This window comes from Equus asinus, chromosome 7 (assembly GCF_041296235.1).
Source record: "Equus asinus isolate D_3611 breed Donkey chromosome 7, EquAss-T2T_v2, whole genome shotgun sequence".
Classification (NCBI taxonomy): Eukaryota; Metazoa; Chordata; class Mammalia; order Perissodactyla; family Equidae; genus Equus; species Equus asinus.
This window is the reverse complement of record NC_091796.1, coordinates 40,851,530-41,139,887: the sequence shown is the minus strand read 5'-3', so window position 1 is coordinate 41,139,887 and position 288,358 is coordinate 40,851,530. Positions and strand designations below refer to the sequence as shown.

Here is a 288,358-nt window from a genome sequence, read left to right as displayed (position 1 = left end):
AACCAGATCTGAAGAAGTAGGCATTAACTAGACAAAGACAGGGATAAAGAGCTAAACCAGATCCAGCATTGCAAACTCCCTTTGAATTCCAAAAAGTTTCTCAGACCTCCCCACATGAGGAGCAGCTGACTTTTATGATTGAGGAAATATACAGTGCTATTAATCCAGTAACAACTCCAGGTGGATTTATAAGTTATTACTTGTTCAACATTTATATATGTTTGAACCGTGTTTTTTCTTTTTGTGAGGAAGATTTGCCCTGAGCTAACATCCGTTGCCAATCCTCCTTGTTTTTTGTTTTTTTTTACTTGAGGAAGATCAGCCCCAAGCTAACATCTGCACCAATCCCCCTCTACTTTGCATGTAGGATGCCTCCACAGCATGGCTGACAGCAGAGTACGTCCGCACCCAGGATCAGAACCTGTGAACTTGGGGCTGCCAAAGCAGAGCAGACAAACCTTAAATACTCGGCTACTAGGCAGGTCTCTGATCAAATATTTCTTATTTTTGTGTGATATTATTTATTGACTATACAGATAGCACTTGCCTTCATGTGTGGCCTCCTTAGACTCTCTATGGCTCCTAAGCGTTGGGTGCCATGGGTTGTCCATCTCTGAGCTAATTTGTGGGCATCTACTTTAGGGAGAAAAGAAAACAGGACCTTGCTTCTCCTCTCTTTGTCCCTCCCCTAGCAGGTACCAAAAGTGTAGTTTTCTGTGACTTCTTGGAGCATCAGTCTCAGCCAGTTTCCAAACCACTCGGAAGGGATGGATGGACTGTGGAAAGATCTTGCGTTGCGTTAGAATAAGTAATTTTGAAAAGGGAAAATTACATGAAGGAGAAAACAAACATCTGGTAACGCAGTGGTTGGTCAAACTATATGTCAGGAATAGCCTATGGTTCAGTGTAAGATTTTGTTTTAAAAAAAAGAAAGAAGTTTCTCCTAAGAATATTTAAACAAGCCTGTTAAAAGCAAGATCCTCGAGTGCCTCTTGGGCTGGTGAAACTCCAGGAATGAAGTCCCAGAATGGTGGTGTGTGAGCTTCCTCACCAAAACGGTGCTGCTCTTCCCTCTGCCTGGAGTGTCTAACCTCCCCTCAGCCGTGGCCCCTTGACCTTCTGGCTGAAGCCTCAGCCTAGACTCTTCTGTGAAGCCATCACCGACCCCTTCAGAGAGACTCGAGTGCTCTCTCCCAGGCTCCCAATGAACAAAGAGCCCCACTGTAAGCAGGTTGCACTACAGCAGTTGTCCTGTGGTCTTGCATGGCTCCCCACAAGGCTGGGGGCTCCTCAAGGCGATGGCTAACAGGTGTTCAATAAATGCTGGCGAAAGAAACTCATTATTGCTTGCTGGATACTGGGGTTTTAAAGTAAAGATTACACAGCAATTTGGGAGAACACTATCATTGTGTCTAGACTCCAAAGCAACGTGTGACCCTGCCGTGATTTTAAACTCTTGGGACACTTATTATCCTGAAGTATGTAAAGAATTGCAATCCACTTTCATGAGCCTATGACGGGAAAACTGGCATCTCTGGAGGAAGGAAGCACATATTTCTGCTCTGTAGCTGTCACATAAGTAACATGTTCCCACATGCCGAGTGGAGTTAGTGGTCGTGATGAAAATGCAGAAAGTATTAGGAACGGCTTCAAATTACAAGAGTAGCTGGACAAGCGGCACATTGAAAAGGTGGGTTAAAACACATTCACTTAACAGCCACAAGGTGGCAGCTTCGAACTATGACATTACGGATAGAACATTCAAAGACCGCGCTGCTTGGAACGTGGTCAGAGTGGAGAAGAGAGTGCAGGCATATTGGGGTGATTCGAATGCGGAAGGGAGAAAGAGACCAGGATTTGCTGCTGCACACAGCTTTGTAATTTTGTTTCCCCTACAAAAAAGGACAGGCACACACACGTACATGCTCACACACAGCAAAGTCCCATCAAATGCACACTTCACTTGGGTCCCTCTCAAGAAGCCCCACAGTGAGTCCGAGGTGTTTCAAGTGTGAGCTGGCTGTTTCCTCAGGTGGACCTCACTTCTTTTGTACCTCTTATAGTATGCTTTTATAGAATATTCAAGTACTTCTTGAGGGTAATTTTCCCTTATTTGGTTTTCACCTGACGTGTTTGCTTTCGCATCTAACCCTCTTATTAAATGCTACTATACCCTGCTAATAAAAATATACGTATATAAATTTATACATGTTATATATGACACCTATTTTATATGTTATAAAAACATATAACATATACTAATAAATCGGGCAACTAGTGCTTTCCATCATGCCTCTAATACAGTGGGTGCTCAATATGTTTGCTGAACTGACCTGAAGGGAAACAGAGATGAAGCGTCCAGGAAAAGGAAGGGGCAGCCGCAGCAACAGAGCAAACATTCAACATGGTGTGGACCGCCGTAGAGGGTCACACACTGTTCAACATAGTGTAGAAAGACAATGCCCACTTCCCTTCCTCTTCTCAGGGCAAACCTGCTACGTCCAGGGGTCCACTAAACTCAGCGTCCCCTCCCCAGTTTTGATCCAAACTGTCAACACGTCCACATGTCCTTCTAGTGATGTGAACACCAGTTCTTCTAACATGGTTGTGAAACTTTAGGAAAAATAAGAGTATCATGAAGGGGATTGCTGGAAGGCACAGTTTATGAGACAGACTTGCTGTTTGAACTCTCATATTTCCAGTACCTTGCCCAGAGCAGGCACTTAATCAAGCTTGATTAAAAATCCAACACGCCCAAAAAGAAGGCCAAAAGCTAGTCACTGAACCACACGAATGCAGGGAATTACTGAAGTAAATAAAAGGAAATGTTATTCATAGTAAACCATTGATAGACTACTTGAAACACAGCTTTTGTTAAGTATTTAGCAAATCAAAGTCACATTTCAGTGAAATCAGCTTTCCTCAGACCCACACTACATGAAAAATTCTGGATACAGGGCAAAGGGTACTGTATCATCCTGCCTTCAAGGAACCGTGGGAAAATACAACACGTCCATAAAAACATGTTCAATGCTGTATGGCAAAAATAAATACTGTAGGACCTCAGAGGAGGGAGAGAGCACTTTGTTGATGTCAAGGAAGCTTTCACAGAGGAGACCAACATCGACCTGGACTTTGAGTCATACCTAGATAATAAGAGGAGGGGGAAGCAGTCTCAGAGCGGAGGGCCAGGAAACAGACTCAGGAAGGTGTGTCCAGGAGACTGTGCGGAGAACACAGCAGACAGAGCAGAAAGTCATGGAGGGTGTGGCGGGAGATAAGACTGAGACACACATGGGGCAGAGTGTGAGCCAAGCTCAAAGCGTTTCTTCTTTACCCTAGAAACACTGAAGTTCTTTCAAGAGGGTAATGACCTGGCAGAAGCTAACTTTCGAAAGATTATGCAGTGTATATTGGTTTGGGTGTGATGAGAGATTTAGATGGTATTTTATTCTGCTTTTAAAAAATCATCCAAACACCATAAAATACAATCTGCAACTACCATGCATACATAAATGTTCAAACATATTGCAGCCAATAGATTATCACACAATTATAACTGGATGACAAAGGAAATTTGAGAATCACACGCTATTTTAAATACACCATTTTTAAATTAAGGTGTTACTGAAGAGTGTGGAGGATGAGTGAAGAGGAAAAAATGACCATGACTTTATTTGGAAGGCACATTCCAAACTCCAGCTAGAGTGCTAAGAGCAGAGCCTTGGTTTTGAGAGGGGCTCTTTGTGACCAGCAGGGCAGTGGTTTGCTATGCACAGCGGGGCATCAAAGGGCCAGCTAACCGGAATCAAAAGTTCTCTCATTCGAGATCTTCAGCTAGTGTAGCGCAAACCTTTTATAAAAAGAAGAATGGTATCCATGGTTTCACTTTTGTCATGAAAAAATATACCTGCTATAATCTAGTAGTTCATCAAAAACTTAAACATAGAGTTACTATCTGACCCAGCCATGCTACTCCTGGGTGTATTTGCAAGAGAAATAAAAAATACATCCACATAAAAACTTGTACAAGAATGTTCAGAGCAGCATTATTCATAACAGCCAAAGATTGGAAACAACCCAAATGTCCATTAACTGATGAATGGATAAATAAAATATGGCATATTCCTACAAAGAAATATTACTTGGCAATAAAAAGAAGTAAAGTGCTGATCCATGCTACAACATGGATGGACTTTGAAAATATTATGCTAATTGAAAGAGGCCAGACACAAAAGACCACATATTGTGTGATTCCATTTATATGCAAAGTCCACAATAAGCAAATACATTGAGGCAGAAAGGAGATTAGCGTTGCCAAGGGTTGGCAAGATTGTGCAGAAATGGAGAGTGACAACTAAAAGGTACAGGGTTTCTTTTTGGGTTCTAGACCTGTTGATTTTGAGAGGTGTCCAGCAGGAGTTGATTTTGAATCTGAAGCTTAAGTAAAGGCGGTCATTAAAAGCATGAGAACTTTTAAAGACCCAGACTAACATGTAATGATATTTAATAGTTGTTAACATTTATTACATACCTCCTATGTGTTTATATATATTAACTTATTTAATTCTCCCAAAAAATCTGTTCAGCTGATGCTTTTACCCCATTTAGGTATAAATGAGAGATTAGAGACAATAATATGAGACTTCCGCAGCTTCCTCACCCCCATCTACCTACCTGCCTCATGCACTCGCTCTACTCACCTCCGGGACTTGATCTACGAAGGATGAAAGCCGTTTTCCTCAGCCTGCAGTCTCACCACTTGTGTACTAGATGTCCTCCTCGCTCTCCTACTAAAGGACCCTGTTTCAGCAGCTGTCCCCTCTCTCTGTCCATGATAAAATTTTACCTCTCTACTGGATTATTCTTGTCAGTCTACAAACATACTATGATTTCTCCTAATTCAAACAAAACCAAACCCTCTCTTGACCACATTCTGCCTTCTAGCTTCTGTCCCATTTTTGTTCTTTCTTTTACATTGGAAGGCAGAAGTGAAGGGACAGCCATATTAGGCTTAGAGGACTGGTACAGTGTGCGAAGTGCTGCTGGTGCAGTCAACTACAGTGTCACTTACCTGCTGGCTCACCTGGTTGGCACGGGGCAGTGGCTGACCCACAACTCTTCTGGCTCTAGCTGGATCCTCCTTTAGTTTCTGAGACTTCTGGGTCTGGGATGTGTTTAGCTCCATGATGAAGGGCACCAGCTTCTCCCATAGGATGTCCCCACCCCACCCTGCACATCCCTGAAGTCGGAAGCTTAGAGATGATGAGAGAGCAACGAGAGTTTCAATCCACCCTCTTGGTTTCTAGTTCAGCTGTGTAGGTTCCATCTTGCTTCCCTTACTTCACATCTGTCTTCCCTTCTGGCTACCTGCCCTGCTGACTTCAGGCACCAGCACCAGACGCGGAAGCAACAGCCCCCTACAGACTGTTTAACCAGCTCCCCCAATTGCGTAAAGTCGAATCCCTATAGTAAATCCCTGTGTGTGTGTGTGTGTGTGTGTGTTATATTGTGAAAAGTTGAACAACTAGCTTCCTAGAAAAAAAAAAAAAAAGCCCTGATTTGTAGCATTTGCCAATTTCCCTTGTATAAATATTCCCACCATGGGTATTTTAAACTACCGATGTGACATCACTAAATGGGGAGTGGGGCAGAGATGCTAACAATTAGATCTCTCAGGCCACTACTAACCAGCTCCTACACACCACTGGGAGTATCTCCTAGTGGTCTTGCTTCTCTGACTGCACCCTAATAGATCTATTTAATTTTTTCCATAGCTCTCAGCACCTTCACCATGCTACATATTTTAGTTATCTGTCTCCTATCTTGGAATGAAAACCCTATCAAGGCAGGGATTTTTACTTGTTTTGTTCACTGCTATATCCCTGGCTCTCAGAACAGGTCCTGGCACTTGATAGCTCTTCCATACATAATTTTGAATGGATGAATGAACAAAGGAAGGAATGTGGTGTGGGAGGAGGAATGGGGCAAGAATAGAACCCTGGGTGTGGCAGAGGAAGAACTTTGTTGAGGTGACATCTAGTGTGGTTCAACCCAACAAATATTTGTTGAGTATCTGTCATCTGCCAGATATTTTTCTAGCTGCTGGGGCACATAAAAAGAATAACGCATAGTTACTAATGTGCTGGAATTCAGAGAGGTGGGAAAAGAAATGAGTAGCCAGGTAACCAGGGACAGAGAAAGTTTAGAAAATGAGGAAATATTCAAAAGTGCCAAAGGCAGCATAATGGACTAGTAAGAAAGTGATTGCGAAGTGTCATCTGAATAGGGCAATTAGGAAAGTTATAGGGGGTTTTCTCTGAGAAGCGCCCTGGTATCTCCTTTCTTTGGCTGTTATAGTCCCAAAGCACGTTGGCCACGTTCTGTTGCAGCCTTGCCACGTAATTAATTTGTTTCCAGTCACCCATTCCTTTTGGCAGTGGAATCTTAGAAGACAGGGCTGTTGTTCAAAATCTGGACCCTTGGTTCCCAGGCCAGTGCTTAGCATTTGTAGGTGCACAGCAGGTTTGATGAATAACCAAAGTACAGGAAGATTTTAAAAATTATAGACATCCCGGCTATTCGTCTCAGGCTTTTCTTAGAGTCATTTTCTCTTAGCATTTTTCATGGACACTTAACAGAAATTGGATTATTACTCTAATAATTTTAATTCTTCAGTTCTCCAAAATTTAGGCCTGCTTTTGGGATCAGAAATAAATATTAAGTGGTAATTTATAATGAGACAAGTCACATTTGGAAGTAATAGAAAATTAATTTGCAGCCCAAACTATTAGTTGGGAAACACACTGTCTGGATAACTGATAACTAGACCAGGCTAATTTGTTTATTCCTTTTCCTAAAAGGTATTGTTTTCAGGATCTCTAATCCTGAAACTTTGCCTTCGTATCCACCGTTCAGTAAATTCCACCCGTCTGGAATTCGTCCCTCTGGTCTCAGAAAATCGTCGTCTGACCACAGATTCCTCCCCTGACACCTCAGGTAAGTAGCGCCCCTCCCTCACTCTCGACCTCCTCGCCTTGAGGAGGGACACGTCACTTCCTCACATGGTGTTCTGTGGTGACATATCTGACGACTCTCTCCTCTCCCATGAGAATGTAAGCTTGAAGAGGGCAGGACTTCATCTGCTTAGCTCACTGCTTTATCCCCAGCACTGAGAATAACACCAGCATAAAATGGGGACAGGAAATCTGTACACTGGATGGTTCTGAGCCTTTTAGAGCAGTAAGTGGATTTGTCCTTTTTTTTGAGGAAGATTAGCCCTGAGCGAACTGCTGCCAATCCTCCTCTTTTCGCTGAGGAAGACTGGCCCTGAGCTAACATCCATGCTCATCTTCCTCTACTTTACATGTGGGATGCCTACCACAGCATGGCGTGCCAAGCGGTGCCATGTCCGCACCCGGGATCCCAACCGGCGAACCTGGGGCTGCCAAAGCGGAACTTGTGCACTTAACTGCTGCGCCACCGGGCTGGCCCCTGGATTTATCCTTTTTACTAGGCGTATTTTCTTTTTAGAAAGAGTTTCCAGAAAGTGATAAAGATGAGAACATGAGAGCTAATACCAGGACTGCATGGTACAAGTCACCCACCTGTTCTGTGAGTTAGTGGCCTCCTCCTTTTCTATACAGATGGATAGATGGGTCTTTCATGGCTCCTCTGACCCTTCCCTTCCCACTCTTCCCAGGCCTTTCCCAGTCACTGTCCTCTCCCCCATCCCCCCTGGCTCCAGCTTTGCTGCCAACATGCCCGAGTCTTTGACATTCCCTATAATCTTTGTTAGAACCTCCTGCTCCCTGAAGTTACCATCCTACCGTTCTTCTTTCTCTCAGGGCCCAAATTCTCAAACGTGAGGATTGTGCTGACAACTTTCATCTCTTTTCCATCTATTCCTCCTTTAAACATTTATAATCTGGCTCCCATTCCTAAATACTTCTGGAAACTTCTCCTTATGCAACTATATCCAAAATGGTCTCTCTTAACCTTCTCGAATCTATCCTCTACACAGACAGCAGAGTAATCTATCTAGAATAAAAACCTGATTATGACAATTTCCTGCTTAAAAACTTTCGAGGCTTCCCATCTGCTTTAGGATCAACTTCAAGCCTGTTTACGAGACAGCCCAGACCTGACACGCTGCTTCCTGACCACTCTTCTCTGCTCAGCTCACCATTCTCTGTTGGGCACTAGGCTTTCCATCTGCACCCACTGTTTTATCCTTGCTTGCACCATGTTCTTTACTATAATTCCTGTGTTCTGGCTGCCTTTTGTCTAAAATATCTGAAGTCCTTTTATGACTCCCATCCGGCTAATTCCAGCTGATGCTTTAATAGCCATTTAAAAACATTTTAAACAACTAACTGTATATCTATTTGTATCAATATCATCTATTGATGACCCATCATTTGTCCACTAGTTTTAAATGCCACCTCTAGCATATAGTAGATTCTTATGTTTGGGTCTTTATATTGTTTTATTAATCTATTTTCTGTTGTTATTATTATAAATTTCAAATGACTTTTTTTTTTTTTTTTTTTTTGGTGAGGAAGATTGGCCCTGAATTAACATCTGTACCAATCTTCCTCTATTTTGTATGTAGGGTGCCTCCAAAGCATGGCTTGACAAGTGGTGCATAGATCCACACTCAGGATCCGAACCTGTGAACCTCGGGCTGCTGAAGCAGAGCATACAAACCTAACCGCTACGCCACAGGGCTGCCCCTCAAATGACTTTTAATATCTAATATCAGGGAAGGCAACTCTCTCCACTTTTTTTCTACATAGCTACTGACGGCTATCCCCTTCTCCCAATTCTTTTCAAAATTTTCTTGACTATTTTCAGATGTTTATTTTTCCAGGTGAGCTCTAGAGTCATTTTTCGAAGTTTTCTCCCTTTCCAAAAAAAGGGGATTTAGATTGAAATTATACTATAATTATTAACAATTTAAGAAAGTATTATTAAGTCAGAAAGAAGAAAGCAGAGAGCCAGCAATTGTTCAGCTATAATTTTCATAGTCCCCACTCACCATTAATTCATTCTATACTTTGGTTTTTGATATGGTACAATTGTTGATAAAATGGTTTGTTAGGAAAAATTGTCCAAGACTTGGAAATTGGCTAAAGAGATTATTGGGCTGTCTTTCCATGGAATGCTGGGCACTGTCAAGAGAACACGGTCTCACTATATAGGGGTGTATATCTTTGACTGTCTTCTGTTGACTGGGGTGAAACTGAAGTTGCAGAAACCTGGTAGTGGTGCAAATGACTTCTGTAAATAGAGAGGCAACTGCTACTGTCCAGTACAGATACAATTGACTTCTGCCCTCTAGAAAGATAACCTCAATATTACGTTGCATTTTTCTATATAATATTAATCAGTTTTGCAACTATTAGCACATGTATTTTGGCATTCCTGATTGCCTATATATATGACTATTCATCAGATTCTTCTTGGAACTGGTTCTGGCATCGTACTGCGTCTTTATTAATTAATTGAATAAAACCTTTGACATGTATCTATTTATATTTGGATGAGAGTCATAATTTTATTTCTTTGAAAACTATATATTAGCAGTACTGTGCCTTAACAGACTATGTGGGAAATGTAATTAAAGCAGAGTGCCTTTGCCTACAATCCTTCAAGGAATTAATCTATGTAAGTAATATATGCTTATGAAGTAATTCAATGGTACAGAAGCCAGCAGGCCTAGAGACCTTAAACCCTGGAAAAATCAGAATGCCCAGCCCCTTCCCTTCAAATAAAAACAGTAGTAGTAATGTTAAAGAAAACTTTTCCGATATTTAGTTATTAGCAGATATCAAAGTTGTCTGACACCCTTGCACACAAGGGAAAAGCCCTTACAGAGGCTAGTTTAAAGATTTTTTTTCTCAGTGGGAGTATTTTATAGAAAAAGAGAACATTTTTGTAATCATTGTAAGATCAAATACATTAAAAAAGCTTTGGTAAACAGCCAGCTGATATTGAAATGGGTGGTTGGAGAACCAGATTCTCTGAAAATCTTAGTTCCATTAAACTTCATCAGAAAATGACTCCTGTGGGGCCGGTCCGGCGGCACAGTGGGTACGTTTTCACGTTCCGCTTGGGTGGCCCAGGGTTCCCCGGTTTGGATCCCTGGTGCAGACATGGCACCGCTCATCAAGCCATGCTGTGGCAGGTGTCCCACATATAAAGTAGAGGAAGATGGGCATGGATGTTAGCTCAGGACCAGTCTTCCTCAGAAAAAAGAGGAGGATTGGCAGCAGATGTTAGCTCAGGGCTAATCTTCCAAAAACACACACACACACACACAAAGAAAATGGCTTATGCGTTTTATCAGGAATGCTCATAGCTTCGCAGGAGGAGGTTCTTTCCAGGTTCAGGACAATTTTTTGTTTACACTAATCTTACAGTTTAGTGTAAGTATAAGAAGGAACACTAAAGTTCTGAATTTTACTTTGGCGCTTTCAAATAAATATATCAAATTTCAATACTTTTCAATTTTTTTTTTTTTCTCTTTTAGGTCTCCAAGCAAATATTTAGTCCAACCAACTAAGGTCCACAATTAAGCAAAAAAGTCCTTTTCTTGCTCCTGTGCGTCGGTTGCTTTCTTCAGAATTGACTCTTATTGGCAATTTCTTATGTATTTCTTACATATGTGCTGGAGACAGACAAGCAGATCTGTCCGAAACATTTATTCTTCTCCTTTTCAGCTCTGGAGATCACCCCCTCCCACCCGGCACAGGCGAATGCTCAGTGAGATCCAGATGAAGGAAGAACCGCTAGGACAGTTTCTCCCCACGTGTGACTTGTCTCTACTCAAAGTGACAAAGGTGGGCTTGTCCAGAGGTATTTCGGGAAACCAGACACACAGCATTTCTGGTGGAGAGAGGACAAGCCAAGAGACAGGGCATGGGAGAATCCTGACTCGCGGAGGATCAGACGCCCTCCATTCGAGGTTCAGAGGTCTGGAACAGAGGGAAGCCCAGGGAACATCCCAGGAAGCCTGAAACGGCTGAGTTTGCAAGACCCTGAAGAAACGTGGACACTGGGACTCCTTTACCTTTCTCGGAAGGCGACGTCACCGGAGCAGGGGGGTGAGAGCTGAGGCGGAATGGAGAAGCCCGTAAGAGGGAGGGGCAAGGAACGCCAAGGCTGGGAGTCTTCCCAGGGCTTAAACTCTGAGGCTGTGCTCCTGATGGGAGCCAAGAGGACAAGTTACAGCTTCGGGCCAGCCAGGTTTTGAGACCTTTGAAGGCCTGGGTCCGCCCTCTTATTTGGAGCCCCATCCCACATCCTTTCAAGCATACTCAAATGTGCTGACCTCCCACATTACATAAATATAGTTTTCTTCCCCCATAAAATATTGGGTGTATTTTTAGGATTCTGCTTTTGAAAATATTTGCCTGTGAGTAACTTTTAATTTTTTTATTGCCTTTCTTCATAATCATGTTTACTTGAGATTTCTGGCAAAGTGAGAAAATCTGATGTGTTTTTAAGTTTTTTTCAAATGCAAAAATATTTACGAATATTAAATGTAATGACAGATGAGTTTGACACATGAGATTAGGTGCAATATTTAATTAGACATTTATTCATTTCACATCTGTAGCTCTATTTTTAGTTCAGAGCAAATTTTTTCCCCCTAGGTCTGTCTCAAGCATTTTCGTAGACAGCATCATTCAAGCTCATTGGCCCTAGGCCCTGTTTCTATGGTGCCTAATGGAAAAAACAGCTTCCTACGGTCCTTACAGGCTATTAAAACACTCCTCCTTTTTTCAACTACATTTCTGTTTGAGGCCTAATTTTCTTTGTGTGCTTTCATCATGACAACATATTGCAAAGGATTGAATGCAGAAACAGATCTGAGAATCCCACTGTCCTCTATTAAGCCAGATGAGATTTGTCAAAATGTAAAATGCCACTTTCTCACTAATTTATTTTTGTTTTTGAATATGTACTTAGTTTTCTTTAAAATATATTATTCATGTTAACAAATAATAGGTTTAAAATTATTTTCTTAATAAATAGTTTAAATTTTTCTCAGTTTTTAATTTCTAAAAAGGTCAATATTGAGAGATAACTCAAAATAATAAAATTTCTTTGGGGGTCCTCAATCATTTTTCAGAATGAAAAGGGGTCTCAAGATAAAAATGTCTGGGGACTGCTGTGGAGGAATGTGCATGTGACAGGAAGGACCAGGAGCCAAACACCTACAGCAGAATGCTCAGGAAAGCTTTTCTATTCACAGTAGACTACAGTGGAATGAATTGTGCATTCGATCTTTTCTTCCTCAGTAACATTTGTGGTTAAAGTGGCCCAGGCGGAACGTTACTGTGAGCTGGAAGCTGGAGCGCAGGAAACAGAAGGAGGAAAGAAGACTATCTTTCCCTCAAATTTTCTGTCCAGGAAATTTTCTCCTGCTTAGATACAGTGAATGCTTAAGCACTGCCATTGGCGGTCGCACACTTTAGTAACACGAGGTAACAGAGTCAAGCTCATTCCCCGAGGCACCCGTCTAGTCTTGCACTATGTGTGTGACCCTGGTTACCTTTTGCTCTGTCTGTTGTTACACTGCAGATAGAGTCATGTGCACATTCTTTGGAAAGTATCTGTCATTCTAGTACATGTCTGGGTGGCTTTTCTCAGCTGGCACACACTGCAAAACAAACTGAACAAAACAAAAAGCCAATGCAGTGAAAGACAGGCTGGATGGTGCTTGGTACCGGGCACAGAGAAGGTACCACCTGCAAGTTGTTAACAGATAATTGAACTTTGGTGATTGCAAATAAGAGGACGATAACAGTGTCATCTTAGCTGACCCAAATTTCCACTGATACTCTCAACTTACCTGTTTTTGAGGAAAAGCACTTGTATGATTGTTTGAGATGTGAGCTGAACTGGCTGCTTTTTTCATGAACACCATATTTACTTAAAGAACGACGGACAGACGAAACCGTGGTTATTAGGTAATTGGCAGAAATTTTCTCAAAAATGAATGGAGTGAGCCTGCAGTGAATGCATTTATATGGATGAGTAGCTTTTAAAACCATGTTAGTGCTGGGCACACGTAATCCCACCCTCTGCAAGGCCTTTTGTCACTTTGTACTAAGTCTAATTGACCCAACCAAATCACAAAGCAGTGATGTGTACACAGGAAACCCTTAAAAATATATCACAATGAAGACTTCCATTACTTCCAGGGGAAAATATTAGTTCTTGCTGAGCAAAAATATGCAGGATTTTGATTTTAAATATCACACATAAAATATGTGATTTTATTGGCTTTTTGACCTATGTGCCTAGTGGAGATAAGATAGGCTTTAAAAGCAATTCGCACATAGACACTGATTTTTCTTTTTTTTGCTGAGGAAGTTTCGCCCTGAGCTAACATCTGTGCCAATCTTCCTCTATTTTGTATGTGGGTCACCACCACAACATGGCTGATGAGTGGCGTAGGTCCGCGCCTGGGATCTGAACCCACGAACCCAGGCTGCTGAAGCAGAGCAAGCCAAACTTAACTGCTATGCCACGGGGCTAGCCCCTAGACACAGATTTTTCAATAGCTCATTCCCATTTCTTTCAACAAACGTTTACCAAACTCCTATCAAAGGCCAAGTACTGGGGCTGTACATTCCAAAGAGACTAGTTTCTAATTAGTTACTTGGGAGAGGCAAATTTACAAATAAGTAACTATAATCCTGGGCCATGAGTGTTGTACATAAGTGCAACCAAAGCAGAGAAGGAGTGATTAATCCCTTCTTCCAGGTGTTTGCAGGCCTGAGGCACAGGGGCAGGAAACTGGACTTGAGTTTGAGGGAGTTATCACTCTTGAACAGTGCCAAGAGATAGATGTATAGGTATCAATTTAGGAGCAGGTGTCATTATTTCCATCACAGAGTCACTGGCTGCTCACTCTAGACCTCTTCCAGCTTGGAGTAAATTCTTTTTTTCTTTCCCCCAAGATTTATTGAGATACAGTTGACACCAAACGTTGTATATATTTAAGATGTACAACCTGATGACCTGATATACATGTACCTTGTGAAATATTCACCTCAACCAAGCCAATCAACATATCCATCACCTCACACGGTTACCATTTTCCTATTTATTTATCTTTGTGTATATGGTGAGAACACTCCAAATCTACTCCTGTAGCAAATTTCAAGTACACAGTACAATCTTGCTGAGTCAAGTCACATCGCTGTATAATTGGAACTTTGTACCCCTTGACCAACATCTCCCCATTTACAACAAATACCATATGGAATAAATTCTTAGTGGCACCAAGCCAGCTGAGCTAGATTAGGGTTGTGAAACTTTACGAGCCACCTGGTGATCCTTTCATAGTGGTGGGAGGCAGCTGTTTATCTCTTCCTGCTGCAGCAGTTTTTTCCCACAGTTCCTTTGCGGGCTGGCTCCCTGCATAAAAGCTCCCTGTAGGAAATCAGCCCAGGGATTTGAAGTAGGATTATCCTGTGTAGTAATAGACTTTTTCCTCACTGCCTCAGCCAATTGGCTTCTTAAAATCTCAAGGGTTACTCCTGGTCCTTTGATAATTTCCTAGTATCAAAGATGTGACTGTATTGTCATTCATGCTCATCACAAACTACGATAGATAGCATCTTCACCTTCTATTCGCCAGGGGTGTGGCTGACAGTCAAGGCAATTGTATGAGGTGACCACAATAGTCACCTTAGTGTGACCAGTAGCTATCCTGTAAACAGGTGAGCATGAAGAGTCTGGCAAATAAAACAAGAGAAACAAAAAGGTAACTATGATGGTTCATTTTATGTGTCGACTTTGTTAGGCCACGGTATCCAGATATTTGGTCAAACACAAGTCGAAATGTCACTGTGAAGGTATTTTTTAGATGAGATTAATATTTAAATCCGTAGACTTTGAGTACAACAGATTACCCTCCCTAATGTGGGTGGGCTTCATCTAATCAGTTGAAGGCCTTAAGAGAAAAGTAGACAGAGATCCTCAGAAGAAGATGGAATTCTGCCAGCAGACAGCCTTTGGATTGGAGCTGCAACCTCACTTTTTGTCTGGGTCTTCAGCCTGTTGGCCTCCCTTACAGATTTTGGACTTGCCAGCCTCCACAATTGCGTAAGCCAATTCCTTAAAATAAATTTCTCTCTCTATCTATTACACATCCTATTGGTTCTGTTTCTCTGGAGAACTCTGACTAATATGGTAATATACTACAATTTTGAAAAATGGACTAGGAGATGGCAAATCAGGGGAAGGATTTAGAAGATATGTGTGAAGAACGTAATTTAGTGTGCTCAATCCCAGGGCACACGGATGACTTGTGAGCTTGCCTGCCCTCTCATTGCCTGGGCCCCTATTGAATTCATGTTCTCATAGCTGCTCAGGGACTTCTTTAGTCACTCCACCTCCATTTTTTTCCTTTTTCCTAGATCCATTTAATTTAATTCATATTCAAATATATGTACCTTCCTATTATGTTATAGAAGTGTTTATAAAATATCACAAAGAGCGAGTATTGGGAAACTCATGAAATAACTTACACAAACATTTTTTTCTTTTTGGAGGGAGAATAAGTAAAGAAAATGGGCATTACAAGAGGAAAGATATAAAGTTTCTTGGATCTTTTGTTGCAATATCTGTACTATTTACTGTTAGAAAGCTTTTTACACTCACAATCTGCTACCCTCAGGTCTAGAATGTACTCATGTTCCATGGGGATTTTGAGAACCATATTCCTAAGAGAAATTTGCTTTCCTGATGGTTCCAGGGGCTCTCAGAGCAATCCATAAGTCCTAAAATCTCAAGCTCTGGGTTTCTTGTTCATGACATTAGCTGGGAGAAATGAAGAGCAGCAGAGGATCAGCAGGCAGAGGCAGAGACAGCTCCCTGGGATCAGACTCCAGACGCCATGATGAGGCTTCCTAGGGACAGCATCAAGTGATGGGAGCTGGAGGGATGTTAGACCAGCCAAGTGTAGCTTCTGCATTACAGAGCTTCATTGACAACCCCAGAAAGAACGAGATATAAAGGATATCCATTAGTTGTAGTCAAAACACATTTTTGGAGTTGAATTTCAGCCACGCCTCAATGATTGTCCATGAGATCCCTAGTAAGGCTCTGTCCATATGCTGTCATTACCGTTCAAAACAGACTCCAACAGTCCTAGGAACTGTCACTTCCTACCCTGCCTTCTTCCAGTTTCCTAACTTCTAATGTGAGCTGCCCATCCCAACACACAGAATGCAGTCAGGTGTCTGATGTCTCAGCTCACATCACATCTGGTCTCATGGGAATTATTCTCCTCCTCCTCAGACATGCTTTCTTCTGTAGAGTATTGTTTCCTTGTAGCTCCAGCCGGGAAATGGGCCCATTTGGTTTTGGGTCCCACAAAGCATCTGGAGGATCCCAGGGAGCAAGTGAGGAACTGATGATCATACTTACCGTTTTTAACTTTCCCCTTTAACTCATCCTCTCCTCAGAGGGTGGGAATGACTAGCTTGTATTCACGAAGCATCCTCCCAAGTTTTTGTCTGTGCTACGTGTCTTTTTATATCCTTTCTATTTGCATGGGATGGTGCAAAGACCAATCTTGAGTGGGGAAGGAAATACTGTGGAAAAAACCACGTATTTCTGAAATATCCTGCATCACACTTAAGCTGGGAGTGAAACTGTGGGAACTGACTTAGAGAGTAGGCTGTCTCTAAAGAGAAGTCATCCCAAGAAAAGGAGGAAAAAGTGAGACAGAATTGAGAGATGGATTGGGAATATTAGTTTATTAGAAAACTGGTGATCATTCCTTGCCTTTTTATCCTAATTCCCACTTGAGTTTGCTTGATGGGAATTTTCAGGAGTGAGATATGTTGCTATTTTGTTACTTTGTATCTGAATATCAAATATGCCAGATTTCTAACACCTTAATGGAGTTTGTAACTCAATAAATTTTTATTAAATAAATGAAAGATAAAAAGCTATGGACACAACTGGATATACTAAAGCATCAGAGGACTACATGAGTAGGAGGAGCTTAATAAATGTTTACTATTTGAAAGATTAGGATTAAAAATTAATTTGATGTTTTCTTTTGCTCAAGTGGCACTTAATAATCTTAGGGACCAGTACATGTACATTAGAGAACTTATTTTATTACCAGGCTCAGCAAGGATTTGGCTATTGAATGTTGATACAGGAAAAAAAAAAAAAACCAACAACCAACCAACAACTCTGCAGAGTTGTGTTAAGGATACTGGACTTTAACTCTTTGATTGGAGGTATTGCTACCACAGCGAGCTGACTTGCAAGATGGATCATTGAGATCAAAGGTTATAAGTTATGATGTTTGCCTTTTAAAGGGTAAACACTACTCTGAATTTCGTTTGCGACTTTCCTCTGGAAGTGACAGCATGGATTCATGGTATCTTCCTTGGTTTCTCTTTGCTGCTCTCCTTGTGGTTTCTGGCCTGGTAAGGAAACAACGTATGGAAAACACTTAGAAAAATTGGGGGCAATTGATACCGATTGTTAAAAAACAACCTGTTTGTTTTTTGTTTCTTAGGAATTTCAAAGTGTTAAGGAAATGGTTGTTTCTTTTTGGTGAGCAGGGCCAGGCAGGGTATAGAGAGTGAGAAGAAGCCCCCTGCCAGAGAAAGAGTCAGGGACATTGACATAAATTTATGTTTTTCTTTTAGTTTTGTTGTTGTGTAATGTTTTCTTTTGAATAGATGGAAAACGTGAAATTTGAAAATCATTCCACTTTTACTGCTGAATGAAATGCATGTTGCTGTTATAGTAATGTGAGACATGAATGGAGTGAGTGACAAATGGCACAGGCACAGCAAATACTTACAAAATTTTGTAGCCTGAGATTTCTCTTCTGCTTCTTCATCAGTTTAGACCAATCTTCCTACAGTGACAGATAGTCTGTACCATAAACCAACCCAAGGTTTTAAATAATGTTTCAAATGCCTGGGGGAAAACCTTTAATTGTGATTTGAAAATAACAGTTATTATATTGAGCTGATAGTCTCTGAACAAGAACTACAGTACTAACAACAAGAGATATCATTTAAGCTACATTCAACTTGTAATTTTGAACAAATACTTCATAACTTTTTCCAGTAGGTGCATTGGCATTCCTCTGTGAGTATGTGCCTATGTGTGTATAAAGTGTGAGACAACCAGGGCATTTATTAATATCAAAAAGGATGGTAACCATCCAACCAGTTCATCCTCACTGCTTGCCAAACACTCCAAATGACTCGAGTAGTTAGATATGTAAGCCACATCTAAATAACATTGCATCTTACATTTGTGTGACATTTTTATTATAGTTTACAAAGTGCTTTCACATTATATCATATAACCCTCACAATACCCATGCAAAGCAGGCATTGATCATATTTTATAGATCGTCTGAGTATCGGGAAGGTGAACTAACTTCCTATTAGTTGGTGGAACCAGGAATATAACCCAGACCTACTGTCTACCAGTCCTGTGAGCTTTTTTACTAGACTTCAGTAAGAAATTTCTCAAATTGACTTAATTTCTTCCATTGGGCATGTAGTCTGGGTTTCATTTGGTCACTTGTACAGAATTTATTTTTAGACTTTTTTAAAGATTTTTTATTTTTTTAAAAGATTTTTTTTATTTTTTTCCTTTTTCTCCCCAAAGCCCCCCAGTACATAGTTGTATATTCTTCGTTGTGGGTCCTTCTAGTTGTGGCATGTGGGACGCTGCCTCAGCTGGTTTGATGAGCAGTGCCATGTCCATGGCCAGGATTCGAACCAACGAAACACTGGGTCGCCTGCAGGGGAGCGCGCGAACTTAACCACTCGGCCACGGGGCCAGCCCCTAGGCTTTTTTAAAAGTTTTTTTTTTTTAATTGCAAAGTATACCCATTGATTTTTTCCTTAAATATTTGGTATTGTCTTTGAAGGCAGAGTCTTGAGAGAAATATGAAAGTAAAACATATTAATGAGGTCTTCAATAAAATTTCTTTTTAAAGGATGATTATAAATTGCAATAGTATCTCATCATTGGGAGTAAATTATTAGATTTTTCAAAAATGGCTCCATGCTTATATGGTGACGGACAAGAAATAACGTACAACTGAAATTTCACAATGATGTAAACTATTATGAATTCAATAAAAAAAAATTGCTCCATGAATCCTTTAGAAAATCATGTTTAGGGGCTGGCCCGGTGGCGCAGTGGTTAACTTCGCACGTTCTGCTTCAGCGGCCCAGGGTTCACCGGCCGGGATCCTGGATGTGGACATGGCACTGCTGGGCACGCCATGCTGTGGTAGGCATCCCACATATAAAGTAGAGGAAGATGGGCACGGATGTTAGCTCAGCCTTAGTCTTCCTCAGCAAAAAGAGGAGGATTGGCGGCAGATGTTAGCTCAGGGCTAATCTTTCTGGAAAAAAAAATCATATTTAAAGTAAACACTTATTTGAGAACTGAAGTCTTATGTTCCGCCTTCTTTTCAATCTGTGAAGTTGATTTCTTGTTTCTTTCACCTTCAAATTCATGTAACAGGCAGTTTCATTTTTTTATATGAAATGAGAAGATCCTTTGATCAAAAAGTTATCTTAAATTACAATTTAGCTGTCTTGGATATATGTCAGAAAGTAATCCATCATATTAATAATAATAAAAAAAAACCCAAATGGCTAGATATAAATTGGAACCAGGAAGACCACTTATGTCATGGGCATGGTAATAATATCTTTTTTATGTGTTTGTTTCCCAGCCAACTCCGGAAAACTTTGGTGAGTCTATTTTGAGTTTTGCTCTAAGTTATAGTAAAAGAAAGTTATGTGGATACTAGAACAGAGAACAGAAGAACTTAGGACGCATTTGATGATAAGTACAATACATAATTGCATTTGCGTAATTGCATTGAACTTTGATCAAACACTTGCTTCTTTTGATATATTAAGGAACATTTTATTGTTCCTGTTTCAGGATTCCACATACTCAGCAGAAAAACAGATGATGATATAGGAAAGTCCAAACACAGTCACATAAATGCTTGCTATTATTATTTTTGCTATTTTGTGTCAAGTCATCTGGACCTGATGACTTGTATACTTCTATTCTATTGTATTCAGTTGTACACTTAGAGATTAGGCCATAGTATCCACCCCTTTGCAACTTGAAGGAGTAATTCACGTTTAAATTAGGAATTTTGCTTGAGAGCTCCAAGGTATGCTACAAGCAAGGGGTGTTCGTGTATGGGGAGATTGGCCTGCTTTGACCACATTTAAACATTTGCTTCCTATTTAATCTAGTCATCTACTCTAGTCTTCCAAATTAAGCTTAATATTGTGTGGAGTAACCAATTTCTTGTCCCTGAAGTCATTTGGCATTCAAGGGACATGGGTAAGACAAGAGTATATATGCAAAAGCCCCAGATCCCCAAGCCTGGCTCATGAGATGTTCTCAATCAATCAATCAACCAACCAACCAATCAGTGTATATTGAATCAGAACCTAGTAGCCACTTATCTGAGGCAAAAGAACCTTGTTTACTTTTAATTTGATCATTGATAGAGATTTTCTTCTTTCATAAACATAATGTTCAATATGTTTTTCTTTGTTGTTTTAAAGATGTAGATGGTGGAATTGACCCGGATATATTTGATATCAATGAAGGTTTGTGGATATATATATTTTTTTCATTCTTTATGTAAGTTGGAATTCAATTGTTAACGTGAATTTTTGTTTTCCTTCTCAGGTTTGGGACTGGATCTTTTTGAGGGAGACGTCAGACTTGCTGGGGTGAGTTGAAACAATGCAAGGAAGAATCGTCTATTAATCACTGCAAGCTAAAATACAGAGTATTTGTTAAGCCCAACTAGCCCTAAGGGCACAGAATCATGGTGACACATTTATTCAATGAGTACATTATACTCTAAGGACTCATATAATAGTGTCTTCATATTCCATTACTCAGATTTCAGTGTGGTTGAAGCCACCATCAATCACCATGTATGCCTTAGTCTTATTGATCTGATTGATTTTCATTATTGGAAAAACATGACATTTTTATTTTTAGATAGAACCTCACTGATTCAATCTAGTTGAAGCAGAATTAAACTGAATTTGTAAATGTCTTCAATGAATCAGGCTTTTTACCATAAGAGAGATTTTGTGACTTCTACCCTGACAGCTGAAAATAGTTTTGCCAAGTTGAGATCCTCCCAAACCTATTCATAAAGAGCACGGATTCTTATCTAGCCATCATGGCACGCAGATGAACACAGGTACCTTACATGTAGTTTAAGGGAGCTTAAATGTTCTCTATCATAAGCACTGTAGACACCCCTCAAACCCCCATGGTGAACTTGAACTCAAGAAACAGAGCTGTGGTGTCCGAGGCTTAGTCCTGGGCCTGCTCTTCTGTGTTCTCTCCTTCTTGATCTCACCTGTGTCAGGGCTTTAACTGTCATCTTTATGCTCATGACTCCAAATGTGTAACTCTAGTCCATTCCTTCCCCTGAGCTCCAGACTGGTCTATCCAGGTGCCAATTTGTCAGTTCCATTTGAATGTCTGTGAAATACCGCGAACGTCAGCTGTCCTAAGCTGAGCTTTGATTTTCTATACAAACCGTTCCTCCTCAGTCTTCCCTCTTAGTAAAATCATCAGCACCCTCTCCCCACACTCCACTGACTAAGTCAAAAATTCGGAAGTCACCTTTGCTTCTTCCCTTTTTCTCGCCTCGCTATCCAATCCATCAGCAAGTTCTGTGATTTCTGTGTCAAACATATTCCTCAAATAATCTACTTTTCTCCTAATTTGTCTATTTCAAATATTGCTGTCCTATAATCTTTTCTATCTGTCCCTGTCTCCATCCCTCACAGCAAAGTGGTCTTTTAAGTAGCCAATGACACCATTTCACTTCCTGGCTTAAAACTCTTCAACACCTCCCTACTGCATTTAGAATAATACCAAAATTCACCCACAGCCTTCAAGACCTTGCATAGTTTAACTCCTGCCTATCTGTCCTGCCATCTCCTCTTCTCGCCTCTCTTCTTCTCTTATCTCATCTCCTTCTCTCCTAACTCATTAGGCTACTGGCCTCAAAACATACCAAGACTCAGAACATACCAAGCATATTCCCACCTCAGAACCAGGGTAACTAGTACTGTTTCCTCTCTCTCGAATATCTTCCTAAGGTCACTTTGAATCCCAGTTCTTTCTTAACATTTCCATTTCACCTTAAATGTCACCCTTTCAAAGAGTCCTGTCCTGACCACTTCATCTAATGTACTCCCCCATCCCTTCACTCTTGTCCACATCTCCCTTTTTTATTTCCTGCACTATTAAATTGATCCTGTTTAAACTTCTTTCCTTTCTTACACCTTGTTTGTCTCCTCCACTAGGTGTTAGCTCCATGAAGGTAGAGACCTTTGCAGTTTTGTTGCTGATGGATCTCTGTTCTCTTGAGCATGTTCATCTTGTTGACTAGATGAATACATTAACGAAATATTAGTTTTCTGTTATAAAAATTTCAAATCCTTTAAAAACTTTTGAAAACTTTGGCCTAGCTCATGTGTGACTTTTTCTGATATTGTGAGATCAAGATTATTGAGGTTTTGCTATCATTTCCTTCTTGTATATTTTTTATCTCTAGTATAGGAAACTAGTCTATAAATCCACCAATATTTATAGCTCAGTTTTCCAACAGTCATTCTTTACATGATTTTGCATGATTCCTTTTTCAACTCCATCAACAAAATTAATGATAGAAATTAGTAGTTTCCACCTGGAAAATCTGATAGGATACGATAAAAGTAGGGGTAGGCACACACACATGCACACACACCTGCAATTTGTTTAGGCTGGCTGGGAAAGCTTTAAACTTGATTTATTTCTAGATTAACTTTTGATTGTTTCATAAGTTTTTGCCTGATTTATTTAGTTAACTCTTTCACATTTATTTTCTATAGACACAAGATAGAAATTCCATCATTGGAGAAACATACAGATGGCCTCATACCATTCCATATGTTCTAGAAGATAGCTTGGGTTAGTATACACCTTGGAGTGTCCATAACTAATGTATGTCCCTGACAGAATTTGATCACAATATTTCCAAGTGTAGGATCGCATGGTCTTTAAGGGTTTGTTTATTCGTTTGTTGCTTTGTGTGGCTATGTACATTTACTTAAAGAAGTATGAAAAATGAACAATGAAAAGAACCTAAATGATGTCTGAAATATTTGCTGAGTTTGAACCAATAAAGAGATTAATTCAACCAACATTCATGGACAGCCTACTCTGTATTGGATGCTTGGGACATAAAGATTAGGGAGTGAGTCTTTATTCTAAAGCTGTGGTTTCCCACATGTTCAGATTTTACACGTGAGTAAAAAATATTAAACAACCAACCAAAGGAAACTTTAGAGAGCAGCATTGTTTTACCGATGTTTTATTTTGCCAAGTCAGGAACTTAAATAAGAGCAAGAACCCACTATCTTTTACCATCATCTTTTCATAAAATAAATATTTTAATACTAGAAAGTCAGAAAAAGTGAATCCATAACTAAGGACAATTTGTCTAAAGAAGAAATTTAATTGTAATGGAAAACTCTAACCATGGATCTCATTTTATTTACGGACTAGCAAAAATGATGTCAGTTACCAGCACCAGTTTAGGAACTGCTGCTTGGTAAACTTCTCCTTAAAGATCACACATTTCAGTAGAGATTCAGATAAATCAAAAGCTAATTATAATAGAATGGAATAAACAGCATGATTAGTAACATGTTCAAAGAGTTATGGAAGCGTGTTGGAGGGGCATTTAACTCAATCTAGATATAAAGGCATATGTATTGGGGAGCAGGTGACACTCTGCAACAGGCCTGTCAAGAAAGTCATCAAGTTGGACACCACATGTAGGCGCCTGGGAGAGGGAACAAATGGGACTGAAATCAAGTTTGCATTCTGTTCATCAGAAGGCATTCGTTTCTTTGCGTGAAGTGCTATTCATTCACTGGCCAAGCCAACACATGCAGCATCTGCCCAAATGAGATGCTTCTTTCTAAGTCCCAGAAAGGCAGCAGGTGGGCTAGTGCAGCCTCTGATAGCAAGGGAAAGGTGGTCTAGGCAGATGGATCACTATGTGCGAAGGCATGCGGAAGGGAGAAAACCCGTAGCTGGAATTTCAGTTGGAAGTGGGGAGATAATGAGATTGAACATGTAGGCAGGACCCAGACTGGGAAGGAGTCTTTCCCGTGTTAAAGAACTTGGTGTGTATACTGATGATAACGTGGAGCCTCCAAAAGCTTTAATGTGGAAGTGAGACTGTTATCGTGCTGGTTGCAGTATAGAAGATGTATTATTAGAGGGGCAGAAAGCAATAAGGAGGTCAATTAGGAGACTACTGAAGAAATTCAGGGAAGAACTGAAGAGTTTCTAAACCAAGACTCTCTCGGTGAGGATAGACATAAACGGATAACTCCGAGAGGCTTAGGAGGCAGTTGTTTGATTTGGTGATTGACTGCAAGAGGTCAAGAACTAGATGGGTCTAGGGGCCAGCCCGGTGGCACAGTGGTTAAATGTGCACATTCTGCTTCAGTGGCCTGGGGTTTGCTGGTTCAGATCCCAGCTGCAGAACTACACACTGCTTGTCAAGCCATGCTGTGGCAGACATCCCACATATAAAGTAGAGGAAGATGGGCACAGATGTTAGCTCAGGGCCAGTCTTCTTCAGCAAAAAGAGGAGGGCTGGCAGCAGAAGTTAGCTCAGGGCTAATCTTCCAAAAAAAAAAAAAAAAAAGAATAAGATCAGTCTAGGTAACGAAATGCCAGTGCTCAGGATTCAGTCTTTATGTACCTGTTTTTAAACAAAGGCAACTGGGTGGATGGTAGTGCCTTTAACAAGAATAGGGAATATAGCTCAAAGAGGGTGAGATAGAGAAGTGTGGTGGAAATTAGTTTTTGGCATGCAGAATTTGAAATGCATCAGGCTCACTGAGGCGGAGGTATCATATAAAGTGTTGATGTATGGCCTTGTTGTTCAAGATAGAGAAATATTTGGGAGTTATTAGGATGTAGGAGAAGATTGAAGCCATGGGTATGAATGAGCTTCTCTCACAAGTACTCTTTAGATAATTGGATCTCATTGAATGACCCAAGAAGATTGTATTGAGTAAGAAGATGACTGAGAATGGAATTCAGCCTGGGCAACAACTTTTTGGAATTGGAATAGATGGAGGATCTTATAGAAGTTATTGAGAAGAGAGGATCTGATAGAAGTTATTGAGAGGGGAGGACTGGCCAGAAACATGGATGAAAAACCAAGAGTAGGGAGAAAATGCCACAGCAACAGTTTGGAAGGGTTGGAAGCTGTAACATGAAAGGAGAAAGATGTTCACTGACTTTCGGAATCAGGGGGAATCTGAAAGATTTTAAATATTTTTTTGTTTTAATCTTTGATTAAAAAATTTTAAAAATACTTGTGTTTTTAAATTATATATATATAAAATTTAAAAAAAAATTATTCTCTTGTGTTCCATGAAAGATCAGTGAGCTTTAATATGACTGTATCTCTTAGTCTATTTTTGCCATGTATTGTAACCAAAGCTATTGTAACTTTATGAACTTTATATACTTGTTTTTAAATAACCTTATAAAACAACATAGTGAATGCCCTGAGGACAGGAGCCATTTTTCATCTTGCAAATCTGAGGCTTGGCATAGTCTCTGGCATATTATAAGCAGTTAATATTTTTAAAAATAAATTGATAAACATATATGTATGAAGTAAACAGTTCAGCTCAGATCCTACCATCCAAACTGTGAACATTTTTACATAGTTATAACTGTAGTGTTTTAAATTTTTTGTTCCGCTTTCTTTCACTTAATATTATTGCATTGTTTCATGTTATATAGTTTTTATAATACAATTAAACTTCAAATTTTTATAGGCCATTTTTTCAGTTCTATGATTTTGATTCTTTCTTATTTAGAAAATACTTTACCTATGTTTAATATCGTAGCAGTGAACTTATTCTCTATGTTTAAAATGAGACGAGTATTTCCTCACATTTCAGAAATTTATACCATCTTCAAATGACTCCGACTAAGAAAATCACTAAGCAAGGCCACTCTTACACGTAGCAAAAGTAAATACCTATGAAGGGTTTTCCAGAGGTATTCCAGAAATCACTATTACTCAAATTCTGGTGGACCGACATGAAATTCTGCCAGTAGGGCTTTAGTCTTTTAGCTGAAACTTCAGGTGTTGTCTGGCTGATCGATGCAACTCCCCTGAAAGGCGTAATGCTTGAAGCAGCCATGTGTAGCTTCCACTGAATAAGTTAAAATTCCTCGCCTGAGTGCCAGATCTGAGGTGGGGGATGGGGCGGTGGGGGGGTTGGAGGATGGCAGTAAAAGAGGTGGAGATGGAAATGAAGGTCAAGGTGCTAGGAACTGAAGAGGCTAAGGAGGGGAAAATAATCCTGAACAGCTGCTTGCTTAACTCCTAAGCTTGTCCAGGACCTGCCTTATCCTTTGGAGCCTTGGGATTGAAATAACATGATCCCAGGTGGAGCTCATCCACGTCTAGGATGCAAAGTGAATTAAAAGGCCCTCAGTAAATAAAGGCACATGGGAAATGAAAATCTTATCTTGGGAGAGGGCTATGCTTTTGACAGAACTTTCACATTTGTTCCCTTATTTGATTCTCAAAACAATTCAGTGCGGGGTAGAAACTATCTCCATTAAGTTTGATAAAAGCCAGCATGCTGCTTTCACATTCACTACGAAAATAGTCACATAGCGGTCGGTATTATCACGCCTTATTTTAAGGAAGTGTTAGATTTGAAATAGTGATCCAAACGTGATATTTATAGTACAGAAAATTTGGAAATAATTTAAATATTTGACAACAGGAAGTTACTTCCATATGTTACAACTGTATAATGTAGCCGTTAAGATAATAAAAACAACATTGATGAAGATTTTAATGACGTGTTATTTAGTGAAAAAGAAGTTTACAGACTGTTACGAAGCCTGTGATTTTATTTTTAATAAAAATATATGTGTATTATGTATGTATGTATTCATAAGCAAAAAACATGATAAGGGTGGTTGATTATTCCTGGGGGGTAGGATTTTAAATTTCCTTTTTGTTCATATGCATTTTCTAACTTGTTTATAACCAAATGTGTTATTTGTGTGGTATTGTAAAAGGCTGAATTCTGAGTGCCTCTCATCGATGCGTGGATTTTAGGGCCTTACTTGTGTGAATGCTGTTCTTGACCTTCTCCTGCCTGGACAGAGGAGTTCCGAGTAATTCTTTAAATGCCTGTGCAATGGTCAAGTAAGAGGGGAGGAAGGAAATGAATATTTGATAAATGCTCCTTTTACTTAGAACTTCACCTCTACTTTCTCCCCATCCTCACAATATTCCTGTAAAGTTGACTTCATCATGATTAAATGACGATACCAAGGCTCCAAAAGTGAATCCAATTAACCAAGGTAACATGTCAAAAGTAAGCGGTGAGGACTTAGGCGTGTCTGGTTCCAGAGTCCAAGTACTTTCCACTCTGCCATACTGCCTCCCGCCTCCCTGAGGCCAGCACCCTTCACTTCCCGGTATGCCACCCCATTTGTGATGATCTCTCCACGTACATCTTATACAGCCCCTCCCTCCAGGTTGCCAGTTTCTTTTCCTGCATGTCTTTGTTGCTTTCATGCCTCTGCTTTTTTGAGCTCCATGTCTGTCCGACCTGTTAGCATCACTCAGCTTCAAAGCAATGATCCTTAACCCTATTTTGGGCCCTGAATTCACTTGTGAATCTTATGAACGCTCTCCCCAGAGAATGCAATTTGAAGATGTAGATAGACATAGATATAGATAGAGATACAGATATAGACATAGATACTTTGCATATTATTTCAGAATATTCAGGGACCCTCCCATCTCAAGGTCCTCAGATTAAAAGCTCCACTTTGAGGCCATAAATACACAGTTCAGCTTCACAGATGAAGCACATGACAGTGCTTGTTCATTTTGGTTGCCTGTGATCCAATGCATATATTCTCTGAGGTAAGGAGATGCCTTTGCTTACTGTTCAGTAATGCACCTCTAATGGCTCCAGAAGATAAACACAGGGTGAAATAAGGGATCTGAAGAACAATCAAATACTTGTGTATGATACTTAATTGGCACCGAATACCAAGCTTTGTAAAAATAAAACGCCAAACATTCATGTTAGAACTAACTCACAATAAGCAATATGTTGTGTGGCCAATTTCCAGGGTGAATTGTTCAATGGCGATAATTTGAGTAAGTGTACTTTTGTTTGTTTTCCTCCTTCAGACATGAATGCTAAGGGAGTTATCCTCAATGCATTTGAACGTTATCGCCTGAAAACATGCATTGACTTCAAGCCTTGGGCTGGAGAAGCTAACTATATAGCAGTGATCAAGGACAGCGGGTGAGCTGAAGAGTTTGTCTTCTAAGGCCTGGAACGAGAACTGTGCAGCTGTGGCATATCACGGCAATTGCCATAGGCCCTGACCTTGAGGGTGGGCTGGGGGCTTCCTTTGCTATTTACTGGACAGTACAAGACAATTTGTATCTGGGTTCTCTAGCCATAAAAATGATATTTTCATACATGCAACCAGACTACCAATGCTAAGAAAAGGAGGATGGGATTGCATGCATCCAACCCACAACTTTGGGAACTTTGGCTGCTTATGGTTAACATACTCCTTATTTCCCCCTTTAAGTAAAACATGTGTGTGTGTGTGTGCATGCACAGTGTATTTAAATTTATTTTAAGTACACTTTATTGCTTGAGTTAAGAAGGTGACAGTATTATTTGCCTGGAGCTCAGCAATTCCCAGTGGTTGCTGTCTCTATAAAACCCTTATTAGTGGTTATCATCATACCGAGGACGATCTGAAAAGACTGAACTTTCCGGGAAAAATCAGGACTAGGCTGTAATATTTGGTGCCAGGGCAAGTTCTCCTGGGACCATCTGGTCTGCAAGGTTTTTCATACCTCACCAGGGTTACAAGAGAAGCATACAGTGTACAGACGTAAGAGTGAAGGATCTGGGAGGGTAACTAAGGAGACTAGGCACTGGAGATTCTGCCCGGAGACCTCAACCTCCATCATTATAACACCCTCACCCCTTTCTCCTGTGACTCTCCTGTTAGCTGCTGGTCTTACGTGGGAAATAGGCGTGTTGGGAGGCAAGAGCTCTCCATTGGGGAAAACTGTGACAGAATAGCAACGGTTCAACACGAGTTCCTCCACGCACTGGGGTTCTGGCATGAGCAGTCACGTTCTGATCGGGATGACTATGTCAGCATAATTTGGGACAGAATTCTGTCAGGTACATTTCTCTTGCTTTCTTATATTTTTTACTTAAAGACTGAATTTCTAAGCATGTGCCCTCTCCTACCATCTGTGCCGACTGTTAATAATGGGAAAACTCTATGTTGTGATATCTTACTTCATTTAGCTCTGACGCAACATGAGTTGAAGTGCCTGAAGTTTGTTGGGGCACAGTGTCCCTGAAACCTAGTTTGAGCTGGATGTGATCTTAGAAACTAGTGTTTCCCAAAGCAGGTGTTATGGAGCTCTGTTCCACAATGTGTTCACCAGTGTATGGAAAGAGATCTGTGGTCAAATTAGTTTGGGAAACGCTAGGTTAAAAGAAATTAAACTTACAGTTATTTATACTGCTTCCTGTTCAGAGTCTTTGTTAGACTGACACGAATTGTAAATCTCCAAGTAGAGAAGCATTTCCCGAAGTGACTTGATCATGGTCTTTTTTTTCTTTTTGTGGAGTATTCAGGTTTATTGTTCCATGGAGGCCATATGGAGAAACACTGCAGTAGTTGAACAGCTCAAACTTTTTGTGACTTTGTACTCAAAGTCAGAAGGGTTTTAATAACCATGTCTGACTAGAACTCATGTTTTCCACAGTGACACTTCGTTTCCCCGTCTGTCCTGCCTCTGTAGGGTATGGCTGATGGAATGGCGTTGCTATCATGTGAGGTTCTGTGAGGAGTGCCCTGTGCTGAGGCCCCTGACATCACAGTCTTAACATCACGGCTCTTGCACCTTACCATCCGCCCTAGTGTCTGGTGATCTCAACTGGCGTATGGCATAGCAGCAGACTGAAAGAGCAAGAGAAGTGTTTAGTTTTAATCCATGGCCACACACTTTAGGTTGCCCAAAGTCTTATTTTAGGTAGAAATTTCCACCTACATTCGATAACACATCTGTATGCTCTGAAGATCAGATCCACCTCACTGTGACCACAAAATCAACCAATTTCAAGTCACAATCAGTTGTCCATTAGTATGATGCTAAGCAGCCAGGCATCTTCTCTAAATGTATTCATTTTAAATACATCTACACATATTTCACTAACCATGAAATCTTTGACTATGTCACTCCTTTCTAATGACTCTATGCTATCATTCTCCAGTCCTTTCCCATCACACCTCCCCAAGTCCTCTTACTTTCATCTCCATCTGCTATGGATGCCCTCCCATCATCGCCTACCGATGACTCTTACTGTTTCAGCGACATCTTTTAGAATCCTCCTTTCCATTAGCAGCTCTTAGAACCTTAGGTCAAATGCTAATGCCCAATTGGGGGCTGTAATGAAACCTTAGATACGTTCGGCATGACCGCTGGTATCACAGTTCTAAGCTTGAATATTATATTCTAGAATAGGACTATATGGAACACTCTTGAAATACCATAGAGCAGTTGTAGCAAAGGTTGCACTGTGTTTGTTACAGTCTCCGTTTCAAAGGTAACAGTATTTGGACTAAGATGACCTGAATTTTGTGAACATCAAGTAATTAAAGATTTCTCACTTATTGTTTAGGTAGAGAGCACAATTTTAACACCTATGATGACCAAGTATCTGACTCTCTGAATGTTCCCTATGACTACACTTCAGTAATGCACTACAGTAAAACAGCATTCCAAAATGGGACAGAACCAACAATCGTAACAAAAATCTCAGACTTCGCGGATGTGATCGGCCAACGCATGGATTTCAGTGACTATGATCTCCTAAAGTTGAACCGGCTGTATAACTGTTGTATGTGACAGGTTCTTTGAAATGACTTCTGTTTCTCTCTGCTATGTGGGAAAAATTATGCTTTGTGCCATTTTGCTGAATATTTCTGGGTTTTCTGGAATTATAGTTTGACAATTATTATTTGATAGTTGAAGTTTGATATTCAGAAAAAAATAGCAGAATGGCACCCAGATCCCAATCTACAACTCGGAAGCAGCATTTTTCTTCTCAAAAGATCAGGCTTTCAGATATAAAAACAAATTGGCTCCTGTAGGAACATGCCCCACGCAGGTTTTTGAAGCCAATTCTAATTCAAATGTGGGCCAACTTGATAATCAAACTCTTTTCACCCAAAATAGGGTGTACAGCCATAACATAAATGGGATCAAATAATCTGGGTTGTGGCTTAATAATCTGAATAGCTAGAGGAGGTTAGACTCAGATTTCTATAATTTGATAATTTAATAAAAAGACTTAGATCAGGCAGCTTATTCAGATGTCTGGAATTGATTGATGTCTTGGTTCTGCAGACATCAAGAGGCCTCCAAGATACCATCACCAGAATCAGCAAGCTGTCCCCTTTCACAGCATCCTGGCATTCCTAGTACTTCTGTGATAAGCTCAGTTTTTATTACTTAGATGATCACGTAGTATGAGTGTCAATAATTGTTCTTTTGCTTTTGTAGCCTCTTCCTTGAGCTTTATGGACTCATGCGATTTTGAACTGGAAAACGTGTGTGGTATGATTCAAAGTTCAGGTGATAATGCTGACTGGCAGCGGGTTTCACAAGTTCCCAGGGGACCAGACAGCGACCACTCTAACATGGGCCAGTGCAAAGGTAACAGGAGGGAGATATTTCTAGATTTTACTCTCAGTGCTTCCAGCCTTTCCCTTTGCTATGAAAGACTGAGAATTTATTTCTAATTTCCATAAGAATTACTGGCGATAACCCATGAGGTTGCTACTAAGGACTCGGTTCTGTGCCTTATCAGGGTGTGGTTAATTTCTTCGCTTTTACTATCTGTATTTGCTTTTCTTCCTATGAGTCAGAGCTGGGCTCCGTGAAGCCTTCACCCATAGTATGTGCCCACAGCAGAAGGGACTGTCCCTCCTGAAGGACTCTTATGTTGGGGGTAAAGGATTTTTTTCTAGAAGCTTGCAGAATACAAGAGAATTTCCAGTGAAAGGCAATAGGCTGTGCATTAATCAATTTCAGAATTTCAGCTGGTTGTGATTACATCCTCCTGTTAAAAAAATACTTAAAGTGAAGGTACAAAGTACAATTATTTAATTTTATTCAGATGAGTATTCTCTGCCATTGTAGTTTTGTTTTGAACTAGATAGTCCTTTATTTGGCTACAAGTACCAAATTTTTATTTATTTGCTCATTTTTGGCAGCAAATGTGTAAAACTAGACTTCAGGGGGCTGGCCCCGTTGCCTAGTGGTTAAGTTCGCGCGCTCCGCGGCAGACGGCCCAGTGTTTCGTTGGTTCGAATCCTGGGCGCGGACATGGCACTGCTCATCAAACCACGCTGAGGCAGTGTCCCACCTGCCACAACTAGAAGGACCCACAACGAAGATTATATAACTATGTACCGGGGGGCTTTGGGGAGAAAAAGGAAAAAATAAAATCTTAAAAAAAACCAAAAAACAAAAAACGAAAACTAGACTTCAGCACTCAGGGCCATTGCTTATGGAGGGGAGCAGGTTTTGCCACCCTAAAAGATTTCTCTTTGGCATAAGGATTATTTTGAGCTAAAGGCAATCAAAATCCAGCAGATTCAGGAAAGCTCTTTACCTCTCCCATACGTGCCGAAATTTACATCGGAAAGGGGGCCTGTACCAGGAAGAAAGCTGTTACCAGAGATACCTTTTTATCTAAGAAATGTATCTGCCCAACAGGACAATCTTTGTTTCCCAAACACCTCTGCCTTTGCTCCCCTTTGTGCCTCCAGACCCCTAGCCCCTTTCTCACCTCAGGATGTTATATAAGCCTCGATTACCTGGCTGCCCTTTGAGTCTTCATATCTTTAGTGTCCCCTGTGTGTACATAATTAAATTTGTTTTTCTCTTTTTAATCTGTGTTATATCCATTTAAATATTAGACCAGGTAAAGAACCTGGAAGAGAAGAAGGGGAAATTTTTCCACCCCTGCACGTGACAGCTCAGGTGGTCTAGGCAGGAGTTACTCTCTAATAATGAAGTGCCTTTCCTTTTCTTTTTCTTGTTCTTTTTTTGGGGGGGAGGAGTATGGAACAAATGTTGTTTAAGAATACAAACTTGCAATGAGTAGTAAATAAGCCCTAGAGATCTATTGCACAGCATAGTGAATGTAGATAACAATGTTGTATCATAATCACCAAACTTGCTAAGAGACTAGAACTTAATTATTCCAACCACTAAAAAGAAATGACTATTATGTTACATGATAGAGGTGCTAATTATCACTATAATGGCAATCATATTACAATATAAGTGTATTAAATTAACATGTTGCACACCTTAAATTTACACAGGATATATGTCAAATATATTTCAATAAAAAATATTTTTCTTTTTAAATGCAGATTTGGGTAGTGGATAGTGGTCATACGCAGGCCAGAAGGAAGGAGAGAGGAAAGGAGGGAGGGAATGTGGGAGGGAGGCAGGGAAGGAGGGAGAGAGAGAGAGAGAGACGCTAAACCAGATAGGTGATACTTTTTTCTGTTTTTGAAAACTAACATCTGTGGTAAGAAAAAGGTAGCCTCGTGTTGTCTCTTTCATAAAATGCTTGTTCCTAGACCCATATTTAAATGCCCAATACAGTGGGAACTAAGTGGACCTATAGTGCCCACAGAATATGCAATCCTATATCCAATATCTGTTTTCTCTCAATTCTGCTTTTGTCCTCTTAACAGGTTCTGGTTTCTTCATGCATTTCGACAGTAGCTCTGTAAATGTGGGGGCCATGGCAGTGCTGGAAAGTAGAACACTGTACCCTAAAAGAGGATTTCAGTGCTTGCAATTTTTTTTATATAGCAGCGGAAGTGAAAATGACCAACTGAACATCTATATCAGGGAGTATTCTGCAGATGATGTCAATGGTAGTTTAACCCTTGTGGAAGAAATAAAAGGTACAATATCAGCAGTCTCATTGTTTGGGTTCACAGTGAGGCAGTCTTAACTCTTTTTTTACTAAATTATTTTATTGAAGTCATATTGGTTGATAACATTGTATAATTTCAGGTGTACATTATTATATATCAGTTTCTGTATAAACTGCACTGTGCTCGCCACCAATAGTCTAGTTTTTATCCATCATCACACATAAGTACCTCCTTACCCCTTTCTCCCACGCCTCTACCCCCTTCCCCTCTGGTAACCACTAATCTGTTCTCATATCCATGTGTTTGTTTATCTTGTACATATGAGTGGAATCATACAGCGTTTGTCTTTCTCTGTCTAGCTTATTTTGCCTAGCATAATAACCTCAAGGTCCATCCACGTTTTTGCAAATGGGATGATTTTGTCTTTTTTCTACGGCTGAGTAGTATTGCATTGTTTTTATATACCACATCTTCTTTATCCATTCATCAGTCGATGGCACTTGAGTTGCTTCCACATCTTGGGTACTGTGAATAACGCTGCAATGAACATAGGGGTGCATAAATCTCTTTGTATTGTTGATTTCACATTCTTTGCCCAGTAGTGGGATAGCTGGATCATATGGTATTTCTATTTTTAGTTTTTTGAGGAATCTCCATACTGTTTTCCATAGTGGCTGCACCAGTTTGCATTTCCACCAGCAGTGTGTGAGGGTCCCTTTTTTCCACACCCTCTCCAACATTTGTTATTTTTTGTCTCGGTAGTTATAGCCATTCTGACAGGTGTAAGGTGGTATCTCATTGTAGTTTTGATTTGCATTTCTCTAACAATTAGTGATGTTGAACCTCTTTTCATGTGCCTGTTGGCCATCTGTATATCTTCTTTGGGAAAATGTCTGTTCATAACCTCTGCCCGTTTTTTGATCAGGTTGTTTGGTTTTTTTGTTGTTGAGCTGTATGAGATCTTTATATATTTTGGAAATTAACCCCTTGTCAGATATATGATTTGCAAATATTTTCTCCCACTTGGTAGGTTGTCTTTTCATTTCGTCATGGTTTCCTTTGGCTTGCAGAAACTTTTTAATCTGATGTAGTCCCATTTGTTTATTTTTTTCTTTTATTTCCCACGCCCGAATAGACATGGTGTTAGAAAAGATGCTGCTAAGACCAATGGCAAAGAGTGTAAGAGGCAGTCTTAACTCTTAATGCAATAACTTACAACAGGGCAGGGGCTATGGACTCATTGCTTTTCAACTTAGAACTTGATCCTCCCTGTTTTATGCTGTGATCAGGAAGCAAAAATGAGGCCCCTTTGTGTACTCTAATATGTGACACTCACTTAAGAAACAGTATATAAGTCTCTGGCACAGTAGAGGTCAGTTTTTGGCAAGTCATAAAAATACAACGGATACCAGCTTAGGCAAAATGGGAAGAGTTACTGGCTCAATATAACTAAATTATGGAATGGACGAGGGAGGAACGGTTTCAGGCAGGACTGCACCTGTCTCTGAACATGGCTGGAGACATCTCATGTTATCTGAGCTGGGCTTTGTCTATAAACTTGTACCTTGGCGCTTCCCAGCTTACGTCTTGCCAAACGTGCCTTTAGACTGTAAAAGGGACTCTTCTTCTAATTTCCAGCTTAGAAAATAAATCCCAGTGAAGGACTCTGATTGTTATGACTTGAATTAAATGCAACGTCTGGAGCAATTCCTGAGAGGAGGAAGGGTATCTCTAGGATTGGGTGCCCATGCTTCATTCCAATCACGTGTCAGAGAGGTGGGTCATGTTAACCACGTATTAAAGCAGATGGTTAAGAGGGTCCTTGAGGCAGGGAGGGGCTGAGGGCTGGCAGATATAGTACTGTCTGCTCCACACATTGACCTCTTGGTTTGAATGAATTAAGTAAAACCTATTATAAAATTGATCAACATTATGCTATATGTCATGCCATTCCCCCCCCGTTTAACAAGGAGAAACAATCTGAAACACAGATGATATTTTTCTTCATGAATACGTACAGTGAAATTCTCAATCTCTTTATGTCTATATCTATATACACACACTCACACCCACCCACATACTATATATGTACCTTATATATGTAATCATGTATAATATATAAAATTACATATATAATATACATCTTATGTGTGTGCATGTATGTGTGTATATATTCCTTTCCATTTAGTAATCTGTGAGTATTATCATTGATAGACAATAGCACAAAAGCACTTAAGAAACTTGCTTAGGAGTCCAGCATTTAAACTGATAGCACTGATAATAACGAAGCAAAGCTCTCAGGAAAGGTTTTTGTTCAATCTAGAGTCTATTCATAAACACAGCATTTTCTGTAATTTGGATATTTCTAACTTATTTTCAAGCAATTGTGTTTCATATTCAGTGCCAACATATTTAAGTTTTAAGTCATTGTGTTAACTACGAGTTTGACATGAATTCCTCAGCTATTCTCTGTCTGGGGGCTTCTGACATTTTTTTAATGTACTGCTTCTTATCTGGGTATGTGATATAAGAAAGTAAGACAAGGTGGCACCCCGTGTGCCATATAGTGGAGGAAGAAGTGCAGGTTGGGGAGAAAGGAGATGGTACTAAATACCAGATAACACTTACAATGTCGAGTCACTTGTAAGTGACCCAAGGAGTGAATCATAGGATGTTGCCTTTCTAGGGTTTGGTAGATTCTTGTTTAATATTGCCAAAAAGTTGATTGAAAATTTTGCATGTGCAGGAAGTATTCCAAACTATAAATATATTGAAGGAGACTTTGGCTGAGTATCACAGGAATCTTGGGAACAAGAGTAAGAATATTGGGCTTGCTTGACCATTTAACTAACATAGAGCAGGGAGTAACCCATGAATAGGGCATGGAGTACTCACAAGTTAGATGCTGTTGTTTACTCACCCATCTCTAGGAAAGGGTGACTTATCCGAGAAACAACTAGATAAACATCCAAATATTCCAGAGAGCAGCTCGACCCCACAGAAACACCTTGAAGTAAATGAGTCTGGGCTGGAGGAGTAAGAAAGCCATAAACCTCAAACCTGTAGACATCAGGAGCTCTAGGATGATCATTTGTCCATGAAGGTTAGAACTTTAATGTTGATTTGCACATGATTCATAGTCTTTGCATTCTTTGAAATAATAATATCTCTTTTGCAGATATACCCATTGGGAGCTGGCAACTTTATCATGTAACATTGAAAGTGACCAACAAATTTAGAGTGGCGTTTGGAGGGGTCAGAGGCACTGGTGCATCACTGGGTGGCCTGTCTATTGATGACATCAATCTTTCAGAAACACAGTGCCCTCATCATATCTGGCATATAACAAATTTCACACAGTTCATTGGCAACCCAAGTGGAACTCTATATAGCCCTCCATTTTATTCTTCCAAAGGTTATGCCTTTCAGATTTTCTTGAATCTAAACCATTTGACTAATGCAGGAATATATTTCCACTTGATCTCTGGAGCCAATGATGATCAATTACAGTGGCCGTGTCCTTGGCAACAAGCCACGATGACACTCTTGGATCAAAATCCTGACATTCGACAGCGTATGTCCAACCAGCGGAGTATAACTACAGACCCATTTATGACCACCGGTTCGTGACTCATTTTCTTTATTGCTAATTCATGATCATTGCTGTAGGAGAGATGGATGGTTTGGGAATGAGAGACTGCACAGTCGTGTACCCAGGGAATTTGGGGCTCCAAATTTTAGGAACAAAAGATATTTAGGGGGAAGGGCTTCAGCGGTTGTGGAAGTCTCTCAGGCAAGAGATTGCCAGGGATGTCAGCAGCAATGCCAACAAATGGAGAAAATACTGACTATATTCCTAGGAATTGATGTCCATACCTGAATTCCCAGTGTTGTGCAAGGAGTGTTGGTTTTAGAGTCTGGCATGCATGGGTTCAAATCCAAGGTTTGCTTCTCATTAGCTCTGTGGCCTTAAGCAAATAATTTCTTGGAGCCCCAATGTCCTCAGCAGTAAAACTGGAGCAGTAATAAAACCCCCTAGATGTGTTATGAGAATCACTATAGATCAAGTATGGAAGCCTGTGGAAGGGCCTGGGGTGGTGAGGCCCTCAGGTGCTGAGTGCAACAACCTGTGCAGCCTTGGTCTTGCCATTGGGACTGTCAAAAACAATTCAGCTGTTTTAATGGGGGATGGTTTTTGACGAGAAGGAAGACATTGAGCAGGTACTCTGGAGTGTTGGGAAGAGCGTGAGAATGGATTATGACTTCTTATTAAAGAGTCCTGGAAGACTTGCCAGTGATGACGTCATTCCCCATCTTTCCAGTCTCCAAAAGGAGCAGCACCCAGAAAGCAATGATCACATTTCCAATTTCAATAATCCTTTGCCCTCTTGGAATCCAATAAAGGGAAAATGGAATTATGGCAAGGTGATTATTACCACCAAATCTGAATTCTATATACAAAAAGAATGGACCTGAGCGACAGAGGAAAAAAAAACCTAATTTGATAGGGAAAAAAATAATATTCAGAAAGAGAAGTCTAAGGACTTGATGTTCAGCATTTCTTCCCTTTCTTTTCAAAACATTTCTCCCTGACTGATGTTGCAGATGGCTCAGGGGTGGGCAGGTCATCACCTTTCCCAGAAGCAGTGCTTCTCACTGTCTTCTACTCCTGAAGGACAGTTAATGAAATAAACTGTCCTTGGCTAATATTAAAATCTCTCTCAGCAACATATTGATTTAACTCAGTTAAAAGGACTTTCTGTAACTCAGAAGGGCACTAAGGAATGACTCCAATGCGTAGGGGATTTTCTATACTGGTCAGTCAGTATAGGCATGGTACCCGACCTAGGAAACTTTTGGAACCTCTCCACTCATGTTCCAGAATGTGGTCCTCTCTGCCAGGCATCTCATTTCTTTTAGGACAGTATAAAATGAACAAGCTCCCGTGACTTGCCAGCGAATACATCACAGGTCAATACCATCATTTAATTATTCTGAGCTCCATCCTAATTGTGTTTCACGTTGCCTGTGCTTTCCTACCACCAAAAGCTATGATGATGCTAAACACAATCCATTAATATAAATTGCTTTTTCAGATAATGGAAACTATTTTTGGGACAGGCCTTCCAATGTGGGAGAAGTGGCTTTTTTCCCTAATGGAACTCAATTTAGAAGAGGTCGGGGCTATGGAACCAGTGCCTTTATAACCCATGAGAGGCTGAAAAGCAGAGATTTTATAAAAGGAGATGACGTTTATATCCTACTGACAGTGGAAGGTATGTTGATAAAAATAGTTTTATATAAGCTATTTGTTTTGTTGTTATGGCCAGTGATTATTTATTGTGCTCTTCTGGGTTCCATTTTTAGGTATATTAAATAGAGATGTGGGAGGAAATAGGCATGACTAGGATTTTTTTTTTGGTATGAATCATTAGCAATAAGAAAATAATTTAAATAGAAACAGTGATGATTCCTGGATAAAGAATTTAATTACCACTACATGGAGCGATAGTGGAAAACTTTAGGCCAGAAAACATCTTTAGAAATAAGTTGAAGTATAGCTATTATATCCTAGGATTATACTCAAGGATTCCAGAAATAAAAATATCACACAAGCACGTGAAATTAAACTGGAAATGGACTATCTTTGTTGTCTCATTTAAATATATATACATACATATGCACACACACATGTATACCTTGGCAGTGAGAATAATCTACTGTCTTCCTAAAATTTCTTAGCCATGGAAGCCAATAAATACATTTTCCAGGAATCCTGGTAGTTTCCATGTTTTGTATGGTAGGATTTTAACTCATTTACTATTAAAGACCCACTTATGTCTCAGTAAATCAGAATCTTGTTTGTGATGAAAGGTGGTACAAGTAAAACCCATGAAATTTTTACATTATTGTCTATTAGAGTAAATCTAGATGATATTTCTCAGAAAAACTTATTGAGGAGTAACTTTTCCCAAGGGAGAAAAACATTTTATGTAGCAGAGAAAAAGTCACATATTCATCAATTCTGTTTGACACTCTTTGTACCAGAAGTAACGGAAAACACTGCAAAGAACAGAACCCTGGTTGTCAGGGGACCTGGTGTCTTGCGCCATATATCCGCTAACTTGCTCCACCAAGTAGGAGACCTGTGACCTGGGGCATAGCCCATCAGTGGTCTTGCATTTCTGTGCTTTGGTCTCTTTGGCTGTCCCTCGAGGGTCAGTAACAAGGGCTTGGGCCCCTTCAAGCTCAGGCAAGCCTAGGCCCAGGCAAGCATGTGGTTCTGTAGTAGCCCCACAGGCCAGCGAGATTTCACCTGCCTATTTATTATTTTCATGCCTGTGAATGTTACTGGACTACGCCTCAAGATTACCTGAACTTCTCACAAATCTGAAACCTGGGCATCTATTTTAAACTTAAAGAGCAAATGATTGTTAAAGCAAAGCTCATTTCCATCCGTGCTCTCCCCCTGCCTTCCTTAGACATATCCCACCTTAATTCTACACAAACTGAGCCAAACCCAACCCCTGGCATCAGTGAACTTTGCACAGACTTCCAATGTGAGAATGATGGCCTCTGCACTGTCCGAGAAGGCAAAGCCGAGTGCAGGTAAGGGGGTCACTCAGACGAGATCTCCCCACTCTTTTGTTAGAAATTTTATCATTCCCTTGATGTAGGATTAAATACTGATATTTCATGTGAGTGAAATCAGTTGATTCCCATAACCATTCATAGGATATTTACTTTTTTCTCTCCATTTGGGACTTTGGATAGCCACAAGAACAATGAAATTGCCTATGAAAAAATAGCACATTATATTCTAACTGCCTGAAAAAGTCCTTATGAGTTACATGTCTTAGTAAGTCCTGACAACAGTCTGATGTGGTTAAGTGTGACTCTCTCCATTTTCCAGATGGAGATACCTAAGTTCTGAGACGAGCTTGACCAAGGTGTCTAGCTGGGAGGTGGAGGGGACACTGAGAACTAAATTTTCTCCTTTACCCACACTCACCTCCTTTCCCACCTTGGAGCTGCTATTTGAAGTACGAGAGTAGAAGTCATTCCATTGCTCCTATCCACTGGCCCTGCCTGGCCTCTGGTGCCAGTCTAACCATCCCCCTCTGGACTAGAGTGGGCAAAATCATTCCATCATCCATGTCAATGACCTGAATGTTGACCTATATCTTTAATGGTGAAGATTTTCAGATTTAAAATATCAGCTGAGAACTCTGAGTCATGCTCTGAATGTGTAGGTGTCCGTCAGGGGAAGACTGGTGGTACATGGGAGAAAGGTGTGAGAAGAGAGGCTCCCATCGTGACACCGTTATCATTGCTGCTTCTTCCACTGCCGGTGTGTTTGCCCTGATGCTCATAGTCACCCTCGTCAGTGTCTATTGTACCAGAAAGAGATACCGTCAAAACGCAAGTTCAAAAACAGCAGATATGACTGTGAGAAATGTAAGTGGAGTCTGATATTTGGCTATTCAAAACCTATCGATGAATCATATGAAGAAGAATTAGGATTTTTTTTAATATACACTTTTCTTTCTTTCTTTCTTTTTGTTTAACCTTCTCTTCATTCTCTATACTGGGGACAACTGCTCTGAGACTATAGTTCCTGTTCCCTTCACTACAAATGAATGGTTCTTAAACTGGAGTCCATGGAGACTTTTGGGGAGGGAGTTTAATATCCTCCTATAATTGTGTCTGAAATTGTGTATGGTTGTGCGTTTTTTCCTGGAGTGAGGGTCTGTGGTGCTCCTAAAAGGCACAACTAATTTTGCCTACAAATGCCAGTCTTCCTGATCAAGGGGACAGATGATCTGTCAGTGTTGGGTCCAAAGGTGTCTTGGTGGTGGTTGAGCTCAGGCTTGTAGCAAAGGGTACTGGCATAGTTATGGCTTTTCCATTAAAGAAGATAACTAATTCTGGCTCCATGAGCAGTAAATAACTCTAAGGCAAGGTTTTCAAGTAGAGGGTTTAAAGTCTTGCTTCAGAGAATCTCTAAGTGGCAATAGACTTTGAGACTATCCTGTCCCAGATGGGTCTCAGGAAGCAGACTCTGAGATGGATATTTGCATACAGGATGTTTATTGGGGAGTGCACTTGGGAACTCCTGTAGTGGAGTGAGGGATTCGGGACTGAGCGGGGGGGGGGGGGGGGGGGGGGGGGGGGGGGGGGGGGGGGCGTTGGACTGTGAGGCGATTGCAGTTAAGGCCTCAGGGCCTGCCACACCCCCGCCCTCCACTGCCCTACAGGGAGCTCTGGAGCTGGGATGGCCCCTTAGACTTATCCTGAACTGAAGCAACGAGGCCAGGCCATTGTACTCCCCACATCAACAGCCATTGAATTGGGGCTCCCCCCTCCACCCAGAGGGAATGGATAATTGGGCAAGGCAGCACCCTTCAGGGGAAGGGCATGTCCTGCAGGAAAGCCTCCATTTTGAAGGGCAGAACTCACCTGGGCCCCAGCAGCCACTATGTACCTCACCAGTAGACAGCACAGAGGTTCATATGCAGATTTGTATTCTCACTCACAAAAGAGCACAGAGAAAATGGCATATGATCTGAACATCAATTAAAAGTAAATCTTTAAATTTCCTCCAGGTGTATTTCATTCAAAATAGAGTCTGAAAATTACTAGTGAAACTAAAGGAAAAACACGCTCAATTAAAGTATCTCTGAAACTAAAAACACTGCAGTTAGTTAAAGCAAGAGTATATTTTCTTAAGAAAAATGATTATTCAAGACATACTATATTTTAAGGCTATGATTTTTTTTTAAGTGGACAAACAGATCAAGACACTAAATTTGCTTGCAAAGTTAGTCAAAAGATGGAGAATGACAATGGACAGAAAGCAAATAGTTTTATTCCCATATTTCCTCAACAAGAAGATATTTAAAGCTAATCATAAGGCAATGGATCAATTACTTCGAGAGGCTTATTAGAAAAGTACTTAAAATATATGCAAGTTGTTTTTTAAAAAACGTATTTCCAGCTTATTTTGTGTCTCAAAATAAAAGGAACAGATCAGCCAATGACCCAGTAGGCTAATTTGACGGAAGCTGTGCCTGAAGCTGTGCCTGCAGGCGTGGTCCCCTGTGCCAGTAGGGATGCAATTAGGGGTGGGAGTAGGGAAGGTGGAGGAGTGGTTAGGGAGGAGAGGACCCATTAGCTGGTGGATGGGACTGCTGGAATATTCCTCTGGAAACTGGAAAATGTAAGCACTATTATAAGGGCCGGATTATGAAGCAAAAATTGGAAGGAATTAAAGAAAATTATAAAACACAGAGAAGAGAAAGAAAGAAGGAAGTCAATAAAGTGGAGAACTATCAGAGTATCAGGGACATGGTGGGGCCATTAAGTGGACACACACACACACACACAACCACAACCATCACAATATTACAACAGAACCGTTTTGCCTCTGGGTCATTTAAACACATTTCGAAGAGTAGGCAATCAGCTTACATTTTCCTTCATTGGGGCATTTCTATAGTTAATTCACTGATAACAGAGCCTTCAGATCTAGTATAGATTTTATTTTTTATTTTTATTTTTATTTCTTTAAAGATTTTATTTTTCCTTTTTCTCCCAAAGTCCCCCAGTACATAGTGTGTATTTTTTTTTTTCACTTGTGGGTCCTTCTAGTTGTGGCATGTGGGACACCGCCTCAGCATAGCTTGATGAGCGGTGCCATGTTCATGCCCAGGATTCGAACTGGCGAAACCCTGGGCCGCCGAAGCAGAGCGTGCGAACTTAACCACTTGGCCACAAGGCCAGCCCCCAAGATCTAGTATAGATTTTAAATCAGAATGACCCTCTTTCTGAGGCTGCAGTGCGTGCTCACCCTAATGTTTTAGCATCTGAATAACGCAGGCCAGTGCATCTTCCTGGAGCCAGGGCCGGGGCTGCCTGCCAGCTGGGAGGGATGCCAGGGGACTGCTGATGGCACTTCATTTAAAAATTAGACTCTTTCATTGTGATTCATTTAAATGACAGTTTTTAAATTTAGAAATTAAGTCATCAATTGTTCTTTCCCCTTTTAGCAACATGCATTTTGAAGATTAACTCGACGATATGGCCAGCAAATGAAATTAAAAAGGATTCTTTGTCATGGATTTCACCTAAAATATATTACAACCGCTTCATTCTTCTATAAATGGATCTTCTCTGTAAATAGCTGGATATACTATAAATCATTATTTTGGTAAAAGTCTAATTAGTGAAATGTTGTTTGTGTTTTTGTTTTTAAAGGAGGAGAAGTAAAAAAATAAAAATAAAGGAGGGGAAGCAATTTGGGCTCCTCTGGAAGTATAATATTGTCTATAAAAAGGAAAGCAGCAACTGGAGACAGCTTTCCAAATTACTGATCCTTTATTTGGGGGCAAGTGTGTGGCCTCTCCAGTGATTCCCTAGAAACCTACTGGAAACACCCAATGGCAATGGGCATCGAGACATGCCGCCCTGTCTCAATGTAGGGAGGGGCAGTAGGACAGCTCTCTTTCTCTCCTTGGACGCCTCCCTCCCAAATTGGCCGCCCTCTTGTTTTCTTTCATAAGCCCTTTGGTACATGAGCTTGGTTTAGAGTTAGTTTGAATCTCCAGCTATGATTAACATGAAAACTTAAAACTCTTAGAACAGTGGTTTTCAAAGTTTTGGGTCTCAAGACCCAAATTTTTACTCTTAAAAATTATCAATGGCCCCAAAGAGCTTTCGCTTATGAGTATTACATTTGTCACATCTTACCTTATTAGAAATTCAAGATAGGAAGATTTAAAAGTATGTCTTTAATAATTATTAAAAAATAATAAGCCCATTCATGTTAACATAAATAATATTTTTATGAAAAATAACTATATTTTCCAAAATAAAAGAAAATTAAGCAAAAAGAGGGATGTTGTTTTACACTTTTTTTGCAAATCTTTACTGTCTGGCTTAATAGGAAACAACCAAATTCTCATATATGTGTCCCCATTCAGTCTATTGTGATATATTATTTTAGATGAAGGATAAGAAGAAAATCTAACCTCACACAGATTCATAGTTGGAAAAGGTAATTGTGGATATTCTTTTTGAATACTATATTAAAAGTTGACAAATGGTAATTTCTTAAACGCTGGTTGTGATTGGAATCTGAAGTCATATCAATGACCTTTTGTACTCTGTCCAGTACATCTATCATTCATCTGTCTTATATTTTGAATGGCTCTTTCAGCTATGCGTGATTTTGCAATATTGTAGATTGATCATTTACAAAATATTGGTTCACTGAGTTTTGCAGCTCTTATAACTTTTGGCACATTTCGTTACACAGTAACAAAGCATAACATTAGTCAATATCACTACTGATCTCATAAAAAAGTCTTCAAGTCCTGAGAAGTTGACGTTCACAGTGGTGGAAACACATTTTCCAAAATTCTAATCTTTGCTCAAAAGCTTAAATCTTATCTTTGGCAACAAGTACCGTCTTCCTTGTAGTGACAGGCTCACTTCACTCAATTTTTTTAATTCACATTTTATTTGAGATGAGTGTACATTCACATGCAGTTGTAAGAAATATTACACAGAGATCTTGTGTACCCTTTACTTTAGTTTCCCTCAACAGTAACATCTTGCAAAACTATAGTACAATGTCACAATCAAGATATTGACATTATACAGTCAAAATACAGAGCATTTTCATTACCACAAAAACCCATCAAGTTGCCTTCATATAGCTTTGTCCATTTCCCTCTTGTCCCCACCTCCTGTTTAACCCCTGGCAACCATTAATCTATCTCTTTCTATAATGTTATCATTTAAAAAATGTCATATTAATGGAACCATACAGTGTAGAACCTTTGGGGATTGCTTTCTTAAAATTGTTCTAGCTCAGCATAATTCTCTGTAGATTCATCCAGGTTCTTGTGTGTACAACAGTTTGCTCCTTTTGATTGCTGCATAGTATTCCACAGTATGAATGCACCACAGCTTGTTTAATCATTCACTTGTGGCTGGACATTTAGGTTGTCTCCAGTTTGGGACTATTGCAAATAAAGATGCTATAAACACTCACGTACAGGTTTTTGTACAGACATAAATCTTCATTTCTCTGGGATACACGCCCAGGTCAGCATTGCTGGGTCATATGGCAGTTGCATGTTTAGTTTTTTTGAGAAATTGCCATTTTACATTTCTACCAGCAGTGGTGATCCAGTTTCTCTGCATCCTTGCCAGCTTTTGATGTTGTCATTATTTTTTTCTTAATAGACTATTTTTTAGAGTAGTTTTTGAGTCCCGGGAAAATTGAGCAGAATGTATAGAGATTTCACATAAACCCCCTGCCCCCATGTACTCACATCCTCTCCCACTATCAACATCCCCACCAGAGTGGTAAATTTGTTACGATCTGTGAACCTTCATTGACACGTTATGATCACTTAAAGTCCATAGTTTACATTGGGATTCACTCTTAGCGTTGCACATTCTATGCGTTTTGACAAATGTATAATGACCTGTATCCACCATAATAGTGTCCTAGAGAGTAGTTTCACTGCCCTGAAAATCTTCTGTGCTCCACGTGTTCATCCCTCCCTCCCCCGTAACCCCTGGCAACTACTAATGTGTTTACTGTCTCCATGGTTTTGCCTTTTCCAGAATGTTATTTAGTTGGACTAATATGGCATGCCGCCTTTTCAGATTGGCTTCTATTCACTTGTCACTATTTTTTATTTTAACCACTCCAATAAGTGTGTAGCCATCTCTCATTGTGGTTTTCATTGGTAGTTCCCTAATGACTAATGATATTGAACATCTTTTCGCTTGCTTATTTGCCATCTGTGTATCCTCTTCCGTGGACGACTTCTTTACGTCTTCTGCTCACGCCCTGTGGAGTTTTTGCTCTTATACCACTGTGTTTTGAGAGTTCCTTATGTATTCCAAATCTATCCTTTTGTCAAATGTGTGGTTTGAAAACGTATTTTCCCACTCTGTAGCTTGTCTTTTCATTCTCTTAAAACAGTATTTTGCAGAGCAAAAGTTTTTAATTTTGATAAAGTCCAATTTATCATCTTTTCTTTTTAATGGATTGTGCTCCTGGTGTCAAGTCTAAGAACTCTTTGGCTAGCCCTAGATCCTGAAGATTTGCTCCTATTTTAAAAAATGCTTTATAATTTTTTGTTTTGTATTGAAGTCAGTGATACATTTTGAGTTAATTTTTGTTGTTGTTGTTGTTGTTGTTTAAGGATTGGCATCTGGGCTAACAACTGTTGCCAACTTTTTTTTTTTTTTCTGCTTTATCTCTCCAAACTCCCCCTGTACACAGTTGTATATCTTAGTTGCAGGTCCTTCTAGTTGTGGGATGTGGGACGCCGCCTCAACGTGGCCTGACAAGCGGTGCCATGTCCGTGCCCAGGATCCAAACCCTGGGCCGGTGCAGCAGAGCGTGCGAACTCATCCACTCGGCCACGGAGCCAGCCCCTTGAGTTAATTTTTGAAAAAAGTGTGAGGTTTAGGTTGAAGTTCATTTTTTGACTTACAGATGTCCAACTGCTCCAGCTCTATTTGTTGAAAAGGCTGTCTTTCCTCCAGTGAATTTTATTACATTTTAAATAAATATATATATACACACACACACTCAAAGAAGTGTATACATAGTATATTTAAAAGTTATATGTAATTATATATAAAATTATAAATTATATATAATGTAACAATTTATAAATTTATAATTATATATCTAATGTAATACCTAGAGCAACCACTATAAAAGCCATACCAAAGACACTAGAAAACACATATATAATAAGTTAAACTTTAGATATAATATATATTACATTATGTACGTATAGAAAATTATAGTCTTCATTCGATTTTGAAAAAATATCCGCCAAATAAATAAGTCTGAATAACTATAATTTATCCTTCAATTGTTCTTTAAAGTGAAAATGGTCTTCCATGCAAAAAGCAGCCAATTCATCTCACCACTCAAAAATCGTACAGGTGCTTTTCCTTGAGAACCCATTGTACTTCACCAGGCAGCAGAAGTGCTTTTTCGGTACTTTCTGCTCTACCACACAGAATATAAAAAATATGTATACACAAGAATTGAGATTTCATGAAGTTAATAATATTTACTGCTTCTTTAAGGACATTTTTAAGTAAAGCTTGCTTTAAAATTATTTATTCATTGGTTCATTTATTTACTGCAAGTGTGTAACAATGAAGGTTACAATGCCTTTAGTACAGTTTGGTTCCACTGCCTTCATTTGTGCTAAGACACCAATAGTTTTACCCATCATTACTTTTTTTTTCAATTTTTTTACTGTAAAAATTTTAAAACCATAAAATTCACCATTTTAACCATTTTAAAGTACCATTTGGTACATTCACAATGTTATACAATCACCACTACTATCTAGTTCCAGAACATTTTTCATCCTGTAGGGATGACACCCCTGTAGCGGATGATGACAATTCCTCTACCCTCTAGGTCTTTCTGGCTGGTCTAAGAATTAAATTGACATGAGACAGAATAATAAGAGAAAATCAAACAAAACTTTATAACATGAATACATGGGAGAAATCCAGGAAAACTGAGTAACTAGCCAAAATGGCCAAAACAACCACCTTAAATACCATATTTCGCTAAAAACAAAGGAGGACTTGGGCGTAGTGGTTTGGGACGTCAAAGGGGAGGAAGACAATTCACATGGAAATGGAAAAGCAAATGTCTGGTAGACAGAACTTTGATAAGAAGGATAATGTTAGCAAGGACCCTCACAGTCTACAGATACCCGGAGTTATCTATGGTGTCCCCAGGACAGGCCTTCTGTCTTAAATTCTTTTAGGCAGTTAGGGGGAAGGTCAACGTCTCCTTCAGAGTCTTTTGTCTTTAACCAAAGAGACACATTTTGAGGTGGCCAATTCCAATCCCCCATACCCCAAAAGAAAATTCTGTACCATTAAAAAATTAGTCCCCTTCCTCCTTCCCCCAGCCCCTGACAACCACTAATCTGCTTTCTGTCTTTACAGATTTGCCTAGTCTGGACATTTTGTATAAATGGACTCATACAATATGTCACCTTTTGTGTCTAGGTCTTTCACCTGGCATAAGATTTTCAAGTTTCATCCACACTGTAGCATATATCAGTACATCATTCCTTTTGACAGCTGAATAATATTCTATTGTGTGAATATAACACACTTCGTTTATTCTTTCAAAAGTTGGTGGACATTTTGGTTGTTTTCACCTTTTGGCTGTTGTGAACAGTGTTCCTGTGAACATGAGTGTACAAGTTTTTGTTTGAACACCTATTTTCAACTCTTTTGGGACTAGATCTAGTAGTTGAGCTGTTGGGTCATATGGCAAGTCTATGTTTAACTTTTTGAGGAACTGTCAAACTGCTTTCCACGGCAGCTGCACTGCTGTACATTCCCATCAGCAGTGCCCGAGGGCTCCAATTTCTCCACATCCTCAGCAATACTTGTTATTTTCAATTTAAAAAAATTATAACCATCCTACTGGGTGTGAAGTCATATCTCATCATAGGCTCACCAATACTTTTGCATCATAAGTTCAAATGTCAACATAGAAAGAGGCAAATAATATCCAAGTATTAATATAAAAATATTTTTATCTCAATAACCCCCATGAAAAGATCTTGGGGGTTGCTGGAGTCTGTGGACCGCCCTTTGAGAACAGCTGTCCTAGTTGAACTCTATGCAGCCAGTAATAGTGGACTTTTCTTTACCCAGTGTCGATGCAAATAGTCCATAACCAATCTATAAATCAAAATTGGGGTGAGTGTATGATGAGCCAGATCTGAGGACTAGTCCAGGGCCTTCCTTCTCCAAGGATGAAAAGGCACTAAAGAAGTGGGGTGGACAGAGTGGTTATATACCGTCAAAGAGCATGTATCACATATGATTGGAATGTCCCTTTTCAACAGTCACAAGACTGCCTACCCAGCACAGGGATTCACACAGCATGTAGCAGGTCTGCTGTCTTGAGCTGAGTGGTCACAGGGTGGGCTCAGCAATCAATTCCTCGCCTGGGGAGAGATGCTTATCCTTAAGGAAATGCCAATGTGGGGCAAGTTGCATCTCTATCCTAACGCCATTTGTTCTTGTCTTTGGGACATAGCAAATGCTTAAAGCAGATATAAAGTGCATGCTCAATGGCCGCATCAGCTCCTTTTGGAAAAACAAGGTCAGGTTGAGTTAGTTTTACACCAAATGGCTTCCTCACACACTCCAATATATCCTATTGCTTGCCATTTATGTATCACCAGTTAGTGACTGTTGAGGTGATTTTTCTTGGCTGCTTGCCTTTCATAAGGAGCAAAAGTGGAGTAGTGATTAAGGCCATGAGCTTTTGCACCAGATAGACCTGAGTTTGAATCTTGGCTCAGTAAACACGAGTTATGTAATTTGGGGGAAATTTCCTAATATCTCTGAGACACAATTTCCTCAGCTATAAAATGAGACAATCACTGTTGCTACATCATGGAATTCTTATGTGGTTTAATGAGATAATAAGTGTAAATTTTTTGGTGCATAGTGGGCACTCAACAAACGGAAGCTGTGGAAAGTAGGTAGTATTAAAAGTGTGATATATTTTATTATCTAGACAGGGACAATTTTCAAAAATGATTACGGACACCAGGCTTTACCGGTCCCAGTCAAACCTGGAAGCATGGTAACCCTAATGAAAGGAAGTTCTAGAAAGTACACTTGAGCAACAGAAGAGAAATTGTTGCCTACACACTCATGGCTAAGAGTGGACTCTGGAGCCAGACTGCCTAGCCTCAAATCCCACCACACACTAGTTGTGTGACCTTGGACAAGTTTCTTAATCTCTCTATGCCTTAATTTTCTCATCTCTACACTGAATAATAATAATACTTATCTCAAATGTTGTTGCAAGAATTAAACTACATAATATTGTAAAGTGCTTCGAACACTGCCTGGCACGTCACAAGCACTGTGTAAGTGCTGCTGGAACCGGGTACCTGAGGGTTACTATAGGTATTCAATAGGAATATGGTTGCCTTTTGACCTTGTTACCAACACAGACATGGATGATGAATCTTGTCGATTTGCCCTTTTCTTGTTTAACTTGAGGGTGACTCAGGTCTTAAGATTTATGAGTGTTTTGCAGAAGAAAGAGAATGCCTTCGGGGAGGTTGCGGTCACTGGATGGCTGGCCCCCAGCAGCCCGTGGCAAACTGCTCAGGGGCTTATTGAGAGTGGCCCCTTTGTTTCACCGAAGCTCTTCCTGCCAAACCCCTTAGCTCTATAAATGCCCCCTGCTTTTTGCTCTGGTTAAGGCAGATTTGAGTGAACCCATGTTCCCTCCTTCTCATCTTGGCCAGCTGGAGTAGAGCCTTTCTCCATCTCCAAGCACCAGTGTCTCAGTGATTGGCTTGCTACGCCTTGGGCACACGAATTTGAGATGAAGAGGTTCTGTATCACTGCTATTGTTAGAAGGGGAAATACAACAAGAGGCTAGAAAAGGAGGGAGAAAGCAGGAGGAAGAATCCTGCATGACCATGGACTGTTCTCAGTGAACAGGTAGGGGCAGAGTGGGGGGATCAGTTAAAAGATTTTTATAATCATCTAATTAGCAAAAACAATTGCACATGTGCCTTTTCTCACAACACATGCCCACGGTAGTTTACAGTAAAAATCCTGGTTAAAATTCAGCCCTTTAACAAAATTGGCCCATTCACAGCAACGTGGATGGACCTCGAGGGTATTATGTTAAGCGAAATAAGCCAGTCAGAGAAAGACGAACTCTATATGACTCCACTCATAGGTGGAAGTTAGTATATTGATAAGGAGATCTGATCGGTGGTTACCAGGGAAAAGGGGGGGTGGGGGGAGGGCACAAAGTGGGAAGTGGTGTACCCACAACATGACTAACAAAAATCTACAACTGAAATCTCACAAGGTTGTAATCTATCATAACATTAATAATAAAAAAAAAAAATTCAGCCCTTTAAAGGTTGATCTCATTGTTGTTGTTTTCTGTGCAGGATCATGACCATTTGTGTTGCAAGCATTATTGGTCTCCCATAGTGTGGTTCTTGGATGGTTAACACTACTGAATTACAGGCAAGCTGTTATACTCCATCATCAGGCATTCCCAAATTGAGATTGAGATACATTTTTGAGAATTTTATTGAATTCTAGGACCAATGGAGGAAAATCTCTCCAATTTCTTATTTGTGATTATAATCATATTACTCATGATGAATATATACTAAGGACAAGGGAATGGCAGGTATGTATATACTTTAGTAAAATGCCATTCATTGATATTGTGTAGCCATATTGGGTCCAAATTTTCATTACCTGTTAGTTCCAGACTTTAAGCTTTTTAATAGTGTATAGATTTTCATTTTATAGTTGTTTCCAAAGGTTAAAACTGGAGCATATAATAGTTTACATAAATGTTTCCTCTTTTTCAATTATATATGAAGCCCCATCCCACACCCAGTTATCTTTAAAGTAAGAGGGGAAATGGAACCATCTCAGTCTGTCATGATCCAGTATCTGCCATGATTCTCACCCCAGGATACTTTCCTTTGATTACTTTTTCCTTGGTCTCTATTCCCTGTGATAATTTAAGATAAGTGTCCAGAGCTAATTATTAACTAACAGTTCACTAGTGGAGTTCGAGAATTTTCAGCATTGTTTCAAGGCAGAGAAGAGTTCCCTTCAATGGAATATTTCAGCCCTGTAAAATGAGGGGATTGGACTTGATCTAAAGACCTTTTCCCATGCAACCAGCATCCAATGGTTCCATGCCTGCCATGGCAGCAAGGTTGTCAAGTTATACTTGTGAGGCCTATGACTGTAAGTTTGTGATGCCATTTGTTTCTACCACTTTTGAGTGACAAGGGACAATGGGTATATGTGGAAACCAGCTAAAGTGGCACTGCCCTGTGGTTATAGAATAATCACAACTTGCAATTCATGTGGGTCACTAGCTTTAAAATTATGAGAGTCTTGAAGAATTTTAAATTGAGATGTTTCACATTATTTTAAATTTTGTACATAGAGAGACTTTATTAAGACATTTAATATTGTGCTATTTCAAACTTCAAATTTTACATTTTGGATAGAATTTAATGACACCTTATTTCATGGGCAAAAATCACTCCCTAGTGTTACCAAACCAGATTTGCCTTGCTCACTGCACGATTATGCCAATCACCGAGATGCTGAGTTTGCAAAGAAAAAGGATTTAATCACAAGGCAGCCAAGCGAGAAAGCAGGAGAATCAATCTCAGATCTGCCTCCCCAAAAATGGGACTCAGGGATATTTATGGGGTTGGGGGCAAGGTGGGCTGAAGTGTAGGAATAGATGATCGGAGGTAAGGGAGAAGTGAGGTAATTGATGATCTGCGCGAGTGTAGTCAAGCTTCATGCCTCATCACAGGATTCATGTTCACAAAATTATGGTGTTACCATGATCTGAGGGTGGAGTTTTTAGCTCCAAGACATCAAAAAGGTCACTTGTCAGAGCATTTGTGCAGGCCCAGTTGATGGGTTGGTGGTCTCAACCAGCCTGAACTGGACAAGGGGTCTCAGCTCCTGAAAAACCACTCTTAATTACTCTTTTGATAAGATGGGGTCAGTTGAACTGGTCCTGGAGGGCCCGCAGTTATGCTAGTAGTGAAGTACTCATGGAAGCGCATACACTCTTTCGGGCCTATTGGTACCTGGTGATATTGATGAGTTAATCTGCTTCTTTAAATACCGGGGAGAGATTGAACATTATTTAATCCCAGGGCTCAAAATGACCTTAAAATTCCTGTGTGTCTGTGGACACCATTGCCTAGGGCCTGGAAAGAATAGAGTCCTATTCACATTATCTTCAATATCTCTAGTCACATTTATATAAGAACAGGGACTACAGGAAGGACAAACAGCTATCCTTTGACATCTAGAATTTTAACATAAAACCGAATTTCACCACTGAAGTCAAGTCTGACCGCTAAGGCCATTGGACTGGAATCCATCTATAACATTAATCTTAGTGCTCAATGTATTTTACACTCGGAACAAAGTGCTTGCTGTCCTTAGAGTTACTGATTACAGGATATTTTCTTCAGAGCTCTCAGATGACTGGGAAGAGCTGTCATGGAAACATGTAATTGATCATTGGCCACTTAAACACCCATTTCAAACCAACCCAGGAGGTGGAAACAGGCCACTGGAGGTGGATAGCGCATAGACTTTTGGGACCTTGGAGAAGAGCAAGATTAGAAGAAGGGAACTAACCTTCTTCTTGGTCAGAAGAAGGGAACTGACAATTTTGTGGGGACTGCACTCAATTCTAGACTCTATGTGAGGTGTTTTATGTATTTAATTCTCAAAACAGTCCTTTGTGATAGGCGACATTATCCTCATTTGGCAGAGGAGAGATATGTTTGGAACTAGGTCAATCTGTCCTTCAACTTGTGCTTATTCCACTCTGCTATGTACGTGTGGTGCTTCAGGCAGCACGTGCCACCCCAGTGAGGGCTGGCCGTACCTCAGGTACATCTGATCTGCCCTCAAGTTCAACCTTACAGACGGGACCTACATTCAATCTTTAAGGGGGTCAATTATCAAGCAGGGCCAAACCAAATCAAACTTCTACCCTCAGAACAAACAAAAAAGAAATTATACTCGTAAGTATGTGTGATATTGTGATTCATAATAAGAAACATATATTTGGTCTTCCCATTCCTGCGACGGAGCTCCTAGAACGCTGGAAATTGGTTTTTTTTGCTAAAGATTGGCACCTGAGCTAACAACTGTTACCAATCTTTTTTTCTTCTTCTCCCGGAAGCCCCCCAGTACACAGTTGTATATCCTAGTTGTGAATGCCTCTGGTTGCGCTATGGGGGACGCCGCCTCAGCGTGGCCTGAAGAGCGGTGCCATGTCGGCGCCCAGGATCCGAACTGGTGAAACCCCAGGACACTGCAGTGGAGCGCGTGAACTTAACCTCTAGGCCATGGGGCAACCCCCACCCTGGGAATTTTTTAAGTGACCAGAGCAGTCAAACTGTCTTTTGTTATGTTAATGAGGTTACTTTTGGAAAGAATTTAAGGATTGGGGCTGATTGCCAGGGCAACAAACCTAGATTAGAGGGTAGGAATTTTCAGTCCTGCTCCCTGATTGAGGAAGGGGTGGGGGGCTGGATGTTGAATCAATAGTGAATGGCCAAGGATTTAATCAACCACGCCTATGTAATGAAACCTCCATAGAAACCCAAAAGGACAGGGTTCAGAGAGCTGCCAGGTTGGTGAACGTGTGGAGGTGGGAGGAGAGCAGCACGTTCAGAGAGCATGGAAGCTCCATTCCCTTTCTCCAGACCTCGCCCTATACATCTCTTCCATCTGGCTGTTCCTGAGTTACAGCCTTTTATAATAAACCAGTAATCTAGTCAGTAGAATTTATCTCTAAGTTCTGTGAGTTTCTTTAGCAAATTAATCAAAGCAGGGGCCGGCCCGTGGCCAAGTGGTTAAGTGCAGGTGGTCTGCTTCGGTGGCCCAGGGTTTTGCTGGTTCACGCCCTGGGCGTGGACATGGCATCGCTCGTCAGGCCATGTTGGGGCGGCGTCCCACATAGCACAACCAGAAGTACTCACAACTAGGATATACAACTCTCTACTGAGGAGCTTTGGGGAGAAGAAAAACAAACGATTGGCAATAGTTGTTAGCTCAGGTGCCAATCTTTAAAAAGAAAAATTAATCAAACCCAAGGAGGGAATTATTGGAGCCTGTGATCTATAGCCAGCCGGTGACAACTTGGACTTGAGATTGGTGTCAGAAGTGAAGGTGGGCAGTCTTGTAGGACTGAGCCCTTAACCTGTGGAATCTAATGCTATCCTTAAGTAGATAGCATCAGAATTGAGTTGAATTGCAGAACACCCAGCTGGTGTAGAATTGACTGCTGGTGGAGGGAATCACCCCTCTTCCATCCGCCACAGTGGAATTGGGAGCAGAATCATTAGTCTGGGAATGTGAGGTAAAAATTTGACTTGCAATTTGATTGAGATTACAAAAGAATTCCTCGAACTGAGCAGTGTGCTTTTTCAAGGAACTTATTTGATCTGCCAATCCAAGGACGAGGCCTCAGACTAAGGCCTTTCTTCGTCTCTGCTTTTAGCTGTTCTTGACATCCCTAAGACTCAAGGCCCAGATTCCAGATTCTGAAAGTCAGTAAGCCCTTCTGTCGCAGAGCTGATGGCCATAGCAGCTTCCAAAAGAACATCTTGAGATCCTCTCCGTGCTCCCCTTCCAGCTGCACTTGTGTACACAACTTAACCGGGTCTCCCAGAGGCTTAGGGACGGCATGCATGGACGGGAGCAGGAGAAAGAGGGACAAGAGACAATGTTTTCCTTTTTAATTTTTTGTATGATTAGATTTTTCACATGTTTTCCAATTACTACGTTAGGACATCTAAACTGTGAGGAGAATTTTTTTAAAGGAATCTTATTTGTACATCTTTTAAATAACTGCCTCAAGTGTGTATAGTTTAGATAACATGTTGAGTTAGCTATCTGTTTTTTTAAATTTTCCTTTTCTGAGTATTTTGAATATTACATGCTCTTTTTGAGTTTACTTGGGTTCTTACTCTAATGGTCACAATAGAAGGGATTTAACTTTTTGTTATCATTTTCTGATAATTGTATAACAAAGAAAACAAAAATCATCCCCACGTCCTCAAGAACTTACCTTTTCTGGATGAATAGTTTTAGGTCAAAGATGTCCCGTTTCTGAGAAATGACTCAGCCGTCATAAACCTTAACAACAGCGATTTGGTACACCCCAAAGCAGCTGGGATTATGAAACATTTCCTTTTAGATGGAGCCTTGGAAAACTATCACATGTAATGAACACGTGGAATTGTCAGATAGCACTGATAATGCCTTACCTGATAAGCCCTTACTGTCAGCTCATACTGTCAGCAATGTACAACAAACACTTTCTTATCTGTAAACCTTAGCCGTAGAATAGCCTACTTATGAGAGAGTTCTCAGCTTCCATAATTTGGCAGTATTTCATGAATTAATGTTCATAGACCCTCTGAAAGCTTCTAAGCCAATATAAAGATAGCCATAAAAAGGGTAGTTAAGGGGCTGGCCCCGTGGCCTAGTGATGAAGCTTTCGCCCTCTGCTCTGGCAGCCCAGGGTTTCGCCAATTCGGATCCTGGACATAGACCGAGCACCGCTCATCAGGCCATGCTAAGGTGGCATCCCACATGGCAGAACCAGAAGGACCTACAACTAGAATATATAACTATGTACTTGGGGGCTTTGGGGAGAAGAAAAAAAAAAAAAGATTGGCAACATATGTTAGCTCAGGTGCCAATCTTTAAAAATAAAAAGGTAGTTAATATCAGAAAAGAACTGCATACATTTCTCTCCTTGGAAGCTCCACCAGTCTCAAGAAACTTACCTATTTTCTACTCTTGCTCTCCCTCCAATTTGCATTTTCTTGTGGCTGCCACTGGCTCTGAGTCAGTCTTTCTCTTGGTTATAGCTTCTTGGATCATTTATAATGACAATATAAGAAGGAAAAGGGAAGGAAGGAAAAGCTAATGAATGATGGCCCTGAGTGACAGAACGGAATGTTTTCTGAAGATAACACCATGAGAGCCCATTGACTAGTGAGCTTCAAAAGCTATGTAATATGCCAACCTCCAAGTAGCCCACAAAAAGAAGGACTCCCCATTAAACAGAATCCATTTAAACAGGTCACTTAGAACTAGCTAATAAATGCTGGAGCTGAGATTTGACCAGGACCTTGTAACTCCAGAGCCCACACATCTAACCACTGCTACCTGGGAAAGTCTACGGGGAAAGGGGAAAGAAATTATAGCTGTCTTTAAAGACAGTGCTGTGGGAGAGGGAGAAATTTTTCTCCACCTTTGTAGGTCCTTCTGGCTGGTCTAAGAATTAAGTTGACATGAGACAGATTAACAGGAGAAAATCAAATTTAATTTCATATGCATGGGATCCCCATATACAGGAGAGGTTTGAAGATAGAATGGTAAAATGAGGTATACATGCCATTTTGGGATCAGGGCCTGGGGCTTCAGAAGCAAGAAGGGTAATTCACAGGACAATAAGAAGAGTGGACGTTTAGTAATTAGACGTCTGCCCTGCCTTATAGATAGCTCATAAAAACTTCTTTCTGATAATAACTCTTATTATGGGCAAGGCCCCCAGTTTAAATTCTTTAAGGGAGAGGTAAAAGTTTCTCTTGAGCTTGTAGGGTCTTGATTGCCTTCAGCTCAAAATAATCCACACACCAAAGTGGCACATCTTGGGGAGACCTGTTCAGAACCCCTCAGTACCATCACTGCTGGTTAGTCACAGACATCCCCATACAAGTCCACAGAGGTGAGAAAGATAAACTCCAGAAACAGCTGAGTTGAAACTTGACCTTTGGCTATATAATTCAGGACTCCTTGGGTTATAAATGAAGTTACGAGTTTGCTTAAGCAAATGGGGACTTTAGTGGCTTGAAATCCTAACCTTGGGAAGGCTGGAGCTCAAGCTGGCTCCAGGAATGACAGGAATCAAAAACATGCATACCACCAGGACTTCCTCTAGTCCTCGGCTCTCCCATTCCCACCTCTCTCTGTGTGTTGGCTTTGTTCTACCAAACCAGCTCCCTCTCTGTGGCAGGAGATGCGGCACCAGGGGTGCCAGACTCAGGTCCTAGCACAGACAAGATATGGTGCTTCCTGCCTCCAGCTCCATTTGGAAGCATTGTGAGGAAGGATTTTAATTGCCATGGCTCAGGTTATGTGCCAGCGTCTTCTGGTCAGGGGTGAGGTGTTTTGATCGGCCCAATTTGCCTCAAGTGCACACCCCTGTGGCCAAGGAGGGGGTGGAAACATGGCTGCTGGGAAATCTCTGGGGATTGGGCATCCATTCTATTTTGTGCCTGCTACAAGTAATGAATATTGGAATAACAATCAAACAAACAAAAAGATAACATCATGTTTTTCAAGCAGTTATGCTAGAAGCTAGAGCCTATTCCTTAACCAAGGGACCGTGGAACCCAACTCATTGATCATCCTCTTTTCTATTTGAAAAAACCCACAGGCACTGGGAAGGGAGTTGGGGGGATGACTTCCTGCCGCATACTCTTCTGTGGGACACAATCAGCCCTGACTATCAGAATGCCCCTCCTCCACACCCTACTCCCACCCCCCATTCATAGGCTGTATTATTCCTGAAAACTTCAGGTAAAGAGAAAATAGTTAACGGCCTCTAAAAGTTGGTGAGTCCTGAGGTTTGTCCCAAAGAGTTATTCTTTAGAGATCTTTTTCTAATTCATTGAAAGGAAGGAAAGACTGCTACTCTATTTGGCATTTGAATTTCTTATGGCTAATCATGCATTGTCCTTTGTATTTGATCTTAAAAACCATATATGTTAAAGATTTGTACAATGAAAAAAATTGCTTAATTTAGCACTAGAGATAGTCTTATTAGACAGAAAAAAAGCCTTAGTTACCATTCAAAAACTCTGGTAATAGTTGAGAAGGAGACAATAATTATAAATAAAAGTTAAATAAACACATTAAAATAAACATTTTTTTTTTTGAGGAAGATTAGCTCTGAGCTACCATCAGCTGCCGCTACTCCTCTTTTTGCTGAGGAAGGCTGGCCTTGAGCTAACATCCATGCCCATCTTCCTTTACTTTATATGTGGGATGCCTGCCACAGCATGGCTTGACAAGTGCTCTGCACCCAGGATCCAAACTGGCAAACCCCAGGCCGCTGAAGCAGAATGTGCGCACTTAACTGCTGCACCATCGGGCCGGCCCCTAAAATAAACATTTTAATTTTGTAGGTTTTATGAGTCTATCATTGGAAAATTTAAAGGAATCCATAAAAAATGATCAGAAGTAATGTTTTCCTAATTTCATATATAAAATAAATATGCAAGATTTATTATTTGTACATGTGAATGCCATAATGCTAAAATATACAGTGATAATGAAAGATTCCTTTTTTGTTTTTGCAAATATTGACTTACTGAGAATTCACTCAAGACACATATTTAAGAAAATCATAAAATCTTAACATGAAAAATAAAAGAGGACAAGAATAAATGAACAGATAGATAATATCCCCAGTTGAGAATTTTAAATAAAGAAGACAATAATTCCTAACTAAATATAATACATAGGTTTATGCATCATTGATATATTATCAACAGAAGTTATAACAAATAGGAAATAGAACTTGACAATTTGATAGTCACCTGGAGAACTAAAGGACTCAATATAAATTTATGAATATGAATATATTTATATAAAATTGTTCTATCGTATTTGAAACATTTTAGAAAGTAATGGAAACCACAACACTTTAGTATTGGGTTAAAAGAAGATAAATTCCCCAGGGGATTCTATTCCATTGATCATATATTCTAAAATTAACATATGAAAAACAGAGCAGTGTGACAAGGGGGGGGGGGGTGCTAATTCTGCCTTCAGCGTGCCTTTCTGCCCCGCTGCCTCCAGGTCTGAGCTTCCTCCACGCACTTGGCTCAGTGGACCCAGGGCCTGCAGGTCTCTCTCTTTATAGGCACATCTGAAGGTGCAGATCCTGGGCTGCTGTTCTCACATCTGGCTAGAGAGTAGTATTAGCTCAGGTTTGGGTACAGGCTTTAGCTGGAGCCCCAAATTGCATGCTTCAGCCCGGCTTCATCACAGGGCTACACTGGGACAGTGGATACTAACTCAGTTCTAGCAAAGTGGCATTTTCTTGTTTGCTATTTCTTGCAGCAAATTCCTTGGGAGCCTGAGGTAGAAGGGAAGGATTGGCTGGATCTAGTTGACAGAGGGGGATTTGAGAATTCTTGCTTCCCTGACAATGTGAACTCACTCCAAATTCTTCCCAAATCATTGCTGAATAGATTACTGGGGCAACTGAATGTCAGGATAGCAAAAAAATTAATTTAGATTTATACTTATTTTATATACTGCAATGAATTTGAATCCATTCAGAGGCCTAAACATTAAACCATATATGAAAAACTAGAAAAAAACAAAATAGCATATGAAACATGTTTCCAGGCCTGGGCAGTAAAATTGAGGTCTCATAAAGAGTAACCTCAACATAATAAAGACCATCTATGACAAGCCCACAGCTAACATCATACTCAACAGTGAAAGGTTGAAAGCTTTTCCTCTAAGTTCTGGAACAAGACAAGGGTGGCCACTCCCATAACTCATATTCAACACAGTACTGGAAATTCTAAGCAGAGCAATTAGGCAAGATAAAGAAATAAAAGGCATCCAAATCACAAAGGAAGAAGTAAAATTGTCTCTTTTGCAGATGATATAATCTTATTTATAGAAAATCCTAAGACTCCATTAAAATACTGTTAGAACTCATAAATTAATTCAGTAAAGCTGCAGGAGACAAAACTAACATACAGAAATCAGTTGAGTCTGTATGTACTAACAATGAGATACTGGGAAAAGAAACAAAGAAAACAATCCCTCTTAAATAGCATCAAAAACCAATAAAATACTTGGGAATAAATTTAACCAAAGAAGTGAAAGGCTTGCACACTGAAAACTGTAAGACTTGGATGTAAGAAATTGATGCCACAAATAAATGGAAAGATATCCATGTTCAAGGATCAGAAGAATTAATATTGGTAAAATTACCATACTGCTCAAAGCCATTTATAAATCCAATGCAATTGCTATCAAAATTCCAATGGCATTTCATACGGAAATAGAAAAAAAAATTCTAAAATTCATATGGAACCACAAAAGGCCCTGAATAGTGAAGGCAATCCTGAGAAAGAAGAGCAAAGCTGGAAGCATCACACGTCCTGATTTCAAACTATACTACAAACTTCTAGTAATCAAAACTGTATGGTACAGGCATAAAAACAGACCCATAGACCAATGGAACACAATCAAGAGACCAGAAATAAACTTTTGCATGTACAGTCAACTAACTAATGTTTAACAAGGGAGCCAAGAACACTCAATGGGGAAAAGGATAGTCTCCTCAATAAACAGTGTTAGTAAAACTGGATAATCACATGCAAAAGAATGAAACTGGACTCTATCTTATACCACTCACAAAAAAGGACTAGAAATGGATCAAAGACTTAAACATAAGACCTGAAATCATAAAACTCCTAGAAGAAATATAGGGAAAAGGCTCCTTGACACTGGTCTTGGCAATAACTTTTTTGTATATGACACCAAAAGTACAACCAACAAAAGAAAAAAATAAACAAGTGGGATTACATCAAACTAAAAAGCTTCACAGCAAAAGAGACAATCACCAAAATGAAAAGGCAACCTATGAAATGGAAGAAAATATTTGCAAACCATCTATCTGCTAAGGGGTTGATATCCAAAATATATAAGGAACTCATACAACATAACAGCAAAAAAAATAAATAAATAAAAATCAGATTAAAAAATGGACAGAAAACCTAAATAGACATTTTCCCAAAGAAGACATACAAATGGCCAACAAGTACATGAAAAGGTGCTCAACATCACTAATCATTAGGGAAATGCAGATCAATACCACAATAACTCACACTTGTTAGAATGGCTATTATCAAAAAGACAACAGATAAAAAGCGTTGGTGAGGATGTGGAGAAAAGGGAACACTTGTACACTGTTGGTGGGAATGTAAATTGGTGTAGCCACTATGGAAAACAGTATGGAGGTTCCCTCCAAAATTAAAAATAGAGCTACCGTATGATCCAGCAATCCCACTTCTGGTTATATATCCAAAGGAAATGAAAATAGGAACTCGAAGAGATATCTGCACACCCATGTTCATTGCAGCATTATTCACAATAGCCAAGATATGGAAACAACCTAAGTGCCCATCAATGGATGAATGGATTAAGAAGATGTGGTATAAGTATACAACAGATTATTCAGCATGAGAAGGAAGGAAATTCTGCCATTTGCAACAACATGGATGGATCTCGAGGGCATTATGTGAAGTGAAATATGTCAGACAGAGACAGACAAATATTGTATGATCTCACTTGTATGTAGAATCTAAAAAACTGAACTCATAGAAACGGAGTAGAATGGTGGTTGCCAGGGGTGAGGGGTGGAGGAAATGAGGAGATGCTGGTCGAAAGTTACAGACTTACAGTTATAAGATGAATAAGTTCTGGAGATCCAATGTTCAGCATGATGACTATAGCTAACAATACCATATTATATAGTTGAAAGTTGTTAAGAGAGTAGATCTTAAATGCTCTCACCACATGAAAAAATGGTAATTATGTGAGATGATGAAGGTGTTAACTAACTCTATTGTGGTAATGATTTCCCAATATATATGTGTATCAATTCTTTACGTTGTACATTTCAAACTTATTTTATGAGTTACATGTCAATTATATCTCAATAAAACTGTGGAAAAACCGGGAAAAAGTAATAAATAGTATTTTTCCGTCTTTTTCTCCCTCTGCTTCTGTGGGGCCTCCCACCACTTACAGGGCTTTTTCTCACTTAAGCTCAGCTGCATATGGCATCAACTGTCATTTCTTTACTGCTCCCAGAGTTTCTCCTGCTGTTAGGGATTGGATTGTGTCTCCCAAATTTCATATGTTCAAGTCCTAGCCCCCAGTACCTCAGAATGTGACTTTCTTTGGATATAGGTTCCCTGTAGATGTAATTAGTTGAAAGGAGGTCATAATGGAGTAGGATGAGCCCCTAATCCCATTTCATGACATTCTTATAAAAGGGGAAATTTGAACACATGCACACAGGGAGGACGTCATGTCAAGATGAAGGCAGAGATCAGGGCGCTACTTCTACAAGCCAAGAAAACCAAAGATTGCAGTAAACCACCTAGGGGAGAAGCCTGAAACATTCTCTCTCACAGCTCTCAGAAGGAGCCAATCCTGCTGACACCTTGATCTTGGACTTCCAGCCTCCAGAACTGTGAGACGATATATTTCTGTTGTTTAAGCCCCCCAGTCTGAGGTACTTTATACAGCAGCCCTAGGAAACTAACTGCCAAGGACACCTACCAAGTCCTTTCTGGAATGTAAGCACCATGAAGGCAGAGATTGATGGTGTGTTTGTCATTGTGCCACCAGGGCTTATCCCAGAATCTCCCACACTGTGCTCAGTCAGTCTTTATTGAGCAATGGCCTAAATCCCAATAGACTCTGGCAGCGCAGCTGTGTCATGGTGGTTAAGTCATGATGCTGTGCCAAGCTGGGAGGCGGCTGTCGTGAAGGTGTCTTTTAATGGAGGGTCGCTAGAGCTGAGCTGTCAGGGCAAGGGTCTGCTTCCTCCCACACGCATCAGCTTGCTGCTGCTCATAAGGCTGGAGCTGTGCTGTGCTCTCTGAAACACTGCTAGATTGTGTGGCCGTGTTACCAGTGTTGCATAACGATCTTATATAAGGATATTTCTTTTGTTGTTTCCTTTGCATTTCACTGTTTCCCTAAGACTTTGATGTGAGTCCCTGAGCTTCCTAGAGGAAAAATACCGGACTCGTTAACGATGTGCAGAACTCAAAATTCCACTTCACCTCCAAGAAACCTAGTACTGTTTTTTAAACCAATTTTGGGGGCTGATCCCTTACCGCTTAGGGTGCTCTCTCAGTAGGAGCCTCAGTGGCTGTCAATGACAGTCTCTTCGTTGGCCGATCCCACTTGCCCTCTGGACTTGCTCCATCATGTCTGATTCCACAAGTGCAGACTGCCTAAGTGAAGCTGCAGTCCCAACTCACATTTCAGCTCCCAAGCTGTCCTTGTAGGACAGTACTGCAGTGTAACCGATGTTTACAATTCCACCAAGAAATTGTTTCAGTGTCTATTACTGAATGCAATTCCATAATCCGTTCCATCCATCCATTCATTCATTTGTACATGCATTCAACAAATAGTTTCAAACTGAAAAGTTTTGGTTCTTAAAATGGCAAGGTTTCTCACCTAAATGATTCATTTCCAAATGGCAGTAAAGGAGTAGTTCTTTTGTATCTCAACGTACTACCAATAGGCTATGTTAACTGATTGACTAATTTCATTGGCCTGTATCTAGGTTTACAGTCTTATAAAATGCCTATGTATGTAACTCAACATATGAAGTGACACAATGCTTCCTGAGATTTATGGAAAACATCCAATATTCTTATCCATGGAATTCTGATCTGTATCATTTTACCAGCAGCCCCTATCCCTTCTTTTTTTGACAGCAAACTGAAAGAGAAGGACTTAGCAATCTTTCAGAAAGAAAAGGAATACATCTGTAGAAATACAGGTTATTGCTATTTTTTAAAAAACTCAACCTAAAAATTCCATTTTTCTCCCTCTGTTCAAATCCAATTGTCCATCTGCTCTGCATTCCTTGATTCCCTGGGGCTTCCTTTGCACCTTTCCCCAGATTTATTAACATTTGTCATTCAGTCTTCTGTCCTCTCAAATCAGCTGCAGCCACAGTCTAATTTAACGGCTAAATAACTGGCTGTTCCTCTGGCTCTAATGGACGCTAATTTGAACAATCTGCAGTCCTCTGTTTGTTTGATTTTAATTTTCAGGCTTCTGTGGATGTTATCTCCGAGAGCAGCAGAGGACATGGTTGTTTTGGAGCTCAGTGCAACAGATGCTCTGCTAATTTTCCCACAGAGGAGGTAACCAGGAAAACCAGACCCGCGACAGTCCTGGGGACTGGGTGAGCCGGCACTGGTAGGCTGTGCTCTGTGACAGCAGGGCAGCTTTCGCTGACCTCATTTCCATGTTGAACACTGAAAACACAAAGTGCAGAGAGGCACACTCTTTTAAAATATGGGATGTTGTGAAGATAAACACATGCATAAGGAGAACAGATTAGTGGTTACCAGAGGGGACGAGGGTGGGGGGATGGGCAAAAGGGGTAAAGGGGCACACATGTATGGTGATGGATAGAAGCTAGACTATTGGTGGTGAGCACAATGCAGACTATACAGAAACTGATATGTAATAATTTATACCTGAAATTTCACAATGTTATAAACCAATAGGACCTCAATAAAATAATTTTAAAAATAAAATAAAATATGGGGTGTTTGCATAAAATGACCTGGAACACATGGCTAGATACTAGGTTTCGGGATTCTTGAGGTTCCTATTCATCTTTACAGCATTCTTAGCCCTCTGCCTCCCCCAAATGCTTGGGAGTACCCAGTAAATATTTGTTGAGTTGAATTGAATAGATCAGCATAATCAAAGGCATGGTAAAAAACTACACATTTCAAAGAAATATGATTTAGAAAGAAGCTTTAAAGCAGAGACAGTATCTTGTTTGAATCATTATTATTAGCTAGTTAGGCCTAAATATATTCGGGGTACATTTTTCACTTGCCTATCAAATATAATTGCGCCATTTTTCCTCTTCTCAGAACGACAGTCCTTCTGTTTGACATAAAATGTGAGGAAATGAGCAAAATACATCACCCCAAATTCTAAATCCTCATGAAATTTGAACTAAAAGACCATAAATTTATAGCAAAAAGACTTCCCTAGAATCCAGAATTCATTTTCTTACATAGTTTATATTATGCATCTTTAAAAAATTACTATAATTTGATATTTGTACAGACTTGACTCGAGTTTCACGACTGTCATAGGTCTTGGTTCCATGACCCTTGTCTAAGGCATCAGGGCATGTTGAGATGGTGCTAGCGAAGGTGAAAAGAGCATTTTGTAAAACTCACTTCCCTGAGGAAGAACACTGGATATCAATCCAGGGTTAACATGGGGGGAGGAAAAGTGGGTGCGACACGAAGATTCGAGAAAGGGAAAGTGGTCTGGCCGGAAGGCTGATTTGAGACAATCCTGTGAATTTACTATTTTTCATTCAAAACTATTATCGAGCACCTTCTACGTGCCATGCACATCCTAGGCACTGCGACTTGAGCAGGCAACAAAGCAAGGTCCTGGCTTTCTTTGAACTTATAGGCGATAAATAAAACCATAAGAAAAATAGTAGATTTTGACAAATGTTAGGCAAAGGATTACCAATAAGTTTATGTAAAAGAGAATGACTAGGTGGCTACTCTATTTTGGGAAGACTGGTTAAGTCTCTTGAAGGTAACAATTAAGTGGAAGTCCAAATAAGTTACAGCATTGAATGCGGGAGATACTGAGAAAGAAATACCTTGGAAGCAGGTATTGTGTAGGAAAATTTTCTAGTGAGTTCTTGAAATGACCATTCAAGGGAAGTGTTGAAAGCTAAAATCCTACTCTTGGAAACTTCTCCACCATTCTCACTTGTGTGAGATCTTCCTTCTTTGAATCTCCTTTCTGGTACTTTCTGTAGGTGCCCTCTCAACATTCTGCTTGTACTTCCATCATTGAGCCTATGGCACTTTCTTGCACTAATTTCTTTACATGTTTCTCCTCTAATTTTCTCCTGTAAGCCCCTTGAGGACAAGCTTTGTGTCTTCCACTTTTTGTTTTATCTGTGGCTGGCAATTCTTAGCATGGAGTAAGTATTTAATTAATGCATATTCAATGATTATATTTGTCTCACCTGCGCAACTCGCCAGAAAGGCAGATATTGTACCACATGCATTATCGGATCCCCCTGAGAGCCTGGTGCCGAGAGGGCTGCTGTAAGCGGTGGGTGAGGATTTGCCAATTGCCGAGTTCTCAGCTAGACGAAAGCCCCCGAAGTCTTTGCTCAAACTCCGCTTGGCCGTTCAGCCTTTCTTCAAAGGGTCAAATGGAAAGATGGGCCATAGCCTAGGTTAGAGGGAGCTTTAGACAGTAGTCGGGTTTTTCAGGATGTTTGTTGTATTTTTGAGTAGATCAAAGTTAGAACTCAGGGCTACATTTTAGGGGAGGAGTAAGGAGATGAGTGGGGAATTTTGGGTAAGGGGCTGATGTATTGGACACAGGATATTTGTGAAAAAGGTCAAATGATGTTCTCAAGGATAAAAAATGTTTCCAATAAAAGGCAAGCACATTTTTATACAAGAAAATGATGACACAGTAATTGTGCTAGTTTGGCTTTTTGTTTTCTTGCTAATATTACATGACTGAGTCACACAAGCGTGGTGAGGAGGGGACAATAAAAATAAGTTATCAATGCACTATTAACTCGGCGTGTTCTTACCTATTAATAAGACATTGATGTCTCCTCTTATGCGTGTCCCATCGAGAAGCACTTTCTCATTACCTCCAAGCAGCATACACAAAATGGCTTTTTTAATATACTCACGCCTGTGGATGCTTGGTGCTAAAGACTTGTTTAAATGGTCAAAGATATCCTATTTAAGAAACAGGAAACACTTACATTGCACATTATCAACATTAGAATAGGATCTCATTATCCATTAGCTGGTATTTGTGCGATTTATAACTCACTTTAGATTGAGTTTTGCAGAATTTCATGATCTTTGCCTCATCATCAGCTGAAAACATAGGTGCTGTCTTTGCTCATCAGTTTGGTATTATTAGCCGGGATTATGGCCTTGTGTTTTCTAGGCTGCAGAAATCTTTTAAGAGATGCTGCTAATTAACTATTAAATAAATGCTTGGATGAAGTTATCTTCATAACAGATAAGCTACTTGGAAATTGCTTTCAATAAAATGGAATGAGTTAAATTTCTCTTTCTATTTTTGTTAACCTTTGCCTGTCTTCTCTACATCTCAGACAGAACACTATACTGTGTATTTTTTAGACTTGTGCTCTCTTAAAACTTTTGAAAGAAGGAACTGGTAGAGAGCCTCTCTGAAACGGCCTGTGGGAAATAGAGATGCTTCAAATGACTACCGATGTTCTCCCTGCTTTGAGACAAATCGGGCACAATGCATCTGGTTGTTCACATAGGGAGGGAAAGAAACCTAATAGAGGCAAATGTTTCAAAGCATAAAAAGTAAATCACATTATAATTCAGAGAGAATTATATATTCATTAAGTCACAGACTTTATTTTTTACCATTTCAATGAGAAAAGAAAAACTAAAACACTAAGAAAATTGGGTGCCTTGTACATTCTTAAAGCTATGACAGATTATTTCCTTGGACTGAAAACTAAATGTAGGCTTCAATTTTAAGTACAAAAAGATTTCTTTAATAGTTAGGTAAATATAGGTATTTCAAGACATTTAATACTTTTGGCAAATATTTACCTTCCTTTTTATAAAAATTACTTAAAGAAGAGTTTGTTTTCAAGCAGAATTTAAACAGTTAATTTATTTACTTTCACCAATTCAACAATGTAAAGATTTATTGAACCTGACCAGGGAGAGAGAGGCTGAGGGGCAGGTGGGACAGTCTTGGGGGACCAGGACTGAGATAAACAAGACATGAGAGCTTATAATTCAGTGACAAAATGAGAAGCTCAGACCCAAATTCAGCTTCTGAAGGAGCATGACCCTTCTGGTGTTCATATGCAGACGTGCATGCTGGGTCAAAAGACACTGAGGCCAGGGCTGGGGTAAGGCATCATGGCGCAGAGACCAAGAGAAGGAGAAAAAGGCAGCTATAACCTTGGGGAAGAAAAGAGAGGAATTTGCTGAATTTAAATCCACCAACCATCCCATGAACTCACCTACCACTCACCCATCAAATAACCAAGAGATAATCACAAACACCCACTACTGACATATCGACAAATCGCTGTGGTGGTTGCTGTGGGGTAGACATAAAGACGAATAAGACCCAATTCCTGGTTCAGAAAAGAAATCTAAATGCCGACTCTTTCCTGCCAGGGAAAAGGTCAATCCCTGTTGGTTCATTATCTTGTCCTTTTATATGACAAATAATGACAAAGAATCTCCTCCCCTCTTTCTGCTAATATCTAAGCCTTGTTGCTTTTTTTGTTTTTCCTGTGGGCTTAACTTTCCTCTTTCAAAGAAATGAAAGCCTGGCTGTTGCTTCCTAAAGGCAATTTTATTACTTCAATACTGCTCCCAAGACTCTGTTTAAACTTTTCAAAGTCAAAGAAAGTTAGGCATGGATTATCCCAGATGGAGAGATATACTGACTCATAAATGCCCTTCGTGGAAGACACCACTTTTTTTCCTGCAATGCCTGTTGCATTCCATTCATGGGAGTTGTAGCAATAGGGATTGTAGGTATAAATACATTTTGGGCTGGAAGTGGTTGAATAGGGAAAAAATAAATGAAAAACCCTGCATATTTGCCTGGAGCTAAGGATAAAGAAATCAGCTTCTTTATTATCATTTTTTTCTTGGTTAGACTTGTGGGTAAGTCTGTTTACACCATCCCATCATTTTTGCCCACTTCCGTAGATTTCAAAATAAATTCCTAATTGAGGGGAACTCCAACGTAGCTTCAATTATGCAAGTTTTGTTCCCATTATTAGATATTTCCTTCAACGTGGAGGACTAGTGAGATTTGTCATTGCTGCTGTTAAGTGCTGGGGGAAGTATGTCCTTTGTGGTCACGAGACTGGCTCCAGCTCTGGCATAAGTTTAAGTTCCAGAAGCTCAAATAAACTTGACAAAGGATTGATTCGCAGTAAAAAGCAGATCCTGGGCTCCCCCAGAGTCTGAAGTGGGTGCCTGGGTCTTGGCTCTGACTGAGTAGGGAGTGTCTCTAATCTCTGGATGGACCTTGTCAAATTCATTCACTCATCAAGCAACATTTCAATCAATCGGCCAAGCGGGCAATTACCATAGGCCATGTACTGTGCTTTCCTTTGAACATACATAAAGAAAACACGATTCCCTTCCCCAAGGCATTCAAAGACCAGTGCCTTTGTTCGACTGTTAAAAAAACAAAAGTGGTTGGTTTTAATTCTTCTTTATATCCATTTACGATAACAAAGTGAGGCTAATTTCTTTTTGCACTACATTTGATACAAACTTGACATAACACCCTCGCTCTCCCCTCCCCCCAAAAAAAGAGGTTGGGAAGGGTGTGAACAGGAATGAGAGAACATTTCTATGTTTTAGCATTTTCATATGTTTATGTATGTTAGCAAGAAGGGCAAATTTATTTACACTAGCAGGCAACTGCTTCTTCTGAAATAGGAAAAAGCTAAAACTATGAATCATATATATCTGATCTTTATCCTGTTTGCCTGATACTGTCTACATACTTTGCTGGGCTCAGTGCAAAAGGAAAATGTGGAGCCCCTTGTTCGAAATTAATTTCAAGACGGCAACAACAGTGTTAAGTGTGGGGTATTTTTTTTTTTTTTGACATTCCCACTCACATTTTGCTATGTAGGGAGGACTGGTTACAACACGGGCAGAGGTGGTGAGGAAGGCCTAGCCCCCAGTCTCACGTTTACTGGCACACAATAATGAATAAATAAATAGGTGGGGGTAGTGGCAGAGGTGGCACAACAAACACTGATAGCACAGGGAGGGACACGAAAGCCCCCCTCCCAAGCTGCGGCCACCATCAACACTGGACTGGTACCATGATCAAGGAAGAGCGGGGCTCTTGGCTACAGAGGCCCCCAGAGCCACGGAGTGGCTGACTGGATTGCAGTCTTTGTGGAAGAAGGGTGTCTTCCATACTTGGATCCTTATTTATTGACCGAAATCTGGACCCCTGGCAAGTCCAGTGAGATCCACGTTATCAAGAGGCAGCTGTCTCTCAGACTTCTGGATTGTTCTATTAAGAATTTAACTGACCCATGGGTTATTATTACCTGGTTCCCTGATTGGTCTACCCAGGACGTAGCACATGAAAGGGTTATTGCCACTTAGCCTTCTGACTGGTCTATTCAGAGCTCAGAACAATAATGGTTTGTGGTAACCCAGACCTCTGATTGGTCAACAGGAACACAAGGTCAGGACCCAAGGGGCACCAGAGCCCTAGAGGCCCTAGGGAGTGGGTAAGGGATTAAGTGCTTAGGGTTGTGTAACTGCAGATGTTGCCTACTCAGAAAACTGGCCTTGTGCTTAATATTATATGGAGTGCAGCCCCCTTATTTCTTACACCCTGCCAACAGCTTAACTCTTAGTGAACCACATGGCCATAAAGAACTAAACTAGATGATCCCAAGGTACTGGCCTAGACCAGTATGTCCAAAGCAAGTGCTGGGGAATGTTGGAGAAATATTAGGTTAAAGAGGGTCAAATAGATTTTCATTGAAAATTTCTCAGAGCCTTTACTATATGAATAAGCATTATGCATTTCCAGGTGGTAAAATATAATACACAGCCATTTCTCCAAAAATTTGCATGGGTTTGAGGCAACTGAAAATACAGGCAAAAATAAGGATGTGATCCCAGAGAGTTAATGACCTAACTTGTTCTAGAGCTGAGTTCTGTCCTCAACTTCTGACTCATGTATCAAAAATATCTCCAGCAGGAGAGTTCTCGTCAAGAGGGCGCTGTGAGCAGACATTGAACTCACCTCCTCCCACAAAAACAAGCAGGTTACAACAATTTTAGGAAGAATCACCCTGGATTGAAAACTGAAAACTGGATAAAAAGAACCCCCAGAACAAGGGATAATCCTGACGAAAGCAGAAGAGGCAGTAACTCCGGCCGGAGAGGAAAAAAGCCACCTTTGGGGCAGCGGAGCTTCTCAGCTGGCCAGGCGGGAGCCAACCTAAGGCCTATCACAACTGTATGCCCCTGAGCCTAGCAACCAGCTACGCTGGGTACCAACCCAATTAAGACGACAATTGCAATAAGAGTGTGCTAATAGGCGGGACCAAGATGGCGGAGTGAGTGGTCTTCTTTGCCTCTCCCCCGTTGAATCTACAACTAATTGGACATTCACCGATTAACAAAGGATATCCAGATAGCATCTCAAGACGCCTAAGAGTCTTGTACTACTATACATCAGAAGGCGGACGGACTTCCCCTCGGGAGGAGGTGGAAATAGGTGAAAACTCTCCGACCCCCGACCCCCGACCCCCGGACAGCCTAGTTCCTGCAGGAGGTTCTCTTCCAGCGGACTCCCCCATAGCATCGCCATACACCAAGGGCGGGAGTGTGCACTCACCAGCGGAACGACGGTGGAAACAGGTGACAACAGCCCTACTCAAGCCCCCCCGCGATTACACCTAAGCCCAGGGGGAATCCCCAGGGTCCCGCACCCACCAGCAGGGAAGGTCTCCACTCACCATTAGCAGGGAGGCCCCGCCCAGAATCCAGAACAAAGGGAAGCTCCCGGTGGGCGGATTCCCTGGCATGGCACCACACCGCAAGCTGCTGCTGGGCCCACGGTCTCCGGCGCACGGGTCGGTGCATAGGGCACCCGGACTTCCCATAGACGTGCTTGGGGACACGGTTGGAGCTCCAGCGCCCGGCTCTGCAACATGGATAGACCTTGAGGGTATTATGTTGAGTGAAATAAGCCAGACAGAGAAAGACAAACTCTGTATGACTCCACTCATAGGTGGTAGTTAACATATGGACAAAGAGAACTGATGGGTGGTTCCCAGGGGAAAGGGGGGTGGGGGGAGGGCACTAGGGGTGAAGTGGTGTACCTACAACATGACTAATAATGATGTGCAACTGTAATTTCACAAGGATGTTAACTTTCATAACCTTAATAAAAAAAAATTAAAAAAAATATCTCCAGCAGGATGGCCTGCATTCCCACAGTCGATGTGGGGGCAATGAATATATATTGCATAAGTACCCGTATAGACACTGCTGGTTGCTTATCCAATGTCTGATCTCTTCCTCCTAGCCCATAGAGCCCTGATTTGTTCAGGGTTAGAAATACTCACTTGTGTGACATTTGCAGCTGGGCTGGTCATGTGACCTCATTTTGGCCAAGTAGAGATCTATGGGGTAGAGCCTCTGGGAAATGCGTTTCCTGATTAAAAAGGGACAGAACCAGTTGGCATGTGTCCTTTACTCTTCGCACTTCCAAGCTTTCTTTCTGCTTGAAAGTCAGGAAAAATGCTTGCACGTACAGGATCCAAGTTAAAGGCACAGATGAGGGCAGTGGAGCAGGAGACCTGAAGGAGCCTGGTTTCTGGATGACCTCTTTGAGTGGCTGCACACGTCCTAAATTGCCTTCTTTGGGCTTCTCGTTACCTTAGAAATACAACCCCTCACTAGACTAGCCACTGTAGTTGGGTTTTACTTCCGGGAAGCCAAACACAACCCCAACTGTTAGACTGGCTGAAATGCAACACACCCAAAGCTGAAGTAGCATCTTCTTCCCACCCCGCTCCTCAGTTTCCTTTCTATCCAGATGCCCAGGTGGACAGTCTCATGCCATTCTCAAGCCCTCCTCTCCTTCACTCCTGTGAGCCATGACACTGTTCCACCGGTGCTGCCGAAGGTGCTCTGGGCACAACCTTCTGCTCCACAGGCCCCGTCCAGCTGAAGTGAAGCCTCTAATGCCCCTGGGGAGCCAGTTGCTGCAGCTGATTTCGGAGAAATCCCAGGCTCATTGTGGTTGCAGAGGCCAACGTGGCTGGTGATGGGCAGGGGGATACCCCCAGTCAGGGATAGATAGCCTCTTGGTAGGTCCCTGCCCAGCTCTGCTGAGGGATGCTTCATGACTGAACTGCTGTTTCATCCTCCGAAGCACCAGAGGGTCTAGTGGAGATTCTGGCTTGAGCACCATCATTTATCATAAAATTCAGAGGCCCCCAGAATACTATCCTACTATTAACCTTTTACTTCCCCTTCCCATATTGTGTTAGGAGGCAGATTGGTGGGAGTTTGAAAGACTCATAGGCATGTGGGGCTATGGGACACTTTAGGCACATGCCTTAAAGATAAACACTAGCTGCCACATTTGATCAATTACCAAGTCCTTTCATTTTAGCTCCTAAACTCTGCTCCAGTTGGTCCATTTCTCTATGTCCCCTTTGGCGCTACTCCATCCAGGCCCCCTCAGCCCTTGCGTGAACAATCTACTAATTGCTCTCCTCACACCCAGGTTTGCTTCCTTTCAATCCATTTTGCACCCTGCATTCCGAGTGATCCTACCTGCTCATGTCACTCCCCTACTTCCAATGATGAAGTTCCTTGCTTTCAGGATGAAGACCAGACTCCCTTGCCTGCCTCGCAGTGACCTTCACAGAAAGGCCTCTTCCAACCACTTCATTTCTCACCGACATTCTTTACTCACTACACTCCAGTTCTACTGAACAGTTTATGGAAGCGATGTTATGCTTTCTCACGTCTCCAGGACTTCAAAAATACTGATTTTTCCCTCGAATATCCTTCACCTTCTCCCTCCTGTCCTTCATCTTTCTAATTCCTACTTATTCTCCAGGTTCCTGTTTAGATGCCACTTCACTCAGGAGTCCGACTCTGACCTTCAAGACACGGTGACGTTCTGTCCTATGAGCTCCCAGAGCACCTTGTATGATCCCTTCATAAGAGCCTAGACAGTGGGTTAGAAAGACTTGGGTTTGAATCCAGGGCTGGCCACTTACTTGCTATGTGATCTTGGATAAGTTGCCCTTTTTAGACTCAGTTTCCTCATCTACAAAAATGGGAATAACAGTAGTAGTTACCTCTTTTTACTTCTGTGTAAATTAAATGAGATAATGCGTGTGATTTACTATGTTCCAATGAATGGCACACAGTAAGTACTCAAGAAATGATTTTTATTACTGTGTTGACTGTCTATAAACCATCAGCTTGTAAACAGAGAATGTGTCTTATTCACTAGAGCAGCTTTAGCACCCAGGTCTGTGCTGAAAACTTCATGCGTGCTCAAAAAGCACTTGCTGAATGAATGGGATGGATAGAAAGAATATGTAAGTTATTCCCACCATTACCTTCTCCCTCGTTTCTCAAGGTCTTCAATTCTATTTCAAAACAGAATTGTCTTACTTTGAACTAAGTGGTGTGTTAAGAGCTTCACATATACCAACTCATTTAATTTTCATAACCACTCTAAGAGGTGGTTGTCATTATTCCCATTTTATGGGTAAGAAAATAAGGCCGTAATCACACCGATAATAAGGAGTGGAGCTCTGATCCAAATTCAGGCCTGGCTGACTCCAAAGGTGTTAAATTATTGTCACTAGAACAGTAAATCCTCCTTCCGGACATATCCTGATGAGGAGGATGGAAGCCCATCTGAGAGTCTAGTCCTGCCTCTACGGGTGGTATTGCAAAGCTTCCTCTGGGCATTGGTGTAGCTGAGGGTGCAGTTATGAAGAGGTCTGTGGTTCATTATTGGGCCCATTTCCTCATGGGTTGGACTGGGAGTCTTTGAGAGAACATTTGTCTGTAGCATATATGTGTGTATGTGTATGTTTATTTGGGTCAATGTGTATGTGTATATACCTGCTGGACACCTGGGATTTTAAGAAAGCACATCTGTAATTCACATTGATGGAACAGCTGTACACAGAACCTATATTGTGGTGCTGAGGAGAGGAAGGGACAGAGGAGGACAGGAAATGCCTACGTGCACATCTCCGGTGGCGCCTGTTTGCAGGAGCACCTGTCTAACCAGACGCCATGCTCAGGAGCTCCAGGTGGAGATGAGTAGCAGGAAGTGACCCTGAGGCCATGGCAGGACTGGGCACGGTGGCCAGGATTGAGAGTCAGAGAATAACTGAGAGTTGCTCAACCAAGGAGCAAATGAGACACATTCTCCCCTAAACATACTGGGAATGTCTTCGGGGCATGCCAGAGAGTTGGGAGCTGGCTAATAAATATTTTATTGACGCTAAAAGTAATTTCAAATCTGTCTTTAGCACTCATGCATCTGGTATTGAAAGGTAAGTTTTTACTGTTTGGGAATGATGGTGGATACTTTCCTCAAATTACTTCAATTAATGAACCCATCCAACCGCACACAGCTGCCCTTCCTTCTTCCATCTGCCTGTGAGATCCATCCAGTCTCTCCAATGTCATTTGCCTGGTGGGAGTAAGAACGTGTTTATGAAAATCAGGTTAGAGAATGTTTTAAAGCATCATAATGAGCTAACCAGAGATAGAATGAGAGAGCAAAAAAGGAATTCAGGGAAATGTGAAATTTGGGCTCAGTCTGGGTAAAGATCTAAGAAGTTCCAGGGCAAGAGGTGTGAGAAGAAACCCAGAATGGAGATAGACAGAGTAGATGGGGTCCTTTATTTCAGTAACAGTAAGACCGCAGGGGTCAGGGAGGAGAGAAACGGAGCTAGGTCTGCAGATAAACTTAAACCAGTCTGGAAGTGGGATAATCCACAGCCTGGAACACGGGTGCTGGAATTGCTGAGGGCATGCTGGGTATCAAACCCCCACCTCTAGTAACCACTGCTGACTTCTCCTTTATAATCCGCCCACACCAAAATCACACCCTGACACTGAGTGACGGTCAGGAGGGGACAAAGCCTACGGGTGGAAGATGAATGCTCTAAAAATGGCCAATACTGGCAACATGGAAAGGCGAAAAAATAAACATGTCTCTCAAAGAAGCTGGCAAAGGTTAAATAATAGCATTTTCCCCCTTGCACATTAATTCTGGTGAGATACACTTAATAGTTAGCTGAACGAGAAGAACGTGTACTTCATTTCCCCATTCCACGCTTCAAACTGCTCTTCTGCACAGTCATCTGTGAAAGATAAGTTAGTTATCTCAACCTTCCGATAACAAACTATCAATGATTAACTGATTCCTGGATCCCAGTACGTGATCAGTTGCTGTAACATGCTATCTCCACAGGCTGCCCTTTCCTTCTGCCAGCACAAATAACTTCCGCATCTTTCTATCATCTGGGATGATTAATATAGAGAAATTTGAGTTCTCCAAAATGTGCCAGATAACTGGTGTACACAGTGCTGAGCCCTTGGTGACAACTTAAGAGCTATTCTCATCAGAGGAAAACTAAAAAGAAAATGATCAGTTTCTAGGCCTGAGAAAGAATATGATAGAAAATGACCCGATTCGCAATTTATCCCTATGGAGGAATAGGTGAACTTTTAAACAAATTGTGATATAACTCACACACCACCAAATTAAGTGGACAATTTAATTTGTAAAATGAGGCAGAGAAGGAAGAACCGAGAACTGTTCAATGTAGGAATGGAATCTTCTACTCTGGAGATCGCTACATACAGGAACAGATCCTCACAGTATGCGAAGGCCTTTGAAGTCCTGTCCAGGACTCAGATTTTGAGACCAAGTGGGCTCATGAGTGATCCTGGCTCAAGGAGAGGAGGTCAGTCAGATCACCTGTTAAGATGGCATTTGGTTCAATGGTAAATGATAATTTACATTGCGAGACTTTTTCAACTTTAGATGGGGACAAATAGGATGCATATGGAGAGCTGGCATAATTCTACAGTCTTCACATAGACAAGAAGCCAAAAGTGAGGACCTTCGTGTGTAGGACAGAGGTAACATAAAAAGAAGCATGAAACCAGGATCTCAAACTATTTTGAAACGTGAAGAGCAGTGTTTCTGTGACTTGTGGTCCCCTCTCAGAACAGTCTCATTTTTCCATGATCCTTATTCACCAATCACTGAAATGTGACAAAAACAGGTGAGAAGGGTCTTATGAAAACTTTCATTGGCAATTATACTGTTTCAAGATGGCAACCTAAACTAAAACTGAAACTATTGGCAGTTCACTAGATTTGTCGAATCAAGCATCTCCTTAAAAGTTGAAGTGAAAAAGAGACTTCTTTTACTTTGTTAATAACTGCACTACCAAGAGGAGTAAGAAGCATGGAAAATGAAGCCAAAACATATTTATCCAAAAACTGAAGCTTAACATTCTCTTTGTTAGTTAGGATTTATCTTTATTCTTCCTTCCAGGATCTATTAGGTAGGTTTATGCTTTGAGCGTCAAGGTGAAGGAGGATTGGAGATGTACTGTCTCTACCCTAATTTGAAAGTCAGCTTTAGTGTGAAGATACTTGATAGTTTTTGTTTCCGGTTGATAGTTTCGTTGCTCAAAACCAACCAGTGGAATAAAAAAACCTGATATACAACTTTCTTTACTCAAGCGCTTCTGATTTGCATTATTCACTTTCAAAATTCCAGAGACACAGAACCAAGAAGGGGCAAGCCATCTGACAGGTCAATTTTGCACATTGAAAATCCCTCTACCCTCTTCCCCAGTGGATATCTGGCTTGAAAAACTGTACAGTGCCCCACTTTCAAATTCCTTAGCTTTTTTGAGCCACTTCTGTTTATTCCTTTCCATGACTTCAGGAGTCTAATGCCTTTGGCTAACGAAGGAAGTGGAAAAGTGACTCATGGGAAGATAGAGACCTCTGATATGGCTGGACTTAAAATTTTACTCTTTACTGACTTGACTCACCATTTTCCTCCATCAGAGCGTTGATTGGACTAATCCTTGGTTGTCATTAGCTGGATGGAAAAGCCCGACACCCTGTGGCCACATTTAGTACTACGGCTCCTTCTTCACCTAGGTGGCCCAGTTTGTACCCTGCATACAGAGGGATGAAAGACACGTGTGCTCTGTGGATATTTCAGTTTTTCATCTTATACCTGTCTGACTTAGTCTCTCTGCTTAGTGAGTCATCTCTTATAATCAAAAAGTAGGAGACATGCTCAGAGCCTCCATTTTATAAGCGGGAGAGGTTTCTCTTGATTTCCAGCTAGCACTGACTGGGGAGCATCAGTTGAAGATTGTCTCCCATTTTTTAGCCTTAGAAGAAGGAGAAGTGGGAGAACCAGAGTAGGGAATTAAACATGCTGAAAAAATCATGAAATGCTATTTTAAGAAGTCAATTGAGGAAATTGGGAGACAATGTTGTAACAGAGTAAGTATAAAATGGGGAACCAGGAGATTTTATTTCTAGCTCTTGTCCTGGCACAAACTGTAGGTGACCTGGCGGAAGTCATTTACCCTCCATGGGTTTCATGCCTATAAAGTTAAGAGGTTGGACCAGATCATTTCCAAGGTTTCCTCTGGTTCTAAACTTCAGCGATGTGCCCACTGACAGAATTTCCTATGCTCTGCGACAAGGTCTCCTGGTAAGTTGTACTTCTGAGCACCCAGTTTCTTATCTTCACCCATCACTGCTTCTGGTCCTCAGATCACTCCTAGCTTAGGTCATGCAACCATATCTACTACTCTTCAGTTGTCTGTATCTTTTAGAGCCAATATCTGAGTCAACCTATGGGAACGCACTGATGTATTTTTAGTTCATTTTATATCATTAAAAAATTGAAGTCATTGGCTTAATCAAACTGTGAGAAGAAAAAGTTATTCATTGGCAGGTCATATAAACTCAGTCCAGGATCTCTAAACAAGTTCATATTTTGCTCTCTTTTATTCTCAGAAATTTTATGATGAATACAAGTTTCATTTACGTCATTTGTTTGACTTCATTCTGTTGTTATGAGGCTAGTCTTGATCTTGACGGCACAAAGACTGGTCACCATCAGAGATGTGATGGCATTCATGCTGTCATTCAATAGAAACTCAAGTAGCATCTACTTTTGAAGATATAACAATTAAGACGTTAAGTCCTGATATCTTACAAGGGGTCAGAGAGATGCATAGGAAGCTGTCAGCACAGAGGAGTGAAACCTAATCAACTTGGGGGATGATATTTAGTAAATCCTGAAGGGGTTGTACGAGTTAGCTAAGCAAGGAGAGGCAGAAATAGAGAAGAGGGTGTCTTAAGGGAAAAGTCACTTCAGTGAGATAAGAATTTACCCCGCACCTACTCATTGTTTTCAATGATTTGGCGTTTTCTAATCTCAGACACGTGGGATTCGGAGGATATTTGATTCTAACCCAACTTATTTCTAAACTCAGATTTCCTTTGCAATATACAGTTTGAGGGAGTCAAATGTCCTGGCGTATTTCCGATGTAAGTGCTCCTAGGAACTTGAGGTAGATCCTTGGGCATTTTTGCCAACCCATCTCACTCTTCTAGGTTCTTCCAGTGCACATCCCTGAAATCCAGGAAAGTGGCTACCTATGGGTTTAGTCACGTTTTATCCCCGTGAAATAGGACAGAATGGTTGAAGGCTTATGTATAAGATGGACTGAACGATTTAGGGATGCTCTGTCTAGTAAACTAAGACAGGAAGACTTTTCGGTGACTGTGAACCTGGGGAGATCTTGGTGGGGATGTGGCCGAAGACATCTGATCTCATTGTTCTTCCAGCCCTTTGACCCTCCCCCGAATTCCCTCAATAAAATGGTTTGATTCCCTCCTCCTCCCAAAAAGACAGGAAGATTTAGGGCACAAAATGTTGGGAAACTACTTCACGCTATTTGGAGTACTTTAAATAAAAGCTCCCTTAACCAACCTCCACTTGCTATTTGCCAACTTCTCTGTAGACCATACTGGTGGATGTCACAGATGTTGAATGTTCATGACTTCCTCTAGTACCCCCAGCCATTTCTGCTCACTGTTTATGCTAGTTGTAATTATATAAGTTAAACTGTATATAAGCCAAAGAGATATGAATTTGTATCATCTTTCTTTTCCCTGTATGAACATAAACTTTTTTTTTTTTTTAAAGATCACCACTTCATCTATACTTGTCTTTTGTTCTAACTCCTGACCACACAGCTACTGGATTCTTTTCGAATGCCATGAGGTTGCCGGGTTTCTGGCTTCTTCCATGTGCAATAGCCATAGTCCTCAATCTCTTAACATGGAACGGGCTTGCAGCATTAAGAAGCCCTTCAGACAAGCTCCCTTCTCCTAAATGAGGGTGGGGAAGAGAGGTTCTAGAAAACTATACACTAGATTTGACTCACTGAGGAACAACTGCAAGAGGGTCAACTTTTAAAATTTCTTTATTTATAGACATTTCAGAACCATTTAAATCAACAATGAATTTTTTAGACATAACATACCATGTTTATCTTGAGGTACACATTGGGCCCATTAGATAAAATGCTCTGGAAAGTAATACAATTGTTATTAACAATCCAACTTTCCCAAGCAAAGAAACTGCAAAGACGGTTACAAAATTCTTTGAAAAGACTATACCATTTCCACATAAGTCAAGGAAAACTTCCCAAATTTTCAACTGAGTTCAATTTTTAGGCTTAGCTTAAACAATATTTTAAATGGAACTTAACACGAAAATGGGAGAAGAGGTTTATAGCTAAGAAATTATCTGAGCCCCACTACATGAGATTGTAAACAAAGGAAATCCATAATCTGACAAGCTCATTACAAAATTCATAGCCTAAAAATTAGACAGAGCAGCAAAATTACAGAAGATATTTGTATATATTTTTAACTGAAACCATGTTTACCCCCAGTTTCTGGCCTTCACAATGAGACAAATTTTAAAACACCAAGTTTTGAAGACTACACAATGTGATTTGACAAGAAGTGACCATAAGAATTCCACAGTATTATAACCCCACACTATGAAAGTCCTACTTCCCATCTTTTGTGCTCCGGGCATTTTAAATTTCTTGTCCTAGCAGCCTGGTGCCTTATATGACTAGAAAAATAGTCAGAATTGACATAATGGACAGTTTCTGAAAGTCTCGTGTGTCCAATCTCACATGTAACTTTTCTGGTGGACTGAAGTTGGAATTTTCTTTGAACAGTTCACAAGGTTCTTTGGAGAATTGTTTTGTTTTCCAGTTTGTTATTCAAAATGTTAATCTTATACTCTGTAGGCATGATGAGTAGTGACTTGTTATACAACGTGTTTGGAAAACGAAGGACCCTCTATCCATCCACGCTCGTCCCCTGAACTTCTCGAGCAGCCGTATGGATGATGTGCAGGTGGTTCTGGAATGTGAGCACAGGGTGTTTATGTACGTGACTGAAAATGCTTGGAATGGATGGTCACAACATTTTTCCATGAGATTGCTGTTTTATTTCTACATGAAACAAGAATAAACATTGCAATTTAGTTGAATGGGCAGCTCGCAGCTTGCCGTCTATGTGGGTTGAAAGAGCATAAATGTAAATTTCACAGTTCATAAAGCTGAGCAGCTCAACTTAAAGAAGAGAGAATTTGCAGGCATTTTACAAGATTCTGAGAAGGAATTGATCTGTGAGTGTTTGAGTTCTCCAGCCCAACATAAGTCAGGTCCACATTTTACATTTAGTTGCTTGGTTTGGTTTATTGCTGATTTTCTTTTCTGATGGGAGCCATGATGATTTTAGCCAAGAATTTAAAGACAAAAGAGTCCTGTATGGACAGACACCTTCCCCCAAGCACCGTGGTCACTGCACAGACTGCAGGAAACCTGCCAGATGTACTCAGTCTTGATTTGGTTGGTTAGAAAAGGTTCTGCTTGTGGGGATCTCCATACATTACTTTTCACTACAAAACCCAGCTCTCAGAAGGAAAGAGCTGTTTCCTTCCTACCCCTGCTCGGTGTTTCTTGTCAAGATTCTCTCCAGCTATGCGTGCCTTGTCTAGTCAGGGTGCCAAGGTCCTCAACAGACAGGTGCTCAGTTCAGGAATGGCAATTACATTTATCTGTGGCTTTAGAGATGCCAGAAGATACTTATTATAATTAAAAAAAATTCCAAATCAGTAAATGAGACCAGCTAGTGGGAGTTAGAGATACTTTCTGCCTCCAACGTATTCCAAATTTTAACGGTCTTGTGGTGTTTATTTTGTATCTCTTTAATAGAGGCTGCCATTTCTTCAATCTATGGTTTCTTTAAAGACAGGACACGCTTAATTCTCCATGCATCTAACTGCCAGAGGATTTCATGCTCCTCTTACCCACACATGTGCAGTCTCAACAATTGTGACTTTAAATATAAATATTAGGAGTTCCAAGAGGGTAGAAGCCATGTCTTTTTTTCAGCTTTGTCGAGTCATAACAGCGTAGGGCCTGGCTCACACAAGGCGCTCAATGAACGTGAATACACGAAACAAAAGGCCATAATCCCTGCTCTCAAGGAGTCTCCCTAGTGCCATTGCCATCCATACAAACTCAACATAAATATGCCAAGACAAAACCCAGAAGCTACTTTGTGTAGAGTGTTTGCAAAAGGAAAAACAGAAAGAAAAGAAAAAAAGATTTATTTGGGGCAACCTTCATAGAAGACCCAGACCCACCCTGTTCCTCCCCGCTGAATTTGAGAATTGTGTCTGACGGCTAAGTGTTTTAAAACAGATGCTGAAAGGGTTTGCCAAAGAAAACTCGCAGCCTTTCAATAGCATCCCGTTTTCATTTTAAAGGAAAGTTCTGAGAGGTTAACTTTACTAAGGGCATTGCCTCTCACACAGAAGGAAGTTTTCTAAACATGAAAGTAATTGAGGGGTCTTGTCACGTGACTGCAGCACTGGGAACTGCTACATAGATTTGTCAGTTACTTTAGAAGAGATGCTCCAGCGTGACAAATTGTACAGAGTACTCTCTTTGTGGGGTCCTTTTTACCTAGAGAATAGTATTTACATTTTGGGAGATGTGTTAGGGGGAAAAAATGCTGTGTTTTTTGTTTTTTAAAGGAGATTTAAGATGGGAAATGAGAAGAGGTATCAATTCACCTCAACTCTAAACCGTAAGACGGATTAAAAACATCTTTTTTAATCCCAAGAAAAATCCCACACTGGACAGGTCTTGTCTTTACCTTTATTTATTTATTTTGGTGAGCAGGAAGAGCAGATAATAAAATAGAAGCCAATCCTGCAAGTCACGTGGACCTCTGGCTGGCCAACCTCACTCACAGACTGTCTGCACATCCAGAGTCAGACCCTGACGGGATGCAGGGCTATAGATGTGATGGCTTCCTTAGAGAACCAAAACTTGTCTAAGACTGTATTCCTTCAAAAAGCCAATAATGATGATGAGGTCATTATATTTTGGATTATTTAACCACATTTGGCAAAAATTGTCAGAATAATGTCCTGGAATTCTTGGAATGAAAATGTGGTAATAATGTATTTTCTTTGGAAGAGAGGAAAGGAGAAATTATGACCTAACGTACACTTATTGACGCTTTTAAGAATTACTCAACAGCTGTAGCACATACAACAACATAAGAGGGTACGTCTGATTTCTGAGCTCTCCTAAAGCATGAAGCATGTTGAGAACATTCTACACACTCTCAGAAATGCCCTTCACAGCTCTCACTATCACACGCCAAGAGAATAAAACTCTCAAACAGGAGAATTATCATTTGACAGAAATTGTCATTTTCCCAGACATCAGCACAGGAATATTCTATGCAAAACCCAGTCCCACGATGGGCTTAAAATCAAATTTAATTCTTCAATACAGACTCTCTATTGATTTGTTCCAAGTTTTCAGTGACGAAGCCTAATAAAGACTAAACTTTGAGTGACAGGCTTCTGAAAATCTTTGGAATCATTCTGTCCACTATTCCTAAGAGAGCCAGGTCCCAAACCTCAATGGATATCTGAAAGTGAACAGATGTTATCTCAAATATCAGACTCATAATGATGTTTAAAACATATACATTTATATTGCATATACATATATATACACATATATGTATATATTCTGGGTTTTTTTCCTCTGCTTAATAAAATTAGCAGCAGTTATAGATAAATTATTGTGGTCATGATTTGTATTATTTCTAAAGATGTCTTATATCCTCTATCTACACGACTTTTGGAAAACGTCTTTTGATGAAAAGATCCCCACCAAGCATATAACATTAAAGTGTCATTTCATATCACTAACATTTTCAGGCACAAGAGTAAAACAATTAGCATTAAGTAATCCAAACAACAGAGCACAGAATAGAGTTAATTGTCTAAAGTCAATTCCTCCCAAAGGAGGGAACTGTTGTTCAATGTGTGTTTTTTTCTTTCTTTTTTTTTTAAGATTCTTATGTTTTTCAGCTTTGGCTATTTTGTAATAAATATCATACCTCCTCGCAGACATCTACTTGGGCAAGAAGTACTTCTCTGAGCACGCCTTTTGTCTTTTAGCAGCTGTTGAGTGTTGAGGGATGTACAAGGCACACCTCTAAGTGTTCTGTACAGCATTTTTATTGATGTACAAAATAGCCTGTTCACCATTCAAAAAACGGAATCTGCATAGTAAGAGTTTCTCTTATCCCTACTTACAGAGAAGATTTTTAGTGCAAAAAAAACCCATGAACTTGTGTCCCAGCCCAACCCTTCTAGCACACACATGTATCAGTTTCGTTCAACACTAGCTGGGGTCATTTGGCTATATTTTGGGCCTCCAGCCATTAATGAATTGCATGATTTTCTTCACCTGCAGTTTGCTCAATTTGAAATCCTCTGAGAGGATTTCTTCCGTTAGTTGAACAAGCAAATTCCCATCAATCTTTTCGGTAACGAAGAATGATATGACATCTTCAGACAAACCAATAAACCGTAACGACTTGGACACTTCTTCTATGGAGAGTCCTGACAGGTCGGCGGGGGGCTGCCACGGGGAGCCATCACCGCAGGACCTGGGGGCCAGCTGGAGGTGGAGTGGAGATGAGAAAGGGTAGGAGCCGGAGAAGAGGTCCTGCATGCCCTTTTTAACAAAGTACTGGTCCTCAGACAGGTCCAGTGACCCCGCCTTGGGGTCCTCCTCAGCACCATCGATTTTCAGAGGCAAAGGAGAAGTTTCAGAGGCCGCTTTCTCTTCCACTTGTTTTGGGGCCCTGGGGGGTAAGGCAGGGCATGAAACGCTCTGCTTTGTCGTGCCAGCTGCAAGAGTTTTCTCGTCCGTGCTCTCCAGAGAGTAGCTGGCTGACTTAGGACAACCAGAGACGCTGCTACTGAATTCTGCAGTGACGGGGCCGGGGGGGCTGGCCGAGAGCTCACAGCCATCAACATCAAAAGGTGCTGGGCAGTTTCTCTTTGGTGTGCCTGGCGTCTTTTGTCTGGGATAACTGAAACTCCTGCTTGGATCCAGCAGGAAGTCACTCCTGGTCTGGCTCTCCGACGCTCCCGAGTAATGGTTGGGCCACGAGAGCCTGGAGGAGAGAGTTTCAGCAGAGGGACTTCCAAACGGGGACTTCAGGTCCACAGAATCAGTTTTCCCGCGGTTACACGGATAGCAGGAAACAGGAGCACTTTCAGAAGGACTTGGGTCACTTTTAGTAACGCTGCTTAAAACCAAACACAGAAAGAGAGATTAGTAAAAAAAGAAAAGCCAAATCCCAGGTTTTTCCTTACCCCACAGATATTACTTCTGAGCAGAAACATGTAGGAAAAATTGAGGAAAAAAAATATATTTCTTATCATGAATTCAATAAAATACCTGCTAACCTCCTTGGGTTTTTAAAAAAAGAATCTTTAAATTACTAAAATACATTGGTAATTATGGATATGAACATGATGATTTAAAATGCTACAGTGGCAATGGCAAATATACAATTTAAAAAAAAATATAAACTATGAGGTAGGAAGAAAGGCTTCAAATAAAATGCTTATGCTTGCCTTGGTTTCTGTACAATAGAGTAACATTAGTATAAGGATTTAAATGTCCAGAGAACAAAAACAGACCTGCAAAAAAGAGCTCGTTTACACTATAAAGATCACACATGGTGCATTCAGCTCTGGGGCTGTATTTTAAGAGTGACAGTGAAACCAGAGTGTGCTTAGGGCTGGGTGACCAGGCTGATGAGGGATCAGTGATGTCAGGGGAAACAGCTGATGGAACTGAGGCTGTCTCTTTTGGAAAAGAGAAGACTTAGATCATAACTGACTTGACGTTTTTCACAGGCTGACAAAGAGAAGCAGGGGGGACCTAGACTGGTTTTTCTAGACACAAGAAATAGCTGGAAGTTACATGGAGATAGATTTCAACTCAATATAATGAAAGATTTCTAAAAAACGTTATTGGCATTTGCCAACAATGGAATGAGCCACACTGCAAAAGAACGGCTCCAGGCACTGGAAGAATCCAGACAGTGGTGATGACAACCCAACAGTGATGATCAAGAGCGAGTCCTGCCCTGAGCAGAAGTGCAGAGTAGAGAGCCAACAGGACCCTTTCAATTCTAGGGCCTAGGTGAAGGTGCTGTCTGCTTGTGTCGAAGCCAAAGTGGAAAGAACTAGATGCTAGCCTTTATCACTGAATTTCTCACAGACTTTGTGTCTTCTGAGGTCACTGGCTCTTCCATCCTAGCTCAAAACCAACAGGGCCCCATCATGCTCTTCCAGTAGAATTTTGTTTTTCTTTTTAATGTTTAAAAAGAACATTTCCTCTCCCACCACCTGCCTAGGTTGTGGCTACCTTGAAACTGTTCTCAAGAACCCGGGACCTGGCTGATGAGAGGAATCGTGTTGAAGTGGGCCCTGACGTCAAGACTTACATGTCGTGCAGCCCTGAAGAATAGTAGGACAAGGTGGGGCTGGGAGAGCGAGTCTGCTGCCGCGCTGGCTTGACTGTGCGAGGAGGGATGGAGGGACTTGTGGACAAAGGCTTTGCACTTCGGGGTGGAACAGGTGGGGCGTTCAGGAGCCGGCATTCTTCCCTGACCTGGCGCAGAAAAGAACACTCTGGGTTAGCAAAAGACCAACAATGCCACTGGGGGCCAGCTCGATCTTGTAGGGTCAAGTCACTACTCTTAAAATGCTAACAGGAGGGATGTAAGGAAGGGAGAGAGAAGACTGGAGCAGACAAGAGTGATGGGAAACACAGAGGCTGCCAGAGACAAAAACGACGCCTGTCGTGTCCTTGCTGGGACAGACTTATTTTGAAAGAAACTCCTTGGCAAATGCCAGTTGCTGCTGAATGATAGCAAGTAAGGTGAAATGCAGCAAGTTAAAGAGCCAGTGATATGTGAGGATGCATAAAGCAGGAATATTAAGAAAATAAGGGCAATCACATAAGAGGATTAAAGTCTCCTACTGAGTTGTGTTTATTCACTGTTCAAATTGAGTTCAATTTGACCCAAACCTCAAGGAACAGTGGGCCTTCTCCACTGTTAAAGGTCCTTCTGAGTTATCTTCAGGGCTTCTCACATGTAAATGTGCACGTGAATCTCCTGGGGATCTTGTTGAAATGCAGATTCTGATTCAGCCGACCTAGGGGGGCCCTGAGGGTTTGCATTTCTAACAAGCTCTCGGCTTATACTGACGCTGCTGGACCGAGCAAGAGGGCAGCTGCCCAAATCCAAAGAGTGCTTTTATAAGAGCTGCGTCCACCTCTCTCATCCTCCCTTCATCTTTGTGTTGGAGAGGAGCTGGGGGACCTGTGACACTGCAGCTTCCTCAAATCAGCCTGCCATCACCCCAGTTTGTTTTCCATTCACTGCAGGCCTCAGAATATGATTGTTTTTAATGAAGTGGACTTTTTTTATGCACTTCTCTGTGTCAGGCAGCAGGGGGCAGTTTCTACTTGGTTCTGCTACCTAGGTAAAAAAGAGCCAATTCTGACTTCATCAAATTTGCCCTCGCCTGATTTTAGGCCGTGTCCCCACCAATTTTTTCACCTTTGCCTTCAATTCTTTTCTGTCCCAGCAGCTCTGGGTGAATAAAGAATGAAACAGTAAGCTCCCATTAGCTTTGGTAATGAGCTTGCTTAACACCAAATGAAATGGGTTCCCGTTACGTAGCATCTTCCACCACCTACACTGCACACCAGGCCTTTAACTGGCTTCCCAGGCCTGACTCAGTGCCAGAGAAAGCTAGACGGTAGGAAAAGTCATGTGACCATGCGTGACCCTGCAAAACTTAATTCTAAGTGAAATGGAAGCAATTTAAAAAGTCTCACCCCTTGCATTTCTTCCTGGGGCTGGGGATCATCGCTCCCACCTGGAGCACCCACAGCCCTGGTTACTGGGGCCCACTGGATGCAGTGTTTCATCTGGAGCTCTTTAGGCTAAAACAAAATATTCAGAGCAGCAGGTTTTCTTCTCCAACAGCTGCAGGCTTTTCCCTTTTGAGTTCTTTAAAAGGTGGTGGATGACAGCAGAAAGAAAATCTGGGAGGAAATGAGGTTTGGACAAGCAAGACAGAGGATCGTCCAGCTGGCCCAGGGGAACTCTTAGCCACTTTGGGGTCTTTTTTCCTTAAGAAGCTGAGAACTAACTATGGACACTGAAGCTCTGGTAGGGTCACTCATTTCCTGGCTTTTGGGGGTATATTCTGGTTACAAAATAAATAACCAATATACTGTATCATCTTCCTTCTGTCTTGTTAGTGAATTGTATAGTGGCCAATTACGGTTTTTTTCCTTTCTCAGGGAATATCTAGAATCTAGGGTGGATGGATATAACTTTATTATACATGTGCTTGATTCTATTTATGTTTATAGTAATAGGAATCATGGACAATCTAAGAAGATAAGGAGTCTGTCAGTTAACTTTTTAATTTTCAAAATAAACAGTCACTTCTCAACATCGAGTTAGAAAGGAACAAGAGGAAAACATGGTTGGTGCTGAATTTGATTTAGAATTTTCTAAATTTTGGTATTAGTCATTAAACATGACATTTCATTAGGGACTGCTTACCTAGATGTCAATTATAATACGCATTTTAACTTCAAGTAACCAGCCGACCTGGGTCTCAGAACACAGAAAAGAAGCCACTTGTAGTTCAATTTGACCTATTGGAAGTCTTCTCTTCCTGTTTTTATAACCAAACCCAGGCACTCAACGTCACTTAGAGGTGGTTCTGCCACTTCCTTCCATAATTGGGCTATTCCAAAGAGCTTTCCAATAGGTCTCCCACAGGGGAAGGCAGGCGAGTAGTGAGAAGAAGTATTTGTAGGTCACAGGGCTTGTGAGGTGAGCCATGGCTAACCGGGAGCATTTAAAATGGAACTCCCCAGCGTTTGAGATATAGAAAACTTTTGGGGTGGCCACATGATTCCTGAAAGAAGTTAAAGAACTAATGTGTGTGTGTGAGAGTGTGTATGCATGTGTGCCAGTGTGTCCATGTGTGTGATCTTACTCTTAGGAGATGGGATGTGGTCAGCAAAGATATAAACACAGGGCTGAGCGTGTGAGTTCAGAGGGAAAGAACTAGGCTTATTTGAAACCTGTTTAGGAGAAAAGGTAGTTAGAAAACAAAACAAAAATGACTTTACAGGGACCCTGTCCATGACAAGAATTGAGCTGTAATTTTTTCAAGGCACAAATGAGTGGCTTGTGCCACACCAGGCAGGTGCACGAGGGTGGCCCTCAGTGGGCGAGAGCAGCTGAGGACCCTAGTACACATCTCCACATGTCATTGTCAACTTGTAGCTACCAGATGTGGTTCCTCAAATGAAATCATATTTCACTGCACTTTATGGGGAACTTAGACGCTTGGGTGGAACGTACACGTTTGGGGATTTGGAAGTTACAAATACTGAGGGTTTACTGTACCCTCTTACTTCCTGTCTCTTGTAACAGTCATCATTCTACTTTTCTTTGCTTCTTGATTTGATTCAACACGGGACATTTTTATCCAAGAAGAAAGTAGCTGTGCTTGAAATGAACTTTATCTGACGATAAAAGGCACTTTACAAGACTAGATGGCCAATCACCCTTTTTCCAGTTTCCCCTCATATTCAATTTCACTGTTAAGTGCAACATTTTCAGCACATTCCTTCTACAGGTCTCAGCATGTGGCTTTCATCATGTTACTTCCCATCTCCAGTGGCCTCCTCTGATTACTGGATAGAGTCCAGCCTCTCCTGCCTCCCACTGAGGCCCTCTGTAGTCTTTCTAGCTAGAAGAAATTATGCCATCTTATGCTATCTTTCCAGTTATTTCTCCCACTCCTCCTCTATATGAACACACAGGTTCATGCAACATTTTGGATTCAGTGTCGCCTAAACATACCTTGTGCTTTCCTGTCCTTTTCTCTGCTCTGGTTCTCAGTGCCATCCCACCTAAATGCCAGTTCCTAAGGCCCAGCCCCTAACGTTAAATGCTGGTCTGGGACCATGGTAAGTAGCCACCAGAACTGGTCACTGCTTCTGAACTGTGCTAACACACTGTTTATATTTATTTACTTCCCATGTACATTCAATTAGCCTGAAAATGAAAATGGTAGGGACTGTCATCATTGTTATTACTGCCCTGTGGATGGCAGAGTGTGGGGATTTGTCACCTCTGGCACAAATATGTCACACAGAATGCCACGTGGAAGTTAACAGACATCACACAAAATACAAGAAAAAGGCACTTTTATTTTTAAGCCTATACCATCAGAATGCCTTTTACATTTTTATGTGCAAATTGTTCTTAATAAGTCTATTTGGGCTGGATGTGAATTTTTTTGTGTCTTCATATCAGTGCCAATCTAGGGAAAAAAGGTATCAGCAGACCTGGCACATATGACTACCGTCAAGTCCACTGTCACCGCACTTGACATTGTATCAGAGTGAAAAGGACAATGACAGTATTTCTAAACTGGGAAATGTTGTGGCTTTCATTTTCAGCACCTCCCAGAATAATTACTATTCTAAAATGAGGATAAAATAGAATACACCATGCCTGGTGGACTAGCATCCTTCTCTTTCCTGCCAATGCAGCACTTCAGACTGAACTTCAACTGGCAGCACAAGGAGGGAGAGAGATCTGGAGTATCAGGAATAAACCTCCAACTCTGGTCCTAGGCGAGGGGTGGGTGTGCTGTTTTGAGGCAGGTGTTACGATCCACCACAGGTTATGAGTTACCTGTGCCTACTGGTAGGTAATTTCTGGTTATGAGTAGCTTGGGTGTTCACAGAGAACTCCTGGCACCTACTGTTTACAACAATGAGCGCAACATGGATTCGAGTGGCACCAGGGAGAGCTGACTCCCATCTGTACCCAGAGCCTTGGGACACAGTTCTGGTCTAAAGCTTTTCTTTCCAGCAGTTACACTTCCAACACAATTCTCTCATCCTTGCTCCTTCACAAGTCTTTTCCCTTTTCTAAATGCTCAATGTTTCAGTTCTTATCAAATATAAGATACTACTACCCAGGATTAACACAACTGTCCTTGGTATCAATGCAGCAGATTGCTAACCCAGGGCTATACACAGAGTTAATTTATTGAAAGGTGGAAGTGGTGAGTTCTGCTCTTTCTAGAACTGTCACTTTTTTTAGTCTAAGAGGCATATTCTTAGGAAGGCATATTCAAGTGACTGCCATCTAACACACTGAAATAATCTAACAGTGGGGGTTTGACGTAAACTGTAAAAAGGGTCTGTCCTGGGGGCTAACAGCCAGGATCATAGGCACCATATCTTCCATTGTCCTTAAAAGTCTGATGGACATGGCCATCCCTTTCCCTTTTCCTACATGACAATTCCATTTTGCTATTTATTTGTTCAAATAGATGCTGAGTGCCTATCATACACTTGTTGAGTATACAAAAATGACTAACTCATGGAATTAGTTGTGAGGGAGGAAGACAAACACATAACTGAGAATTGACAGTATAATAACAGAAGTATGAGCATGGGTTAGCATGAGCACCACGAATTTGTTCAAGGTGGCAGGAGAAGAACAAAGTCATAGGAAATTTATCTGAGAGAGTCTCGAGGAAGAAGGAATTATGAGTGCACAACAGATACAGAGGCATGACAAAACCACCAGAATGAGGCTCTGGTCGGGGGGCTTGGATGACGAGACAAATACTGGTGCCATTTATCAGACAAAAACTTAGAAGGAAGAACAGAGCTTTGGAGAAACCAAAGAGTTCAGTTTTGAAAATACTGAGTTTGAGCTTGGTGTTCGACTGATGGATAGTGTGAAGTCACGGTGGCTGCACTGAGATCTCAGATGAGAAGTGAAGAAGGCTGAACTCCCAAGGGATGGGCAGAAAAGCAGACAAAGAAGGAGAGAAACAAGTGGCTGCATTTTACTGCTCCCAGAACAGAACCATGTCCAAACGGTGTCAAAGAAGCCAAGGGTGGTGGGGAGAATAACAGGAGAACGACAGTGGAAAGATGGAAGGATGTCAGGAAGTCAGGAAAGGTCTGGAAGATATGTGATAGTTCGCAGGTTACTGGGGATCTTAGCAAATGAAGCTTGAGTCAAGGGAAGGGAGCAGAAGCCAGATTCTAGTGAGTCAAAGGTACACTCACTCGAGGAGGTGAGGCTGGAGTTAGTGAAGGCAGACCACTCTGTGCAAGAACACCGGCTGGAAAGGAAGGGGGAGGCAGTTATTAGAAAGGGATACTGGATTGAAGGAGGCATGGCTTTTTTTCCCTAAGTTTAAAAGAAACTTGAAAAATGTGCCTGGGTATGTCCATGCACTGAGTCCTCGGACCTGTGCTCTCCTTTCATTTAAGAAGATGGAAAGGAGGACACACAGCTTTCCATTGCTCTCTGCCTTCACCATCAACGGCCATGTAAAGCTAGAAAAAAGTCATCAGTGGTAGCTTATTATCTAACAGCTACAGCAAAGATGGAACATACCCAACAGAATAAATGACTTCATGTTTCTAAGTGAAGGTCGTCAACAAAGTCAAAACCCAACTTCAATCTGTGGTCAAAATCATAGAATGGGGCTATTTTCTTTATTTTCAGAATACTGTCCAAAAAGTTTAACTTGATTTCCTGACTCCTGGAATAGGCGGTTAAGCGGCTTTTCACCTCTCCACTTCCTAGAGCTCTCTCTAACTCTGTTTAGCCAGGAGGGAACAGAGCACAGGATGAAGGACCAATAATTTGTGATAAATGGAAAACAAGGTCTTCTCCCTAAATAGCCACATGTTAAAAACAATGCATGAGAAGCTGTTAAATCTACAAAGCTCATTATTGCATGGCTGGAAAACAAAGTTACATGTAGATGTTTAGAGGGCAAATTGAAACATAAAACAATTTTATACACATTACCTATGAACTACTTTCTTTCTCCCATGACATTATCTTTCTCGGACTCTTCCTCCCTAGGGATTAAAATAATACAAGAAACAAAAGCCCCACCAAGTGTTTATGAAACAGCCTAGTGTGGGAATGGGGGCTTTTGGTACGATAATGTTTCCTGGAAAGTCTCTGTTTCTTGGAACTCCCTACTAGTCTTTTATGGAAGAAATGACACCTTCACATCCCTTCACTAACTGGACCAAAGAGACAGCTTAAAAAAAGTAAATGGAACATTTACTATGACATTTCTTTGCTTAACTGTCTTTTTTGGAAGAAACATTCTATTTCATTGCAGTAGTTACTCAGCTTTTATAGACAAGGCAGTGGGTCTGGACTTACCCACTGACAAGGCCACATACTTCCTTGTCTATAGTCTAAAATCTACTGTCACACGCCTGTGGGTGAAAATCTCCTGTCTCAGAGATCATGCTGCTTGGATTTGTGGGCCGTCATTAAAGAGATTTTGGCATACTGAGGTGGGGTAATGACCATTTTGTCAATATGTTGACCACGATTCAGAAAATATATATAGTGTAGGTGAGCTTGATCTAAGATTGGACTCACCTTCACTATGAGTTTTCTTCTCCAGAAAGCCGACTTCAGGATAATGTCAGCAATCCAAAGAAAGGAGTTTTGTAAGCAGGCTTCCTTGAACTTTGTAACTTTGCCTTCACTGCACGCCCTCTGCCCTGTATTTTACATTTCTTCCCACACTCCCTCTCCCAGATAACAAAATCATTACAGCCTTAAGAAATCGTATTTATAAAGAGGCTTTTATACAAAGAGTTCACAACCCTGTCACATACCCATCAGGGATATTTTCAGCCAAACAGAAATTAAAGTTTTATAATGACAAAATGGCCATAAATGAACCTCTATTTGATTAATTACAAGGGCAGATGTGATTTACAGTCAAAATCCAGATTCTCAGATGCATACATTTCTTTTTCCAGTGTTATACACTGATGATAAGGACCCAACACAGACCTGGGTCTGACATGGCCTCCAATCTCCAAGCCTCGGGCGAGGGAGGCAAGGCGGAGGGCGCAGGAGGCCGCTCATTCGGAGGCAAGAAGGGCAAGTGGTTCTGAAAAGAATACTTGTTTAAATTCTAGGGTGCTTCCATGGACTCAGAAGAAAGAATATGCCATTGGGGCAGAGAATAAAGACCTTTTCTGAGCAGGGAGTATAATACATGACAGACATTTAAATAGTATATAACCTTCCTATTAACGTGATTTTGTGCAAATGGTACCTAAGAGTGCAGATCTGAAACAAGATCTATCCCATAGATGATAATTACTCTATTACATACATTCTAATCATTGAGACTTTCAATGGACTCAGGAGAAAAAAAGTTCCTGGCCTAGAAGATTTCATTTAAAAACAAATAACCTACATGAAACTGAAGGCAATTAGTTTCAAAATTACCAAAACGCAATAGTAATAATTTAGTCCTTATTTCAATTAACAAATAGGAATGTAGGTATGGCTTGCTTACAGAGTAGTCCTCAAAAGCTGTAATTAAAACTAATTAAATGTCAAATGCCTTAGGAGGCCTCATTAATTAGAGGAATCCTGAGTGAGTCTTTTTGTAGAGCAATTATTTTTGAAAAGTAAATAATCACTTCCAGATCAATCTTTTTAGTACCTCAACTTGAATATTAATACATCAGGTTTATTTAAGAAAATCTGTCCTTTAATGCCTTTTCTAAATGAACATTTGATAGAAGGAAAAAGCCGAAAGATAAAATAAAAAATCAGCGTAGAATCAATTCTCATGGCCACTTCCCTCGGTTTCCATATGAACATATTTTTACAGCTTTTTATTAACTTCGGTAGAAGCGTGAGGCCCCTAATTCTGTAGGGTGGACTCATTCAGGGTTGTGACATCTAGTGGCACCATGATCTGGCCACACCCGAGGAATCAACCAAGGCAACCTCTCAGCTTTAATATTTCTATGTAGAGTTGGGAATTTCAGGTTCTTGACAGGTGTTTGCAGACTTAGAGCCACACGCAACTTTTTCACAGGCATTATAGTTCTTCAAAACCCCCGAGTCCCCCATTAAAGGATTATATGTTATTGGGATCCACAGGAAGCCGAGCATTTCCGTAGCTATTTTTTTGGTCTATGATGATTACAAATTTGGCTCCACAGCTGGGTGATGATAATATAACACCTAGCTTATCAAGTAGACATTTTCCAAGTCAGATGAAAAGAATGTTTTGTTATTTCTAAACCCAATTACGTTTTTGTAATATCTTAGAGACCTAGCAAAATGAAACTATCACACACGCTTCTGGAATGTGGAGACGACTGGCACCCACCTGGGTGCCAGAGTTCTCTGCTGGTCTGGCTGTGGAGGTAGATGCGCTGTCCCCATCGGCCTCCATGACTCTTTGAAGACGCCTATACTTTAGCTAAGGAAGGATGGAGGAAAAAACCCTCCCCTAAAAGTCACTTTCTATCTGACCCTAACTCAGAATCCCTCCATCTCTATTCAGTTACTGCTATTATTTATTGAATGCTTACTCAGTGCCAGGAAAAAGTCCCAAGTGCTTTGTACAATACAATAATGTGATGAAGAAGTTGTTATCCCCACAGGAACTGACTCAGGGAGGTTAAATATCTTGCCGAAGGTACGAAGCTACTAAGTGGAAGAGCGAGGATTCAAACCCATGTGTGGCTCTTAGAGGCGATGCTATGTGCCTCTAATTATTTATCTCTCAGTGTGGTAGACCATCTCTCTCCCTCCAGTTAAATTCCCCTGAGAGGGGAAATGAAGAGTCCTAGGATGCCTGGGATTTCCTTGCATTTTCTCATCAACTGTTCAGTCTGTCTGAGGCAGACTCAGACACTCCAATTCACTTCTGTAGAACCAAGTCTGTTTTTTCAAGCACCTACTGGACTAGGTCCAGTCAATCTGGCATTAAAGTCACACTTTTGTTATGAGAGAACAGCTATTTTGAGTTGCTGCTTAGGCATTTTACAGTATGACAACCCTGTCACATCCAGAATCTGGACATTTTGATAAGGACCTGAGCTTACGATTCCTGCCACAAGCTCCTGCTTTGCTTTTTCTGGGGTATCCTGATGCTCAGAGGTGAGCCCAAGAAAAGTTAGTGACATTGGCCCCAACCACCTGATAAGTCCTGGGTGTTGCTACCCTGCTCTCTATCTCCTGCTTGCTCGGGACCTGGGACAGAGGACTGCCCTTCCCCTGGCTCACTGCCCGTCCCCCCTACCTCGTTTCTGGATCTGTAAGTAACAAACCTTGTGATTTTACTTCCTTTGTGTAAGAGTATTGAAACTGCGCCTTTAACTGAAATGACCCTGGGGTTTTCACTTCCCCAAAGTGAGAGGCTGGATGCTGACGGAGGTACCTGCCAACCCCATGTGGGTGGCTTGTGCCTCCTCATTCAGCAGATCATAATCTGCATATTCTTAATTTAACACACTAGCTACAGGTCCACAACACAGCTTTAAATCTTATTTTTCTCAAATACCAACAACACAGTGTGCTCCATTACAGGGACTTTATTTACGATGGACTTCCAGCCTTCTGACAATGAATATATGCTACCCATCCATCTTAGAACTCAGTCCCGACAGCTTGTTTCTCATAGGCTATGAGGCATTCCTGTCTATCACAAAGGGTTAACAAATTCTTCAGCAATGTTGCAGTAGAATTTGGTTTAAACTAGTAGTTCACAACCTAGAGGTTCTTTTATGATTTTCCTTTCATGAATCTCAGAAACTGCTGTAATGTTAACAACCAACCAAGAGTGAGAAGACTTTTTTCTGTTACTAAAGAAGATGGAGGATATTAATCCCTGGGTTCTAGGGCCCCCAAGTTGGATACTACTGCATACATGGTTTTAGAAGAGTGGTGATCCTGTAGTTTTCATAGTGATTTGTAATTTACTGCATAGACCAGAGCAGTCTGGGAGTCAAACATCCTATTTATAGATTTTATGCAATATAAAGTCTTCCCATCATTGCTCTCCAAAATGGCATCTTCTAAAGAGGAAAAAAAGAGAGAGAGACAGCTCTTAAAGGCTGTCACCTGTAAAATGTATCTGACTCAATATTTTAGATATAGCAGCCGATATCTAGAAAATTAAAATCACGGATAGAGGCCCACAATGTTATGAAAGAGAGGACGTGTTTAGAACAAATATATGAACCAATAAGGATAATCCACTTAAAGGGGGACTGTCAAGTCATTCTAATTTGAGGACACTTTGCACTACTTTAAAAAGTGAAAACGTCGGGGCCAGCCTGCTGGCATAGTACTGAAGTTCCTGTGCTCTGCAGGTTTGGATCCTGAGTGCGGACCTAGGCAGGGCTCATCAAGCCATGCTGCAGCAGGCGTCCCACATATAAAATTGAGGAAAATGGGCACAGAGCTTAGCTCAGGGCCAATCTTCCTCAGCAAAAAGCCGAGGATTGGCAGCGGATGTTAGCTCAGGGCTAATCTTTCTCACCAAAAAAAAAAGTGAAAATGTCACCATTCAGTGAGTTGGGCATGCATGTTCCCTTAGCCTGGGCCCATTTGCAACCAGAAATTGTTTGTTTTTCCCTGGAACATTCCCATTAGGAAAGGAATAGACTCTCATCCTTGGGAGACGTTAAGTGGTGAGTTTTGTGTTGAAAAAAAACTGTATTAAACAATTTTTACAAAGATATATGAGGACTAGAGCAAATTTTAAATAGCCACATCAAGTACAAAGTACGTTAACAGAGCTAAACCGATTACTCCTCCACTGACGATTTTCTGTTTGGCCCCACAACCTAGTTTTGCACCTTAGTATACAGATAGGAAAACGCTGACAAGCATAAGCCAGATGACATCAGAACTGCGGCACAACACGGAAAACACAGTCAGCATCAGTGTTGAAGGAGGAAGATTTGCTCTCACTTTTGCAGAAAGAAACAAAGACCATCAAAATTTGCTGGAGAGAGAGCACAACTATGTGTTACAACTTAGGACACTGAAGCAGGAAGTGAAGAAGAGAAGAACTAGAAGAAAATGAACAGGCTGACATAGACAGCAATGGAGCCTCTATACCTCTAGACCTTAATGGGAGCGGGTCACGGACTGTGGCGAAATTGAGTTCACTCACCAACTACCAGCTTTGCTTCCCTTACCATGAAAGTCACGCTTTCTTTGACTCTGTTCCATTGCTCCAGCACCTTCCATCCCTAAAGATCTAGTGGGAGCTGTCACTCTTTCAGATAATGTCTCACTTGAAAGCTTATGACCATCTTTAATTACTGGGTGGGATAGCTATTAGATATATGGCATGTCTCCCTCCCAGGGCTCACTCCACGGTAACTATCCAAAAAAGTTTTACTTAATTCTGTGGGAGCACTTAAATTTATGCTCCATTAAAGTTCCCTTTTGAAAATTACAAGCTGAAGCCACATCTAACAACGATGACGTTCTCTGGATCCCACGCACATCCTAAAAATGGAAAATTCATTTCATGGTCACAGAACCAATAAAAAATATGACCTCATTCAAAATGCCTAATTTTTTTTGTTTTTTTTTAAGTAAATTAAATGATTTCAGGTGTTCATAAAAAAAATCTTTATGATCATAGCATTTTGTAAATATTGGACATGCTCTAAAAGGATTCTCTTATGTCATAAGAAACTATGGCTTAGACCAGAGGCCAAAATCTTTTCTTTTCCTGTGAGATTTGCTTTTAGTTTCAAATTTAACTCTAGCATTTTTCTTTTAGTACTGAGGTCAAGATAGGGCCTTTTAGTATTTATGTTCTTACTCATCTTTCATTAAGCACAGAAAAAACAAGCAGCGCTAGTTTTCTCTAGACTTGGTTTAGTGAATGACTCTGGGTGTGACCACGTGGGATGAGTCAATCAGCCAGCCAACAAACGTGAGTCCCTACTAGGTTGCCAGGTAGGACCAAAATTCTATAGGAAAAGCTCGTGTGGGCACGTTCCTATTGAAGATCAGGCTTCGACCTTCAAGTATCATGAAACATACAGCCCAGTTGAGACATCCCTAAAATTGCCTAGAGGACTTGCCAGGAGGAGTGTTCTCTTACTTGTTACCTGTTTTTTTGGGAACACCCTCTGACATGAGTAAAAGGACCAAGGACTCTGACTCTACCAAGACTTCCCCCAAATATTCCAAGACCCTTACTGGGTACAGGGATCTCTGGGCTGGTGCCTTAAGGTCCCTGGAAGATCCTGTAAGGAGCAGGGCAAAGTCCACATGTGCAGTTTCTGGGGAGTTCTTATGTTCCGGAGCAAACAGCCGGAGGTGGGCCCTCTTGGGAAAGCTTTGCAGCAATGAGGGCTCTGCATGGACAGCAAGGCACGATGACTGGCACTGAGTGCTTCCCGATGTTCAGGGCGGTCCACGACCTGGCTCCAGCCTTTCGGCCACCACTGCTCCTCACACACCCTATTCAACTCTACTCCACTGGCCCAACAAGATTTCTTGTTTCTCCTCACCTGTCCCAGCTTCCATATATTTGCTCACACTATTCTGCCTGGAGTGCCCTTCTTTCTCATCTCTCTGCTCTTCCAATTCATATATATTCTCTCAGTTCATTAAAAATGTCATAAGCTCCATGGAGGCTTCTCTCATTCATCACCCGACTAGAAGCTTCTATCTCCTCTGAATTCCTACACACATTATCTATGTATATCTCTCTTCTATTGCTTGTCACATTTTAACTTGTATGATAGTCCTCTCTTTTCATCTGTTACCTTCCCTATCAAACTGAAAGGTACTAGAGTCCAGAGTCCAGGTCTTATAGGTGGTCATATTTCTAGCATCTCACCCAGTAATTCCATGGTTTTAAAACTGGGTTCTGGACAGCCTAAGGGGTCCAGAGAGGCATCTGGAGGCCACCTGGTGGGGGCAGAGAGTGGACAGGGGCACATGGAGACACCCTGCTCCTCTAATCTGTGCTTCAGTCAGATGGGTTTTGATTTTAATTCTATTTATTATGATTCATGTAAGTTTTTTTAAGGATTCTACAAGAGATAGAAAAAAAGAAAACCACTGCAAGAGAAATTGTCAAATAAATGAATAGAATTATACTCAATGCCTCTGGTACTTTCTCCTGTCAGATATAATAAAACCCAGTGATCAAAAATGGGTAGCAAATGTTCAGAGTGTCTGTCAATCAAAGAGCATGGTCAAAATGGAGGGCCCTTCCTCTTGTCCTGTACTGACCTTTTTGCATTAAAATTTGATAGAAGCCCCCTGAAACTCTGAAAGAGTTGTTTAAGGTGTTAAACAGAACCACCCCAGCACCTGGTTCTGCTCTGAGGTGTGTGTGTGTGTGTGTGTACATGAGCACACCCAGTATTCTTTGATCTCAATGTAACTTTAGGGATATAGGAAAGAGTTACAAATGATGCTCATGATGCTTAATCCCCCACTCCCCCCAAACAAATCTACTCCTCCTTTGGTCTTCCCCATCACAGTAAATGGCATTAATATCCACTCTGCTGCTCAGGCTAAAAACCTAGGAGTTTTCTTTGATTTCTCTCTTTCCTTCACTACCCACATCCAACTTATCAGTAAATACTGTTGGATCTACCTCTAAAACACACTGCAAAGCAGCCCATTTCTCCCTGTCATCCACCGCTACCAACTGCTGTGGTCCAGGGCATCATCATTTCATACCTCTGCTACTGTAATCGCCTCTTCTCTGGTCTCCTGGCTTCTGCTCACTCCTCCCTAGTATCCATTCTCCAGACAGCAAAGTCATGTTTAAACCTTTCCTATTGAAAACTCTCAAAGAGTTTCTCCTCAAACATCGAGTAAAACTCTACGTCCTAACTGTTAAAAACAACCTGGCAAGCATTTACATTTCACTCCTAATTAAGCAAATTTGTTGATTCTGATAATCTTCTGTTGGAGAGTTTTCCTTTCTTGATGAAAGAAAATAAATTAGTGGATGACTTAGCAGAGAGATGGAAGGACGGGCACATCACTCAAGAATAGAAATGACTTACAGCTTCAGATTTCGGAGGCACTGGAGGTGGAGGTAGGGCAATTTCTGAAGACTTCATTGCTGCTCCCAGAGTTCCGGGGACAGGAAGAGGAGAAGTTGCACATTTGGACCGGACAGAACCTCTATACTGATCACATCTGTTCTTCTCACTCAGGGAACGAGTCAGAGGCTGATGGCTGGGCTTGCCGTCCTCCAGCCACAGCTCTTCATAAGGAAGTTCTGACTTTCCTGGGATGCCTGCCAATTCTTCACTAGCTTCTGGGAAAAGGTAGTCGCTCCCACTATCACCCGAGTCCTGATAGGGCAGGATGTCATGAGGAAAGGGCGCCCACTCTCCCCCAAGGTCCCTGCAGCCATGGAGGTTCACCTCACTGTTGCCATGGAGATTGTTGCCATACACACAGACCGAGAGCCGGTGGAAGGACTGGGTGAGCTCATCGCGAGCGTAGCTAAGGGAATTGGGCACATGGTTGTGGCCAGAGCACCGGCCCTTCTTGGGGCTCTTGCAGTCCTCATTCCAGTCAGTTTTCACATCGCGGACAGCCCGTGAATACTCATCAATGTCGAACTGTTCTTGGCAGATACCCAGCCAGTGATGGACCAGGGTTTCTGGCCATACTTCCCCCTTCACCAGGTGTTCTGGGAGGCTAAACTTGGGGACTGTCAAGTGCAAAGGGAAGTGCATGGGGAGGATCTTGTTGTTCCGGAGCACACAGCACACCACCACTGTCTTGGTCTGGATGTTCACAAACTTGTAGCGGTGCCCCTCGCGGATGAAGTGGAGGTCGTAGGGGTTCCTCGGTGGAGGGCTGGGCACAGTCACGTTCACAGGAAGCCTGGTTTTCTCCACAATGTTGCGGATGGTGTGTTCGCCCTCCTGCATCTGAAGTTCCAGGGGACTTCGGGTGCTAAATCTGCCCTTGCACTGGAAAGGAAGGCTAATGCTTTCATTGGTCCGGTGATTCATGCAGATGAGGCAGGGCATTTTGCCTTTTCCCAGCTTGCTGATGGAATTGAGCTTCCCAATCTTTTTGAAGATTGTGTTGAGTCGTGACTTCTCCTTGAAAGTCTTTGCGTAAAGGATTTCTGCCTGTCCCATTAGAGTGAGTTCATCCCCAGTACACAGGGTGATGTTGTAAACTTCTGTGTCTTCATTGCATTCACCTGAAGCAACCTACAACAGGATAAATCAAATTTCAGGTTAGCTTCCTTTAGTCTATTTGCATAAAGAAGCAGAGGACTTTCTATTATGACACATGTGCACATACAAAGGAAAACGTTATGTTTTAATACTAAATTTAGCTACCCCGTTTATTTTATAATATTTATGTGGCTAAAAATAACAAGATGATATTGGTTTACACTTTTAAAAACACAATTTTTTCTCAAGAAAAAAGTAATCTACACATTAGTGTAAAAATCTGGGAAATATAGAGGGAAAATACATACAAAAAAATAACACTCATGAGCCTGATTCAGAGATAGCCACGATATTTGATAAATATCCTTCCAGTTTCTTTTCCTATGGAGAGCAGCCTATCATATGGATAATAATTATGGGACATCACCATTATTATCATCATATCTCTTTCAGTTATAAAAAATGCTTTTATGAAGACTATTGAAGAAAATTTCTTGTTTTTTTAACTAATAAAATTTTACAAAATTGGAAGTGAGATAAAGGATTTAAAAATGTTTTACTTCTCCCTATTCTATTATTATACAAACTATTCATGTTCATTGGGAAAAAATTAGAAAATACAGATATAAAAATGAACAAATTCTACATAATCTTACCGCTAAAGATAATCTACGTTACCAATTTCATATATAAAGAAAAAAGGTACGTCAATCTAAAAAAAAAATCTATAAATGCACACACATGCATGCACAATTCTGTTGCTGAGTTTCTCACCATAATTTATCCATTTTCCCAAGTATATACTCTATCAATTGTAACACTGACCTAACATGTTCCATTACATATGCATATGCCTTAATTTATTTGACCAGTTCTTTACTGTTAGATGATGCATTTTCCTAATGTTTAGCAATAATAAATAGAACTTTTTTACGGTTCTATTAGTTCCTTAGGACAAAGGCCCAGAAGCAGAATTGCAAGGATAAAGCTATGCGGGTGTCTGAAAGGTCTACTACGTACTGCCCATGTGCTTCATCAATTTTATCCTTATTTATACTTCTTCCCCTTTATGAAATGATCTGTCTTTTCATATTCATGAGTAAGTTTAATGTTTACCAATATTAAAAGCAAAGTATGCATCCTGCATTTATTTATTCATGTTTTATTTTGAATATCTTTGATTATTAGTATAGTGAATATTTTTTGGTGTTTATACATCCGGATGTTCAGATCTCTTTCTTTGTGAACTGTCCATTTGTGTCCTTCACTCACTTTTCTATTGAGATGGTCATCTTACTGATTACTTTTTATGCAATGTGAATGTCATTTACGCTATATTTTTTTGACTTTGTTGCTTGAATTTCAACTTTATAGCTTCTTTAAGTAGTAAAGTACTTTTTTCTACGTAGCAAAACATTTTCAAAATTTTCCTTTTGATTTCATTCTTGGTTGTTACACTTCTACTAGTTGAGAAGATAGAGATGAGTGGTTCTGAACTGGAGGTAATTTTACCCCCACCCCTGAACTCCTGGGGACATTTGACAATGTCTGGGGACATTTTCGATTGCCACAACTGGGGGGAGCTACTTATATCTAGTGGGTAGAGGCCAGGGAGGCTGCTAAACATGCTAGGATGCACAGGACAGCCCCCACAGCAAAGAACGATCTGGTCCAAATTTCAACAGTGCTGAGGTTGAGAAATGCTAGTATAATTAATATTTTCTTCTAATCTTTCGATAGTTTCATTTATTAACTACTTTACTTATTTAACTAAAATTTCTTTGGTGAATTATTTAAGGTATGGATCTAACTTTAGTTTTTAAACAGTTAATGGAGAGCCCAGTGTACTTCCTAAATAACCATCCCTTTCATCAGTAATTTGAAGGGCCACTTTTATCATATACTAAATTTATAAAACACATACACTCATGTGTATACATATATTTGTATCTAAAAAGGTCATTTTATCCTGATGGCCTTTCTGCCTGTTTTCCCATCGAAACTATGCTGTTTTAATTTCTGTATCTTTATCGTAGATTTTTAGATCTGGTAACAAAAGCCTTCATTTGTGGTTATTCTGACTCAAAGTTTTCAGATGGCAAGAAACAAAAGCAGCAAAGTCAAAAGTCATGTAACAGACTGAGTGAAAATATTTGCAATGTATATCACAGGTGAAGAGCTAATGTCCCTAATACAGAAGCAGCTTTTAAAAAATGACCAAAAATCCTTCAGAAAAAAGGGCAAGAGTCATCAAAAACCAATTCACTAAAAAGATGCACAATGGCCTTCAGAAGAGTCTATGAAAACATGTTCACCTTCTCTTATAATAAGAGAAATGTAAATTAATACACTGATTAAAACTCAAAAGCTTGACCTTACACTTGGTGAGGCTATGCGGAAACAGGCGTTGTTGTTCATAGCTGGTGGAAATGCCAAATGATATGAGACCCATGGTGGGAAATTTGCCAATACCTAACCAAACTATGCATGCATTTATGCGTCCACCCAGGATTCTTACATCTGAGAATTTACCTTGAAGACTATCCTCCAACAGTATGAAAATACACATGTATGAGATTATTCATTGTAGCATTATTTGTATTCTCAAAATACTGGAACTGATTTAAATGCCCAAACATAGGAGATTGATTGACTATCATCAATTTTTTAACGTAAACTATGAGAAATTTGTTGGCTTGAGATGACTTTTCAAATCTTATTAGTACTGTGTCTTTCCAATTCTAGCTTTCTAAAAGCTTCTAAAAAGAAATTTAAAAATTTTTTATTAAATGCTGTTTCTGTATCCAATAAGATAGTCATGTTTATTTTAAATTTTGATATATTGGTTTTATACAATAAAATAGTAGATTCCCAAATATTAAAACAGCCTACGGGCCTGAAATAATCTCTACGGGACCAGAGTGCCGTTAAAACTACGTTGCATGATTCTCTGTGCTAGCGTATGCTCTATGATTTATTTATCTCAGTCAAAGGTGAGATTAGTCTACAGTTCTACCATGTTATCTTTATCAGGTTTTGTTATCAGGCTTACATTAAGCCTGAGATTGATTTTTTTTTCTTTTCTGTTAACAAAAAGCGTCTAGGTAAAGTGACTGACAGTGTTCATAGTGCTTATCAAATAGTAATCATCAGTATGTTTTTAGAAAACTAGAGTAACAATCTTTGTAAATAATTTCTTATCCACTATTCTAGGTCATCTCTATAATTTTAACCTTTGGAACAAGCAACATGTCAATCGACATAAATGCTGTAAAACACAAGCAGCTGTGTTGTCTCTACAGCGAAGTAAATTTCTCTGTAGGAGGCATCATCAGTACATAAATGGCAGCACAATACTGTTATAAAGGTAGTTCAGGCTCCTAAGGTGTAAAATCCATTTTAGGTGACTCAGATAAGTATTGCTATTACTTTTTAACGGGACCTCAACTTAACTATGTTTACTGCCAGACTCAGTATTCATTTGGGCTTCTACTTTGGGGTAAGTTTAGGAATTCAAATAAATAATACTAAATAAAATAAATTTTAACTGCTTATTTGGAATAATTTCAGATTTGCAGAAAAGTTGCAAAGATAGTATAGAAAGTTCCTGTATCCCCTGCACCTAGCTTCTCCTGTTAACATTTTACACAACCATGGCACATTATCAAAACTAAGACATTAACATCAGTAACACAATGAACTGAACTACAAGCTTTATTTGGATTTCACTTATTTTTTTTTTCCACTAATGTCCTTTTTCTGTTCCGGGATCAAATCAGGGTACCACATTGCATCCAGTCCTTTGATCTGTGAGTTTCTTGGTCTTTCCTTGTTTTTTATGACCTTGATAGTTTTGAAGAATATAGATTAGGGTTTTTTTCTTTTTTAAAGCTAATCTATCATTTATAAATGACAGTACTTGGCACATACGATGGCTGACTTTCTTTTCCTACAGGACCTGTAGCTTCAAGGTTCCAGGTATTCTATTCTTTTGACTTTGGTCATCAAGAGTCCTTATAAAGATTCATTTGCTATTGATTCTAACTTTTGGGTTATCCCTATATATCAGAGGTCAGTCAACTACTGCCCATAGTCTAAATCCGGCCTACTACCTGACTCTGTAAATAAAGTTTTATTAGGACTGCTATGCCCACTCATTTATGCAACGTCTATGACTGTTTTCACTGTGCAATGGCAGTGTTGAGTCACTGCAACAGTGACTAGGTGGCCTGCAAACTCTAAAATATTTACTCTTTGTCCCTTTACAGAAAAAGTTCGCTGACCCCTGGTACAGATGAATGAAAAGAACAATGGTCTTTGGAAATAAACTGGTACAATACTCTTAACGGTACAATAATGTTAACTAAACCACAAGCTGAGTTTCAATCCTGCCTGTATTGTTAGGTGACCTCATACGAAGTGCTTTACTTTTTTGAGCCTCAGTTTCCTCATCTATAAAATGGGAACACCAGCATCTATTTTGCAGGCTAAATCAAAGTACACAAACAACTTCACGCAGTGCCTGGCATACGGCAGGCTCTCAATAAATAGAGACCATTATTATTATTGCTTTTATTAACAATAAAAACATATTAATTCTTTTGTTTCACATTGCCTTTCACATCTGTATTTACACATTCAATTTATTTCTCTCCACTAGTGTGCAAGCCCAAACCACTACTTCTAAGCATTACCCTTCCTTCTGTACTGAAGAATTGCTGAAGTTTTTCTTGAATGTTTTATCCCAGAACAAAACTTAACATCAGACTAGAGCCTGAAATATCATTACAGTTATATCCCAAAGGAAGTGAACATATTGAAATAATTCAAAATCTATCTTTTTAGGATAGACTAGTCTCCAAAATGCTCAGCTGCATTGCTAACTTCCTTTTTATTGGAACTTTGTAAAAAACTTGGCAGTTCATCCATTTGGATCAGGATGGAGACAGGGATGTTGAGAGAAAAGGTTCTCATGAGATCTGAGAAACACACATGTTCATCCATACGACAAAGTACTTCCCATCAACGTATAGGGAGGCAACAGTACTTCTAAAATGTGAAGGAACAACACAGCGTATGTTTCTTTCTAGCCCTTTAAATTGGTGTTTACTATATTTCTTCCTAATTTACCTTTATAAACACACACGTTCCAGAATAAAGAAATTATAGGTCTAGTGAGTACTGCACACCAAACAAAACGAAAGGGAATGTTCATGCAGCTTGTGAGACATGAATCAGACAGTACATGCACAGATTAAACAGATCAAAATTACCCGTACTAAATGTCACTCCCTGGGCACATTCAGCAGTTTTGCCTACATTTTCATGTATGTGTTTACTTCTAAAAAAAGCTACTCCTACTCCCATACATAAAAATGCGTAACATATGTGAGTACAATCTGTAATTCCATGCTCCCAAGTCTGACGTCATCATTAATGCCAGCAATCAGCTCGGCATAAATTATGAGACTAACGTACGGACCAATCTGTGGTCACTGTCAGGGAAAGATGAAGAATCTCATAAATAAATACTCTTCCTTTGGCAGCTGAGCCAAACAGTCTACTCTGGTTTCTACAGATGTGATTTATTTGCATAATTTCTTTCCTTTTTTCTTTTTTTTAATAGCAAAAGAAACAATGCGTTCTGTCTAAGTGCTTCGGTATGCGTGCCTGGTTAACATTTCCAGTTTCAATGTTTCCTGAGAGGAAGTAATTCAAAGTGTGTTATCTAAACAACTCTAATAGGTCTAATCCAGGAAACGATCAGGGTTTTACTGCTCATAATACCATTCAGAATTAATACCCCATGGTGAAGCAATATTTTAAAACACCGATGTAAAATTTTACACACGCACACACGGACTCTCTCACACACACACACACTCCGATGGCTCTGGCAACAGGCAATCCATTCTCTAAGAACAATTGTTCCAAAGATCAAATATGTAACAGAGGTTAAAGTGTCAACTCTTGAAAATCATGATTGATCTGATTGATATATACATAGACAATATTTGATTGATATTGGATCATTTCCCCCAAAACTTCAAATTTTACAACACTTTCCTTTGGGAAAATGGCAGAAAATGAGAAAGTAAGGGCATGAAGAGTTAACGTAAACGTCAATCCTAAGGGTCCTTTTTTTTTTTTAACCAGGAAACAGGTCAAGGATGACAAGCACCACATCGATGATTTAATTTGTGACAGTGCAGTAGAGGGCTTGCCAGCTAGCTGTTTTTCAGAGGAGGTCTCAGAACCTCAGATGACAAAAACTGTCATCACCACTGCCACCAAAAAAACACTGGCTGTCTTCAAACAACAATAATTAACCTTGTGTTCGTATCCAATTCATCATTCTGAATGAATCTTGAAAATAAATGATATCTGACTCATTGTAAGGAAAACATGCAATTTTTTAAAACTGGAAAGTAAAATAAAAATTGGCTACGTCTAAATTCATTCACCCTTCACTTTTTTTTTTTTTTAATAAAGATTTTTATTTTTTCCTTTTTCTCCCCAAAGCCCCCCGGTACATAGTTGTGTATTCTTCGTTGTGGGTTCCTCTAGTTGTGGCATGTGGGACGCTGCCTCAGCGTGGTCTGACGAGCAGTGCCATGTCCGCGCCCAGGATTCGAACCAACGAAACACTGGGCCGCCTGCAGCAGAGCGCGCGAACTTAACCACTCGGCCACGGGGCCAGCCCCATTCACCCTTCACTTTTAAAATTCATTCTTACACCTAACAAAATTCAGGTTGCATAGTAATTGATGATTTCTGATGTCTCTGGAATATAGGCAAGAACAAGGTAGTGAGCTAAAGGCCTCTGAGCAGCCAAAAAGATGTGATGTTGCTGATGTTGGGCTTCGAGAAAAGCCTTTAAGGACCTTAACTTAGCACACTTACTCCTATCTAATCAAAACTCTTCCAACTTGGTTACCCGTTTCTAGCCCGCAGCAGAATAGAAGTGGAAATTAAAACTAGAAATATGGACTGTTAAGGCAGCTATTCTAACAAATCTAAGAGGCAACAAACAAAAATTTAAACGAGACCATAAAACACCAAATTCTCAGGGTTGTGGGACTCCCCATATAAAGGCAAAAGTCATCCGCAACTCAGGAGATGAGGATAAGTTTAAGTTTTGTTCAAGCACTTCTCTTTAAGATGGCAGAAAAGTGCAATATATTTTAAGAAACTGAAAGGAAATTACAGTCATTTTGGGCAGAATTTTTGTTAGAAGGCACACTACTCCAAAAGCTGGCTACCTAGAACTACTCATGTCCTAAAGGCTCCAGAGGAAAATGCCAGAGCACACGATCTCTCTCCATTTTGAAAGAAAATCACAGGAAAAAACTGTCTCTGATATTATTATGGACTTACAACGTGAGGAGGAGATTCCTTTTCTGAATTGTCAAGACAAAAACTAGGAATGGTATTTTAAACTAGGAATGTTGGTTATGACTGAACAACAGTCTTAAAATAAAACAAAACAACAAAAAACCTCCCCAAAGAACACAAATGTTTCAGCACCACTGCTCTGTATTACTTTACAGGACCAACCACAGGATGGCCGATGCACGGAGAACAAAGTCCACCAGGTAAGCTCTTTCTGTCTTTTAAAAGACAGACACAACCAGAGAGTAAAATAATTATGACAAGAGTAGAATCATGGGGAGCCCCAAACCTCTTCATTAATGGATTTTCAACCCTGTTTGTAGTTTGTTCTGTTAAGATGAGTAAAGAAAGTAACATGACATATGTTTAATATGTTAACTATGTATGGAAATAAGATACAGTGTAACTAGTTGGCAGAATGGGAAGATCTTTATTTCTCCAGCACTTTTTCAGATGGCAACTTTAAAAAGCGTAACTAATATGTTAAGATAAAAGGCACATGGATTGCTTCAAATCTATGACTTCACGAAAAAACCGGCTGATTCTCAGTAACTTGGAAGCCTTGAAAAAAATCCAAAGTTCAGCCTCAAGTTACACAAACCACATTAAACTTTAGAACTCTTGCTTATTTATTCAGTGATGCATTTTAGCCACTTCAGTGTATCTTTAACACTGCTTCAAGTAACAATGCAAGAACTCAACGCTAGTCTTATTTCTCTGTTAATACCTGTTAATACCCTACAGTGGCATTTTTGAAGGGGTTCATTTTGACACATGCTATCTAATTAGACACTGTACTGATGCTGATGGAGAGAAAATACCAACTTACCTTGTAGGATTTTATTTTTAAAATATTGGCATCATAGTCTGGTATGAAAGAAGATCTAAAAATCTGCACGTATAACATTCATAAAAACTGCCAAATCCTTTGTGTCAGACCATAAGCATTTCAGAAATACGAAAGACAGAATGATGGCTAGGTAATAATATTGAACACGTTTATTTAGATTTTTAAAAACGAAAATGAATTAACCATGCAAGCTATTGTGTCACTGTGAAAGGATATTCTGATCACAATTGTGAGCCTTATCTCAAATCCACAAATAGAACTGGAGGGAGCAGAAGGATGACTGGATTGAATTAGGAGACCTCGCTTTGCTGCTAAGTCATTTTGTGGCTTCATGTGAATCAATGAAGTCAGCTAACATGTTTCTTAGTTTTCCTATTTGTTAAAAGAAGTAGGACTAGGCAACGTGTAAGGGCCTTTTCAGATAAAATTTGATGATTATAAAACCTCAAAGTCTGTAAACTTCCTAGTGTCACTGGATTCTTTATATTTTATTATTTTAATCTTGGTCATGTTTCTCAGTATTGAGAAGCTCAGCTATTGCTTAAGTTCTCTGAATCTTATATGATGTTTTTCCTCTTAAAAAAAGACAACTCTGAAATCCTTTGCCCTACACTACATCAGCTTGGCCACTAGTCACTGATACCCCTGCCAAAAACAGGTGCCAAAACTAGTAATCTGGAGCTGATATGCAGGTGACAGGACTGTCAGCTCAGCTCCTGCCTCGGACCACACGGTAATGGTTCTTAAGAGGTCTGTGCAGGTCTGGCCCCAGGGTGGAGTGGTTAAATTCAAAAGCTCTGCTTTGGTGGCCCAGGGTTCACCAGTTTGGATGCTGGGCGTGGATCTACACACCACTCATCAAGCCGTGCTGTGGTGGCATCCCACACAGAAGAACTAGAATGACCTACAACTAGGATATACAACTATGTACTGGGGCTTTGGAGAGGTAAAAAAAAAAGCAAGAAAAGAGGATGATTGGCTCAGGGCCAATCTTCCTCACCAAAAAAAAAAAAAAAAAAAAAGAGGTCTGTGCAAGCCAAAGTGGTGAGTATGTTCCCCACCTGAGTGAAATCTCACAATTCCTGAGTAGGGCACTTTCCCCAGCTGAGACAATGCAAACTTGTTATGTCGCCTCTGGGGAAATCTGGGCTGGAACAGCTGACAGCTTGAACCTCACTAGCTGGAATGAAAATAGCAACATTATAGCAACCAGATTAGGGTATTTGGGCTCTCCGATTTGAGAGCAGAAATTTGAACGTAGAGAGCTTTAGGGCAACAGCGCTGCAGTCAGGCTGCCTCTACCCACTTAAAGAGAGCTGCCTGACACCCACTGTCAAATCGGAGGCTGCGCTGCCTTCCCTCTCTCCCCACAAAGGTCACAATCAAGACAGAACTTAAATTAAGACTTAATTTGTTAGTCATTATTTTGATGGCAGAAAACAAATGTGTGGGAAAATTTCTCATCATTACTGGGCTGGGTTTGAAAGGCTGGGAGACATTTGAAATAATTCACTAAGTACTGGTGTGATGAGTTTCCAAAAAAGGATCTGAAATGAAGAGGTATTCTGAAACAACAACAAACAGCTACTACGTACTGAGTTCTTCATATTAAGACATTGGGTATACAGTACTAAATAAAAAGTAAGTGAAATAAGCTGTGGTGGGAAATTTTTTAAAAATGTGAAACTTAGTATGATTTTATGTTCTGAATCAGGGATTGCCAAACTTCTTCTTTCAGGGCCAGACAGTAGTAATGGGCTTTGTGGGCCATATGGTCTCTTGCAATCACTCAGCTCTGCTGTTGTATCACGGAAGTAGCCACAGACGCCACTAAATGTATGTGGGTGGCTATGGGCTGATAAAACTTTATTTGCAAAAACAGGTGGCTTGCCCCAAGACTTTAGATGGCCAACCCCTATACTTATGTTCATTCTCATGACAAATCTATGAGGTGGGTAGTATCATTCCCATTTTACTGGTGAAGCCATCTGGGCTCAAGTGGTCATGTGACCTGCCCGTGGTCACAGTCAATGCTTGGAGCTGGGGTCTGAACTCAGCTCTGAATTCAGGGCCTGAACTACACTACACAGTCCAATGTGCTCTTTAGATCATGGTGGCTTATTTAAAAATGTATGTCTGAAAATTGTTGGTGTGGCTATTTTTCTTACTAAAGGTCGTTGGGATGGCCAAATCAGAAATAGCACCTCTTTTGACTTTGGAAGTAAACATGAGAATAGAGAAGGTTGATGAAAAAACTAAAAGAGGTAGTTAAGAAAACGCCTATTACCTGGAGACATGAACAGACATTTCTCCAAAGAAGATATACGGATGGCCAATAGGCACATGAAAAGATGCTCATCATCGCTGATCATCAGGGAAATGGAAATCAAAACTACACTAAGATATCACCTTACACCCATTAGAATGACAAAAATATCTAAAACTAATAGTAACAAATGTTGGAGAGGTTGTGAAGAAAAAGGAACCCTCGTACACTGCTGGTAGGAATGCAAACTGGTGCAGCCACTATGGAAAACAGTATGGAGATTCCTCAAAAAATTAAAAATAGAACTACCATACGATTCAGCCATCTCACTACTGGGTATTTATCCAAAGAGCTTGAAGTCAGCAATCCCAAAAGTCCTATGCACCCCAATGTTCATTGCAGCATTATTTACAATAGCCAAGACATGGAAGCAACCTAAGTGCCCATCAACAGACGAATGGATAAAGAAGATGTGGTACATATATACAATGGAATACTACTCAGCTGCAAAACAGAACAAAATCATTCCATTTGCAATGACATGGATGGACCTTGAGGGAATTATGTTAAGTGAAATAAGCCAGCTAGAGAAGGATAATCTGTGCATGACTCCACTCATATGAGGAATTTAAAATTATGGACTAAGAACAGTTTAGTGGATACCAGGGGAAAGGTGGGATGGGGGGTGGGCACAAAGGGTGAAGTGGTGCACCTACAACATGACTGACAAACATTAATGTACAACTGAAATTTGACAAGATTGTAACCTATCATTGACTCAATAAAAAAAAAAGAAAAAAGAAAATGCCTATTACAGTTAAAAACAAATATGCAGGAAAGCAGTAAACAAAAGTGAAAATCTCACCATGGAAAACAAAAACTGGACAAAGAAACAAAATGTGAAAGAGGCAGTGATTGCTGTTCTAAAAATATGGAATGCCATTAGCTTTGAAGGGAATGGAGGAAATGTACACAAATGATCAGCAAGAGGCTACCTGCACCATATTCTTTCATTTTCTTCACCTCATCTCCCATCTTCTGTTTCTATCACCTCAGTTGCCCATTCAAATGGACATACTTAGATCCGAAAAAACAGCTACTCCTGTCATTTCCTATATTACTGCCTAAAGTTCAGTTTCAAGCATCTCATACTCTACCACAACTGCTATTGTGCACCCCACTTTCCTAAACATTTGCACTTCAGAAGTTCCCTAACTCCACCAGGATCTCCAGTTTTCAGTGACATTATTCTTCTTGGAGTCACACTTTCTTACCCAGTGAGGAGTCTGTGGTCCATCACTGCCTGTCACTCTAGGGCACACTTTTATCCGAACCTTTGCTGATCTCTGTCACACTCACCTGGTGGAACCCTGACTTGGATTAAACCCAACCCTATGCTGTACCTGCATCCAGGCAGCTGAAGAAGGCTGAAGAAAAAAGGGTTGGTGCTGAGTAATCCCACTTGAAATTTACCTTGACAAAACTCTGGGAACATCTTTCTGTACTTTCCTGGCTAACTTACTTTCTGGGTCCCTGAGCTGATTATTTCCTTACTGTCAAGGCTACCAAAGGCTTCTGTTTTGCTAAATTGAACGGTTAGTTCCTAGTCTTCATCTAATTCAATCACTAAGTAGCATCGGACACAGCTGCATACTCCTCTTTGAAACACTTTTGTCAGTTGGCTTCTGGGACACCACATGCTCCACTGTCTTTCTATCTCACTGCTACTCCTTTCAATCTCTTCTTGACCCCAGTGCTGGGGGGTTTCAGGGCTCAGCCCTTAGATCTCCTCTCTTCTTTATCTGGTCTCTAGGTTAGAGTTTCCCAACCTCGGCACTACTGACATTATGGGCCAAATCATTCTTTGATGTGGGGGCTGTCCTGTGCTGTAGGATCTCCAGCAGCATCCCTGTCCCCTTCTCATAAGATGCCAGCAGCAGCCGCCTGTACATCAAATTGTGGCAATCAAAATTGTATCCAGACATTGTCAAATGTCCCCTGAGGGAAAAAAAATCGCCTCTACTTGAGAACCACTGATATAGGTAAACTCAACTAGCCCAGGGGCTTCAAATGCCACCTAGGAGCTAACGAACCCCGACGTATAGTCCAAGCCCAGACCTTGCCCCAAGCTCCAGACCTGTCTATCAACTGTCTCCTCATTAGCTTTATTTGGAGGTAGTCTTTGTGCTTGTTTATTTATTGTCTGCTTCCCCAATAGACTGTAATCAAGCAGGCAGAGGTTTGCACATTCACTCTTTACCTCCCGTGCCTAGACCAGTGCAGGACACACAGTAGGTGCTCAAAATATATTTGCTGCTTAAAGAATTAAACACTTAACAGATGCTCCTATCATGATGCTTCATTTCAATTTGTACTTGTAAGTATATATGTGAATACATATATACAGACATATATTTCTTTATTTCAAATTATGTCTTTTGACTCTCATAATTCTAGTTAGCTGCCAATTGTCAATGACAAGTCATTCCTTCAAACGTTTATTGTCTTGGTCTCATTTACAGTGTATCTGACGTGGAGATTAGAGGATGAAGTTTTCCAAGAAGGTTTGACTTCTGCTATCTTTTAAAAAATTGCCTCCTGGATAATAGCTATATTATATTTAATATTATATAATATTTAATAACATTTATAATAGCTCTATTTATGAGTAAGTTGTACCGTTTTTCATATTTTTCCTCCCTCTCCAGGGGCAGTAGTAACCAAGCATACCATTTCCTTATACCACTTAGCTCTCACATTAACCACTGCATTTAAGTACATGCACACTATCATCAATTTTTAAAGAACACCATGACTTTCAGCATTGTTTTTTTGGGCCCAGGTAGTTTCCAGACATCTTTTCTACAGATCTCCTCAGTTTATTTATTTACTTGGGTATTTATTCACTAAGCACATTGACTTTTGTGTACTTCTTCATGCAAATTTTCTGAGGTTCCTTCATCAATTCTTCTTTGATAGAATTGAATGATATCTTAATGATTAGTGCAAGCTTAAAGTGACAGCATCTTAAAATTTTATTAATAGAGAAGAGCCAGCCCTGGTGGTCTAGTGGCTAAGATTCAGTACCCTCACCGCTGTGGCCCAGGTTTCTTTCAGGTCAGGGAACCACACACTCGTCTGCCGGTTGTCATACTGTGGCAGCTGCATGCTGCTCTGATGTTGAAAGCTGTGCCACCAGTATTTCAAATACCAGCAGGGTCACCCATGGTGGACAGGTTTCAGCAGAGCTTCCAGACTAAGAAAGACTAGGGAGAAGAAACTGGCCACTCACTTCCAAAAAAACTGGCCATGAAAACCCTCTGAATAGCAGCAGAGCATTGTCTGACAGAGCACTGGAAGGTGAGAAGATGGCACAAAAGACCAGGCAGGGTTCTGCTCTGCTCTACACAGGGTCACTAGGAGTCAGAATTGACTGGACAGCACTAACCACAAAACAGACCAGAGAGATTAAATATTTATGTATGCATAGTACAGGAACTCAACCCAAACCTAGTCAGCTCTATGGTTGCTATAAGCCTGTACTCCATAGACTTATCTGTGCCTTTGAACTCTTCTTCGATTTAAAAAACTGTGGTAAACTGCATATAATATAAAATTTGCCATCTTAACCATTACTTTTTTTTTTTTTTGAGGAAGATCAGGCCTGAGCTAACTACTGCCAATCCTCCTCTTTTTGCTGAGGAAGCCTGGCCCTGAGCTAACATCTGTGCCCATCTTCCTCTACTTTATATGTGGGACGCCTACCACAGCATGGCGTGTCAAGAGGTGCCATGTCTGCACCTGGGATCCGAACTGGCGAACCCCGGGCCACCCAAGCGGAACGTGTGCACTTAACCGCTGCGCCACCAGGCCAGCCCTATCTTAAACATTTTTAAGTGTACAGGTCAGTAGTAGTAAGTATCTTCACATTGTTGTGCTGAACTTTTGAATGATGTCACTAGTATATACATTTTAATCAATACAGTCAATCACGGTATTCTGTTAAAAAAACCTATCAAAATGTATTGTTTCAGTATTATTCTTTCAGTTATCGCTGATTTAACACAAATTCACAAAAATAGCTGCTAGAGGCATTTTTAAAAAATCTCTTACAGGAACAATATGCCGTAAAAGACTGAATATAAAATTTTAATACTTGAGGAAATCTTAAAAATCATAAAAAAAATTTTTATGCTTGATTTCTCATCATTTATCAGTAAACGAAATGTTTTCAGAAAAGAGTTTAACAGCATTAATTTTCCTATCTACACAATATACTCTTTTCATTTAGGTAATTCTAAATATAAGTTTTAAGGAGAGATTTAAATCATATCAATACACTAATGGAATAGGATTTGACTAGCTCTTGGCGAATGAATCTTGGTAAGTTTAAAAATGAACATGTTCTCACAAATCTTCAGTGTGAAGGAGTAAAAGTTGTCTTGGTGACTCATAGACTAGACCAGTGAGGAGTTAGAAATTATAAATATTTTTTAATATAAGCATAATTTGGTTAGTAAAGAATCTGACAAAACACAAAATCTCACCCATTTTAATTAAAAAAAAAACAAAGAAAGAAGATAATGGCAGCTGTGAATATTTTAGAACTGGAAGAAAGAATGATTTAGCTTAGCCAATCAAATGGCAGAACCACTTCCCCAATCAGGAGGCTGTCGTGGGCCCTCCCCCCTTTCCTGAGGCGTGTGGGTGGAGTGACTCATCCACAAAGACACTGTTGCATTCTTGGGCTAAGATACCACACAGTCTGTTTTTCACAGAGTGGATTTCTAAGAAACAGGCATTCTGCCCCCCTAAATCTTGACCTGTCCACAGAACGTGACTTAGTGGGACTTCCTGCCGACTGGAGGTTAAGCAGAAAATCCTTTCAACGTGAACACTTGCTAAAATGTTTTAGTGTAATTGCAAGTGTTGCTGAAGAAAACGCAGTGGATTTGCAGTGTGGGGACCTGGAATTGGACACCCCAAGATATGTCTCTGGCATGAGGATTATTTGAGGCTGATTGCTTTTGATAAACTGGGACAGGCAAGGAGGCTCTGAGGAATGGAACTTGCCCCTTATTAGGACACATTTACATTTGTAAGGTAATCTCTATCTGTAAAAGGTGCCTCCCTCTCTGTACCAGGAAGAAGAAAGGAGATGACCCTCTCTCTAAAAACTCTTAATCAATACTAAAGGCAAGGACTTAAATCTGCATTTTATTGTGCTAGTCTGGTAACCTCCTGTAACTGACTTCCCTCCCCCTCCCAACTTTGGCATTTCTTTAAGGATTAAGCATCTTTCCTTAGGCTAGGAACTGATTGCTGCGCTCACCTGTGACACCCAGCTCCAGACAATCGACTTGCCTCCGGCTACGCCCTCTGAGACAACAGACCCACTACCTGCTGTGTCCATCAAGCAATGTGCTGACAGGGCAATCTTGTGACTATTGTGGGAGGGACATTTCAATCACATGTGAAACACCCTGTTTGGGGGTATATAACCACTCTGTGCACCCCACTTCTTCGGTGCCCTTTCTTCCTTCGGGAAGAAAGGCCTCGGGCCATGGTTCCTCATAAAGCTTTGTTTAATTTTCTCTTGCTATTCTGTCTCATGTGAATTTAATTCATTCTCCGGCCAGACGAACCCCCATTTGGGAAGAGGAAATGTCTTCCTCCCCTACAGCAGGCAATAAGGCTGGGCCAGCTTAAGGCTGGAGCTAGCTAGTGGCACTGCTTCTCTGGTTAGTCTCTCTTCAAGAGCAAGTCTAGGCAAAGGAACTCACTTAACATGCAGAAGGGGATGAACTGTCCCTTTAAGAATGCAAAACAAACAGTACAGTAAATGCTACTTAGCATTTCTCTGATAAACAAGGATGCATAAATATCTATTAGGCAACCTTCTATACACCAATTTTCCCTATGTATACTGATAAAGATAGTCCACAAAGAATGGAATGAATACACGCTGATCTCAGGGCATGCTCTGGAAGTCTCTTTCTCTAAATAAGTGTTCAGTATTAGATTCATCATAGCCCTTTTGCTTGCTCCTATAAGAGGAGCATCTAGCCTCACAGAAGATCTGGCCAAACAACTGTTACATATTAGGCAATAAAGTCTGAATTAAAAAAAACATCTTTTGGGGCCGACCTGGTGGCACAGTCGTTACGTTTGCGCACTTTGCTTTGGGGGCCTGGGGTTCGCTGGTTTGCATCCCAGGCGCGGACACACACACCATCATCAAGCCATGCTATGGCAGCATTCCACATACAAAATAGAGGAAGACGGGCAACAGATGTTCGCTCAGGGCCAACCATCCTCAGCAAAAAAAAAAACCCAAAACCCAAAACATCTTTTATCTGTCTTAACAGCTATTCAAGCAAAAGATAATGCTCATTAAGTAAGGTAACCTGTTGGGGAGTCAGGTCAGCTACGGCATAGGCACTTCTTAGAAGATCAGTTTGGGCCACCGACACTAACCATTAGGAGGAGGGAATGCTCCTATGAGGCACAGATGGGCACTTACTGTGTACACAGTGACCTGAAAGTTCAACTATTTGAGTAAGGATAAATATTTGGTTCTTCCAGGGCTACCTTCACGTTGAATGTTATTTCCTCCATGACGTACACGCGTTCAGGAAATGCTTTAGCCACCTCCTCCACACTGTTGAAATATTGCACTGGCTCCTTTATATCTCGGTCTTGTTCCAGCAGCTTGAATTGCCCTAAAATACATGATAAAGGGAAGAGATGTGAGATGTTGACGCTGGACTGCTGTCACCATGGCGACCGCATCCCTTTCCTCTCGCCCACTCTTCTATGTCAAAGGCTTCTGATTATTATCATTTTTAAAACAAGTTACCATGGCAGAAGGTTTCCTTAAACTGGAATACATATTTAAAAATCACTTAGAAATGAAAACAAACGTATATTTTTTCTTTTTTTTTTTTTTGCTTACATTAACGTTTATTCACAGAGGACCAAAATCAAACTCAATGGATGCTTACTTATAATTTGATCTCAAAGTGAAAACTTACTCTGTTGTAAGTGGTTGCTCGTTTGTTTTTAAACGGTCAGTCACCTTGTCATTTAGTTGTAATAGGCCCACACATATTATATTCTAAAACCAAGCCCAAGTGGCCTGGGCAACTAATTTTTTTAAAGTTAGAATTTTAAAAATTTGCAAAGAAAACAGAATAACCTAGTAGATCCTTGGCTTTCACAGATATCCTCGGTTTCAACAATATGTGGGCGAGGCTGAGGGCTCACGAGCTGCTATCATTTGCATGTTGCTGCAGCACCAGAGTGAAGCGTAAGCAGCAAGTGAGGCTGGGCCAGGGGCGGGGTGTGAGGGTGGTGAGCCTCCTTCCAGTGAATGAGCTGCTCGGTATCTGGGGCAACATGTGGCTTCCTTCCTTCCTTTTTATTGCTGTGTATGAAATTCAGGAGGGTCGAATACACTGTTATGGTATCCACAATTTGGGAGACTGTTGAAGAACTTTGAACATATTCCCCAAAACGTCAGGGATCTATTATGTTGTTTATACATTTTCAATATTTATGATACTACTGCTATATTCTAGAGGAGTTGTTTTCTGTTTAGAATAAAAGATCATATATAATGAAATCAATGACATAGTGTTTCTTAGCAGTCATTTTCTGAATGATGTTTACAATATAACACTTGAGAAACCTGAAAAGGAATTAAAGCTATTATGAGGCACATTTCTCAGCATGTGTTCATGGGGCATCACGCAGAAAGAGGGAATCTTTCATTCATACTCTCATTTTTTTTTAAGCATCTATTAGGCGGAGACATTACTCTAGATGTTGGAGGTAAATCAATAAATAGACCAGGTAAAAATCTCTGTCCTCCTGAAGTTTACATTATAGTGGGAGACAGATGGTAACACAATAAATGAGCAGAGTATATAATATGTTAGAATGTGAAAAGTACTGTTAAAAATAGGGCACGGTGAGGGGGTGGAGAACGCAGGGTGTCCAGAGTAGGTATGGCTAAGGCAGTAACCTTTGATGTAGGGGAGAGAGTGGCGTGCTTGGTACCTGGGAGTTGAGTTGTCAGGAATCTAAACACAGGCAACAGCCTATGCAAAGACCCTCAGATGAATGGGTGGGTGCCTGCCTGGTATGTTGCCAGCGTGGCTGGAATGGGATGAGTAAAAGTTAAGAGGAAGAGAAAGAAAGTCAGAGAAATAACAGGTGGTCAGCTTGTGTACAGCTTTGAAGAATTAGAGCTTTTCATCTGAATGGGATGGGGAGCCACCGGGGCTGTGAGTGGGGAAGAGGTGGTCCAGCCAATGCTATAGAAGGATGACTCTGGCTGCTGTGTTGAGAAGAGACTGTAAAGGTGCGAGCTGAAGAGGCAGAGACACCAGTTAGGAGGGTCCTGCAATAATCCAGGTATGAGAGGGCAGGGATTTGGAAGAGGTGAAAAGGTGGTAGGAATCTGGCCTGAGCAGCTGAAAAAATGGAGTTGCCATTAACTGAGATGGGCAGGTTTGGAGGGATGGGGGTAGGACCAGGCATTCAGTTTGGACAGGTTAAGTCTGAGATGTCTATTTGACATGCAAATGGAGATATCCCAAAATCTCTCAGATGGACATGTAAGGATGGAGGTCAGGAGAAAGGTCTGACTGGAAATAGTAAACCTGGGAGTCATCAGCACATAGATGACATTTAAAGCCATGACACTTTAATGATCCTGACCATGGGCTTAAGTGTAGACAAAGAGGTCTAAGGTTTGAGTCCTGGGAGACTGAGAAGGACTGGCCAGAGGAGTAAGAGAAAAATCCAGAAGGGGTGCATTCTAGAAGCCAGGTGATTTGAGTGCTTCAAGGAGAAGGAGTGAGAGTGATGTCAAATGCTGCTGAGGGGACTGTGAAACGAGGACCGAGAGGTGTTGGATTTAGCAGCTTGTATTTATTCGGTTTGATACGAGCAGTGAAATAGTTGGGCCAAAAGCCTGACTGAACTGGATTTAAGAGAGAACGAGAAAGGAGAACTGGGAATAACAAGAATGGATAACAGATGGGGTTGGGGGCGTTTTGCTATGACGGGAAGAGAGATGGAGTGGTAGCTAAAGAGTGGAAATGGAATGGGATCTAGGGAATGTTTTTGTTGTCCTTAATGTGATGGGAGAAGTAACAGCATGTTTGGATGCTGATGGGAATGACCAACAGATGATGAGAGGAATTACTGGAGCATATCCTTGAGTAGGCAAGGGGACCTCGGAGCAAAGGGGCTGGACTTCAAGAGAAGTTCATCTGTGATGAGTTCAGTGGACACTCCCTTTATTGTTCCAATTTTTCCAGCAAAAGTTGGAAGAAAGGCATCCAGCTGAGAATAAGGTTCAGAGAGGAGGTGTTGGAGGGTTAAGAAAAGATAAGAAGATTGTAAAAAGCCCAGTGAGAGTGAATAACATTATATGATTGCTAGGCAGCCATAAGTTCCCACTTGAGGTTCATGGTCATGAATTAAAAGGGAAACCAAACAGTACGGTTGTGTGTTTTTCTCTAGCCAATGTCTGATGCACAGGGGCAGGCACAAAGTGGGCAGAGATTTGGATTCAACCAGGGGTGTGAAATTGCCCAGTGGATATGAGATGTGAAAGAGGGGCAGAGGAGTCAGGATGTACGCAAGGGAGTGACTATGACAACTGTCCATGGAACGTGAGCTGGATTCAACATCTTGGGAGGGAGAGAAGAGGATGAAAAGAGTAATGAGATCATTAGATGGAAGATTTGCATGGAATTGATTTCTGTACCCTGGAGGGAGTAAGCTCAAGAGCCAGGCAGACGAGAGTAGTCAGAGTGGCATAAATGCAACTGAGATAATGGAGGGATGCAGTTATGATGATGACACAGTCTAGGGGGTGACCCTGGGAGGTAAAGGTTGAGGTGGCGAGAAGCTAAAGGAACTGAGAAGCCAGGAGTAATAGAAGGATCGTATACGTATGCATTGAAATTCCCAAGAATGAGGAGCGAGCATTGCTGGAGAGAATGGCAGTGAGCCAGGAGTGAGAATTATGGAGAAATGAGGGAAGAATCCTAGGCTTGGTAGATAATTGCAACAACAATGGGGTAGCAGGTGATACAGTCTGATGACAAGAGATTTAAAGCTGAGAGTTTTTAGGGAGGAGTGGAATAGAAGGGTCAAGTTAGCAAGAAAGAGCATAGAGACAACTTGATCTTAACCTTGGGGCAAAAAATAGAGAGGGCTTCAGGTGAGCAGTGTTTTCAGGGCCTCTCCAGGTTTGAGTTTAATAAGATAAAAGTAATTTCAGAGAAGAGTTTAAGGATAAAGGGATTTTGCTGGTGATGGACCTTGATGGGAGAGTTTTCAGGAGTTAAGGGGTAGGTGACAAGGACAAAATAGAGGATGCACCTCGACATGATGTAACAGCTCGTATACCTTTTAGAAGTGTGCAGTAGTATAAATAACACATCCAAAAATACAGTCAAAGTATGTTAGATTATATCCTTTTCACACAAAAAAAGAATTTTTAAAAAATCAAGATTATGGCAATTTCAATACCACTTAAACAAATTCTGCCACCACAACAAATTAAACTTTTCATTTGTCTTTATTCTACTTTGCCCAGGTACAAATTCTTAATAATTATAGTGAATCTACAGTTTTATACTCTGTTCCTACATTTTCCCACACTACTACACTTGTAATGTTTGCGTAGCATTTCATAATGGATTTAACTATTTTTCTATTCTTACACAATTAGTCTGAGTTAGGCAGATGCCTAACTGAAGTTCAAACTCTGCCACTTGCAAGTTTTATGATACTGGCAAATTACTAATCCGTCTGAGCCTGTCTCCTTGCCTGTGAAGTGGGGACACTTCAAAAGGCTGCTGTGAGGATTAACTGAGATGATGAATTTAAAGAACTGAGCACAAGTAACCATGTAGCAACTCTCAGCTCCCTTTCCTCTTTTCCAGATGCACAGAGATTTTCTTTTCGTTTTTTGGTTTGCATGTTTCGGATACATTTTCTAGAGTGGGCTTATTAAAATCAAAGGAAATCACACAATTCTTTGTGTTTAACATTCATGGCTATATTGCTTTCCAAAATACCTAAACCAATCTCTACTTCTACCAGCAGCGTATGTGCATCCTAGCAGGACCACAATCTTGCCAACACTGAATATTTTTTTCCAATTATTTAATTGAAACCATAAAGGTTATAACATTGTATAATTTCAGGTGTACATTATTATTTATCAATTTCTGTATAGACTGCATTGTGCTCACCATCAGTAGTCTAATTTTTAACTGTCACCATGCACATGCGCCCCTTTATCCTTTTCACCCACCCCTAACCCCCTGCCCCTCTAGTAACCACTAATCTGTTCTCTTTCACTGAGTATTTTTTAAATTAGGTAGTTAAATGGGTATTACAAAGCATCACTTTCTTGTATTAATCTGCACTTCTTTGAAGATCAGTGAAGTTAAACATTTGAATAACTGCATAAATGTATAATAAATATATTTGATATACTCTAAATTTCTCTTAACTTCTAGAGAAAGATATCTAAAAGTCTATTGGATATTTATACTTGTAAATCCTATTAGCACCAAATTCAACATGTCTAAACTCGGGAACCACAAAGCCTCACACACAATAGGCGCTTAATAAATGTTTACTGAATCAAAGACAGAAAATTACTTTAGTCCTGGGATTGGCAAACAATGAAGTGATGTGTTAGTAACCGCAGGTTTTCAAGGTTATAAATAAAAGGTGAACTACATTATTTTATACAAGGTTTGTCTGTTTCTGAAGATTAGATGAATGTTTTCACCCATCAGAGAAAGAAAGCAATCGTGTATTATCTATCTACTTAAAAATCATTATTTGAATACTGTAAAGAACCTCAAGAAATACCTTTTGGACAAACCCAAAGAATAGATCAGACAAGCAGTTAAAATGATCTTCCAGATGAAATAGACAATCTTTCAGCATCAGGATGTGACATACACGGGGACAAAAGTAGTCACTGCTGGGAGCTCACATTTACAGATCCATTTGGTTGGAATATCCAGAACCATCTGACAGAGACACCAGATATTTGCCAACATTTCCAATTATCTGTAATTATGATATATATTTCCTAATTTGTTAAAAAGAGTAAGAAAAGAAATTGTAGATTTGGAACCTGAATATAATTCAAGCTATTGTTAAACTAGGTATAGTTCGTGAAAACTTACAAAGGATATCATCTTTCTATGATTATGAAATAGTTTAAGTTTGTGATCAATATTTTAGAAAATTTTCCTAAGAGGGGGGATCTGTATAGATGCCAAACACTCATTAAGTGGTCTGCAGATGTTCAGTCTCTGAGCTAAGAGATTAGCTGAAAGCTACATGCCTAAATTCCATTCTGTCCCTTCAGAAATAGGGCCAAGGATGTGTCACTGCCCCCTACCACTTCTGTATCAAATGAGAAATTACACAATAGGGCTGCCTAAGAGAAATACACCGTAAGCCACACATGCAATTATATATTTTCTGGTGGCCATAGTAAAAAAGTACAAAGAGGTGAAATTAATTTTAATAATGTTTTAGGTAAATAAATGTTTTTTTTATTTAAAGCATCTAAATTCAATGTAAGAATCATTAATGAGATATTTTACATTCTCTTTTTTCCACATTAAGCCTTTTAATTCCTGTGCACGTTTCACACTTGTGGCACACCTCAGTCCACACTAGTCACACCGCCAGCACTCAATAGCTGCACGTGGCTAGTAGTTGCCGAACTAGACAGCGCAGGTCCAGAATCTCTGGGTTCCCTTAAAACTGTGATAGCAGATACTGTTCAAGCCCTTAAATAAAGATCATGTGATGCAGTCCTCTTAGGGGAAAAAAATGTATCTCCTGACAAAATAAGATGTTTCTTCTCAAGTAACAAGAGCTTTAGAACACTCCTACTTTCTTTTTCTTGACCTGGTTGTCACGATGCTGATATTTTGGTTCATATAACAAAGTCTGGGTTTCTTGACAGAACTACCTCTATCTCTTTAACACCTTTCTTCTTCTCTTCCAGCTTCGGGGCTTGTTTTTTAAGCATTCTTTAGTTATTTTCTATTGTATTTATACCCTTATACTATTAGCCTCCAATATATTTTGGCTTATGGACCAAATGAATAAAACCATATTTGGTTTGGCTGTGGTCAGTACTAAGCTGTATAAATTCTAAACTTCTAGCCTCATCTATGTTTGTCACTGGCCAGTAAGACTTCAGTATCACTTACACATAGGAGCACTTACAAGAAGCTGTTCTGAGAACAATTAACATACACAGATGAAAGAATACCCAATAAAGAATAAAAATAAAGTTAACAGCTAAACATGACCAAATGTTACAAATTGTAACATGTGAACATATTGTACATCAGAAAAATAGACTTCTTACATTCATTCTTTTACCTCTTTATTGAATATCCAGTATAGTTAGTTAACTTCTCTCTCCTCTTTTCCATAGTTTCTTCAGACTGGCCATGGAAAATTTTAGTTTATATGTTTCTTTGTGTACATATATTATTACTTTAAACATTTTTCTGTCATGTGTTTAATTATCTAAAACCAAATAATTACTTTACATTTCTTACATCCCACAAATGCCTTTAAAATCTAAATATATCAAGTATCTTAATGCAACGTTTTAAACACTGGGTCACAGTACATATGCAGCTTCCTATTGCAGGGGTTGGCAAAGTTGTTCTGTAAATATTTTAGTCTTCATGGGCTAAATGGTTTCTATTGCAACTACTCAACTCTGGCGATCTATCTTGAAAGCAGCCACAGACAACATGTAAACGAATTGGAGCAGCTGCGTTCCAATCAAATTTTATTTACAAAAACCAGCAGCAGGTCTGATTTGGCCCTCAGGCCACACTGTTTGCTGACCTCGGTCCTGCTGGAAGGAATGGAAAGTAGAGATCGGCGTAGTGGCAAGAAGACAAGACATTAGAAGTAAAATGGTCAGTCCTTATATTCCAACAGTCCTAAATAGTTAGACCGAGGTCTCTTCTAAGGTACTTGAAACCAGATCCTAAGCTGACCCATGTTCATCTTAGAATGGCAGTTTTTTGTTTAAATAGGAGTCTAAAATAGAGATGTGTAAGCTATAGAGGTGGATTGTATTAGAAGAACAATGCACATAACCAGCAAACGTGAATGCCCACATTCTCTCACTGTATTTTATCAGACCAAATTCCTGTGAACTTCTAACTTAGCTTCTATTCTATTCTTTTATAAAACAATATGACACTTTCAGATGCGTCAACTTAAAGTACTCTTCTACAGTGTCTGCCATAGCTTGGAAGTCCGAACTTGTCAGTCAGACCTTGCAGACAATCTAAAGAGTTAAGAGCTAGTTCCCTGCCAAAATGTGAAATCAATTTACATAACACATATTCCCACAACCCCCACATGGAGGAACTAATTTTTTAACAGACCATTTCATGAATAACAGAGGCTCTGTGCCACCAAATAAAAACATTTGGAAATTGTCAAAACATCTGTTCTGAGATGTTACTGTCAAACTCCGCTCTTGGAGAGGGAGGAAACTGCATTGTCTTTCAACAGCTTTGACGATTTCATAAAAACGTCTCCATTGCGAGAGCTGTTCCATCTGCAGGACCCTGAAACTCCCAGGAACTAAATCAACACCACCGACATGCTCATCGATTACAGTTTAAATAAATTTAAGGTAATAGATACAAAGCAAAGATTGGGACTATATTGCACCGCTTTCGTGATATGTTTCTGAAACTGTATTACATAATTAGTATGTTGATGAGAAATAACATCATTCAGAAAATATCCATTTTTGTGTATGTGTCTCTCACAATAATCACAGTGATTTACCTCAAAATGGATGACACATTAAGCACAGCTAAGAGGCCCGAAGTCTTCCCCGAGGCATCTAAGTTTCCAGCACCTGTACAATGCTGAAAGGGCTACACTTTCTCCTTTCCTTAGAGGGAAAAAGTCACTTGTCAGAAATGAAAAATGGAAACAAACTTTGCTAATTAAGAAGAGAGAGCAACGATGCAGAAAAGCATAGAAATACCAGGGAGAGTTAGAGGTGGTCAAATTCAGGTCTGTTATGTTTGTTATTGGCTGGGAAGTTATGGTCAATGGTCAGTGGGAAATAAGTTCCGTGCCACTGGTGAACATGGGACTCCCCGTACTTTGTGCTTCCCTGATCCCCGTGATTGCCGGTAATGAGAACGGTCTGTGGTAAATCTTTTACAGCTATGATTTTACTATTTTCCCTCCCTTCAGCACAGTGGTCGACTTCATGTGTGTAAATAAAAAGAAATGGAATGAGAGCTGAGGCCTCTAGTATCCATCTGTGGGCCCATAACTCAAGTGAACAACAACATTCCACGGTGTTTCCCTCATTGCTGGGAGCAGAAAAACGCTGCATAAACCAGGATAGAAGAGAAAGCAACAGCAACAAAAATGGCACCAGAACACCACAGCAACTTAAGAATGGCTAAAATGAGCAAAAATGGTTAAGAAAAAGGAACCCTGGAATGTTGAAAATGCCAAGACTATGTCTGTGTCATTCACTGTGGTACCACCAACATTATACCAAACATGGCATAAAGCAGCTGCTTATTAAATAGTGAATGAATGAATAAAATCTTCTCATACCTCTTTCAGAGACAGGCCACCAACACTAAATTAGGTGGATTCGAGTCAGTTGTGCAAATGAAATATATTTTACATGCTTCAAATAACCAGACCTTAAAACCACAGGGCCATTTCCAAATGTGAAGAAATGAGCAATTCTCAAGTAACGGAAACAACAAACCAGTTGTCATTTTTCAAGAAGGAAATAATCCTGGGCAGGAATCTGCACGACACTCAAGATTTAATCTAAAAACTACTCTTGTATTTCATCTTTTTCATGCATACACGCTGGAGTTTCTACAGGATCGAAATGTAAAAGTAGGATTGCCAAGTAAAAGATAGGCATCTTGTTATTTTGAACTGTACCAACCAATATGTTGCCTTTTAAAAAGTTTACGTAAATATTCACTTCCACCAACAATTTATGAAAACTCATTTACCTAAATTTACCAATACAGTTGGTGAGCCACTCAGCTTCCCTTTTCTTGAGTAATGGGAAGAGTTTTAAAGATTACTTAACATGTGTAATTGCCAAAAAACTCAAATAGTTCCAGGGGGTATAGGGTGAAAAGTAAGCCTCTTTCCCAATCTTACCCTCAGCTCTCCTCCCAGAGGCAGCATTATCATTCTCTTCCACATCTGTCCAGAGATGGGATCTGATACAGTCTATCTGCACATATAATGCCACTCTTTTCGAAACAAATGATAGCATTCTGTACAGTTCTTTCATCATTCCATAAAAATCTCTCATTCTTTTTAAGAGCTGCATGGTATTCCACCCCGTGCAAATTCCCTAACTAATTTAACCAGTCCCCTATTGATGAGCATTCAGATTTATTCCAATCTTTTTCAGCCACAGTGATGCTGAAGTTAATACCCTTGTAGTGAGGGCTTTGCATATTTAATGCAAGTACATTGGTGGAAAAAATGCCTAAATGTGGCATTGCTGGTCCAAAGGGTAAGTACATTTTTATCTTTGATAGATATTGCCAAACTAACCTTCACAGAGTTTATGCCCACTTATACTCCCACCACCAATGTATTTCCTCATACCTTTCCTAACAGTTTATTGCCAAACTTTTTTATTATCTTGCCAATCTGGGTGAAAAATAGTATCTCATTGAGATTTTAATTGCATTTTTCTTACTATAAAGGTGGATTCAATTATTTTTATGATAATTAAGCAATTTCTATTCCACATTGTGTGACTTTTCTTATTACCAATGCAGGGGATAGTGAAAGTGGAATCAGGAGAAAAGAGGTAAAGAAAGAATCTCTGCACAAAGGCTCAAGACATAGAACCACAGAGATTAGAAATTAAAGCCAAAGAACAGAAAGAAAACATCAACCCCAAAATGATGAATTTCATCATAAATATCTGTGGGTATTTCTATTTATTTCTCCATCTGAGATTATGCAAAACAAGTGGTCAGACTATTACTTTTAATTCTGAAACTCCCATCCTTGAACTTAAAGACATGGATTCAAAACTGAATCATTCTGGGACACACGTTTTACCCAGTCAAGCTATTTTACACCATGCAAATGGTTTCCCTATTTTTTGAAAATGGGAACATTACATCTAATTGGTCACTTGCTTCTTCAGAATTATCAGAAATTTTCTGAGGCACAATGATTGTAAACACAATGGAATCTAAAAACGTCTTAGATTTAAACATCGTCACTAACAGGTGATGGTGGGGATCTCAGGTTCATCTTCATCTTTCTTCTCCTATACTTATTTTTCCCTCTCCTTGAAATCTCTTTGTCCTCAGTACTCACTGCTGCTATTCTGGTTTTGATCCGCTTTACTTCATAACGGTTTTGCTGCTTCAGATTTTAAGCCCATCCCCATCTCTGCCCTGTATTATCACTTCATTCATCTTAAAACACAACCTGAGTACATTTCACCTCACTCAAGAACCTAAGCGTTCAATACACACCTATAGAATAAATGAATAAATGAGTGTATAATAGCTACCTAACTTTTAACCCAAGCACAGGCCCCTCTGCCTTAGCTTTCCAGTCCCTCCATGATCTGGTTGCACTCAGCTTCTGCAGATGTTTCCTTGCCACCTGAGCAATCGATACTCATTCTCTCTGCTCTGTCTTTGCTCATGCTCTTTTTTCAGTCTGTACACAACTCTGGATCCTTTTAGAGCCATTCTAAGTTCTGTGCATGACCATCTTTCTTCTCCCACTTTCTCAGCTCTCCTGGGGGACCTCCTCTATCATTTTGGCTTCAAGGACCACCTGTAAGCTGACAACACACCAGCCTTCCCTCCAGCCAGATCTCCTGAATTCCACATGGTCTATCCAATCAATACCTGGTGCATATCTCTACTGGCTCTCCCAAAAAGATCTCAAAATCAACATATGCAAAACTGAACTCATCTTTTTACTTTTTCAATAAAGTAGCCACCCAAATCAGAAACCTGGGTGGTCATCCTTGACTCCTCCCTTTCCCTAATCTCTCACATCCAGTGGTGTCAGTTCAACTCCATCCCTTTCCCATAACAATCAACTCCTTTCTATCTCCACTACTACTGCATATTCCACCACATCACCTCTCACTTTGGCCAGTTTTCCTAGTTGAATGCTTTGCCCCTTGACTTCCTTTCCAGGAAACCATCCTTTACACTACTGCTTAAAATTAAAATCTAATCATATTTTGAACATGGATAATTTACAAAGGATTTATTTACAACAGGGGACTATTGATAACAATGTGGGTGGGCTGCAAGGGAAGTAGAATGATAACCTGGTGACAGTAAAGAGATGTCACCACCAAAGGCCTGAAGGGAAAATGGGAGTGGCTAGTGACTGGAAGGAGAAAGTTATGTAAATAAGGTCACCTTGAGAAGGGGAGATGCAGCTGTTTCCAGGTGGTCTTTCAAGGGAGGAAGCCAGGAGAATAAAGACCTTGACCTCGCTTTATTTCTGCCTGTCTCCTGCTGGGGCTATTTACCCATTGGCTGACCTTAACTGAAATTCAAAGGGCATGAGAGTCTGCTGACATAGCCCTACAGGTCAGCCTCTGGGGTGGAGCAGGGTAGAGGCAGTAGAGAATGGAATGGGGATGAGGAGCAACATAGGAAATGTGTACCCCCCATCTTCTGATTAAAAGACTTTGAGGGTACAAATACACCTCTAAGATCTGACTCTCACTTTCCTCTCATCATGATAAAACCCATCTAGATCCATCCACAGTGAATTATGCCTCTTCTCACACTGAACTCGATCTGGAATGCCTTTCCTTTGTTCCCAGGTTTGGTCAATCTACTTATCCAAAACCAATTCACTCATCACTGACTCTATATAAAAATCTTCTTATCTCAGGTACATAATTGAACACACTCTTTTGTGATCTTATTATCTATCTCTAGATTTTTACCCAAGCATGTATAATATTTTATTTTCTTCGTTTACACGTCTATCTTTGTAAACTAAATAGTAAACTCCCTAAAGAAAGCAGGGGATGTATCTTTTTATTCCCAGTGCCCAATACTGTACAGGACACACAGTAGGTACTTAGTAAACAACGGCTGAATGAGGGAATGAATTTAAGCATCGGCTCAAGTCCAAAGTCATCCATGAAGCTTTCCCTGACAATCTCAGCCTATGCTGATCTTTATTCATATTTATTACCAGAGTTTAATGTTTAATTATTCCCTACTTACTTCACCTGTTTTTCTATTGTTCTCTCAGACCACAGGCCCCTGACAGCAGGAATTGTGTCTTCTGCTTCTCTGACAGCACAGTTTGAGTCCATACTAGAAACTTAATAAACGCTTATTTTGAAGAGTAAGTATTCAGAGCAGGAGAAATACATATTTTTTTTGGAGTCTCAAAACCAAACACTTACATGACCAGAAAAGTCTTATAAATTGGTAAAACTGACAAAAAGGTAGAGATGGCAACCTCATAGCTCTAGCATCTGCTGATTTCCAGAGGCAAGAAATCTAGGTTTTTATGTAAACATGTCCAATTTTTAATGGTTGGCTAAAATAAAACATCTCATTTAATCCAGGGACCAGTATGCACTTCTAAGACAGACGAGGACATAGCTGTGGTTTTGATGCGGGGTCAGTGAGCCGAGGAGTCAAAAGAAAGATTTCTTAGACTCTCAAGATCTGGCAGTAGTGCTCTTTTATTTAGAGAATAGTGTGGAATAGCATGGGGACAGGACCCATGGGCAGTCAGAGCTTCTGCTGCCCCCGCTGGCATGGGGACAGGACCCATGGGCAGGCAGAGCTGGTGCGTGGGGACAGGACCCACGGGCAGTCAGAGCTCCTGCTGCTGCCCCGAGTTGAGGGTTAGGGCTAAATTTAAGGCATAGGTATATGATTCATCTCTTTACAAGACAAAGGAAAGAACATGAAAAAAAGTTAAAATGGTATCAGTGCAGGTGGGGTCTGGTCATTGGGTGATCCCAAGACTTTTAGACAAGAATCAAATCGGATTAAGTAAAGGTTAGAAAGGTTAGACGCCACCACCCTAAACCAGTTACATGAGATTGCCAGACAGCAACCAACTGAAGTTCTTGCCTTCCCCATTAAGAATTTCTAGGGATAAGGTCACCTCTCTTCTTCTTCCTGGTACAGAGAGGGAGGCACCTTTTACAGATAGAGATTTACCTTACAAATGTAAATGTGTCCCAACAAGGGCAAGTTCCATTCCCCAGAGCCTCCTTCCCTGTCCCAGTTTATCGAAAGCAATCAGCCCAAAACAATCCTGATGCCAAAGAGACATATCCTGGGGTGGCCAATTTCAGGTCCCTACAAGGTCATCCCCCTTCCTTCACAAGTGCAAATGTCTCTCAAAAGGGCAAGCAAAATTCCAGTCCTCGGAGCCTGCTTCTCATCTGTAGTTTTAAAAGTAACCAGCCTAAAAATCCTCATCATAAACCGTTTTAAAATTAAGCAGCCTAAAAGTCCTCATCAGTTTGACCAAGGGCTTACAACATCACTGATCTAGATGATGCTGTATGTAAGTGGTTGAATATTGGTCAGGAAACGTTCAAGAAATTTGGGTGGGAAGTCTAGGCTCTTGGAGTGCTTCATTCTTTCTTAAACTGAAACAAGGACCTCAAGTAGGAAGCCTCTGTTTACAGATTTGAGCATAAGCCTTATGACCAAGCTCATTGAAGACCTATATTGTTGACAGCTCTCTGTCTAGACATATCTCGAGGTCCTCCTTCTTCTGGCCTGCCAAATATATTCAATTTAAAAAATGGTAATAAAGGATGGTAGGTCCTGCCTGACTCTGAATGTCAGAATATGTTAAATGCCAGCACTAACTGACAAAGAATTAAAACAGAGAATCACATAATAATCAACTTCTTAAGAAAGAGATTTGATTGGATGCATAAAGACAAAATAGAAAAGAAAGAGGAGTCTGAGCCTCTGGACCAGAGCCATCTCAGGAAGATTCTTTACAGCCAGCCTGCTCTCACTCGAAAGGCGTTCAGACACAGGACCTCACTCAACAATCCAAGGCGGTGGGTGGTGATGATTAGAGACTTTACCTATGAGGAATCTGAAGCTAGCAGAGATTAAGGAATGTGCCTTTGGTCACAGTGAGCCAGTAGCAAATCCAGGATTCTAACTCACGTGTTCTGACCCCAAGTATACCTTTATTATGCTGCTTCCCCATACCACAAGAACCTCTTTTCACATGATAAGGTCAACAGGGTGAGGGGCTGGCTATGCCTTGTCTGTTACTGAAGAAATATCCAAAATCTAGTAGGAAGAAGGGTCATTTACTATGTATACATGCAATGAATTCTTCTTTGATAGTTTGAAGGGCTATTCAAATAGACTGTTTCATTTAATCCCCCAAATGACCCTAGCAATTGGTTAAATGATAAAAAATACCTTCATTAAAGTGTAACTTAGGATGACTAAAGCATGGAAGATACATGGTGTCACTGATAATTTACCCATTCTGTGGAATCAGAAACCAGCTATCTTTTTAAATGTCTGGTATTGTAGCTAATCACCAGGACAAAGCAGCTGCTTCTATTAAGGATCAAAACCCTATTTGATGTAGGATCCTTTTGGAGAAATATAAAATGATCTATTCATCTACATAAAAAATTAAGACCTGCAAAAATAAAACAAAGTTTTATTTGTAGAATTTTAAATCATATATTTTGAAAAGGGAAGAGGAAAGCAAAGGTAAACAGAACATGGGAAGCAGGGAAGAGAAAAATGAGGAGTAAAGGAAATATGGGAACAGATTAAAAAAGAAAATGGGACATAAAAATCTGCAAAGAAAAAAATGTTACGCACAGATAAACACAATTTCAACCCAGACAAAGGAAAGGAAGACTACGCCAACGCAGATGGACAAAATATGGATGGACACCACAGACAGACTTGAAAGCTATGTTGTCATTTTACAACTTCAGGCAAAAATGAAGGCAAACTGTACAGAACTAACGTTGAGGTCTAGGAGTTTTCAATACTATGGTTCTTATGATACATATTTCTCTTCCATGCCTTATGGAAGTATTTAAAAAGGAAAAAGAGAGCCAAACTGCATGTCCAAAGTGTGGGGAGGGTGAGGAAAACACTCAAGGATTTTAACATTCCACCATTACTTCTCTATTGAAACATGACCCCATTCTTGGCTTCTTATTTGCTCCCTTTTCCACAGCCCAACAGTAAACTCCCACACACCAGAGGGACCACAGAGGAGAGACAATAATATAAGCAGCTGCTCAAGCTGTGGTTTTCATTAGGAAAAAAAGTGCCTTGATTATAAGGGATTTAGATTTTAACCTTTCAGCCAAGACTGAAGTGATTAAAACTCCATGTAGAGAAACACAAATGGTTTCTTAAAAGTATGATGCAGAACATACTAAGCATTATCAAAGAGGGATGGGGAGGACAGTCCAAATTTTAATGCCCAGCTTGGCTTAGTGCATGGCCTTGGATATGGGAAAGCCAGCAAAGACCCAAAATACAAACATACTATAAAAGTCCTAAATTGCATTTCTGTAAAGGTTAGGGATACATTTCACCAAATTCTTTAGTTACAAAAAGCAAGGCAATCAAGTCATAAAAGATATGGAGGAAACCTGAATGCATATTACTAAGTGAAGGAAGTCAATCTGTAAAGGCTATATACTGTGTGATTCCAAATATATGACATCCCGGAAAAGGCAAAATGATAGAGACAGAAAAAAAGATCAGTGGTTTCCAGGGGTTAGTGGAGAGGGAGGGATGAATAGAGGAGAGGATTTTTAGGGCAGTGAAAATACTCTGTATAATATTACAATGGCGGATACATGTCATTAGACTTTTGTCCAAATCCATAGAATGTACAACACTCAAAATGAATCCTAATGTAAACTATGGATTTTGAGTGATGATGATGTGTCAATGTAGGTTCATCGATTGTATTAAATGGACCACTCTGGTGGGGGATGTTGAAAATGGGGAGGCATGTGTGGGGGCAGGGGTTATATGGGGAAATGTCTGTACTCTCCCCCTTAATTTTGCTGTGGATCTAAAACTGTTCTAAAAAAATAAAGCAAAGCAACTCCCTAAGGTTTGCATTTGATACAAGAGCAGAGCCAAGGTATGACATACCCAGAGCCAAGCATGTTCTGTTCTCATGGCTCAGCACAAGGGTTGTGACTTCCGATTCGACACGCACTCTGTGGTTATCATTTTGTCTCCACATCTTCGCACAGCAGTTAAGTGCATGAACTTCTGGAATTGAAATGCTGGCTTTCCCTCCTACTGTGCCACCGTGGTTAAGTCATAACCTCCTACACCTCCACCCGTCTCCTAGTTCTATAATACAAGGGCAATAAAACCAACATCAGTTATTGCGATGATTAAACATAATATAAAGGGCTTAACACAATAAGTGGCACATAAGGGCTCCATAAACATATATATCAGAGAGAAGTCAAATGTGACACAGGTGTATACCTGTCATGAATGAAAAGCAGTGTAATCATGCATTTATTCTGATTGTCTTACTGTTTAGGAGAAAGACATTAGCTCCTTCTTATATTAATCCTGGAAAAACTCATCCAGAAGCTGAGACATCAGAAAGTACACCAAATTTGACACTGATAAGGAAGTGGCACAACTAGTAGCTGGGTAGATGGGAAGAAAGAGAGGAGAGAGAAACACAGAAGATGGGAATGCGGGCAGATGCACTGCCACCTGGTTGGAGACTCTGGTTCTGGGAAAGATAGGGAACGGAGATAACAAATGTTATCTTTTCTATGACAGGCTGCCTACAGAACCCTCTGCTTAATGAAGAGAAATTCCAACTAAAATGTCTCATGCTTAAAACATAATTACTCTAATATAGTTGTGACCACAATGACTGTGGATGAGAGTCCTATGCTTGTTAGCAACCAGTCAAAATTGCAGTAAAACCCGGAAACTCCAGTAAAATGAAAAGGCCCTACATGACAGAGAACCCCTCGTTCTTGTCAAATCTTTTTTTTTTTAAATTAAAAAATGGAGCAGCAATAGCCTTGCTGTTGTTCTGAGACTTGGGGCTCCATTTTTGTTAAAGTGTTTAATGAATGAGCACGCTTTCAAACAGTAAGTGCGTACCTTTGCCCTACACTCCCGAACCAGGGAATGGTTTTCCCCTCCACCCCCTCACAAAAGAACTACTCTCTCTTCCTTTGTTTTCTTTAGTCTTTGCCGACAAAACGCCCCTGCTCTTCCTCCCTTCTTCCAATACTTCATTTTCATCCAAATGCCTCCACTTTGATTCACCACAGATCCAGCTTATTGAGCATTCTCTCCTGCCTTTCAGGTTTTGTCCCTATTCCATGTTAAACACGCTGCGGTGTAAGTGCAGGACTGCGCTCAGAAAAATATTCCATCCAACAAGGGCAGTTATGTAAACCCAGCTGCTTCTGGCAGGAACCTCTGATGGGATAAACAAGGCTGGAGAGAAAACGTACTCGGAGAGGAGTGACTTTGTCAGGGCACAGAGATACATTTCAAATAAAAATACTCTTGTTTCTAATGTAAAAGCAGGCTTTTGATAAACCTAAGTCACTGGGGAAATTTAAAAGAACAATTAGGACTGAGTCAGCAGCTATGATTTCTGAAACTGTACTAAGGGGACTGTTTCATTTTCTGGTTTTAGAATTTGATTTCTTTAAAAATAAAAACCAAAAACATTTAAAGTGCCAAGGATATTAGAAGGCTTCTTGACGAACTGATAAACATTTAAGAATCTATATGGATGCTGAATGGAAATTATAGCTAATAATCTATCAATTAAATAAAACACGTAAATCATGAGAAAATTGGTAGATTGTACTTATGTTGATGTTTAGTGTTGACAAAGAGGATTAACACTGTCTTCAGTAATATTTGGTCCATAGGAAGAGTGATGAGAATGCAGTATTTTACTTGCAAACAAGAGTATATGTAGAAAATTCACTATACAAAGGTGATGATAGCTCCTAACGAAGACAACAGGTATCATTAAATCCAACAGATATTGCAATACCTGAAACTGGACACAGCTAATATGTGTGACAAGGAAAGAATGACTAGAAAGTTAATGCAGGTTTTTTTCCCATTTTACTAGAAGACATATGAACAGTGTATACCTGATTTAGTAAGATGATTACTATTTTTTTGTTATCAAGATTCGATAACAGAATTACCAAAAGCCCAAATTAATTTTTCCTCCCAATTTTAACTATTAGTCAAAATAATATAAAGATTCAAAGAAAATTTACTTATATACTTACTACTCTGTTCAAGGTAGTGTGCAAAGTACTAAGGATATTTCTGGGACACAGACATTACTAGGCAGACAAATACTTTAGAAATCTGTATTTCTTTCTCCTTTATTTACATACAAGTTTGAATTTTTTCAATGCCTACTCAATTTTTAAGACATGAACAACTTAGGGTAGCATGTTTATTTTGCATGTCCTGTAAATAATTCATAAATCCAAAATAATTAGATACTTGATAAATCGAACCACTATAGGATATAATCGGATGGGAACTGAATTTATGCTGGCTGTTGTGGTTGACACCCTGTAGGTAGAATAGACAATGTCAACAAATAATAGTTTCTTTCAGCAATTACACTGAATTTCCACCTAGCATCCAGCTGAAATTTTCCAAGGCTGGGCCAGGAGAAGGGTGTGTTGACATTGTTTTCATGAGTGTTATTCTTACTAGTCATCGAGAGGCAGCTTATTCTTCTCTCTTCTGAGTCATTTCAACTTATACAAATATCTTTATGGAATTAACAGGTTAGAGAGGTTGGGGAAATGAAAAAAAGCTTTATACTACATGATGAAGACAACTGGAAAAGACTATTTAATCTTTGGTGTTGCTAAAACTGGTTCAGCATATTGAGAAAAACTAAAAATGAATCCTTACCTGACACCACCCATGGGCAGCGAAGGGCTTCAGAAGGAGAAATTAAAAGGCAAAACCAGGATTACGTTAAAATTAAGGATTTCTGTTCAATGAAGGATATTACGGAAAAAGTTGACAGACAGGTGACAGAACAGATGATGCTTGCAAAGCCTAAAACTGAAAAGAGATTGATACCTAAAATAGTCAATGAAATCCTACAAATCACCTAAAAAGACACCACTGCCAATACAAAGATGGGCAAACAGTAGGAACAGACAATTTACTAAGGAGGCTATCCCTAAAGACTAGCAAGCACATGAGGCAAAGCTGACTTTTCAAATGAATGTAAATTAAGAGCTATTACTTCACATCTATTAGACTGCAAAACTGTACATTGCTCATGTGGCTAAGGAATCTCATGGGACTGTGGTGGGCGTGAGGCTGGGGCAGCCATTCTGGAGAGCGACCTGGCACCATTTAGTCAAATAACTTTACATATTTCTAAGACCCAGCAGTTCCACTCCCATGTATATATCCCAAAGAAATGTTCACATAAGACCACCAGGGGAATGCATGAAGATGCTCACTACAGCATGATTTTTGCTGCCCACTTTGGGAGACCATGTGAACACACAGAAACAAGAGTGGATTTTAAAAACATAGTGGATCTCCAAAATATGAGATTTAAAACACAATAAAAATTAGATAAGTTAAAAATATCGGCACACAGGGGCTGGCCCCGTGGCCGAGCGGTTAAGTTCGCGCGCTCCGCTGCAGGCGGCCCAGTGTTTCGTCGGTTCGAATCCTGGGCGCGGACATGGCACTGCTCGTCAGACCACGCTGAGGCAGCGTCCCACATGCCACAACTAGAGGAACCCACAACGAAGAATACACAACTATGTACCGGGGGGCTTTGGGGAGAAAAAGGAAAAAATAAAATCTTAAAAAAAAAAAAAAAAATATCGGCACACAAACCATTGCACTTTCATAAAAACACATCCAAAGGAAAAAGGAAGCAATCCATTTAAGTGGTTGCATACGGGAGGGTGGGAAGATAATGTACTGTCAGGATGAAACAGAATAAAATAAAGTCTTCCCCCATACTTTTATTTCCAGTGAGAAACTCTATGACTAGCATTTTTAACACTTAGGCCTTTTCACATTCTCTGCAAAACTCCATATAGGCCCCCACCAGAGGTGTCTTCTGACATAACTACACTGGAGCCTTTGAAGTGAATGGGAAATACAGCCCAACCAAATCAAACACTTCAGCTCACAAGAAATCTGTTCCTCCTTTCATCATCTCCACCAAATTGATGTCACACAGAAAATCATTTTTTTCCCCTCTTTAATTCTGTTACTATTCATTTTGGGGGTAGCAAAAATTTAATTATCGCAAGAACATTTCTCCCCAGCATTTAAAAAATCCACAAAGAATGGCTCTGGAGTTATAACCCTTCCTTTGTTATAATGCACCCTGTACCAATAAGGACTTCTCAACAACTTTCAAAAGTTGTGAAGAATTTAACTTTGCCCTACATATACCACGGATTCCTCAGCAGATCAAGATGAAATTAATAGTCATGTGAAAGTAGGTGAAAACTCATTGGAACAGCTTTCAGCGATGTATCCAAATGTATATTAAACTGTTACATACAAATATGTATAAACATAAATGGCAAAAATAATGGGCTTATAACCTCGTTGTGGAAGCAAAATGTTAATATATGAAATAAGAAAATAAGGGAACAAAATTAAATTCTAAAGGAGTCACATAAACTAATGGTTCTCAAACTAGTGTGCATCGAAATCACCTGGCAGGCTTGTTAAACCAGATTGCCGGGCCCCACCCCAGCCTCTGATTCAGTAGGCATGAGGTGGGGACTGAGACTGCATTTCTAACAAGTTTCCACGTGACACTGCTCCTGCCGGTACCCACTTTGAGAACTCCTTACAAACTCCTAACAGAATGGGCATAAACTATTAGGGGAGGGAGAGATCATAGTGATGCTGTTGGGACAAAGGAGAAACTGGGGCACTAGAGAGACCCGAAAGATGCACTGGGTTTTGGGTAATGAGAAAATGTGGAGGTGGAAGAGTAAAAAGAAAAAATGGAGGTGGTAAGAACACCTGAGCACAGGTAGAGCTATGGGTGGGAATGACAAACAGCAGGGACAGCCTGATGGGCTTGGTGACAGATGGGAAGACAGGTGGGTGGACTCGATCTACTGCAATGTTGTGAGTAGAGGACTGACATAAACAAACTGCTGCCCTGGACAGCCGTCCTGTCCACTGGGTATGCACCTTGTCCAGCTGCCACCCTGCACTTACACTCCTTGGATATAATGCTGGGCGATAGCACAGTTAAGAGCCCTCACCAATGAAGGCTTTGGCCTGCTTGCCACACTTTGGTAGCACTTATCATAATTCCAATTAAATAATAATGACAAAATGAATTGCATAAAATGTATTTCTTTATACATATGTGAGAGCTGGGGCTGTATTTCTAGCATGTTGCCCAGCTCGCCTCTGCACAATAAATATACACTATGTGAACGAGTGCCAGCAGGCAGGACTGCTGACCTAAGCTGGCCAGTTGGTCAGAGCACAGTGAACTCCTGGCTCCCTCCATTGCTCTTCCAGAACCTAGTGCCAAAGCCTACACTAAGCATGTATTTCTCACTCCTCCCCTGGGCAGAGCCAAAGGTGTAGCACACAGGGAAGGCACACAGAACCAAGTCTTACCACTCCAAAAAGGAGGAGAAAAAAGGGAGGGAAGGTATTCAAGTCCCCAGCCATGAAGTCCCCAAGGGAACTGCCCTCACATGGCAACCTAGACTGAGAATCCATTCACTCTGACGATTCTAAAGTAGGCAGTTGGTTCTGTGATGTCTGCAGAGGAGGAGGGGAAAGAGCAATGCCTGTCCCCTCTCTGGGTAGAATACAGTCCCTCCTATTCACCATCCCACGGGAAGCTGTGAGGACTAAACGGAGTAAGCCTAGAAAAGTGTTTTGTACAGTGCTTGGCACTTAGAGCTTCATACATGGAAACTATTGTTTCTAAGCCCTGAATGCTGGTCCCTCCTATGTGTGCCCTGGAACTGTGCTTGAGCCCATTCTGGGAAGACAGGCACAAAGCAGAAAGAGTATGGAGGACCAACATGGTGGTCTAGGACATAGATTGAAATGACAATGACAGAAATACACACAGGAGGAGGAGGGTCCAGTGTAGAGAGTAAAAAAAAATTTTTTCTCTAGACATATTGAGGCTGAGATGATAATAAAGTAAGGAAGTAGAAGTGTATTCAATAGGCAGCTGAACTTTGGAATGAAAGAAGTCAAAGTCAAAGAGTCAAATCTATAGGAGGTGACAGTGGAAGCTGTGAGGGTAGGTTTTCTGCGGAGCTAGAGAGAGGGAGACATGAAGAGGGGAGAGTGAGAAAAAAAACAGGCACTGAGTCTTAAGGTCAACATAGGAGGGATGAACCAAGGAAGACAAAGAAGGAATTGAGAAGATGGAGGAAGTCAGGAGAGTGCACCATCACAGAGAGAGGGAAGAAGAGTTTCAAGGACAGTTCCCAGTAATGTCTGGTGTTACAGAGTCAAGGAGCAGAAAGCAACAACCATGGCTCTGACTATGAGAAGTCATTATGACTTCAAGCCAAGTTTCAAGGGAGGAGTGACCGCTGAGAAGACCAAGGCCTCTACAGGAATTGCTGGGATCCAGTTCTCCAAGTGAGAACTTCAAGAGTTCTTGAGAAACTTACTTCTTCAGAGCTAGGTATACAAACTCCAGTACAGTGAAAACCTAGCCTACTCTTGTTCATTCAAAAGAGACCCAAATACTGCAAATCTGTGTGATTTCCTGTGAAGAGGCAGCTGGCTCATGGCAACAGAGCTCATCCTCTGCACATTAGCTGTTCCAGATACTCTTCCTGAGCTGACAGTGATGCTTAACCCAGTGCTGATTTTTTTTTGGAACTTTCCTCTAGGTGCTCATCATTGGTGTAAATAATAGGGGTGGGGGAGCAGCTCTGAAAAGTTTGGAGAAAAGACTCAGGTCTCTATGCAGGCTGGTGTGCGATCTGCAGAGAGAAGAGCAAAGTCTATTTCTGTTCCTCCTAAGCATGAAAGCCATAACCACACAGGCCAACCCCTGCCGTGTTGGGGAGGATGATTCAGGGCAAGATTTATCAGGGATGCTAAGGACTATATTGTGCACTGAGCAGTTAAGAACACTGTGAAATTACAGTCAGAAAGAAGCAGGCGTCTGGAGAGGAAGAAAAAGCAAAACCCCACACAAACTGTAACCAAGACAAATACTTCAATTCCCAACTTAACTTAGCCACTTCCCCACTAGAAAAATCTATAAGATAAGACGGAGTTTTATAGGAGGCTCAATCAGACCCTGAGGGGTGCAAATTTCTGATGAGTGATGAGAAAGCCCAGTGGTATATTTAGACTCCGCTGGGAACAGCTTTGAGACGGATGACACCCTGAGATGTCAGAATTGTTATTCTCGTGGAAATAAAACCTGCTGCCAAGTTTTTATTTACCAAAACTTCTCACCGTGAAAGAAAAATAAATAGAAAAGCAAAAATACTCTAAAACAGTTACATACTGGGAGGAGGACAGAAAAGGAGGAGGACGGTCTCAATACTCTTCAAGCCCAATTAATATATACCAAAGAGAGCACCAACTTTCTGTGGCAGAAGACAGTTTCCTGAGTGGGGTTCCACTTCGGAGAAGGGAGACCAAGGAGGTAGGAGATGTAAAAGATGGAGTCATTTTCAAGGGCACACGTTGTTCTGACACGGTATAACTTAGTACTCATATTTTTGCTGGTTTCTTGGTCTCTTTTCAATGTAACTTTGACAAAGACTAAGGATATCCCAATCTTGTCTTCCTCCCCTATAACATCTCTCCTGAGATAAACAGGGAAAGACGACCCCCATTAGATTATCAATTCTCTGCCCTTTCTCAGTGAAAATCTATAATTTTATTTCCCTCTTCTTGGTAGAAGTGGGAAACAGTTTTTGGGGAGGACGATCAGGAGAGCTGACAAATATCAGAGACACCTGCAACAGAAGGGGGTGTCTGATATCACCCTGTCTTTGCTGGCTAATGCCCACTCAGACTGGGGAGCTTTTAGGAATGCTCTTTCCGCCCACACCTTCCTTCCTCCTCAAATATAGCCACCCTCCCCCACTGCCAATTTTCAAATCGGCACAATGATTAATGACCCACGCAAGAACTTAATTTCCTGTCCAGTAGTACAAGGCTGATTTCCAATAAAAGAACTCACTCAAGACAACTATTTCCTCTCCACAGCTTCTAATCTTTTATTCAATTGTGGGCATTCTTCCCTCTCAGTGTGAAAGCAGAATCAATTTTTGAACTTCCATTTGTTGAATATTCCAAAGAATCACAGAATGCTAAAGCTGGAAGGGACCTTAAAGGGAATGTAATTCGACCTCCTCTTTTCTCGCAATTCAAGCAGGACTTAAGATGAAGGCTTTGACTCACAACTCTGTGCCCATGGTCAAGCGGCAAGCGAAGAGGGAATTACTGTCATTAAAGCACACAGCTTGGGTCTTTACTGGTCTCATTATGGAGTTACCTTTAATGAAACAGTCTATTTTAAATTAGGAACTAATCACCATGAGAGAATATTTCTGCAATTATGGGCTCACGCAAAACAAGTGTCAGTGAAATCCCTCAGATACAGCAACACAATTACCATGTTCAATTACCTCAGGACTCCTTAAATACCCATTGCAGATGTAATGAGTTGTCCTGGTTTGAACTACATGTATCCATCTCTTGTCTTCATTTCTCAGAAATGCTTGATAGATAACGCCACTGCTTTCTGTGAAATTAATTCTGAAAAGCAGAGGTTCCTAAACAAGATGCTAATGACTGCATAATATAGTACCTTCTTTAGATGCATGATTTCGCATAGACAATTCTAGTTACAATTCAGGAAATGCTTTCTGGGTTGATGCCTAAATTATCAGAAATTCACAAGTGAGGGTATGCAAATAGCACGGAATGGGTTGGGCTGATGGTGGGTTGAGGGACAGCAGAGAGACCACAGTAGCAACAGAGCGTGTGAGCAGTGAACGTGGACCTTGGAGAAAGGGTAATGGACATGAAGCTAAAAGACGCCACTGCATATCCAGCTCTACTTATTAGCTGTGTGCCCTTCCTCACATATTTTATTCTTTCTGAGGCTCAGTTTCCTTATCTGTAAGCAAACAATAATTAAGCCCTGCTGGAATGTTGTAAAAATCGTATTAAAGAGTATGTATGAAAGCACCCACCACAGCACCTAGCAAATACGGTGCTCTATAAATACTGGGTGAATTTGAATATTGTAATTCCCTCGTGTTATGCTTTCTTCTTAGTTGAAACATCTTGATTGGCATAAAAAATGCAAATATAGGGCTTTATAGCATTTCATTATTAAAGTTAGCAAGTGGCAAAGATAGGATCCAACAAGTCTATTTGCATTGGCTCTGACCTATTTCTCACTCAAATGCTGATGAAGTAAAACTCAAATAGAGGTCATAAATGGCCACAGAACTTAATGATATCAATCTGAACACTGTAATGAAGGAAAACTTGAAGAAAAAGCGTGGTCTTCAGACCAGATGAGCGCCACTGACCAGCAGCAAGACCTTGGACTGAGTATTTAACTTTCCTCCTCATCTATAAAGTGAGAACCCTACCAGTGACTTCACAGGCTGTTATGAGGATTAAATATTAGCAGATGTATGTAACACAGCTAGCTAGAATCCGTTCCATGATTCAAAGTGGGTGACTGAAAATGGTAATTGCTAAAAATATGAAGTCCAGGGGTCTTTAGGTGAATGCTATTCCTCTGTTTCCACTTATTTTATAAAACAGTAATGACACCAGCTGTTCTACCTACTGCACAGATTTCTTATGAAAATCCAGTGAGATAATCTAGGATAATTCTCTGTATATTTAAGGCAAAAGTATATTATATTTTGGTACTGTTTTTGGGAAATTAGACCCTGGAAAACATATGTTTTATTTTTAATGGTCTGCTTTTAGCGCCAAAAAGGTCAAAAAGGTGCTAGAATTGGGACTAACAAAACCATATGTAATTTTGTTGTGCAAGATCAAATGGAGCTTTGGTTATAAAGTTAAACTTCATCCACACAAACCAAGGCAGATGATGTACGCATGAAAATTTTTTGAATAGTTACAATATGTATGTAAGCCAGGCCAATTAATACCCACTGTGCTCTACAACTCAGCGTCTGGTACACGAGCTTGAAAATGGCAGCTCAGGAGAATCCTGCAGCCCTGTGTGCCAACACTCAGTTTATCCACTTACAAGTGAGACTGCTGCCTGGGGCTCACCGCTTCCTATCTACATTAGTCATAGGAAAGAGGGGCAACTTTTCCCTTTCATGACCTTTGAGAGCTGGATGGTCTAAGGTAGAAAGTCACATTTTCAAAACTAAAGACTTGACCACACTTAACAGGATAATGAGGGGGATCTGAACCTTCAAAATGGCAAAGAGCTAGAGAGCCAGGAGATACTTCCAAGGGCTATAGAATGTCTTCGTGGGATGTTATGTTCTACTGAAAACTCAATGTGCGCTCCAAGCTTTCCCAGCCTAAAATTAGTGGGTGGTTTGCTCCATCATCACCCAGAGAACTCAGCCCGTCTGCCACTCGTAAGTTGGACAGCACTTCTTCCCTAGCTGGCTCTCTCAGAGAGAGTATTTGGAACTTCCTTGGTTGAAGGCAAAACACATTAGCTAACTAACCAAACAAACTAGAAGGAGGCATATAATGCAAGTCCCAAACCTGGTGGACTTGATGACTGTGAAAACACTCCTAAATGCTATGGGCAGTGGGGAGGGTGACCCAGAGAGCGAAGGAGGAGGTTTCTTTAAGGTTTAAATCCTTATTTGTCGACAAATATAGTCACCAAAACTGCAGAACTAGAAAGGAATGGACTTCAAACCCAAATTCCTCTAACACCCACAACTCCAGAGTGATCAAGTAAGGCATATAATCTGGAAAAATTTTTTATTTCTTCTATCCTGAATTCAGGTGGGAGTTCTGTAAATATTCATTCTCATAGTCTCTCTCTCTTCCCTTCCTCCTCCTTGAGAATTAAGGTGTTTCAGGGGGGCGGGTAGAAGGAGAGAGGGGAAAAGCTCAGTTTAAGGTGAGGAGACCTAGGTTCAATCCAGTCACTTAATGGCCATCAATTTGGCATGAAACCTAATGTTGCCAGTCTCACTTTCCTTATCTGTAAAATGGAAAAGAACCGCAAAATGCTGATTTCTATGTGTGAGTGTGTGTATGTTGCTTTTCAAAGGCAATGTAAACTGCAAAACAAAACAAGGAAATAACGATGCTTAAACGCCTCTAAAGCAAGAGCAAAGCTCCTGAACTAGCATAAGTAAGTAACAAAGGCCTCTGGCTCGTTAAGGCTCTCAAAACTGTGGATGTTTTGGGAACCTTACATTTAAGGTCTATATGATCAGACTAAAATCTGAACCTCACACACAGCCCATCTTTTAGAGACCCGCAGCATTCCAGAGCTTTCCTGGAGCAGGCCATGGTATAGGCAAGGGCAGCTAGGGTGTGATGGTTCATTTTCTGTCAACTTGACTCAGCCACGGTTCCCAGATATTTGGTCAAACACTATTCTAGATATTTCTGTGAAGTATTTTTTTTTTTTGGAATGGAATTAACATCTAAATCAGCAGACTTTGAGTAAAGCAGATTGCCCTCCATAATGTGGGTGGCAATCACTTGAAGGACTTAAGAAAAAGACTGAGGTTCCCTGAGGAAGGGAGGAGTCTGCCAACAGATGGCCTTTGGACTCGAACTGCAGCTCTTCCCTGTATCTTCAGTCTGCTGGTCTATCCTGCAGCCTTTGAACTTGCCAGCCTCCATAAATGCATGAGCCAATTCCTTAAAATCAATCAACCAACCAACCAATCTCTCTCTCTCTACGTATGTATGTTTGTCTACACACAGACACACATACACACACACATCCTATTGCTGGTTCTCTGGAGAAGCCCAACACACTGGGTTTCACATTTCTTAATTTTCTTTAAGAGTAAACCATGAAAATTTATTTCATATTGTTCTTTGATTCTACTCCAACTGCAGATGTGAATGCTAGTCCTTGGCCCATGATGAATGGCTGAAGAAGACACCTACTATGATTCCTGCAGACCTACTATGTGAAAACATTGTTCTAGTGCTGCAGGGAGATCTCTGAGGGCAGAAACAACATTTCTGCATATAATAGCTTCTCTGCAGACCTCTAAGAAAAACTTCTGAAATAAAAAAGTGCTTGAGGAGCTATCTTTTGGGGCAAATAAAACTTACAGAATATCCATAGCCCAAGTTAGTATTTTCTAAGCTACAGAACTGTGCAGCCTAGGCAAAACAGGCAGAAGAACTGGAATCCCTGTGGATTGAAATTTTCTTTACAGAAGACAGTGGGCTTGGGCTGGGTCTATGGGAAGCGTTGCTGCCTGGACCACCCACCCACACCGTCAGCACCCACCTGGTGCAGACCGCATCTCCTAAATCTCTCTCTTGAGCCTAGTTTGCCTTAAGCCTCCACTGGACAACTCCTCCAGGATGCCACACAGGCATTTGTCATATACAAATCTCACCTCATAGTATTTCTCTCTAAATATGATTTTTACCCTCTGTTTCTTAACTTCCTAAATCAAAGTCACAATCCATAAAGCAATATAAACCAGAAACCCGGAAGTCATCTTCATCATCACCGCATGGCTCCACATCCACTCCATCACGTACTGTTATTAGTTGTTCCATCTGGATATTTCTCGAAGCTACTCCCTCTGCTCCATCCCTGCTATCTGAGTCCTGGTCCTCGACAATTTCCAGCTCTGCATTGAACTATACACTCTGGCTCCGAACTCCACCCATCCATCCACCACACTGATGTTGGGGTGACTGCTCTAAGATGCAACCTAACCCTACAATCATGGCCCTGGCTGAAATCCTTCACCAGCTTCTCAAAGTTATTTGGATACAACTCAAAGTCCTTGGCAGAAATGACAATATCCTTCAAAGTGCAGCAGCTCCTCTGCTCTCCAGTGTCACTTCTGCCAGGTCCTCACAGAGCCTGTGGTCTCTCTTCCACACCAACCTGCACTCTCGGTTCAGTGGAACACCCCTTTGCTTCTCAGTGTGGCAAACTGCTGTGCTAGGCACTGGGCAGAGAATGGTGAGTGATACAGACAGTCTTGGACTTTTAGAGGTTCTAGTCAAGTGATGAGGGGAGAAGGGATGTCAGTTATTAAACAGTCAGTCAAAGAAATATGTAATTACCACTGGGATAAATGCTGTAAAGAAGAAGAGCTCCTAGTCAGGGGGATGTGATCTTGTCTCAGAGACCCAGGAAAGGGTTTCCTGAGGAAGTCACTCTGACCTGAGACCTGAAAACTGAGCAGAGGTCAGGCTGCAGGAAATGAGAAGACTCGGGTGATTGGGGTTCAGAAGATCAAAGAGAAGAAAAGCAGCACAAGGACGAAGTTACGAATAGGCAGGAGCTTGTCAAAGGAGGCCTTGTAGGCAGTAATAAGAATTTCCCCCAGGTATCCTTGAGCCTCTTTGTTCTCCTTTTTAAAAAAATTTTTGAATGTTATAAAAGTAAAGTATATTTATTGTAACAACTCAACAATAGAGAGGGAAATAAATAACAGCAGTAAACACATAGTACTTACTAAGTGCCAGGCACTAAGTGGTTTCACGCTATTAATATCCCTATAAAGGTACAAACAGGTTAAGTTTAACTTGCCCAAGGCTATATGGTTAGCAAATCAGCGCTGGATGTGGACCCAAGCAGTCTAATCTTAGAGCTGGGCTCTTAGCCACCATGCTAAGGCCACCAATTGGCCCTGCCTCCAATCTCACCCCCTTAGGACTGATAAAAAGTGTTTCACATATCTTTGTATAGGTTTCTCTGTGCTCAATTACATGAAATCAACCGGACAAAAGAGAAGTGGCATATAATGGACTTTTTTTCCTACAAAAGGGAAATTTTGATATTTATCTTAAGAGCAATGGGAAGCTACTTGAGTTTATTTTGTTAACATGGCGGTAAAGCAATCAGATTTCTGTTTTAAAAAGATCCTCATACTCTGGTTCCTAAATGGGGAATGGGGTGGGGCTGAGAGAGGTGGAGGCGAGAATCAATGTTTTTGGAGCCTATTGCAATCCCTTGGGCATATTGTTCACACTGCAGAGTTTCCCTCTTTTTAAAGGTTGAATAATAGTTCGTTTGTATACATGTATCTCACATTTTCTTTATCCATTCATCTGTCGATGGACCTTTAGGTTGTTTCCACATGGTGCCTACTGTGAATAATATTCAATGAACACTGTAGTGCTAGTATCTCTTCGAGATCCTGATTTCAATTCTTTTGGATAAATACCCAGAAGTGAGATTGCTGGATCAAATGGTAATCCTATTTTCAATTTTTTGAGGAACTTCTATACTGTTTTCCACAGTGGCTGCACCATTTTGCATTCCCATCAACAATGTACAAGGGTTCCAATTTCTCCACATCCTCACTAACACCTGTTGTCCATTGTTTTTTTGATAACACCACCCTAACAGGTGTGAGGTGATTTCTCACTGTGTTTTCGGTTTTGCATTTCTCTGATGATAAATGACACTAAGTATCTGTTCAGATACCTGTAGGACATTTGTATGTTTTCTTTGGAGAAATGCCTATTCAAGTCTCTTGCCCATTTTTTCATCGGGTTTTTTGCTATTGAGCTATAGGAGTTCCTTATATATTCCTTATATATTTTGGAAATTAACCCCTTATCTGATATACGGTTTGCAAATACTTTCTCCCGTTCTGTAGGTTGCCTTCTCATTCTATTGATGGTTTCCTTTGCTGTGCAAAAGCTTTTTAATTTGATGTAGTCCCAAATGTCTCTTTTTGCGTTGTGTCTGGCTTTTGGTGTCATATCCATGAAACCATTGCCAAGACCAACATCCAGAATCTTTTCCTCTATGTTTTTTTCTAGGAGTTTTATAGTTTCAGGTCTTATATGTTAAGTCTTTAATCCATTTCGAGTTGAGTTTTGTGTATGGTGTAATCTAACGGTCCAATTCCATTCTTTTGCATGTGGATATCCAGCTTTCCCAGAATGGTTTATTGAAGAGCCTGTCCTTTCCCCATTGTGTATTCTTGGCACTCTTGTCAAAGATCAATTGATTGTATATTTGTGTGGCTTTATCTCGGGGCTCTCTATTCTGTTCCATTGGTCTGTATGTCTGTCTTTATGCCAGTATCTTACTGTTTTAATTACTATAGCTTTGCAATATATTTTGAAATCAGGATGTATGATGTCTCCAGCTTTGCTATTCCTTCTCAAGACTGATTTGGCTTTTCATGGTCCTTTGTGGTTCCATGTGAATTTTAGAGTTTTTCACAACAGCACTTTAAACCAAGCTAGTTAAAACCAAACCAAACCCAATTTGTACTTCATATAACTAGCCTCATGTGTTCCAGATTATAAATATTTTAGTATAACATATAACTATTTGCCTGTAATGCATTTACATCATCTTCATAGGAAACGGTGGCTGCCATCTTTATGGCTCTCTAGATTCATCTCAGCAGTTAGAATGCACATCCAAGTGTCAGCAAGTCACCCACTCCCCAGCAGGATGCCTAGGGCAGCAGCCCAGGATATCCACATGCACCTCCCACTCCCAGCTCTTCGGCCCAATGCCTCAATACAGAGGGCTGCTGCCTGGTTCTCTTCCATCCCAAGCACTGGAGCAGGGGGCGTTTCTCCACTCCCTTCCTGGGCACACTGGCAGTCTCTGGATCATTTCCTGCTCTGTTTCTGCCAAGGCTCAGATCTCCAGGGGCCTGTGCGCATCCTGCTCTGGTCTTCTCACATCCTACCCTGGAGGAAGTTTTGAAACGCACAGCTTGGTAACTGGTATTAATATCACCTCTGCATTGTATTCACACAACTGTGCTGCCTCCCCCATCCCACCTCCAGACCCCATCTGTCAGACTGTTTCTGTTGGATTTGATCTCTTTTTGGATCCAGATATCCAAGTGGACTTAGATGTAATAGGCTACATTCTTTTTGAAACCTAGTCCTGCACTGCTGACTTCTTCAGAGAAATTATCAATAATTATGTCCAATCCTGCTAAATGGGAAAAAAGGTAACTACTCACTATGCTGAGTAAACAGCAATTTACTATATCCAGAAATGCCTAATTACTTGGACAATTTTTTGGAAATTAAATGGGTAAAAGATTATGCTTAAGGATTTCTGATGCAAAAACCATTTTCAAAGTAAAACACTACCAAATGATAAAACACATGCATATACCTATAAATTTATAACAATGAAGCGACAGGTCAGAGAGCTGGTGAGTAGTCTATAGTCTATAAGCTAACCACACAAGTAAAATGTATGAGCAAATCAAATATTTGCATAGAGTACAGTTAACTTTTGATTATCCAGGGACAGATTAATTACAAAGTCACGGCATTTGTGAAAAGGTTAAAATGCCTACACATTAGTGAAATGTCTATGTACTAGAAGACCATTGTTAGGAATCCAGTATTACTACCCAGCACGAAAAGTCCCAGTAGTCACAGTTCACTTAATCAAATTGTTGAAATCTAAACCAACACTAAGATCTGGCAAAAATTTTTAGTTGATAATTAGAAATATCATTAAATGGTAAACTAGTAGAACAAAAAAATTATATGAAAAAAGATAAAGGGCAAGTTTATTCCATTTTAATCTATACTGACTTCTTCAAGTAGACTAAAAAATAGGAAAACGTTGAGGAAGTCTTCTCACTACAACCTTGATAAGGCAATGCTAATTCGGTTAAATTGTCGATGAGCACAGGAAATGGTAGCTTCTGGTTAAATTTGCTCAAATAAGCAAACACTTATTTGACTCTCAGGATGAAAAGGAACTGATGATTCACACTGCCAACTTGAAAATGACACCGTGGGCAACTTGACCTGGGGCTCAGAATCCGGCGATGATGACACCACTGACACAGGTAGTCAGAGGGAAGGGTCCAGCCAACCAAAGCAGATCATGTATGATGAAGCGGTTAATCATCTCAATGGCCTAAACACTGGATGTGGTTTCCACTAAGATTATACTAAGCCTACTTTATACTATACTTTGGGCTAGTTTTATTTTAACTTTGACTTGCGTTAAAGTCTGGGAGTCCCCACATAAAATGCCATGTGTATCAAATGTTGACAAGAATATCAACATCAACATATTGCTTAACTTTACCTAAGTGAAAAAGAAGCAAAGTCAAGCAAGTATAGAATTTTAAATGTAACAATTAGATACAAACATTTAAGGGTACCATCACACAAAACAAAATTATTGACCTTAATTGGCTTCCTGCTACCAATACAAACTCCAAATATAATTGGATCAACCTTTTATGAGAATTCCTTCAAGTATTCTGCAACTGTTTCATCAATATAAAGCAAATCCTCTTAGAAAGTGACAGATATTGTGAGAGGTAACTTGCTATATGAAAAATGAGTCCAAGCCCTGGTTGATGGTTCTTTTGTTTCAGACCATATATAAAAATAAAATTCTAATACAACCAAAGGATTTGGGCACTCCTTTGGGGACTGGAGAACAAACAGTTTATTGTTCTGCTTATTTTTTTAGTGCATTAATGTTATGAGAATCATAAAATTGATCAACTTACTACTCCTGGTTGTGTTTCAGACACTGAAAAGTGAAAGGAAGTAGAATCATTGGATTTTGGAGAACTTAACATCATCTGATTCAAGAGCTTTTAAGAAGGTTCCCAAAACACAACATCAGAAGAATGTTTATAAAGCAGAGTTGAACTGCAGGGGACAAAAAGCCTTGCAGAAGGCAGCAGATCTGAAAAGAACTTCCCACCAAAGAGAAGGAGGTCATCACGAGGGTTAAAGAGAAGGGAGGAGACACGGTGTTGGCACCATCTCAGTTCAATTCAATCTTCAGTCTTGGCTTTGTTCACACTCCATTTCTGCTTGGAAACAGAATTTGGAGAAGTCTGAATACAAGCCCACCCTAAGCCAGGTTTGAGGCCTTTCATTTACGGGAATGTGCATACATTGTGTCTCCAACTACCAGCCATGTGCACACAACAACAAAAAGAAGAACTTATTTTAAGACAGGGATAAAAAGAAATACTTGAGAGAATAAAAGATTAAAGTTTAGTAACAAGATAAAAACAAACACAGTTACAACTCTGGTCTATAGAAAGCACCGCTCTGCAGCCAAGGGCATTAGCTTCCTGTGCTTGATGAGCAGGGATCCTCTCAGTCTTCTAGTTGGCTGCTTGTAAACCAAAAAACAAAAGGGAGCTCGAGCTGGGAACAGGGAGACAAGAGAAACATCAAACAGAACCAAATTTGGAAAAACAACCTTTTCAAAGGTGAGCTGAGGGAACTGTACTAATGAGATAATAGAGAATGAGTTTAGTCAATTTGGGAAGACTTCTTGAGGAAGAAAGGGAATCTTCTTTAGGAAATGCCATAGGATGCACAAAACAAAAACGACAACTACTTTAACTCAAAATCACAGAAAGCCCAAACCACTGTTAATTAAAAAATATTTACGTATTTTGTACAACGTATAAAAGTAGAAAAAAGGGAGTATAATGATGTATAAGACAGTTTCTGTCCATAGAGAGACAATAGTAAGACCTAAAACAATAGAACAAAATGTGCAGCTTACCAGACACTTACCTTGGCTCTCCTTTCACGCCAGGTAACTGTCTCGTTTGTTTGAAGACCGCTATAGTATTCCACTGTATAAATATACCTTAAGCAATTCACTAATTTTGATCTGTCACTGTCATGAATTGATTTCAGGGAAGGTAGGATCTGGAAGCAGGACATGGTTGGACTTCCAGTCCCTTTCTAGCCCTGCAAATTCACTCTTGAAATTTCAGAGAACGTGGTGAGGAGTTCTAAGACAGGAATGAAACCTTGGTTGAGGCCTCCTTGCTAATTTGAAAACTACTTTTGGAATCTGCAATTATTTCTTAAAATAGAGATTTAAAAATCTCTGTATTCAAACTAGATTTTAATTTGCCCAGCTTAAACTTGTTTTGAAACTTTTGTAGAAAGCCACAAGGGAACACTCTAGAAATTATCAAGAGGATACATTATGCCGCTCAATGAGAACAAAGGGCAGAAGGCCAGAGTTTTGCCTATGATTAACAATACATGCTTTGGCCAGTGTAGCTGTAACAAGTCTCGTTATTCCGAATGAATCAAAACTTGGTAATTAAAAGAAAACTATTTTTACCTCCCATTATCATAAGAGAAATGCAAAGTAGGCAATATCCAACATCAGCCTAGAAAGCCAAGCAGAGCTCAATTTACACATTAATATCAAAGAAAATCCCCCTTTCCCAGAGTGTAAATATATAATTTACCAGCTCAAGTGAGAGGACATAAAAAAAATCAAATATATCTACAATATAAATATTAACTGGTATTTTATTTTTTTAGGTTAATTAGGTCATTAATGTACAACAACTGAGAGAAATCCATGAAAAACACACTCATCTGTTTGGTATTTACAAAGAATTTATAGATCACAGAATTTAGCCTATTTAGTCTAATTTTCCTAACATGTAGTGAAGCTGTCCAGAATCATTCGATAATCAAAGCTTTACCTGTAAAATTTTAGTCAGACTATTGGTTCTTCAAAGATCATTGCAGAACTAAAATTCTATACATTGCTTTGGATCACATAACTTTTGGATCACATAACGTAACTAGATAAAATGTAGCAGATATAAAACAGAACGGGTTTATTTTAAAACTCTGCTCCCTCAAAGTCCATAAAATTGAACTTATACACATCTGAAACATTGGAAGGACTGAATTCTTCATGGTCCTCATAATTTCTCCATAAACAATTGAAGTCCATTAAGTTTAACAGGACAGGTAAATACAAAATTAAACATTAGGTCATTAATGTACAATAACTAGCCATTTTTCTAAACAATCTTCGAAAACTTTTGGGTTTTTCTAATGTTTATGGTTTACAGGTCAAAATCATTTATTAAATAGTTAGAAATAATTATCTACAGCATAGTTTCCAATTAGCTAGCCAAGAACTAAGTATTGCAAGACACCTGAGAATTCTGTTCATCGAGTAACATCTCCTACATACAAGTATTTCTTTCCAAAAATATAGATGCCAACGTTATTTGTAAAAATTTTTAATCAATAAAATATTATAAATAAATATATAAAATAAATATTCACCAGATGAGGGAATACTAAATTAATAAAATTTCAATTTATTACACTAGGAAATCTTACTTCTCTCACCACCTGATAAATTTTTGGTCATTCTGCATTTCCTTTATCAACAGATATAGAATGTATCATGTGGGCTTGTAAACTGTCATACTGTTAAAAATGGATCCTTGATTTTGAAAAGGTAGCATAAAATACTGAAAACAAGGCTTGCTTTTTTAATCCAGCCCTAAAACTTCAATGAGCTCTGAAAGGCTATGTGCCCGAGTCCAGGGAATGTGGAACACAGCATGAGAAATGTGAACATTCTTGGTAAACTGACATCATCATGACAAGTTTTGGCTGCACTCCAAGCGTCTGAAGCAGAACCGAGTCTTGTTTGTGAAGTGGGGGAAAGAAACTTGGGCTTTCTGATTTACACCTTGGCAACAACGAGAGATAGTTAAAAGGAAGGGAACACTTTTCATGTACAGTCACCGGCAAGTTTCAGTGAAGAAATGAGAAGAGGAGAAAAGAAAGTTATTTGAAAAGTTAAATACTGGCCCCCCACCCCTTTCAGAATGAGTCATTCAGAGTCTCTCTCCTCTCTAAATATATATACCCATGGAGACATAAAAAGGTCCATTTATGAAGTAATATAACCACTTTACAGTTTGGAAAGTAAGAAATAAAATAACCCTTAACAGCTTAACCTCAATAGAACTACCCTGATTAGGATTTTTGGCTAATACCAGTACATTCTGGCCCCAACTCCTTTAAACATAGAGCCAGGCCTTTAAAGATATTAAATACAGACCCAAAGACATTTAAATTAGATATAAAGAAGGATTAAACATTTCTACTCAAACTTCTGGATGTCACTATTTCTGACTCTATGTGTGGTCCAGCTGATACTGCCTCAAACTAAGACAAGACCCCTTTTTGCTAGGAAATTTGAAAACAGCTTTTAAATGTAGTTTAAAAATAGCTTTACACGTCTTATCAACTCGTGTAGGTTGTGAATCGCTTTGTAAAGTTCTTATTTGGATGTTTGTCCTTCTTTATTTAGCAAATATAAATTGAAGAGTTTTCACTTCTACCTTATAGAATAAAAGGATAATGTGAGTTATAAAAACACCAAAGTTCACACTGTAGAAACAAACCAAGTTACATCCTTCTGGTTTCAAAATACACATGAAGGGGGGCTGGGCTGGTGGCGTAGTGGTTAAGTTTGTGTGCTCTGCTTCAGCATCCTGGGGTTTGTTGATTCGGATCCCGGGCGCCGACCTAAGCAATGCTCATTAAGCCATGCTGTGGTGGCATCCCACAAAGACGACCTAGAAGGACTTACAACTAGGATATACAACTTTGGGGAGAGAAAAAAAATAGAAAGATTGGCAACAGTGGTTAGCTCAGGGCCAATCTTCCTCACCAAAAATGAAAAAAAACCCCACACACATGAAACCCAACTGGTCAAAGTTTTACATTTCTGTTTCACATTAAGTTTTATGGCCTATCAGGAATGTAAAGTATGGTGTTTTAATAAAACTGCAATTTATTAGACAAGTTCCTACTTTTTAATAAATGTACTATTTTTTGAGTGGTATGTCTATTTTTAACTGGAAAGAGAGCAAACATTAGCAAAATAGTTTGTGAGAAAGTTGACAAAACATTTATCTAGGAACCTGTATTTTAAAGTAATTTCTTAGTCCTTTGGTTAAACTTCTTATGCTTCTGTCTTCTCAACCGTTAATTTTTAATGGTGCAATGTTGTATTTCCTCACAGCATTAAAAAAGTTTAAAGTAATCAATGATGCTATATTAACATAACTAGGAAGTAATTTTCATTCCATTGCGTTAATAGGAAGGAGCACCGATGCACCACTTGAATGCATTGAGTGCCTTAGTCACATATGCTTCTTAATCACAATTACACATTCACTTTCTTGGCTCTCCAATGGTTTTAAAAGGTTATCTTTAGATTGATTACTCATTAATCTGATTCAAATTTATTAGTAGAGAAGACTTAGGTAAAACTATTGATGCAAGCAGGAGATGTAACTGTTAACAATTACAGTCCTTGGCCTCAATTTAACTCAGATATAAATAACATATTAATAAAGGTTCAGACACTTTCCATGAGAAGCTTTACAGTGTGGATTAAAGGGCCTGCGTGACACAAGTTTCACACAATTCAACAAAGTTCATGAATACATACTCCACTTACCCGAGTTTAACCAAGAAAAGTGTGGAGACAGTTCAAGGACAATCTTAAACATTCAATGTCCTGGAAACGTGGTTAATACATATTCCAAATCATATCTTGAAAGAGGAAAATGTAAGTATTTCTAAAGCACTACCTTGTCTTTTTTTCATGCTTCTCACTTGAACAGAAAGTATTAATAACATAAAAAAACCCAAATTTTGCTCAGCAGGACTGGATACCACAGTTTAAATCTGACCAGCTACCCTACATTAAAATTCTCAGCACATTCCTTGAAAAGATGGATTAAAATATTAGTTTTCATGCCATAAAGAAACGTCTGTGAAAAGGAATCTTTTCTTCAGTGTAGGTACACAGCTGTTGATATGTAGATTTATGGAATTATATGTATCAGAAATACATGTTTTTCTGTGCAAATGCATTATGTCTAAGATGCTCAAATTGAAATGCAAAAATAATATAAAGTGATTAAAAAGTGCTTTCAGAGCTAAAAATCCTCAATGTTAAAACAAAATGAACAACCCCCATTCCCTCTCAACCCCAACCCCCAACAAAGCCCTTTTGAGCAGCTACAGGATCCACTCTTATCAGAAAACAGGCAGCCACCAATTTACAAACGTATGGTATTCCAGAAGTTCAGTTATTAGTCAGTTCTTCAAAACTTTAACATTTTCCCAGGGAAACAAGATTACAATTGGGGATTAAGTTGCTAGATCAGCACACCAAACCTGATTTAAAACATACTAATACTAAGACAGGCCCAAGAGCTCTGCAGAACACTGGGAAAATGCATCCCAGGCGACCCCACATGGGGTGGCAGGGACCCATCTTCTTGTGCTGCCAGGCTGTCCTGAGACTCTGTGGGGAATCTGGTCCTCCTCACTGCTAACCCAGAACCCTTTCACTGCCAGTCACTGCAGGAGGATTTGGGGCTGTGTGCTCCATAAGGCATGGCTGGGGAGTGGCCACTAAGAGGTCCACTGTTTTGGGAGATGAGGGGCAGAACCAGGAGTTTTGAGAGGACAAGTTGAACAGGAATGTGGCAGGAGGCAGAGAGGGGTAAGGAGGTGAGATGGAGTGGAAAGTGGAACAGAAAGAAGAGAGGAGGCGGGCTCTAGGGGTTGGCCAGTAAGAATTGATGAGAGCCAAAGTTGACCTCCTCCTGCTTTCTGTGGATCACCTGTCTTTCCCCAGGATCAGATTAAAAAAACCCGACCTGTGAACATCTGTGACTATGAGGGAAAGCAAGACTCTCCTGGAAGAAGGGTTTGGAAGGACGGAGGAGGAGAGAGAATTCCAGGCAGATCTGGGGTCTTGTAGAAGAACCTCCCCAGCTGTGCCCACGGGATAGAGGAGTTCCCACTACCTCCCTTCTGGAGCTGCTCCTAATATGTAAATGCTATAAATTGAGAATACAAAGGGAATTAGAATACAAACAACAAAGGAGTTCAATTAATTTTTTATCAATAGAGGCCAACTCACACTAAATCTTTCAACTATAATTTTCCATATGCCAACTAGATCATGGGTTGCTTTTGATAGAGTACTGAGTTTTTAGAACAGTCAGATGTTAATATGAAAATAAAAGTTACACTGATTTTCTATTTAGAATGAGGGCCTATATGTATATCTTTTTTAACTGACTTTTATTTCATTTATGTTAAACTAATATTTTTAAATGTCCTCACATACAGATATGTACAAAGTTCTAATCGGATGCTAATGAAGTCAGAAGCACTTATTTTATTTCAACAAATACCTTTGTTTTTTCGAGGAAGATTAGCTCTGAGCTAACATCTGTTGCCAACCCTCCCCTTTTTGCTGAGGAAGACTGGCCCTGACCTAACATCCGTGCCCATCTTCCTCTACTTTATATGTGGGATGCCACCACAGCATGGCTTGACAAGCGGTGTCACACCCAGGATCCAAACCAGCAAACCTGGGGCCACCAAAGCACAATATGCGAACTCAACTGCTGCGCCACCAGATCCGCCCTGTCAACAAACACCTTTTGAGGGCCTCTTGTGTGACAGATATTTTCTCAGTGTAGAGGATACACCAGTATTGAGTCAGAGAAGTGCTAAATGCTACTTTTATTTCTTAGTAACAATACTGCCACATGAAGGAGGTATTGCCTCAACTTTTAGCTGGCCTTTGAGCACTACCATTTATTTATATAATAGCTATTTCATTAGTGTACGGCCAACATCTTTTGACCTTGGCCCAACTATAAGGGTTAAGAGAATCTGTCACACTTTGATAAGTGCTCAAGTAACTGGCATAATTTATTGAATTTCTTGCTTTGATTGTATCAAGATCTTCTTAAACTATAGGCTTTAACCTATGAGGTACATTAGGTAAAAGTACCTTAGAAATAACATAAAGTTTACCAATAAATTAAGAACAAGAAGACAAAGATGAGTCGTGGAAGGAGGAAATGACTATTTAATCAATTTGACTACAATGAAATCACACCACCTTTGGCAAGTGGCTTCTAAGGTGCCTTCTGATTGTGACACGATTCTCTGCTGTCCTGAGTGTGTAAACATATGGGCCAATGGAACCTGAACCTTTATGATTTAGAACTGTTAGACGGCTGGGGAGAAGTTACCATGGAAGAAGGGGAAGCAGTGGAACTCATGAATGGAAGAAGAGGGGAAGGGAGAGGAAGGAGGGAGGACTAACTCTTGAAAGTCAAGAAAACTAAGTTTTGTACTTAGAAAGATTATAAAATCTTTTATTAATAAATTGATTAGGTAGAAATGAATGATTACAAATAAAAGATGTCCTATATGGGTCTATGTTATGAAATTGATGAATATTAGTGAAGCCAAAGGAACTACAGATAACATATATGTGAGGTGTAAATCATGTTGATAATCTAAACCAACAAATTCATTAGCAGTATAAAGTTGCAGTAAAAATGAAAAAGTAATTTAGTACCAGAGGTTGTGCCTTTCCTGCTCCATGTTTGTTTTGTGTCCTCTACATTGAAATTCCTATTAGTGGTGAAAATATTAATTAAGAATATAAGCAAAACAACATTAGCAAAGGATTATGTGAAAGAGTTTCACATATTTTGTGTGCACTTCCAAATATTAATAGCTTAGTCTTAAAGTATGAAAAAAGTCATTAAAATACATAGATTTGCCAAATTTAAGACATCTGTATTATATAATACATTGTATTTCAGTGCCTAAAAGAGTGCCTGGTACCCGGCACATTAGGTCAATAACTATTTGTTATATGACTGAACGAATGTTACGACAAAGGAGACAGAGCTCTGGCTGGAAGAATTGCAGTTTCAACCTGAGAGTCCAAAATTAACTCTAACTGCCACCAGCACTCCCTCTACATGAAATCTGGTTTCTTTTCTACGTACAATGCAAATTTAAAACTTTAATAACACATTGTAGCTAAGAGAGAAACAAACTATAATACTCTCTAAACCTCCACAAAAGCAGGATTGACATTTTGATCATTCCAGAATGGGCTAGAAGAGACCTCAGAGATAGCAAAGTCCATTCCCTCAAATCACTGGTTAAACTTGGCCCAGAGAGGTTAAATGATTTGCTTGAGGTCACACAGCAATGTAGCAATTAGAATTCTAGTCCTATGACTTCCCTCCAATGTTTTACTCTTCATTGTGTCTAAATAAATGTTTTGTGAGAAACCAGAAGTCATGGGCAAGATATGCGAAGAGGGAGTGACAGTTTAAGAGAAGAGTCTCAGGATCACTATGCATATTGATGAGCTCACGTGTAATTATGGTATTGTTTTTTCCCGAAACTCTCTAGTTGTACAGTTTTACATATTTACATGTAATTCCTTTTTAAAAAAACCTCACAAAACAAGAAGCCTATGATGAAGAAAAAAATAATGCCACCTAGAATTGTATTTTTTCATAAATAAACAAAAATGTTTATTTTGCATCTTCGGAATAGACAAATTTTAGAGATGGCTGTTTTATCTGGATTTCTGTTTACGATAATTATTCATAAATTTTACTTTAAGAAATCAAGAATAGAGAGAAAAGTGGTCAAAATTGCTAGCTGTACATTCAAGTTTCAGTAACTAACAACAGGGGGAAAAATTCAACAAACATACAAACATATTAGAAATTTCTTACTTCATTTTTATCTTTTTAAATAATGACAACTAAAAATTACTGGTTTCATACTGGTATTTATGAATATGGGGGAACTAAGGAGTTCTTTCATAGTATCCTGACACCCTGAAATTTGATTTAAATTCACAGAGAGAACAAAGAAAAGTGTTTTAACAGGTAAAAAAAAAAAAAAATTATGAAGGAAATGGAGGATTTTTAAGGAAATAGACGCAACCAATAGGTTATAAACCTCCCAAACTGAATATGATTAAGGTCTACACAATTCTTGAAAAAAAGAACAAACACCTAGTAGAGTGAACAGGAAAATTCCACACACACTTACTATTAGAGAAGGCTTATTTTAGAATATGAATATATCTATAAGGGCTCTTGGTTGCTATGAGCAACATTCTTACAACCACATTCTATTGCCTGAATCAGGTCATGATTACCCCAGACAGACCTCATCATTTGAGAGAAGCACTTTTTCTTTCATTCAGGATTTCTAAGGGAACGGCTTTCATCTTAGGCAACCAAACATCTGGCTCCTGGGTTTGTTTTAAGGAGCAAAATGGGAAAAGAATGAATCACCATGAAGCAGGTCAGGTTAGCAATTTTTTCCTATTTCAAAAAAAAAGTTATAGTCTCCAAACCTTTTTCTTGAGAAAATGAGTAATTCAAAATGTACTGATAATTATATATCAGGGATTTTCATCCTGTGTCAAATGACCATTCACACTTATCTCCTGTGTTTGCTTTCTCAACTCTTACATACAAGCCATTTAACTACACAATTCCAGAAAGTAAAAACATCCAAGAGGAAAAGGAGTGAAATTACACAAGTTTTACTGCTAGGTTTTTTCAGTTTTCCCATCACAAAGACAATTAAATAAATGTAATTTTTGGGCTCCTCTCTTTGATTCTTGGAACAAGCTCTTCTATTTACCCCTTTCCTATTTAATGACCAGATAGTTTAATTATTTATTACTCTGCTCCTCTGCCCACTTCTACTTGTTTAAATTTTCCAAATACATAATAATAATAACAACAAAGATGACCACTACTATGCTCACCACCACCAGATATTAAGAACTTTCGAGATGTCAGATACTGTACGAGTGCCTTATTTATGTCCTTCAATCTCCTCTACATACATGGTATTATCATGACAATTTTACAAATAAGAAAGAGACTCACAGTGTTAAGCCATTTGCCCTGGCCTAGCAAGGAGCAAAACCAGGATCTGAACCCAGGTTTATCTGACTAACCCAAAAATCTCCAAGAAGGTGTGAAAACTACCTCCTCAGAGAACCATTATGATGCTATTGAAAGGTCCAAGACTTTTAGTTTTGCTGTTTAAATTGTGTTGTGCTCACCCTGCCCCCCAACCAATGGCTTCCCATTGTATGTATCATTTTAAAATGAATACCTTAATGGAGTTCTCAGTCCTGGCTGTGTGGCCCCTGCCTGCCTCCGCAGTTCAATCCTGTGCCACTCCACTCCTCCCTTTCTGAGCTCTGGAGACAGGGACGCTCTTCGGCTCCCTTTCACAGAAAGAGTTTATTCTTGCTTCAAGTCCTTTGCACACTCTGTTCCCTGTGCTGGCAGTACTCTTTCTACTAACTCATCATTCACGTTTCAGTTTACAAGTCATTTCCTCAAAAAGGTTTTTCCTGAACCCAATCTAAATTAGCTCTTCCTTTTCAACTCTCAAGATACCCTGAGCTTCTTATTTACAGCTTCCATCTTAATGTGTAACTGACGAGTGTCTCTCTCTCCCTGGACTGTGAGCTCCCCAGTGACGGAGACTGACTTGATCTTGTTCCACCTTCCATCTCCAGCGTCCAGCACAGTGTCAGGCATGTGACCTGAACGGATATCAAGAGTCACTACAGGCTGGGAAAAAGGCAGGCCTCCACTTGTTTCATCAGCTTCACCTAGCACTCAGCATTAAGTCATGCCAGAATTAATGTTACCTGTGTGGGAACTCTCACCCTTTACCAAACTGTTTATCCAAAATGTAAAGAAAAAAAATTTCATCTAAGCCGCGAATCACATATATTTCCTTATACTAAACACAGCTATCTCTAGAAGCTTGTAATTTTAGGTCATGAGTAAGATATAACTATAAATAGCTTCTTTGATGAAATACAGCAGAACATGAATATCCAAATTAGTTGTGTCTTTCAAATGTATCATTCTGGGAGCTATGCAATGATTACTGTGACACTGTTATTGCTCTAGACATTTTTAATGCTCCTTTTTGGTAACTGCTTTTAAAATCAATTGACTAACCAAACAAGAAAACCTGTCTCCTCACTTTATGGTGACAAGCCATTACCCCTTGGCACCATGTGTCCCTTCCCTCTGTAGACATGTGACACACTCAGCCCAGCCCCCACACAGAGCTTGAATGACACCCTAGTCCCACCCATGGGCCTCTGGCTGGCTGGCAGCACAAAGACTTGCAGCAGGAAGGCCACAGGTTCACTCAGCCCATGGAGGAAGGGGACAGAGGAGACCCTCTCAGAGAGCATACCAGACTTGTGTCCTTCCCAGGAACACAGGTGTGTGCCCAGCCAGGAAATGAGGACTGTCTGCAGAGGGCGTTGCTCACTACAAGAAGTCAAGCGAGGCCTTCCAGTTGGCCATAAAGGGCCTGATTTTCGTCCTCTTTGCGTCCTCCTTGCTTGGGGGTAGGGGGGAGGGGATGACTTTCACACCTCATGGTCACCATAAACTTCCTCCTCTCAAAATGGGGCTGCAAGCTGAGTGTACCACTTCTCTGTTGTGGAGCACTGATATTCTTTCCTACAAAAACTAACTCAGCATGTAGTTCAGAATTAAAAATAACCAGGGGCTGGGGGCAGAGAGGGAGGAATAGGCAGAGCACAGAGGATTCTTAGGGAAGTGAAACTACTCTTGATGACGTTATAATGATGGATACATGCCATTACAAAGTTGTCCAAACCCAAAGAATGTACAACACTGCTAGAGACTGAATGTTCGTGTCCCGCCCCAAATTTATATGTTGGAACTTAATCTCCAGTGTGAGGGTATTTGGAAGTGGGGCCTCTGGGAGGTGACTAGTTGATAAGGGTGGAACCCTCAGGAAGGGGATTGGTGGCCATATAAAAGAAACCCTAGCGAGCTCCCTCACCCCTTCAGACATGTGAGGGCACAAGCCAGCGCCTTGATCTTGGACTTCCCAGCTTCCAGAACTATGAGAAATAAATTTCTGTTGTACCATAGACCACCCAGTCTATGTTATTTGGTGATAGCAGCCAGAATGGACTAAGATAAACACCAAGAGTATACCCTAATGTAAACTATTGGCTCTGGGTGATAATGATGTAGCTGTGTAGGTTCAGCAATTGTAACAAATGTACCACTCTGGCGGAGGAGGTTGATAATGGCGGAGGCTATGCATACGTGTTGGGGAATCGAGTATACAGGAAATCTCCGTATCTTCCCCTCAATTTTGCCGTGAACCTAAAACTGCTCTAAAAAATAAAGTCAATTAAAAAAAAATTACGTCTTTTTGTGTCAAATGTCTTCTTTAAAAGGACAAATAAAAGATGCTAGAACGGTTTTCTGGGACATCATATAATACAAGACTTCTAAAGTCTCTTGTGAAGAACATCAGTTTACTCCAACCCTTGTGGCTATAGCATGGTAAGAACAGGCCACTAGAAGGTCAGGGTCAAAGGAAGTAGTATCAACCTCAGTCAGGCCAGGATCCAAACAATGTATCTATTAGAAGCAGGTCTGGTTACATAATTTGCAGGGCCCAGTGCAAAAGGACAATGTGGGGCCTCTTGTTCCCAAATTATTAAGAATTTCAAAAGAGCAATGGCAGAGCATTAAACCAAGCGTGGGGCCTGTGTGACTGCACAGGATGCAAGCCCATCAAGCCAGATCTGAGGAAAGGAACCACACAGCCAACTCCAAACTGCCCAGCTGTGCGTTCAGCTCACATCCCTCTCACTGTGACATTCATATGTTGTTTCAAAACTGTATGTGGCAGGCTTTGTAAAAAAACTTTGCCTCCTGCTTTAACTTTTTAACCAAAGTAACACATGCCCGTAGTTTTAATAGTCAGAAAGTACTGTGTCTTATAATGAAAAAAAAAAAAAAAAACAGCGGCCGCTGCCTCACACCTCCCAACCTGATGCCTGCTCCCCAGAGGTGTACATTTCTGGCTCTTGGAGCAGTTTCTTCTGATATTTGTCTCCACGTTTCTAAATATATATGATTTGTATGGATCCTCCATGGATTTCCTATTATGCAGAAGGCTTCTTGCCCCACCTTCTTCACTCAACACACTCCCGCCTCAATCTCCCCAATTTGGTTCCATGACAATTTAATTTTGGGATTAAAATCAATATTCAATGTTTATATTATACAGTTCACAGTGGAACCAAAGGGATTACATATCCTTTCCTGTGCAACATTCAATCTTTTTCCCCTGGGGTAAATAACTGCCTTACAGTAGCTTTGTTTTTTTAAGTAACCAGGACTAACTCTTGTTAATCTAAAACATAAAAACCCTCTCAATTTGGTCAAACACATCAGGTAATCTACTGGCTCTTTCCTTGGGAAAAAAAATGGTGTTGACGATCACCTCCATCCGTTCCTTTCCTGCAATATCTGTTATTCAAATATTGAGCCTCGTGCAGACATTCTCTAACTTGTTTCTTTTCTTTCCTATCTTATCTCCTCTCCTGTAGAAAACTTTACTTTCTGAGAAAGTTCCTCATCTTTAGCTATCTAATCATTCCACTGAATTTCTTTACTTCTGCAATATTTTTAATTTCCAACAGAAGAGCTTGCTTATTTTGACTGCTTCCGTAAAAAAAAAAAAAAATGCTGTTTTTGTTTAATAAATATCCTCTGATCCCTTTCAGGCAATTAAGGAAGTTTTCTTCTGATTCCTGGATGGCATTTCTGCCAAGGCTCTTTTTTCTGGTGTGTGGTTTGCTCTTGACAGTGACGTTGCAGACATTCCCCGTAGTCTGACGCTCCTTTTGCCAGTTCTTATTTAAGAGGGAGGCACTGAAACTCAGATGGGAAGTTTGTGTGTATGAATAGGGCTGGCTGACTGATTAATTTCACTGAAGGGTGATCAGCTGGGGAGCCTACTATTTCCTTAGGGGACCCCTACATGTTAACATCTTTAGACCTTTTAGGGGGGGTCACTTTTCCAAAAAAGAATCCTCCCGCATGGAGGAGTCACAGCTGGCCAGAAAACACCCCAAGCCCAGTAGGGCAGGGTTCTGGGGGTTAATATTGGGTGTTTTGACTTCCACAGAACTCCTGTTCTTAGTACTGGTATCTCATCGTGACCATGGCTCCATTCTTCTGAAAATTTGATAGATGCTGGGTGAAATTTCCATAATTTATTCTAGAGATTTGTTAATATCTTTCACTCTGTCATCTCCTCTCTCATGTTTGTTCTTAAGGATCTACCCCTATTTGTTCCCTTACTTCACATTCCTGGGTTTTGGGACAGAGCAAATCCTAAACACCTGTGCTGAATCTGCACATTTCATCAAAGTTCTCCCTTTGCTTTAGACTTTAAATAGAAGTATTGTTATAATGGCAGCATTCCCATTAGGTGGAAATATATTTCTACTTAATATTCTATTTAAAATACTAAGATTCTCACAGATAGACAGACTTCTGATTTTTTATCTAACTGTTAGGTCCTGCTATGCCCCCCTAAGAGAACAAAGTACAGTCCTGTCAGGGCTTCTTAGGCAGACATCATTACTACCACCTTCATTACCCCACACAGGAACACCTCCACACTTTGATGATCTACTTCACAGATCACCTACAGATAATTCTGAAATCTCAGCCTGGCTCCTTACCTCCCGCACCGCCATACCCACAGACACCTGAGCTAGTGCCTCATCCACATTTTGTTGGCATGAGCCTAAGGATTCTGGCTATTTTTAATGTTTGAACCAGTCAAGCATGGTGAGAAAGGCAAATCTGCTGTGAAAATGAATCAAAAATAAAATAATATCTCCAAATTAAATTACAATATTTTTGGATATTTGTTTCCCCTAAATGAATTCAAGAAGGAAGAATCAACTAAAATATTACTTCTGAACAACTAGGTCTTCTTAACTTTAATAGTATGATTAACCATAAATTCTTTTTGGTGCACAGGCCAACTCTCTTTAAGTTTTGATTTTAGAAAGAAAATTATTTTCAAACAAAAGTGTTTGAAAACTTGATGGCCCACCCCCCATAAAAGTAACAGGAAATGGAATTAAGATGTGTTATGAAAGATTTTACATCAGTATTTCATAATTTTCCAATATCCTGTTTAAGCCAATTATTTTAGGAAAATTTGTAAACTGGTTGTATTTCCTAGTAGAGTTTACAAAACGTACCATGATTCTCTCACATAAAATCAACATCAAGAATCGATAGATAGAAACTGGTATGGAATCCATTCATTCAATCATCTTTTGAAGACATGTGCCAGGTTAATAATGAAAATGTTGAATACAGTGCATATCTTTACATCAGTGTACGTCTCCATTTTAAGCATAATCATCTATATGTGTTGCTTAACAATGATTACTTTCAAGCAATGATATAAAAATAAAAGTTTATAAACCATTTCTGCCAACTTCAATAGCTACTAGGAACTACCACAGTTGGCCTGGCAAAGAGAGTGGGAATTCAGAAGACAGAGATACAATAATTAGACATGCAAATCCTTAATATTTGGACTAAGTAGCTATGATCTTCATTATTTCCCATAGCAGATGTTCTAGCTCCAAGAACTCATATTCCAAGAATACAGTCTCTTGTTCACTCATCTTTGCATCAGTCTTCATTATCCACACTTCCTTTCCATTCTGGTACATTTACCCTTAGGGTACCCAAAGGATCTCTCTGGAACATGTCATTTTCTAGGATAAGACCTTTGCATGTCCTTGGTCAAAACCGTTTTAAGAATTTTAGTAGGTTAATCATCTAACTCCTGCTGTATTCCTAAATTAAATGGACTTTAAATGGCAAATAATATTTAAAATTATAATAGTTCTTCAGTTGCTAAATATGTATAACTAATCAGTAATGGACAAATGGAATGTGCGATTTTCTCAGTTTTTCACATACCAGTTGTAAAGGCAAACTACAGAAAAGAGAGAGAATTTGCTGGGAAGCATGAAAACCTCAACCATAAAATGACTGAAAGAGACAAATTTATATGGTTTAACCAAATGATGACTAAGCTAGTATTTACTGGGATAAAACTCCTAACGCCATGCACAGCATCAAAGAGAACCCTACCCGTCTATTTACACTGCAATCCGGCCTGCCAGTTTCAGTTTCCAAAGAACAAAATCCAAGATATTTTAACTATCAAAACAAGAGTATATACTAATGAGGAAGGAAGAGATGTTTATCGGCAGAGTTTGCATTTTTAAAACTGTAATATCCCACTAATTATATACTTACCATTTTTACCATTATATACTTACTATTGTACCTCTTCACAAAACCATAAATTTACATCTATATTGAATCATTTTATATTGACTAGCTAAGATTGCTCTTCCAAGAAATCCTATGGCAAATACGTCAAGTATTAATAATTTATATACCTTTCTACGTGGATTCATATATCAAATTTGCTTAAATTGGGGTAAATTGGAATTGTAGCTTATACACATTCAGCTTTGTCAATAAAATACATAAGAGGTTTGGTTTTGAGTCCAAATTGATAGGCTTGGCTTAAAAACAGAAATATTCCTGAAAAACTGGATATACCACAATTTTCCTCATGATCATTATAAAAGTATATACATGTTTCTTAAGGGAAAAAATATTTTCCTGACTCAAGGCCAAAAAAAAAAAATCTTACTTAAGAACACAGTAAATCTTTAAAACACCAATGATTTTAAAGAAATTAAAAACAATTGCCTAGCCATTAACTTTAGTCCATGGCTCCATTCCTTTGCAAAGGTAAATGTTACTTTTTGGACATTATCTTGCCATTGTTTCTTTATAAAATGAACATGGTGTCATAATTGTCTAGTTAACCATTCTGGTTAGAAGTATGAGTGATCACTTATATATTATTTGTAGTAGGTAAAACTGAAATAAATAAAACTTCTTTAGAATTTTCCTGATTCAATAAGATTTCCAACTCTTGGTGGGAGATCCTTTTTAATCCAGGTACTGCAAACCTGGGTCTCAGTCTTCAGTCATAACAAATCAGGATGCAACTGAGGATCTGAAAATTTTGCAAATTCTCAAATGCAAATGTCAGAAAAGATTTAATGGGTTAATTCAATCCCTCGTACCCTACTCTAGTGTCTAGGAACACTTGGAGCATTTCGAATTTTCAAAAGAGACAAAACCTTATAGTTCCTGGATTTTCAGTCATCAACACGTAGAAGGGAGGCTTGCTGACCTTTGAAGAGGCTCAGGTGATCTTCCTGGAACTTTCTGAAATACCACAGGAGAAGCCCTTGCCAAATCCAACTTTAAGGCTTACCCTTATCAAGGTTATCCTTCTGGTACCATGAAAAGAATAATTTTAATATCTCACTTTTATAAGTATTCATCCCTGCCCTCCCCTCCCCCACACAGAGCAGGCAACACAGAAACCGTAAGTGTGGTAGAAAAGCAGGATCCAAGCGCAAGAACTATATTTACTGATTCTATACAAGTCTGGTGTGGTAGTGTTAACAAAACACTTTATATCTCATGAATACATTTATGTTAGTAAAGTACATTTATAAAATTCTCTAATGTAGCTCATAAGACTGATGTATAGAAAATTACTTTATAAACATAAGGCAAACGTTGACAGCCGTAGAAAAATGTGGAAAAAATACAAGATGAGATAATCAGATCAAAGTTTTTAAGTATAAGAATATACCATGTGCCAGGCACATATAAGAGCACAAGAAAACATCAAACCCTGTAGATAGATTAATTTCTGAAGACTTCTCGATATATTGTTTTTGAAATAAACTGAGGAGGAAACTGATCTCCAGAATGTAAACTTAATGAAATCACAGAGTAGTGAGTGGCAAAGCAAACACTCAAACCCAAGACTGCTTAAAATCTGTGCCCTTCGCCATCTGTAGGAATTTTAAAAAATAGACCAAGGGCAGTGAGATGGAATTGTTTTCGCTGCCAGTCTTCAGGAAGAATGGTGGTTCAGAACAATTAATTTTAAATATAATCAGAAGCTTTATATATAGAATTAATTTTTATTTTTATTGGGAAACAGTAAACATCATTCCAATTGTTTTTAACTCTGATGTTTTACTATTCTGGCAATGACAGATATTTTAGCTTATTCAACAGGAAAAAAAACCTAGCCATTCACATCCTCAGGAAATACTGTCATTGCACACCCACAGCTTACACTAAGGCAACAGAAAACCATCTTGATTTCAAATATTCTGTTCACTATACAAACATATGGAAATTTCCTGTAAATCCAATATTTAAGAGTCCAAATGTTTCACAGGAAGTGGTACAAAAATCTTTTATGGGATCATGGTTTCAATTTTTGGTTAAAAAAATAGGGACGCTACAGGTGAATGTTACAGCGGTAAATGTCCTTTATATATTACGATAGGGGAATGGGAAGTGGAAATGAGGAGGTAGGTTGACCAAAACTCTAAGGATGGTGACAACATACTTCCCAATTTGTTCCCACTCCCACTGGCCTGCCTCACCCCACCCAAGTCTCACTTCAGGATCTCCCCTGCTTCACATTCCAGTTACTTTTTGGTTATCTACCACCTCGGTCACCGGTACCTCATCAAAAGGCCTTCCTCTGAGCACCAATCCTCACTCCCTCAGGCTCATCTTGGAAGGAAAGCAACATCATTAAAACAATGCAAAATAAGTGTGATTGTTTTCAGCATGAGTTAAACCTCTGAAGGTATTTGATAAGTAAATGCTAAATGAGGATTTCCAGAACCCCTTTAAATAATATTCCTTAGATGTTGCTTAAAGTGCTTAGAAATCACATATGGTCTTCCAGATCTGGCTCCTGTTTACCAATTCAGCTCAACTCTCCATTTTCCCTTCTTCAAGTTGTTGGTTCCAGTAGTTTCAAATGTATAATTTTTTCACTGAAATAGACTGCTCTCTCTCCCTGCCTGTAACACTTCTCTCCTCGCCCCACCCCACCTTACTCACCCCATGACCCAGCAGAAGCACCCCGTGTAGTTCCACCAACTGTCCTCTAGTCTAGTTAGGAGCCTCTCCTAGACGGTCCTGCAGCACCTGCGTTTCCCTCTACAGCACTGCTTATCCCCCTCCATTGTAACAGTAACTAAGCCCTTTTCAGGCAGCCTTACGATTCCCTTGTGCTTCGGTGACTAGTACAGTGCTTGGCATAAGAGAGTCCTCAACAAATATTTGCTGCACGAATTTATAACTAAAGTTATGGCAAGGGCCACCCCAGGCAAGGTGAGAAAGAAAAGTCTTTACAGCATACTAAATTTATATATGTTTATAGGAAGAGATCTGTATATAATACAGAAACATTCTTGTTCACTGAGATCCATTCATTCAAAAACCTAAAAGATTAGTAGACTAGAAAGCTGTGACAATGCAGTTTTTAATCATCTTCCTCATCCATTTTTACAAGACAAGCTAACCACCACATTGTAATATGAGATAAACTTCGGTTAAAACCATTAACTAAAACTAAGTACCACACTCAACCGGCAGTTATGCAACAAAGAAGAATGATTTAAATTATATTTCGCTTCCGGCTAGCTGGGAGGTCTACATACCAAAATTGGGTTGGCAGCTCTTAGCTACTGAGAAAGTCCTACAAATATTCTGGAAAAACCAGTGGGTGGAATTTAGGTCCTCAGTCATAAGCTTCTACCGTCACAGGTGAAATGCAAGGTTGAGAAACCAAGAATGTATCATCATATCGCAGTCATGTACTCCACACTGAACACCCCACATACCAAAAAAAACACTCTGAATGCTAATAGCTCTTTTTACTTAAATTTTTTTTTAAAAGAGAGAGGAGTTATTGATGCTAGGCTACATGGACACGGGCAAATTGGGGAATCTATTTAAACAACATCTTAATCTCCTGTAAGCCCTTTCCTGCTCCTGGAGCCATCCAGCAGTGCTAATGTTCTTAATTTATAAACTTGAGTTTCAGATTTTCCTATTGATTCATGTCAAACAAAACCAACAACAATAACAACAACAAAAAAAGCCCACAGAAAATAAAAACAGTAAACACTTTAAAATTTATCTATGTAAATATCTTTATTTTCTACAAAATCCAACAAAGCAGTTTCTATTTAAATAAAACTGATCAACTACTATTTTCAAACAGTATTTTAAAAAAACAAAACATTTAACTAATAGCAGTAATGCTTAGGGTTTACACCAGATACTGATTTTTGACTGGTGGTCCAAGACTTTACACTCTGAGTCTGAAAGTCAGACTAAGCCTTTTTCTTCTCCTAAGATATTTAGTTTTATAACATGTAGGGATAATCCAAATTCCACTGATTTACAGAAAACATATTCCTTTGAGAAATTTCTTAACACTTCATCTAGTTTTGAGATTACCTCCCTGATAAAACAAACCCAAGAAAAACAATCTCTCGATAAGTTATTCATTGCCAAAGTCCAAATTTTATTTTATTTTGTTTTATTTTATTTACTGAGCATTTCCACACTGGGTACTCTCCCAGGGTTTAGGGATACAAGGATGACTAAGAGGGTCCAGTCCCAATTCTGAGCAAGCCAAGAAGACAGACATGAAACGTAAGAACCATATGAAGCGAAAGGCTACATGGAAGTAAGAAGAGCGAGCTCCTTCACGTGTGGGATGACTAACTGCCTGAGGGAGCCAGGTGAGGTTTTCTATGGGAGGTGACATTAATCTGGGGCTTGAGGGATGGACAGGGAGAAAGGTATTCCTGGCAGACAAGGCAGAGCCATAAGGACTATGACATGTTGGATATGTTCACTCTGAAGCTAATCTTCTATTCCAGGCAAATCCATCTATTTACTTTTTGTAAAGACTTAATTTTTTTAGAGTAGTTTTAGTTTCACAGCAAAACTGAGAAGAGGGTACAGAGATTTCCCATAAACATCCTGCCCCCACACAAGACTAGCCTCCCCAATTATCAACCTTCCCTTCCAGAGTTCCATCTGTTACAGTTGACTGACAACACTGACACATCATTATCACCCAAAGCCCACAGTTTACATGAGGGTTCATTCTAGGTATTGTACATTCTGTGGGTTTGGGCAAACGTACAGTGACCTGTATCCACCATTCCAGTGTCATACACAGTAGTTTCACTGCCTGCCACCCTGTTCCTTGTATCTCTAGTGCTTGGCCCTCCACAGGGAAAAACACTTAACAAATGTCTGCTGCCAATGAGACCAGTGATTAAAAATCAGTTATTTATGGGGCTGGCCCGGTGGCGCAGCAGTTAAGTGTGCATGTTCCGCTTCAGTGGCCCGGGGTTCGATGGTTCGGATCCCAGGTGTGGACATGGCACTGCTTGGCACGCTATGCTGTGGTAGGCGTCCCACATATAAAGTGGAGGAAGATGGGCACTGATGTTAGCTCAGGTCCAGTCTTCCTCAGTAAAAAGAGGAGGATTGGCAGCAGTTAGCTCAGGGCTAATTTTCCTCAAAAAAAAAAAAAATAAAAGAGCTATCTATTATTCCAAAACTTGACCAAACTTCTACAAACCTGTGGATCTTCACATCTCTTAGGAATGTGTCACAATTGGTGACAGTCAAGAAATTTTCATGGAATATTAGGCAAAAATGTTGCCTAGTAGAAAGAGAGGTCTCAATATTTCTTCAGTTGGTAAAAACACCATTCTCCTTTTCTACTTTGAGTCACGTTCCCACTGATTTATTGATAACCTCTAGATTGTAGGAACTCTACCTTTTACATACTAAGGTCATGAAGTCTCCACAGAGCCTGGTGCTAACTACCAAGTGGTTAAATTACTAATTTTAATGAATGGAAGTGATTTGTAAAGACCCTTCACAACTTAGCCCTAGTTACTTCTCTAGTTCATTCCTGGCCACTCTTTCTCCTTCTTTCACATACTTCTCTACTCTTCCCCTTCTGCTTCTTTCTCCCCACCTCCCGCTCACGTGCACACACAATATGAATGTGGCTTTTCAAAAGTAGGCTCTGCATTTTGATCAGAAATGTGAGAAGCCCAGCTCCCTGGCAATAACAAATAACAGTGAAATTAAACAAACAAAAGGCAGTGCCCAGTACTTTTGTTTAAATCTAGCTAACAAGAAAAATCCGCTTTGGGAATTTAACATAAAATGTAATAACTGTCCTTTTAGAAGATGGACAATTAGTCTGTATTTGATCTGAATGGTACATCTACACCCTCAATCCTAGTGAAGACAGATCAGGACAGTTTGGCATCCCAATGTTACTTTGAGAGTACTGCCTTTCCCGCAATAAGCTCTAAGGATGACTATATTCTGGCACAAATGAATGTTATCAGACATTCCGAGAGTGAGCGAGTGAAAGGCAAAGCTAATTCCGAACGTATATTCACATTTCAGGGCCCATATGCTTCTTTAAAAGATGTAGAAATGACTTTCACATCATGAATTTGGACAATGATCCAAATTACTTAAAGTCTGCATATGTTAAATTTTTTTGTATGCTTTAGAAAAGATATAGTTAGAAATTAGACTTGTAGAGAGTTTCTTTTAAAGTCTACCGGTTTATCAATCTGAAACTCTTTCTACTTTTAGCACTAACAGAGACACTCTGTTGATAACGTTATTTGTTGCAGGTAAAATACACACACACACACACATATCTCAAGCCCCCCAGAGTCCTTTTAAATGAGAGAATGATAATTTTATGATTGCTAATAAACAATTAGTTGAAAACATCAAGCATTTTTTTTTTGGTAGGGGTTGGGTCACATTATCATTCAAAGTAAAGACTTTCATTTAATTTCTTCTTGATCAACTAAACCACATCACCAGGCAATGTGTACATAAAGAAGAAACCAAATAAAACATCAGTGAATTCTTCCAACATAATTCTGACACAATCATTGTTTTGGGGTCTTTCTCTCTGAGTATGGATCTGTCCATATCACATAGAAAATGCTGAGCAGAAGTCTCTGTAGACAGTGGCCTGGCTGCTCGTCCTGGGTCTACCACTAACTGCATATGTGTCTTTTATTTCCTTCAACTGTGAAATCTGGGCGATGAACTTCTCTTTGAGCTGTGGGTTGCTATAAGCATCACTAGAAAGTACTCAAGATAAAATTTTATTTATATAGGTTCTAGATGAAGAAAATTATAAGTTTCCATTGCCTGAGAATTTACACACTACTTCAGGACAATTTTAAAGTGAATGTGACCACACAGTTTATACTGACATGCTTATAAAAGTATAAAATTAATTTTTACCATAGGCATAACTCCCAACATTTACAATCATGTTTCAAGAATTTTTTTAGGTCAATGTTCCTCAATTTATAAGCCAAAATCTTTTGATTCTTAAATTTCTATTTCCTTTACATTTAAAATTTCAAGGTAGGGCTGGCCCAGTGGCATAGTGGTTAAGTTTGTGCGCTCTGCTTCAGCGATCTGGGGTTCGCCGGTTTGGATCCCGGGCGCAGAGCTACACACTGCTCATCAAGCCATGCTGTGGTGGTGTCCCACATACAAAACAGATGAAGAGTGGCATAGAGGTTAGCTGAGGGACAATCAAGAAGTCAAGGTAAGTCAAGGTAACGCTAGGATCATGCTCAAACCACCTACTGTTTACAATCTTTATATATTCTACTTCTTATCAGCAATTCAAACTACATAAACATCATTAATCCAAAGATTTCTTGTCTTATTAATGTCAGATCCTCTGTTAGGTACTACAGATACAAAGGAAAATCTGTACTTGCCCTCAAAGAACTAAGGATCTACTGGGGAAAAACACAATCATAAACGTGGACATGCAACATCAGAGACAGAGAGAGTAGGAATAGCAAGGAAGCTTCAGAAGAGCCCTCCTAGATGATAGATGACCATTCTAGGTGGAGAGGAGAACATGGCCAAAGGAAGGGCACAGCTTTGTAGGGAACTACACCAAATGTGGCAGAAATGTACAGGCAAGACCTAGATTAGAGTGTCTTGCTCTGTCATACTGACTTTCTCTTGTTGGCCTGGGGATCCATGAAAGGATTTAAGGCAAAGGTATAAGGTGGGTAACTTACAAACACCATGTGCTTTGAATACCGAGTACCTTTCTGGCTACCATGTGGGTAGCATACTTTAGGGGAACAAAACTGGAGGCAGTTCAAAGGCCAGTGTAAGTGAAAAATGAAGAGGGTTTGAATTAGGGCAACAGAAATATGTATTTTTTTTTTTTAAAGACACATTTGATATGCAGAGAAGATAGAATCTGCGGGACTTTTAATCACAGGATGTGGCGGATGAAGTCGTGGGAAGACTCCCAGATTTCTGACTTGGGTGGTGATGCCACCAAACAGGACACAGGAAGAAAAGCAGGTTTAAGGTGGGTGGGAAGTTTAGGGTAACTGAATTGAGTAGGACACTCCTAATGACATATCTCAGGGAGGAAGAGGAGTGGGCCAAGGATGGCACTCTGGATGACACCCAGTACCAAGGGGTAGGTGACACTGAGAATGAGAGCTCCGAGAGGAACCAGGAGCATGTGGTGATGTCCTGGCAGCCTAGAGGTCCAGAATGTCAAGGAGAAAAACATAAACAGTTGTTTCAAATGTGGTAGAAAGGTCCAGCAAGAAAAGGACTGGAAAATTTCCATTATGTAGAAAGTAGGATGCACTAATGACCTTAGTAAAAGCTATTTCAGTAAAGTTATGAGAACAAAAGTTACGAAGTAAATGAGAGATAAGGAGCGAAGATGTTTGGCTAAAGAGCTGTTAGATGTAGAAATAGGGTTAAAGACAGGGTTTGGGTGGTTTGTCTTTTAAGTCAGTTGAAATCTCACCATCTAGAGATGGCCAACATTAATACTTTGGTGCCATCCTTTCACACATCCTTCTGTGCATATATATATACACATATAATAATGCACAGGCACAAAGAGCAAAATTTATGGTCAACAAGATTATTATGTACTAATAAAGTGCATTCTATCTTTACACCTAAATCACCCTTTAAGTTATCAGAATCACAATCACACATAAAAGGAAGTATAGTCTCTCTTCTAAATCAAAACCCAAGACCACCATGTGATATACACTACCCTCTGACAAAACAAACCTGTTTCTTCTGAGAAACATAACATAGAACAGTCAGCCTAGGAAACGGACACACCCAATCCTATTGATTTTCAGAAGGTAGAGAGCAATTACCCACTTGGAGTGTTTCCACAGGTTTAAACACACAATCTTATGAGTAGGGCCCTAGGAGCTATATACCTCTGAGGGCAAACAACCTCCCAGCAAGGGGGTACTGACAATATACACCCAAAGAGTGGCACCCAGTGAATCATCAGAGAGTAGCAAGTTCCACCCTGTGAAGATTCCACACCTGCCTTCTGTCTCACCACTGCGAAGAAGAACAGCACACAAAGCTCTCCAGCGTGCTGTTGCAATGTCAACAAAGCTGGGAATACTGGTTAAACTGGCCTAGTCAGCTGAATGGCCACTGATTTGGCTTGGGTTCACTCCATCAGGAAATGGGGCAAAAGGTCAGAATTTTAACATAGAAATGGCAGCCCCCAAGGACTTCCGGAGAAGAGAGCATTTCACAATCATGACCATAGTAAATTGGGTGTTGCGTCATTTTTAGGGGGAGAGGGACACAGTTTCCAAGCAGCTTCATTTTGGTTACAGCTCTCTCTCCACTCACTCGGAATGTTCTTATGCCAATTTTCCTTCCACAGAAGAAGTTCTCCTAGCAGTTATCAGAAGAAAGCTGTTTCATAAAGCTTTTCTGTATTAATCACTCTCCCTAGACTGTATACAGTAGCAAGTTTTAAAGCACTAATGCTATATCTATATATACGCTAGATAAATATCTGAAAATTTATTTATTTTTTGTGTGTGCATGTGTGCGGAAGATTGGCCCTGCTAATATGTTGCCAACCTTCCTCTTTTTGCTTGAGGAGGATTGTTGCTGCGCTAACATCTGTGCCATCTTCTTCTATTTTATGTAAGATGCCACCACGGTGTGGCTTGACAAGCAGTGCTAGGTCTGCACTCAGGATCTGAACCTGCGACCCGTGAACCCCAGGCCACTGAAGCAGAGCACATGAACTTAACCACTACATCACCAGGTCGGCCCCGTTAAAATTTATTTTTAACTAGAGAATGAAAAACTAAACAATCAAACAGCCAAGCTGGAGGGGACACACAAAATTGCTATATCAACTTGGAAGATAATCCTGTTTCTTGTTTATAACGTCAAAACCCTAATCTTTCTGGACATGTTTTAATAAAAGGAAATAGTATCTAGTTGGTAAAAACTAGGTTCCATTTAGGGGGAGGGGATGTCTTTCTATCACCACGGGACAAACACAGTTATAAAGTCAATGGGACCCTAGGATACAGTAAACAAGACTGTGTGGAACTCAAAGTCCAAAGCAACACGTTCTTCAGGGGGACGAATCAAAGGGGACGATAAGGGGCACTTCCTGCTGCACACATTGCTTCCTATTCTCCTTGGCTGAGTTCTCCAGGGAAGGACAAAACACACATAGAAACAAGCAGAAAATGGTGTAGAGCATAAAAAGGGCTTTCTCTTTTTGGCTGACGACCTACTTAAATTTGACCTTCTGGTTTGGTCAAATTATAAAAAAAGAAAAGAAAAAGACCTATATTTTTTTTTCCTTCACATTTTCCCAAGAAGACTCTGACATGAAACAGTGAAAACAAATGAATTTTTCAGGTCTTCAAGGGTGTAACTTTATAAGCAAAGGCACCTGAAAATAAGGCCTCTGGAAGATGATGCCAAAATGGGACAGCTGTCACACAATATGCTCTCGCTGCCCACGAGGATTTCTCCAGAGGAAGAGCACTAGGTTGGTCACTATGTGTTGTCCTGATTGTTTTTTCAACCTTCAGAGAACCTGGTAATTTTCCATCATCTGCTTTAAAATGGACCAGATTTACTGTCAGTGGAGTCCATTTACAGGAATCTTTTATAATTATTTTTGTAAATTAGTCTTCAAAGCCTTATAAAGCTACAGATAAGAATTTCTAGCAAAATGAACACATTGCTATCCACCCTAAATGAATTATGCAAACATAGCGTTCATTATTGATGTAGAATATGCTTAGAGATTTCATTTGCTAATACACTGACTTGAAGTTTTGATGCTTAAAACCTAGTATGTGATTTCAGCAGCTTTCATAAACAAGAGTGATAAGACTGGGTTGAGTTCTTAGATGTGAAATGCTTCAGCTTCCGCTGAAGAATATGAACCCAGTGTTCAAACCACACACTTCCTATCAGATGTTTCATGCATGGTCTTCAAAGACGTGAGGAACATTCAAGTAGATGTTAGAAAGGTGACACTATGCTGAAGGGAAAATGAGATCACATAGTCATAAATTTCTTTTCTGGGCAGTTAGCCAATTTTGTACATTGTATTCAGTCATTGCATACCACCCCACTTCTTGCTCTGCACAATAATTAAAGTGCTTCCTTCAATTTCAAGGTTGGTTTTCTAGATGCTAGTTTCTGCATTCTTGGATCAATGACTTAATTCCCTACCTGCCTGCAAGTGACATTCTCCTTGTTGGCATGCGCCCATATGATAATGTTCTACCTCTAACTTAAACCAAACTGATACTAATAATCACTTACTCACCTTATGCTAGACCCTTTCTTACATTCAAGCAAAACAATATAGCTCCAACGAAAGTAAACTCTGCATTAGCTTTAAGCAGTAGCTCTGGGGAAATATATATATATATACATAAATTGTCTATCAAGATGTTAAGGGAAGATAGAAAAGTAGAGAATGTAAGGCGAAAGGAAAATGCCTGGATGATTCTAAAATTAAAAACTGTTGTGTATAATGTGTGCCTTTGAGAATACCTCTAAATGGTAAATAAGATGTATAGTAATCTAGTGTTTGTTCATGTATTCATTTGTTCAACCATATCAGCATCTACTATGTACCTGGCACACTGCAAGGTATTGTGAAGAATGCAAAGATAAACGAATTACTATATTCAAGAGCTTACAATAAAGTAGCAGATACAGGTAAAGGGCATTTTATACACTCAAGTGCCAGACATGGTTTTCATAAAGTGCTATGAGACTTACAAGAAGAAAAGTCCTTCCAACAGCTGGATTTAAGGTGAGGGCATTTAGAATGGCTTGAAGATCAGGTACCATTTATTCTAAGCACAAAAGACACCTACTTGTTCCTAAAGAAGGTGCTAAGTATATGAAGGACCAGGAAAACCTAGATCTACTACAAGTAATGCTTTGCAAAAGGAGAGTTCCATAAGGTCAAGCTATGCGGGTTTTTTCACAGGTTTGAGTTTGAGGGACCTCTGTATTTTACTCATTCAGAACAACTAAACTGAGTCAAGAATCATTTGAGAAACCCAATCCACTCAAAAGCTGCCAACTGGAGCGATCTTTTCCCTGAATTGGGTCTCATGTAGATACAGCATTGTCATGCTAGATATCCCGCTCACCCTTCAGGCAGTCAAACTGGAAATCATTTCTTTAAAGGCAATAGTTGGAAGCTAGATCCAGTGATTTGGAACTGATTCCAATATTGAATAGATTTACAAAAGACAATGATACATGCCTGGTTCTTCAATCCAATTTACATCTACTTTGTTTGGAAAGTGATCAAACAGATTTTGTTGAGATTCAGTACTGATTTCATAGCCATCCTAGAGCAAGAACTGCCACACTCACTGCTGTGCAGCCACATATGGATTGCCAGGTACCCTAATTTCTAACAGGGGGTCTGCATGTACTTAGCTGAATCTTTAAAAAAGCTGGACAGTGACCTTCAGAAAACTGTCTCAACATACCTCCCATCATGTTCGGACAAATGACTGAATTAAAGGTATGGTACAAACTAATCAGGATCTTTCAAAATAGATTTTTGGAGGATATGTGTAAATAAGGTCCTCCATGAAAAGATGGGAGGAACATTTTAAATATTAAAACAAATCTATACACAACATTTAACATGTTTTCACATGCCAACAAAGAATCACTTGTCTTAGTGAATAATGGATGTGTTGACACTTCAAGGCTTAACTGTCTTTATTTAGATCAAGTGAAGATCTTTGCAAGGGAAGCAAGAATATGTTCTGGATGCTACTCTGTACTACTTTGTAAAAATTACTTTTTCCATCTGGTTATTTCTCGTATATTAGAAACATTATTGATTTTTATAACCTAGTTTTACGTCTGACCACTAAATTCTGATACTAATTATAGTCTATGGTTCAGTTGATTTACTCAGATTTTCTAGTGAGACAATTATATATTTGTCTCTTCCTTTCTAATGTTTGAAATCTCATTTCCTTTTTTGTCTTACTACATCAATTACAAAATAACATCGACAGCAGCAGAGAGCACTTACATGGTATGCAGTATTTACCAGATGGTCTTCTAAGCATATTAATTATAAGCTCATTTCCACCTCATGACAAGTATATGAGGTAGGCATTATTATTCCCATTTTATTAATAGTGAAATTGAGGCACAGAAAGGTTAGGCAACAGGTATAAAAGATTGCATAGTCTCTAAGGGGTTGAGCCAGGTCAATGAACCTCCTCTCTACATTGTCATTTTGGTATAGTATATATTCTATTTGGGAAGAAAAATTCCAGTTGCTAGGCCACTGCAATGGACTGAATATGTCTGCCCCCTCACCCCTCCCCCGCAAAACTCAAATGTTGAAACCCTAAAGCCCAATGTAATACTATTAGGAGGTAGGGCCTTTGGGAGGTGGAAAAAGTAATTTTTACAAAGTAGTACAGAGCAGCATCCAGAACCTTCACTTGATCTAAATGAATACAGTTAAGCCTTGAGATGTCATCCATTATGCTCTGTGGTCATGAGAGTGGAGCCCTCATGAATAGGATTAGTGCTCTTATAAGTGAGACCCCACGGAGCTCCCTAGCCCCTTCCACCATGTGAGGACACAGCAAGAAATCGGCCATTTACAAACAGGAAGAGAGCCTTCACCAGAATGCAACTGTGCTGGCACCTTAACCTCGGACTTCCAGCTTCCAGAACTGTGAGAAACAAATTTCTGTTGTTAATAAGCCACCCAGGTGGGGTATTCTGTTATAGTGGCCCAAGTGGAATAAGACAGCCATAGAAGAATAGAGGTGAAAGTAGAAACCCTCATCTTGTTTCTGACTCTACACTGTTGTTGCTGGTTTTTGCCATAAGGAAGGAGGCAAGGAACTTGAGTCTGCCGGGAATCACAGAGCTCACCCAAGGTGGTTCCTGACACCTAAACATCTTGGAGCCCGTGTCATTCAAGGTCTAGTATTACTACTGGGCCAGTGTGGCACTGCCCGGCTGGTCAAGCGTGAAGACAGTGGTTCAGGAATGACTGCACACCAGCAACACTAGTGGACATCATCCCTCTACAAAGCAACACGCTCAATGGCTGCCACAAGGAAACTCACCAGAACCACAATATCACAGAGAAGATAATTTCTTAATGGCGCCTGCAACAGGTAAAATGTGTCATCTGATGTTTCTTCTACCACCTCACAAGAAGGACTACTGATTCGCTATATATACCATGTGTGTGTATGCGTGCGTGCGTGTGTGTGTTCAGGAAGAGAGCAGGGCTGAGGTATGGTGAAGTTATAAATGCCAGGAATTCTGTAGCTCAGTTTAAACATCTTTATTCTATAAGTTTCCAGTTTTCTGCCCTGCTAATCCAGACCTGGGTTTTTTGCACAAATAAAAGGACTGTGTTTTCCCCAGCCCATTTAAACCTTGGAAACACATAGAAGACCTTTCTGCATGGTGCTCCAGTGGGAGAGAGGAGGAACACAAAGCCCTCAAATTTGTGAGCTTTTCCTCCTAGATGAGCAGGAGGATGAGAGCTGGATGAGTAGAAGGACATTATGTATGTCTATTGGTTGGCAAGAAGGTTAAAGGTAAAGGAAAGATGGACAAACAGAAAGAACAATTACAGCCTCAATCACAATGCTTTCTCATACCTGAGATTATATCCTTCTCTTCATGATTCACCAGCCCGTCCCTGAGAGTCTCGGAAGCAGTCTCAAGGAACAATGGAACGTACTCTTTGCTACTTCACCTTACGCAACTTGCTAGTCACAAAGGGCTATCCCCACCTGTTGCCAAAGGTTTATCTCTAAAACACAAATACAATATCATGGGAGTGAGCTCACTGCTGACAGGCTACAGCGCAAACCCAGGAGATCTGTAAGACCTTTGTGATCTGGCCACCGTGGCAGGCTGCAGGCCCAGTGCTCAGGCTGCACAGTTGGACGGCTCTGGGTTTGAATGTCGACTTCACCACCTATTGACTGTAGGACCTTGGCTGAGGTCCCAAAGCCTTGGTTTCCTCATCTAGAATAGGATAGTTTCTATGATTAAATGAGATCACGGCTCTGTGCCATTCTTGCTATTGTGAGCCGTATGTGCTACCACTTCCTCCTCTTCAGTTGTCCCCCCACCTCTGCGTCACTGCCCAGCGTCTAATAGGCATTCAGTTATTCAAGCAATATCTGACTATATCCACAGACCTGCAGCAGCCCTGCTTCAGTGTATTCTCTCCTTCTAGGCTTTAGATTCTCTATGCAGTTGCCCAAAGTAAAGAAAAAAACCAAAAAGGTGTTGTTAAAATGTTGGGAAGGAAGAATTAGCAACAGAAGAGAAACGTGATACATTTTTATTCTAGGGGGAGAGGCTGAACAGGGGAGATCCCAGATCTTGACCCCACACAGAAAAACATGTTAAATTTTTAATTTCAATAGCATTTTAAGAACCAGATGTTATGTAGATGTATACTGGAATCTGAAGTAGGTAAACCAGGTTTTACAATGTCGTTTTAATTCTTTTAAAATCTGTTTATGCTAGGCATTTTCAGATACATTCTTTTTTTAATATAAAGGGAGAAGGAAAGAGCCAGGATAGTTCTGGAAGATAAACAAAGCTTTGAAACTAAAGGGATTACTCCTCTGCTGCCCTCTGAATTTTTCTGCCATGACACACATGGTTGCTGTCAGTCTCATGCAGTGTGTGCAGAAAGTAATATCTATTCACAAACTGTTTAACCTTTTTTTTTTTTTTCCAGTCTGGGCAACTGCTTATTATTTTTTAGAAATCAACTCCGACATGGGTTTTCTAGACAATGTCTGGCAGCCTCTGCCCAAAAAGTGAGAATTTTTGATAATGCAGCCTAAGATAAAACTCAATACCAACAATAAAGGTAACAACAAAAATAATAATAAACATCTGGGTTTCTTCCTCTAGGCACCACTGACATTTTGGGGTGGATAACTCTTTGCTGTGGTGGCCGTCCTGCGTTTTGTAGGATGTTCAGCAGCATCCTTGGTTTCTAGCCATCACATTACAGCGGCTCCTTCCTCTTGTGACAACCAAAAATGTCTCTAGACATTGTCAAATTGGGACGTGGGAAGATGGGTGCAAACTCTCAACTTGGTTGAGCAACTTGCTTGCTCAAACTTGGTTGAGAACCACTAGTCTATGCTAAAGAAAGAAAATAATCATTCTTTTTCTTAAATAAGGAAGTAACAGAATTATAAAGTATTGTGACAAATTCTGTAAAAGATGTTTTGATCATAGCAAGTCAACTTACAATACACATATTCTCCTTCACAGAGGGATTTCTTTATCACAGTATTGAAAATATATGACCAGACTATTTCATTCAATTCACCAAACTTTCCTAGACTTTGACACATAGAAAGAGAATTCCTATTGGATTTAGGAAATAAGTAATTGCCAAATACAGGCAAACTTATTAAATCTTTATGGTATTAAATTTTAGAGCTTGAGACTTTTGTACCTTTTTTTTCATTATTTGATCCCTTACTCCAAACACACTTTTCTGTGGCACTCCTATCTCTGACATACCCGGCAGGCCCAAGAACTGAAAGGATAAAAGCATTCTTGCTAATCTAAAAGTCTGGTACCTGAGATAATGAGAAACTTCTAGGAGGACCTGAGTGTCCCAAAAGATCACAGAGGGCTTTTAAAAGAAATCTGAATGTTTACTTTCTCACTCATTTTTTTAGGAAGAACCTGAAAGATTTTATTTTGTTAACAAAATTTATTTTAAGGTTAAAGAGGTTTAGCAAAAAAGAAAATGGCAGAAATAAATTAAAGTCATTAGGAAAAGTGTGCACAAGCAAATGCCTATGCCTGGGAGGGTAAAAAAAAAATCTGTTTCTATACAAACTGGAAAAAAAAAAATCTCAGAATTATGTTTCTCTCCTTTTTCCCCATTCCTTGCATCTGGATATCAACTTTTACCTCATCAGCATTTCTCCCAGCCTAGTTCAGCCTAGTTCAGGTCTTCATTACCTTTCATCAGGTCTATTTCAACAGCTTCCTATCTAGCTTCTCTCACCCTCTTCTCATCCTCCATTCCAGACCAGTGGGGGAGGTGATGGGCTTGGGGGTGGGGTGGTGGCCTCATGTAATCTTTTTAAAACACAGGTGAGGCAAGGGACCGCCCTCCCCCCCCCCCCACCACCACAACGCCCAGAGATTCCAGTTCCCATTATTCATCCTAGAATTCAAATCCCTTCATCTTTTGGTCCAGGCTAGGTTTCTAACCTTATTTCCTAAATACTCCTTCCCCCTCTACCCCACAAACCATTTAACTTATCGTGACTACCGCCCACAATCCAAATCTTTATGTCAGCTGGTACTCTGTCAGAATGCCCTTTCCTCCCATGTTCACTTGAGGACCCTCACCTCCCACTCCCAGACAGAATGGCTCTCTCCTTATTCAGCAGTTCCTCAGCATTTGTTTGTGCCTTTATCAGAGCACTCATGTATTATCTTCTCCTACTATCCACGAAGGGGTTTAGAGCAGTATCTGCCTGCTCCGAGGGAATAGGAGACCAGACTTGTTCTCCAGGCAGTTCTCAGGCATCCTTGTAAACCTACTAAAAAAGTTTGTCTTTTAACAGTGAATCAAATTTCAGTTAAGTCAAAAATATTTAGCGAGCCCTTAAAGCATCAAGCCTGTGCTGTGAGAGCTAGGACTGGCCTCAATAAGCCTTCAGGAGAGAGAAGAGTAAGAGCAAGACATAAACTCTTGGGCACAAATTGTTATAGAGATTCCAAAGTGGAAGGATGGGGAAGGATCTTGTCTATATACACGGTATGTCTATAGGAAGGTGATATTTCAGGTAGGATTTCACAACTGGGTGGTGACTCTGATGTGCGAGCCCTAAGAGTACTAGAAACAGCAAGGAGTAGGGCAGGGTGTGTGGGGCCTGAGGAGCAACAAACAGCCCAGTGGAGCTGGCCCCCAGTGGGGTGTCTACTGGACGCCAGGCCTCAGAAAGACCCTAAGTTAGACAAGAATCCGCACTCACATGGCAGGCGTCTCTGAAAAGTCCTGGCCAGTAGTCAAACAGCAGAGCTGCAGTTGAGAAAAAAGAACCTGATAACAGCATAGAAGACTGAGTGGAGGAGGAAAGGAGACCCTGGTCTTTGGAGCAGGTGAGACCCAGTGAGGGTAGCTGGAGACAGGGGGCAGCTTTGATAAAAATTGTGGAGGCAGCATCAACAAGACTTGGTACACAATTACTTTAGGGGCAAAGAGGAAAGGAGACAAGGTAGACAGAGCACTAAAAACTTCCACCCAAGGTGACTGGATTCATTACTGGAAGGAAGAAAGCCGAGATGATGAAATGGTGTGAATGGTGTCAGCGAAAACACAACTGCCACTGAATATGAAACTCATGGAATGCAAAGACACGAGCGGAGAAATGGAATATTTCAAGTGTCTATCTGCCCACTGCATTTCATTTACCTACAGTGATTTTTAACGTCTAGAAAATAAAAGCTCTGTGTTTATTTTGCTTGTCTCACCCTCTCTCATTAGGGACAAACCTCATAATGTTCTGTAAACCAGTTCTAACAAGCTGGAGGCTCTGGGAATGTATACCTTACTAAAAATGCACATGGAAGTTTCTGAATTCTCTCTCCTCCTGCTCTAAATGTCAGAGAAGTTCACACGATACACATGGTTCCTTGTTTTCCTGTGTACAGAGACACCTGACAACTACCCAGATGAGTAAGCGGTTTAACAGACGGCCAGCATACGAATCACTGGAGAGTGAGTCATAAAGGTAAGGGATTCCAATTCTAAGACATGGAATGGACTGGCTTCAGGGAGTTTCACCAGCATTGCAATCAGTTTTGGAACACATTAAGTCTGTTTTCCGGAAAGAAAAAAAATAATTCCTAGAGGCTGAAAGGGAGCCTTTTAATACGTCACACTACTTCTTAGAGGTACAAATCCAACACGGAAATCAAATTATGAAGTGACACAAGCCCATCCCCACCCAGGCTATAAACATCCCATTAACAGTGTGGTTACAGGCAGCTTGTTCAAACTTTCCAGCTGATGTTCATCATATTATCTCATAGGTTACATTATACTCAAACTGGTCCCTTTCAAGTAGCAACTTTCCATTCAGTACCACAGACAAGGAGAAAAGAAACAGAAAAAAGCACCTTAGGAGTTTTGAACCTCAAATGCCACCTCTGTTTTGTGCCAGAGTTTTTGTTTTACTTTTTTGATCCTAGATTTTCTCTTTGTAGATTCAGTATATGATTTGCAAGCATTCTGAGGGTAAACAGGCTGAAATGTGAAAACAGCAACAGAGGGAGTCTCAAATTTTTATTAAAGTTATTTTACTAGTGTTTATAGATCAAGAAAAGCCACACAGTGTGACACCAAATAACTTATTTTAACAAGAAACTAATAAAAAAATTTCCTCTCTTCCCAACTCTTATATACACACACACACACACACACACCTCTTTCTCCCTTTTTACTTAAGTCGCTACCACCAACTGGGTCAGCCCCTGGAAATCAGCCAAAGCTGAGAGCAATCAAGTCTCTAGAGGAAGCCACTAACTGGGATGGTTCCACCATGCTGTGAATTGTGAAAAGAGAATCATTTCTTCCTGAGTTCACCTTTCATTGGGCTGTTTCCATACACACTTGACACCAGAACAAAACAACCCAGTGAAAGGTGAACTTTCACCGCTACAGAAATTACTTCAGACTATAAACAGGACTCAAGGATGGAGGCAGAGTGGTTTTGGTAAGAATACCACTTAAGAGTTCTACAATACAATTAACTTTGCCGCTGGCTGCTATGTCACAGAGTCTATTTTTTCCTTTTTATGACAAAAATTTAAAAACATATAGAAATTAGGGTAATGAAAACTCGTCCATCCTCCATCTAGATTTAACAGCTTGTTGTGTATTCATCAATTTTTATCTGATCATTTTTACGGAAGTATTTAAAAAATTAGAATCACATTTCTCCCTTAAATAATTCAGTATGTGTCTCTAAAAAAAAGGGATATTTTCCTTCATAACTGTAATACTAGTATCATACCTAACAAAATCAAAATAATTCCCTAACATCACCTCATCAACATCACTGAAACGCAAATTTCATTGGGTAATTTTTCTCCCTTTCCTTTCCTTTAGTAATTGTAATTTCCTCACTTTTATTCATTGAGATTGCCCTTTTGAAGATCACCAGTTTCCTTAGTCACACTTAAAAGGCCCTTTCCCCAGGCCCCCCTGCACCCACATGCTACCCTCATCATCGCCCCAGAAGGCTCTCCTGGAAGCTCTCCTGTCTTTGCTTCTTCCTGGGAAATTATTCAGGGTTGGGAATGTCACCTATATGCGGATGCCTTGTGAATCTGGAAAAGGTCAAGAGAAATATATATTTTACTTTCCTCTAAACTCAGAATATAAGTGCGTGTGTGAAAGGAGAGAAAAGTGCAAGATTTACTCAACTTACTGGCTAATGCTAACGGATCTCTCTTCTCTAAGGTGGTTAGAAGGCCTTCCATGTGGAAAACGCCTTCTAGCACTTTCCAGGGGATAGTGATGAGAGAAGCAGACTCTGGAACCACATATCCTTGGTTCAAATCACACTTATTAGCTGTGTAACATTACAAGATACTTAACATCTCTAAATCTCAGTTTGTACTTGTGAAAAATGCAGAAAATAATAGAACTCACCTTGTGAGTTTGTTGTGAAAATTACATGAAGAAATGAAAGTAAAATGTTGAGTAAACAAAGTGTCTAGAAAATAGTAAGCACTAAATAAATTTTAGTTATTGTTAACTGTGACCTAATATTAGATATCTAATATTTATTACTGGCAGAACTGGCTGGGATAAAGTTCCTTGGCATGCTATAATTGTTTCTAGGACTTTGTAAAAGAAAGTTTGGTTACTTTCCATTTTATCACATAAGCTTCATCCCATGTAATACAGACAGTCCACAAAGCGTCGTTCAACACTAGTAGTTACTTCTGTAAATGGATGATTCATGCTAATTAAAGTTGCAACCCAGGAGAATAAAATTAGCTTGTTTCCACATTTCCTTTCGTTCAGTAATTACAATTCAAGGTTATGTTAGATGCCACGCTACTATAATTTGGCCCAAGAGACAGACACTGCACATCCCACATTTTCAAAAACAGGCACTGCTGATATAAATCTAGGTGCTTGCTGAATAAAGGTCTTGAAGACTTCACAAGCAATTCTTACCAACCTTGTGCTTACGTGTCACTCATTTCTGTGCATATTGTAGCCAGGAGGGAAGTACTGAGATCATGTTAGCTTGTCATAGATTCACCGGATTTGCAGGAGGATGCGAATTTAAAAATAGAAGCCAAATGTGGCTGGAGTTTATCTCAGATGCTTATGTTCAAGCAGCAATCTGTTCACCCATGATGACAGCAAGCATTCCATCGGATGTATTTCAATTTTCATAAACTCAGTTAGAATCCTACTACCTCTCAAACTGGTGGACCACAGATATAGAGACACCTCACACTCTGATTCATTTGGTTTCTCAAAGCTCGGTGTGGGAGAGAGATTTTTTTGGCTGGTTTTCATGAGAGGTGACAATGAGGAGGTAACATTTATTTTGTACTCATCGTGTGCCAGGCACAGTGGTGAGCCATTTACACAAGTTAGATCTCAGAGAATCTCCACATTTTTCTAAGGTTAATCTCCATTTTATAGCTTGGAAACTTGGAGCTTAGAAGGGCAAATAAAATTCCAGAGGCAATGGCATATCCAGATTTTTGTGGAGCCTGAACTTTATATTAGTTTTCAAGGAAAGAATGTCAAATTGTGAATGCTAAATTAGGTTCAAGGCCCTAGAAGGGGTAAGAATAAATAAGGGGCCCTGAGACACGAGCTTCAGTGGTAACCAACTTGTGTCTGCTTGACTGACCACTCAGAGCTACAGAGACAAAGGAATTTGATGAATAGAAACCTGAACTGTAAAGTGAAAATCTTTCATTTTTAGAAACTCTGGGCTATAATTAAGTTGCACTAGGGTTTTTCCCCCCTAGGAAAAAAAAAATCTGTTGCCATTCTTCCTCTTTTTGCTTGAGGAAGATTCACCCTGAGCTAACATCTATGCCAATCTTCCTCTATTTTGCATGCTGGTCGCTGCCACAGCATGGTGGCGTAGGTCTGCGCTCAGGGAATTGAACCCAGGCCGCCAAAGCAGAGTGTGCTTAACTTAACCACTAGGCAATGGGGCCAGCCCCCTCTAGAGTTTTTTAAATTTTATTTTTTAAATTTACTTATTTTCCTTAAGATTGGCCCTGAGCTAACATCTATTGCCAGTCTTTTTTCTTTTCTTCTCCTCCTTCTTCTCCCCAAAGCCCCCCAGTACATAGTTGTATATTCTAGTTGTAGGTCCTTCTAGTTCTGCTATGTAGGATGCCAGCTCAGCGTGGTCTGATGAGCAGTGCTAGGACTGTGCCCAGGATCGGAACCAGGGAAACCCTGGCCCACCGACACGGAGCATGCAAACCTAACCACTCGGCCATGGGGCCGGCCTCTTTAATTATTAAAAATAGATTTTGTTGCTGTTGTTTAATATGTCAGGATAAATGGGGAGGAGGGGTGCAGGGTGCGTCATCAGTCTCTGATGAAGTGCCAGACAGTAATTTAGATGGCCTAAGTGCACAGAAGGCAGAAAAATTCTGACTTCTTTATTGTACATACCTTAGGAATTCTTTGCCCTTTTGTGAGCAATGAGTAGTTAGAAAGTTTAGATAAAATTTATCTTTGATGCCTTTTGAATAAAACTTGTATAATCGCTTTTCTAAACACTATGCCAATTTTTCTTGAGTGGTTTCTCCACTGTTAGCAAAATACACGATGCTGACTGAACACATTCTTTCTCTTGGAATCAATTGTTTGTTATACCAAGAAAACCCCTTCTATCCAAAATGAAAAACTTATTTTGCCAGAATGAGGGAAGCCTTTATTTTTTTCTCAAGTCTAATAATTTCAGAATTCATAATAAGGTGCTTCTTATTACCACCATATCAGAGTGCACTTCTAGTAAGAACTTCAAATCATATTTATCTTTGCTCAAAGTTTTATGAAATTATTTCTTCTCATACAAGGAATTTCATGAAAATCTCTGATAAAGAATATGGGAAAGGCACTCCGAATTGTGATTTCCTAAAAATGCTGAGTTTTACTAGTTCCCAGAATATATGTGAATAAAGCTACATGGGGTTAACCAGGCTGTGCACTGCACAACCCCAAGGGACACCATTTACAGAGATACAGAGTGAGAAGCATTGCCCGGAACAGGACAGTGCAGTAGACCTGACTGAAATGAACGGTTGCTACTTATGCCTGAAAATAAGGACAGGCTTGAAAAAATGAAGGGGGCACGTCATAGAGGAACATCAGCCAGCTTGAGCCCAAAGGGCTAAATCTGGGACAATTTGACAATCAAAATAAATACGGACAGGAGTATATTACAACCCAGTGAATGAAGTAAAAATCCATATTTCATACTGATAATAGGTAAGTAAATAACTAAATGAGAAACAAAAGCTCTTCTTTACAGCAGAATGACAACTAACAAATGTAAGAAGGGCTGATGGAGTTAAGTTAGACATGCACCATTTTGCTTCTTTCACAGGAAAAACTGAATCAGACAGAAATCATCAATAGCTGCTCAATAAGGGAGGGAAAGAGGTAGGGAAGGAAGAGGATACTTACAGAATCTCAAAGCATCTCCTTGCAGATCTCCCAGTAATCACAAAGTAAATGGTAATTATACAGCAGAGAAATCAGACAACACCCTAACCAAGTGATCAAAATTAACGCCACCAATAATGGGGAAGGGAACATCTCATGCCTCCAGATTGATTCCCTGAGAAGGACACATCAGTACACAGCAATCCAGCCAAAAATGTAAAATCTGATCTATCACAGGGAGACCGGGAAACCAGGATTGAGGGCTATTCTAGAAACAACTTGCTTATAGTCCTCATAAATGTCATGAAACACAAGGAAGGCTGAGGAACTGTTTCAAATTCAAGGAGACTAAAGAGACATGACAGTGAAAGACATGACAATAAGAGGTCCTAGACTGGATGCTGTCCTGGAGGGAAAAAATGCAACAAAGTGCATTATTGGGACAACTGACACAACTGGAACATGGACGGTAGATTAGATAAAAGAATCAAACGGCCTGAATTTGCTAATAGTACTGCGGTTACATGAGAGGATATCCTTGTTCTTAGGAAACATATAATGAGGTATTAGGGGGTATATGTTGTCTACTCTCAAACGATTCAGAACAAATAAATAAAATTGTGTATATCTGTGTGTGTGTAGAGGGAAGGAGAGAAAGAATGATAAAACAAATATGGCAGATGATGTTAGAAATGCGTAAAATGGGGTAAATGGCAGAAAGGAATAGATTATACTATTGCAGTCTCAAATAAAATGTCAGAAACAAAAACAAAAAACAGCAGCCAAAACAATTTTGAGGAGTAGCAGAGTTCAGACTGCTTTAACGAGCAGAAAAGTAATTCAACGTGTAATCAACCATGCAAAATAAGAGGTAAACCTTTAGGAATCACTCATGTCATCATTATCACATTTACCACCATTCCCATTTACGGAGCACTTACTAAGTGGTAAGCACTCTGAAGGATGTTTCACTTGCACTACCTCTTAATCTTTACAACCACCCTAAGAGAAGGCACTGTAGTCATCCCCACTTGATAGAGGAGGGAACTAAGGTCTGGGGAGGTTCAGTACTTGCCCAAAGTAATACAGATGAGAAATAGCAGAACCAGGTATCCAATGAGGTTGATTACAAAGCTGCTTTTATTACTAGGTTAAATTTAATTAATTATTAATTATTTATTAATTTTCCTCAAAGAACAAGAGCTGAATCTCAACCTACATTAAATTCTGACAAGTCAGTAAAATATGCATGAATAAGGACTACGTCTACTAATTAAAATTAGAGCACTAATAAACCAGAGAGACATAAATGATATTTTTGGTCTCCGCAATTTACTTTAAGCTCTCTTTCTTCCAAGGGCTGACCATGGTAATAAATAAATTCTTTGAAATAAAATATACCCCAGTATGTCCTTTGAAATGATCTTATCAAATATCTCATAAACCGTTTGGTCCTAGCTATGGACTAAATGTTTGTGTCCTTCTAAAATCAGATGTTGAAGCCGAAATCCCCGAGGTGGATGGTATTTGAAGAGGGGCCCTTTGGGAGGTGATCAGGTCGTGAGGGTGGGGTCCTCATGAATGGGATTTGTGTGCTTATAAGAAGAGACACAAGAGAGGGGCTGGCCCCATGGCCAAGTGGTTAAGTTCGTGCGCTCCGCTGCAGGCGGCCCAGTGTTTCGTTGGTTCGCATCCTGGGCGCGGACATGACACTTCTCATCAAACCACGCTGAGGCAGCGTCCCACATGCCACAACTAGAAGGACCCACAACGAAGAATATACAACTATGTACGGGGGGCTTTGGGGAGAAAAAGGAAAAAATAAAAGAATCTTTAAAAAAAAAAAAAAAAAGAAGAGACACAAGAGAGATGATTGCTCTCTCCACCATGTGAGGACTTAGTGAAAAAAAATGACCACCTGCAAACCATGAAGTGGGCCCTCACCAGGTACCAGATCAGCTCATGCCTTCATCCTGGACTTCCCAGCCTCCAGAAATGTGGGAAATAAATTTCTGTTGTTTATAATCCAAAAAGTCTATGGTATTTTGTTAGAGCAGCCTGAACTGACTCAGGCAGTTATATTTCAAGTTTTTCTTCCTTTAATGTATTTTCTCTCCTTTCAAGTAAAGTGGTGTGATCTTAGCGCTCACATTTCCTTTTAGTCCTGCCACCTCAATTTTACTTTTAAAAAAAAGTATCATCTGCAATGTGCTGCCTGGTTTCCCAATTAAGTGTACTATCATCTTCCTTGCAGACAAAGAGTAAGCTGCTAAATATGCCGTATCTTTCTTCCTAGTGGAAGGTAAATGGCTGTTAATAAAAATAAATATGCTCAAAAATGATAAAACATTTGCAAATACTTGCTGATGTTTGGGGAAATCTTATCATCTGACACTGTGAACACCCACTCCAGAACAAAGGATTCCCAACCTTGGCTGCATAATTTAACCACAAGAAGAGCTTTCAAAATCCTAATGCCCAGCCCACACTCAAGACCAATTAAACCAGAAACTCTGGAGATGGGGCCTGGGCATCGGTCATTTTTAAAGCTCCCCAAGTGATTCTAATCTGTAGCCAACTTTGAGATTCCTAGATCAAGCATCTACCACTATATGGAATTTTACGTTTCGTGTACAGATCCAAAGGACTCACAAAAGTGTTTGGAATTGTTAAGGAGTGTATAATCCAACTGGAAGTGAAGATATGTGTGTTCACAGGAAAAGGTAACTGAACAAAGACTGAGGACGTGAGCTAAATGAATGTGATACACAGTAAGTACATCGGGAGACCACATTGGGACAGTAATGGATGCCTGCGCCCTTCTGATGCAGTGACAGGCTCTGATAAAAGCATGGCTGAGGAAGGCAGCTCTAGCCAGGGAACGGTGTGAAAGGAAAAGTATTCAATATGTCCAGGAAACAGTGAGGTGACCATCCTAGATAGAGGGGAAGGTTCACTCTTCAGAGTAGAAAAGTCCAGTCTGGAGAAGTAGACTAGAACCATCCCTGGAGGGCTTTGAGCAACAAGTCAAAGAGTCTGGTGGCAGTACGGCGTCTCTTAAGAGATTTGAGGAGACGATCAAATGAAAGCATCCCTTTGGAAGACTGATTTGACAGAGCTATTTACAACAGCTTTGGGGGGAAAGACTAAAACTCAATCTACTAACAGATGAACACAGAAGATTTGGTAAAATTGTAAACGTGATGAAGCACAATCTTATACTTTCCTTGTCAATTTTCCACAAAAAACAGGAACCAGAACTTTGGGCCTGCTAAAAATAGTGTGGCTCTCACCTGTTGTGGGAGAGACTGGACAGGCTGGGGGGCCTGTGTCATTCTCTGCCCCTTTAGCCTGGCTCCCAATCTCACAGTGGTGATACATTTTGTAGCTACACCTTCCTCCTTTTTCTATGAAGACCCTCCTACAGCTAGGAAATACATTCCAAAGACAAAGTTTCAAGCTGGAGAAATGCTTTCTTTCTTTTAATTTTTTTGGAATAAGAAGGATTTTTGAGAAGCTGAATGATCCTTAGGTCATATTAGCAATTGAAGACTCCTAGGAATAAAAAGGGGACCAAACCATTCATTCATCCAATAAATATTTACTGAACACATACCATTTGCTGCTGTTCTGCACAGTGGGAATACAGCAAGGTCCCTTTTCCAAATAGACAACTCTCTGGGCAGTGTAGAGGTTTCACTCAAGACCATAATAGCATTCTAGGGTTACACAATTTACAGCTAATTGATTAAAGCTACAGACTTCTGAAAAATTAACAGTAGTAGAGAAAAAGTCAAGATCCTTCCTATAATGAACTATAAGCACCAGAAGAAAGTAAAGAAAGTATAATTTTTTGTAAAGAACTGTGTTTACAAGCCACCACTACTGAAAATTTTTCAAGCCACTAGATAAATCCTAAACTCCTAGAACAGAACTGGCACACAGGATACATTCTAAGAAATAATGCATCATTATGTTGTTGTGTGAACATCACAGAGTGTACTTACACAAACCTAGACAGTATAGCCTACTACACACCTAGACTATATGGTACAAATCTTATGGGACCACCATTGTATATGCAGTCAGTTGTTGACCGAAATGTCGCTATGTGGCTCACGATTGTACTTTTGAAACCAGACCACAATGCTCATTTGTGAAATGGCATCTTGTGAAATCATGACATCAAAGTCATTCACAAAAGCAACATTCAAGCTGTGCCCAGGGTTATTCACAGACATTGGAGCTCAGAGGTTGACTACACATATTGACTGTCATCCCAAGACTACAGAGACATTCTTTATATTTGCAAAATTTTCATTTTATAAATATCTAATAAGAATCTGCGTCCAACTACATGCATTAATCAGAAATAACTATGACAAAACGAATCTGAGCTTTCACTGATAGATGAAATTACCACACAAAAGTGTCTGATTCGTCTTTTTCTAAGTCATTATATTCTCTAGCTTATACACAATTCCTATTTTCTCACTGTGGAGGAAAAAATATCTTCAAGTCCCCTTCCACTGCCTTTTCTTGCCCCTTGAGAGGAGTCTTACCTGCATAATGTACCGGAATCTCTATCTTTGGCCCAATGACGTAGTGCCCCTCCTCCAAGCTATGGGCAGTGATGGTGGTCCACTGACGACACGAATGGATCAGAAGGTAGTCATTCTCCCGCAGCCCTTCTATGCATTCTCCTAGAAAACACAATTTTATACAAAAAACTTAGAATACCATCTGCTCACTCTATACTCTGTAATCAAATTTCATTAGTGAAAACTTCACTAATGCAGAAGTGATAGTTCACCCCAAGATGAGATAAAATCTACCTTTGAATTAACAATAAAAAAGGCATTCCAAACCAAGTTGACAATTGTACACAGGATTCTATAAAAATGTCTCCTACTTATTTGCAAATAGATTTTCAAATAGGTCATTTTAGCTAAATGATATTTCAATGAGAATATTTATGAAGGGCCAAGAATACATCAGGCACTACTTACACGCTTCCCATATATTATTTCATGCAATAGAGTAACATTATGAGGTAGGTAATGTTCCTTCTTCACAGGAGAGAAATATGAAGGTTCAGAATGTTAAGTAACACATCTAAGCTCACAGATTAACGAGTAGAAAAGTGGGGATTCAGGCCTAGGCCAGACTGATTCCAAAGCTGACACTCTTAATCACGACAATGTAATTACCAAAAATAATAATAAACTTCTCCCACTGTTGAAACAGTACTTGAAATTAAATGCTTCTATCTCCTTTTAAATTTTATATGTTCTGCCAGTTCTCTCTGGCCTCCTATCAAATTTCACAATCAATTAAAAATAGTGAAGCTTTATAACATACAAATGAAATTATTTCTTATTTTGTTATTTACTTTATTATTAGTAAATAAATTAGTAAATTAGTAAACATTAGTAAATAACATTACGTTAGTTAATGTTATTACTCACGTTAATGTTATTTCTCTGAAGTAGCTTTTCAGCATCTAAACTGATGACAAACTATTTCAAAAGAGAAATCCATTCCCTGAAACTTAAAAGATGTCTTTTTAGATGTTGAAATGTTCTATCCCATTAATCCTAGTTTAGTAATTTTAAATGCTCAAAGGAAATACCTGAAAAGGCTAATTCCTTTAGAAAACAATTAGCCTTCCTTATTTTTGACATTTATTATATCGCAATAATTAAAAGAGTTATTGGTGATTTAACTGTTTTGAAATGTCATTTATGAATCCCTTAAAAATTCCTAAAAGTGCCCATACTTTTTAAATAAATAAAGTAGAGGAGGCCATAATGATCAACTTAATTGTATAACCATAAATCATTTAATTTGTTTCCAAACCAATATGGCAACGGTCTTTAAAACAGTCTTTATGCAAGAATACTTTATCTTTGTTGAAGGAAATACAAAGAGTTAAGAGACTTATTTTGTGGGGAGGGAGTGGGATGGGAGAAAAAGAAACAGGCCTGGAAGTGGAGGTACCCTAGTAGGAGGGAGGGCCCAATTCCCCAGGAGGAATTTTTCAAACCAGACTCCCCTGCCCCTCAGGCTTTGGGAGGCCCAGGTTCATAAAGACACCCTCCCTAGGAGGCCACTGGTATCCACCAGCCCTTTGCATCCCTCAAGCATATTAGTGCAGGAAGCAAAGATCTAGAACCGCCGCCCCAAAGGAGAACTCACAGGACCTTTGGCCCCCTTGGAGCTCCCACCCAGGAGGCAGGAGGGTGGGAAGGGCACATACACAGCGGGGAGGATTACAAGCACCTCAAGTCCAGCAGACCTGGTCTAGTCAAAGCTCTGCACCCGCCCACTGTGTATGGTCCTGGGCAGGAACCTTCTCTTCACTTGTGAGATGGGGCACCAACAGTCCCTGCTTCACAGAGTGGTTGTGAAGATACACGGTGACAGCGATGGAAACTGTGTAGCACCAAGTCTGTCATGTTATGTTGGGAGTGATCGGCTATTAACTCTATTTATTGTATGCTTTTTCTCCCTAAAGTTTAACCTTTAAATAAACATTATAATTTAGGTCACATTATCCGTTTACAGGTGAGGAAATCACCTTCAGAGCAGTCACGAAACTTGCCCAAAGCTATACAGCTAGTAAGTGGCAGAAACTGACTTCAGAGATTTTCTCAGTCTCTCTTCTGCTCTTCCAACACCACACTGCCTATCGCCTTGAAAACCAACAATCCAAGAAACAGGGAGAAGCTGACCTCTGGCTTCAAGTCTCACTCATTTACTCAACCAATATGACGAGCACTGTTCCCAGAACTTGGGATGCATCACTGAACAAAAAAAGATCCCTGCCCTAGGGTGCTTACTACAACAGGAAGGAGACAGAGGGTACTGTTAACAAGAATGAATAATTAAGTCATGAATTCACTAGAAAGTGAAGGGCCGGCCCTGTGGCCTAGTGGTTAAGTTTGGCGCACTCCACTTCAGCCACCCGGGTTCATGGGTTCGATCCCAGGCACAGACCCATGCCACTGGTCAGCCATGCTGTGGCGGTGACCCACATATAAAGCAGAAGAAGACTGGCACAGATGTTAGCTCATGGCTAATCTTCCTCAGCAAATAAATAAATAAAAGCTTCATTGAGATATAATTGATATACAAAGACATGCACATATTTAATGTGCACAATCAGAAGACCAACAAACACATATTGAGTATCTTTTCTGCACAAAGCACTGGGGGAGTGGGCAAAACTATAAAGACAACTTGATCCCTGCATTCAAGATGTGGACATTCTCCTGGATGAGATGAGTTCGTATGTAATTTTATGTCAGGTAGGACATGATGAGTACTATGCAAGAGGCAGAAGAAACCCAGAGTAGAGATCAAGATTTAGCAGAGCACATTAAGAAAATGTGAACAGGAATATACAGCATTTGGGCTGGTGCTGCTTTGATGGAAGAATTGAGCTTAGCTAAGATGGAGGCAATGGGGAGCCACTGAAGAGTTTCGGGCAAGAGAATGCCCAAAATTCTGCTTTAGGAAAATTAATCTGGCGGTACTATAAAAGATGGATGGGATAAAGGAGAAACTACAGCCACGGGGCGTTTGCAGGAAACTCAGAGGGAAAAAACTGTGCCATTCAGGGAAAAAAGAAAAATGTCATTTTCTGCAACTAAATTGTTATAACATAAAAACTGTTTTAATTTTATTCCACAGTGGGCTCTAAAAAGGCAGCCAAGAAACAATTGCAGTCAAGTTAATCAAAATAAAAATTTAATGTTAAATCCTACTGCTAGCTAATGGAGTAAATTCTCTATCAAGAGGATTCAGATAATTTTCAAAGCCATAAAGTAGTAAGAAACCAATGCCTATTTTTGAGCTTATGTCTTTTTTATTTTTTTAAACAAGTGAAACATGTGCCTGCTTTAGGCAAAATAAGTTTCACAAAAATTGTCTAGAAATAAAACTTAATATAATCACTTAAAATATCCTAGGGTAGGCCACTAAATAGAGACACTACATTAAATGACTTCGTAAAGTAAACAATTTTTTTGTGATATAATTATCCTGTTGTTTAACTACCATGTATAACATACTAAAACTTACATATTTAGCTCAATGATGTAGTAACAAGAAGTCTAAAATAACTGTGTGTTAAATTCCAAAATATGGTAATGCCATCCAGAAATTTCCCCACATCTGGCATGCTTCTGGGATATACTTTACTTGCCTGGTTTCGCCTTGACCCCTCCTCAACATTAAGTCTTACATACCTGTTGAAATTGTTTTTAATGCTAGGAGAACTAGACACCCTCAATCCTTCAAAGTAAGTCTGCTTAAAAAAAGTATCAGTCTGAAACCTTAAAATGAATATTTATAACCTGTACATAGACAAATTCTGCTCCTTTGGCTGGTGGGCCAATCTAATTTTCTGATTCACCTTTCTGATCTCTCCTTGTTACTGTCTCAAGTTGTTCCCCTTTTACATTGGCTGTAACTGTAGGAGTTAACCAAGGTTCCCCCTTTAGCCTGTTCACCTTTTCTCTCTCCTTTACAATCTTATATACCTCTCAAGGATTCAGTTAGTTATGGACAGCTCTCAAATCCATGCTACCAGTTACTAACTTCTATTCTGAGTTCATAGTCCAGACTTTATCTTCTGCACATTTCTACCTGCATGACCCCTCGACATTTAACCATGCATCATACATTCATTCGACAAACACATACTGAGAACCACCTATGTTCTAGACCTGGTAATATAGTAGTGAACCAAGTACCTGCTCTCATGGATCTGACCTCTTGGTTGGGTATTCAATCTCCTGTTCTTTACTCTTTCAATTTATTTAAATATGGCTTCAATTTATTTAAATATTGCTACAGATAAAGTTTTTAAGAATACAGCACTTCTCATCTTATTCTTCTGCTCACAGCTGTCTTCAGTGGTTCTCACTCATACGGAATGAGGCCTAAATTCCTTGGCCCAATATTCAAGAGTCCCATGATCTAGTTCCAAAGGCTCTATGACCTTGTGTCCCCCACACCACTCTGTAGAGCCCAAAGAACATGTTCTCTGTTCCACACACATCTGGGCTGTCCTCTCTCTTTCTCTCATTTGCCCGAGACTTATTTCCCAATCCCTAATAACCCTCTACTCATCCTACTCACCCTTGAAGGATCAGCTCAAAGGCCGCCTTCATGAATGCCTTCCTGATACGAATCCTCCTATTTTTCATTTAAACTGCATTTATCTTGCAGGTTTGCTTATATTCTATGCTGAATTTATAAATTTCTCTTAGAGCTATCAGCACAAGGACATCAGACTGACTTTTTAATGTTTATATATATTTAAAAATGTTATAATAAAAATAACTTAATACTGTGAGAATCACAAGCATTTTTTTTCCCTTTTAAAACCAGTCTGTTGGGGCCGGCCCCGTGGCCGAGTGATTAAGTTCGCATGCCCCGCTTTGGTGGCCCAGAGTTTCGCCGGTTCAGATCCTGGGTGCAGACATGGCACCGCTCATCAGGCCATGCTGAGGTGGCGTCCCACATAGCACAACTAGAGGCACTCACAACTAGAATATACAACTATGTACTGGGGGGCTTTGGGGAGAAGAAGAAGGAAAAAAGAAAATGATTGGCAACAGATGTTAGCCTAGGTGCCAATCTTTACAATAAAAAACCCCAAAAAACTGGTCTATATATTTGTCAAGTTCGAGAAACATGCTTATAGAGGTTAAGGAACAAAGATATCCAGGACCACAAATGCTGCAAGATGAGATCTTCTCTAAGCCATCACATCTTACCAGCAACCACAGAAGTGCAAAGGAACACCCAGACTCATTGTCTCATGGTTTTGCTTTTTCAATATTCTAACAATACGTTTAGAATATTTTCCCTGGATAAATCTTATGTTCTTTATGCTGTTTGTAACTATTTTCGCTTTGTCTGAACTGTAATTAAATTCAATTGACTGTATCTGAGTTAGTGCATAACTGTAGTGCCTTTATGTATGAATTACTTAGGATGTGTCTGAATTAGTTCATGTAGTTATAAAAGTCTGCCATAGTAGGGGCCGGCCTGGTTAAGTTCTCAGATTCCGCTTCGTTGGCCCGGGGTTCGCCAGTTCAGATCCCAGGTTAGGACATGGCACTGCTTGGCAAGCCATGCTGTGGTAGGCGTCCCACATATAAAGTAGGGGAAGATGGGCACAGACGTTGGTTCAGGGCCAGCCTTCCTCAAAAAAGAGGAGGATTGGCGGCAGTTAGCTCAGGGCTAATCTTCCTCAAAAAAAAAAAAAAGTCTGCCATAGTAGAATCCAAATCTCTGTTTGTTTTTTTAAATTTTTAATCATGAAGACAAAGTATGAGTGCACTCAGATGACAATTCACAATGTTTTGATGGTAAGCCTGTTAACTCTCTGCTGATGAGCTTTCCACTAAAGTTGGGCTGAATCCAAAGAACCAAACAGACACAGACCCATGCTGGGGTTTTGTTTGCCATTCTCATGTCACATAGAACAAATGAATGATTTTACACATTTCTCAAAGTTGGGATGTGATTTTGGCAGCTAGTAAATTAAAATGTTTTTGATTTTCCACATTTGTGTCTCTTTGTTCCTGGTGTTATATTTCACACCCAAGTAACAGGCTCAGTCAACAATTTGGGGCGATGTCTCTATAGAAGGCATGCCCTTTTAGTCTTTTCAACTCCTAGAATACCTGACTTTCTACTTTGCATAGCAAATATATAATCTTACCATGTTCATTTATTTTTCTTTTTAAAGTATGCTTTTATCTACAGTTAGCTTGGTTTCTTCTCAGCACATTGGTAGAACCCTGTCTATGGTGGATACTTATTATTTGTTGACTGACTATTAAGGCCCCATTGAAATCCTCCAATTTGTTAACACATGAGTAATGAGAATCAGACTTACTGAACTTGGTATTATTTTTATCTGTTATAGACATAAACTGTTCCTTATGTCATAGCTAGATCTATCAACAATGGGTAAATTAATAGGTTCTATGATATCTGTGTTGCTACTTACTACAAATCTAATTTAACAGTTGTGCACTGTTTTATTTTACTAATGTTAAAAGGAAAGCTGGTCAAGTGATAACATTGTACTTGTACTTCCTCATTGTTAATAAATACTGTTGCTTAATTTTAATTATGTCTTTACTTGACCTCACAATCCTTTTCATGGAGACAGGAATCTTCCTGAGTAGGTTAAATACTCAAACCAATGCATTTCTCTCACAACTTGAACATTTTTTACAATACATTCAAAGGCAGGGGCTGATTACCGGACAGGAGTCCTCTTCTTTCTGACTCCTTGCAGTTAAGCGGTGCCATGCCACTGAGTTCTAGCCAAAGGTGTGTGAGCAGAAATGACATTTCCTACTTCCTGTCCTGGCCGTACATATGGAAACTGCCCACAAGCCATCCTCTATGCTCTTTCCTCAGCCAAGGGCTGAATATTGATTCCCAGGAAGACCTTGGAACAAGCTGAAGATAGCACAGCTGCCAGCAGTCTGGGTTCCTTAATTAATACACAGTGGAACAAACCACCAGCCGGTGCCCTGACCACACATTGAGCAGTGATGTGAGAAACACACTTCAACTGTAATATTATACTAGTGATGTGTTGCAGTTCTCCTTTTTTGTTTCAGTAATTAGACTACCTTAACTAAAACATCTATATGCACAACCTTCACCACCAGCCATCTCCTCATTATAATAATTACAAAGACTTTGTTACAGAGGCTATTCTTTCTAGGTACTCTTTATAAATACAAACTTACCTTGAATCTGCAAAGGGTTAGTCTAAGTTTAGCTTAGACTAAAAATTCCTTCCTCATTCTTTTAGTTACATTTCATCCCATACACTGAAGGATATAATTAAATGTTATTTAATTAGCATCCTCAAACATTTTCAACGTATGAGGTCCTAGTTGTTTTAATGCCTCCCAAACAAACAAAAAATATTTACTGGGAGAATAGAACACGGCACTATGATAATATTTCTTTGTCCCCAAAGACTACAATCCAAATGACATGGTGACTAAAGAAAGGGTATGTGGAGGGGAGGAGATGAAGGAGCTAAAGAGATGATGTCATAGCAAATTGCTCTAAGACAGTGAAAGAGCATCCTGAAATTAAAACGTTGTCTGCAATGAAAAAGCAGTAAGGTGTTCCAAAAAAGAAGTATTAGAAGGGGAGGAAAATCCTGAAAGAAATAACTAATTAGCTACTAATTAATTAAGAGAGAGAAATTATAAAGGGATCAGGGAGGATATGGTTACAGGAAGTCATTAAAGTACAGGTAATAATTTTGAAATCAGTGGAAACTGAAAAACCAAAATTTCTTCCGTGGAAAATAAAAGTCTAGGAATAAGAGAAGAAACTGCTTTTAGCCTAATGGTTGAGGTATTATAAGAAAGTGTAGGACTGAAGAGGAAGGATCAGAAACAAGTACCAACCAAATGAAGGTATCTGAAGCCACTTGGTGACAACAGCATCTCAAAAAGTATAATAAGGGGTAAAAAAAAGATAAAGCTTCTGGCACAGATACCACGAATGCAAAGGGAAATGAGTGTCCTAAATCTGGGCAGATACAATGAATAATTTTGGAATCCAGAAGTCACCTATAACATTCCCCTATTCCAAATGTCAAACAATAGAATGACCCTCCAATGATGTGCATGCCCCTGCATTTCTACATTCATCTACTTCAAGAGGACAGTCCATTTCTAGGCACTGTTGTTTTGTGAACACTAAGACATGTCTTACGGTAGAGAGAAAGGGCTCTGGGGAGAAAAAAACAACTACCAACAACAGTAGCACTAAGGTAGCTGCTGTCCAGTTCTAAAAATGAAAACCTGCTGTCTCAAGTCCTGCCCTTCCTTCAAGGGCTGACAATCCCTCATGTGTGAGGGGAGGAACCTTCAGCCCTAAAGAAAACGGTGGTTCTGACCCCAGGCTGCACAGTCACTGTCATCATCTGGGGACTTGTAAAAACTCCAATTGGGGTTGGAGGGAGTAAGGTAAGGTCCCACGCCAGATCAATGAAACGCCAGATCAATGAAATCAGAACCTTCAGGGGTGGAGCCCAGGAATCTGCATGCTGGGAAATCTCCTCAGACGTCCCAATGTGCAGTCAGCATTCAGAGAACAACTGAGGCAGTGAGCACAGGCCCCCGAGAGACTTCACCCCCCCAGGTGACTCAGTTCTTGCATCTGTTGTGAGAAGGGAGCAAGGTAATACTCAAGCAGGCACTTAGAAAGTATTAGCCACATATTAAGCCTTCCAAAAGTATTATTACTAGTACTGTCCTCAAATACTCACGTCACAGATTCTCTCAGGCTCTTAAACTTGCATAGCACTTTTTGTCTTTTTTTTTTCATTTTGTAGTAATTATAAATTATCCTGTGTTATTTAAGATTTTATGCATATACATTATCTTTCTCCAATTGGACTGTAACATTCTTAGGAGCCAGGGACCCTTCTTGTCCTTTTTCCAGACCAGAGTCAATCACCCAGCTATTATCAATGAACCATCAATGATAATTGAACACGGGCATTTTTTACTACTTAGCTCCCATAAATTGACACATTTAACTATCAGATTTTTTGTTATGATTCACTTTTAACTAGAAAGTGGCAGAGATTACTAGATGTCACCAATATTCTCACGCTCTCCTTGTCCTCAGTAATAGTCCCCTTACATTAGCTGGGCACATGGCTGCCCAGAATACAGAGTACTGTTCCCAGCCCCACAGCAATCAGGTATAACAACGTAACTAAGTTACAGCCAATGAGATGTCATGGAAATAGTATGTGCAACTTTCAAGATGTTTTTAAAATATATATCTTTATTATACTAGAAAATTCAGTGTTTGAAGTTTAGAATTCAATGGTTTTAGCATATTCACGAAACTGCACAATCATCACTATAATCTAATTCTAGAACATTTCTATCACCCCAAAAGAAACTCATACCCATTAACAATAATTCCCTACTTCCCACCCCAGCCTTAAGCAACCACTAATCTACTTTCTCTATCTATAAATTTGCCTATTATGGACATTTCATATAAATGGACTTATAAAATATGTGATTTTTTGTGCCTGGCTTCTTTTACTTAGCATAATCTTTTCAAGGTTCATCTATGTTGTAGCATGTATCATTACTTCATCCCTTTTTATGGCCAAATAACATTCAACTGTATGAATATACCACTTTTATCTATCCATTCATCAGACAATGGACAGTTGAACTGTTTACAGTTTGGGCAGTTACTGAATACTGGTGATATGAACATGTGTGTACAAGGTTTTGTGTGGACATGTTTTCCATTCTCTTGGATATATACCTAGGAGCGGAACTGCTGGGTCATTTGGTAATGCTATATTTAACTTTTTGAGAATTCCCAGACTGTCTTCCAAACTGGCTGCACCATTTTATATTCCCACCAGCAATGAATGAGGGTTCCAATTTCTCCACATACTCTCCAATACTTGTTGTTATCCATCCTTTTTAATTATAGCCATCTTAGTAGGTGTGAAGTGTCTCATCGTGGTTTTGATTTGTATTTGCCTAAAGATTAGTGATGTTGAGCATCTTTTCATGTGCTTACTAGCCATTCATATATCTTTTTCAAAGAAATGTTTATTCAAATCCTTTGCCCAATTTTAAATTTGGTTATTTGTCTTTATTGTTGATTTGTAAGGGGTTTTTATATATTCTGGATACAAGCTCCTTATCAGATATATGATTTGCAAATATTTTCTCTCATTATGTGAACTATTCTCTCCCTTTCTTGAGAGATTCCTTTGAACCACAATTTTTTTTTTTTTTTAAAGAGCTAACATCTGTTGCCAATCTTGTTTTTTTCCCCCTTCTTCTCCCCAAAGCCCCCCAGGACATAAGTTGTGTATTCTACTTGCAGGTCCTTCTAGTTCTGCTATGTGGGACACCACCTCAGCATGGCTTGATGAACAGTGCTAAGTCCATGCCCAGGATCCAAACTGGCGAAACCCTGGGCCACCGAAGCACAGCATGTGAACTTAACCACTCAGCCACGGGGCCAGCCCCTGAACCACAAAAACTTTTAATTTTGATGAAGTCAAATTTATTTTTTCTTTTGTTGTTTGTGCTTTTAGTGTCATGTAAAAAACTGTTTCCTAACCCAAGATCATGAAGATTTGTGCCAATATCTTACAGTTTTTAGCTCTTACATTTAGGTTGTGACCCATTTTAGGTTAAGTTTTGTGCATGTTGTTAGTAGGGTTCCAACTTCATTCTTTTGCACGTGAATATCCAATTGTCTAAGTACCAGTTGAAAAGACTACTCTTTCTTCATTGAATTGTCTCGCCTCCCTATAGAAAATAACTGACCATAAACGTAAGAGTTTATTCCTGGTCTCTCACTACTATTCCATTGTTCTCTATATCTATCCTTATGCCAGTATCACACTGTCTTAATTACTGTAGCTTTATAATAAGTTTTGAAATTGGGAAATGCGAGTCTTCCAACTTTGTTCTTTAAGATTGTTGTGTTTATTCTGGGTCCCTTGTATTTCCATATGAATTTTAGGATCAGCTTGTCAATTTCTGCCCCCAAAAAAGCAAGCTGGGATTTTGATAGTGATTGTGTTCAGTATACAGATCAATTTGGGCAGGAGTGTCATTATATTAACTCTCCTGATCCATGAACATGGGATGTCTTTCCATTTATTTAGATCTTTATTTCAACAACATTTTGTAGATTTCAGTGTGCAAGTCTTGTACTTTTTTTGTTAAATTTATTCCTAAGTATTTTATTCTTTTTGATGGAATTGCAAATAAATTGTTTTTTAAATTTCATTTTTGGAGTGTTCACTGCTAGTGTAGGGAAGCACAACTGATTTTTGTATATTGATCTTTTTGTGTGTGTGTGTGTGTGAGGAAGATTGGCCCTGAGGTAAGAGCTGTTGCCAATTTTCCTCTTTTTGCTTGAGGAAGATTGTTGCTGTGTCAGTCTTCCTCTGTTTTATGTGGGATATCGCCACAGCATGGCTTGACAAGCAATGCTCAGTCTGCACCTGGGATGTGAACCTACGAGCACCAGGCCACCAAAGCAGAGTGTACAAACTTAACCCCTACGCAACTGGGCCAGTCCCCTGTATACTGATCTTATGATCTTATATCCTGAAATCTTGCTGAACTTATTTCTTAGTTCTAACAGTTTTGGGGTTTTTTGTAGATTCCTTAGGGTTTTCTATATACAAGTTCATGTCATCTGCAAAGAGAAATAGTTTTACTTCTTCCTTTCTAATCTGGACACTTTATTTTTTTCTTTTTCTTACCTAATACCCTGGCTAGAATCTCCACTACAACACTGAACATAAGTAGCAACCAAGATGTATCTTTGAGGAGGATGTGCCCTTCTTTTCTCTCTTTATTCTTCCTGATAGACAGAATGCACACGTGATTATTGGAACCGAAATGGCAGTGACCATCTCAGACCTGAGTGGAACTTTGGACTGGAATTGAGTCCATAACGCAGCACCAACTGAGAAGAAGTCTGGGTCACTGTCACCTTGGGCAACATACTAACCTGGACTTTTTGTCTTTGAGTCTCTGTGACTTGCACCCAAACTCTAGCCTAAATTGATACAGGAGTATTGGAATATGATAAGAATTGTGGTGCCTGTATTACTCAATTGAAGTATATGAATTAGTTTCAAAACAGAGAAGAATTTTTATTTTTTATTCTTTGAAAAACCAATTTTATGAAAGGTGCTCATCTAAGGAAGCACTGTCTAAGCCTAGCTGCTGACTGTAAAATCTGAGCAGTGTCTGATATCTAATGTTTTTTACTTCAAAATGATTCCACAGGGTTTACAGGAAACAGCATTCATCAATATTACGCTTCTGATAATTTCTTTCAAGCTTCCTAACTAGGTTGTGATTATAAGAGGCTGTATTACTTTTACTAACTCAAGTTTACTTCAAAGGACCAGAATATTACTCAAAAATTTCTAAAAACATTCTGTCATACATTTAATAAGACGCTTTACTTCCACCTAATTACAGATAAGTTATATGCTAACTCACATTTGGATGGTTAAATTCACATATATTCTGATCTTTGGCTCTAAGTTATTTACAAAATCCAGTTAGGGGCATGGCTCTAAATGGGGTGATATCAAGTATCCCTAATACAGAGAGAAAAATAAGTGTTTTTATATTAATGGCAAAAAAAAATCATGAGGAATGTAGATGAAACAACTTTCCTACAATTTACTGTCAACAGTAGAATTTAACGTCAGCGTTAAGTACCTCAGTGATATTACACGGTGAGTACCATAGAAAGCAAAAGTCACTTTACAGCCCATGGGTTATGCACCCATTTGAATGTTGCTAAGACTAAAGACCCAGTGACTAACTCTCAACTCCTCCACTTGTATCTCACTTTTGCCATGAACCTGGAGCACAGAAATTCTCGTGTAACCCATGATTAGGAGCTCCTTGTTTTCTGAAAATGTGTAAGATCGTAAAAGAAAGCAACTTAATTCTTTAGAGCAGAATCTATAATAATATGCCAACCTAATTGGGAAGGTTTTTCCTTTGTAGCCTCCAGGATATTTATATTCTTGGAAAATCTTCAGTTAAGTCAGACAGGTATCTGCTGCCATAGCATGCTGACTAATCTAAAAGTGATTTCCAGTTCCTTTACTGACTAAAAGTATCAAAAGTTTGAAAGGTAAAACAAATGCTAATGAAGTATTTAAATCCCCAGAGTGCCTATCTGTACTTTGAGTACATACACATGAAACAACTAGGAACCCTCCTCTCCCCAGCTAGACCATCAGCTCTTTCGGCTCAAGTTTATGGCTCTTCTCTGCGTACATTCCACAAGACTGTTGGGCACAGCACAGGTGTGTAATAAATGCTTTCTGAATGAACAATCTTGGGTAGAAATTGGTGAGCAATTACATCAAATAAGTCTTAAGTACAAATTAAGCACTCAGGTCTTATTTAACATTTAAGCCCCTCAAGGAAAGCACAATATTTAGAAAAGGCTGTTTTTCCAAGTATCTTCTATTGATCTCTACCTAACCTAAACAAACACCCACACATCTACACTGTCGAAGACCCCTTCTTTGGATGAATACTCTATTCAAAGGTCCAAAGACTTTAATCTTAGGTTCTTAGCAAGTAAAAGAGTTGCTGTGTTTTTACATTTTATAGTTTACTGTGAAACCCCAGCAAGAAAAGAAGGAAATAGAGATTAATTTAGACAAAGCACTAAGTGGTAATAAAGTCAAAGAACTTCATGGTGAAATCTAAGCAAAAAGGAATGCATGAAACAAAAGAGAAAGATGTGTAAAAGAGAGAGAGAGATTGGGGATATATTATTACCTCTTTTCAAATGAACCCTTGGACAAAGGAGTCCTTTTTCAACAGTAGATTTACCAGGAATAATAGATTCCTGCACTATGAAACAGAAGTATGACTACTTAAGTCAAATCTGAAATTTTATGCTCTGAAATACTGAACTGTACCTAACGTTTAAAAGATAAGAATTCTGTGCCAAGTGATTTTTAGAAAAGCAGGTGAGCAACTGTAGTATCAGTGTTTCTACAAACATTCAAAATACACTAAACCTCCTAGCACAGTGCCTAGCACATACCGTGGAATCACATTTCTGGCAGGTGGGGGTGAGGGGGGCAGATTTATACAGGGAAATTTCTCTTTGGCAGCCATCACAACACAGTATATGGACATTCCTCTCTCAACTGTCTGATACATCCTGTGTGTCCTCCATTGTTGGACACTGAACGCAAGATGATGCATTTGCTTGGTGTGATGTGAGCATTTATCACACTGTGTGAAATGTTCACACGATTAAAGGCATGCAGAGACTGAGAGCAACTGAGAAGACCACAGAAACAGGCAGCCATCCTCTCTGGCTCCTCCAGACATCAAGCTCTGAGAAAAGACAGCAGGCAAAGGCCAGGTCACCAGGGACATTTCTAGGATCTTCCCCTCCCTGCCCCCAGCTCTCCGCTTCCTCTAAGTTAAAGGACTATATGATGACTCCATATGTTAGGTGGGAGGCAGTGTAGGATCTCAGAAATAGATTAGGATTTGGAGTCAGATTTAGGTTTGAACTGAGAGTCTAGTATTTATTAACTATATGACCACAGGCAAACTACTTAACTTCTCTGAGCCTCAGTGTTCTCACATTTAAAATGATAGTAATAATATTTTAAGGGAGTTGCGATCATTGATGAGAATAAATAAGGAGGAGTCGGGAGAGTACTGTGGAGATAGAAGGCTCGTGAAAATGATTTCAGTTTTATTTTCTTTCTCAATTATTTCCCTCTCCCTTATTAGCCTGGCTCAGGTACACAATACAGTTCCTTTGTCTGAGGAGAAAATGCTCTTCTAACACGCAACGATTTGCACTTCATGCTTCACTTCAACTAATAAAATAAAGAGGTGATTTTCCCAGGTATGAATGCCACATTAAATCTAACAATTTTTTTTTCAAGAGGATAAACTGAGCAACAAGTCAAACTTAAGGGATTTTCACTGTCATTTTTAGTTGCAAATGTGATTTAGATTCTCTCGAACTTTTTTGTGACAAATAAAGCAAACATAAAATACTAAAGAACCAAACTAAAAAATATGATTGACTGCCACAGAAGCTACACCAGAAGATATACTTTTAAGAAAAATATCTGAATTACATATTTGACGGTTTTTAGAATTTTCTCACATTAAGCGGATTCCCAAAAATCCTGTCTAACCTTAAAAAATGAAACCAAACAAAATTTTGATAAGGGAAGACTCACACATATGCCAATGTTGAAGATCTAACGATGTTTCTAGTAGCAACACACAAAAATCACTGATTTTTAATATTCTCTGTACAAATAAAAGGGGGTTAATAAGAAAAGTGCAGATGCCAAATAATACCTGAAGTTTTTATTTTTCCAGGTGTGTTGCCCTGAAGAGAGAAGTCAGACAATGCTTTACCTCTATGACTTCAAAATAGATTCAATAAAAAAGCTCAACATGAAAGAACACTATATTAAAATATTGAAAATAGTCAAAAACTTTTAAAAAATCAGATCATCAAATTTTACAGATAGGTCTATAAAGATATGGTAGGCCTAAAAGAAAGAAGTATGTCTCTGATAAGTACAGTGTAACTTAAGATTGGAAAACAAAATAAAAACCATCTCTTCTTTCTAAAAATCTAAAAACAAAACCCAAAAAACCAGGAGTTTATAGATATTGGCTGAAAGACATAATCAATTAAATTGATACTGTGGTTAGTTACATCCCCTAACCAACTCTACTGCTTACAGATAAATTAGTACAATTTTCCAAGGCAAAATTTAACAAGAAAAAAAAAATCACTCTGACATTTAATCCTCTGTACACAAGGCTACTTCCTAAACGCAGAATCTGAGACATGGAACATTTAACTGGTTTGAGGAAAGAGATAAGACATAGTTCCAAGAGTCCTCAAGTATATTATGTGTACATTAAGTTTTTAAATAAAAAGATCTATTTTAATGAATCAAAATTATGTTGTCAATTATAGATAAAAGGTTACTATTTGCAAAGTTTAAATTATGTTAAATTTAAATAACATTTTACAGGTTTTCCCAGACATTGACAAATAAGGGATAGCACAGCCTGACTCAATATTTGGGGGCTCCCCCTGCCAAGATGCATCAGTGAGTCACTATGTGAACATGATCAAATGACTCAGGGTGTTCTAAGCTTGCCCAGAAAGATAGACAGACAGATAGCTGGAACCTAGTTAAGCATATACATTCAATTTTTTTCAGACAAGGGAAAACCTAATTAAACAAGTTTTCCTGAATAATATGGATACATTCATAATGAATATGGAAAACTTTCCAACCCATTCCATCTCCCTTCCAGGTCTAAGAAACACAGAAATCATGTTACAAATTATCCAGTGGACCAGAGTCCAGAATGTTACCCATTAACCTAATAAAAGGAGAGAAAGAATATTTTCTCCCATTTCAGTATTTTTTTCTAGATGCAAGAAAAACTTTAAATAGAGGGTCCAAATAAAACCAAGAAGACTAAGCTAGAACAATCACAGACATATAACAGAACTAACAACCTGCATTCTTTTCCCCCAACTGAGACTTGGCAGGCTTACAGATTTTACTGGTGGGACTCTGATATCCATGTCAGGTCAACTGCTGCCTGTTGCTGTGTACTATAAACACCTGCCAGCCCAGCCCACACATCTCTTCTGTTCTAGGTCCCAATCCCATCTCTGCTATGGGATAGCCATACACTGCTCTTTTGCTTGTTTTTTTGCATGAGAAATGGGAATAACAGACCACTCCAGTGGATAACATGAGAAACATCTTCTTTCATATGATATAACATTACCAAGAATTAAGTCAGGAAAGTGAAAAGGAAAGAAACCTACATTTTCAAATCACTTTAAGCATGATGATACTTTAACAATATAAACATGGAGAGGTTAAGGCCATCCCTACCTGCCCCGAGAGGTTGGAACCTATACCAACCATCACAAGAAGACAGAACCAATAAGAATGGGCTCAGGGTTTGAAAAGAGAAAAGGGGAAAAGAAATAAAAGTCTCCTTAACTCAATGCGATAGTGGCAATTAAGGCAACAGATGGAAACACACTGTAAGCTTGGGAGATGCCAACACTGGAACTCTGAAGACCAATAATCAGCATTAGTAGGGAGAATGGAGTGAGGGACAGTGTACTAGTTTTCTATCGCTGCATAACGAATTACCACAAATTTAACAGTTTATACGTAGGTCAGAAATCTGGCATAGCATGGCTGGGTTCTCTGCTCAGGCTGAAGTCAAGCTGTCGGCCAGCTGGGTTCTCATCTGAAACTCAGAGTCTTCTTCTAAACTCATTCTCGTTGCTAGCAAAATTCAGCTGCAGTTGTAAAACCGAAGTCCTTGTTTTCTTGCTGGCTACTGATCAGAGACTGCTCTTGACCCCTAAAGGCTGCTCTCAGGTCCTTGCCCTATGGCCTCTGGCTTATCTCAGCAACAGAGAACCTCTCATGAAGAATCTCTCTTACATTTTGAATAACTGACTTCCTCTTCCATGACCAGCCATGGAAACTCAATTTCAAAGGGCTTCCCTGACTAGGTTGGGCCCACCCAGGATAATCTCCCTATCTTCAAGTCAATTGATCAGAGAGACCTTAGTTATATCTGCAAAATCCCCTTTGCCATATAAGGTAACATAATCTAGTATAACACCTGGGGATGGGGGTCAAGGGGGTCATCTTAGAGTTCTGCCTATTACAGACGGTAATACAGGAAGGAAGCCAGTTATTCCAGTAGAGAGCAGATACAGAATTTAAGTCCAGAGTACTGTGGGCAAACTTTGTGTTTATGCAGAAACTTTCATAGGTAAAAGCGATCAAAATCAATTTATACTTTGAGATATTAGGATATGAAAAACAGTTGTTACCTTGCCCAAGGCGAGCGGTACAGCCAAACAAGAGTGCAACTCTGCTTTATTTTTAACATCTCAAGTCAGCCAAAAGAACAGAGCTCACTGAGACTCTGGAGAAAAATAGAATCTTACGATCAGATCAATTTAATTGGGAAATGAATGTAGCCAAAAATTATTAGTCTATATTTAAGGATAAAGTTTTAAGTAATTTCCAACAATTTCACTTGGCTTTCTAAAGTTACTTGAATATAATTATCATACTTTAAATGGTTTCAAAATTATTACTCTATACATGATACTTAGGTCTCAAAACTTCTTTGCTATGCTCCTTTGACTGTACTTTTTAACCCTAGATTAGAGGGAGAAAAAAGAGAGAGAGGAGTCCCTTTTTCTAAAAAAGAAAGTGGTAGCCACTGATATGGGGGGAAACGTGCATGTATCTCTACCTCCTAGATGCATCCTACTAGTGCTAGGCAGTGGCTCCCACTGACTCCTCTGCTCTTGGGATTCCATGTTCCTGAACTGCCACCCAGGCTGGGATTAAACCCACCAACTCGCTCATCCATTCAAAGGACCACTAGGAAACCATATACCTTTTGGGAGGTTTATAAACAACATTTCCATTTAAACTGTAAAGAATGGAATCCAAAGTTGGATGCAAGAGAGCTACACAGTACTCAACACATTGGTTTCATAAACACGAACGTTACATGCTGCGGAGCTGTCTTCATTACAAAGAATCCAGTAATCTTGGGGCTCCTCAGACTATTCCCACTTATGCGGACACTGGCGTTCTCTCCCCAGTATTTATGCTTCACGTACCTACGTAGAGAAAGGTTTATAAATACTTCTGGAGACATACAGAAAGGGCATAAAGCAAACTCCACCCAGCGTCCTTTGGATACAGGGCAATTATGAAAGAGTGACTAAAACTATACTCAGCTTTGCCAATTCATTAGTGTCCTGATATCAGTTGTACTTAGAGTTATACCTAAGTGTCAAGTACAGGCCCATCTGAGCTCCAGGTCTATATATCCAATGTCTCTTGATTTCACCAGCTGAATGCCCTACAGGAAACTGAAAAATTGATATATCCCTGAATTACTATCTTTCGTCCAAAAGCCCCTGTTCCTCCTATCTCAGTGAGTGGTAGCTCCACCCTCCCAGTCAACCAAGCAGTCATCATCAATGGCTCCTCTATCCCCATCACCTATATCCAACTCCTCACCAAGTCTCACAGATGCCTATTGATTCAATAGAATGCAGTAAAGGCATTCAACAGAATGTTACAAAATTAAGAGTGTGGACTTTAGAAACAGATTTCCTCAGTTCACATCCCAAAACTGCCACTTACTGGCTGTGTAACTCAGTAAGTTATTTAATGTCTCTGTGCCTCAGTTCTCTCATCTATAAAATGTAGATAATAATAATGATAGTGTCTACTTCATAGGGTTGTTGTGAGAATTAAATGAGTAAATATAAAGCACTTACAGCAGGCACTCAATAAATCTTAGCTAGTATTACTGTTGTCATTATTCTAACTCACTAACTCTTGGCTCCATTCCCTTCTCTACACCCCCTCTGCTCTTGGTTTAATACAGGCCCCAACAGCTTAGTGGGAATATGTGAGGGTGTCCTTGTCCAGCTTCTAGCCTCCCTCTAACCCAGCTCCCATGTTGCTGCAATTAGAGTCTTCTAAATGCAATCTGCTCTCATTATTACCCTGCTGGGAAACCTTCAATGGCTCTTCACTGCTAAGAAAATAAAGTCTCAACTCTATGGAGAGCAGTAGGAAACCCTTCCTGACCTGACCACAGCAATTACACTGGGAAAGTCTGAGGGATGGGAGGGCCAAAGAACAGCCTACAGATGGAGACAGCACCGCCCCTCGTGCTGCCTATTTCGGGTCTCCATGATTTTTTTCAAGCTTATTCGGTTGCCTAGAATGCCCTTGTCCCTGTAGTTGTTCAAGCTAGAAGTTTCAGAGTCTAACACTGCCTCTTCTGTCACCTTTGCACAAGTTCTGTTCCTACTTACTTTCTTTAAGTCTCCTCAATGCCTAGGATAGTCTCAAGTCCATACAAGACTTTCCCAACCCAGATGCAGGTTAACTTTCCAACATGTCATCCTTCAGGATGTGACACAAACAGAACTACCTGAGGTTCTGTGAAGCAGTCTCCTTAAGGTCTCTGCTGCTCTGTACATGATTCTTTCTGCCTAGAATTCTTTCTCCATCTGATAAAACCCCATTTTTGGTGAAGCGTTTTGCTCGTACATCTCTTCTATTTTCCATCCCACAGATAGAACTGTTTCCTCTCTTATTGTCTCAGCACTCTGTACACATCTCCCAGGATCCTTTTAATTATAGATACATTTCATATTTGTGTGTCTGCCTTCTACACTAGGCTGGGAGCTCAAGGTCTTGGCAGCCCAAGTATTAATACTGATGCTCAATTTACATTTGCTGAATGAACTCCTGTGTAATTGACATGCTGCTGTCATTTTCCACTCTTCAAATTCAGGATGAGAGTCTCACCATGTGACACTATTTCTTACATAACAGAATTTGGTATAAAAAAAGTTTTCTCAGAATCACCACAAAGGGATTTTGTTACTACACTACCCAAAACTCAAAGCTTATCAATTCCGGGCATAGACTGTTAGGGGAAACAATGTAAAACTTAGGTTACTCATATGAGGCAAACAATGTTTTTATAGCAACAATTCCGAATGGAACAGTAATTAAATTTGGAATCACAGAATTTTAGAATGAGAAGGAAGCTCTGAGAGCCAACTGGCTTCACTTTATAACTGAGGAAATTTATACAAGGTCCCCAATCAGTTAGTGACAACAGAAAACTAGAATCCACTTTCTTGCTTCTTAGTCTTAAACCACTCTATCCCATTATGCCGGATGGAAACGAAAACTAAATCACCTATTCTGTAAATGAGATACCCAGATTTCACACAAACACCTACGCAGTTCACCTAAATTGTATATCTCAATGTAGTTTCAAAGCAAACCCAGTCTAGGTGAATACTATGAAGAACAGAAAGACAGCTGGTTTGAACCCTGAGTGCAGAGTTTGAATCCAGGCTTGACACTAGCTCTGGAATCCTCGTTAAGTCACAATAATCTTGGACACAGTTTTTATACTGAAATATGAAGAATGGTACGTCTTTCATAAATTGTTGTGAGGATTAAATGAGAACATTGATGAGTATATTCTGTGAATCATAAATGCTACACAATTGCCAGATATTAATAAAATAAAAGGTAAGCTATTAGTTTACACTGTAATTTTTTTAGCATTGAAAACTAGTCCCTAGTTAATTGTTCTGTTTATCTTTCTCTCTCTTTTTATTTTCACTCTGGCACTTGTTCTGCTCTTCAGAATTGCACTAGCTCCTAAGTAAGGAAAAGAAAGGAAAGATAGGTATTATTTACCCGAATAGGCAAAAATTTAGGTTTTCCTTAGGCTCCATCGCCAGTGACAAAATATAAATATCTCTCTAAGATAAGGTCACGAGTATACTATCAGCCCACAACTATATAACACATATTGCTACTTACCCATATATTCAGACAGACTACAGGTCTTACACAAGCTCAACGTCAGTGAAACACAGAATCTTCAAGTTGCAAGAGGCATTAGGATTAAAATCCTATCATATTTAAGTGAAGAGCCTAGCCAGAAAAAAATGCGTCAAACTATACTATTTTATACTTCAACATACAAGTTAATTATCTCATAAGCTGTATCTGACCATAGATTATAGATGTCTATTAATAAATAGAACTACGTTTGAATGTCCCATGGAAGTACTTTCAGATGTTAAAATCTATGATAAATGAAACCTGAGATAAATACTTAGCTTGTGATATTGAAATATAAATAGAAGTATTATAAAAATTTTTGACAGTTATTCCTCCCTTTGGACATTTAATCTCACTGACCTTTATTATACTACTATATACTTAGATCCATAAACATATGAAAACACAGTATAATTTCCCCTTGGAATTCCATTTTTAGGAAGGAACCATAGTTACTTATGATTATAAACTAAGATAAGATACTAGGATAAGATCAAAGTTGAGAAAAAGGGAACAATCACAGATGTGTCGCATGTTACAAATCAATATTGCATGAATTTTGGTTAACATAAATCAATTTACCAGGGCATAAAACATTTCAAACCACCAAAGCAAAAAACTGGACCCTGAAATAGTATTAACCATATAAAGATTTGGTATATATTTGGAACCAGATAAAATCATTTTCTCTCAGCATACATATTCATATGTATTGAATAAAATTTAAAAAATAAAGCTTTTAGCATGGCTTTATACTGCTATCAACTGACATATAAACAGAACTTGTAAACATCAGACGTTTTACCCCCTTTCCTTTGTGAAACATCCTTATAACATTCTCTCAATTCAGCATGTTGTCAAATAGTACTTATTAAGCACTATTCTCAGTAAATGAAACAGAACAGTCCCTTGTTTTGTGTTGTGATTTGGCACAGACAACGTCCACACAGGCCAGGCTTCTGAGGGGTATATCAGAACTGTTCTAAAGAAAGATCGCAACAGTAAGGCCCAAGAAAAAGGCACTTAAAATTCTGTCCCAGTCCCAATTTAGTGTTTGTGATTGAGTAAAGTGTCAACCAAATGATCACTCGGCTCCTCCCTGCCACTATTTTCACCCCAACAGGTTGGCATACATTAACTAATTACCACTCACTTACATGTTCCACCATAAATGTGCTTATGATTTTCTATATATTTTGCTTTTAAACTCTATTAACTCAGCAGCTCCCACTTAAAAAAAAAAAAAAGAACCCTCTCCATATTTAGTGATAGGAAATACAGTTACTTAACCAATTTACTAAACTATCATTATGGCACAAAATTTTATTTTGGAAACTTTTCCCATTAACAACTGTGAAAATTTCCTAAGAAAAAGAGTTTCTATTTTTAAACGTCATTTACTACTGTTTGAGGTCAACAGTGATTCCAAGCACATTGATAAACATCATGGGGGTAAGTCTGCCCCAGTAGTCTGCTAACTGATCAAGCACAAGAACATCTCCTAATGGCCGCAAGAATTCATTTTGTGCTCTGTACTAACTTATAATTTGGAGCCGAGATAGAAGGGAGTTGGAGAAGGAAAAGAGAGAAACTAATATGCATGAAAGAACCAAGGAATACAAGATAATACAGGATAAAGTGCTACTTAAGGGGCAGAAATTTTAACTCAATAGATGTCCGGTGAAGGCATGCAGCCAACCTCCTAAGAAGACAGCTAAACGGTTAAGGACCCAGGGCTGTCCAGTCCAGTTAAAAGATATGTGGAACAGCAAGTCTGACTACACACTCCATGCCTTGCTCTCTTTTGCAAGAAGTCCTTCTTTTTATCTAACCTAAATCTCTCTTGAACCATTTCCCTTTCTTCAGTTCTTAGTAAAAAAGGAAACAATTGCTCAGCATCTTTCTTGTGACAATCTTTCACATATGCAAAGACAGTTATTAAGTGGCCTCTTGAACTTCTCTTCAAATGAAAGACTCACAACTCCTTTACCCCTTCCACATGGGCCTTATTTTTAATAATCCTTTCAGTTCCTTCTATTGCTCTTCTCTGGATCCTTCCCAGCTTTCTTTAATTCTAGGGCCCAGAAGAGAAAATAAAATGTTCTACTAATGGCCTGGCCAACGATGGGCAAAGCAGGATTATTGTACTGTTCTTAAAAACTGTATTCTTTTATTGATATTAAAATGTGAAGCCCAGGATCTAAGGAAAAATACCCACATGACAGCAATTCTTGCTTCAACCGTACTTCACTTTACCGTATACAGGTTTGTTCGTTCAGTTTCCATCTTCTACTTCGTGTATGTGAGTTTGAGTCTTCAAAAGCATTACTACTATTTTCTTCATTCTACTGAAATTCCTCTTTTAATTCTACCTAGAGCTTTCACAATTTAATTAGCTCAATCAATTTAACATTACCTGAATAGCTAATGACCTTGCCACTTATTTCATCAGTTCACTCCTAAGTCTGTACTACCCTCATTGCCCCAACATCCCATGACAGCTTCTGGGAGCTCCAAGTTTTGGAGGGCCATATACAGTTGCAGTTGCAAAGCAACAAAATAGATGTCAGAATAACCAGAATAGGCGCTTTTCATTGGTGACGTTACATTTTACAAGAAACACATCATCTACTGAAAATTAATAGTTGCTATCATTTAGTGAAGAGCAATTTCTTTCCAGAAACACGTTAAATATTGTTTTTAACTGTTAATAGCACTACAAAGCTCTTGCCCTCAAATGCATAGATGAGAAAAACTGAATCTCAAAGAGGTGAAATAATTCGCTCCAAGTCACGCTGTTAGTTAATAAAAGAGCTGGAGAGAAGACCAGGAGTGTCTACCTCCCTTAGGTGGATGTGGAAATCGAGAGCTCTGTTTTCAAGTGGTGATACGTAAGGCAGGGATGGTCTGAATATAACAGCAGTGCCATCAGAGGCATGAACAGAAAAATGGATAGAAACAACATGCTTACCACCCACAATGGCCCGTGAAAATTTCCACTCCAAAGGACTGTATTACTATATTCTGTCATGTCACAAAAATTAAAATCAGGCATATGGAGATAACTGATACTCTGCGTTTAAATTAAGCATCTAACCTTGGAGAGAAAAACTGACATTAAACTCACTCAGACAACTAAAATGACTCACAAATATTTCCCATTTTCCTTCCAACCATAAAAAATGTGACCTTTCAAAAATGCCACATCATTTACTGATATAGTAAAGCTATATTTTCTAAATTTGAAAGTTAAATTTCTTAGGTCTCAAAAAAGTTCCAACACACAACAGCATGAGGAAAGGGAAGGAAAGGGGTCCAGTGCAATTTAAAGTAAAACTGCGCGCAAGAGGATGACTATATATGGAGGAAAAGTGTATTATAGAGAGTTCTAAAAATGATGATGGATTATGTAAGAGGAAAGGGAAGTCACTTCTTTCAAAAAATATAATACTATTAGAAATACAGTGATCTTTGCGACATAGAGCAGCCACCTAGAGGAAAACTGTTAGAATGGTATAACAGCTTGTGCATGAAAATGGTTGAAAAACTTATTATATTTGCAAGTTTGATTAATTTTGTAACTTTCCTAAAGGCCACACACCATTAGATGCTTTAATTATAATATGCTGGCAAATTTAAACATGGTATTGTAATAGATAACTTTTGGAGGTTCTGTCTAATTTAACCCTTCACCATTAAATGTCACTCTCTCCCCAAAAAGAGGAACCTCAGATACAACCTTTAGACCACATGCCCAACTTCCTGGACATAGCTGATTGGCTCAAGGGTGGATACACGACCCAAGATGAGCCAAAAAGACCACCCTCCACCTTTCCAGTTCCTTGTTTTAGTTCTTCACTGCATTCTTGCCCTTGGATTCCATGACACTCCTGTATTCTCTTTTTCTGATCAAGCAGCTCAAGTTTGTTTTCATTTGCAAAACCCTAGCAAAAGGTTACATTTTCAAAAGCATTTATAGGATGAATTTTATGTTTCTTTGTGTACTGCCCCTTCCCCTGAAAAAAATAACTCTCTAAAACTGAAGACTGCAATGATGATTTCCTTTGATTAGTTAGAGAAAAAAAGGACAAGGTCAATTTTGGAGATCTCTGATCTACTGTCCATATTACCATTTACTATCTCCATCAAAGGACAAAGGGAAATGCCCCATTTCAAATTTGTATTCACTGTTAGGCTTTTCGTACACCACTAACAATCAAGTTAATTAAAACTATATATCATTCTACACTAGCAATTAGAAATGTGTTCCTCTTAGGTGTCCCCAGTGATATTCTAAATCATTTATAGTGACTTTGGCGCCAATGAGCCACCACTTGGGATTATTTCTATCATGAGAATCAAATATAAATAGTTCATAAAACAACTTTAGCTTTCTGGATAATAATATCCACCTCCCAGAATCACTGTCGTCAGCACTCAGTAACCATGCCTAAACCGTTTCCCCTAACAAAACAAATCCTTTCTTCGAAGGTAGCCATAGTCACCTCAGAAGGAGAGGCTGCATGCCATTCTGAATTCTGGTGCTGCCATGACATTTTTGAACCTCACAGCACAGTACTGTCAAATTCTAAAAGCAAATTCAAGCTGTGAAGATATGAGTTGAGAGAAGCCAGAGAGTGCTTCAGTTTGCCGGCTATGCTTCGGGCCCGGGTTCTTGAAAACATTTTAATCTATGCTGATAAAGGACACTTTACTTCTTTAATGAAAAGCACTGATCCAACCACAGGTGAACTTTAATTCTAAACAAACAGCCCTTCCAGCTCACTCCTTCCTCGTGCAGGGGAGGAATGACATTCTTTCATTTTTATTGCCATTGGCCTAGAGTACGCGTGTAAAAAAGCAAAAGACAGACAAATACTTGGTCACTTTCTGCACTACAAAGATCAGTTAACACATTCTAAGAAGACTAGAAATCATGGTTTGTCACGGACAATCCAGTGACATGAAACGGAAGGACGTGATAACAAATTGGTTTCAAACACCACGTCACAGTATTACATCTTCATTTGAATTCTGAAAACACAACGGACGTTACATGAATTTTTTAAAAGCCTTGTCCTTTTCTGTTAGCAAACACATTATCGGTCAAATGTCATGGCAAAATCACCAATCACGTCCTAGACTACTGTTTACATACCAGTACTACAGCTCCAGGATGAGAATAGACAATAGCTGTTGCTGAGTGAGATCAAAGGGAGGGTGGTAAGTGGAAGAAACAATTAACATTGAATCACAAGCTTTCAGACCCAGGAAAGAGACCAAAGACAGTCATGTTAAAGCAGGCTGGTGTTTCAGGGTATCTTAAAAACGTGAAATCCAACCTTTAAAATGCTGTCTTACCAAATGAATCTAACTATATTACAAATGAATGGACTACATAAATACACTGAAAAGGATGGAAGGAGTTGACCCTGGTAGCTTTGGAAACTGTTTTTGACTTGATACTGTAATGTTAAAGAAAAAAAGGCCTGTTCACAAATACTGTACTCCAGTTACTAAATTTGTTTCTCACAGGGGTGTGGGTTCAGGATCAGAATCAAACTCTCTCTCTCTCTATTTCTGCACACACACAGATACACACACAAAAAGGTTAAACAAATAAGCAAATATACCGAAAGCAAGGGAGCCTCAGCCTGGGTAGGACTCTCAGGAGAGCCCTAGCCTTTCTAGATTCTTTGGAGATTCCAGCTAAGATAGAGTAAGAAATGCCACTTTTGTCTCTCCACTGAATGCAATGACAAACCCTGGACAGAATGCCTGGAGAACTGTGAGGACTTTGAAAAGTCAGTGGGAGCAGGCAGATTGAGGAAATGAATAAAATTCTGGCATAGCAAAAAACACCAGAGTCTTCAAGTAGTGCGGTGGCGGTGGCAGTGGCAGCAGGAGCTGGGTAGGTCCCTACTGAGAGGGGAATCATCTCTGAACAGAGAAGTGGTGGTTCCAGAGAGGATGGACAAACCGTTGTTGCTTTTTTGTCTCTCTGTCCTCTTGCAACGAGGTCCTGGACACAGATGCAATTGAGGGGAGGAGAGAGCAGAGAAAAAAAGCTAAAGTTTTGGCTTTTTGGCCAGAGGACTGGGAAGGGAGCCCCAAGGAGCCAGAAAATGCCAGGAAGTTTACAGAGAGGAGACACCTCAAGAGAGCAATTCCATAAAGTTGTGAATGAACTCCTGGGCTCACTTCTGAGCTGCACATGTGTAGATCTGACCTTCAACATCTACCAAATGCCTTGAGAACTGAACTACAGTGTAGACCGCTGCCCGGACCCAGACTGGACTCCTGGGTGGGGCACATAGAGGTCAGATCCAATTAGCACTGGGAAGGCTGTGAAAACTAAACTGACATTGGAACCACACCCCGAAAAAGCAGGTTGAAACTTGTAACCTGAAGCTAACCTGTTGAATGCCTGCTAACACAAAAGAAAGCAAAACAGAAATCAATTTTCTGCTTAAAATTTAAACAAGACTCCGAGTTTCATACTAAAACATTCCAAGAGTCCAGATTAAAAGCCAAAATTACTCGACATAAAAAAAAAAACCAGCAGGGGGCCGGCCCCATGACCGAGTGGTTAAGTTTGTGTGCTCCACTTCAGCAGCCCAGGGTTTTGCTGGTTTGGATCCTGGGAGTGGACATGGCACTGCTTGTCAGGTCACATTGAGGTGGCGTCCCATACGCCACAACTAAAATATATAACAATGTACTGGGGGGGATTTGGGGAGAAAATGCAGGAAAAAAACAAAAGGAAGATTGGTAACAGTTGTCAGCTCAGGTGTCAATCTCAAAAAAAAAAAAAATCAAAACAAGAAAATCTCAACTTGAAAGGGAAAAGACAGTCAACAGACATCAACCCCAATGGTGGAGTTATGAGAATGAGTTTAAAGCAGCTGTTAAAACCATGGTTTAAGAAGTAACAGTGAACACTGATGAAATAAACAGATAGAAAGTCTCCGCAAAGAAACAGAAAGTATAGAGGAGGAGCAAATAGCAGCTTTAAAACTAAAAAATGCAATAACTGAAATAAAATATGAACTGATGGATTCTATAGCGGAATGGAAACGATAAAGGGAAAAGTCAATAAATTTGAAGATAAATCAATAGAAAGTATCCAACAGAAAGAAAGAAAAGATCGTGGGGGGGGGGGATGAACTGGTCCTAAGGATCCTGTGGGACAACACCAAAAGGTCTAATATTTGTGTCATTTAAGTCCCAGAAGGAGAGATGTGTGATGCTAAAGAAATGTTTGAAGAAATAATGGCTGAAACTTTTGAAATCTGGTCGATATAAACTTACAGATTCAAAAATGTCAGCAAATGTCACACAGAATAAGCTCAAAGAAATCTATGCCCTGACACACACAAATAAACTGCTAGACATTGAAGACAAAGACAAAAATCCTGAAAGTAGCTCCATGAGCATGACATACCGCCTAGGACAGTAATGGTTCAAAGGACTGCTGACTTGCCATCAGAAATCATGGAGGCCAGAGAGAAGCTTCACATCTTTCAAGTCCTGAAAGAAAAGAACTGTCATCCAGTGAATTCTACATCCAATGAAAATATCATTGACAAAGGAAGGTGAAAGAAAGACATTCTCAGATGAAGAAAAACTGAGAAAATTCCTTACCAGCAGAGCTACTCTAAAAAAATGCTAAGAAAGTTCTTCAAAAAGAAGGGAGATTGTACCAGAAGAAAACCTAGAACAGCAGGAAGGAAGGACAACAGAAACGGTGAACACGTGAGCAAACAGAATACACTGTTTTTCTCTTAAATTCTGTAAAATACGTATGATGGTTAAAAACAAAAATTATAACTCTGTCTTTTTGGATTTTCAATGTATGTAGGATGCTACTAAAGCAGTGATTAGAAGGATATTTATGACATTAAACTGCTTGTATTATAAAAGTAGAAAGGTCTCAAATCAATCTAAGCTTCCACCTTAACAAACTAGGAAAAGCACACCAAGATAAACCCAAAGTTATCATAAGGAAGGAAATGAGAGCAGAAATCAATGAAATAAAAAACGGAGAACAATAGAAAAAATCAGTCAAACCTAAAGCTGGTTCTTTGAAAAGATCAGTAAAATTGATAAACCTCTAGCCTGACTGACAAAGAACAAAAGACAGAAGACAAAAATTATCAATATCAGAAAAGCGGGGATATCAATACAGATCCAGCAGGCATGAAGGTAAGAAAGTAATGCTTAAGAACAATTCTACACATGTAAATTCAAAAACTGAGAGCAAATGGACCAATTCTTGAAAAATCATAAACTACCAAAAGTCACTGAAGAAAAAGCAGATAACCTAATTAGCCTTCTAATAAAGAAATTAAATTTGTAGTTAGAAAACCTTCCCAAAAAAGCAATGTTAAAGTCCTGATAATTTCATTGGCAAAGTCTATCAAAGATTTAAAGAAGAAATAACACCAACTCTACAACCCTTTTTAGAAAGTAGAAGAGAATACTTCCTAACTCATTCTATGGGGCCAAAATAACTGTGATACCAGAACCAGACAAAACTAGTACAGGAAAAGAAACTTACATCAATATCCTTCATAAACCTGGAGGTAAAAATCTTCAACAAAATATTAACAGTAATATATCACTTCCTCCTGGAGTTTACCCTGGGAGTTCACGGCTAGATTAATATTTGAAGCCAATTAATGTAAGTTACCACAGTAACAAACTAAGACAAAAACCCCCCAAAAACCCACACATGATCATTTCAATTGAAAAATAAAGTATTTCACAAAATTCAATACTCATTCGTGACAAAACTTTCAGCAAACTAGGAAGAGAAGAGAATCTTTCCAACCTGATAAAAGATATCTAAAAAAAGACCTCCATAGCTAACATCATACTTCATGGTGAAAGAATGAATGTTTGCTCCCCTAAGATCAAGAACAAGGTAAGGATATCCATCCCCACGACTTTTATTCAACATAATACTGGAAGTCAAGTCAATTAAGTCAAGAAAAGAAATAAAAAAGCATACAGATTGGAAACACAGAAATCAAATTGTGCTTATTGGCGGAGAACACGAATACCTACATAGAAAGTCCTAAACAATCTACAAAAGTTCTTAGAGCTAATAAGTAAGGTTAAAGAATATCAAGTTAACTCACAAAAGTCAATCACCTCTCTGCATTATAGCAATGAACAACTGGTAACAGAATTTTAAAATATAATACTACATACAATAGTTCCCACGAAAGAAATACTTAAGTATAAACCTAAAAAACATGTACAGGATCTGTATGCTAAAAACTACAAAGCCTTTGAAGGACATCAAAAGAAGACAGAAATAAATGGAGAGAGACAGCATATTCATGGATTGGAAGACTCATTATAGTTAAGAATGTCAATTCTCTCCAAAATGATTTATAGATTTAATACAATTGCAGTTAAAATCCTGGCAGGAGTTTTTTTTTTTTTTTTGGTAAATATTGACAAGCAGATTCTAATGTTTATAGGGAAAGGCAAAGGAACCAGAATAGTCAAAACTATTTTGAGTAAGAAGAATAAAATCGGAAGACTCACGCTACCCAATTTTGAGACTTACTATAATCAAGACTGTGTGGTGTTAGTGAACAAATAGATGGAAAGATCAATGAAACAGAGCAGAGAATCCAAAAATAGATCCACACAAATATGGTCAATTGGTTTTTGATAATGAAAGCCGGGTTCTCACTGTTGGAAAAAGAAGTTACAAATAAGCAAAAGAGAAATGTTAAAATGAGTCTTGTACTAGGTATGAATCAGAGGTTATAGAGTATGAACCCCTGAGTTCACATACAGATAGATAGATATAGAAATACATATAGCTATGTGTGTGTATACATTTGTTAGTTTACATACAAATATATTCTAACCCTGCCTGCTGGGAGGCCTAGAAGCAGTGACACTTCAGTAGCAATAAATATACCTTCATTAAAAGGAATCAGGGCTCCTTGAAGAAGTGGTTCCTTCTTAGGCTGAGGCAGGGAAAACAGGAAATGAGGCTGGAGCATCTTGTGGTATTGGAAAGTAAGAAAGCACTTTAAAAAAAAAAAAAGATGGAGGCATACCAAGGGACACAGAAGCCAACATGAGAACTCCCTATGGCCAAAGCTGGACCAACTTGAGCAACAAAGTAAATAGTGATAATACTGGATTATAACCCCAAGAATGAAATAAATATCCATGAGTCCATGCCGACATAAATTAATGACAGTAAAAAATGTGAGAGAAGACAAATGTTCCTTATAGAAGAATTCCAATCCATAAATGTAGAAAGGATGAGGGAAATAGAAAATCACCATTACAATAGCATAACATTGCTGGGGGCAGGATCCACAGATGAATGCTAAAATGAGTGGGTAAAAGTTTAAGGAGAAACAGGAGAAATGCCCAGTCTCAAAGTGTCTTCCCCCCAAATATTTATTAATTACAAAGGAAACAACAGTAACTTTACAGTGAATGGAGAAACCTGGCTTCGACCACCTTACCCAAGAGATCAAGGTTAGCACCACCTGTAATAAGCTATACTGACATCACACATTGAGAAGAGAACGTGGTATCACCTCTGTGGTATCCTTCCCAGTAACGCACAACCTCAATCTAATCAAGAGGAAACACCAGACAAACCAAAATTGAGGCGCATTCTACAAAATAAATGACCCATACTCTTTTAAAAAAGTGTCAAGATCATGAAAGACAAGGAGACCAAGGAACTGTCACAAATTGGAGAAGCCAAGGGAGATGGACAACTGAATGCAATGTGGGGTTCTGGATTAAACCCTGGAACAGGAAAAGGACAGTAGTGAAAAAACTGGTGACATCCAAATAAAGTCTATGGTTTAATTAACACTACTGAACCAATGTTAATTTTGTAGTACTGACAATTGTACCATGGTTACTAGGGGAAGACGTGTTAAGGGTGTATTGGAACTCACCGTACTATTTTCGTAATTCTTGTAAGTCAAATTATTTCAAAATACAAAGTTAAAAAACAAAGCAAAAGTTTTCTTTCTTACATTTACTATTAAATCGGTTGTCTGAATACTGGATCATGTTTGTCTGCAGAAACATTCTACATGATGGTAAGTTTCCAGGATATCTCACAAAAGTCTATTTAACCAATAATGGGATTTTTTTTTTATTATAGGAGAAATAAATGCAATTATAATGGTAGTAATTAAACAAAAATAATTACGACATAGGAGAAAAATTCGGTCTAAAAATCTTGTTATATAACTAAAAGCAGTACATTAGGAGAAAGATGCTGCTGTATATACAAAATTTCACGATGTTGCTGAAGAGCTCCTATGCCTAATTTCACAATGGATCCTGGAAGGAGTGAATCAGTGGTGTAGTAGTACTCATGTTTCAATTTCTAGAATGTGCCGGGCACAGGTTTAGGTGTTTTTCATGTATGATCTTAGCTAATCTTTCTTATTACCTTGTGAGGGAGATATTACTAGCCTTGTTTTACAAGGAAAAAAAAATTGTCACTGATGTCTCATGGCTAGATAAGCGGTAGAACTGAGTTTCAATCTCAGAGCTGCCTAATTTCAGTATCTCTTCCTCTGTATTTACTGCATCTAAGGAAAACTGAGCATAGTTCTCCTTAAAGGCCACAACTTCAGAGGCTGAGAGGAAGAGTGAAGCCACCAAAGGGGCTGAGTACAATAGAGAATAAAGAAGGTAGAACTAATTAAGTTAACAAAGGATAAAGGAAGGATGCTGGTGGAAGAGGTTTTCGATTAGGGTTTTCCACATAAGAACTTCAGGGTTGGGAGGGATGGTAAAAGATGCAGCAGCTCAGAACCAGCCTATAAGAGCTGTTTTCTAGAGAACCTCTGGAGGTTAAGTAGGCTAAGGAGAGCACCATAGAACGTAAAGCCATTATAGCTCTACACTCTTGTAATTACTGTAGCTCTGCTTTACTGCTCGTTTAGATGTGTGTGTGTAAAACTTCCAATGTTTTAAATCTAGCGATTTGTAAGAAAAATAATTATTACAATAAGAACAGGACATATATTTATCTACATCTTTCTAACCTAAAAAAAAAATACTTCAAATTAATAGCTGGAACATAAATTTTGAGTAAAAGGTTTACAAAATTAAAAGTAAGGCCATTTTCTTTCCTTTTTTTTTTTTTTTTTTTGAGGAAGACTAGCCTTAAGCTAAGATCCACTGCCAATCCTCCTCTTTTTTCGCTGAGGAAGATTGGCCCTGAGCTAAGATCTGGGCCCACCTTCCTCTATTTTAGATATAGGATGCCTGCTACTGCATGGCTTGATAAGCAGTGCACAGGTCTGCACCCTGGATCCAAACTGGTGAACTTCAAGCTGCCGAAGCAGACCGTGTGAACTTAACTGCCATGCCACTGGGCAGACCCCAAAAACATGGCCACTTTTTATAGCCAAATATCAATGTCCTTTCTTATCCAACTAATTAACCTGATGAAGCAGCTCAAGTTAGATGTCATTTCTGTAACTTCAAACAGCTTCACTATTAGGATTATTCAAATGCATCACCCCATTCATTCCAACAGTTCCCCTTGAATTTTGTTTTTAAGTTAAAGCATGATAATAGTTTAAGAAAAATACTGTATTCTGATTTAAAATTGATAAAATCTCAAGTGTGACAGGTTTATTTATTCTGAACACGTAACTGTGAGGTGGCGAGAGGGCAGAGGTTTAGAAAACAGTTTCAATCCTAGCTCCATCACTTACTAGCTGTGGGCCCTTAAACAAGCCATCTTTTGAGCCAACGGATTTGAAAACCTACTTTAAAGATGACGATGGAATTAACGGAGAAATGCCACGTGTATCTCGCAAGCCTGCACACACACGCTGAACCTTTAATACATGGGTTGAGAGAAAGACACGCTATCACATGGTTCTTCATTTCACACACAGACTTTAAACCATTATCATGAATATAATCATTAAAATGACAAAAGTGACAGCTGGGCAACAAACAAGTTTAAGCAACAAAGCAATGTCTTACAGTTAAAATAGCTCCAGACAAAGGCGGAGACATGGGCTTCAGCTATATTTCGACTGTTACTCAGCCGTGACCTCGAGCAGGGTACATAAGCTCTTGCACTTACTTCCTCTTCCATCACATGAAGGGCACAAGGTAGGATTATCTTGGTGCGTCCTTCTAGCTCCAACGTTCTGACAGCCCAGAATGCTATACTGTACGGCGGGGGGGGGCTTGAGAAACAGATGAATGAGAAAAACTGTGAAGCGGTAAAAACTGACTGACAATAAGTTCTGTATAGAAAGGAAGAAGAAGGCAACTTGCCAGGCTGCAAGCATTTGACAGGTTATCCCAAGTGCTTTGGTGTCTAAAACTCCACAACCAGAGACGCTGCTGGAAACTGACTTTCTAGAGTGATTAGAGGTAAGGAAGAAAGTGAGCACTAGGGACGATGAACGTCAAGGATGACGATGATACCTTCAAACAGGTTGCCAAGATGAATGTCCCTGAAAAGTCAAGGCCATCCCACCTTCCGATGTGGGAACAGATTCACCTACAGACACACAGCAAACTGGGGGGCTTTCAAACACAAGAAAATGGGAGAAAGAATGATACTTTAGTCACTGTATCTACTTCCTTCTTCAACATCCAATACGAATAATTTAAACAGACGTTTTAAAGAATGTTTGTTTTAAAATATTTGGAAATGTGCTTTTATTCAGTTCCTGTGCTCTTCACATTCTTAAACTAGGCAAACTGAGCTTACCTTTATGCAGTGTTTATTTCCTTCACGATATTTCATATAAAAACAATTGGAATGGTCTCTCTAAAAGAGTAAACTAATGTCTATTAGATCAAAATAGCCAAAATCCAGCACTATTAAAGCAGAGGATAAAAACAATTTATCAAACAAACTACTGCTCCCACCCAAAGTATGAGGAACTAAACATGTACAGCCCCCCCCCATTTCTATATTCTTTCTTTCTTACTTGGAAAGGAATGAACTTCAGCTGCCATTTCAGCTCTCAGCAAAAAATAAGAAAGGGAGAAGGCCTATAATATACAAGAAAATAAGAGACAAAAATAAACACGCTTTATCTGGCAGAGAAAGTCTGTTTGCTCTGGTCTAAACGCAGGTTCACATGCAAGCTAGCAGTCTTGGGATGGCCACCAGCCCTTGAATTTATGGCTTCAATCCACGAACTTCCTTCCACAAGGTCTTGCTAAGCCCTCACACTTTCCTCACCTTGGCCGACTGCCTGGCTCCCATGATGACATCTAGCCCTCCTCCATGTGGGCCCTCTGCCCTGGAGGCAGCTCTACCCCTTATCAGGCTGACTCTTCCCCTCAGGGAGCTGTGAATCACACAAACTGTACTGAGAAAGGGGGGTCAGAAACAATGACAGCCCTCCATTCGCTCCTGACCCCGAAACAAAAGTGTGTCAAGAACAAAAGCATGTCAAACCCTCTCCCTGATAAATTACACTGAAACTCCAAAACAAGGAACTGACTTTGGCTGATTTATAAGTTTCTGATGGAACTTATCTTTTACTTTTATCTTTGGACAATTACCTAAATGCTGAATCTCAGTTTTCTTATCTGTAAAACTGAAAACTATAACAATACTACCTTCCAAATTTGCCTTCAAGATATATGTGGCTGCCGATAAAGGTTTTAAAGTAATTATCACTGAAATAAGTGTTAAGCTTCTCAAGGTGACTAATTTGGAGGCATGGTGCCCCTCTAGCAAGAGCATCAGGGTGGGAGGATGGAAAGAAGCAGTATGGCTTTGACGTCTTCCTCCCCTCCCCCACCCACTCCCGTAAATAGGCCCAAGAATCACAGTGGTTCATTTCAGTAAGGACTCTTGCTTGGGGTGGGGGTGGGGAGTATATATTGTTTGGAAAAGGCCCCCCAGCTGATCCCTAGTCCCACCCTGCCCCGTGCTTTAGACAAAAGTGGGATGTCTAACTGTGACCAAGTTTTACTGACTTTTGAGCTGGCACTATTATTTTTGCAAGACTTAAGAGCTTAAGGTAGAAGATTGCAGAGGATTCTCATAATAGCTCTTTGGAGGAAACACCAGCGTCCCTGTTTGAAAGACAACAAAACTGAGGCCTGAAGGCTTGCCAGGCACCAGAAGGCAGGTCTACAGAATTCTGATGCCCATCTTCTTCACCCTATAGTTACAACTTCTGTTATTTAACATGAGGAGTTGTAGAAAACTGAAAGTTGAGTTCTTTCCCCAAAAGAACCAGGAGGAAGAAGGTTGAATTAAGTGAGAAGAGAGCCTTGGTTCGGCCCTAGGGTGATCCTCAGATAAGCATGGAATTGGTTCACAGATCCAGAACCCAAAGCAGAAAAACTGTAAAAGGAGAAACTGCCGTGATTACTTAGGCAAACAGACTTCTGATAGGGTGATGCTTCAGCAGGTTTCCCCAGTCCTATAAAACCTCTCCCACTGAAGAGGGCTCAGTAGATTTACAACTCTGTGGGTTGGGCTTCATCCCAGGTCATTTCTGGACCAAAAGATATTGAGGAAGCAGTTTAAATGCTTTGGCTGCAAAGTCACAGAATGACCAAGCTATCTTTAATTTGGAAAAAAGAAAAACAATGGAAAAGATAGGGTTATTTTTGGTAAGAACACTCCAGGTCAGTGGTGGAGACAGTTGACACAGCGGGGAGAACTTTAGCACCCATTGTTTCCAGTCGACCCTATTGTCTTCATCAACCACCAACCTCCCCTCTGACACACACGTAAAGACCTTTATATACACTCAGGGAAAGTACTGTGTCAATTCAGGTGTAAGCCCTGCCTCCCACTGCCAGCCCCACCCTGGGATTCTGATTGTTAAGCTCCTCCAGAAGGGAAGGAGGCCCTCAAGGCCAGCATGGGCTGCCTCCTGCAGCTTCTGCACATCTGCCCCATTCTCCTCTCTGTTGGCTGGCCTCTGCTTACACCTCCTTCCCTTCTTTCTGAACACAAACAGCACTTACCAGTATACATGGCAATGTTTTAAAGGCGCTACAGAAATTAACTCATTAAATCAAAAAACTCTGAGGTGGAAACTATCATCCTTATTTTTTTTTTTTAGATGAAGAAAATGACGCACAGAGAAGTTACGTAATTCACTTCAGATCACACAGCTTCCACATGGCAAGAAGGGGCTCTGGCACCTTTCTACATCATATTTTAGGACTGTTGATATTTCCTAGCTCAAATTCTCAAGAGTGATTTAATACTGTAAATAGCACATTGCCTGTATTCTTGTTATCATTACTAATTAGCACAAACACATTCAAAAGATAAAATATTTTTAAGGTTGATAAAACTTGCAGTTTGGAAGAAAATCCTGGAGACAATAGCAGAGTGTTCCTAAGAAATACTGTCTCGACAACGCTCTTGATGGCACAGAGGACCATACTGTGTGGGAAAAAATGTACATCTACAGTTGAGTTGAAAAATAATGCAGAGGAGTTCAACTCAGAATGTTAAGAAGCCTTAGAAACACCTTAATTTATTTCACCTATGTTTTCTTCTTTATACGGCCCAAGAGTGAAAATCTATGGTTAAGTCAGTCTCAAAGAGCTTATTTGACAACTATAAAACAAAATTTTAGGGGATAAAAAGCACTGTTAGAGATTATTTGGCAAGTTTTCTTTGTCTTAGCTATATAAAAAATAATAGCGCCTCTTACAACTGATGCTTTTCTAAGATTTAATAAAATACAGAAGTATAATCACAAGTAGCAGAAGCTGTCTCAGACTTAAGGGACATCAGGACCCCAGTTCCTGTATTTTCTTTAAAAGGGAAAAAGATCCTCTGAGGAAGCCTAGAGGTGCAGAGGCAAGTTCTCACATAATACGCATTTAAATATATAGAAAGCAATATCTATTGTAACGAACAAGACTTAAATTTTTCCCCAAAGTTCACGGAAAGAATTTGGCCTGCGGCAGCCCAACTCCAGGGCCAGCCTTCATTTGCCATTCTCCCTGTATGATGGGGAAAACAGCAGCGCTTCACTCGGCGCTGCTGCTGTGAGGAGTAAACAACCCCTCGAAAGAAGGCACGCCACCTGGGACACAGAGCAAACACTCCATAAATGCTCACTGCTGCTAGGAGGTCCCAGCCCAGAAAATACAGCTTTTCAAAAAAAAAAATGGAAGAAGCAGACAGGGAAAGCCTCTACCTGTTGTATTCAAGCACATGACTTCGACTTCTTCTGTGATCATGCTCTAGTTAATGACTGCTCAGCCAGACACAAGCAATTTCTAAACAGACAGAAGCTTTCCCTTATATCCAGAAACAAAAGCAGCCCCCACTGCCGTTTTATTTCTCCAATTCTGTAATCAGATCCGAATGTGAAAGGGTTCCTTCTTCGGACACAAGCCAACCCACACGGCAAATCTCTCCATACACAGCCCACCCCCTCAACCCCAAAGAGAAAGAAAAGTGCTCTTCAAGTCATCTGGAGAGACAATGTGCCAATATTTTTGCTTGCATTCCAAAATACAGCAAACTTCCTGTCCCTGGTGCAGCCTACAAGTTCCTTGCAAAGGTCACTGTAACAGCCCTCGAAGCAATTCACAACGAGCCCCAGAATGCAACCCCATGCGGCTGAAGGCTGCTTCGATCCATATTCAAGGCAGGTGCAAACTCTAATTTCTTTTTGCAGGAGAAAGCCCTCTGAAGTGGCTAGAAGCAGCTTTGTCAAATACTAAATTACTGAACCAGACACAAAAATCATTATTGATCTATCATTTAAAGATAAAAATCACAATTGAAAATCTGTTGTTATATTTAATACTGCTGAGTGAACTATTTTATGGCTTTGTATAATGCCCATTATCCTTTATATCACAACTATGACAGAACTTATCAGATAATTCTCAATTTTTGTATTCATAACCCTAAAGTGTGAAACTAAGCTATTTATAACAAGTATACCAAAATAATAACTAAAGAATAGAAAGTAATTTATACGAATTCAGTGCAAAACATCCATTTCAGCTCTTTATTCAATGTGCATATTTCATGGTAGCCGAAGCTCTTCGAAATATAAAGCACAATTTGAGAGTTATTGCAACCGTTAAATTTAAAACATGCTATATACAAAAGGAGTAATATCACTGAATGCTGAACGAAGTATATTAAAGAACTAAAAAAAATCCTTGTTTTAATGAAAAATAAAAATAATCGATGACTTTACAAGAAAACTTTGTAGTGTATCATTTGAGGAGTAGAATAGACTGTGAAGTTTCCTGAACTCAACTTTGGTGTGGATGTGAATTTTCAGCACTTAGAGCACATGGGATGTGGTAGTTTCCAAGTCACCTGCATGTCTCAAGCTTTTGCCCTCTACTCAGTAGCTTTTGTTCATTGTGCAGATAAGAGGCTGATGGGAAGAGAGATGCTTTCATTGAAAGATCCCAAACAAATGTTCTCAGAAAATGAAGATATTGTCCTAGAACAGAGACCAACTGTTCAGGTTAACAGAGCAAGAGTCTTCAGTACTACACTGACTTGTATTGGCTACTGTAAAAGAGAACATGTGTATTCTTCAGCTCACAATAGCATTAGGTTAAAAAAAATGGAAATTAATCACTGTATGTCAGTAAGTAGATTCCCCCAAATGGCCAAACATAAGATACAGAAGAGTGAAAAATGGGAGTTTTTCTTAAAACTTTTCATGTAATTTTAGGTGGATTCAAACACCAGAAATACTTTAAAGATAAAACAGCTGGAAAACACAGATGAGCCATCATCAAAAGTAATCTATACAAAAATTGACTCAAAATGTATCGAAGACCTGAATGCAAAAGATAAAACTCTTAGGGGCCAGCCCTGTAGCCAAGTGGTTAAGTTGGCGCGCTCCGCTTTGGTAGCCCAGGGTTTCACTGGTTTGGATCCTGGGCACGGACATGGCATCACTCGTCAAGCCATGCTGAGGCGGCATCCCACATGCCACAACTAGAAGAACCCACAACTAGAAATACACAACTATGTACTGGGGGGCTTTTGGGAGAAAAACAAAAAATAAAATCTTTAAAAAAAAAGATAAAACTCTTAGAATACACAGGAGTAAATCTTTGTGACCTTGGATTAAGCAAGTTTCTTATCTATGACACCAAAAGCACAAGTGACAAAATAAAAGACAAACTGGAAATCACGAAAATTTAAAACTTTTGTGCTTCAAAGGACATCATCAAGAAAGTGAAAAGACATGGGGCAGGCCCAGTGGTGCAGTGGTTAAGTTTGCACGTTCTGCTTTGGCGGCCTGGGGTTCACTGGTTTGGATCCCAGGTGCGGACATGGCACCACTTGGCACACCATGCTGTGGTAGGCATCCCCCATATAAAGTAGAGGAAGATGGGCATGGATGTTAGCTCAGGGCCAGTCTTCCTCAGGAAAAAAGAGGAGGATTGGTGGCAGATGTTAGCTCAGGGCTAATCTTCCTCAAAAATACAAAACCAAAAAGAAAGTGAAAAGACAACCTTCAAAATGGAGAAAATATTTGCAAAACATATATCTGATAAAGGGCACGTATCCAGAATAGACAAGGAACTCTTATAATTCAACAATAAAAAGACAAATAACACAACTGAAAAATGGGCAAAGAATTTGAATAAACATTTCTCCAAAGATACACAAATGGCCAACAAGGATATCAAAAGATGCTCAACATCATTACAGTCATTAGTGAAATACAAATCAAAACCACAATGAGATACCACTTCACACTCTCTAGGATGACTACAATCAAAAACACAGACAATAATTGGGGTTGGCCCCGTGGCCGAGTGGTTAAGTTCGCGCGCTCCACTGCAGGCGGCCCAGTGTTTCGTTGGTTCGAATCCTGGGTGCGGACATGGCACTGCTCATCAAACCACGCTGAGGCAGCGTCCCACATGCCACAACTAGAAGGACCCACAACAAAGAAGATACAACTATGTACCGGGGGGCTTTGGGGAGAAAAAGGAAAAAATAAAATCTTTAAAAAACAAAAAAAAGACAGACAATAAGGATGTACAGAAATCAGACCCTTCATACATTGTTGGTGGGAATATAAAATGGTGCAGACACTTTGGATAGTCTGGCAGTTCCTCAAATGATTAAACAGAGTTACCATATGACCCAGCAATTTCACTCCTAGGCATATATCCAAGAGAAAGGAAAATATATGTCCACACAAAAAGTTGTACATGAATGTTCACATCAGCAATATTCATAAGAGCCAAAAGTAGAAAAACTTTTAAGTCCATCAACTGATGAATGGATAAACAAAATGTGATAGATCCATACAGTGGACTACTACTCAGCCATAAAAAGGAATGAAGTACTGATACATGCTGCAACATGGATGATCTTTGAAAACATGCTGCTATGTGAAAGAAGCCAGTCACAAAGGCCACATATTGTACGATTCCATTCATACAAAATGTCTAGGATAGCCAAATCCATACAGACAGAAAGCAGATTGGTAGTTCCTAGGGGCCAGGGAGAGGGAGGAGCAGCAAGTGACTGCCAATGGGTATGGGGTTTCCTTGGGTAGTGATAAAAGTGTTCCAGAATTAGATAGGGGCAATGGTTGTACAACTCCGTGAACATACTAAAAACCACTAAATTGTACATTTTAAAAGAGTGAATTTTATAGTTTGCAAATGATTCCTCAATAAAGCTATTAGTAAATTTTTTAAAAAGTCATCTACTCTGTGCAAATAGCATGGGGCTCAGAGGTAGGGGTCTCATTCTGTTCTGCTTATGTCCCCAGGCTTCGTAAATGCTAGCGGCTCTTTGAGTCTTAACTTTCTACGAGTGTCAACTGCTTGGCCTGGGCTCTAGGATAGAAGGCCCTCTCTGGCTTCAACGAGGTGATTCTACGATCATGGCAGATCTCAAAACATAGCGACAACCCCATTGCATATTTGGGAGGCACTTCACATTCTTTCCTCGTTAGGGTATAGTCATCACGTGAGGGACAATAATTCCAAAAACAAAAAGGATCACAGTAAAACCAGCTGAACCAAGTTGTGCCTGAAAACCCCAACCACCCAACGGTGCCAGATCCCACCACAGTTCTTTCCAACCTGCCCTGATGAATTAACCTAGCACTGGAAGGGAAAAACTCTATATATCCCTTTTCCTCGATAGACTGGTTCAGAAAATTCTATATTGAATGCATATGTTCTTATAGCACAAACACTTAAAAGGGTATAACTTTCACAGATTAATAGGTTAACTAACATCCAGGTGTGAGGTGTTTGAGAGTGAAAGGAAAACAGAGCAGTCCTCTTCAGCTGGCTAATTCCTACCTGTCCTTCAGGACTCAGCATAGACAACAATTCCTCCTGGAAGCTTATCCTCCCTCCCTTCCCAACCATCAGTCTGGACCCATTGGCCTGTATGAGATCCCAGAACCCCCGTGCTCACAGAGCAAGCAACTGCCTGGGGGACGTTTGCACCGGGACATCCCGCCAACAACTCAAGCTCAGCACATCAACCCCTGACCTCATCACTTGGTCTCTCCACTACCCACCCCACACCTGCTCTTTTATTCCTCATTTTAGATAAGGGCATCACCATCTATACAGACTAATAGATACAGGGGGGGAAATCTACACACATTAGTAAAAAGAGTGAATTATAGAATTCTTAAAAAACATATATAGTTTTCATTCAGGATCATACACACAAAAAGCCCAAGGAACTAGTACATATAGAGCTTTCTGAGCATCTTTCAGAAACAGAAAATAATTTACTCAAAACTAGCATACTTATGATCTACATGCAGTTTATCAGAAGTGCTGCTGCTGTCTGCTCCTCAAATGGAGGTATATATTCCTCCAGACACCATTCACATTGCTATTTGAAAAAAAGAAAGAAAAGGAAAATAAGTGATATAAAAAGTCTTGTCAGAATTATTGCTTACAGTAATATTTAGAATTCATGAATTAATAACTTCTTGCCTTTGAATATAAACCAGAAATCTTCTGATGAAAGATGACTAAGCCAAGCTGGAGCTAAAGACTCCTAGTTTAAATAGCCGAAGTTCTTTGTATAAATATGATTTAGTTCATTCTGTAGGATTCTAAAGCATAATTAATCATCTTACTGTAGCATAACAAATGATTTCCCCCTCCTAAAAATCGTTTAAAATCCCTACAGTAAATCTCAAATATTTAATTAGCATATATAATAATCCCAGAATCAAATCATATGGTATTAAACTAGATTCATTTTTCTAGCAAAAAATATAAGTTAAGATCACAGTAGCATGCTAGAAATTACTGTCACAAATTATTATTTCAGTAGCAAAATCATGTTATCCCAGGAAATGTAATGTTGAGGTAAAATGCATGTTGCTCATCAAAGGAATTGCTCTAAATTTTAAACGATGCTCTGCCACAAGGGTACCACAGCCTTCAAATTAATTCAAATAACAGATGGGAACACTGAAACGATGATACACAGGGTTGTGCAGTAGAAATATCTAATGACATAAATATAGGAGTAATTATTCCTTTCAAAATACAGGGAGGGTTGATTACCAATACATAGTAAGTAAATGGTTAGCAAAATATTCTCTCCCTTTCTCAGACAGCAACTTCCTCAGAGTATGTACATATGTATGTATCACACGTGTGTGTGTATATATATATATATATGCGCACAAACATATACAATAAAATTGTTCACCATTAATTTAGAATTCAAGGTCATCTACAGTAACAAAATTTTTATTTTTATAAACCAAAAGAATCACACTGCTCATTTTCACATTATTTCCTTTAATCATCACACATCACAACAAGACTAGGAGGGAGGCATTATCTCCACCTCACCTACAAATAGGATGTCCATATAATGTATTGTCCAAACCAGTGCACTCCAGAGAGTGAAGGAGGGTACTATGAATAATTATGCTAGGACAAGTGCAAACTGGGACTATCCTGGGCAAACCGGGATCCTCCAGGTAAGAAAACAAATTCAGAAAATTTCCTTAATTTCCCAAATTCACAGACAGGGTCAAGAGGGAACTGGGGTTGAAATCCGTCTACTGGGGCCCAAAATAACAACGGAAAAAAAAATCAGGAGGAAGTCAATGAATATAGTATCAGTGCTTCTCTAGTTCATATTTTGCTATAATTGTGAGCTCATCCCTACGACTTGATTATTGCTTCCACCAACACCTTCTCAAATCCCCTTGTAGTTCCTATAATTATGCTAGATAAGCACATGTGGGAATTAGATTTTTTAAGACACTGAGAGGATAAAACTCTATGAAATGCAGAATGGAAACAGAAAATTCTAGCCCTAGTGAGTGTTACCAAGCACAATCTCCCAACAGTAACCGGGCAGCAGCATCTTATTAAGGGATGTTTACTGTGTACATCATCCCAGCAGTCTCAAATGCCACAAGCCATCAATGGCCCTGATTGTACTGTATACACAGCACTAAGTCCACGCAACTTTGCTGCTTTTAAAACTATATATGCTGTCCCTATTTACAAGTGTGCATAAACAGCAGGCACAACTGTTTCACACAGATTAACAGCATCCATCACCATCTAATTTACATTCGGTAGGAAGCTGTAAGTGGGTTTCTGATAATTCATTTACATTTACTATACAAATTATTCCTCCATGTTCTAAGCCAAAGAATCTCTGATATGTATTACCAAATTTGACAAGTTTTTTTCTCTGGTTGGAATTTAATATGTATAGCTCCCATAAGAAATCAGTTAACTTAGCTGGATAGCCAAAGAGTCAACTAAATTTTCTATTTTCAAATGTTGTGGGTTTTTTTGGGGAAGATTAGCCCTGAGCTAACTACTGCCAATCCTCCTCTTTTTGCTGAGGAAGACTGGCCCTGAGCTAACATCCATGCCCATCTTCCTCGACGTTATATGTGGGACACCTACCAAAGCATGGGTTTTGCCAAGCGGTGCCATGTCCACACCCAGGATCTGAACCAGCAAACCCCCGGCTGCCAAGAAGCAGAACGTGTGAACTTAACTGCTGCGCCACGGGGCCAGCTCCTATTTTCAAATTTTAATTTTGCATATTTAAAAGCTTATTAAACAAAACTATCCATCAAATAAGTTTCTAAGTCATAGTCCTACTGGCATTATGATATATACTCCTTCTCTCCATATTATAAAAATTTTCCTTGGCTTTACAGGAAAGTAAACTTTTTAAAAGAGGAAACATAGACACATTAATGCAACTTCTTACCATCTCAAGGGAGTGGTAAAGTCTAGAAAACTGTTTTATAGGAAAGTAATAAATGATTAATAATTACCTCTCAGGATTGGTATAGGTTCAGTTCTCTTAAGTCTTTCAAATCTACTGGAATAGTTGTAAAAAATGATACAACAGTAGTACTAACAGATAAAGTCCTAAATTTTAACTTTCTTGATGTCAAGGGCTTTATAACTGTTCTTCCCATTTGCTTTACATATCACAGGCATGTTCCCAAAACCGCAATTTTTATTTCTATAGACAGTTCTTAGTGACACTAATGAAAGGAGGTACTATGGCTAATCCAAGAGACCACATAATCTAGAAGTTACATTGCTGAAATTATTACGTGTGATTACTGAGGTGGCTTTGCTTTCCTCATTCGATGCTATGTAGTGTTACACTCAATTATTTAGTTTGTACTAAGTATACTCTGAGAGGGCACTGAAGAACCCGGCCTAGGATGAAAATTAAGCCATTTTACAAAGAGACAAGGATACAAATAATAAAAAATCACTATATTGTATTTCTAAAGGGGTTGATTTTGGGATCTCTCTCGCTCCATTTTCAAAGAACTCTCTGCCATTTATTAAGTCACTGTTAAATGACTGTGCGAGAGACTGGCCTATGTGCACATGGTTAGTTTCCCAGAATCTAGAGCCCTCTCACTTTTGTTTGTGTAAATAAACAACACTGATCTCAAAGAAAACTGGGTAAGAACAGATGACTTAGGACAAGGGTTGGCGAACTTCTTCTGTCAAGTGCCAGAGAGCAAAACTTTTAGGCTTTGTGGGCTATATAACCTGTGCTGCAACTACTCCACTCTGCTGTTGGCGTGCAGAAGCAGCCGGAGACAGTATGCGAATACATGGGTGTGACTGTCTTCTAATAAAACCGCATTTACTTAAACAGGCGGCGGGCCAGTTCTGGCCCCTGGGCCACACTTTGGCAATCCCTGATGAAGTAAACTCATCAGATTTGTGTGAAGAGCACATATTTTCATTTTTGAGAAACTTTGTCTACCACTTCCCACGCCAGGGCACTGCCACTTTCCCCACTCTCATACTGATAAAATCCCAACCTGCTGAAAGCTACCTAGTAAACTGAAGATTTTAAGATAAAATAATAAAAAACTATGACGGGGTGTGCCTTTCCATTCCTAATGACATCAGTGATTGTACTCTGCATGTGCATGGCTATTGCCCCACAGCGAGGTGGTGTCAGTGACAGAGTGCACCAGCTGGGGGTTCTGAATCCTTGGCTTCATGGGATGGGTGGGGTGGGCAATGAACACTGAAATTACATGAAAACTTTGTGTTTATGCACATGCCTATTCGCAGCTTTCAAGGATGTCCAAAAAGCTAAGCAAGAATTATTGCTAAAGTTGATGTAATCAATACACAACGTAAAAATATTGCCCAGTACAGACGTGCATTGGGGAGGAGGGGATCATCTGTTAGTGTCAGAGCCTGAGTGTTACCACATAACATGATTGTGTCTCTTGTGTTCTTTCTTCTCAATTTTGACGGCACCAGCCTCTCCTGGTTTCCACAGCATTTGCTATTTCACTTCATCATCATGAAATACACTACTCCTCAGTTAAGGGAAAGGATTTGAGCCCAAGTGTGGGCTTTGTGACTGATGTAAATCAGAAGCAGAGCCTCTCCGGAAAGAAGGCTACAGTGTCACCAAGTCTCCCCCCAAGGTAAGTGAAGGATATTACTATACATTTGGGTTTATGTACAGAAATATCATATATAGGTATGTACATACCATTAAAGGCAATTAAGGAACAAGCATTTTAAATGCCAAGAAGGAAAATTGAAGATAGTTCTTATTTTGCTTTTACATGTCTTCTTCCACCCTAAGACTTTCTTGTTGGGGAGGATGGGCTAGGAAGACGACAAACATTTAAAACAGAAAACCTGCCTCAGTTGGAAATTCCCAGTGTCCAGTTTAATTCCCATCCTCTATTAATAGTTCCGCGAGGCCCTTGTGGTTTTCTTTACTTCAGTTACCACAAACAGGCCTATCCTTGGTACCCTGCCTATTAATGGTTCAATTTTTCATAAAGATGATTGACAAAAAGATTCTCTCATTCTGTAATTTGCAGTATGAATGGGAAAAACCTCCTTAGTGGTCTGAGAATTGGGAGAGGCATGCTAGAGGAGCAGTTTAAGGCAGGGCTCCAGAAAGGGGTTGGCTGCTGGCTTCTCCACCTTCCAGCTATGTGACCTTGAGCAAATTATTCCCTTTCTCTCAGCCTCTGCTCCTTGCAGATAGCCTTATGTCAAAGAGTTATTGTGAGAATTAAATGAGATAATGTATATAAAGTGGTGTACAATAGCCAGCACCACAATTAGTCCTCAATAAATGTTAATTATAATTATCACCCAGGAGGAAACACCAATGGCTTTGCTTGTTTGGGGAATACAGAACAGTTACTTTTAATAGCTTTATCTGCCAAAAGTTATAGCTTCCTTTTTGTTTTTTAATCATTCACAGTATAGTGCTATCAAAAAGTAGAAGTTCAATGAATCCTGGTTCACTGTGACTATGAAGATCAGAATTATCATTTTTACCATCACTACTGTTGTAATTCTGCAAAATTTCCTTCAAAGGAATAATGGTGACATGGATTAAACCACGTCTGTTTTTTCATTTTCTTGATAAGGGCATAATCTTGAGGGAAGGAGAGTTTATTTTGGGTAATCACATATGTCCACATGAGAAGTTTAAAAAACAGTGAAAACAGTCATGCGTAGCTTAACAATGGGGATATGTTCTGAGAAATGCGTCACTAGGGGATTTCACCATTGTGAGAACATCACAGAGTGTACTTACACAAATCTAGATGGTAGAGCCTACTAGACACTTAGGCTGTATGGTATGATCTTATCGGACCACTGTCATATATGCGGTCCACTATTGACCAAAATGTCATTATGCAGCACATGACTGCAATTTAGGTGTAGACCCCTATGGAGGTCAGGCAGGCAGAAGCACAAGAACCTTTTAAGAGAATGGAGAATAGGAAAAACATGTCTCCTTATGTATGTACACTGGTCAACGGGGAAAAGTGCTATTAACTGTCTCCCTTTGCCAGTAATTGGAACTATAAAAAGGATATTGTTACAGCAAGGTTAAGCTCATATCTTTCTATCCGAGGCACAACCAGTCAAAATTTTATAAGGTATTCTAATTTTCTGAGTACTCATCAATCTTCGTATCAATCAACTTATAACTGATCTTCAGTTCAAACTACAGTGGCTATCCTTTGCAACACTTTTTCTTCCCTGTTGGGTCAGAAAATTGGATGAAATCCTACTGCAAAATCTAAAGGCACCTTTTAAATTACTAAATGCAAGTCTGCCATTTCGGAGTCTGAAAAAACTAAATTCCATTTAAGTGATTAATTCAACCCCTATGCCAACAGTTAAAATTATTTAAAAGTTATAACAAGCTGCTAAAAAAAATATGGCTTAAGGGCTGCAATATTTATAACCACAAACTTACTAACCTTGATCTTTTACCATTATTAGCACAGGTTCTATTCCATCCTGATCAATGTTATTTACTCCTGTGGCTTGTTTTATGACCATAACACTGAAATCTTCCAATACTATTTCTCTAGGGCTGATGCAAGCCCAGATTTCCAATTCTCTTCTGAACTGAATTTTCTTTAAATACCTCCACATACCCACAAATTAGAATGCTGCCTTCCCACACCTCTCACCACAGCAGTCACTGGAGTCAAATTCCTGGCATCTGGACAGACTGCACATCTCCACCCTCCTGAAAGGGAGGTGTGGCTGTGAGATGTGCCACCAACAATGAAATGTACAAGAGACATGAGGGGCATCACTTCCAGGCAAAAGCTTTAAGGCGCTAGTGTGTGATCTGCCAGATTCTCTCTCCTGTCTCAACAAGGCCAGAGTCCTGCAGCGAGGATGATGACACAGAGCAGAGCTTCCAGCCAACTTGTGATAAACACATGGCACAAGGGACAAACAAACCTCTGCTGTTTTAAACTACTGGCAGTTTGGAGTTGCTGTTAGCACAGCCTAACTTAGCCTGCCCTGACTAATGCACCCACCTACTTCTCCATCTGTGTTCTTATCTCTGAGAAGGGCATTAGCACCCAGGCCAGTAACCTCAGGACCAGTGCATGTTCTCTTCCTCATATCGCATGTCTAATCACTGAATGTACTGAATATAATTCAATTCATTTTATAATTCAAATTTTTCCTGCTCTAGATGATCTAAAATGAAACCAGAAGCATGTTTCTAAAAACTAAATCTGATGGGACTTTTCCCATCCTTAAAGCCTTTCAACACTTTCCTACTGCCCATATTAACAAACATCCTAGGAGCACTTTTGTAAACAGGCACTATGCTGGGTGCCACAGGAACAGCACTCTGCTAGGTGCCACAGGAACAAAGATGAGTCATTTGTCTACACACTGATCTTCAGCTGTGATTTGGTGACATGGCTGGTTATAGAATGTGTTGCTCAATACCAGTATTTAGCAAAATATAAAGTTTATAATTTATTCTTAAAATAAAAACTGAAGTAGACTCAAAGTTCTCTATAAAAACTTGACTCACACTCAAATTCTAACATGTTTTCTTAAGAAAGAAAGAAAAGGATGGAGTTTTATCATTGGCAGGACAAGGAAGTGCACATGGCCGAAGATTTTACATTGAGCCTCTCGGAAGACTGCTGATAGTAGTAGCTCACATGTTATTAGAACACCTACCAGTGTAGTCACTTTTTTTTTGGTGAGGAAGATTGGCTCTGAGCATGTAACATCTGTTGCCAATCTTCCTCTTTTTGCTTGAGGAAGATTGTTGCCGAGCTAACATCTGTGCCAAGCTTCCTCTATTTTATGTGGGATGCCACCACAGCATGGCTTAATGAGCAGTGTGTAGGTCCATACCTGGGATCTGAACCTGTGAACCCCAGACTGCAGAAATGGAGTGTGTAAACTTAACCACTACGCCACCAGGCCACCCCCTTTACTAATTTTTACATTGGAGTTCATCAAAATTTGAGACCTGAGTGGATTCTGTTGCAGTCCATTCTCTCATAACACCATCTGTTATTTGTGCCCAGTTTAGCCACAGGATAAAGGTCAAAATTCAACATGTTACCGATCTTTGAAATCTGCCTCCAACTTGCCTTTTGGGCCTCATCTCCTATCACCCGCCTCAGATGCCTCTGTTCAGGACATTCCTAACCTTGGTCAGGAATAGCATTCTCCCACTTCTAAACCCACCAAAACTCTACTCACTCCTCAAGGACTAGCTCAGTAGTCATTAGTATTTTCTGGGAAGTCTGCCTCAAGAGCTCTTGGCAATACTAGCTGACCTTTGGAATGAAGCATTTCCATGCTCACTACAGGATAATAGGTGTCTACGAATCTACCTAGTCAGGGGGCCTCTGAACTCCCTGAGCACCAGGAATCCAGTCATTCACGTTTGTGTTCTGAGCACTGGCTACTGTGCTTGAAGATGGCAGGCATGGGATCCATGGTTGTTAAGTGAACAGCACCATGAACATCACATTCCATAATCCCACTTATCCATCAGTCTATTGAAGGATGCTAGGGTTAACTCTATTACTTTGAAAATCTAGAAAAGGAGGTTATATAATCATAACTTCTAATTTTTAAAAAATTGGCATTTTCTTTAACTATAGGCAAGTAAAACATGTGTGTGTTTACATTTGTGTGTTTCTGTGCATGTGTGTCTATGTATGTGTACTAGTTTCCCAGGGCTGCCACAATAAATTTCCACACACTGATTGGCTTAAAACAACAGAAATTTATTCTCAGTTCTGGAGGCCAGAAGTCCAAAATCAAGCAGTCGGCAGGGCTACAGTCCTTGGAATGCCCTAGGGGAGACTCGTCTGTTTCCTGCCTCTTCCAGCTGCTGGTGGGTTCAGGTAGACCTGTGGCTTCCGGCTGTTAGCACTCCAGTCTCTGCCTCCTCCTCTGCTGTCTGTCTCAGATCTCCCTCTGCCTTTCTCCTCTTAGAACAACACTTGTCATTGGATTTAAAGCCCCCTCAGGTAATCCAGGATGATCTTATCCAAACTGTTAACTTAATTACATCTGCAAAGACCCATTTCCAAATAAGGTAACAAACAGGTTCTAGTGATTTGGACACAGACTTATCTTTTGAGGAGCCACCATTCAACCCACTACAATGTAGATGTGGATGTGTGGATGTGTTTGTATGTTGTATCATACGCCAAAGCAGAGTCCTTAAGGCTCTACTGAACATGTACGTGTTGTCAAGGTGATAAGATTTGGAAACTGTGTTGGGTGCCGGGGGTGATGTTCGTGAAAGACACAGTCCCTGCCCCCATGGAAGTCAGAGTCTACTGGGGGATAGAGACATCAAATTATTCTTTCAAGGTGGAAAATGTGGTATGAGGGAAAATTATACCATAGTTGTATATAACAGGGAAACTCACCTTGTCTGTTGTTAAATGTTAAATGTAGCCCCGATGTTTTCTCAATTAGAGATGGATAGTTCAGATTACCTCCCACCCTGTATTGGGACATCCACCAAAAGTCCTTGTTTCACACGTGTGCTTTGCACTTTAAATTATCTGACTCAAAGATACTCCATGGAACCACCAGAGTTCATGCAATTTAGGATGCCATGACTTGTAATACAATCACTGCTTTACAACAGCCAAGAAAGAATAAACACGGCCAATTAAACTATGACATGCCATTAACTATAAGATGCATCCCAATTTCAGAGATGTTAAAATGTGCACCTTAGAATGAGTGAGATATGTTCATTTCCCTTTTGAAATATATTCTCACAACACATCAGGACAAATTAAACAGCTTCTGATTAAACAGTACAGCCAAATCTCAGTACTCTACCAGCAAAATTTTAATGCTGAGTTGGCTTCACCTAGCCTCAGAATATTTTTCGCCTTATTTCTATGAGGTTAATATATGTAGATATAATTCAGTAAGTCCTAAAGTAAGACATATACTCATATATTGGGTCTCTTCTAGGTTTGAGATATTTTGAGAAGTCAGAGATTGGGAAAGAACTCTAAAAGCCTTGAGGTGAAGCAGCAAGGAGTGGCTTATCACCTCTTTCTTTGCCCAGAATTTGCTAAAAGGTCAGAAGGTGAAGAACAGAGTACGTGCACCTGTGTGTGTATGGGGGCAGAGCTTGCAAATACTTTAGGGATAAGCTGGATTGTCCCGAGAACCCTGTGGCAGGGTCATTCAGACAAGATTTCTGATCCATCTGGTGGACACCTGGTGGTCCTACTAGACCCTGCGAAATGTACAACAAAAAGAAGATAGGATGCCTGCTCCTGGATGGCTTAGAAAGACATGTCTAAAAAGAGAAGTGATAAAACCTTTACATAGACTCAACTCCAACCTAATAAAGTCCCGCAGGGAATGCAGGATTGAAATTTTGTTGTAGTTTTATACAAAGGTCATGTAGTAGAAAAAGTCTCAGAGAATAATCTATGTTGTATGGCCTCTTCTCATACTTATTTCTCCTTTATTTATGCAGACAGCCTGGGTCTTGACATTGAGATATAAGGTCCACAGTGCCCTACATTTTTCCTAAAAAGATTTAATTTTGGTCCTTGCATGTGAAATTAAGAGGAATCAGGAAGACAATGCCACCAAATATTTTTGGGGAGGTAAGGAAAATCTAAGAGAAATTTACTTTAAGTCTTTAACAATGAACAGATGTGGGTCATTATGGAATTTTTAAGCAATAGACACATTAGGAATAATGTGTGAAAGCGTGTTCCTCATCCAAAAAATAATAGGGGAAATATACTTTCAATTAATTAAGTAGTCTAAAGTAGAGTGCAACTTGCAAATGTTTCTTAAATCCTGAATGGCATATACTCCCTCTTACACACACACACATGCGCACACACACACACACACACACACACACACACACACACACACATGAACAGCAGCTTAGTAAAGTATCATTTTAAAACAAAATCTTCCCTGGAGAAAACTTATTGCCAAAGCATCTGGACTATGCTTCCAGAAAGCATTTAACAAGTTACTATCATTTCCCAGACTCACCAGGGTAGCAACTGGTTTTAAAATGAATTAAAATTTTCTTTAGAAAAACAAATCTCAGGCCTCCCACAGCCATTGGAAAAGAAGAATAAATGAAGATTAGGGACAGCTCTAGTCACAACTCCTGTTCTTTGGGGAATAAAGGATTCTTTTTAGATTTCATTAACTGTATATTTATATGTGTTCTCAGATCACAGCCCAAGGCATTCCCTGACAGACAGGTGTGGCTGAAGTGTGTTTTTTCTGCTGTTAAGCAGCACAATAAATTTGACAAAGATAGTTCAATTCAGTAAGCACACTTTTGAATAAATGGGCCGGCACAACAACAATCTAGGAGAAAATAAAAATCTTACGTCATCTGCAAAAATTAATTCCAGATGGACTAACAACTTAAAAAAAAATTTTTTTCAATCTTCCTAGAAAATCTAAGAGACTACATGTAGAGGGGTCAGAGAGTTCTTTCTTCGCCAAGAGTGAAAACAGCAGAAAAAGAGACTTGCCTGCCCATGTAAAAATTAAAAACTCTTAGGGAACGACCCCAAGGCAGAGGGGTTAAGTTCGCGTGCTCCACTTTGGTGGCCCAGGGTTTCTTCACTAGTTGGGATCCTGGCCATGGACACAGCACCGCTCATCAAGCCATGCTGAGGCGGCGTCCCACATAGCACAACTAGAAGGACCTACAACTAGAATATACACCCATGTACTGGGGGGCCTGGGGGAGAAGGAAAAAGAAAATTTTAACTCAAATGGATAAATACAATATAAACAAAGTCAACAGATAAGATAAATGTGAATAAGGAAAAACATCTCTATCATACACAAATAGCATCTAGAAATTGGCAAGAATAAGCCAACAATAGAAAAAACAGCAAAAAGTATGATTTCAATTTGCAGAAGAACAAGTCTAAGTGATAAAAAGGGTACAAAATCACTAATAGTCAGGGAAATGCAAATTAACATAGCAATCAGATCTCATTTTGCATCCATCAGGCTGGCAAATATTTTTTTTAAACTGTATAATACCTAATGTCACAGATGTGGAGAAATGGCATTCTCATACTTCAATGACAGAAAGGAGAATTGTTATGAACTTTTTGGATAGCATTTTGGCAACATTTATTAAATCAATTCCACTTCTGTGAACAGGGTTTTGATAGTGGGGCAGAAGACTCACTTACCCAACATTTTTTTTTTTAAAAGATTTAATTTTGGTCTTTGCATGTGAGATGAAGAGAATCAGGAAGACAATGGTATCAAAGATATTTGGGGGGAGAAGTAAAAGATATGAGATAGAAACCAAAGACTTCTACAGAAACAACGAACAAATTAATGACATTAAATACATGAAGGTTAGTGAAGAATAATTCACAGACGCCAATAACTAGACACAAATTGAACACTAATCAACAGAAGAATGAGTATTTCCACACCATAGAATATTATGCAGCTCTTCAAAAAGAATGAATTTGTTTTATACCAAATGATTCAAAAAGATTCCCATGAGTGATATAAGAGACCAAAAAGTATGTATAAGTATGTATAATATAATCCCATTATTATAAAGCAACAAGAGAAATCTGTTTCAGTATATGTCTTTGTATATACATATCTAATGTTGATATAGGATTAGATGAGTATGGAGAAAATATGAAGGATACTCATGGGATCATTAAAATGGATTGTGTTGGTGGGCAGGGTTGGAGAAACGGGGGTTGATGTGAAGGGAGACAGTAAAAAAGAAAAAGCAGTAGCTACAATGCCTTGTTCATATAAAATTGTTAGAAAGTGTGTGTGTCTGTGTGAGTGTGTATGTGTGTGTGTCTGTGTGTTAGGGTGAACAGAGGATGCCTGCAAAGACAGTCAGTGTTGAGGGTGGTTACCTCAGGGTTGTAGGACTTCAGATTATCTTTAGTTTTTAAATATTTTTATGTATTCAAATTCTTCATAATGAATACCTTATGTTTATAATCAGGGGAAATGAAGTTTTGTCTTATTGTAACAAAAAAACTAGATCGACTATAAATGGTATTAATACTTACTTCATATATTTTCCTTCTTCCCTCCTCCTCTAGCTCCATTTATCAGCATAAAACTCCTCTGCTATCCACGGTACAGTATTCAATCTCATACAACCTACCCAGATTGACATCTTCCCAAGTGAGCCAAGAAAAAGAAAAGACTGAGGGAGGAGTGAGAACAATTCATAAACTACCCGATCTACCTTACAGAGTCCTCAGGTGTCAAGTGTGGCAGCAGGATATGGATTTTATTCCCCATCCATCACTGCCTGTACATAGAGAGAGAGTTCCACTGGGCTTTCCCTCTCCTATCTCCGATTCCTTTCTTTAGCCATTACAATGAAGTCAGCATTTACACAGGTATCCAACAGAAGAATAAAATGACATTCAAACTATCATACTTGCTTCTCTCCCTGTATCAAAGTTATCTGTGAATCTCTATTATTCATTCTCTCGCATCGGCACTCACATTCTAAGCTTCAACGGGCTCTCAAGTTGCCAGAGTCGAGCTTTTACCAGGGGGCGACTAGGAACTAGCAGAGAAAACTCTAACTGCCCAAAATGTAGCACTTCGGGTTCGCTCTGGATTATATGCAAAAGAATGAAATATTTCTATAAACTTATCAATTTATTCTCAGTCTTTAAAACCAAACAGTGGCAAACGTAGTCTGTCATCTCAGTTTCATGCAGTGCAGAGGAATTTATCAACAATGAACTATCTGTGGGGAACTCTCTCTGACTTGAACTCAAACATAATTACAGTTGTGAATACACAACATGGTTTTACCAAGATTTTCACAAGATTATCTTATTTTATACAATGGAAAGAGATTCTTTTTTTCAGAGGAGTGGCCACAATGCAACATAACATAACATTTAAAGCCAATATCCAGCTTGATAAAGAAAAGTAAATTAATCACAATTATTCTATTTCAGAAACAGAGGTAATACCTACTTATTAACTGAAGAAAAATAGAAAGGAAGTTTAAAGTGATTAGACTCGGGGCTGGCCCCGTGGCCGAGTGGTTAAGTTCGTGCGCTCCGCTGCAGGCGGCCCAGTGTTTCGTTGGTTCGAATCCTGGGCGCGGACATGGCACTGCTCATCAAACCACACTGAGGCAGCGTCCCACATACCACAACTAGAAGGACCCACAACAAAGAATATACAACTATGTACTGGGGGGCTTTGGGGAGAAAAAGAAAAAAATAAAAAATCTTAAAAAAAAAAAAGTGATTAGACTCACATAAAACCTGGGAATTATTTGTAAACATCTTGCAGAAACCAAGAATAAAGGACACTCTAATTAAAGCTCTTGTAATAAAACAAGAGCTTTAAAAAAAAAAAAACTCTACCAAGAAATTGAACAACGAACTCAGAAAATTCACACAAAAAAAAGATAAAATTATTGAAGTTATTCTACTAGGAGTCAAAGCAACAGAAATTAGAAAAAGGGCCAATTTTAAAATCATTTAGTCAAGACTAAAATACACCTATGATATTCAATGATGTATAATGATATTATTCATTCACTGCTAATGGTACAAACTTTCCTGGATACAATTTAGCAATATATACCAACAATCTAAAAATGATAAATTTTGAATAATTATCTCATTTCCAGGAACCCAAAATAATGATATATAAAACTGACAAATTTAAGTACAAAGACAGCCTCAAAACAACTAAATATCTAACAACTGGAAAATAGTCGAATAAATAATGGTTTATTGCTAATAACAGAGCATCAGTCATGACAATTTTATTTTTAAAGAATATTAATAATGAAGTAAAATGTTCATGATCTAATGTAAAATTTAAAAAACAGGGGTTTTTTTGGTCCCACTTTTAGATATAGTCTCCATTCATATGCCAGGCCTGCACAATAGGAAAATGTTAATAACGGTTATATAACAAGTTATATAACCTCTGGAATTAAAACATATTCATTTTTATCATTTTTTGGTCTATTATTTTCCAAATTCTCTATACAAATGATATCTGGGGGAAAACAGGAAACATTTTTTTAAAACACAGCCACCAAGCCTCTCCGGCAAAAGAAGGAGAGCAGGAAAAAAAGTACATTTAAAAAAGTGGACAACTATTCGCATTGTGTGCATCAGATCACAGACATAATCGGAAAAGGACACAAGCCAAAAAAGAATGTGAGAGAGCCTTATAACAATTTCTTACAAGTACACAGCTTTCCACGGCTCACTTATAAAGTACTTTCACCTGTAATAAAGGGCCTCTTATTCACAGCCGTTTTACGGTTTTAGCTCATGCTCAAGGATGAAGAGAGAACAGGAAGTTGGGGCAAGAAGTTCACACTATCTTAGCTGAGTAAGAACCTGAATAAAGAGATGTCAAGGAATCAGGGCCCAATGCGTGCTATTTTAGTAAGTTTTGAGTAGGAGAAAAAAGTGAAGAAAAGGCAGCAAAGCAAAAATCTGAGCGGTAGAGGCTGCTAGGCAGCTTCCAATATCCAGTGCTCCCCTCTCCTGCACTAAGAACCCCTGGGCACTGTGTCCAGTTAAAAGACTTCAGTTCCTTGCCTTCCTGCCCATATAGTCCTAACCAATGAGATGTAAGTGAAGTGCAGTGTAGGACGGGCGGTAAGACATACCCTTCTGCCTTTCCTGCTGTCTGGGATGCAGACATAATGGCTAGAGCTCCAGCAGCCACTAAGGACCATGAAGTGAAAACTACCTGCTGAGGATGACAGAGCAAAAAGAGATGAGGCACCTGGGTCCTTAACTCTGTGGATCTGCCATAGCAGTCCTGGACTATGTACCTTCAGATTTCTTTTATACGAAAAAGAAAGAAATGTCCATGTTGTTTAAGCCGCTATCTTTTTTTGTTCTGTTATATACAACTGAAATTAACCTTAACTGATGTACCTGGCCATAATGAGCTTGTGAAAATTTCTTCTGATCCTGTCTACTCTCAGTGGATCCCTTTCTCTTAACTGATCAAAAGATGGGACCAAAATAAACAGGAAAAAAATAACAGCAGAATAACTGTATAAAGCTTTATGTTACTTATTTTTAAGTAGGTAATCTGAAACTTCTAGAGCCCTCTCTCTAGACATAACTAATTAAATTGTTTTTAACATGGGTCTGATGTTTGATTGTTTTTGTGTGTCAGTGGTACAAGGTAAAAACGGATCTGGTGTTATTTTAAATGTTAACCTTTAGTCTGTTTCAACAGACTAAAATTGAAGATCTCAGAGAATAAGCTACTGAGAACCAGGAATGATAATGGAATAGACGTCAGTTCTTTGATTCCGACCACTCCTTGCTGGCCCATTTCTCCTAAAGGAAGATAGAAGCAATTCAAAGTGCTATCACCAATACAGTGTATACACAAATCGATGTCTTGGAGTTATTCAAGTGGGCTTCCTCAGGCATTTCATTAGCCTTTTTTTGAACAGATGACAGAATCTGTTCTAACCAGTGCTCCTAATCACTTTCAATGTAACAGATAAATTTAAAAATAGAAAAGTAAACATTTACCCTTTTCTGGTTACTTTTAGATACTTCAACCTAGTTCCCTGCTAGGAGAAAAATATTGTCAATGTGAACTAATTACAAAGAGAAAATTTTCATTTCTAACATCTAAAAGATTGGTCCTGAGAAAACTGTCATCTTTAAAAAAAAATGCCCGGTGGAGGAAATTTTTCTCTACTGAGTGGAGAAAAACAACAGAACGTAACTTATTTTAAATCTTCACAGGGGTATATACACAAGCACTGCTCAGTTACATTCCCTTCTAAGCCATAACCAGCCCTAATCATACTAACTTACTGTAGATGTCAAATATTAACCTGAATAACAAATACCTTCATAACTATAAGACTTCATATTGCATCTGAAATTCACTAACTTGGTATTTATTAAACAACCATTAAGCTATCAAATCTCAAGTGGTATTTGAATACTTCAAACTAGGTTTAAGAACTGGCAGAATCAAATAAAATGACTTGCTGTATAATTGTAAAGTAGTTCATCCACAAAACTGGAAAGGGGCTCAGAACATTGTTTTTTCCTTCTTTTACCACTCTGTAATACTCCTGCAACGGCATAAAAGGAAACTCATTGCCTGGGATTAAGACACTACGGTTTCCAGTCAATCTTGGGGCTATTCTAGGAAGATGACAACTGTACCAAATTAGCAGTTGTAGTTTTGTAACACTATTTAAACCAAGTGGCTTGCTTTGCTTAGAAGTAAAATCCCTGGTGCCCTGAGAAGATGAGACAATGGATAGTTCAATGGTTAGCTGACTATCCAATCAGGCTTTTTCTTCATTGTATTAAGAGTTGACTAGTTCCGAAGCTTTATGGCATCCTAGTCCATATAAGATTAAAGATTCAATGACATAGCTACATATAATATGTAAAGAAGGCATCTTAATTTCAGAACGAAAGTAGCAAGAAAGCAAAACATCTAAAAATGAGTTGTAATTTCCAGAAATAATTTAAAATATTGATAACTAATGACCCTAAGAATCATTATTTCATCGTGATGAACCACTGGTTTGTATATTTCCTACTGTAATTTTAGGACCTACCATCTTAGTTCCAATTTGTATATTTGTATATTTAAGAATACAATGTCTACCTCAAGTGAAACAAAAGTGAACTTCTATTTCCGACTTGCAGAGGTCACAGAGAGGTTTAGTAATATGGATATTTTGGACCTGAAAATTTTTAATACTGAGATTTGCTCATTCATTTATTAAATGCTTATCCAGTTCTTCCTACTTGCATTGTGCTGGGAGCTTGGAAATAGTAAAAATAATTTTAGATATCTTTAACCTGAAATTCAAGTAAACATTCTCGTGAAACTGGGAGCCAAGTGGGAGCTGCAATGTTGGGGGGGGGGGCATCTTCAGTGGAAATGTCTTCTAAAAGAATCACCCCCATGAGATTTAAAATATTTTAACAGGTTTTACATTTTGTCAAGTATGACATAAACCAGCAATAAAGTTATTTTTCAGGTTGCATATAATAGCTGGTGCTCTTAAGATTGATAATCCTGCTGAAGACCAGAGGGAGTTTGCGTCTTCCTAGAACTGCCAGTCAGTAAGTGAAAAGACAGATACTTCAGGAATCTCAAACAAAAATAAATGAGTTTACAAGCTGGTCTAGTAGAACTTGCTATTTCAATAAGGCAGCCAAAAGAGCAAAGAGACTAAAATACTCTCTCTTTAAACTATGATGCAGTCAATCACAACGGTCAAACCAGCTTTCCTTTTACAGAGGAACTGAGCATCTTAAGATTTTTTACTGGCCGTGTGGATACTCATTTAAGACTTTCAAAATAATCACCTTACTTGAAAAGCAAGAGCACTGAAGGAGCTATGTCCAAATCTTGTCTTGTGGGTCTAAATGTTTATCACCATCTACTGTCCTCTACAAGGTCCTCTCCTATTCTTTCTTCATAATTTTTAGCCATGGCCAATTAAAACAGGTGATAACCAGAGGAAAGTAAAAGTATATGGTATATAAAAGAACACTCAAGAGACTTCCTTCATCGCCCACTTTTTGTATAATGTTATATACTAGGCTCTTCTTTTCTGCTAACAATTATATAACTACAGGTGCTCAGAAAGTCACCATCAACCCAGTTAAAGGCAGCAATGAATACGTGCTAAAAAAAAAAAAAAAAAAGACTGAAGTGTCTTGGTAGCAGTTGGTCAGATTCACATGTGCATCTGGATTAAGTTAAAAGTTCCTTTCCTGGAGACCCTCATACACTGCTGGTGGGAATGCAAACTGATGCAGCCACTATGGAAAACAGTATGGAGAGTTCCCGAAAAGTTAAAAATAGAAATACCATATGACCCAGCTATCTCACTACTGGGTATTTATCCAAAGAACTTGAAATCAACAATTCAAAGAGACCCATGCACCCCTATGTTCACTGCAGCATTATTCACAATAGCCAAGACGTGGAAGCTACCCAAGCACCCAATGACTGATGATTGGATAAAGAAGATGTGAGATATATATACAATGGAATACTACTCAGCCACAAAAAAAGGACAAAATCGTCCTATTTGGAACAACATGGATGGACCTTGATGGTATTACGTTAAGTGAAATAAGCCAGACAGAGAGACAAACACCATATAATTTCACTCACATGTAGAAGATGAACACATTGACAAAGAGAACAGTTTAGCGGTTACCAGTGGGGAAGGACTTGGGGGGTGGACAAAAGGGGTAAAGGGGCACATATATATGGTGACTGACAAACAATAATGTACAACTGAAATTTCACAATGTTATAAACTATTATGACATCAATAAACTAAAAAAAAGTTCCTTTCCTAACTAACTTACTGCTCTGGTCTCTCCCAAGCTCAATCTTGGATTAGTCAGTTCATAACACTTTCTCTCTGAGAAAGACCTTACATCACCTTTCTATAAGCTGTGGATTTCTAAATCAATAACCTGGATTAGGCAGAAGGAAACAGACTAAAGTGTCGCCCAGCACACTGCCTTCAGTTTCTTTATCTGGACAAGGATAATAAAATCTATTTATTACTCAGTGGACTTCTGTTGCCTAAATGATATACTCTGAAGCCTCCCCCTCAACTGGTCTGCACCTCCACTATACCAATCTCATATATGTATACTGTTTTGAAATACATATGCATTTCACATAAACAATTACAACTAATTATCATAGTAAGCAGATACACAAGAATGGAGGCTGCATGAGGACAGAGCTTTCAGTCTGATTTGTTCAGTGCTGTTGTCCCAATACCTATAACACGGCTTGACACATAGCAGGGGCTTAAATAAATATTAGCTGATTGAATAAACAAATTAATGGATAACTATGAGACAGATGGGCAAGTGTAACGTACATTTTTCTGCATGGGAAAACTACAAAACAAAGTGTTAAGAGACCTGATCAAGATTGCATGGCTATGAAATGGCAATACCTGTATCAATGGAGGTTTCTAGGCTCCAGATCCAGATCCTTTAAACTACTGTCTCTCTCACCCGGGGCATATGCACCCTTTTAAGATACAGAATGCCAGGGGAAATGAAGCCACAGAAAAGCACAGCATATCTTCCTGGAACAAGACTTACAGTAAATTACTTTAGAAAAAAACTGTTAATATATATATTAAAGTAACATCAATCATGGAGATTTTGAGAATTTACATTAATTTCAAGGATAAGACACAGACCTGGAAACATCTTTGACATTTGCAAACAGCCACCTGGAGCCTCTCTTTGATCTGAGGGTCACTGTTTCTGTTCCTTCAGCCCTCCAGGCACTTAAACAGTAAAATTACCGAAGCCCACAACACAAAGCAAGAACCAAAGTTCCACAGTCCCAACACACCTGGGGCTTAGAATCAGATCCGCTTCCTCCACACAGCTAGGAAGGAGATCTGCTGATCTATCTACACGGCTGCCTCCAACTCCTACCATCTTTTTTTCTCTCAGTCCATGCAACCTTGGTCTTCCTCTTCCCTTCAACAATCAGGGCCATAAACTCATCTTTCACTGCTCTAGAGTGTAGGGGAGGAAGACATTTCCTCTTCCCAAATGTGGGTTCGTCTGGCCAGAGAATGAATTAAATTCACATGAGACAGAATAGCAAGAGAACATTGCTATTCTTCCCGAAGGAAGAAAGGGCACCGAAGAAGTGGGGTGCACAGAGTGGTTATATACCCCCAAACAGGGTGTTTCACATGTGATTGAAATGTCCCTCCCACAATAGTCACGAGGCTGCTCTGTCAGCATAGCGCTTGATGGAAACGGCAGATAGGTCCGCTGTCTCAGTGAACGCCACGGGGTGGCAGGTGTGTTACCTCGGGCTGGGGGGGGTCACAGATGAGCGCTGCAATCGGTTCCCAGCCTAAAGAAAGATGCTTTAATCTTTAAGGAGATGCCAACGTTGGGAGGGGGAGGGAAGTCAGTTACAGGAGGTTACCAGAGAAGCACAATAAAATGTAAATTTTAAGTCCTTGCCTTTGGTATTGATTAAGAGTTTCTAGAGAGAAGGTCATCTCCTTTCTTCTTCCTGGTACAGAGAGGGAGGCATCTTTACAGATAGAGATTTACCTTACAAACGTAAATGTGTCCTAACAAGGGGCAAGTTCCATTCCTCAGAGCCTCCTTCCCTGTCCCAGTTTATCAAAAGCAATCAGCCTCAAATAATCCTGATGCCAAAGAGACATACCTTGGGGTGGCCAATTTCAGGTCCCTACAAGAGCAACATTCTTCGAACCTTCAATACATGTTTGAAGCAAAGCCAGCATTTCCCAAAGAGTTCACCATTACATCTGTAAGGAAGTCAATTTCCAGATCCCCAACTTCCAAATATTCTCTTGCCTAAAAATTGACCTGCCTGGGACCATGACCATGATGGAGGGACATCCATCCCTGATGAATGGAAGCTGTCCTTCACTCCCTTTACAAAAGTAATGCATTTGCAGTACCTTCCTCAGATCTTTCTAAAGGGCATTACCCCAGGATGTAACCACCCTACGGCAACTCACAAAAAAACAAATAAAAATGCTAAGGCAGGTTGAGGAGTGAAAGGCTCCAGCATTTGGGTAACACCTCCTTTTCTAAATCAGGTAATTTCCAATTCTTTGTTTAAACAACCTGAAATATTTAAATACAAAGAGCCCTGTGGTCAAAAGAAATACAAAATACTGGGTTTCAATTTATATACTTTTTTGTTGCAGAAAGTATGACAAAGTAATCAATAAGACATTTTCAAGCACAAAAATATATTATATTGTAATGGAATTCTGTAAGGGAGGGGAAATGGAAATCTGAATTTAAGGAGAAAAAGAAAGGTGAAAAAATTTTAACTGTTTAAGAACTTACTTATGCATGTTTAAAAATGAATGATACTAAGAACATACAATGGAGAAAAGAAAGCCTCTTCAATAAATGGTGTTGGGAAAACTGGACAGCCACATGCAAAAGAACGAAAATAGACCATTCTTTTACGCCATTCGCAAAAATAAACTCAAAATGGATCAAAGACTTAAAGGTAAGACCTGAAACCATAAGACTTCTGGAAGAAAATATAGGCAAGTATACTCTTTGACATCAGTATCAAAAGGATCTTTTTGGAAACCATGTCTTCTCAGACAAGGGAAACAATAGAAAGAATAAACAAATGGGACTTCATCAGACTGAAGAGCTTCTTCAAGGTAAGGGAAAACAGGATTGAAACAAAAAACACAATCCACCAACTGGGAAAAAATATTTGTAAATAATATATCTGACAAAGGGTTCATCTCCATAATATATATAGAACTCACACAACTCAACAACAAAATGTCAAACAATCTGATCAAAAAAATGGGCAGGGGATATGAACAGACATTTCTCCAAAGAAGATATACGGATGTCCAATAGGCACATGAAAAGATGCTCATCATCACTGATCATCAGGGAAACGCAAATCAAAACTACACTAAGATATCACCTTACACCCATTAAAATGACAAAAATATCTAAAACTGATAGTAACAAATGTTGGAGAGGTTGTGGCGAAAAAGGAATCCTCATACACTGCTGGTGGGAATGCAAACTGGTGCAGCCACTATGGAAAACAGTATGGAGATTTCTCAAAAACTTAAAAGCAGAAATACCATATGACTCAGCCATCCCACTACTGGGTATTTATCCAAAGAACTTGAAATTAGCAATTCAAAGAGACCCATGCACCCCTATGTTCATTGCAGCATTATTCACAATAGCCAAGACGTGGAAGCAACCTAAGTGCCCACTGACTGATGATTGGATAAAGAAGATGTGGTATATATACACAATGGAATACTACTCAGTCATAAAAAAGGAAAATCATCCCATTTACAACACGGATGGACCTTGAGGGTATTATGTTAACTGAAATCAGACAGACAGAGAAAGACAATCTTTGTATGACTCCACACATATGTGGAAGATAAATGAACACATGGACACAGAGAACAGATTAGCGGTCACCAGGAGAAAGGGGGGAAGAGGGGTGGGCACAAAGGGTGAAGTGGTGCACCTATAATATGAGTGACAAATAATAATGTACAACTGAAATTTCACAAGGTTGTAAACTATCATAGCCTTAATAAAAAATAAAATAGAAAAAAAATGAATGATACTGGGAACCAAACATGGACCCTACTAGAGGTTTTTAAACAATGTAACAATTTAAAAGACCAATATTTACAATATGCTGAAAAATGAAATCTTTTGCAACTACTTAAATTTGGGATGAAAAGCTTAACAGTTAGCTTAATTTTTTACTTTTTTAAAGATTGGCACCTAGGCCAACAACTGTTGCCAATCTTCCTTTTTTTTTTTAAGGATTGGCACCCGGGCTAACAACTGTTGCCAATCTTTTTTTTTCTGCTTTATTTCCCAAACCCCCCTGGTACATAGTTGCATATCTTAGTTGCAGGTCCTTCTAGTTGTGGGATGTGGGACGCCACCTCAACGTGGCCTGACGAGCGGTGCCACGTCCGCGCCCAGGATCCGAACCCTGGGCCGCTGCAGCGGAGCGCGCGAACTTAACGACTCAGGCACGGAGCCGGCCCCAACAGTTAGGTTAAAGATGTGCACAGAGTACAGAGATTTACAGAAACTCTTAGGAGTTACAGGAGCAAAAAAGTTGGAAGAACACTGGTGTAGACCAACCTGTCGAAGCCTTTCCAAGAAAAATACTGAATAGACAGAGAATGAACAATGTCTCACCCACCTAGTTTTGAGTGAGGCTGGCTGGAGATGGGGTGGGTATTAGCATTGTCCTCTAAGTCATAAACACATTTGTTGAACCTGGTTCTACAGCCAACCATTTCTAAGATTGATGATCAGGTTAAATATCCAATCTTAATTGCACTGCTGACTTAAACCTCGGATGACCGAGATGCATCTTACTGAGGGGAATGGCTAGAGTACTCTTCTTTGAATTCTCCAGAAAGATTCATGAGACATCTGACATAAAGACTCACTAATTTTGTATTTCTCTTATCATACAATGACAAATTTCACCACTAGGGATGTAATACTGAATGTGTCTATCTGACTGGCATTTCATGAGTGACATGCAAAATGCAAAGAACTGGAGAGTTCTTTACTTACTGTGTAGTTAATATTTTAAGCACAGCAAGTGTACTGAGGAGTAATCTCAGACACATCTACATACTCTAAGCCCTCAGACTCCACTTTTTCCCTTCCTTGATTCCATCCTCTCTTCTTCCCCATTGCCTCTTACCTCTTTTCAGCTACTCCTCTGGGAAGTAGAAAGACGCCTAAATATGATGGATGAGACCAGCACTTAATTCAGTGTCTACACTGTTTTAAAAATATTGACTTTCTGGTCCTCAAGCTCTCAGAGACAGTGAGGCTATTTAGAGCAGACATCAGACCTACTCTAAATCTACTCCCATTTAGTATAAGGAGGTAGTACAGTTTAAGAGAAAACGTCTGTCTTTAGAGTCAGAAAGTCAGCTGAAGATTCCACTCCACCATTTGCTACACATGTCACTCAATTTTCTGAATCTCAGGTTCCCAAAGTCCTTAAAACAGGATGCTGGGGATTTGAGACAATACACATCAATCACTGAGAAATGTACCAACACATAGTAGGCATTCAATAATCAAGAGTTATGAAATTAGATGTTAACGTTCCTTAATGATTGCTTAAAATTAGCCAGTAGTTTTCTCCTGGCATAATGTCAACCAGTGGCATGTTTTTCAATTTCTTTCTAGTCTCTTTTAAAACAAGTGATTTGGAAAATGACTGCCTTTCATGTCTAAGTATAGGGTGTCTGTGTGTACCTTCACTACTAAAACCGGCAAAAGGATATACACAGGATGAGGACCACACAAAACTGGAGGTTTCACACAGCATTTATAAATATGGTGGCATGGCCTTAACATGTTCTAAGCATTGCTGTGAAACATGTTTAAAAATAAGCATGGAATCTATGATCGACTCATTCAAAGTCTATCCAAATTTAATTGGTAAGCTAACACTTTCTCCTCATCAAATCAGCAAAGTTTGTTGGTTGTTTCTTTCTTTTTGAAGATAATATTGTAAGGCTGTGGGGAGACTGGTACTCCCACAATTCTTCTGTTTGTGTAAATGAGTACCACCTTTAGTTTCTAAAGCAATTTTACAATATATATCCAGGACTTAAAAAGGATTAACATGCTTATTCAGCAAGGCAGGAATATAGCCTAACTCAAACAAACAGATTTATGTACAAGAGTGTTCATTATATCACAACTTATAGTAGTAAAAAATAAAGCAGCCTGATGTCCCCCATAGAGGACTAGATCACATAGCCATCCCATGGAATATTATGCAGCTATTAAAATCAAAAAGTATTTAAATAAGATGGGATTAGTAAGTGAAAGAAGCAAGGTATAAAGCAGTATTTGGCTATGATTCCAAATTTGTGTGCGCCATTGTGATTCTCAAGTGGTAAGAAGAGAAAATTGACAATAAAGAATTGGAATTACACAGGGATCAAAATCCATTCCACAGCTTGAAAGGACACAGTGTTAAGACTTGCTACCCACATGCTAATTTTAAAAAGAAGTGTGGGATGACTACACTGCTGATTCAGATCCTTTTTATGAATGGCAGGGATATGCAAAGTGGATAATAAAGCTAAAAGTTACATCTGCAACTGATACTTAGCCTCTTTAAACTTTCAGTTTAATGAAGCTTTTGGGTGAATTTTACACCATGCACCAATGTTCTCTGCTTAGCTAGGAAGTTTTGGCAGAGCGTGCAGAGATGAGAGAAGGTCAGAAAAGGTGAGGACTCATAACCTTCCAATATACAGTTTTGCACAGTGGAAGAGGAAACGAAACATTGTAAATACTTGCGTGATCCCACTCTCTCTCTGATTCAGATCTGCAGATACATTTAAAGTACAAAACCCTTTCTGCCCCACTCTAAGCACAAATGCCTCAACACACCACTTGTCTCTCCTTCGATTCATTTGCACTTCATTACTAGTGCCCACCACGACCACCACCAAGCAAACAAGGCAAGCAAGCATGCCAAGACTGTTTTCCAGCTTTCATGAACTTTCCTCCATTTATTTTTTGAATCAGTACTTCAAACGTCTAATCTAACCCCACAGACAAGAAACAGAATAAAATGCCTTTGGACATTTATACAGCTCACGTTACACACTCTTGTACTCCAGAAAAGGAGTAACCCAATCCCTTCTGACTTGAAAGGACATCTTTCTCTTCAGGGCTCTTCTGACTTGGCCTGTGTGACCCCAGCTCTATCTGCTTGCCTGCCAGCCTGGGCCCAGGTGATTCCAGCAGCCCCACAGCAGAGCAAGCTCGTTTCTGCAAACAGTCTGAAATCACGTAAAGCCAAAAATCAGCTGAAGTTATTGTGAAAACACAAGAGAAGACAAAACACACCTAAATTGTCACCTTACATGTCACAACTCTCAAACTGAAGGTGTCTACTTGCTAGCCAGTACGCCCATCTATCTACTTGTTTGCAGATGTCACACTGCAGAACCAACGGCTGGGGGATGTTTGCTTGGTTTCTGGTGGTCAGTTTCAGGAAATCCAAGCATTTCTTAGTTCTGAGCTCAGGTTCCGAGTCAATATAGATTTTGGTGACTTAAATTTTTTCCAGGCTGGAAATGCGCGAAGCTAATAATTAACCTTAAGCATACCATCACTTCTGCTAAAAACGTTTTCTACACACAGCCCTAAATTACTTTCAGTTCGGTTAAACAAAACAGACAAGCTGTAATAAAAGGTCTCTGAGAAATGTGATCCCTTTCATTGGTCACCCAGGAGCTTTTCCTCTTAAATGTGCAGCTTCTTGTGGGGGAAGGGGGAGGAGAGCATCCAAAACAAAGATGCCACCCAAAGCACAATTATTTTGTAAGAAAGTTGCCTAAAGATAACTCTTCGGGGTTTCCTAGGTTGAGTAATTCTTGCAGGCGGGTGGGAAGAGACCGCTCGCCTTCAAGATTACTATCTGCAGAGGTTTCCCCTATGGTGATTTTTTTTTTAGGCGTCCTTTTAAATTACACTGCAAGGGCTCTGATTTTCACATCTCTAGCTGCTGCTGGGGGGAGTTGAGAGCAACGCGCCAGGGCTGCGGCAGTCGTTCCGGCCAACTCCAGGGGTGGAGTGGGGTGGGGTGGGGCGGGGGGAGCCCACTCCTCACCGGGTCCCACCCTGCCGAGCCCCGCGCGCACCGCCGCGCTGAGCCTGCGGTCCGCGCCCTTCTGCCCTGCGCCGGCGGCCCGGCCGGGACTCACCGCTGTCCAGCCGCGCGATCTGGGGCAGCCGGTAAGTGCTGACCAGCAGGTCGAGCGGAACGGCCACCGAGCTCCACTTCACATCCTTGAGGCTGCAGCCCAGCGAGGGCGCCGGGTCCATCTTCCCCGCCTCCTGCAGCCCCGAGCTCCCGCCGCCGGCACCACCCGCGCCTCGGCGGCCGCCGCTGCTCCCGCTCGCGGTCTGGGGCGCGCGGGAGGCACCGGGCACTCCGGCCGCCGGCAGCCCGGGGGCGCGGCGGCTGAGGGCCGGGACGGAGGGAGGGAGGGGGCCCGCGCCCGGCTCAGCTGCCGCGGCGGGGCATGGCCGGGGCGCCCCGCGCGCCCTCAAGCCCCGAGACCACTCGCAGCAGCCGTGTGGCTGCGGGCGGCGGCGGCCCGGGTGGCTGCGGCGGCTCCCGCTCCGCCGCCTCCTCTTGCCCCGGCTCTGCAGCTGCGGCGGCCGCCCGCTCGCCTCCTCCTCCTCTTTCCCCTCCTTCCCTCCGCCTCGAGCGTGTGAGGAGGAGCCCCGGGTCTGAGAAGCGCCATAGCAGCGCTCCCAGCACTGACTAATCAACAAGGTGCGAGCAACGCCTGCGCGGCGCGGGGAGACACCGCCCCCGCCCCCGCCCCCCGGCGCCGCCGCCCCGCCTCCCGCGCGGCCTCCGCCTCCCAGGCCCGGCTGGCTCGGCGCGGCCGCGGGTTCCCGGCCGCGGCGCCGGCGGCTCGGCGCGCTCCGCAAGCTTTACCTCTCGCTCCCCCGTCCGACCGCTCGGGCGCCCTGCAGCCTCCTTCCCAGCCCGAGGCCCTGCCCGGAGCCCCGGAGGAGCAGAGCGGGCGCAGGAGGCATTCCCGTGGTCGCAGATTCGGGCCACCTCCCCTCCTCCTCCCTGCTTTGGCTCCGGAGTTGCTAATAAGGGGCACGGAAGAGACCTATTTGGTGCTCATCTCTTGCGAGTGCCGCAGACATTTCTCCCCAACCCTACAACTCTACAAAGCGAGCTGGAAGTGAATCCTACCAGTCTAGACTTCGGCGGCTAGGCAGAATGAAAAAGGCCGAAGCACCGAGAAGGAGAAAGGGGATGAGTGATCGGTACCCACATAAGGGAAGGTGTCCGTTGGGTTTGGTACCTTCGTTGTGTGAACCAGCTGCGGGAGTCCGCGGGGCATGAGGCCGCCAACCGCCCTAGACACGCCAAGGGAAAGGGCAAGCTAGGTTACTGGGAGCCTACTGGGGCCAGCTGTTTTCACGTACTTTTCTCAGTTCTCTCGATTTTAAAGGTTGGGATAATTCCCGTTTTCTAGATTAGGTAATTTGGCAAGGTTACACAACTTGTAGATGGTCCTGCTAGGATTCAAACCCACAGTTCGGTTTCCCTGATAAATCGTTCTGTTTCCCCCAGTATTGAGCATGGCCTGCTCACTGCGGACAGAGCTCAGAATGTAAGGGGGCTGTGAGATGCCTGTTTCTTTAGGCATATCCTGACTTTTGTGTGCTAATCTTTTTTTAGCATTATTTTATACTAGCAGAGGTGAGTGGTTGCCAGGTGAAAGCGTTGCATATCAACTCTTTCTATTTTTCAACACGTATTCATTGTTCAGTGCATGATAAGGCAGAACCAGCACCTGCTTCACCCGCCCAAGGGGACTTAAAAACATCCTGCTTGCCTTTCAGTGGGCTGACTTTGGTCTGTGCCAACGAATAAACACCTCCATGGAAGGAAAACAGATTCTTCCACGCTCGCCTTCCTTGTCCACTCACTTTGAAGCACTGGCGATAATTTTCACAAAATTCTTTTGCTGAAAGTTTTGACCTTTGTGTCATTCATGTTAATTTTTCAAAAAAGTAAAAAAAAAAAAAGTGGGAAACATTTTCGTATATATTTTACTCAGAATCACACGTCTATAAAGTTCTAAGATTTGCTCACATGAAGAATTTTTAAAAGTCGTAAGGGGCTAAGTGCCAACTATTTTTTTTCTATTTAAATAATTAATCATTTCTGAAACTAAAGCTCAGACTCCAAAAGCGATATAGGAACCATTTAAGAATGGGCAGGGTCAGGGGTCTTTCAACCAGTAAGTAGATCCTAAAGCCTTATATGGTAGATTGATTTTTAAAAAATAACTTTCTACTGCTATTATAGCCTCTTTAAAAGCTTCAGGGAATAGAAGTAGTTCCCTCTCACGGAAGAGTTGGTGACTTATGACCTAAAGACAAGATACAAAGTAAAAAGATTAATGCAATCAACTTTTTTTAATCAATAAAGGACTTACATTAGATTTGCTCTTATTGCTGACCTTGCAGAAAAGGTTTCTTTTTAATTTTGAGTATTAAAGGGTAGACATTTCAATGAACTACAAATTCTTATGTAAGTCTCCTGTCCTGATGGAACTCCTACAGAGATTTTATCTATGAGACACAGAATTTTGGTTAAACTGTAAGAAACATCAGCTAAGAAGGGTAATCTTTCAGTCTGGCTGAACTGCACTCCCAAACATGCTACGAGGAGATGTATTTCTGACGGTGGTTGGACCAATGCAAACCATGTATATAAAAGAATAACACATGGTTAAGTTCATGTGCTCCACTTCACCGGCCCAGGGTTTTGCAGGTTCGGATCCTGGGCGCGGCCGTGGCACCGCTCATCAGGCCACGCTGAGGCAGCGTCCCACATAGCACAACCAGAGGCATTCACAACTAGAATGTACAACTATATACTGGGGGGCTTTGGGGAGAAGAAGAAAAAAAAAGAAGAAGATTGGGAACAGATGTTAGCTCAGATGCCAATCTTTAAAAAAAAAAAAGCATAACTGGATGTGGGGGCAAACTTATAGGATTTTGTAGTTTATTATAAAGGGAATATCCAAGAAAAGTTTTCTGTAAAGGAAAATTTCATGTACCGGTCTCTTGTTCCTCCTGAGTACCTTTTAAAATTGAGATTTGTGGGAGGCAGCACATCATGGTGATTAAAAATACCCACTCCAGAGCCAGATGGCTTGGGTTTGATTAGTGCCTCTGCTCCTATTTAGAATCTTGGGCAACTTTCTATTTCCTCTGAAAAATGAGGATAATTGCTGTAGACTGAATGTTTGTGTCCCCTGAAAATTCTGATGTTGAAACTATCAACCTTAAAAATAAAATATCCGGTTATTTTACCACCAAAACAAGTTTATTTAGGAATAGCCAAAGAATTGCAATTCAGAACGTACATGCTATAGCAGACCATAGGCAAATCCAACAAACAAGGGAGAGGAACATTATTTTATAGAGAAAAAGGAGGAAATTGAGAGGGGTTGTTTTGAATGAAAGTCCACTGGAGAAAAGCAAGAGTTCAGGGTGGTGATGGTTTTTCATTGGGTGCGTTGCTGGGATAGTCATTTCTGTTTGGGATGCAAGTACATTTCTTCCTCTAATCAATGATTCTTGTTAGGGACTTCTGTTAGGGTCTGTAATTTACCTTTCCTGTAATTGACCTGGAGTGATACTGAGTGGGAGCTCCCCCTTCTGGCCTCCTGCCACCATTTTAAATGAGGCTTCCCTTTATTAATTTCCACAAAACCTGATCCCCAAAGTGATGGTATTTGGAGGTAGAGCCTTTGGGAGGTGATTAGTTCTGTGAACCAGGAAGTTGCTCTCACTAGACACAGAATCTGCCAGCGCCTTGATCTTGGACTTACCAGCCTCCAGAACAGTGAGAAATAAATTTCTGATGCTAATAAGCCACTCAGCCTATTGTATTCTGTTATAGCAGTACAAATAGATAAGGATGAAAATAATAGTTCTCACTTCATAGGGTTGGTATGAGAATTTAGTCATTTAATATACATTGAGCATTTAGAATAGCACCTGACACATAGGAAGTGCTGTGGAATTATTTGCCATTATTATTAAAAGGTGTCTTTGGTTTGAAGGGACAAAATTTAGAGAAAACATGAAGAGAGAAATGGAGCTGTGAGGAAATGATTAGATTTTAGAGGAATAATTATATCAGGCAAGGAGTAGAGGAATATTCCTCAAATGGGAAACCCAGGTACCTACTCCCAGCTGTGAGACCTCATTCCCCAAATCTAGAGTCTGTGGGGTTAACTTATTCCACAGTGAGCCAGCCCTGCTACCCAGCAGATCTGGGCAGTGAACCTGGTGACTATTCATATGCTGATCTAATGATGTGGATAAGTCCAAGGTGAATCAGGGATACGATACTGTAGGACTCCTATGAGGGCCACTTCATGGCTTCCTAACTGTGGAACTCCTGTTTATACATACATAACTTGTTAATTCTCTGCATTATCAGTTTTGCAAGATAAAAATATTACATGTTGGTTTACTTCATATCAGAGTGTCCTGGGTCACATAATGTGGTAGCAGTCAAGTGCGATAGCAAAGTTCACAGCCCCAGTGGTTTTCTGAGTCTCTGAGCTCTTTTCCCTTTGAATTAATTTCCATGCTGTCACCAGAGTTAACTTAAAACCTTGGCTAAAACATTGTCCAAAATGTGTATCCTCATTGTCTGCTGAATAAAGTGTAAAACCCTCTGTATAATATAAAAAGTTCTTCCTTTATGTGGCAGGATCTGCCTCCCCAGCCTCATTTCAGTTGACTACCCTCTGACACCCTAGAATTTAGTAGTAGTACCTTCTTGTAGTTGTTCCAATGTGCCATGCTGATAATGCATGCCCTTGAGGTGGTTCTCTCACCTCGGAATGCCTTGCTGCCTTTCTCTTCCTGGAAAACTCCCATTCCAGCTCTAGTACTTGTATTCTGCCAAATGCTGTGTCTCCTCTAAGGAAGTGAGCACTCCTCTTCCTGTGTCCCCATTGTACTTGGCATACCCCCTTCTAATTGTGCTCATTGCTCTATGACATTATCTATTTTCACATTAGCTTTCCCTACTAGACAGCAATTAACTGTGGCCACCGAAAGTGTATTTTATTCCCCTTTGTTTCTCTGGCTCCTTTTCCCATGCCTCCCACATGGGAAGTGCTCAGTTAATGTTTGTTGAAGTCAGTAATCAATGGGCTGAGTCACCCTCTCACTCTATATTATTTCATAGGTCACGGCATCTCTTGATGATAAACAATTAATATTCATCCAGTCTAGACATTTTCAAGGGTTTTGAGGTTTCAATCCCATACAACAAGGCTTGCTATTAGATTGGCTCCCAATTCTTTTCATTCATCTGAAAATTTGAATTTCATTGAAATCAAGTTCTGTGCTTCTGTCACTCAACTGGAGATATACCTCTAGACCATGAGCTGCAACACTTCTTAAAACTGTCAGCATATTGTTAATTTGTGTTTGTTAGCTTATTTGTGGTCTCCCTGACTAGAACTTTACCCTCAGAGGGGCTCGTTTTATTATCTTTGCGTCCCCAGCACCTGGCACCTAGAAGGCTCTCTCTATCTCTATTTATATTTATCTACCTCTACACAGATAGAGAAAGAGAGAGACAAAAAGATGAATGAAGTACCATAAAGAAGCATATACCATAGGGGTACTTTCAGGAAGGATTTGAAAACATATCCAGCAATTTACTTCTTGTCTTTTCCTTTCTGGCTTTTGATATAGATATGCCTTTCTTAAGCAGATCATCACATAATACAAAAATCACAGTGCAAATATAGCAATATTAAGGAAAAATATTCCAAGTTGAAAATTAGATTTCATGGAGCATGTTTGCTTTTCAAAACAATACACAGCATATCCCCATTGAAAAATAAGTATCACATTACACCCCGGTACACACATAAAAGTATAACTGAAACAAAAGTTGTAAAAATAGTACTAATTTGTGTACTTCCAATGTATACTGCATTCTGATCTTTTAATCTATTCTTTTATGTTTAATTTTTTTAGCGTTAGTTGTGACCCACTAGTTTTATTTCACAGTCTATAATACAACCTACAGTATTAAAACCACTATTCTAAATAATAGTTCCTTGTGTTTACAGTTCAGCAAAACAGAGAATATTATGGCTGAAGTTGTAGGAGTTCCTAAAATATAAGAATAATCAGAAATAAAAAAGCAAATGATAACTATTGATTTACAAAATCATCATATGTGTATGTATAACTTTATGGGTTATAGATTTGGGTTTATGAAGAAGCTAGCTCTTTGTAGGTGGTGTTTTTCAAGTCAACCAAACACAAGGTCTCAGTTTGAGAAGCTACTAGTAATAGGTAGTGGTCCTGGGTCTGGTGTGGTTTTGTAAATTATGGGCAAGGCTTTCCAAGGGAGTGGGTAAATGAGTCATAGGTTAGCTATACAATTCCTCAGTTTCAAGAAATAATTTACTAAAATAAAACACAATTAGTATCTAATCACTAATTATTCATTTTTCATAAATTAATAGTTTTAATAATACATTTAAAATGTTGGTTAAAGAAAGAGATGGCTTAATTGGCTATATCATGTATAATAAGTAGATGAGCTAAGGTTCTTCCGTCTAAAAGAGTCTATGGTTCATGCCATGATTTAGATTTTTCTTAATAAATTTATCTATTTAATGTGATAAAGCACAGGTAGAAAACCTTTTATTTTGTTTTTAGTAATGCCAAAATAATAATTAATATTATTATTTATTAGTGCCAAAAATCTTCACAGGATTTATCCAAGTTTGTTGTGGTTCTGATGATTTGAAGCTTCAGAGGCAGTATAGATAGCCTTCATTTTTAAGCCTCTACCTAGAAACGTAATGAGATTTTTAGCTCCCTGCCGACAAATCCTCTAAAGAAAGGCCATCAGATGTGTTTGCACCTCTTTTTTGTAGTAAGCAGTGAAAAGAGAAAGGCGGAGATCCTGGTTATGCTGGGCATCTCTCCTGGACACATGACTATCCTGGTCCAAACTGGATGCGTTTTTCCTCCCTGCCCATTCTCGTTCCTCAGGTTTCTGGTCTATGAAGGTTAGAGTGCTTCATGTTAGTTTGCTTAGAATTGCTTAAGATTATACTTAACTTCTCTAGTAGATTTTCTATTCACTCCCAAACCTACTTCTTAAAGAGTTTATGCCTTCCCCCACCTCAGAAACAAATTTAAAAATTCCCCCAAATGGCGTTTAAAAATGTCTATTGTATAAAATTTTTTAAATATAGAAAAATCCAATAAAGAAAAAATATGATCTGTAATTCCATCACCCTGAGTTACCTATTTGTCACTCTTCACATTTGGTGTATATTCTACTTATAGTGGATATGTATGTGTGTGTCTATTTAATTTGGACCAACCTATAATATGATTTTTGTTGTCTACCTTTCTCACTTAACAATATATTGTGAACATTTTCTTATGTCGATATGTGTTCCAAAATGTGATTTTTAAATGACTGTATGGTATTCCGTCAGAAAGATATAACATAATTTATCCAGCTCTTTCTGATTTGACGTTTTTATTGTTTATATTTTTTCTGTTACTGATAATGCCTTCATGACTATCCTTGTAGGTAATCTTTGAGTATATCCATGATTATCCCCCTTAATATAAATTCCCATCTGGGGAATTGCTGAATTAGAAGTTATGAACTTTTTTTTAAGGCTTTTGATGCATACTGCCAGTTTACTTTTAAGAAATGTATGAATTTTCACTTTCATTGCTTGAAAACTAAAGATTCTACATTATCTTTCATTTTTACATAGTTAGGCAAAGGTTTTAAAAATATTTGAACAAGTATTAAGAAGTAACAAAAATTGAATTTAGTTAGCAATTGGTCCATGTGATTCTATGAATAGGCAAGAATATTTAATAATAGATGCATGAACCTGGATAAAACATTCTTCCTAAATTTAGCAAGGACATCTATAAGTAGAAGAAAAATATTTGAAGATATCTGAGGAGACTGAATTAACAAGAAAATTATCAGACAAAATACTGAAGTGCAGTAAGAGACTATTGAATGTCAAGATAAGAAACAGCAGAATATTTATATGTATAATTATTCATTAAAATTTTAAATGTACTTTGATTAAAATGCAATGTAAAGGCTATGCTTCTGTTCCAGATCTACATTTCTATTTCCTCTACAAAATCATCTTGAGCTTGTAATTTTTTCCAATTCTTGACTTTATTGTTACAGATAAATAAATGCCTTTAAGTTTTTTCATCCACACCATTAAATCTATAGTGAAATAAACATATCTAGCTTAAGTTGATCTACCCTCAAAATCGCACTACACTTAAACAGGCACTAGGGAGTCATAGAGGGGAAAGACCTTTGAGTTCCACTTTGTTCTAAACTATTCAAGCAAATGCAGTGGAAGATGGTACCATTAGAATGATTATGCAAACTCTCTATAGGTCCCATCAGAGGTTTTCACTCTGGACTTATGAGATACATCTCTGCTCTTCTTCCCAAACTTCCATCGAAATTCTATTTTGAAATACATTTATCTTGCATTATTTTTATTTCTCAGATAATTAAAATATCTTTATTTCTTTCACTACTTCATTTGTAACATTTTAAAGTCCTACCAGCTGTTTTCCAAATATTTTATCATTATATATCATCTATTCTCTGCACTTTCTTTTTCCTTCCCTGCCAAGGACTTCAGAGCACACTAAACTGGATACCATCGGTCTTTTCCAAGGACTAAGTTATTTTTCATGTTTTTAAAAATGGATATACTTAGGAATGAACTCACGAAGAAGAAGAGAAAGAGGATGGGGAAGACAGAGAGGAAGAAGAAAAAAGTAAGCAAAGATAAGTAATATTAATATAAACTTTGCTCTTTACTCTATATACCCTAGTGTTATAAATGCTTTGCATTTGTCATTTAAAAAGAGGCTGAAATACCAATTTGAAAATATTGACTATGTTCCGATTTATCTATTACATGTCTAACTTATCAGGAGTTTAGCAGAAGGAAAAGAAAATATTTATAATAATTATGGGACCAACAGCCAAATTTATCCTATTGTTGATATGTTTATTAACTAATGCCCTTTCAGAAGAGAACCATAGTATAGTATATCCATTTATACATTCATTAAAATTTCAGATGTACTTTGATTAAATTGCTATGTAAATGTTCATAACTTATCTCTCACTCTTCATTCATTCATTTATTCATACACATATCCACTCACTCAATAAATATTTATTAAATACTTATGTGCCAGGCACATTCAAGTGAATAGGGATGGAAAGATGAGTTCTTGCTCTCAAGTGTTTTAATCTAGTAGGACAGCCAGAAACTCAGTTAAAAAATGTAATTACAATCCAGTGTGGTAAGAGTTAGAGATATGTCATGGTATTTTGAGACTACGAAGAGAACCTCTTAGTTGGCAAGGAATTGGATGAGAACATCACAGACTTTGAGGAGATGACCAACTAGAGAAGTGTGAAATAGAACTAATTTGCCAAGTCAAGAATAGGACACGGGGAGAGGACTAGGAAGTGAACACTAGGGAAAAGCAACAGTGTGAGAAATAACATGGTGGCAAGAAGCAGCAGATTGTATGGGAGGAAGTATAATCAGTTTGGTTTTGCTATATCTTGAGATTTGAGGTAGAATGTGTCTGAGATGAGACTGAAGAGTTAGACAGGATTCCGATCATGGAGAGATTTGTCTGTCCAATGAAGGAGGCCGAACTTTATCTTAAAGGACTTATAATAAGTGACATGTAGTGTTAATGATGGGAACTACGGCGGGTCTTAAGCAGGGAATTTGTTGGTCAGATTTGAATTTTGAAAAGAGTGTTTTGGAAAGAGTATATAAGATAGATTAAAGAGGTTCAGACTGAAGAGACCGAGGACAAGTAGAAAAAGTAGAAGAATAGTAGAAGTACGTGCCACAACTAGAAGGACACGCAACTAAAATATACAACTATGTACTGGGGGGATTTGGGGAGAAAAAAGCAGGAAAAAAAAAAGATTGGCAACAGTTGTTAGCTCAGGTGCCAATCTTTAAAAAAAAAAAAAGTAGAAGAAGCTAACAATAGGTGATCAAGAGTTGAATCAGGACAGTGTATTCCCAGAGGTGGAAATTAGGGGACAGATAGAAGATATTTATCAAGGAGGTAAAAATCCTCAGAACTTGTGTATTAATTCACTTAATGGGGTGAATCAACTCTCCAAAAATGGTGATAAATCCACTGGACACCAAGCAGAGGTAAGTGAGTAGAATCCACTTTGGGTGGGCATATAGTTAGCACACAGGGACAATTATAAGGAGCCAACAAGAACTTTGAAATAAGAATATAGTATTGAACTATCAAGTCAACTGATACTAGATCTGAGTCGAGATAAAACAAAGTCACTTTGAAAGGATAGGACAGCTCCCAGGTGAAAGTGAGTCGTTATTGACAGTATCAACACTTAAGAGACTCTAGCCACATGGTTTATATCAGGCTGATATATTACATTGGCTTTCTTTACTCTGATAGCACTCCTGCTTACTGATGAGAATTCCTTATGGATTTCTTGCTTGAAGCCCAGGGAACGATTATTCTTTTAAAGAGTTAGGGGGAGGAAGAGACTAGAGAGTGTGTCAGGAAGAGAGAGAATGGGCTCAATTTTGCCCATGTTAAATTTGAATCACCTGTTACATATCCAGATGTGAAGTAAACAATTGGAAAAAGAGTTCTGGAGCTTGGAAAGAAATTAGGGACAGAGATGAATATTTGGAAGCTGAAGTCATATGAATGGATAAAATTTCCTAAGAAAGGACATAGGTTGCAAACAGAAGTGGGACAATAGAATCTTGGGGAATTCCAACGATAGAGGAGGACCCAGCAGAAGATACTGAGAAAGAGTGGTCAGAGAAATAGAAATAGGATTATAATTTTTTATGCTTTCATTTTCCCATATTTCCTCACCTTAACTTCATACATGAAACTGTCTCTTGGTCAGAATCAATTTTATCCTTCTTTATAATATTTTGGGTAACTATTACCACAATTATAACATGTTATCATTATCAGTGTACTTTTCTTAAACTCCTTATCAGATAGTAAATTTCTTGATGGCACTGTCAAGAACTGTGAAGGTCTAAGATTTTACCTACTTGCAAGCTTACAAGTTAGCCTGCCACAGTTTCATGGACGCTGGCAGAAGCCTGGAGACTTCTGGATCAGAGATGAAGGATTTATTACTCTTAGCACATCAGGTAGCATAAACTTCGTGTTCACATCAGTTCTCTTTGTCCCCCAAGTCTCATGGGGGTGACTCAGAGTGGCCCAGGTGGATGCTGCACACACGGTATGTTTGTGTTATAGCTAAGAAACCCTGAGATCAGGGAACTAAATCTTTAACAAGCAAACTTGACCCAACTTTTCCCCAGAGGGAGACATTTTTATTATACTGGACCTTACTGAAACTGCCCTCTTATCCAAAGGGAGACGTTATCGCTACTTGTTAAGGTTCACTGTATAAACATCCTTGAAAAGATGATCCAGAACAAAAGCTACAAAGCTATCAATCCTCTGCTCACAAGATGTGCAGAAACACTAGGGACCCCTGGAGATTTGTCTCTCTATAGGCACATTTAATGTCTTATATACTTTTATGAACCCCTTGCATCTCCCAGGTTAGTGCCTTGCATATGACAGGTACTAATAAATGTTTGTTGAAATAATGATTTAAAAATAACATCAACAAGAAAGAGAGTTTAGAAGACTTTTCCCCAGATTTATAATAGGCTAGTATATAGATTGCTTTTAACCTCTGCTATATGCAGTTTAGATAAATAGTTCAGTTATAACTATAACCTCCTTGAGAACAGCAATGTGTATTAATCAATTTTTGCTTCCTAGAGTCTAAAACAGAGCCAAGAACATAATAATAGATAAACAAAGATTTGTTAAATAAAGTGAAACATGTGGAGGATCACACAGATCCAAATGATGCAGAATTATGAAGTAGGATTTTTGCCCTTCTCCCGCTCTTCTGCTACTCCTTGGTAACAACACTAACGGTTTTATACTCTCCAAACCATCTGAAGAAAGGAAGATGAAAACACCAATTCCTGCTAAATGCTAATGACTTGGTAGATTATTCCTATACAAAGCGTTTTTCACAAAAGTAGTCTCGATGTCAAGGATATGATGAAATAGGATTTCTCATATCTTGGTGGAAATGTAAATTGGTATGATCTTTATTTATGCATTTGACCTTTTTTTTTTTTTTTTTTTTGCTGAGGAAGATTCACCCAGAGCTAACATCTGTTATCAGTCTTCCTCTTTTCACTTGAGGAAGATTCGCCCTGAGCTAACATCTATGCCAGTCTTCCTCTATTTTGTATATGGATCACTGCCACAGCATGGCCATCGATGACTGGTGTAGGTCCATGCCCAGGAACGAAACCTGTGCCACTGAAGCAGAGCACATATGCATTTGGCTATTTTTCGTGAGGCTTTAAATACCTACCCAGCAATTCAATTTGGAGAAACTGCCCTAAATAAATTAAATTAACTCAGAAAAGAAGTTTTATGCACAAATATATTAAACTCAGAAATGTATTTGTAATAGTATAAAATTTGAAGATTCCTATTGAGTTTAAGAAGAAATTTTACCATGAAGTGGTGAATCTCTGTATAGACCACGGAAAGACATTGCCAAGTTTTCCTTTTTGGAGATCTTTAAGAACAAATTATCACCATCCCTAGACAATTTAAATATTAGTGTCCTGTGTCTTTCTCAACGTCTTTTCTATTTCACTTAGTCTAGGTTATATGACTCTCTTTAAGGAAACATAATAATGCTTTCAATTGCTTCTCATATTTATTTGGGGGATGATATTTTCGTACAATGATACTCCGGAAGGAAGGAATCAAACTTTCAATATTAAAATATTTTACATTTCTAATAGTGAGGCCAAGGTATTGACTTCAAAATTGTTTCAGAGTCTAGAAAGTGCTTTTAAATTTTTTTTTAATATACATTCATCCAATATTATTTGTATTTACTCAAAGACATCGAGGACAAATGGGATCTTATCAATTTATCTCCCATTATGCTTTCAAAAAAAGTATCACCAAGTCAGATAAAATCAGGAAGTGGGAGGCAGAGGACAGGAACACTTACTTAAGGCTTATTTCATGTCACAATATAAAATCCTGATGGAATCTTCTTCGCGCTTTCAGGATTTTGTGAAACTAAGTGTTGCCACTGGGCTTGCGTAATGTCTGAAAGCAAATCTCACATCTGGAATGAAGATGGCCGTAACTTGATAAAGCATTTGACCTTTATGTATTAGTCCTAATTCCATCCAGAAAAAGAGTTAATAGAGTTTTTTGTTAGTAAATCTCATTGATGCCGAGATAGACATTGTCCTGTTTAATTTGCTTTTATTTGAAGTATGCATTCTTGGGTCTCATTGATACACATGTGGGATTTGTTTCCCTTGATTTTCAGGGAAACTTCTTAGTGAGCAGTTTACACCGTCTTTCTCAGGATTAAAGAAACAGAAAAGTGCAGTTGGCCAATGTGGATTTTTCTGCTTTCTTTACATTTATATGGTCAACATATAAAATGAAAACTGACAAAGGAAATAGGATTACTATCTTCTGGGGTGCATCCATCTCAAGCTCCCCAGGAAGTAAAGGTGAGAATATCCTCTCTATTACCTTTCTGACTAGAGTGAGAGAGAAGGTAAAAGATGGGGTAAGAGAGAAAACCTGAAAATGGGAAAGTGGAAAGAGAAGTTAGAGGTAGAACAAATGAGACAGAGCTGTGGTTGCCTGAGGAAGAAGCCTACTGGAAATGACTGAGCTGTGGAAGTGGGAAAGAACTGTGTTACGGGGGTGGTGGGGATAGTAAAGGATAAGCAGAAAACCTCAAGGGAAAACAATGAGGGAGTGGGGTTATGAGGGAATGGGGAGAAAAGGAAGAGAGAAAGGAAAATCGTAAGATAAAGTCAAATTTGTGCTAATAAGTTTTATTTTTTCCTGGCATGGAAGTGGATACAGGAATGCAAAATTTCCCTTACTCCTGAGAAATGCATTATTGGTTTGAGAACCCCCATCAAATTTACTTCAATCATCTGTAATAAACGCCAGTGGGGATATTGCTTCAAACATATGTAGAAGCTAATTTAAGCCAACAAATACTGCATTTTAATTACTCAAGTACAAGCATTTCACATTTTTCCTTTGGTATCAAATGGAAACGTTTACTGGTCCAACAACATGGGCTACATTATGCACCACCAGACAATACTGAGAAAGATTGGGTTAGCATTTCACTGTAAAACAATGTTAAGAGTTTCCTAGATTGCTGTAAAAGTCATCTTAAAAACAGTCATTCTTCTAGCCTTTTTTTTTTTAACATGGTAAAATTCCAGAAATACAATTTATTTAGGGTTTGATAAAGTAGCATGTCAAACAGACACCATTTCAATAATATTTAGCTTAAGTAATCCTTTTGTATCCAGGTAATATTCTTACTCATCAATTTACATGTGCCTTTGTCTATCCATTGGTGCCCTAAAGAGATGCCACTCTACTGCCTTAAAATAGTTATTAAAAGCAAGCTTTTTCTAGTAGCTTAAGGATAGTGGCCTCACTCTTGTTTTTTTGCTTTGTTTTATGTTTTACCGTAGATTCAAGAAAGGAATGAAAAGTAGCCTGCAATGGATATGCTGAAGTTATTGTCATTAACTGTATTATTATAGCTAAGTACCTTACTCTATAAAGGCAGTGTAAAGTAACTTTAATTCTCAACACAAACAATTGATGACCATTTAAAGAAGTATGAGAGTTTGATTTGAACTACTTGCAAAGAATTGTTTGGTAGTAGATTTTGTTATATTTTAGATGACCCACATCCAGTGGTATTGAAATTCCACATTCGTCTCAGAAGAAAAACCTGTTTTACATGGGCTATGGGGAGAGAGCATCCTCTACCTTTCTCACTCATCTCCAAGTCTGAGTTGGATGCAGATTGGACTGGGGACTTGTAGGCTGTGGGTCAGAGAGCAGATTGGGTGGAAGCACAATCAATGGCAATGATCTCAAGGGAACTTGCCTGTGTTATGCCTTGAGTAGCGTGGGGTAAGATTAAAAGCAGGAGTTTAACCATTAGACGATGTGTCGGTAGTTGAAGTAGAAGATACCCACAATTGTCATTTACTCATCACAATCTGAAATCTCTTCCCTCCTAAGGTGACTTTTGGGCCTTCTTCTCTACCTCTTGGTTACCTATAGAGCTGCGTGTTCTGGCTAAGCCTCTCTCAAAAGGCTGGTGGCAGTGACTGGAAGAAGGAGGCAAAATATCCATGGAAGCTCCTGAGAAACCGGAAGAAGATTTGAGTTTTTTCAGATATATGGGTAGGAGTGAAATATATTAATATTTGTGTAAAACATAACATTAATATTTACATATTAATATTTGTGAAATATGTTAATATTTGTGTATATTAATAACTTCAAGGGTACCTTCACTGGTAAACCTGGGACCTTTGTGTTATTACGTGCGGTAGGGAGGAGAAAGATAGGAGAGGGGATTTGAAAGGAACAAAATATTAAATAATTGAACCAATGTTTTACTTAAAAAAATGTATTATGAAATGTTTCAAATACATAGAAAAGTGTGGAGAATAATATAATGACTACTTGTGTACCCACATCCCAGTTTAAACAAATATTAGTTTTTTGCTTTATTTGCTTAAGACGTATTTAAAGAAAAGAATATTAAAGATACAGACAAAGCCTCCCTCCCAGTCATGATTCCCAATCCTGTTTCTCTTATTCCCTCTTTCTCTTGTGCTAATTTACCCTGATTTTGGTTTTTGTTACCCCATGAATGTTCCCGTATTTTTATTACCTGTGTGTGTGCCCATAAGTAATATATGGTCCTTCTTTGCTTGTTTTTACCATTTATATAAACGAGACATTTATAAATATTCTGCAACTGACTTTTTTGGCCAAACATATATTTAAGATTTACCCATGCTGATCATTAATCTCTAATTTTCTTTCTAACGATTATATATTTCATTGCATGAACAGCCCAAAATTCTCCATTGATAGACCTTTCAGCTTGCTTCCAATTCTGTGGTGACCAATATTATTTCTGTCTCCTTAAGTTAAATGTATATTCTATCTAGAGTTTTGTCCTCATTTTAATTGCTAACATAGGTCAGTTGTCTTTTTCTCTTTAGTTCTTTATCTCTTTAGTTCTTAATAAATCTTGCTGGAGAGTTATGAATTCGCTAGCTGCAGTTGTTTTGAGAGAACCAGCCTTTTGTTTTGGCTCATCTACTTATTTTCTATTTTACTAATTTCTGATGTTTGCTTTATGTTTCACTCTCTTCAGGTTTACTCTGTTCTTTTTCTAATCTCTTAAGTTGATTTCTTGACTCATTTATCTTAAATCCTTTTTTTTTTATTGACTATATCTATAGGCTCTAAATTCCCCTCGAAGATGCACTTTGGCTCTACTTGGTTCTAAATATTTTGTAAATTCTATTGTGAATCTCTCTTTAACCGATGACTTATTAGGAATGTATTTAAAACTTTCTAGGGCTGGCCCTGTGGCGCAGCAGTTAACTGCACAAGTTTTGCTTCAGCGGCCCAGGGTTCACCGGTTCGGATCCCGGGTGCAGACATGGCACTGCTTGGTACGCCATGCTGTGGCAGGCGTCCCACATATAAAGTAGAGGAAGATGGGCATGGATGTTAGCTCAGGGCCAGTCTTCCTCAGCGAAAAGAGGAGGATTGGTGGCAGATGTTAGCTCAGGGCTAATCTTCCTCAAGAAAAAAAAAAGAAAGAAACAAAACAAACAAAGAAAAAAACCTTTCTAAACATCTGGAGTTTTTTTCAATTATTGATTTGTTACTTTGTTGCTTTGTAGTGAGAAAATGTGTTCAGTAGATAGTTCTTTAAAATTTATTGGACTCTGACTTATTTGTAATCAATTTATGTAAATGTTTCATGTATACTTGAAAATGTATATTTTCTATTTGTGCAATGCAGGGTGTCATATTCATTCATTTGTGCAAGCTTATTGATTTTATTGTGGAAATATTTTCTATCCTACTCTCTTTTGTTTGGTATGTCTTTCTGATAGATTTGTTAAAATTGCCTACTATGATCGTGGATCTGTCAATTTCTACCTGCAACTGCATTGGTTTTTTTGTTTTATCTTGTTAGCCTCATAAAAGTTTACGGTTGTCGTATCTTTTTGGTGGTTTGTTCCTTTTACTGTTATGTTGCCTATCTTTATCTCTATATGTCTTTCTCTCTATTTTCCCTGATATTTATATCCTACACGAGCTTTCTTTTGGGTAATATTTGGCTAATATATAATTTTCCATTATTTTTGTTCATATATTTCTTTGCTGTTATGTTTTAGGGCTGTCTCTTAAAAACAATGGATAGCTGGATTTTCAAAAAATACAATCTGGTCTGAGAAACAGGAGAGCTGTCTTATTGTGGAAGAGTGCCAGGTTTACTTAAGCCATTCCAATTTGTTTATTGCCTAAATCTCCTTTGTCTCTTTGGTATAAAATTTCTTAGTAAGAAATACAAGATGCCTGTGTCCAACAGTTCCAAGGAAACAGTGACTTAAGTTTACAGAGTAACATGTCAAGATGCACAAAGCAGGCAATAAATCCACCACTTAATTTGATTTTCTTGTGTGCCTGCGGAAATTAGGATAGAAATGATTCTTCAGGCTTGCTAAAAGAACAATTTAGTAAATTTTTCTTTTCTTTCTATTATTTTCCCCTTAACTTTTCGTAGAAAATAAATCTTGGGAAGAAATTTTACCCTAATCTGTGCAGATAGATGATTTCATACTCTTACTAAATTGTGAACTCTTCAAAGGCAGACAGCTTGTGCATGTTTGTATATCTAGAACATACAGTTGAAGCTCAAATGTTGACCTAGGGGGCCCGGCCCTGTGGCCAGTCATTAAGTTCACGCACTCTGCTTCGGCAGCCCAGGGTTTCGCTGGTTTGGATCCTGGGCACGGACATGGCACCACTCGTCAAGCCATGCTGAGGCGGCGTCCCACATGCTACAACTAGAAGGACCCGCAACTAAAACTACACAACCATGTACCAGGGGCCTTTGGGAGAAAAAGGAAAAATAAAATCTTTAAAAATAAAAAAAGAAGGGGCTGGCCCCATGCCTGAGTGGTTAAGTCTGTGTGCTCCGCTGCAGGCAGCCCAGTGTTTCATCTGTTCGAATCCTGGGCGTGGACATGGCACTGCTGTTGGAGCCACACTGAGGCGGCATCCCACATGCCACAACTAGAAGCACCCACAACTAAGAATATACAACTATGTACCGGGGGGCTTTGGGGAGAAAAAGGAAAAAAATAAAATCTTAAAAAAAAGTT

The 288,358-nt window shown here is 39.7% G+C and overlaps 2 protein-coding genes and 1 long non-coding RNA gene across 13 annotated transcripts; 2 read left to right on the top strand and 1 right to left on the bottom strand.

The window, feature by feature from the left end:
* Window positions 1–14,499: 14,499 nt before the first annotated feature.
* Window positions 14,500–45,059, top strand: MEP1B (meprin A subunit beta). 4 transcript variants are annotated; one of them, XM_070513255.1, is made up of 15 exons: window positions 14,500–15,126; window positions 19,763–19,781; window positions 20,622–20,666; window positions 20,749–20,792; window positions 22,965–23,043; window positions 28,346–28,463; window positions 29,191–29,369; window positions 30,882–31,100; window positions 31,766–31,918; window positions 33,979–34,194; window positions 37,346–37,789; window positions 39,264–39,443; window positions 40,650–40,776; window positions 41,421–41,625; window positions 44,217–45,059. In XM_070513255.1, exons 6-15 carry the CDS (start codon window positions 28,348–28,350, stop codon window positions 44,229–44,231), a joined length of 1,854 nt encoding a protein of 617 aa, XP_070369356.1. In that variant the 5' UTR covers window positions 14,500–15,126; window positions 19,763–19,781; window positions 20,622–20,666; window positions 20,749–20,792; window positions 22,965–23,043; window positions 28,346–28,347; the 3' UTR covers window positions 44,232–45,059. The 4 variants fall into 4 exon arrangements, with proteins under 4 accessions (XP_070369356.1, XP_070369355.1, XP_014700874.2 ...); XM_014845388.3 differs by lacking the exon at window positions 14,500–15,126 and adding an exon at window positions 17,316–17,471; XM_070513253.1 differs by lacking the exon at window positions 14,500–15,126 and adding an exon at window positions 19,261–19,311.
* Window positions 45,060–81,793: 36,734 nt separating this feature from the next.
* On the bottom strand, window positions 81,794–270,660 carry GAREM1 (GRB2 associated regulator of MAPK1 subtype 1). 8 transcript variants are annotated; one of them, XM_070513248.1, is made up of 7 exons: window positions 270,083–270,660; window positions 269,090–269,155; window positions 199,919–200,059; window positions 120,979–121,109; window positions 102,740–103,912; window positions 88,254–88,420; window positions 81,794–87,044 (listed from the first exon to the last, which is right to left on the bottom strand). In XM_070513248.1, exons 1-7 carry the CDS (start codon window positions 270,201–270,203, stop codon window positions 86,147–86,149), a joined length of 2,697 nt encoding a protein of 898 aa, XP_070369349.1. In that variant the 5' UTR covers window positions 270,204–270,660; the 3' UTR covers window positions 81,794–86,146. The 8 variants fall into 8 exon arrangements, with proteins under 8 accessions (XP_070369349.1, XP_070369348.1, XP_044630477.1 ...); XM_070513247.1 differs by having other exon boundaries at window positions 81,794–87,041; window positions 270,083–270,336; XM_044774542.2 differs by lacking the exon at window positions 269,090–269,155 and having other exon boundaries at window positions 81,794–87,041; window positions 270,083–270,640.
* A 7,958-nt stretch (window positions 270,661–278,618) lies between these two features.
* On the top strand, window positions 278,619–287,191 carry LOC139045658 (uncharacterized). The gene is made up of 3 exons (XR_011504473.1): window positions 278,619–278,765; window positions 283,429–283,618; window positions 285,177–287,191. It is a non-coding gene; the product is annotated as an uncharacterized lncRNA (long non-coding RNA).
* The last annotated feature ends 1,167 nt before the right edge of the window (window positions 287,192–288,358 follow it).

Bases quoted from the DNA above. Each gene is read 5' to 3' on its own strand.
- MEP1B (XM_014845388.3), top strand. From the start codon at position 17,412: ATGGATTCATGGTATCTTCCTTGGTTTCTCTTTGCTGCTCTCCTTGTG. The intron at 20,667-20,748 runs GTTTGTGGATAT...TTTCCTTCTCAG, and splicing joins TATATTTGATATCAATGAAG to GTTTGGGACTGGATCTTTTT. The intron at 20,793-22,964 runs GTGAGTTGAAAC...TATTTTCTATAG, and splicing joins GAGACGTCAGACTTGCTGGG to ACACAAGATAGAAATTCCAT.
- GAREM1 (XM_070513248.1), bottom strand. From the start codon at position 270,203: ATGGACCCGGCGCCCTCGCTGGGCTGCAGCCTCAAGGATGTGAAGTGG. The intron at 121,110-199,918 runs GTAAGACTCCTC...CATGTATTTTAG, and splicing joins GATTCCGGTACATTATGCAG to GGCAATTCAAGCTGCTGGAA. The intron at 87,045-88,253 runs GTAAGTCTTGAC...TTTGGTTTTAAG, and splicing joins TCTTCAGGGCTGCACGACAT to CAGCGTTACTAAAAGTGACC.